The sequence below is a fragment of the Aquila chrysaetos genome, chromosome 7, assembly GCF_900496995.4.
Source record: "Aquila chrysaetos chrysaetos chromosome 7, bAquChr1.4, whole genome shotgun sequence".
NCBI classification, from domain to species: Eukaryota; Metazoa; Chordata; class Aves; order Accipitriformes; family Accipitridae; genus Aquila; species Aquila chrysaetos.
Window position 1 is genome coordinate 30,511,058 of NC_044010.1, and position 256,246 is coordinate 30,767,303.

The 256,246-nt window shown below is 41.4% G+C and overlaps 5 protein-coding genes and 1 non-coding gene across 25 annotated transcripts; 1 reads left to right on the forward strand and 5 right to left on the reverse strand.

Annotated features, from left to right (window-relative positions):
- Positions 1 to 8,548: 8,548 nt before the first annotated feature.
- On the forward strand, positions 8,549 to 48,891 carry EVA1C (eva-1 homolog C). Its single transcript, XM_030020625.2, has 8 exons — positions 8,549 to 9,069; positions 24,237 to 24,433; positions 27,841 to 27,964; positions 31,004 to 31,156; positions 41,653 to 41,796; positions 46,107 to 46,178; positions 46,955 to 47,044; positions 48,366 to 48,891. Exons 1-8 carry the CDS (start codon positions 8,943 to 8,945, stop codon positions 48,752 to 48,754), a joined length of 1,296 nt encoding a protein of 431 aa, XP_029876485.1. The 5' UTR covers positions 8,549 to 8,942; the 3' UTR covers positions 48,755 to 48,891.
- Positions 48,892 to 60,475: 11,584 nt separating this feature from the next.
- On the reverse strand, positions 60,476 to 70,617 carry CFAP298 (cilia and flagella associated protein 298). Its single transcript, XM_030019415.2, has 7 exons — positions 70,196 to 70,617; positions 67,621 to 67,788; positions 65,707 to 65,774; positions 63,407 to 63,565; positions 62,801 to 62,932; positions 60,999 to 61,094; positions 60,476 to 60,898 (listed from the first exon to the last, which is right to left on the reverse strand). The coding sequence occupies exons 1-7, from the start codon at positions 70,332 to 70,334 to the stop codon at positions 60,788 to 60,790; spliced, it is 873 nt and encodes a 290-aa protein (XP_029875275.1). The 5' UTR covers positions 70,335 to 70,617; the 3' UTR covers positions 60,476 to 60,787.
- Positions 70,618 to 70,784: 167 nt separating this feature from the next.
- Positions 70,785 to 139,655, reverse strand: SYNJ1 (synaptojanin 1). Of its 16 annotated transcripts, none has more exons than XM_030019412.1 (33): positions 139,529 to 139,655; positions 138,066 to 138,211; positions 125,729 to 125,815; positions 125,058 to 125,325; positions 122,585 to 122,810; positions 121,260 to 121,343; positions 120,392 to 120,453; positions 119,762 to 119,858; positions 118,284 to 118,453; positions 116,128 to 116,209; positions 113,180 to 113,332; positions 109,907 to 110,063; positions 108,154 to 108,177; positions 103,651 to 103,842; positions 103,425 to 103,509; positions 101,992 to 102,132; positions 101,414 to 101,606; positions 99,963 to 100,121; positions 97,576 to 97,732; positions 97,110 to 97,227; positions 96,782 to 96,997; positions 95,893 to 95,971; positions 94,666 to 94,828; positions 92,417 to 92,623; positions 91,294 to 91,422; positions 90,636 to 90,674; positions 85,478 to 85,525; positions 83,770 to 83,808; positions 83,605 to 83,675; positions 79,329 to 79,437; positions 78,426 to 78,646; positions 76,067 to 76,090; positions 73,855 to 73,966 (listed from the first exon to the last, which is right to left on the reverse strand). In XM_030019412.1, exons 1-32 carry the CDS (start codon positions 139,630 to 139,632, stop codon positions 76,070 to 76,072), a joined length of 4,047 nt encoding a protein of 1,348 aa, XP_029875272.1. In that variant the 5' UTR covers positions 139,633 to 139,655; the 3' UTR covers positions 73,855 to 73,966; positions 76,067 to 76,069. The 16 variants fall into 16 exon arrangements, with proteins under 16 accessions (XP_029875270.1, XP_029875258.1, XP_029875269.1 ...); XM_030019405.1 differs by having other exon boundaries at positions 76,067 to 76,087; positions 109,907 to 110,072; XM_030019404.1 differs by having other exon boundaries at positions 109,907 to 110,072.
- Positions 139,656 to 148,271: 8,616 nt separating this feature from the next.
- Positions 148,272 to 177,688, reverse strand: PAXBP1 (PAX3 and PAX7 binding protein 1). Its single transcript, XM_030020017.2, is given in 19 exon segments — positions 148,272 to 149,810; positions 151,965 to 152,119; positions 152,566 to 152,712; positions 154,295 to 154,361; positions 154,622 to 154,698; positions 155,478 to 155,599; positions 156,354 to 156,498; positions 158,537 to 158,736; positions 161,073 to 161,188; positions 161,658 to 161,757; positions 164,051 to 164,174; positions 169,018 to 169,207; positions 170,161 to 170,381; positions 171,229 to 171,332; positions 171,880 to 172,101; positions 173,448 to 173,624; positions 175,298 to 175,426; positions 177,158 to 177,302; positions 177,304 to 177,688. Coding segments are annotated over 19 exon segments (2,880 nt in total). The 5' UTR covers positions 177,625 to 177,688; the 3' UTR covers positions 148,272 to 149,692.
- A 2,348-nt stretch (positions 177,689 to 180,036) lies between these two features.
- Positions 180,037 to 195,134, reverse strand: C7H21orf62 (chromosome 7 C21orf62 homolog). Of its 5 annotated transcripts, XM_041125008.1 has the most exons (3): positions 194,759 to 194,905; positions 189,523 to 189,637; positions 180,037 to 182,677 (listed from the first exon to the last, which is right to left on the reverse strand). In XM_041125008.1, exon 3 carries the CDS (start codon positions 182,605 to 182,607, stop codon positions 181,933 to 181,935), a length of 675 nt encoding a protein of 224 aa, XP_040980942.1. In that variant the 5' UTR covers positions 182,608 to 182,677; positions 189,523 to 189,637; positions 194,759 to 194,905; the 3' UTR covers positions 180,037 to 181,932. The 5 variants fall into 5 exon arrangements, 4 of the variants coding, with proteins under 4 accessions (XP_040980942.1, XP_029876794.1, XP_029876797.1 ...); XM_030020934.2 differs by lacking the exons at positions 189,523 to 189,637; positions 194,759 to 194,905 and adding an exon at positions 195,012 to 195,134; XM_030020937.2 differs by lacking the exon at positions 189,523 to 189,637 and having other exon boundaries at positions 180,037 to 182,674.
- LOC115344189 lies at positions 180,691 to 180,852 on the reverse strand. Its single transcript, XR_003924478.1, has one exon. It is a non-coding gene; the product is annotated as a U1 spliceosomal RNA (small nuclear RNA).
- Positions 195,135 to 256,246: the final 61,112 nt, after the last annotated feature.

The window sequence follows — 256,246 nt, forward strand, 5'->3', positions numbered from 1 at the left end:
GGAATGGAAAAAGTCTAATTCTGATAAACTGTTACATATGAAATGCCAACAGTTGAAACAGTAGTGGAAGATACAGAAGATTGTTATATTATGTCAGTAAGAGAAAATTAAAATCAAGTTAGAGAACTATGCAAAATGGATTATTTCTCCTATTTACAAGTAATAAATAAAAGCAATATTAATATTTTCCTGTTTTTCCTGACATGAGTTTTTGTTAAAACTGTTTTTTTAACAAAATACTGTTAAAAAAAAAGTGATCCAGAAGAGGGCAACATTAGCAGCCATTCTAAGATTTAGGATGGACAAATTTTTTTAAAGTTCATGGGATATGCTGCAGTATTTTAAGAACAGATGGTGGAGTAAAATAAAAGAAGGTGAAGTTAGAAGGCACAAAAGGGTAAAATAAAAGGAGTACATGAGACTGGGGAGGGGGGAAGAAATGTGAAAATACGAATTGCTAGATACTAGGTACAAGGCCTTTTTAAAAGTAACTAAGAAGGAGGCTAAAAAGCATCTTAATGCTGCTAGTTACATCACACTCCAAACTCTGCTAATTATTCATATTTCCAGAAATACTGAAATTTTAACTCGGTAGATTTCAACTATTTTTCTGCTTGATAGCAGCTTCATTTGGAATTCACCATAGTATAGCAAATTCTATGCAAAGGCACACACTGTTCAATTCTTCCATAAAACAGTATTGATTGGTTGTTCTGGATGATGGGAATCCTTTGTTTCAACCTTACAGTTTTCTTGACAATTAATTGAAGCTATGCATATATACAAATACATTTGCAGTTCCAGAATTTGGGGGGCACATAATATGGAAAGTAAATAACATTCTCAAGAGGGAGTTGTTTTGTTTCTGAGGGCATGAAAAGGAAGGCTAGAGCTAGCAGAACTGAAAAAAAGAAAAAAAATTAACACAGCTTTTAAAAGGCTCAAAGCACCCATACTGGTATCTTCCAGGTAAAAGTCATAGTTGTCAGACTTACAAGCCTGATCACTATCATCACACCATATTTCATAGAATATCTAGTATAAAAATATTACTGCAAAATGCTAGTGAAAATTATTTTAATTTCAACTTGAAATTCAATTACTCTCTCCCCTTGCTGCCCGAGTAGCTGTCATAGCCTTTAATGAGGATGGTGAGGATGGTGAGGAAGACTGTTAGTTTCACTTCAAGCCAGATTACTTCCACGTTCTTGCCATAGTGTACTTTGAAGCCTATGTCCTTTTCTTTCTCTATTATACCTATGACAGTTTTCCTCCCCCAAGTCTGGTTTTTGGCAAGCTCCATTCATGGAGGCCCAATCAAAGAATGAGACACCAAGCTCAGACAAAGTTCATCTGCTCTGTTGTGCCTACATGTTTAACAGATGTAAGCAGTGAATGAGTCAAGTATTAATTTCTGAGCTGCCCAGTTTTCGGTAAACTGAAATATACTTCTGTGATTCTTGCCAGAAGAACATACAATCATATCCAAGATACACATTGCCCCTTTGGCATTTGCAAGTCTGAAGAATAATTCCCAGTCCCTCACATGAACCTTAGCTCTTTGCCCTTGTTCAACAAACAGTTCCAGATACAAAACTAATTGAGCCAAGTGACCCTTTCCTGCATCAGCCATAATCTGACCTCTGAAGCCTTTACTGGCTTGAACAGTATCTAAAGTAACAAGCCCCTGCCCTGCAGTCCTGCCTAATTTGCTTTTGCCTCCCAAACTCGAATGTTATTCCTCACTCTAGGATCCTCACTCATGCAATCCTGAAGACAAAATCTGTTTTGGCAGATTAGGCCACTTCTTACCCAACAGCTTCATCAAGGTCTATCTTCTGATTTCAGCCATAAACACTCCTGTCCTGCTTACCCAGCCCATATCTCTAGCCTTTAGATATAGCTCAGCAATACTTGCTATGCCAGCCCTCAAGCTTAAGTCTGTTGATAGGAATTTACATCATTCCCTAACCATGCCCTGGTTATCCTTACCAAACTCAGCCTGGTCTCCTGGCCTGCAACCTCACACTACAGATGAGCAACTATGCCTATGAGTAGGGCTGCTGATAGACCCATACCTAAACAGATCTATACAGCCCATGCTAATCCCAGACCACACTTGACCTTTAAAACCACTGATGTTTGGTTTAGTGGAGCCCCTGCCAGTTACAGTACCACTGCACCACTACTGCTCTCAGTGCTGGTATCGCTTAATGGCTGTACGTGATCTGTGATCCCCTACTCCACACTAACTGTGGTCCAGAGCATGTAGGGAATGCAGTACTTTCTTATCATAAATTTTTCCTTTGATGTATAAATTAATTATAGAAAGCATTCAGAAGGACTGAATTTCATGAAAAATCACATCTTTAAACCACTGTTCTCAATGTTCTTTCATGGTTTACAGAATTATTTCACAGAAAAGCGTCCTTCAGTTTTTCCCAAAAGTTGAAGTTTCTGTGTGAGATACAGCTGTTTATCAGATCTTTCCACCTTCCAGCCTTTGACACCTGAGGCATGGGATCACGGAGGGAGAGACGATAGATGCTGCCAAGAGATGGGCTAAGTGTCAGGACTGCTTCCTCAACACAGCCTCGCAAGAAGGTAGTATTCCCAACACAGCCCAACACTATCATTTATTCGGCATCACATGTCCAAATGCCCTCTACCCCATATTCCCGCCATCCTTGCTCCGATCCGCCCAGAGCCAGCTCACGCACTTGGAGATACAGACATGCAGAGCTTGAATTCCAGAAGTTTAGAAACAAGGGGTCTGGGTGATGCACAAGAATGGTGTATGGACTCAGGAACTGAGTGGGTAGGCTGGGTTGAGGCAATAACCCTAGTGAAACTGCCCTGCAATGCCAATGCCGCTCTGGCATAAGCAGTTACAGCAATTTAGTAAAACCACAACTTTTTTTGCTCTTGATGCTGAAAAACAAAATCACCCCGCCTCCTCCTCCAGTCTCTTAGTTATTTCAGCTGGAGCAGCACTTCTCTGAATAGCTAAAGGAGTGCATTTTAAAACCTGGCTAATGACAGTTTATCTTCCCCACCATTACACCAGAGCCCTATCGATATCAAAGGACCTAACTTGCCTGCGGCGTCAGCAGTACAAACGTGCATTAGCACCAGGGTTTTGAGCCAGAGCACAGTATGAGTCGGGAATCAGGCTGCTTGCCCAGATGCTGAAGATGGATGGAAAGATAGAAAAGAAGGGAAGAGGACAGAAGAGCAGGAAGGTCAGTGAGCAGACTGGCAAGAGCTAGAGGAGGTACAAGCTGAAAGCAGCTATGGTACCTACTTGCGATAAACTGAATAAACCCTTTAGCTCAATGGACAGAACAGGACCTTTGGCACTATGGGATAGTTACATCCAGAGGGGGAAAACGGGTATATTCCATGTATACTGAAATCCTTCCCACCTTCTATTCATGGAATAATCTTCAACCACCATCAAGCCTCAGTTAGTTTAACATAGTCACTGAGCATCTCTTCAGAATTTGTCATGGAACCCTTATGGTCCTGAAAGGAAAAGCAAGCACTTAGAAACAATACAATATTATTTTCAAATTTTGTTACTTGCTTCTAATTTTGGGGAGCTCGGGTTGAATTAATGTGAGGTCTGGATCTCAAAACTATTAACTCTCACTGATTAGATATTGATACAGGCTACTCTTTTCTGAAACACTACGAGTTTTGCATGCCTTTGCATACCTAACTTGAGAGATCTTGAGGCCTGATTTTCCGAGGCTTTTGGAAAAGCCACTGCTTTTTCAGTGCTTTGACATTGATTCTGTGGCTTTAAAAAGCTACTGTCTTGAATTTCAAGTGCACAAAATCATTAGTCATTTTGGAAAATCTTAGCCTAAATACATATTAAAGGAGAAACAGTGACAACAACCAGCCACAAGGCAGGCTCATAGACCCATAATAATGCACTTTCACAAGTAAACAGGCTGATTTCCAAGACTGTGGTCCACCCAGCAGCTCTGTCCTAATGTCCTTCCTAAACTAAGAGGCAAGACACATAATCTTTTCCAGTCCGTCTTTGAAGATTCATGTCAGGAAGTGACCAGGGATGGCTTAAGTGCTTTAAGAAGGCAAGAACAAGAAAGCCAGGACCCTTCTCTTGGTGCGTTTGTTCTTCCGCCACCTTAGGTCTTTTTTCTCTTGTTTCCAGGAGTAAGCTCTGTGAGACGGGGCATGCCTCTTACTGCATGTCTATACAAGTGCCCAGGTGTACTGCTAGAAAAAATAATCTGTATACAGGAGAGGTGCCAGTAAGACTGGCAGCATTCAGGAGAATGAGGAGCGGTGACCTTTCTGCTGCATGTGGTGAGGAAGCTGGAATAACATTTCATTCAGATGGAATGAAACGGGAGGAGATTGGTTTTACAAACTTCATGTGTTACACCTTACTTCTTTTTTGTGAAGTGGTCAGGGTCTTTATGATGTTATGATTAGTTTGGCCAAGAGCTGACTGTGCAGGAAGCAGTTTATGACCACAAAACTTGTTACCTAACTTTGCTCTCTCTGAAGTGAGTAAAAAAATGGCAGAAAATGGCAAATATTGCTCCTCCTTCTAAACCTACTGGGTGAAGTACTGTACTCTGTATTCATTTAAACTTCTGCTTACATGCACGGGAATATTTCCTAACTAGGGCTTGCAGAATTGGTCCTCTCAAGTTCAAATTACTGCACACTTGAAGATCTTGTTAGAACTGAAAAACTGTAGCACTCCGTGAGAACTTATACCATCCAAAACACATTTAGAATTGAAAAAATACGAGAGAGGCTTCTCTACCGCTATTTTCATTTGTGTATCCATAGAAATAGAGGTTGAATTGGTAAAAATGTGCTATGTTATTTTAAATAATTGCCATATAGTGATTACTGTAAAGCATGTGCTTTGTTTTAACTGGTCTGACACTCATTTCCATAGAAACAGAGAGAGGATAGCAGCCCACTTGTTTGAACTGTCTTGTAGATTTCATCTGTGTCAGAATGCTGGAATATAAAGCATTTAAAAATGTGGGAAAAGCCTGGTGTTTTGTACTTAGTTGTTTTTTTTTTTTTAACCCCCAAAAGCCAAAGAGAGTATTAGTGAACTTCTTGTAAACTTTATTCTGGGAGAAGAAAATGATAATGACATACATCAGCTGCCAATAAATTTATTGGGGAGAAAAGAGGAAGAAAAAGCAGTCGGAGGGATAGTGGGGAGATATGTATATATATATATATGTGAAAAAGTATTTCTGAGATTATATATTTATGATAATTTTTGTTACTGTACTATAGATCTTGTGATTTTTTTACTAATAGAAAATTTTAGGCCATCTAACTCAACTGTCTTCTATTATTTCACATTGTTTGTTTATTTCCTGAGAGCACTAATTTTATTTGAATTTCCATACACTAAGCCATTATATGAGTTTCAAATTGGCAGTTTGGCTGAAGTTCAGAGAAAAATGAATAATATGGAGAAAAAAGAAATTAAGAGCTCAGATTTTGGCTTTGCTCTTGCAAAGCTTCCATGCAACAACACAGTTTCTGCATTTTTGACACTGTGAAATGATTTCTTTTCTCCCCAAGCTCAAAAGAAAGAAACTGTTTGAAGCAGACATGATACCTAGCCTGGATTCTAACTTACAGGCTTTAATTTTCTTTGGGGAAAAAATGAATCTCACTCCTGTTGCTCATAAGGAAAGGCCAAGGCTGAGGGATTCTGTAATTCTACATGCTGAACATGTCTGGATTAGTTATATTGTTTTCCAACTACTGAACATTGCCAGCTTGTAGAAGCTGCTTTCAAGGCTATGGCAAAGAAACACATTCTGCACGTCAGGATAAATAATACTTTCTCCCTTCCTACCTTTGTGTTTTACACTGCTGTCTCTAAGTTTACTATTTAAGCACTACCCATAGCAGGGATTACCAAAAACATTACAGATTTTAGGTTAATGTTGAATAGCAAAATAGCCCTAATTCGGGGGGGAGAAAAAAAATGTCAATGCCATTTTACTGAAAGCATGTCTTCAATTCCTGTTGGCTGCAATGTCCATAAGTTGCTCTCCTCCATAGGAAGGCTTCCCTAAAAGTCAGATATCTACACATAGGAGCACCCAGCTGCCTCTTGTGTTATTATTCAACCATTGCTGCTTCACCTCCCTGGAGGTTACCCACAACATTTTGAACCTCTCCCAGTTCAGTCATTCTACTTGAAAACTGCCTTTGCCTTTGGGTTATACCTGCACAGTGCCAAAAGCATACCAGGCTCCTTCCTGCACCACTGGATGGTCTTTTTCTTACAGCACCACAGGGCTAGAAAAAGCAATGTTATCTTGTTGGAAAGAGAAGATTCACAAGTTCTCATGAGGTGAACAGCTGTGCAGGATCTTCTGATTCAAAGTCTTTCAAGCATGAGTACAGGATATTTCTCAGTGGTTTTTGACATTTTATATATACTTCTGTGTTGATTGTGTACTTGTCACAGATCCATTGTCTATTCAGTCACACACAGCAGACTGAGTTGCCATCACTGACATCTATGTTCCAGGAATTAATGAGCAATTCAGGGAGGAGGAGGTGAAACACTTCCTGTTAGAGCTATAGCAGGTGGCCTGAATATGAGATATCTCTTAATTGACTGTATAGGGAGTGAGGGTCTGGCATCCTGAAGCCACGGATTGGCCACGACTGCACTCATTTGAAGTTACAGTAGCTATGTAGTTATGGTAGACACACAAGTTCACCATAGTCATCTAAGCACCTTTCCAGAAGTCCGAGTATGGCCCCCAAAATGCTTTCTTTTATGGAGAGGTGAAACTCTGTGCTACTTATAACATTCTCCTGGCATTCATTTCTGCCTTCAGTGGAACTGACCTGTGACGGCAAGTGCAGGAACTGTCAGATTAAATGACCAGGTAATGGCAAGATGAAGGGAAAAAATAAGGAGTAAGCAGGAGACTCCTACAAGTCTCCTTCCAGTACCACAGTCGGAAGGCACAGGGTAGCTGGTTCAGTTCAGTTCAGTGGCAAACAGTGTCCTTATCTGAAGCAGCCAGAAGGAAGAGCTTCACACACCTGGCAGAGCTACTGTTCTTTCTTCCCACCCGTGTTTGCAGCTGCAGATGCTTCAGAGCTACTCCATTTTATCCTGTTATTTCGGCATCTTTGATCCCATTTATCTGAGTTCAGTAAAACTTGATTGAATGTCCCTGACCTTAGGCAGGGTCGTTTGAAACCTGGTTTGTTCTTATCTGCCCAAGACTAAAGAAGCATGACTATAATGTATGTGTTACCCAGTTGTTGTTCTAGGTGTAAAGAGGGAGAGGGTGAGGAAAGAAAGTGGATTCAGATTCAAACATTTAAGTTCAAGCTGGTCAAAGTTCAGTGTAACCTCCAGAAAGAGCTGCCAAAGTTTGGAAGTTCAAATCTGGATGTGATCCAACTTCAGTTGGAGCAGGAGGAGAGGAACGGATTTAACAGAATGAGTTTGGCTCTATCTTCTCTCACCTACTCACTCATGTTTTTTTCAGGAGAAAGGACATCAGTGTGAACATGCATGCCAGGATGTAAACAGCTAGATGTTCTTGCCTACCCACTCTATACCCAAGCACAACCCCAGGGCAGAAGATGCTTTCGTGCCCCATTTCCAGTGTTGCTTCTGGGCTCTCTTTCCCAAGGGCAGCTCTTACAGGAACTAGAAAATGAGTGTCCTGATTTCTTCTCTTTAGTCCCTCATACCTTAAAAGGAGCTCCAAATTATATCTGAAGGTGGCATAGCAGGTTGTAACGATAATTTGTTTGAACTTCCCACTGGTTTACTTTTCAGTCTTACAAAAGATTTCAGGGAACAACCTGAACTCAAAGTAACTTCAAGATGTTTTCTCACTTTGCAGTGAAGGCTTTAAGCAAGCCTACACACTTCAAACTCAGCTATGCTGAACTACCTGAGTCTTAAAGCTAAGGGCTGCGATAAGGTGTTGTCAGGCAACAACGTGAGGAGAGGAAACACAGAAAGGGAAAGTTTCTTTTGCGACATGGAAGAGTCAGGGCCATTTCTTAACACAGCTCTTTGCCCGCTGAAATCCCTCATCCAGAGATCCTGCTAGGCACAGCTGTCTGCTGGGTTTCCCCCCGAGACCTGTGAGCCAATGTATAAGGACAGGAGCCGGGCTGGAGGGGCAGACTTGTCAGGGTCTGGCATGCGTGGCAAGGAGGTCTGAAGGAGGGAAAGCAGGCAAGTTGCGCTGCGGGGGACAGGGAGTGATGGGGAGCGCCTTGCATCTGTCTCGGGAAAAACACAAGCAGGGAAACGTTGTCACATGAGTCAGGGCGTGCGTGGAAGCCCGTGACGGTCCTCCGACCATTGCCAAGCAGGAATGAGGGGGAAAATAAGTTAAAAATAAAGCCTTTCGCACGGGGTGCGAAGGCGAAATCATGCCTCTTGGCTAAGAGGGAGGTGCCGGGACCTCGAACTGCCCGGAGAGGGGTGGAGAGAGCCGGGGAGGGCGGGCGAGGTGCAGCCGGGTCTGAGTCAGCCCGGCCCGCACGATGTGCGTTGAGGGCAGTGCCAGGCACGGCGCCGCCGAGAAGCCTCTTCCCTTCCCACCGCCCTCGCGGGTTCCCCCGCGGCGGCGGCGGCAGCAGCGACGCGCCTCCCGGGGCCCCGCGCCGGCCGGGACCCCCCCCCTCCCGCCGCGGCGGGGGGGCGGCTGCGCTGCGGCCTCGGCCTCGGGCAGGGCTGCGCCGCCCTTGCCCTCCTCCTCCGCCTCCTCCCGCGCCCCGCCGCCCGCGCGGTCCCGGGGCAGCCGCCGCTGCCCCGCGGCGGAGGGCGCCCGGCGGGCTGGGGGTGGCCGTGCCGCCAGCCGGGGCCCGCTCCATCATGTGAGGCGGCGGGTCTGCCCCCCCCGCCCCGAGCTGCCCTCTCCCGCACCATGAGGGAAGGGGATGCGGGGCAGCACCCACGCCGGAGACAGGTAGAGCCCGGGCGGCTCCTCCGCCTCGTCTCCTGCGTGATCCTCGTGTGCAGCGCGGAGGTCGCGGCGCTCGCCGACTTCTCAGGTACGGGGCGGGCCCGCCGGCGGCGGCGGGAGGGCCGGGGCCGACTAACGGTCACCCGGGACGCGGTGCCCGGCGCGGGGGGCTGAAGGGCGCGGCGGCTGGCGGGGAGGCTCTGCGGCGCTCGGCGCCGGCCGCCGGGGCAGGAGGAGGGCACCTGCGGCCCGCCCGCCCGGGCAGGGGTCTGGCGGCGCTGCCGGCTGCCAGCCAGGAGCCGCCGTACCCCGGCACCCCCGGGCGGGCGCCGGCGTGAGGTGCCGGCGCTCTCCGCCGCGGGAGGGCTGGGGCTGCCTGCCTCCTGCGCTCCCCGGCCCGGTGGCGGACCCCGCCCGAAACCGCTCAGAAGGCTGCGTACTGACCGGCGAGCTGCAGGCACGTCGTGTCCCGGGGCCAGGACGCGGGCCTGTACCCAGGGGAGCACGGGCGCACGATTCAGATGTGCCGTAGCTGCGGCACCGTGTGAAGGAGGGGAGGAAGGAAGAGAGGGTTAAGGGCTTCCAGAGGGGTCAGGTGGGAAGGGACGTGAGGGCTTGAACTGTCGGTTTCTTGTCAGCTGCGCGGTGGGAAAGCTATGCGTGAATCGGCCAGGGCCTGACCAAAAGTGCGTGGAAGTCCTTGGAAAGATTCCCACTTTCTCCTGGAGACTTGGAGTCGGGCCCTGGGTGAGCCGTCCTTAACTCCGGTAGCGAGCAAATGCTGCACTTCTCTCTGCTGGGAGAGCGTTTCATCTCGTAGCGCTGGGATGGTGAGAGTCGCTTCAAAATGAGCAGAGGCACTAGTTGTCATTCAGAAATCACATACGTGATCACTGTGAGGGTGCTGTGTCAGTGCAAAATGAAATGACTGCAGAAACTGGAAAGATGTCCTTGTTTCCAGCACAACGAAGAAGCAATCTTTCTTTTCTGTTTGAGAAAACTGCACTCTTGTAATGTTTCTTGTGCTCCAGGACATCTCACTGCTGTTAGAAAGTTTATTTGGAAGAGCGGTTTCTCTCCTTTCTGTATTTCACAGTAAGCACTGCATATTCCTGGCAGTTGCAAGCTTAAGGAACTGCCTCTAGGGCAGAAAGCAAACCTTACCCTTAATGAACAGAGCAGAACTTTCCAAAAGCTAGTCGAGTGCACTGGAACAAAGTTAGTATATAATTAATAGTCCAAATGTGGTGTTATGCATATTAATATAGTTTGCGTTAATACAGTTCAAAATGCTGGTGATGGTTCTGTAGAAATTGTTTTCTCAGCAATAGGAAAATACGGTTTGTGATTTTATTATTGTGTCCAACTCCGTAAGCCTGAACATTTCTAAGCAAGCAGCCACCAAATATAAAGACCAGAATTATATACTTGGATAAACTACGTTTCTCCTATTAGATTCCTTTTACATGTGAAAGGCTTTTAAATGCTTGCTGTCTCATTCTTTGGTGTTTTTTTGGCTTAACCACTGGCTTGTAGATGTTAGTTTGGGGATCGCATGGTAGTTCTCCACAAGAAAATAAAATAAATGTTCAAATTTTCCCTTTCAAATAGCTGCTGAGTTAAAAAACATGCCTCTAGTTTATCTAGGAAAGTTTCTCTCACAAAAGTCCATTCACTTTTCAAATGATGTTATTTAGATAAGGTTATCCGAGATACATTTCAGAAGTACAGCTGTATTCAGTATTCATTGTGCACTGAACCTTTTGAATAGGTAGAATGACCAATGAAGAATCTCTGTGTCACTCCAGAGATCAGTATTAAAAATGTTCAGTAAATAAGATGTAGGATTCCAAAATTCTTGCCAGACTGGGAAGTTTCCAGGCCTGAACAAATCCTGCTCACATTTTCTTTTTACTTTTAACATGGAGATCTAATCCAGAATGACAGAAAAGACCAAAATGTTACTGAGCCTTTAAAAAAAAGGTATCCACAGCACATGGAGAAGTTTTCAGATACTCCAAAAGTAGGTGCGGTGGGCAAGGAAATGTCAGACATGAGATGACGCCCTGCAGTGCCATCCCCAGTCTGTTAAAGAATTACAAGCTCTGTAACAGCAGCTTCAAGCTGAGCTTCTAGAGTTGCTGAATTGCCTTATTTGCTCCCTCTCTCAGCAGGAATAGCGACTTGATTTTCATAAGCTCTGTTGAATTTACATGAAAACATATCTTCCCTGTTTAAAGGGGCAGCACCCTGCAGCTGCGAAGGTGCAGGCAGCTCCTGGGGGATTATCCTGAGGGATGAGGAGTGGGGAGCTGGCTCCCCCTGCTTTACCCACCACCTGCACTTTCAGTCTTCTGGAAAGGGTCAGGTCTAACCTTGCCCTTCTGAGGGTAAAACTTCGAGGCAGCAGGTTACAGGTTTCCATGTGCAGCCCATGTCATAGCAAAAGGAACTGAGATCTGCACCTTGAATGTGTTCTGCATGATTTGATCTGGTACTGGCAATTTAGGAGTGCAAAGAGAATTGGAAGGCCAGTTGCTTAAACTTTTCCTCCTTTTCGCAGATTTCAGGCTTTTATACTCAGATTATCAGGTGCATACTTTTCCGCTCTGTGGGTTTCCGGCATCGGATCTCTGCCTCAGCACTCTGTTCATCAGAGATAAACTCTGCTCGTCTCTCCTCACCCTTATTCTGACAACATTCTGTAATCACTTCCCAGACTGCTGTGAGATTGCAACAACTGCACATCTAATCTTCGTTGTTCTCTTTATGTATGTATTAAATTGTCTAGCAATTCTAACCTGCCCAGAGACCATTTGTTAATCACAAGACCTAGCTGCTTGCTTGTAACAATGCAAAGATGACCCCTCTTGGGATCCATTTGATGTTTTGGAAGGGGGCACAGGGAACAGTGTATGTGGATAGTGAAGGGTGGGGTTTTTGTGGGGTTTGGGGGGGTGGGGTGTTTATGTTTGGCTTGTATTTATTGCCCCATTTAGAAAACTGTGGTCATTTTTTATGGATCACTTCACAGAACAGAAGCAGTGAAACTAGTACAGTATTTATCCCTCCCCTTTCATAAGAGAGAGGTTGGCAGCTCTGGCTGTGAGTAGAATCTCTTCATTTGGTTATTGCAAGTCAGTTACTATTGTGGTCTTGTTATTACTCTTGCCTTTACACGATGTAGAGCTGCAGGTTCTTGTTCTCCTATGTTTCTCAGTCCAGCTTTTAGCTATGAAAAAAAATTTTTGTTGGTGTTTTTTGGTTCTTTTTTGGAGGCATTTTTCTCACTGTGCAATAACATTTTATGAATTGGTATGTGAATTGGTATTTTCTAGGGACAAAAATGTTCTGAAACAAGACTCCAGCAGCAGTTCTAAATCAAACTCTGTGAGGAGGACTCAGTGTCAGTAAGCGAAATTAGTTTCTCCTTTTAATAACAGGAGATATTGGAAGTAAAGTAATGTTCTTACACACAGTACTTAAAGATCTGCATAATCTATTCTTTTGTAGCAGCTTGGTGGCAACAAAGAACGTATTTATTAACTGCATTGGTTGAAAGTGGAGGTTTGCTCTGAGGTCTGCAGTACTCTGTGATTAATTTTTAAAAGTGGGATCTTGCATTTATGCCCAAGTTTGAAACCGAAAGCTGAAGGTTTGGAAGAAGAGAGAGATTTAATCCACATTTCTTTCCTTAGATCTTCATGCATACTGGTTTAATCCTACAGCTAGACAATTTTCTTCCCCTCACGCTTACTCTTCAAAACACGTCTGAAATACCTTTTCGTCAAAATATTTATTCATGTCCACAGTTTCATTCCTACTTGACAAAGCTCTGTCCTCACATCGTTTTTCTCAGTGATCACTTGCAGCTTTCACATTTCAGATCAGGTCCCAATCCAGGAGACTGAAGACTGCTGTGAATTTTGCTAATTGTCCAGTCTCTGGGAGCCAAAATCCTAAATACTCTGGGGTCCCAGGAGACTTGTCAGAAGTGGAGGGACCCATTTTTCAAGAAATCAAGGCCACATGACAGCCGTTTCCTCACAGCTCCTCTATGTTCAAGGTCTGGTTCCCAAAGCAGGCAAAATAAGGAGCTGGCAAAACCAGCAAACTTATATACTATACTTAACTTACATACCTATGCTGGTGCTGTACAAAGCCCAACTGTCTTCTACCACTGTGGCATTTGCTCAGGAGCATGTACCTTCCCAACAGCAGGAGTCACTGCTCCCTCGTCTCAACCCCCTGCCCTCCTTGCTGGCCATGGGAAAAGCGCTCAGCTCTCCTCTTGGCTCTGTCCTAGCCAGCTGCTTCTCCCACCTTTTCCCTGTCTGCTGCAGAAGTGAACTGACCTCTTATCCATCTGGGAACGAATTCCTTCTCTCTGGCAACACTGAGGAGCACCCATTCACCTTTTTTATACCCCTTTCTTTCTCTTCTTTTCTCCATGCTACTTTGAGCTTAGACTTTCTGCTTGAACTGGCCTCCTTTGCTCACTTCATCAGTCAGTCTCCCTTTCTTTACCTTAGTCCCAGCCAGGTTTTCTGGGCAGCTTTCAAGAAATGTGGCTGTAACCGAAGATCAAAAATGAAGTAACTGTGTGATTGCATAACTGGGCTGAAGAATGACTTTCTGGATGTGAACAGAAAAAGCATCCACTGCTTAGGTAGAACCTTTTAATCTTTGTCCGCTGGTGTCAACTTTTCTTTCTTTTTCCAGAACAGTTCAGACAGAACTAGGCATTGCTTTAACTCCATACACTTGATCTTCTGACCCAACAGTAGAAAACAAATGGATCTAATGAAAAAGCAAACCAGTTCACCCAAGAAATATAATCTGATCCTGTGGCCTTTCTGCATTAAAAGTTTCCATTAAGTTCTGTGGCATTCACCCATCCCAGATTCCCCCAGGCAAAAGGAAAGCAAACAAACGCTTTGAGCAAATGCTTTGTTTGTAATAACGTGGCAGGATCAATCATGACCAACCACAATGATGCAGAGGTTTTTTTTTTTTGGTTTCGTGTTGGTCAGATAAAATCCTGTATAAATTTTCTTAAGTCGGTTCTGTTGACTCACCCTGACAAGTGGAGCTTGTCCTTCGACCAGGATAGAGAGGTGCTAAAAGGAGTGATGTCAATGATGCGTCTTCTTGATGCTGCCTTGTAAAAGTCAAATGAAGGTTTTGGTTGCTTTGTTTAAAGAGAAGTATTTCATTTTAGAAACATGTTCCAGTAATATGGGAGTTAAACCTCAAAGTCTGGTTTAAAGTTTCTCAAAGTGGAGTGGGTTTGGATCTGGGATTTGTTCTGTGCAACAGAGTTGTGTGTCAGAAGTGAGATTTTAGTTTAGATCATGGTGCTGAGATCCAAGGTTTTGTTTCAGGCCTGTCTTTGCAGTTCTCGCTGCTTTCCTGAGGAAGTGTAGCTTATGAAATCCCATTTTAGATGTGGATTTTGCCTAATATTTTTTGTTAAATACACTGATCAGATTGAATCATCCTTGTTAGAGAAGTAAAAGCTTTGGTCCTTTTAGGTTCCTACACATTTTGTGAGCAAAAGCAGCTAGGCCCTACTAGCATCCCCAAGAAAGGATGCTGCTCCAAAAGCTCTCCTGAAGTGAGTTAAAGTGTAGTGTGATGCTCCTACCCCTACAACAGATGTTGGGAAATTCAGGCACGAGACACAAACCTATAGGAAGCCTGACTTCCTGAGCTCCACTGCTCGGAGACCAACATGTTTGAGGCTGTCTTTCAGATTCTTACATCTTTGGGGAAGGAACTCTCTTTGTTCTCACTGTGCAGATTGTTGACACCTGACACATCATATGTTATTTTTATTCAAAATAAATAGCAGGGATTAGCTCCCCCCTACCTTCCTGTTCCATCTGCTGATGATACCTTTCTTAGTAAGACAGAGCTTCCAGACAGTCTTACCTTTATTAGAGAAAGGGGTTATAGACCTGTTCCAAATAAGTACTCAGATTTTGATGGAAGTGTCCCCAGACAGAGAAAGCACTGTCTGACCAGTCACCAGTTATGAGAATTCTGTCATCTGCCAACCATAATCTACAATTAAAATGGAAATACTTTGATATATTAGCAAACACAGAGAAAATACTGTCTTAAAGGGAGCTGAAGAGCAGAAGGAGGCGTGGTTGTGCCTTATTTGTTCAGCATTGGTGAGTCATTTCATCTGAATTTCTATGCATTTTAAGAGTTTTGTTTCAAAGGTCTATTGTGTGGCTTCTGGCAGCAAATTAAATACCAGTGATGTTTGGCTCTTAATTTAGAATTAATTTTAAAACATCACTCATAATATAGGACCTGATTGAAAGCCTGTGGTCACTGGAAGGATTCCCAAAGATTTCACTGGGCTTTGTATGAGGGTCTCAACCCACAAATACCTGTTTATTTTTCTTCATTGTATTTATTCTTGGATGGGAACTCAAGCATTGATTTTTCAGAATAATTTTGCAATTTTGGACTTTTCATTTCCTCAGGCTAAAACTGAGTTGGGGATGATGAAATGTTGTTGTAAAGAAAATCATCAGGCTATGAGGGTAAGGGTTTTCTGGTTTTTGTTTTTTGTTTTTGTTTTTTTTTCTGTTCTCACTTGGACTTGCGGTACTATAAGCCATCACACCACTGCAGATCTGGGAGCTGCCAGAGGATGGACTTAGTGATTCAATAGGCAAATTTCCTCATGTCTAATTTATCTGATTTTTCGAGTGTCAAATATAAATGGGAATACAAAAAATGCAGAGTTTGAATCAGAGTTCTGTTTGCAAAATGAAACCTGTATGTTGTTTTCTGAGGAGCTGGTAATGAACAGCCCCCCCTGCCTCAAGTTTGCATGGAAGTTCAAGTTCATAAATCCAAGTGTTCAAACATAGTTTCCTTTAGTCCCTGAGGTTCTCCTACTTGCAGTCTTTGGGAAGATTATAACTTTGCTGTCTCTTGAGCATAACGATTCACTGATTCTGTCTCCAGAAGCAGTTGCTGCCCGCTGAGCCTCTCTCTTGTTACTTCTTGTTAATGGCACTAGAAGAGGCTGCTCTGTCTCCAGTCAAAAGGAGGATTTTTTGGCAAGGGCAGAAAAGAGCCTCACAGTTTCCCTTAACAGTGTCGTACCTCTTGTCAGCATCTTAGGATAGGACAGAGAAAAATCTTCCTTTTCTGTGGTAATAGTTCCATATTAAGTCCCAGGACAAGTGTTTGCCCCTATGGCTTCATGGAATAGCTGAGAGAAGTATAACTGACCATAGCACGGAGTTTACTACAGACCAGAATCTTTGGGGATCAGTAATAATTTGCCTCTTCCTAACACAAGAAGGGAAGAAGGAAATAAAAAGAGAAAATTAATGAGAAAAAGGAAGTGCATAGGGATATCTCTGATTTCCTCAGAAAGCCATTGGGACACAATGAAATAAGCACCACTCCAAGGAAACAGCACAAGGGAATATGAAACTGTAGGTCTGAAGGAAACAGAGAACAGCTGTGGGAGGATATGAGAGAGAGAATAGGCATCTGGTCTGAGAGTGCAGGATTCATGGATTTTCCCACTCTGCAAAAATTTAATTCACATAACTGCAAGTCTGAGCTGAGTGGCATGGATATGAAAAGGTTATGTGGTTCCTGGAGAAATAATGCCCATTTGGCATAACGAAAAAGTTACAGGAGGTCTATACTTTCTTCATGATGTCTTGGTTTTGTTTTTCCAAAAAGATCTCATGGCTTGGCTTCTTGCATGTGCTGCTACTCACTGAATAAACTCTGCTCACATACCAGAGTTTTGAATGTGTTTTTATGCTGAATTATCTGCTGGTTACCTGGGTCCTTTCTCTGGCTTAAGTGGAATGAAGCTCTTGCTTAATTTGACCCTCAGATTTAGCAGACAGTGATCGGTAGGTTCAATAAGATGGTTATGATCCATGAGGTATGACTATGAGGGAAATAATTAAACAAGAGAATTTCCTTAGGAAAGCACCCATGTTGATAAAGCAGTTTGTGGAAAACCTGACTGATGTCTTCATCACTGATGCCTGCCTTGATTGCCATGCTATGCCGAAAGCATTTTCACTTTTAACTTAAGCATTTTCTTATTGAAGGCTTAATCCTTCATCTGTCATTAAGGCCAGTGAAAACAAATTAGCAGCAGGCTGATTAGCTCTCCAGTGTAAATATGTAGTCTCTTCAGCAACCAGTTGACTTTTAGTCAATTAGATTGAGTTGGAAGTAACAGTTCTTACTTTGACCTGTCAGCTCAGGCTTCAATTTTCATGAAACTTGTAGGAACTTTATTTCTTTGAGCCATGTACCCCTCAGGTTTGAAACTGGCCATTGAGCTTAAATGTTGTTGAGTAAGCGAATGGCAGATGGACAGAGATCATGATCTCATAAACTTCATCTCCTTTAGAAATGGTCAACTGAAAACTCTTCATGGACTGGTTCTGAGAAAAGCAACAGCTTTGGATGCTCTGAAACCAAACTAGACATTTGGAAATGGAAAGGTTTTTTATGGTCACTAGCTTATCAGTGAAACTAGGTTACCACTAGTTTTGCCAAGTGAACATCTATCCCCACATCAAAAAAGTTTAGATAATATAAAAAATACAGTGACTATACAAAAATTATTTTCCTTGCATGGCAAACCAGCTTTTCCTGCCATCTCCCACAGTACAAGCAAAAGGATGAAGTTAGTAGGACAGCAGTCACTATGAGTGTTGAGAGGAATAGTGGAAAAAGGCATGCTGAAAAAATAAGCAATGGAGGGAAATTAACTGAAATTAGTGACTATGCAAGAAAGCATATATTAAGCAAGTATGGATTTTTATGTGTATCTGCTGAGTGAAGCTGTTATGTTAATTTCTGAACAGTGAGTAGAATAAGCAATGCTTCTTCGTAAGGGTATTTCTTACAATACAAGATACAAGACTGTAAGACCAAGTCTGGCTAGAATGACAGCATGCTTACAAGGCACTTGGATGAAAAAGAATAAAATGATGGGGCAAGAAACAGTGTGTTGTGAATTTTAGAAACAGTGTCTTTCCTGGATAACATTTTGCCCTCTGTCACGATTACCAATTCTAAAAAAGAGCTACCACAGAAAGAACTTGCAGACAACTGAGGTAAGAGACTAAAGAGAATTACAAGAGGCAGATCATTGCTTCTGTGAATGGAGCCAAATAGGCACTGTCATACCCACACACACAGCCCGCTCTGAAAGCAGTGATTATGCAGTAACCCTGAACAGCATGGTCTGTGGCATAGCTGCCTCTGAAGACCAGTGGAGGGTATGGCAGAGGGGATGGGGCAGGAAACTTAGGGGTTAATTTCTCTTCAGTGCTTCCTTCACAAACCAATGGAGAAAACATTGCTGGAGAAATACTGCAGCTGGATCCCAAATACCAATAAATACCAGATTGATGCTTTTAATGGTGTTTGTAGTAGAGTTTATCAACAATTCTGCTATCACCGCATAAGATCTCTTCCTTTAAACTTGCCAATCTTGCTAGTGTATTTTTAATGACTGTTGGCACAATTCTTCATACAACTGCGGGAGCTGATGTAGGTTTACGGAATGGATTAGCCTTCTGGGACTCCTACAACAATATGTGTGCTATTTCAATCTATTTTGATCTAAAATGGATTTGTATGTCTTTAAAACAAGCTAGCAAATTGCTGTGCTAATTAAGCTAGATTGAACGATGCACAGGAACTAATACTACTAAATCTGTATATGAAGGCCCAATTCTGAGAATCCTCATAGGCTGTGTGTTACTCAGCTTCAGGGTCTAAAAATATTAAATTGCAAAGCTGCTCTCTTGCCAAAAAGACATTACATCAGTCAACGCTGAGATTGCATCTAATATGTGCTAGGCATTAGACTCACAGCTTGAAATGCTGTTCTCCTTGATGCTTCTATATGGTGAGGTTCATGCCAGTGCAGTGAGGCTGGACAGAATATACACACTTCTTCTTTTTTACTCTAATGCTGAAACTGAAAAAGGGCCTTAAGGCCTTGTGTTAGAGTCCTCCACCATGAGGAATGAATCCAGCAAATCTGAGTACCCTCTACTGTCCTGTGCCATACGCGGGAGACGTAACCCATCTCTTAGCTGACCGCTTCCAGGCTTTTTGGTACTCATATTTTTTTAAACTGAAACTTTCTAAGTTCCCAGTTTTTCAGTGTTCTTAAGAGGAAAAAAAAATTCTTTCTGGATTTTCATACTTCCAGGTTCATTACTACCATTATTGTTGCTATTCAAAGCAATAATGCCAGGAGCAAATGTTGAGTATAAAAACTATAACTTTTTAAGAGCTCTGTTTCACAGAAAGAGGTATCTGTTTACAGTGTTTACTCTCTTAGGCCAGTTATTTTTGTCTGTCATTGTTACTGCAGTTTATCAGTCCTCCTTTGCAACAAGAAGTGATCAGTAAGGCTTAAAGCTTTGTTCAGCTGCTCAGCCTCAGTGTTTTGTGTGTTTTTCTGGTGCTATGTTTTTTTAGTTTAAGTTCTTTGTCAACACAGTGGATGCTGTGACTAATTTGGCTAATTCTGGAAGAAAGGATTACGCTTGGATTCTGCATTGGTGTTTTGAGTCACAGTAAAAAGTTACAATGAGTGAGTAGTCTGGGTTATGCAGACAGTTGGGTGGGATGATACCTTCTGGCCTTCATATCAATGGGATCTGTTTATTGCCATATGATTCAGGCTTAACTTCTGAGCCAGTCTGTAATGCCTTGTACATGATTTTGTATGCAGAGCACCCCATACATTGTTTATGAATGTGTGTCTTGGGTAAATGGGAAAGCTCCTACTGGGGCTTTCACACAGAGGCACAGAGATGTTATTGGGACACTGCAGTATTGCCAAGTTTTTCTAATTTAGACAATTCTCACAGTAGTTGACTTTTTTAAAAATAAAGTTTCATATTATTTTAAAGAAGAGTGACATTAATTAATTTTGAAAAAAGAAAGAGGAAATCTATAGTCCTCCTCATTGCAGAATAATGCTTGAAAAAGTGACTGCTGTAGCTGAACACCACCTCCCCCTCTGACACCCAACAACCCAGAAAACAAAGAGAAAAAAACCAACATTAGGTTTAAAACATTAAGTCATGTAAGGTTTTTTGTAGAATCTGCTTAAGATTCTGTTTGCTCAGGGTGAGAAACCCAGTAACTCACAGGTTTTGTAGTTTCCCAGCCCAGGCGCACACACAGCCATGACCTCACTCCATCCATGTGGGGATGAGCCGTGGTTGTGCTCCAGCCCTTCCTGTGCCCTGCTTCCCAGTGGAAGGGAATCTCCTCGTGTGCTGGCCGGAGAGGAGCTAGCGAGTACTTCCCTAACATGCAGGGGACCAGGACTTCGAGGTGTGTTGTAGTCCAAGTACAGCCTCTAGCTCCCATATTAGATATTTAAAAAAAATAAGTTTTCTCAGAATTCACAACTAACAGATATTGATTAATTAAACAAATACAAAATGAGAGATTCTGAACAACAAATAGTGCCCTGAAGTGCCTGTAACCCAGGCGATGTGCTGGGCCGGTGCCTGAAAGTGACACAATCCTGCTGTCTGATTTGGACGGTGACACAACCCTGCTGTCTATTTTGGATGACCTGATTTAATTGTGCCGGTTGAGAGAAATGCAGAAAAGGAAGCATGCCTCAGAAAGAGTGACAGACCCATTCAACTGTTACAATGCCCTCTCTCCTGATAATCACGGCTGTTATTAATTGTAGAGATAAGAACATATTTTTCCCCTAACTTTACATTGTCATTTGGCTAAATTTGCTGCCTCGGGGGAAATGTGTTTCTGTACAGAATTTGATAAACAATATAGGGATACTCATGGTCTCAAGAAGATGAAGCTTTCTACCAGGGTGACTACAAGGCCACGCTGCCCAGGAAAGGAGGGAAAGCAACTGGAAACTGCTCCCTCCTGCACAAGCACCACTTCAGGACTGGGGTGAGAGGCGGCAGCTGCTGAGAAAATTTTATTCCCTTGCCGAGTACGGGGCAGGTGTTATGTGAAGAGGGCCAGCATAAGGAGTGCAAAGAAGCTGGAGTTTTTTGGGGTAGAGCAAGAGGAAATTGTGACTTTTCGAGTGGGAATTCTTTCTCAACGTGGGCTGTGAGCTGCCCAGTCGGCACCGCTCTTCGCAAAGGGCTGACCACTCTACCTGTGTCTACATGGTCTGTGTGTATAGTAATAAAAAATGCAGGTTTACGTGGTCTGCCATGTGAGACGAACAATTAGATACTAGTACGTCATGACTTCTCTTATCAGAGAACATTAGGTTTCAGCCAATTTCCATTACTATTTTTATCCTTTATTGTGTGCAAATACACAAGGATTTTAATAACAGCAGAGTCACTTTAAATGCCAGTTGGAAGGCCAGAGAGCATGATGTCTTATTTTCACCAGCCCATCTAATGCTATTTTTACAAGTGAACCATATTGCTTATACAGAATCAGAGCAAGTTTTTTAAAAAAACATTTTTTTAAAGGATTGAATAGTTGCAATTGTTGGAGAAAGGTGCTTAGATACTGGATTAGGAATTTGCAGGATCAAAGTAGCAGTTAAGATGCCAGGGAACTCATCCAAATCACAACATAGCTGATATTCTTTAGGGAATACTGGGCTGTTTTGTATACAGCACTCTTGGCTCCAAGTAACTTAAAACCTGAAGAATTGAAATGATTACAAATGTCAGGCTAAATCTGTCAAGGTGTTGAGTGCCCACAACTCACGTTGGGCTCAATACTCTTTTACACTGTGGCTCTTTATGCTATGATGGCAATGTCAAAGGCATTCAGCAGCAGTAAATGCCACTGGAGGCCCCTTTACAGTACCGGACCGTAGCAAAATCGCTTGGGTGCAATTGGGCATTCGGCCCATTTTCCTGGCAATACTCAGCACCTTTCAGGAGCAGCTTGACAGAGGAGTGGCTCTGGCAGGAAAGCTCAATTATTTGTGATCTCAATTACACAGAAAATGTAGGGGATGGATTTGTTGTTGGTTTTTTGGTTTGTTGGTTTGTTTTTTTTTTTTTTTAGCCTGTGAGAAGCCATGGGGATTTCTGCTGGGCTGGTCTCCCTGAGATCTAAACTGCAAATACAGGGCATGAAATTCTCTTCATCCTGATTTTAGTGCCAGTGCTCAGACTGAGTTCAATGAGGCAAGGAACTCACCTACATCTTTGCTGCAGTGGAAGGTGCCTCTCGCTGACTCCTGTCCTCTCTTGGGCTCTAGATGAGGAACACCAAAGACATCAGCAGAGCAGGCTTCTCCTTTCTCCAGACTTAGTAACTGATAGAGGAGCTGAATTTTCCTATCCAGTTGCACAGCTGGAGCTGGAAAAGATGCCAGAGAACTGAAATATTTTATTTGCATATCATTTACTTGAAATACTTAAATTTCTGTTTAAAAACCCTTTTTTAAAGTGCTCATCCTTGGTGAAAGGTTTAAAAAGGGCAAAAAGTGTGAAAATTAAATGGCATGAGCAAACTTTTTCAATATTTTCTTTGAGAAAACTAATTTTTCTTTTAATGATACAAAAATCTTGCCATTATAGTTCTAATTCAGCCACCAAAACAAGAAAATACGGTTTGTTTTTTTTTCTCTGTTATACTTAACAGTAATAACATTGCTGTCACCACAATGGGGTAAGCAAGGCTTCTGGGGAGAAGATACTAGCTTTTGTCTTTAATTAGACCAGTTACATGTTTGGAAAAGAGGCAAAGATAGGAAAATTATAATGTTTGGAATTAGAAAGATACATATGTAATCATCATCTCAGTTTTAAAACTTATACAAATCTTTTCTCAAATAAATTGGTGGAAGCTCTTAGTGCTCTCTCATTACTTAATATGTTGGATTTGGAGAATTTTGTCTGGCTTTTTGATGTGAATGTGGATGAACTTGGTGTTCTAGAAGTTGGGAATTGATTTTAGAGAGAATTATGCAGAATTTAATGCATCCATAAGAATAAGGAAACTATTCAAATATAGTTATTGTATGCACATTAATAAAAAGTTTGGCTAATAGTGGAAGAATTAGAAAACAGATTTGCTTTGATTGTAGTATATTAGGTTGTCACAGAACTCACGGGGAAAAAAGTGGTTTGGGGTCTAACTTCCATGTGTTTTTGGATGAGGGATGAGGAAGGATATTGCTTCATTTGTAGACTGGTATTTTGTATCCTTTCTCTCTCCTGTCTGTCACACCTTTTCTTCCCCTTCACCCACAAACCTTTTCCGCTTAAAGATAGATTTCAATCAAGTGTGACAGAGCGTTAGAGATATCAAAGCTTCATAAATATAGGTGATGAAAGTCTTTGAATTAAATTACCCCTAATAGTTTCCCATCACAATGGCTAATTTGTAATGGTTAAAGGTAGCCTGTGTGTTTCCAGTAAAGTATTCTGCAGAGCAGAGAGAAGGGCAGTAGGAGGTTAAATCTATAAATATTTGTGGTGATAACAGAAATCTTGGCCAAAGAGACAATACATGGTGAAATACAAATCAGAAAAACAGCTGTCATTAGCTCTGCTGCTCATGAACTTACTTATTAGAAGATGAAAACGAATGGTACAGGTGGACAGCTGCATACAGATCCTACCTCTCCCTCCCCTGGTAACTCTGACAAACTCTCTAGCAAATACAAAATTCTATGTATCTTACTTCTGGGTTTCTGTCCAGCACCTAGGGTGTCCAGGACTTATGCACCACCTTTCCTCTGTTACCCTGGCATCTGACTCAGTGATACAGAGGGAATCACTTTTATTATCACTTGTGTGAAACACAACCGCCTAGGAGCCCAAAAGTGCAAAGCATCATTTAAGATGAGGTGTAAGGAATACCTTAGCCAGCTGGAATGCAAGAGTCTAGCCTGCAAAACCAAGTAATAGCCCTTCCGACTTCTGTGAACACAGCCTGGCATTGTTAGCAGCCATGACTGGCAAGGGCCTGAGCCCATTTATTGTCTGAAATGGCATCTCCGACATAGTGCCGCTGCTGGAGTGCTGGGAGGGCTCTGACTCCCTGCCACGCGACCTCTTGTTTTCCAGACTTGAGCGTTACTAGCATGTAAAGGTTGACCCATTCACAGAACTATGTGGTGTGGCAGCGGGCCATACGTATAACCTTGACTACAATGCCCTTTCCAGAGACTGATTGTGGTTTTCTTATTATCTAATGAGCTTGTCATTTCCTGTACTAGTTGTAACAGAGCTGAATATTTTCTAGGTTACCTAACCAAACTTCTGCAAAATCATACTGCCTATGCCTGCGATGGGGAACATTTGAGTCTACGCTGTCCTCGGCATTCAACAATAAGTGTTCAGTCAGCATTTTACGGGCAAGACTACCACATGTGTAGTACTCAGGAGCCTGAAACCAGGATGACAGAACCCATGAACTGTGTGGCACCCACCTCCTTGCAGGTATCGCATGTTGTAAAGGTTCTTGATGCACAGAATGTTTTTGATGGTTTCCATGAGGTGAGCTATGCTGTGTGAAAACAGCAATGTTGAATGAAATGACATCATGTCTATGTCAGTTTACCATCAAAAGTATTACAACTGAAAGGATTTGTCTGGCCAGCAGGATATTACCGTAGGATTGTGAAAGCTTTGTAGATTGCTTTCTGTTTTGATAAGCCTTGCTTTGGAAACCCCATTCTCAAAGTTCCCTAAAATAATCAATTTCCTTCTAATCAAGGGCTGGTCATGACTGAGCAGACCAGTCTTAATCCATCACACAGGTCTTCCTTGTCCCCAGGAGAGGATACAAACATTGGACAGAGCTGGGTTACAAATCCGCTGAATAAGATGGCATTCTGGTTGGCATTTGGCTTGTTCCATGCCTATCTTCACTCACTGAAAAGGCATCGTGACAGCTAAAGAGCAGTTCCTAAGCACTTCTGCAGATATCTTCATTTCTATGAATAAATTATTTGTATCAGTAATATCCTATGGTTTGTTTGCTGGGCCCGCTTAAGTATAGCTTAAAATGATTTATACTTCATAAATTACTACTTTCTGCTGTGGAGGCTTTTGTAACAAGGCATAGAAGGCTGACTTACACTGCTGTCAAAGGCTTGTTTCATCATGGTGAAAAAGCCCAGTAAATCATTGCAAAAATGAGTAGTCAGTGGAATCTGAACATGTTCTGTTGGTGAAGCTCTTGTAAATGCTCTACAGAAGCTTTGATGAAGTTTGCAACATTTGTGCTTGCAGCTGACACATTGCTTCTTGACGACAGGGAATGTCTGTTCCCACCAGTAGTGAGTTGAAGAGTTTTACGGAGTGGTTTCGCAGTAATACCCTCTCTCCAGAAACAGTATTAGGGCAGTTTTATAAGTGTGGCTTGCCTGTGCTGTACTGCAACTTCTAAAGACATTCCAGTCATGACCTATGGGCCACGTGAAAGTACGTCTCTCCACCAAAAACAGTAGGCCAGATGCATCCTTGATGTCATTTTACTGACTACAGCGAAGTGACACCAATGATTATTTTGGGCTTGTGAGTGCCTTTGTGAGGTCTCCATGGGCGTTTTTTCCCTTGAATGTAGTAAACACAGCATGGAGTAACTGTTGTATAAACTACCATCATCATTCAGGCACTGTCACTGATCAAAGGCATGAAAGCATTTTGACGAGGCCACAAATGTGAGAGATAGGAACGCTCTGCATCTCAGGGAGTTCCGGTTCTGTCAAGGAGAAGAGACACATCCTGTAAACTGATTTCTTAGAAAAGAGCACCAGTGATCTCATCCCTCCTCCCCTTCACTTTGGAACCGCATCTGCAGTCTGCATAATCGGGCATGATGCTACCCTGCAGCTGGGAGGAAGCATAACAGGCATTTTTTACAGGTACCTCCTATTAAAAGGATCGCTGCAAAGTTAGCTCTGTCTCGAGATATTAACAGCCCAGTGCTATCTCATTTTGCGTATCATTGTTTGCTTTTGTGGTTGCGTGTTTTTGCACAGCAGCATGACAGAAAATTCGACTACTGTTTGCATTAAGTAGGAGAAAATGCAAACATGCACAGGAGGTGATTCAGCTTAGGTGCAAACAGGTGACTCAGTAGGGGACAGCTATCTGCACTTACTAAAGACGTAACTCTGTTTCACTGGCCTGTTCCAGAACCATCCCAATTAAGGAGGAATTATTTGTTTGACTTGCAACTCTGTAAAAGAAGAATTGACTGATAAAATTAAGTCTGCTGCACTTTTCCTCCTCTTTTAAACTCTTTAGAGTGCACTTAATGCTCAAAAAGTGTTGGATGGAAGTCCTCTTCTACCAACGGGAACAAAAAGGCAAGAGGGTTATAGGATCACTGCAATGTGCTGCCAATGTGTATCATTTCTGCTTGGGAGGGATGGCTTCCAGGGATGACAGGAGAGATTCAGCCGCTGCCAACTCTCTCAGCCTGGAAACAAGAGTGCAGCTTGTGCTATCATAGTGGTAAATTTGTGATTTGGCCTCTTGGTATGACTGAGACCCCTTCTGTTGAGAAACAAGGCAAAAATTCCCATAGATTTTACAGGAGTACCTAAAACTATCAGAGAATGGTATCTTACAGTTACTTGTGTTAAGAGTGGGTGACCTGGAGACAACGCCTTCCTTATTGCAGCCTGCTGTGCTTTTAAACATCAAGAATCATGGGCACAACACAGACTATCCAAAATAATGTATAAAAAGCCCGCTCTAAACTGGGCTTTGAAGGTGAATAAGAATTTCATAAGTACACTGCTGCGTTTAAACTGGGGATTTTTAGGTGCTTTGGCTTGTGACTGTGTTAAAAACTGGACTCAGACTCATTTTGCGCAATGTCTTCATATTTTCTATAGCTCAGCTCCGAAACCACTGGTGAAGTGGGAACACTAATGTGAGCACTAGGAGTACCTAGTCCTTTTGCTGGACTTGGAGAGGGCCCACATGACCCTTTGCATATGACACTGCTGACCTTTTTATTGTCCTCCTCAGTTGCTACTCCCAGTGAAGCAGCACAGTATGAACCATGGTATATTGCTGGGCCAAAAAATCTGGGGTACATATGGCCTTAGAGCAGCATTTAAAAAAAAAATAAGACAAGCAGGCTTAGGATAGACAGGCACATCTGTGCTATCCAATCCAACCAATTCTGAAATTTGTTCAAGTGGCAAGTCAAGTAAATATCTGATAATGTGTGTAACTGCAAGCAAGAAGTAAGTGCCCCTTAAGCAGGAGGTCCTACATATGGCTTAAAGCTAGGTTGGTGCTTAAGTGTCACTGAGCACACCAAGTCATTATTTAGAACTCTTTCAAGTGAAGATATTACAGAGCATGATCAGGTAAACTTAAATAGATCGAGATGAAGTGGTTAAAAAGACATCTTTTTGAGTTACCATGCTTCACCTGGACATTGCACTCCCATAAATGCTGTCAGGAGTGTGTGAGTACCTCAGGCACATCAGTGAAGAGGCTGGGGGCTGAGCGTGTTCCCACTTGCTCTGGGCTCTGCATGGTGTCCCGAGCACCACTGAGGCTGTGGTGGCACACGGCAAGATCTGCCCGACCGGCTTGGGGCAGAGGGAAAGGTGACAAACAACAGCAAACTGGTAGCATCCTAAGTTGCCATGGGCATTGCTGTGATGAATGTGTTCCCATAAGCTTGACCATGACTCAAAGTCCAGTAGAGATGTGGCCTAAATCCAATGATACAGATGTTTCTTACATGTTTATAGCCAAAAAGTTGTGAAGGAATGATTTCTGTCCTGTATAGAAGAAAGTACAACTAAGTGTTCTCATTGCTGTATAGCTTCATACCTTGTTTTCAAGCCTATCCTTTTTGCCCGTTGTTCTAGAAAGTACTGGATGAATGCCAAAACCTGAGATCCTGCCAACTCCTTGTCAATAGTCGGGTTTTTGGACCTGATCTGTGTCCAGGGACCACTAAATTCCTCCTTGTCTCCTTTAAATGCAAACCTAGTAAGTAATCCACATCAGGCAAATGTGTTTTTGTGTGTGTTTTGTTGTTTGTTTTGGTTAAAATGCCGCTGCACAAGGCTTTGCATAAATCCATGTGAAGTTTTGAGACTCTTAGATTAATAGCAAATTGTTTTTTTCTAATTTACCTTGGCTCTCCATTGTGTTTGCAACTTCAGTGTGCTTGCTGCCAACTGAGTGACCAGTGTGGTTTGATAGTCAGATGCCAGACATCAGACTAGAAAGGAAAAATGTTTTGGAAATTATTTTTAAAGAGATGGCAATGATAATGTCATATTAGAAAGATAGAGCTGAACAGCAAAACCAGATGCTTGGGCTAAGGATCCAAATGATGAAGAAGATATCATAATAAGGAATATGCAAAAATGCTTAAGGAGGTAGGACCAAAGCTTTCAAAGATTCTCTGTTACTATGTCCCATTTATAGAACAATAGCTGGAGGATGCACATGCATGGCTAGCTTTATTACAGAATTTCATTGTATAATCACCTGTATTCTATGCAGGTAATTGATGTTGATAGGTGAAGGGGCAAATCCTGCCTCAAAGAGAATGCATTCTGTAAACATGAAAAAAGTGTAAGAAAGATTAAGACAATCATCATGAGGTTTCATCTATTGGTGGTTTTTAATTGTTTTTCTTGTTGCTATTGTATATGAGAACAAGCCCCAGTAGCCTGGGGGCTCAGCTTTTTTTGGCAGCTAATCCCCAGTGTGGCTGAAATGGGTCCCAAAGACAATAGTTGAATGATGATTTATGGGTAGGTTCACCAGCCAACTCAGAAATACCATCCCACAACTAAAGGAGAAAGCACAAAAGGGATCTTCTTTAATCAGAGCATTAAGATAGACATCATTGGTGGAATAGGAACAGGGATGGCAAGCAAACTGAAGGGCCATTTTATGCAGAGCATTGAAGTCAGAGCAGAGATACGGCAATGGAGTAGGAAGATGTTACCTTTGGCAAAGCACTGACACAAGAATTCCCAGGAAGATTTACTGGGCCAGTCATCAGGGGAAAAATATGTCTGAAATTAAAATTTTAATATCTGTTTTATTATCTTAATAGTTTAACTTTTATTTTTTTACATATTACAATTACTACATTATTAATAGTAGATGGATTTGAATATCATAGCTGTGTCTGTGTCATTAGAGATCTCTTTTTACTATCAAAAGTGGATTAGGATCCTGTTTGTTACTTTTATAAGCTGCTTAATATTTTTCCCACTGGAAATGAGCTACCTTGAATATATAATATTCTCTGTGATCTGAATTTTACAAAAGCTGGTTTAAAGTGGATTTAACAGCAAGTGCTGCCTTCAGAATTGAGGAATAGTCCAGTTCAGTGCAAATTACATGATTTCATGTGACAGGGAATTTATATTTGTAGGTAAGATACCAATATTGTTAGGCTTGGCTGTGGAAAACATCCTTACTCAGGAAATCACTTGAGTATAACTTTAAGTATATTTTATAGTCTACTTGCCTTCAAGTGGGCACTTAAGCAATTGCCTGAATCCCTTAGTTTTTCATCTATTTAGAAATATTGTTGCTGTATCTCTGCAGAGGTCTCTGTTGTATTGTTATCCTTGTCTTGCACCACTTGCAGGTTTGTTTCTGTTGTCTGTATTTCCATAGCCTCTCCAGCAATCATAGAGCACAGCTGTACAGATACAAAGCCCAGCTTTAGGCTATCAGCCCTTGGGTCAGAGCCTCCGTTTTCTTGGCATGATCCTCATGGGTGTACAGTATGGCAGGTGCTTCTGCAGAAGTAACAATCTGCAGCAGGTCAAGTATTTTTAAAATTCTTTTTTAGACTTAAACTTGTGACTGCTGATGAGCTCGAATGGAAGAAAACTGGACTATTACCAAGAACATTAACCCATTTTTTTAATCTGTTCTATTCTAGATGAAACAATAATGTTTTCTTTATTGAATAGACAGGAGGGTTTTCTCTCTCCAGGTCCCCTAGCACCACCACCCACACTCCACTCGCAGGGATACCACTCAGTAACAATAAGGTTTCCCTTTTCTCCTGCTCAGCTCAGGAACCTCCTTTTCCTGTTTTCACATTTTTGAAGGACAAAAAAATGGAGCAGAATAAACTTCTCCCTGGCCTTATCTGCAGTAAAAAGGTTTGCTACCATACCTAGACTGGGAAGACTTGAGCAGTAGAATGCTGCAAGCAGAGCAGCTGCTTAGGCCAGCAAGAGACCTCCTTGGCCAGATGGCAGATTTTAACCAGTTCCCTAGGAGGGATAAACCATGCTGTCTGGAAGATGATCTCACTGGCTTCCCCACCTCTGTGCTGAGAGTGCTGCCAGTGTGCCTGTGCCAGCTGAGAAGGGGAGGGGGTGTATTTTTCTCAGGCTCCTGATTCACATTGCTTTGTCAGCAAAACTTTCAAATGAGCCCATGCTGGATAGTTGCACCCAGGGAAACCCACTGACCTTGGGGGAGCCATGCAAATATAGCTGAGAGCACTGTCTGGCTCAGGATACATAGCGCGTCCCTATGCCTTTGTGCCTCCATTCTTCAGCGCTCACTCAGTGCTGTATGCAGTGGCACTGGGTGATGCCAGCCATCCCCATGATTGATGAACGGTTGGAGGCTCTCAGCACTCAGGCGGGCATCTGAAGTAGGCGTAGAATGCAACATTGTCCCAGAGAGAGACAAAAGGAAGGGACGAGGCTTTTCCTACTGAGCATTGGTGGAAAGCAAGCCAGGAAATCAGGCAGGAAGAGGGGAGGCTGTTCCACTGGGAGAGGAGATTAGCACAAGTTAACTTTTTAATTCCTTTCAAAAAGGGGCCGGAGGCTTTACATAGTCATATGGGAGCAATTCAGTTGGAGGAAACACTCCACTTTGCTATTGGCTTTGTCTCTGATTGTAGTAGTGCCACATATCACTCGCAACAGAACTTGCAGAAAAGCTGTTTTCTGTCATGGTGCTATTTGCTATTAACAGTCCAGCCGAGTAAATTGCCTCATGCTACCATATTGTTATTTGCTTCTATTTTAGCTGAATACAAAACCAAATCAGCATGTGAAAACCAGGAACTGAAACTCCACTGTCAGGAATCCAAGTTCCTTATCATCTACTCTGCCACCTATGGCAGATGGGCACATGAGGAGAATGTCTGCTCGACAGAAATGGAGCACGTCCCCCCCTTTGGTATGTTTTTACAGTTGATAGACCTTCTGCAAGCAGGTGCACAGAGAAGCGGGGGAACAGACGGAGAGAAAACTCCAGGTGCAAGAGCAATGGCATTTTGAAAGCACCAGTGATTGAAATATGAGAGAGATTATTTCTGAAACTCAAGCGAATTGCCCAGTATAAGGGAAAAACAAAGAGTAAGAAATGCAGCAAAGTAATAAACTTTCATATAGTTAATCAGTCCTTAGTATGGTTAACATAAAAAACTCTAGTTCTGTTGGCTGACTTGAACTTAGGTGATGTATACTAAATATCAGCTGTTTGCCTCTCTTCTTCTTCCAACTTCTGACAATGATTAGGCAACCTGAGTGTCACGACACCTTGTCTTACTGTTATCTTCTTCTCTGATCTGTTTCTTCCTTGCTTTAAATGCAGACTGTAAGGATAGGGCCCATAGGTCAGGGTCCATTGCTTTAGATGCTGTTGTATAACCAGACTCCAAGACTGTGGTAGTATACTAGAAAATTAAATGTGCCTGGGACTTCTCTCTGGCACCAAGTCCAGCAGGCAGGAATGTCCTATGTATGTAGAACTAAACTCTCACCCCCCAAAGCAGGATGACTGCATGCAGACAGCTTCTTGGGGCTGCTCCCTGGCCTGTGCTAGCTCCTCAGCTGTGATGGGGAGTTGTTGAGAGGATGCTGTTGGTCTGGGCCAGATGGGTGCAGGGACCATACTTACCAGAGTAGAGCACTGCATTGCAGTGCCAAGAACATGCCCTCTCACTGCTGATTTACTAGTACAGGTGCATCCCAGTAGGTATATTAATGTATAATGTTAATGTCACTATATTAGTAGTTAATATATAAATAATATATTAATGTTGCTATAATATTAGTATTACTTTGGTCGGACTGTGAACACTTTCAGGCACAGACCATTCCCTTTTGAATAGGTAAAAGAACCCAAACCATCATAGGTAGTTGTATGGTCTACATTGAAAACCAATCATTGACTTCACTGTATGGTCTTGGCTCCTGTATGATTAATGACTTATGACTCGTTTTTTATCACTAAATATCTAAATTTATAGTAGCATGTAGTTGTGAGGGTGCTTGATGCTTGTATGAATAATATGTTCAGTGGTTACCACTGAAGGTATGAAGGTAAATTTTCATGCCATGGAGAAGGCCAGTGCAAGATATGTGAGCTCTTCAAATCCCTTAATATCACACTGGGAAGGACTTACATATGAGTGATGCCAGCCGTGTGCAAAAGCTGAACTTTACTCCTAAGAAACATGCTACAAGTGAAATCTATAAGAAGCATCTCTGAACATCAAGAAGAGATCAATAATTAGTCTTAAAAGCCATTTGTCTGCAAGCCAATATTTCTATTTAGTTACATAGATATTATTAAAAATGTATTGGCTGAAAATTGTAATCTGTTCTTAGACAAGAATCTATTTAAATTGCCAGGTCCATGTTTCACACTGGCCATCTTGTGTGGTCCTTCACGCAGACTTTAGGTCTGCCTATCTTTTCTGTGGAGGAAACATTTTAGCAGGTTTGTAACAGACCCATACATCCTTCATGATGGTGGCATTAGTGTATGACTCAAGGCAGAGCAGAGGTAGCTCAGTTGATAGAGAAAGGCTGCCATCATACTTACTTCTTGCACTTCATTCATCTCTGGAAATCACTCACTTGCCTCTAATGTCAGCACTTACAGTTCACAGATCAGAATACTGCAAACCCTTCTTACTGGATAAAGTTTCCCAGTATAAATGAGAAATAATTTGCAATAGTAACAAACTCTCTGCTGTGGCCCCCTGCATACAAGCAGCTCTTGAGTAACACCCTGGCTGTTGCTGGTTTTGTGTTCTATAAAGCGACTTAAAACTGTGGTAATAGGAGAGACTGTAAAACCCGAGACAAACACAAGGTAGATCTATAGGTGGAAGATCCTTGTATAGCTTTCCCATTACTTAATGAAAGTGCTTGGCCTCTTCCTGCATGGTGCCAGTAACCCTCTGCAGTGAGTATAATTTCCAAAAGCACCTATGTGGCTTGGGAGTACACACATTCAGTTATCACAGAAGATGTAGCACTTAAGAGCCAAATCCAATTGACTCCAGATCTATCCATCTTGGGCTTAAATCTTATTTATGTGGTTATTTAAACACATGCAGATGTGAGTGGGTGCATGAATAGACTTTTTAAATGTCTGTGTACCTTTCTGTCAGGGAAAGCAGTGGTAATTTGAACGTCAATGTGATTTTAACAATTTGAGACAATTTAGAAAACTTACTTAAGCTGCTCTTCATTCCTAAATCAGAGCCCACATACTTGTATATGTTTGTGCCAAAAGCTAAATCTGCTCCAACACACATCCAGTTGTTGTTTCTACCCACAGGTTGTTTATGCATCTCAGCCTAAAGGCAGTGCTTGAGCCTTTCTGTTTCTTTCACTGCATCACAGGAAAACCATGAGGCATTTTTTTAGTACTATGCAGAAGAGAAGTCGTCGGTAGGTCCTAGTGACAAGTATAGGAGGTCTCTGTTGAGCTCAAGAGTTTTGCATCTATCCATACTTGATATGGTCCTCCTAGGAGTACTGGGTATTGAATTAATTAGATACTTCTCTAGATTTTGGTGACCTCATGTTACATGTAATATAGCTGATAAGCAATTAATGACAAACAGCAGCTTTCGACTGAGACAGATATATTCTGAACTACCACTTTTCTATGAACAGTCTATCAAATCAGCTGACAGATTTTTGGAGCTTTGCTTCAAAGGGAACACAGGAAAACATAAAATTTCTTTAGCATAAAGGCTCTTCTCCATATAGGAAATAGAGTATATAAATCCATCTCTGGTATTGGTGATATCTGTGTGGCCTCGGAGCACTTGGAGGATCTTGAGCCTCAGCTCAACATTTATCATGAGTGCCTCCTCTTGGAACTAGTTTTCTGAGCCAGTTTAATAATGTAAATTAGGTGCCATTTTCAATACAGAGGAGGAAGAAGAGCAGTGGCATCATGGTGTTATCCCTGCTGGACAAAGCCTTACAGTAGAGTTGTCCTCTGGTCTGGTTAAGTCTTGCTTACCCCAGGCAATGGAACAGCTTTAGCATGAGATAAAGCCAACTGAAAAGGCCACACAGGATGAGTTATTGGAAACATACAATCAAGTCCCTGTTCTGATTCAGATAAAGAGAAGATTTTAATCTGGGTAAAGATTTGAACTACTGAGTACAAGAAACTCTCCAACCTGTACCATAGCTGATAAGACAGCACTACTTCAGTCCCAAGACTTGATACTTAATTATATGTGTAACTTGCACCTTTCATTTCAAAACGTCACTTGCTTTTGTTAAAAATTAGCAGAAACAAAAAGCTGCGCTTAGAACAACTCATCTTGCTCGATGCAGTTTGGGGGAGAGGGAGGATTTGTCAAAGAATGTGAAATTTCCATATAAGATCACTATAAAACATTTTTCCTGTTTTTTATCACTTTCACCGCCAAACTGAAATATGGTATTTTTACATGTCTCTGGTCTTGCTCTCTGACTTGTCATCAGGGCCATGCATTCCTATGAGTAGTCACCGTTGCCCACTTCAAAGAACAGTGCGTAAAATCTTGTCTCCAGGCATTTTAGGATATTTTAGCTTCAGGAAAAGTTTCTTCTGCAAAGTATGCTCCTACCATAAGTAATAGAGTTCATTGAAGCACAGGGAAATATTTCCATTATAAGATCTCTGGATCACTGCAGGAAAAGTATAAAACTCCAAGCAGTGTCCTGGTTCTGCAGCTGTTCAAATGACTGGCACTGTTAAGACTGTACAGAATTTACAGAAAGTAACTTCCCTGTTTTACTAAGATTATCAAAAACTTCACATGAAAACTGAAACTCTTTTGGGTGTAGTTTTGTAGCAGATGGTTCTGCTTAGAGGAATCTGTTGTGCCCAGCACCAAAGCAGGAACCCATAGCAGTTTGTTCCTGTGTAAGTTGTTGCCTTTTCTGACACGTTATCTCTTTTATGTTTGTACTAACATGTGCGTGAGGAAAGAGAAAATTTATTGGCCAAAAGAAGTTAAAGAGTTGTGCCAGAACAAGTTAGCATAGAGAGTATGAGGAAGATTCAGGTCAACAAACACTTCTCAAATCATAAACTACTCTTGTTAATACATGAAAATACTTGAAAGAAGGCTTGGTAGTGGGTCGCCTCTAGCTGCAGCTTGCAAGCTAGAACACTAAAATGTCCTTCCCAGAAATTTCACCTGGATGTGCATTGGCTGATCAGATGTGCATTCCCTCAAGCTCTAATGACCAGCAGAGCCCTGGATTACCTATCTTCATTGCTGGAAGGTAGGGTCCTTTCCAGCACAGCACTCTCTTTTACCTGTTCCCAGTTTTGGGAGGTTGAGAGGGGAGGTGGAGAATTCAGGCAGTCTCCATCATGGCTTGCACCATGGCAAGCACCTAGGGCTGGGTTTTGTCCTCATCCCCTCTTCCCAGTGAAATGGCACTCAGCTAAGAAGGGGTGTTAGCAGAGCAAGAGAGAGAGATTTCCAAAATCCTGTAGGTTCCTTCCAGCCCAACAAAGCATCATGATTTTGTTACATAACCGTATTTTGTGATACTGTGATTCCTTTTTTTCTCTTTTTTATTTTTAATCAGTATTGCGGACAATTCAAAGGGCCTACATCTCTTATTCACTAACAGTGATTGAAAAGCTTTTGGTTTCTTTCTCTTACTAAGAGATGTATACTCCTCCTAGTGTGAGCCAGTCCCTTGTATAAGTCTCTTGAGAGCAGATGTAAATGAAGTAACGGTACAGATGGCTATAGGCAGACCTGGAAGTGCTTACACACTGAAGTTACTAGGTTCATGCTAGCTATAGACTTCTAGGTGCCATAAAACACAAACCATGTAAGTTGGCCAAAATTTGGGTAATGCTGGGTATTGAAGAACAGACACTTCAAGGAGCACTTAGTCAATTAACAGAAACACTGAGCCCAGTCCTCTGCTGGAGGAAGAAGCAAGAGCTTGTAGCTGAGAGCTGCTACAGAGAAGGAGACTAAGTCCTTTCTAGACTACAAGTATCACCGGTTCAAGGCCTGGGTATGCCCTTCCATTCCTGAGCATCATCTGCTTAGCATATATTTACTAGCTAACTATGGGGCTGATTTCAAACACAAGCCCTGTGGGCAGTCATGCAAGTTGCAGTCTCCTGAGTGGAAGAAACCTGAGGCTGTAGAGCAGTTATTTTAGTAACACAGCATAGGACCTCTTACAGGGACACTGTGAAAGAGCAAATATGCTCCAGCTGTGAAGACAGAGGGGTGGTGTGAGTGGGGTAGATGCAGAGGCACTGTTCTGTAGCAGGACTAGGGCTCAGGGATGTGCGGTAGGTTCACATGTCCCTTTGCAGCTTCTGCCACTAGTGCCTTGCCACTTTGGGTGTGGGACACAACAGTCAACTGAATTTTACGGGTGCAAAAATACAGATGAAATTGTTCAATTTTACTTCCACCACAAAAATCCTTAACTCCCTCTGTGTGCAGATATCAGAGATGCAAAGTTCCTTGTCCATGTCAGCCTGAGCAAACTGGGAAGCTCAGTAGGTGTTTTGGGCCCCAAAAGGTGCCAGTAGGAGCCATTGCACCCCTTGGCCCCAAGAAATCTTGTCAAGACAAAGCTCCCCAAAAAGAAAAGATGTTCAAAGCAGTGGCAGGATGAGAAGTGATTTTTTGAAGGAAAAAAGAGAGCAGCCACCATTTTTAGAGTCCAGTTAACTTTCTGCTGAGATGAACAGGGAAGGTCACATTGGGCTGAGCAGCTGATTGAAGTTGCTTGAAACATGCTCAGACGCACATCACTTCGTCTGTTAATGTTTTCTTTACTAGCAGTTCAGGGGTTTTCTTGTGTATAGATTTTTCTAGCTTAGATTTTTTGAACTGATTGGAAAAGTACACTTGGCACCTGAGTCTAAAATAAGCCAAGGAACTCCTGCCTGTGTGCATACAGACCCAAATGGTGCAAAACAAAGCAACGAGCATTTGGGCAGAGGAAGTCTGGTTCCTGCTGCCACCAGTGAGTGTGGAGCTCCACTTGCCTCTTGCCCTTGGTGTTTGTGCTGGCAGATGGATCCCCCACTCTGTGCGTACGCAGGTGCAAGAAGGAGAGAAAGACCAGGGGAAGGTTTTGTGGAAAATACTTAGAGACTGAATTCTGAACTCAGAGCAGCTTGTAAGTAAAACCAAGCAATGGGCTAATCTCATGCAGGCTTACAAGGGCCTTACAACAGGCACCACAGTGAGAGGGAGAGAGAGGGTGCAGCTTTTCAGAAAGCCTTGGTGCTTTATTCACTTCTAAGGAATGGTCCGTGCTGGCACTGAGTAGTATTTTTAGCGTATCATTCTGCCTCGTTTACTGACAATACTTGGACCTGGAATATAAAGGTATCAGCAACACTTTTCATAAGTGCTGCTGATCATATTGTGTGTTTTCGCTAGAATCAGCTGATCAAATGGCCTTTTTCTGATGCATAGGCAGGACCTGGTATGCCATGCTCTTGCATAAATTACCATATTATTATGGTAACTTTCTTTAGGAGTCTGCAGTCTTAGCTTGCTCCGAACTCCATAGTTTCCCCTTGTCAATTCTTATCCCCAGAGCTGATATTCGGGCTCCACAAAGCACAAGCCATCCTGATTTGGTAGTGTGAAATCTTTGCTTTCAGTTGATTTTAAAAGCAAGCTCCTTATTCTTTTGTGGGTAGGCACAGCCCAGGAAGCATAAAGCAGCACAAGGCAGCAGTTTGGGATGAAAGCAAGAAGCAGCTGGGCTCCAGTATTGGAGCGACAAATAGTGGAGAGGGTTCTTTTTTGGGTGCCCTGGTCCTTCACCAGCATGTTACTTTTTATGTCATGTGGGTCTACATTTGAGACACATCCTCTACCCACCATGTCTTGAGGCTCACCCTGTGCATAGTGATGTGGGAGAAGACGGCAATTAGTAACATTTGTAGAGGGTGTGATAGGATGCTGTTGCCAGAGCTTGGCACAAGATGCTCAGGCCAGCTCTGGCTGCTCCATCACCTGCAGGTCTTGTGTGGCAGGGTGGAAAGAAAGGGAGGGAAGGCTCCTTCTGTCTGAATTGAGAGCAGCTTTAAGAAACCAGAAGACAAATTGCTCCTCATTAAAGCCTGCATGATTTATGGCATGTCATTTGCATGCCAAAACTTCCCTAAACAAAGCTAATTAGGGAGCTGAAAGAGCCTTTCCTCCAGGAACAAGGCTTTTTGCTCTAACTGTTAAATAGCTGCAGTCAGATTTGATAGTTTATTACTGCATTAAGAACCTCTTCTTGACACCCGTATCTCCATGCCATCCATATAATTGTCTCTTTCAAAAGATCCACCAACAGTCTTGCTGTGTAGCAGGCAACTTTGGGAGAAAGGCGTGAAGAATGGTGTGTTTTCCCAGCCATGCATCACTGCCTTTTCCGCCACTGTTGGTGGATGCCACCAGTTTTCTAGCATGCCAGGAACGTAGCTTTCAAGAGGCAGTTTATTTTAAACATATGGTACCAATTTAGCAAGCCCCATAAACATATGTGTAGCTCAAACGTTACTTAGATATTCAGAAAGAAGACACACTGCATATTTTTGTTCATCTCCTGATTGGTGATTTCTTCAGGACCATTCAGTAGGACCATTCACTGATTACTCAAAATGCAGCACTGACTGAATCCTCTCCTCATTCAGACACTGCAATAAGGTGTTTGACCAGAAGAAGTATAAGTTATTCTTGGCATGAGCTCTGCTTTGCTGCAGCTGGATTGCTGTTAGACCCTGAGCAAGTTTGGTTGAAACTAGTTTGAACATCCCTTCAGCACATACTGATTTCTCTGGCTTCGGTGCAGATACACTCCTGTAATGTCCGCTTGTGGGAGATTGTACAGATGAAGCTGCAGACGTTGAAAAAGTGGCCTTTGGTACCGAGTACACAGAATTCCTCTGAGCTGAAATCATTGCTCAGCTGGCATCATAGCTGCTGGGAGAGCTAGTGGGGAGATATAGCAAGGATGCACATAAACCAGAGAGAAAAAAATTGAACATTTTTTTACTTAATCACTAAAAGCCAAAATCTTGTCAGACCACAGCAAGCTGTTAAATAGAGGGTTTTTGTTATAGGTCTTTCCAGTTAACATCTGTGGTGTCCTGCAAAAGCAAGCCAGCCTTGGTTTGCATTTGCTCACTTGTGACACCAGGCAAGCCTTGGGAAGTTCTCCAAAAACTGGCCTGCCAAGAGCCTGCAGGCATATGATGCCTGGCTCCTCAGGTAGAGGAGCCAAATCCAACATGAATAGAGACGATAAGGAGCTATCAACTCCCACAGAAACATGAGCAAACATCTACCAAAGGCAAAATGAAACACGTACTCACTATGTCACTGAATTTGTAGAAAACCATCAGCACAGCAGCCTCCTGTTTTTTAAGACACTGTGAGTAGCTCCCAGGGCAGGAAGTTTTGTAGAAAACATAATTCAGTTTGCCAGGTTGCTGTTGTGCTCCAAATCCATTCATTTATGAATCATCTGATAATTCCTCCTGATATTCTTCAGTTGTTTTTGTACTTGCCAAAATAAGCTACTTGGCTGCCTACAATGTCCACCCAAATATACCCTTACTCATCTAAAATCACCAGGGAGGGAAACTAAAACAGCTGAGTTAATCAGAACTACCCAATGTTTTAGGTCAGCCTTCCCTGCCTGCCCAGCAGCCTCCCAGAACACATGGGCATTAGGATTTTACGTCTCTGAGAAGACAAAGGAAGAGTTGCTCTCCCAAAAATCCATGTCCAAAGGTAACCCGCGAGCCCTTTGCCAAACAAACAGATCAGCCCAGTATCTCCCAATTGCTCCGTTCCAAGTATATGACTTATTTACTGCTGATGTCAGGGGATTAACTCTAAAAATCACAATAATCCGCCCCATTTTCACGTATTATATGTCAGTCGTCTTTGCCAAGAACTCCAGTCTCAAACCTCCTCCTCCTGTTCAAAACAAGATTGATTTGGGGAACCTTTGGAGTGTCTCTGCAAGCACTGTTTCTCCTTCCTCTAAAGAGGCACAAATGAGCTTCAGCAGTTGGAAGGTGACAAGATGCTGTCCTTGTCTGAGTTTTATTACAGGAAGAAGGACTGTTTTAATGCCCAGAGAAATATGCTTTCAGACCTCTAGAGTGTCCCTGCCTCAGAAGACTAGAGTGAGAAATATCTATCAGTCATCTACAGAAGGAAGATGCGTGAGGTAACGCTGACTGGAAGCAGACAGCTTCAGAAAAGTATTACTTACTCCAGACTTCTCATTTCTGCATACTTTCTGTTTAGAAACCAAAACTAGGGGTGTTTTTGCTTTGTGGCTTGGAGTTTAGCACATGTGGATACTGGGAATTTAATCACACCAGACATTCTTTTTTTTAAAGCAGATTGTTTAAAGTTTGTCTGACACACACACTTTCCTACTCAAATAATTTCCACTTCAGTGCAAAATCCTGCTAGTCAAGTTTTATTCTTTTATAAATTGTGGTAGAAGGCATAAGTCTTGAATAAAGAAATCCCAACTCCAAGTGTGGATGTTAGCAAGGCAGGTTTTCACACACGGCACATGCTTCTTGCTCAGTCCACAGGGAGAGGTTCAGCAATCTGGACTCTTTGTCTGCACAAAGTCAGGGGTAGTTTAGGCTGTTTTGAAAATGATGTGGGTTACCTCATGTAATTAGGGCATGAAGGCAGTGCAGTGCAGATGCCGTTGAAGTTGCTTTAGGCATGCAAACTTGGCTTGTGGTGGCAGCCTTACTAGAACAGTCTGGAATTTGGTATAGGAGGAAGATGCCAAATGTTTCCCTGGTTAAATATTGAGCCCATTTTGACCTCTCTGCCACGGCAGAATGGCTCCTACCAGCGGCAGGTATAATAAATCAAAAGCTACCTTTAATACACCAAACTTCACTGTAGCCCTAGCTGTTGCAACACACAAAAATTGACCTCACCTGACTTGAACTGAAATTAGGCATCCAGTCAAATCATCTCAATAACCCAGGGACCAAGAGAAGGACCTGCAAACAGCATTGCCTCTCCCTCTACTTGCAGATGGAATAGATGGAGAGCTATTTGGATGTGCTTATTTTTTCCAAGTCATCATGAAGTGAACATAGAGGTCTTATACTGGGCACCTTGTTTGGAGCTTGACATGAATCTTACTGCAACCTTAGTATGCACCTGGAAGTCAGCATGAGGTAGTTAGCTTGCTCCAAGTTCATATTTTCTTTGCAGCTGACTTCCTTACATTGACAGATCTTAATATTTAGTTCTGAAATCCTGCTGAGGCAAACATATGCCTGAAATCAATACCAGATTTGTATCTCCAGTCATGCATGTAGCAGCTGTCATTTCTGATAACACCAGTGTTGTATATTTATTGTATGTATTTTTCTTTCAGACTGTTTGTCTTACACGGCACTAGAAGTTTTATCAAAAAGGTGTTACGGGAAACAGAGATGCAAAATCATTGTCACTAGCCAGGATTTTGGAAGTCCGTGCCTACCTGGAGTGACAAAATACCTTAACGTCAGCTATGCATGTGGTAAGAGCAAATGCACGATCATTTTAAAGCCCTCATTCTGCTTGCAAAGGAAAACAATGCCAAATGGTGCATACATATGGAGACACACACACATGCACACAGAGGCTTCCTGAATGTCCTCTTCCTTCTAACATAGGAAGTTTGTGACATAGCCATACAAGAACAACCAAAATACATGAACAGTCCCATGGGCAGAGCTGTACCTATTGTAAATTCAGGCATTAAGGGTTTTTTTACTATAAAAATGCAGTTGACAGTAAAATATAAAGTATGTGTTCTAATATTTTGAGAAATACTATCAAAATAAGAGTCTGTTTTACAGAATTCACCTGCAACAGAGCTAGGAAAAATAACCTGGCATTGCCTGCCATCAGTGCAGGTAAAGCAGTCCAGCATAAATGAAGCACTGTGTACATGCCCAGTCCTGAAATCTGATTCACATGAGCACACCTACAGCCTTCAGCCTTGCAGAGGGATTTTCTTTCTCATGGGCAAAGTCTCACTAAAAGTAAAGGTTTGAGATTATACATCCCTTGCAGGACTGAAGCCTGAAGAGGGAACAGTTATCCGTATTCTTTACCATAGACTAATATATTTACATTGGTGGAAAGCAGAATTCCCTACAATTCTTTTCCTCAAAAGCAAAGGCCATGGGACAGCGAAGTGTAATATCAATAAAAGCGAGAGAAAAGTGGTAGCAGAACTTCAATGAACTGCCTTATTTTGGTATTGCACATTTTTAGGAATGGCTGCGCGTTTCTTAAGCCTCAGATTTGCTCAGGCTCTGCTTTCTGCTACTGGCTAGCTGTGGGGTGGAAGTGTGAGGGTCAGGGGTGATTGTCTCTCGCACGCCTCTGCTTCAACCAGAGAAAACGTAAAAGCTTTTTCACCAAGTTACCGCTCTGCTCACTGTGCACTGCTTGGAAAGCTGCCAGCCCTGCTCCTTTCTGGCTCTTCGCTGCATCTCTAGTGAGTAGTGGTCAAGGGGCACAGGTTATCTGAGACGTGCTTTTGGGAACAGCAATGTAGGATTGATTACCAGATCACCGTGTACCTGAAGATCAGAGGAGAATGAGCCCCGGCTGCTTCCTTGCTGGCATGAGAGATTTTCAGTCTCCCCGTGAGTTAGTTGTCAGGTGAGAGGCATTGCAATAATTCAGCTTTATATTGTTGAAGAGAGCTGGAAATCTGCCTTTGCACTAATATGTTATATTACTGTGCAGTTGCCTTCATGTGGTAGTAACATTATGAATGAGTTAATGGAATTCTCTTCAATTAGAGTAAGGATAATAATAACAGATCATTCTTTCTTGCACATCTGTGTACTAGAAAACCAGCATAAGTTTGTTTGCAGTGAGGTTATGCATTCTGTTATTTAGTGAAGTGGTTTTGCAAAAACACATGGGTAATAAGTAGTGTTCTTGTGTGTTGCTGGCACTTTTTGAAGACCTTTTCTTCTGCCAAATCCTGCCGAGCTGTGCAGTCTAAAGCATTAGCCAATGATTTGCAGGTCTAATTATTTTACAGATCATCTAGTGAACATGGGAAGAGTTTGGGCGTATTCCAGAATGACATTTTACATTCTTGCCCCTCACTAGAAGATCCCTGCTAACCTGGTGCTTCCCAAGATTAGGTAAATAGGCCTCCCTCTGAAGTGACAGAAGCACAACAGAGCAGACCACGTTCTCTGAGGGCTATGCCACACTTGAAAGTATTTCCATCATGGTCAGGAATATGAAAAAAATCATACTCCCCACCTCAGTGGTCAGCAACCATTTACAGCTGGTGTGTCTGGCTGCATTTTTATTTTTGCAGTTAATTCCTGCTAGTAAAAACTTAGCAGGAGCCAGGAGGTGCTGGTTTCTCGCAGTCTCAGTGCCCCCGCTGACCTGCTCAGCATCATCTTGTGTCTGCACGAGGTGACATCTCCTGGCTCTTGCTGAGGCTGGACTTAGGAGCCTCTCTCAGGAAACGCAGCTCCTGACGCCCTGCATTGTATCTGCCCTCCCTGGATGCCATTCAAAGTCCATCTGTGGGCTGCCTTTGGCAGCTTGCGGTAAGTGAATGACTCCTACCCTACTTGACAAAGTAGTGCTGGCACAAGTTGTAGTATAAATGTGATTATCTTGATAAAAATTCCTCATGCTAGTACCAGTTATTCTGTTCAGCGACCTGGTGCAGCCTATCCTAGCTAAAGTCCTCGTGTCTGAAATAAAGCCATAACAAAAATTAACAATGCAAGCAGTCAGGAGCTTTTTTTGTGCATGCCATTTTGAATTAAGCATCCCCCTACAACAGATATTTGAATGGCATATTAAATAGCTGTTCAAACCCGATGGGAAGACATGGGGAAAGGATTTAGTCCTGCAGCAAGCAAAGCCCTGGGAAGTTCCCCCTGGGAGGGGAGCAGGACGAACATTAGCACAGGTGAAGGAGCCCCCACCTGGGCAGCAGGCCATGCGACAGGAGCTTCAGATCACACAAAGGCCCCGGGGATGGTGCGTCCTCCCAGGATGTTGTTCATAACACATGCACATTGTTCATAACAGCCAGGCCTGCAAATTCAGAGTGCAGTCTGAAAACAAACCAACCTGCTCACTGTCTGCCTCATGCACCAACAAAACCACTTTGCCACTGGAAAAGAGTTCAGAATTATGATGAGGTACAAGCCAAAATAGAAATGAGCTTATTCTCCCCTATCTCTGTTGGGCTTTTATTGCAAATGGGAGCTAAGAGTCCCCCCCAAAATTCTTTCATCAGAAAAGGAAACAGCTATGACTTTGAGCCTACACACAAAGAAAAGTTCTCCTCAGAAAGAAGTGCTATTTTAAATTGTTTTTCAAACGAAAACTATGCTAAGCCCCAAACCTCTGTTCCATTTAACTTTCCTTAACACTATTTGTTGGCAAGTGTTTCTGTGTGGGATAGAGGTGAGCTTCATACCTGAAATTTCTTTCTTTTTTTCCCCCCCTTCACATCAGTCTGAAAATCAATCAATCTGCCTTCACATAGTACAGGGAACAGGTGCCAAGATCTGGGTATCTGAAGGGCCCATTCATCTAACACAGAATATATGCACTCTCAATGTCTGCATGATGCACCTGCTTTTAGCTGTTTTAATTATTTTAAGAAGAGTGTGAAAACTTATCAAGGGAAAAAATTAATGAAATGAGAAGGCTGCAGGTCACTCCCACCCAGCACGTCCTGCACACCTTCCTCCTCTGTGACCATTCGCCTCAGAGGCTTTGCAGAGGATGTCACACGAGACTTCAGACATTTCTCTGAGAATTACAGTGAATTATCCTGATCCAAAACCAGTATCTAGATGCACTTTAGCATCTGACTGTAGCCCAGTTTATCCTGAATTTATAGGCCAGTTTTGTCTCCTGTCCACTGGTTGGCACACCCCTTGTGGGGTGGAAAACCAGGGGGCAGAAAACAAGGGGTCAGGTCCTCGTGCTGTATGCAGCTGCACTGACGTTCCGGAGCTCCACGCGGGCTGGTGTGTGAACCTGGTCGCTGGTCCAGAGCTGCCCTTACTAGTCTCTAGTAAGAAATTGCAGCACTGTCTGTCTTCTTTGGTGTTTCACCAATCTTCACGTGAAAATTACTGGCTCCCTACCTATGTGTCCCATCCCTCAGGCTCATTCTGCCTGCCACATTTGCCCTTGTTTCCCCTCCCTGCCCACCCCACCTTCCTTTCAGTCTTCTTCCCAGTTGCTTTATTCCCTTCCCTGCCTCCTTTTCCTCCCCGCCAGTGCTAATCCTGTAAGCAGCGTGCTCTTTGCTGCCGTTCCATGCCACAGCATCCCGGTGCCGTGCCTCCTGGTGCGCCAGGTCTGTGGGTGGTGGTGGAGGTAGGAGGACGTGTCACTGGGCACAGCCTCTCTCCTGGGGCATTTGCCAGCCATCAGGGTTGGAGTGTAACTAGATGAGTACAAGTCAAGGCAATGCAACAGGCAGTGGCAGCAGCCCTGGCTGGGGCTGGTAGGATGGGGATAAGCAGCACAGCTCTGCCTGGGACTGCACCACACGCCACCTCTGCAAATGCTCCCAGCATTCAGGCATGAGGGAGCATGTCTGGGCCACCAAGAAAGCTCAGCCTGGCTGCAGCACCGGGGCCAGGCTTGCACACTGGCAGGGCTGGCACGTGCCCACACTGGCTCTGGATGCAGCCACCTGCTCCGATCACTTCGATGCTGCCATCGGAAACCCAGTTAATAAACCCAGGGTTAGCAGTGGGATTGGTAATTAACTGGGGATCTGGTTCCTAAAACTAACAGTACACAATTTGTCTTTCGTCTTTTCAGTTCCTAAATTTATCCTCACAGCTGTCAACCCCCTGGTCACCGATAGCAAGTCTTCCGTCAAACAGAATGATGGTACGTACTATCAAAAAAATATGGTTTGCTGCTCTCCTTTGTCTTTGAAATAGGATGTTTTCCCACTGCACAGCTTGGTCTGAGGGAGGTGGGACGAGGTAATGGAAACCCTGCTGAAACAGCTACTCTTCCCCTCGGAGGGCAGCGTGACAGGCTGGGAGCAGGATGGGACCCACATGAGCATGGTCCTGCTGTCACAGCAACGCTGTGAAATGAGTGACCCATCCAGACCTACCCATAGCCAGTGCGATGTCTTCTAACTTTGATTGAACCATGGAAAAAGTAAAAGTGAAACTGCAGTTGTTTCAGGGTGAAGAGTCTTTTAAGAGTTATGGCATCACCTGCTCTTCTTAAAGGCAACAAAATTAACGATGTGGCTAATGCCTATTCACTGTCATCAGTAACAGGAGTGTACTGCAGTGATGGGGCTGGGAAGTCCATTTGAGTGCTGTGAAGTTTAATGAAGTAAAGTTATTTCAGAAACCTTAATGGGAATAGGCAAGGGATTTCATGTGGTAATAGATTCTTTTAAATAAATTTGCCATTTTCTAGATACTCAATATTTTAAATACTTTGTTATTTATACTTTATTTCAATATTTATTTTATTTATCAACCATTGTTTGGTCTAATGTTCTGCAAGGTTCCTATGGCACAGCGCTGGCCTGCCTGTGTTTTAGGTGGACTTGTTAGTTTAGAAGTTATTGGGTGAATATCGGTTTAGTAGCTTCATCATCTATGGTATGATTGAATTTGCTTTACCTCTTTGTGTCACAGGTGTCGACCTTGATCCAAAGGAATCGAGACTTCCAAAGAAAGATGGAATTAGTGTTAGCAACATCTTGGCTACATTTGCATACATTAGAGGTAGGAAAATGAGGCTGAGATTGTTTAGTTCATTAGATCATGGCATTTTGGGAAAAGGGAGGATCACCTCAGAAGGTCACGACTGGTAATCCCATGTTTATAGTAACGATATTATTCCAATATAATCACAGTCTTATGGATGGGACAATCACAGCATAATTGATATTTATAGAACATTTTCCATCTCGAAGAATCCAAACTTTTCTAGAGACCACAGCCAAGATGTTTTTTAATGAATATTTTCAATGGGGACTGTTGGTTGTTCAGTATTTTTGAAAACCTGGTCCTGATCTGGGAGCAGTGCTGGAGACATCCATTTTTGGAAATGCTTGTTTGCATACATATAAGGATCATCGAGGAGCAGTTAAAAAAAAACAACAACCCAAACCCAGCCATCTCTGGTATGGGACATGGCAGGTTTTGTAACTTAGCAACACTAAGGCAAATTTTGTTTAGACAAATAAATTTGTGATCACCAGATCTCTTAACACCACAGGAGAAGTCATGAATTTTGGAAGTGAGCAAAGGCTAATGTTGAGAAGCGATTCTGGTGCTTAAGATTGCTGCTCTTCTAGAAAATGCCAAGAGCCATGCAGCTGTCGAGCATCATCCCACAGCCTTTGCAAGGGCTTCCCCTGCCAGCACAAAGGGTGGCTGCAGCCTGCTGGCATGGCGAGGCAGACTGTCCCTGCTGGTGGCACCTGGCTGCCCCCAGCAGCTCTCCCCAAACCCCACCGCCCTTGAGACTGCCTAGGACACCCGAAGCAGCCAGGGTTGGATTTTAAAACCCATCCGGAAAGGCCGTTTCCACATCTGTCTCACTTGTTGCTCTACTGGGAAGTGATCTTGGACTATGGCAAGGAAGGAACATGCTCACTGCCCAGCCTGGCCTGGAGGTGCTGCCGGGGTTCCGCAGAGCCCAGAGTTGCTCTTCCCATGCCCCCTCTTCATGAGGGTAAGGCCCATTTTGGCAAGGTGGCTGGAAAAAAAAAAAAGGTATGCTTCTGGTAGCTGGTTGAGAATGGTAGTAAGCTGCTAATAAAAGGATGGGATAATGTTGTTGTTTTATACTGTTATTAAGAGGCTGGGATTTTTGCACAGTAATTTGAAGAGGCAGAAATGGCAGCGTTCAGACTGCAAGTGCAGGATGGTTTCTTTCTGTGCATGACAGAAGAAGCCTCGCTCCACCCACTGTCCCCCCAAGCACCCCCCACTGTTATAGCTATGTAATGCAGGGACGCTTCACAAATGGCAGCTGACTTTTGTAGCTAGACTTTGGCAGAGTTTGTAAAGCGTTTAAGCACTGGTTTTCTGATTTCAGATCACCCTGAAAGAGCTGCTCTCCTGTTTGTGTCCAGCATTTGCGTGGGATTAATCTTCACACTGTGTGCTTTGGTGATCCGTGGGTCGTGCTCGAATGACTTCCAGAAATTGCACAGAAAGAAGGATCACTTGGTGCCAGAAAGTGATGGAGCATACGAGAACAGTGAAAATGAGGAGGAAGAGGAGGATTCCTCCGATTCGGATATACAGGATGAGATAGCAGGACTGTACAGACCTTCTTACTCAGGTTATAATTCAACAGAGGCAGCAGAACTGGCTGAAAGGATAGAGCGCAGGGAGCAGATCATACAAGAAATTTGGATGAACAGTGGTTTGGATATGACACCTCCTAGAAATATGAATACGTTTTATATTAACGAACAATAAATGGCTTATTTTGGATGATGCCCTAGCCCTTTTTTTTAAAAAAAGAAATGTACCTTCTGTGAAGGAACATTTGTATCAGTGCATATAATTATTTGTAAAGTAAGAAGAAATATATACAATAAAAGGAGAGTTTCAAACCCTTGACTGTCTAAATCATTCTGTGAAAAACACTTTTACAAGCTTTCCTGCTTTTAAGTTACATTATGTTATGGATTCCTTTTCACTGTAATTTGGGATCAACTGCCATATGCAGGTCAAGAAATATTAAAGGAGAAAAATATTTAAGCAGCTTAACATGGAGAAACACCTGTATTAGGATATGGCACTTGCAAACAGTGTGTTGCAGCTCATAAATTACATGAGAACATGTTCTATTGATGAGAAGTATGAGTATTATTAATAGCATGAGCAGGACAAAGCAAAATTAAACACAGGTTCTTGAAGCTTTTCTGCTGTTTCCTTAATCCAACCTTTCCCTAATAAATCCTGTTCCTCTGGTAACAGTGATCCTGATTACAAGGGGGTTAAGTTCTGCTTGTTGGAGTCCAGTTGATGGAGTTACTTTGAAGAGAGACGTGAAAGAAGGGTCTCTCTCTGGGCTGGGAGGTCTGGAAACTAATCTGCAATGTGCCCGGTATTTCAGTGAAAATTTCCGTGGTTTGAGAATTAGTTTCCTTAGTAGCAGTCCCCTTGGTTGTAGTGCAACAGCACCTGAAGTCAGGCATGCTTTGGTGTGGAGAGATTTCACAGTACCTCTCCAAGTCTGCCCCTTCTTTTTTAAAGCACATAGCTGCCAGATAAGGCTAGTCCTCAGAAGAAAAGCACTGCTGAAGCATGGACATAAGGGCAAAAATCAATTTGCATTCAAGACTTTCAGTGCCCTGTTGTTAAGGAAAAGGTCACCAGTCAACCCTCAGAAGATACCTGCCCGAGATGTAATTCTGCTGCTACCCATGCTGGGAAATTTGTGAAGCACAAGCTCAAAAATGGCTGCTTTCATAAAAGACTCTTAAAGTTGACATATCCTAAGAACACTTATTCCTAAGTGAAATGCTGTGTTAATTTTTCTGATACTAAAGCATGGTTTAGAGCCAGCCCTTGATTGAAGGTTATATTCTCAGGATTTTTTTATAAGTTCGCAATCTTTGCTTGAAAATTGTTCAGACTAGTCAGATTTCTTTTCAGTCAGACAGAAAATTAAATCAGAAATGTAGCTAAGTTGAAAACACAACCTTCCTGTCTTTAACTAAAATGTCTCCAATATTTTAACTGCAGTCCACAGGGAATTTACTGAACAAAAGGAGGAAAAATGTCACTTCCTATTGGTAATACTTCGTGAGTTCATTGTGCTTTCCCGCTCAGACTCTGTGTGTCTAGGTAGAGTGAAGTAGTATGAAACACTTGGAAAGAAAAAAAAGTGACATGACTTGTCATTTCCTACTGCTACAAAGTCGAATTAAGCATGGGAAAACTTTAAAGGGAGGAAGGGGTCTTGCTCAGATGACTGAGGCACAATCCCGTGCTTAACTGGAAAAAGCTCAGCAGCAATTAGCATCCTATCAGCGGAAGGAAGAGAGGCTGAGGAGATGGACGGAGAGCTGAGGTCACCGTGCCATTGGGAAACTGCATGAAACGCTCGGCGCAGCCCAGGAGCCTGGCTGAACGCCCGCTGGGACTGGACTCTCTCCCTTTCCAATAGAAAGTAAGTCATCATAGCTTGTGCCACTGCACAGTATTGATGAATAGGGTTTGGTCCGGAAAACCCCATGCCTTTGTCCTGAGGGTGGAAGAAGGCAGGTTTTCCTTTGGCCGGCCCTGTGGGTAGGTGTGGGACAGCTCTGGTCAGGAGCTGGCTCCTTCCTCCTGACTCATGGGGGCAGGTGCCACCCATTTCCCGGACAGAAAGAAAGGGGACTGAGCTACATCCCAGCAATTCCCCCTGCTGACAGACCATACCAGTAAAAAAAAGGGATCCTCTTCCTCTTGCTGACCCTCAGAAGAGGCCATCGTTCGATCTCGGAGAGCGGGCTGAGCTCCAACATGCGGCGAGCAGGGCTGAGGGCAAGGGCTCCTCAGGGCTGCCCCTTTCCCAGCGCAGGGCCCTGCTCCAGCTGTCTCCTAAATGCTGGGTCCCAGTGAAACTCCCTCCTGAAAAGCCTGGGGCCCACAGGCCAACTGATCTCCAGCTGATCTATTTTTGGAAGTTATTTGTCCAGCAGTTGATGCTTTTGCTCACTAAAATTTGAGTATTTTCTTTCCTCGTTCTTTATCTGTAAGCCTCTGTGGGGTTTTAGTCCTGAAGTTGATATCATAACAAAACCTGGGAGTTAGTTTTTCCACCAGACTTTCACTTTGCTCAAGCCTAGGTAAAATTAGCATGTCCTGGGGCAGCCACAGTACCACAGCATGGCTGAGGTTGGAAGGCACCTCTGGAGGGCATCTGGTCCAACCCCCTTGCTCAAGCAGGGCCACACAGAGCCAGTTGCCCAGCACTGCGTCCAGACAGTTTTTGAATTATCTCCAAGGATGGAGACTCCGACAACGTCCCTGGGCAGCCTGTGCCAGTGCTCGCTCACCGTCACAGTGAAAAAGTGTTTCCTGATGTTCAGAGAGAACCTCCTGTGTTTCAGTGCGTGCCCATTGCCTCTGGTCCTGTCACTGGGCACCACAGGTCCTTTCCCTGTTGTTTTGTTGACTTCATCCATGCACAACTTCCATCTGATAGCCCTGCTTTGGGGTTCCCAGCTGAAAACAGGGGGGTTCATTCCTGGTGATGAAGCAACCAAAGTGGCAGCAGATCAACAGAAGCCAGTCTGTAACTTAGAGGTTAGTCCCTTCCTTGGAGCAACACTGCAAAACACTTCGCTTTTCCCAACTCCCAGTTCTCTCATCTACTTTTACAGCCCTGGAGGAAAGAAATTCTTGGTATTAAAGTGAAGATTAGCAATTTATTTTTCTGTTACCTTTGCATAGTTACCTGTAAATAACTTACCAGACCTGACTCCCTCCTGATTTTCCTCCCTGCCTGCTGCCTGTGGCAGCAGGCAGGCAGTAAAAGATTTCCGCAGGTGCCGGAGAAGAGCCTGCTTCCCAGTATGGAACATTTCACAGCCTCTGGGAATGTGTTTTGAGAAAAAAATGTGCTTAATAATGCATGCCTGTTTAAATGTATCCTCAAACACGGTGATAAAGCCCTATCATGAACCCCAGCACCAGGAGTAACCTGGCAGGGCAGGGAAAGCAGCTTTTGCTCCAGATTGGGAGGTTGAGATTCACTCAGGAGCTGTTCCCTTGACTGAATTAATAATAGTCTGAGTTTGGGTTGCTATTTTATTCTTTTTGCATAAATTTTCCAAGTCTAATTGGGGAAAGCTACAATCCGTGGTTCACCTTGTTCCTAAATATTCACTGTTCACAGCAGTCTGAAAGTTAAGAGTGACAGCAAACAAGGAAAAACCCAAGAAACAGACATCGAATTATTTCAATCCTTCTGAAACAACACCCTCTGCAGAAAAAGCATCCAGTATAGAAACTAGAAAATTAATGGAGAACATACTTACCTGACCCAAGCCCACACAATTCATGATTTTATGGGAAAACACAGCGTATGCCCATTAAGAAGAAACAGTGTGTACAGTGAGCCGGGCTCAGTTCAATGGCAGGTCTGCTTTACTGGAACAGGAACAATGGTGAGAAGCAGTTGGATTTGGCTGGTTATTAGTGAGATGTGTAAACTGGAAAAAAACCAAGAAGCAGAAATGCTGTAGCCGGTATCTACTTCATTTCCAGGCTAAGGGCAGAAATATCATTGAGGAGGGTGCCATAGGGCAGCAGCAACACTACGGGGAGGGCATTTGGGCTAGCAGCAGGATGAAGTTTCAGCAGTAAAATCCCTGCAACTACCCAGAAGAGCAGTGTAAGAAGACAATATGACAAAGGAGAGCTTGCAAGTTGTTTGGCCGTAACTATTAGGTTCATGCTACATGCGTGGCTGGGGGAATGACGTGCATTTGAAAATTAGATGACCCAGCATTAATACCTAAACTTGCTGGGAGGTAATGGGCAGTGCTGGTGTGGCTGTTTTAACTCCCCACTCCTGCCTTTAAAATAACCCAGAGTTTACCACCAGGAATCCCTAGGTGAGGTTGCAGGAAGCAGTAAATAAATCCTTCCGAAACTCACACCTTTTATCGGCAGCCACTCAGGTGTGGCCCCCAACGCTTGTGTGACACTGCAACCAAAAAAATCCCTGGTGTCACACCGGTGATTTTGCAGGAGGTGCCTGTGATCGGCGGGGCAGCGCGCTGGTGCCTGGGGCGGCAGGGAAGGAAGGTGCGGGCAGGGAAGGAAAGATGTGGGCAGGGCTGGGGGTGAGCTGGGGTGAGGGCAGAGCCTGGAGCAACCTGGGAAAGCAAAACCTGGGAAAGCAAAACCGTACGTGTGCCAGCAAGGAGCAAAACCAGGTGTGGAAACCATCCAGTTGCCTTCAACTGCACGCTGGGAAGCAGAGGGATAAATACCCACAAATGGCCTTTTTTGCAAGGTGTGTGGCTGAGCGATGGAGCATTCAAACACGGGCCAAGGCAGGGGGTTTCGTGTCGCCGGTGACGTCATCTGCGCTGGGTTTTCCTGGGCTCCCGCAGCCCACCCAGACCCTGTGAAGCAAATGGCGGTCACTCTCCAGGGAGCTTTGGAGCGAGCCCTGCAAAGCACCACCGAGGCGGCAGCGCTCTTGTCCTCAGAGGAGACGCGGGCTTGGGTGCCAGAGAGCCGAATTCCAGCTCGGGAGCATGAAAGCAACACAGCGACCTCACCGAGGAGCACGGCTCGGCCCCGCTGTGCTTGCAGCATGCAGAGCCCTACGCCAGCACGGCGTGCTGCCCAGGCCTGGGCCCAAAATACCCCGTCTGCTGGTGCGCCTCACCCCGCGGTTTCAGCGGTGCTGAGGGGGCACCCCGTTCTGCTGCCAACTGTCACTTTCAGAGGTGAAGAGAAAGTGGGGCTCCTGCCAGCCCCCGAGCACAGCTGCCCCAACAGACCCCCACGGCTGGCTGCCCCGCAGTGGTCACCCTTGGTCCAGGTGCTCTGAGATGCCCCTGGCAAACCAAGTCCACCAGGGATCTCCTTCAGCATTAGTGGACTGATTTGTTTTCTCATGTTCTTATTTCTGGAAGAAAAAAAAACAACCAGCCCCAACATGTAGTTGGCCCAGTAACTGTAGTAAAAAACCTCCTTTTCCAGCACTGTAGAAAATGGCAGGACTTGTGGCTTCTCATGGAGAAAGATACAAATCCCAGCTTGATGTTACAAAGAGCTCTGGTGACATCCTGCTTACATTTTGGGCAGGCATCGGACACCAGGAACATGTCTTCAGACGCACAGGGCACCTGAGAAAGATGCAGCGGCGGGGGTGAGTGCGCAATAGGGACTATCCATTAACAATCCCTGTTGCAGAGTAATTACAGCTGTAGAGGATCGCCAGCATGCCGGCCGTGGGGTGAGTGCTGCCCCAGCCCTATAAAAGTACCCAGACTATTTTTTAAGGCCGTTGCATTTTTAAGACCATGTATTTTGGGGACTCAAAGACATGACGGTAATGCTCAGTCGCTCTTCTCCTGGGGTAGCGAGAGCTTGAAAGCATCAGCCAGAGCTCGCATCTTCTTCACGCAGTAGAGTCAACCAGCTGGGACATAAAAACCTGTAGGAAACCTTGGTAGGTCCAGTCACAACAGAGCTGCCTGTTACTTGTTTTTCTTTTGAAAAATCAAGACCCTGAGCAATATGATCTAGTTTTGAAGATGGATCTAGTTCAGAACCAGACTGTGCTCCAAGTGTGTGGTAGGACCGGCAGCCCTCAAGAAGTCCTCCCAACCTAAATTGTTTTACAGGCCTGTGACCAGCTCTAACCACACCTGGAAGCCAGCCTTCAGAGCTGCAACGATGCCATTCTCCAGCCTTTTGGTCGCATTGCAACTCCACCACCCTGCCGATGTATCCGCAGCAAAAATTTAAAATGGGGTTTCCAAAAAAGTCCCTCATCAGGAAAGAGGTGAAATGTCCTTTTCCGAATGAGGCCGCGGGGCATTGCTGAGGGAGGAAGAGGCAGGAAGAAACAGGGCTGCAAACTCGCAGCTGACCACTGCGCTGGGGACAATCAGGGGTTGAATCCTTAAACTGCAGGAGCTGTCGCTTGGGTGAGAGGCAAAGCAGAGGGGTACGAAATACCACACCGCTTACACAGCGGTGCCCCCAGACCCTTAGAGGGTAACATGCGTGGCAGCTGTGTGCAGATTATCAGGGCAAAAAAATCCCCACACAGCAATTTTTAACTGCAACATCATAAGTACTTGGCGGTATTACTCAGCCTTTGCTGAGAGCTGCTCTCACAAACACAACCCTTGGAATGAAACAGTAATTACCTTTTCTTTTTCCTTGAGGAAGTGCCAGAGTTCCTATTTTTGCTATAAACTTCCTCGTTCTCAACACAACCCCACTGTCGCTGCTGTACGGCCCGTACTCACGGCAGCACGGGACGGGGACACGCACAGCCCTCGACACAGGCGGGCGGGTGGGTTTGGGTGAGGCACGGCCGTGCCCCCAGCACACACCCGCAGCTGGGGCTGGGTGGCAAGGAGGGGGCAGCCCACGGGTGCCCTGGGCCACTGCCGCCCCACCACCCAGTGCCCTGAGATGGTGGCCGCGGACGGGAACAGCTGGAGGAAAGGCCCGAGCTCGTGCTCTTGGTGACTCCTGACTCGCACACCGACAACAGCCAGGCAGGGGGATGCAATTTGTTGCATCTTCCTCCAACGCTGGCGTGCCAGAGCGCAGGGGCTCAGGAGGTCACGGGCAGCTGGGAAATCCTCCCGTCTGCTGGCAGGGAGACCTTGCCAAAGGTGGTGGCGGGTGTCCTCCGCTTTCTGGCCCCATCGCGCCAGACCTTTGCAGGCTCCCGTGGTTGTCAGTGCTGAGCAGGAACAAGAGCTGCACCCCGGCGGGACGTTGGTGCCGCCAAAAGCAGCGGCTCCAGCTCCCTGCCCCCACTGGGCCCCCACCTCGGGCATGGAGTTGGGGACCGGGTGTTCACCATCCCACCGGCGTCACCTCTGTAGCAATGGCAGCCCACCACAGACGCCCCATCCCGCAGCCGTGCAGGCAGCAGTCCCTTCCTGTCATCCGGAAAACCCGCAACAGAGCACAAGGGTTTGTGGGCAGAGGAGAGGGGGACAGAGAGGGAAAATAATCGGGAAATGTCACCGGAGTTTTTTAAAACACGTTGTGTATATTAGGCTCACCCTGCTGTAAGACCTTCCAGTACAACGGCCAGATTCCAGTTCCCCAGTGGCTTTTGCCCATGACCCTCACATGGTAAAACGATACAGGACAACACATCTGGCGAGTCAGAAGAACCCACCGGCGGGCATGAGGCAGCGTCCCAGGGCAGAGCAGCACCCTCCCCGCACCCCGGGGAGCACAGCCGACCTCCTGGGCTGGGGGGAGAGCGGCGCAGGAGCCACATCCACACAAAGTGCTCGTGCCTTGCTTCCTCTCACGCTCCTGTCCAAGGAAACCTCAATAGCACGTTAAGGGCTGTAATGGCATTAGCAGCTCTCACAACACATAATATACATTTCCATTAATCGGGATGGTGATATGGCCACAAAACAAACATTCTAGCAATGTTCTGCTGTGCATGTCCTTTGACAGAGAACGGATTTTCCCTCTGGAAGGGCACAGCTGCTATCAAACTTCCAGAAATAAACAGTTTAGAAGAAAGATAAAACACTTTTGCAAATGTGCAAACCTGTGTGCGGTGTTCCTATCTCATAACTCTCAAATTCTTTAGATATTTAAATATCTAGAGGCTTTACTTTGTTCCTGTATTCTTTCATCTTTTTCCAGTAAGTTCATTCAATTTCAGCCATGATAAATGAATCCAGCAGATCCACAGATGCTGTTATGAGAACTCAAAAAGCATTTATCCTATGGACAGTTTTGTCAGCTGAAAAAGAAAACAGGGCCAATTACAGCAGAGAACAGGAGTCAAAGAATGCAGAATAAAATGGAGTTTCTTCTGTGTTAATTATTTCCTACGCCTGCTTTTCCCTCACTTTTAGAGAGGAAATGACAATATTATAAGCATCATAATCAAAGGTCCTGTTCAAAAAATCCCCTCAGAATCCTCTGTATAACAGTCATTTAAAAGCCTCTTTTTCACTGAAACAATGACTCTCAACAAGTCTTGGAAAGATAATAAAACTCCTTGTCCTCCTTTGACATGTACACCGGTTGCAGAGAACTCTGCTGGGAGGAAGGCGCTAGCAACATATTAGGGTTTTGTCATGGAAAACCAGTTAATTGTGGTCATGGATGTGCAGCGGGGTTTGATGAGCAAGATCTGGGGAGTATAGATACTTCATCGCTTATGTTATTTTCATTTTGCCTTCTCTGCTATTGAATACTTTCCTCGTATCAAGGACATTAAATCAAATGGCCAAAAGCCAATGATGACTTCAGTTATTTACAGGACTGGGAGCCCACAGAACAAACTCCTCACAATAATACTAATCTAAGATGAAAGTTCTATTTGTAAGAACGATTCAGTTGCATATTTTCAAGCATTCATTATAACTGATCCAAAACATCTGGGGAGCTTCCTGCCAAGGCCACTAAGCTCAATGCAGTTATGACAAAGTAACTAAAAAAAGCTACTTTCAAGTGAGGAGGAGCAGGCAAATAAGTAGTCCTGCTAAGAAATTGTTCTGGGATGCATAAATGCCAATAAACAAGTGCCACTGGGTGAGGTCACGTTGCAACCCCTGACCCCAGAGTGGATCTCCACCTCGGGTAGCTTATGGGAAGTCCGTCTTTCAGGAGTCTCCCTCCCAGGTCGGCAGGACAAAAACCAGATGGCAGGGCTGGCTGTCCTCAGCTGGCTTGTTAAACAGAAAAGAAGAGATTTTGGGGAGGGGAAGCGTTGTCACAAGCAGCAGAGGAAACAAAGCGATCCCTGGGGGAATTAAGTTTGGAACCGCCAGGTTGTAACTCCCTCTGGATACAAAATGTGACAGGCTGCCACAGAACTTGCATCAAAAGCTTATAAACAGGGCTATGTTTTTTCTGGCTGCCAAAAGGACGTAAATAATTTAGAACATTGCTGGAAAAGAGGAAAATAAATGTGCAACAACCCTAAGTCATTAATCTATAAATAGTAATTTGATTTTTTTGGAAGCATATATATGTAATTGCCCAAATAAAATAATTACTTTCAAGGCAGAACCTGTTTTGAAATTTGGGCCCTCACACAGCATTCGTATACATCCCTGTGAAAGCACTAAGGAGAGCATTGCAGGGGAGAGGGGAGAGGTTCTGTATCTGTAGAAGCCGCCTTAAAAGCATCAGCAATATCTCCAGCAACCCGGGCCTCTTACAACTGTTAGGGCTGATCAGGAGCTGGAGCTAGGTGACTAACAACCTTTATAATAAATCAATGACTTTTATGATTGTAGAATGATTTCACTGAGTGCTCCCAATCCCAGTTATGGATCAAGAACATTAACCATACCACTGTGGGTTCCAATGCCAGTGATACTAAGAAATTAAGTAGTTCCATATTTTCTTCGCTCCACCTTTTGATGACGGCAAAGGAGCACATTAGGAAAAAAGCCTTCAGCTATGGGAAGGGTTAAAAATCTCCAGAGTCGTACAGGACACTGACTTTCATCTGACGAAGTGGTAGACCAAAGTGTTCTGTTAAAACACGCTCGATTTTCTTGCCACATAGAAATAATTCCAAGTAGTTTTAAAACGTAAAATACTTGAAGTTTTGCAACTTGGAAAAATCCCATGTACTGATTTTTTTTTTTAAAATGTTACTGTAAAGTTGTCAAGAAACACTACCAGACACCAAACTTTCCTAAAAGTAAAAGAAACAGTGATTGAAGTAAAAACACCATTAATAGTTCACTGAATGGCATTAATTCTCTTTTCTGTATTCTACCTTCCAGCTGTGCATTCAGCAAACACTTCAGTTTGACTTGATCAGTGTCTCTTCAACCATACTAACACAGAAAATGATTATTTTTTTCATCATCAAAAAATGACTAGCAAAACATTTTCTCTTTGTTACTTTAAAATGACTCAAACAAGCAGAGAGATTTAAGCCAGAAGTATTGACCTTTATGAATCTGGAAAGCCACAGCCAGGTATTTTTAGGGGAAAGTCAACGACCACAAAATTTACATCTATCTTGCTGCACTGGCAGGTTTGTCAAGGCAGGAAGCTTCTGGTTGATAATATCTCAGATGTCTGTGTTTTCAATTCTCTCTGCCACTAAGCCCTCCTGACATAAGGGTTAGGGCATGAATAAGACAAAAAACTATCAGTGAAAAATGATAAATGCAGGTGTAAGTTCAGACAGCAAACATAACCCATATGACTTCCAGAGTTGCTGAGCAGCCCTAGCACCACCATACCATAAAGTGGCACCTGCAAAAAATATTTCACATTAAAATTTGTCTTAAATTACGTGCTGATGAGCAATGGCCTGTTCTCAAGACTGATGTAGTTTGTCAACATGATCTAGTTAGGCTCAGGTTGAAAGGAAGCAGTTGCGTGCAGGGGCAACTTGGTATCCTTAAGTCTATTGCATACTACAAAACTGACATCCTTAGCTGACTTGCCTTTCCGTGCTGTAGAACTGAAAAGGTGGGCGTTCTCAGCTCCCTGCTGCCCTAGGGACAACTGCTTTGCGGTGTGAACGAAGACACCATTTTACTTGTTGGCTGCAAGCACTCACATTGGTTCACCTCTTTTTAAAACACTCAGTTGATCCTCACACAGAATTTTCAGGGCACCCTGGCTTTCCACTGGTCAGTGACCTGACAAGGATGCACATCTGCCTCCATAGAAAAGCATCTCCTTTAAGGACACAGAAGTCTAACATGTAAAACTTGAGCAACTTGTTTATAAACCTTAAATTAGCTACATAGATAATTCTAGATATTTAATTATGCATTAGTCATACATTATCCCAAATCAGAATCCTCCCTTCAAAAATAGACACCGCATTTGCTTCAAGTCTGCTTGCATTTCCTTTGTTAGTCTTGAATCCAGAACTCACTGATCATGTATTTTAGAAACAGTAACAGGATCCTAAACATCAACATATAGTGGAAACACTGTCTGATAAATGTCATGATTTCTGATTTTAAAATGCTGATTTGTTAGAAACTAAAGACTTCTAATCCAGTAGAAATACTTCCATGTTAGAGATCTTGCCCTATTAAACTTGGTTTTATTGTATGCAATCTATTTGCAAATGATACTTACTTTTGTAAACAGATTTCTGCCAATTTTATATAAAAGCGTCATGGCTAACAGCTTGTTAAACTGAATGAGATCAACAGGTTGGCTTCCAATGCCAATGAAAACTAAACCAAAATAATGAAAATGAAGCATTCCACAAGGATTTTTATGTTATTTGTGTTTATATAAAAATAATTCCTTTAAACAATTGTTAAGAGGTCAACTCATTTAAAGTGATAGTTTGGAATTAGCTGTGTTGAAATGCAAACAAGCACAAAAAAAATCACTAACGTTCACTGAAATAGTGTGGGAAAACTGATTTCTTATAAAACAAATTACCTTCTAAAGATCATACCATCTAAAAGAAATGCAAGAATCAGGAAGAAAGTATAAAGACCACTCAAAACAATACCAAACATTCTAGTGCATATTTACTAGATATATTATCTATTAAATAGTTTAATATTTCAATATTCAAATTACAAGTTTCTAATAAAATAACAAACTTCAACAGGATTGATTCCATTCTTTGCAGAGACAAGTGCTGCTACAGTTACACAGAAATGTGAACATTAATTGAAAACCTAAGGCTGAAACAGGCATCTGCTACAGAAGTGACAATTTCAGCTTTTGTCAGAAGAATCTACTGCACACAACACAACTCCTTGTTGCAAACAAGTGTATCAACCAAACAGCTTAAAGAGGCAAAAAGGTGTTTGCAGAGCTTCATCTTGGCCTCCATTTGATATCTTTTACACCATGAAATTGCCTTTTCAAAGCATGGTTGTCTGCCCACTCAGCATTTAGAAATGAGTCATCATCATCCTCTTCTAGTTTCTGTAAATAGAACAGACAGGTTAAGAAGGCAGTAACGAATGTAACCTGCGGTTAGTGTCTACAACAGCACAGCTCACATACAGTAAAAAGACACTGTTACCTTAAGTTCCTCCTGCTTTCTGTAGTAATACAGCATCATCTGTTTTTGCTCTTCATGACTAATCAGAGGTTCACGCCCTGGAGCTCCTTGTCCTTTCTGAAAGGGAAATCATAAATTTTATTTATGATGGCACTTGCGATACAAAAGAGAAGCTGCTATGCAAAGATAGCAAAATCTTTCTTCAGACAATAGGATTTCTCAAATTTAATAAGGTCCCTTAGGATAGGAGAATAAATGTTGAGAAACTTCTGCTGCATTCAAGTGAGAGTTATTTTTTCATCTCGGCATCTGAATCGTGCTGTCAATTTTGTGCACGTCAATGGAAGCTGCAAAGAGGACTGAGTTTATTTTGCTTAAACTTCCACTCTAAAAGACATAATAAATCTCTCTCTCTTAAGGTCGTTCTAGGTGTCTCAGGATGGGCCCATCCATCTTTAGCTCCTCTGCTAATACAGACTCAAGATGGCATATGACTTAGTAAAGCAGGGAAGGAAGGCAGTTACAAAACACTACATATAAAAGAAATTTGATTTGTTACTACAAATAGAAGAAAAATTTTTTTTCCGGGCAACTGTCCTCATGGAAGAAATGATGCACACAGCAGAAAATAGCTGATGACAGCTATTGTCAACAATAGCAAACAGAACAGTTTAAAGGGAGATGGTGAATCCTCTCTGGAACAAAAAGGGTCTGAGGAGGTTTAATTTAGCTCTCCAACCCAAGAATGCAGGCATGTCTTGTCAGAAAGCCACCGTACTACTTTGCATTCTCTGAAGAGGTCCATCAACTAATTACACAGTAAGAAAACTTTCCTGGGAGCCTACACTTCCATGGCTGTTGAGATGTCACACAATTTTTCAGTCACCCTTATAGGAAAGGGAAAGCAATTCTGGTCTTCTGAATGACAAACACATAAATCACTTGACTTATCTTTGAGGAATTCTATTACAGACACCTGCAGATAGTAAGATCTGTCATAAACATTAATGCTTTCTGTGGCAGAGAAGCTCTCTCTGACATGGAAGTGAAATGCAGCTCCAGAATAATTCTGAGCTACGGGTAAGTATTCTGAGACATCTGACATTCACAAACGCACCCTTTGAATGTGATTTTATATAGAGAGATACATACACACACAAATAGGGTGAGCACCTTCTGACAAAGCTCTGAAAATGAATTGAAACACCAAACATTCTTCTCTTGAGTATGGCATTCTCACCAGAGATGAGCACAACTGCACAGTTAGTACAAAATCATTTTGTCCAAAAAATAATGAACAGTCCCAGTAGCTTGGTACTAATTTTGATATTGCAAGAACACGACCATTGCGTCAGGCACCAGTATACACTTAACGACTGGCTTTTGCGGAAGCATCAGGTCTACAAACTGAGGAGCAGCAGGAGATCTTTGCCTCAGTTTAGCTCACTACTCCAACTGGGCAGACTGAATGACTGGCTCTGTTCAGTGCTCTGCACTGAGATGGAACTGAGAGCCAGTTCAGGTTTTTTAAACCTCCCAGTTTATATTTCATCTATTTTTAAATACCTCTTTGCTGTGCTTCAGAAAAGCACTGTTGAGCCAGTAATAGCACCTACAGTGTTTAACTGACAGGCAAAGGAATTACTAAAGAAAAACTTAGAATAATATTACAAATCAAAACCTTAAAATAGATGTACAGTTTTAAGACACTCAAGCTGGAACTAATCTAATCCATTTTATACACCTACCAACAATTCTCTTCCACAGAGAATTAGACAGCCAAAGGTGAATAACTTGTAAAGAAATCTCCCAGTGATACTTACTTTCTGTATCTTGACAATGATGGTTGTTTTCTCATTTTTGCCTATATAGTCAGAGAGCAACTTTGTTTCTTTCAACTCCTTTCCTGCCCACCATAATTGTGCTTCTGATTCTCCTATAACTTCAAGTCCAGCCTGTGACAAACAAACAAGGTGAAGTGTTGGGGGGTGTTGGTTTTTGCTTTTTTTCAAAACCAGAAGAATTTTCTGGGAAAACCTACCAGAAAGGCCAGTGTAATTTTACACTATACTTCTGCTACATCTTCCTCCTCGTACTAATCTACAGCATTTTCATTCATATTCCATTCAATCTTGATCTAACATAAACACTTTGGGCAATAAATTCTCAATACTGGCATTAGAAAGAAATGACAAGCTATTTAAAATGAGTCCCGGACTTACCTGAACTTTGTATGTAACATTTGAAATAAACTTCATTCATCTTATTTCTAGTTAAGCTATTGGTGTGCTTTTACATAAACTATCAGACAAAAATATTAAACAAAATCTGTCATGCAAATGAAAACAACCTTCATTGATAAAATGAAGAACAGCATTGCACATATTTAACCCAGGCACTACATATAATCCAAATACATTACTGCATACATGAGTTCCTGACAAGTCTTCTTTATCTTCAAACTCCATCCTAACTGGATCATGTGGAGGCAATCCCATTGGATACACAATCATCACAGCCCCTCGGAGCTGGTCCAATGCATCTTTCACCATCTCCATATTAACACACACACCGGCCTGAACTTGTTTCTGAAATACAGGCAGGGATCATTGATAATTTAAAAAAATATGCAGAAAGACTTTGCTTTGTAGTCAGTTCAAAGGTTCAACAGTGGGATATATGAGCAAAGCTAACTGGCTGCACGAAGATATTAGGACCACAAATTTTCTTATTTGAATATTGACTTCTGAATACATTGCTACACTTTTGACCCCTCCGTTTAGCTTGCTTACACTGGGGGTGGGGGGTGGGGAAGGTAAAAAAAAAGAAAAAAGAAGTAGTAAAAAAAAAAGAGATCTTCACTAAATTGTGCAGCAGGCATTTAGTAACAAATGTCTGTGTGATACAGGCATTCAAACAAGTACATATATGACCACAGAAACTGGATGGACAGTCTTTTGTTCCAAGTACTTGCGATTCAGGAACAAGACTCAAAAAGGTAGAATTCAAGTGAGGGCTAGAGAAGGGGCCTAAACCTTGAGGAAAAAAAATAGAGCACATGTGAGCAGAAGGGTAAAGCTTGGCATATTGCATGGCTTATGCAGAGATCTGTAAGATCAAATACTTGAGATCATTCCAAACCCTACTGCAACGGACAGAGGAAAAACAAGACACATCTCGAAGAGAAGAAATAAAGTTTTTGCTTATGGATTTAACAGTTCCAATATTTTAAGTAACAAAGTTTATAAAAAAGCGAGTAAGAGAATATTGCCTCCTTGTGGACATTCTTAAAATAGTTAACCGGCAAGTACAATTGGTTTCTCAACCTCAGATGATCAACTTTTTTTTTTTTTCAAATACACAGGCATATTTCTTCATTTTCATCATTATAAAGTGATGAACCTAACAAACCACTTCCCAAACTATCCTTAACTTCATTCACCAATGAATGGCAGTGATTCTGGAAGTAAGTCAGCATGCGGTGCGGCAATTTTGCAACTTTTTATTGTAACTGACATGGTATATAGTTTGACGTTTTACCCAGGGAGACTGCAAAGTGGAGACCAGATCTGCAGATATTTTTGACTCAAGAAGTAAAACTACATGTTATTAATTTCTTCCCTGTTCAGAAATAGAGCTGATGAGATGCAATCCAACAGAAAAAGAAGTCCATCTGGAGAAAATCTTTATAGCCCAGAAGCTTCAATCTGAAACATCTCTCATTTTGCATAGATGTTGCTATGACTCATAACAGTTTGGCTTAAATCTTGCCTCAGTTCAGGAAAGGTTTGCTGCAACTCAGCGCACTGGAAGTGCTGCCAGGCAACAGGGCAGCTCCTCTGCTTGCCTCCATGTGGCCTTTGGAAACACTAAGCTGCTCACTCTAAATGACTGATACGACACTGTTATCAGCAACAAAACAGCCAAGAAGACCAATTTAAGTGCACAGGCAACACTAAAAATTCAGTAACATTACCTATTTGCATAACTGGTTTAAAGCTGTTTTAAAGTTCCACACATACCAATTCCCAGAACTGTAAGGGTGGGGAGAAGAAAATTACTTGCAGATGTTTACAAAAAAGAAATCGGATAATAAATATTACTTAATTTGTGTTTCAAAGTCATACAAAAGCTGAGACACAATACAGAGCATCTACAGATTTGGTGAAGTGAAGCTGAATAATTGAGACCATCAGGGCATACCCTCATGCTTATTTTTAAACACACAAACTTCTTGGGACTAAGCATGAGTTCAAGTGCTTCTAAAACCAAGGTCTAATCTAAGAGATTAGAACACATTTTTCTATTAATTATACATAAAACTCAAAAGACTATGTTAACGAGCAAAAGGTATTTTACTCCAGGAACATCACAGAATGCAGTTAATTTTTCACCAGAAAACACGACAAGCATTTGCCTAAAGAATGCATCAACAGCAAATTAAGACCGTGTGGATAAAATTAAATGCGATTTAATCATTCAATGTGGTCTCGGCTGCCAGCATTCACTTGGAGTTTAATATCTGATTCCTTAACTTGTTGAACCAGCTTGCCAAAAACCATTAAGAAAATCATTAACAGAAATGTCAGTTTTTATTAGACTATTCACATCACTTCATGATATTACTCAAAAATTGTACTGAAAAAAGTCTCTTTTTTCTTAAACTGCTCAACTACATAGCACCTATTAAGAAAGTCCCACATAACACATGCCACTTCAGGAAACTTACCCTAGAGATTAACGCCTTGGCCTCCTCTATTGTCTTCTTTATAACTTGCTGCATTTTTTCATTTGGAGCTAAAAATGAGAGATACATGTTTAATAGTCTACACATACTATAAAGAAACCAAGCAAATGACCTGCCCAGGTTATTCTCTACTGTAAGCAAATGAAACATTGTTAAATCACAAAGCAAGAGCAACACTACTAAGTTGCAGTCCATTTACCAGTTTGATAGTTCATTGCTGTATTTCTTACTAACTTAAGAAACAAAACAATATTTCTCATGGGAGAGCCAAACTTACTTTTCCACAAAGACATGTGACTGGTATTTGGAACTTCACGTGGGACGAAAGTACGGAGTAGAAAGCAACAGCCATAATCTCATACTCCCCACAACCGAAAACAAGACTCTCTTTCCCATGCCATACATAAGACTATTGTGGGCTGTACTGGCAGATGTGCTTTAATCAGGGACAACAGCTTGGGGTTTTCTGACTTTTTTCTAATTAAAATCTCAACATAACACCAAATGCAGTTTTGCAAAGACAATGTGCATTTCATATCATAGTTACCTATTTTAATTGTTATAAAAAGCCTCTCCTCAAATACAAAAATCCAATTAAATCATACTCATTCACAGCTGAACACTTAAACACATCATTTGATGGTATTTAGTTTGGCCTATGTTTACACACTGTTCAATATTATAACTTTGTTAATATTACAAAGCTGTCCTCCCACTAACAAATAAATGCCAGAGTACAACTACAAGTAAAAGTGGTACTGTCCTTACGTTAAAGTTGCTTGCAAACTTTTACTGTAAGGCCCAACACTGCTAACAACCATGCCAAACAAGACAGCCTTTGTCTGCATGCCTACATACGAGACACTCAGCTATTTCTGAGGACACAGTTAGGAGGGAAAACGTTTAGCTGTAATATAAGCCCTTAAACAAGTTCAACAAAGGCTTAAATTTGATTTGGTAATATGTTGTGTTAGAAGAATTATTTTCCCCGAAATAAGACACTTAAGCTGGAGTAAGCTGTTTGCGTATGACAAATTAAGGCTAAGTTATTCAAAGATTCCTCCTTAACTGAGCTGCCCTGCAATCAACATCTAAAGGGCTGCTGACCCGACAAGGGCTGTTGTGGTGTCGGGAGTACAGGGACAGACAGCAAGATGACAATCACGGTCTCTTCTGTGCAATCAGTCCTCATGCTCTCGACTGTGAAGTGATGCTCGATACACATACCAAGTGCTAAGGCAAAACCACTTGGCAGGAGTTGCAGAAAGAAAAAGTGACAGGAGTGCGTTCAGTAAGTCTCAGTTACAGTGAATGAGAAAAAAGGTGGAATATTAGAAAAACAACCTGTTAATGTATCTTGGAGCCTCCGGAAAAAAATAGTACTCAACTATACATTTACAAATGGGGAGAATAAATTAAAGTAAAACAGTCAAACTTGTTTCTGATAATTGTTTACTTATCTTTGGAGTTTACTTCCAAGTGCTACAGTTGCAAAGTTAAACAGCATATGTGCTGAAGAGATATACTACTATTTAGGCTTTTAAATCAACGTTACACCCGGTCCTAATTCAAGACAGAAGACTTATGTATGTAACTCATAGTTTAGCTAATCTACTGTGAAAACAGGCTCCTGAAATAGCTACTACTTAACAAATCTACAACTGCCTTTAATATAATTTATTTATAGGATGATTTTTATAATTAGCAAATAAATATGAGCCGGCTAACATGCTGGCCTGAGATCAAATATATACTTAGTATCTACTCATTTTTTTTCTTCTTCCAGGACAGCGAGGTAAAAGCGAAAGGTCCAGAATGATGGGTTTTATGTTCCTCATTGTATTATAGATTATCTGTGTCTGCAGGGAAAGAAACAAACATTTACATCTGATTTACCGTGCCCATTTCTTCGCCCAATTTCATCCTTTTTGAAGACACTTCCACCACTTGGTACACACTTTTCTGCCCACTCATCCTTCAACTTCAGTTCTTCGATTTGCTCATCTGTCAGTCCTTGCATATTATAAGGCAAGAAAACACCATGCTCTGCCAGCTCCTGCATCTCTTTAAAGTGTTTAGAGAACAAGATTAAAAATCTGTGTTATTGAGAACATACCATTTACAAAAGTCTTTCACGTTATGTACAAGCAGGCAAACCTTACTCCTAGCCTTCAGTTTTTAAAGAGCTAAGTATATGAAATAAATAATAAGGTCTATGTCCTGGTTTCGGCTGGGATAGAGTTAATTTTCTTTCTAGTAGCTGGTACAGTGTTATGTTTTGGGTTCAGTAGAGAAGAATGCTGATGACACACTGATGTTTTCAGTTGTTGCTGAGCAGTGTTTAGACTTTAAGTCAAGGATTTTTCAGCTTCTCATGCCCAGCCAGCAAGAAGGCTGGAGGGGCACAAGAAGATGGGAGAGGACACAGCCGGGACAGCTAACCCAAACTGGCCAAAGGAATATTCCATACCATGTGACATCATGCCCAGTATATAAACTGGGGGGAGTGGGGCTGGGAGGGATTGCTGCTTGGGAACTAACTGGGCATCGGTCGGTGAGTGGTGAGCAACTGCATTGTGCATCACTTGTTTGGTATATTCCAATCCTTTTTATTATTACTGTAATTTTTATTATTTTTATTATTATCATTATTATTTTCCTCCTTTCTGTTCTGTTAAACTGTTATCTCAACCCATGAGTTTTACTCTGTTTCCGATTCTCTCCCCCATCCCACTGGGTGGGCGGGGAGTGAGTGAGCGAGCAGCTGTGTGGTGCTTGGTTACCAGCTGGGGTTAAACCATGACAGTATATAAATACATATATATAGATATATATGCTGTAATTACATTACAATTCATACATTTCACATATATATGAAACAATGTAACCAATGACACAGTACAGGTGTGCAAACCTAGGTGATACTTACTGGCCCTAAACTTTTTCTTTTTCGCATTTCCTTAGTCAGCTTTAGCTGACTGCATATTCCTTTTGGGAAAGCAACTTTTTTTCAAAATGGGAAAACATTTTATTGTTATACAGTAATTAATTTCTTTGCAGTTGAGAAAATGTTTAACTGGACTACCTATCACTTTGTCCATACTACATCTGACCCAAAGAGTCAGATTCACACCCAGCATGAAATAAAAAATAAACAAAAGTCTTTATAGTAATTTGTCTAATCAAGAAGCAACGTTCCAGGATAATTCTAGCTGAGACAACAAATGCTGGTTACAAACGCACAGTCTCATGCCGTGAGAACAGACAGTGTTTGGATGCAGTTTCCTAACACTGTTATCTAGCCTACAGCATCTGACCCACAGCCTGCAAGCTACACTCACTACTTTCCCCCAGAACAACTTATCCAGCTGTCAGCCCACTTCACAGCATCCTTTCCTTGAAGGTCCTCCAGCTTCTTTACCACCATCATATTAATTAAAGCACATCCATCTCACAACAGACACATCAGAAGTACCCCAAGTCCCAAGACATGGCAATTCTGTTCCCGTGGCTGGGAATATAGGCACCCACCTGAAAACATAAAGGCTAAGACTAAATTAGCAAGTACTGTGGAGCAACAGCAGCAGATCTGTTGAAAGAGCGCTGAAAGCATGGTAACAACAGTGTCTGCATTTTGGAATTTTTCAATTTTAGATGAGCCTCAGTATGGCCTTCTACACTACGTACGTATTTGCGGCTGGAGCACATCAGGTGTAGAGGGGCTGCACCCTTCAGGTCAGTCTCATCTGAAGGGAATCTCAGCTCACGCGTTCCCAGGCAGATCCGCAATGCAAACCAAAGCGGGTCAGCAGGGACAAACAGCAAAAGTTTTTCAAAAGCCGCCTCCTGATTTGAACTAAAGCACTAATTTAGATACATCCAGTGACTCTCCATCGCACGGCAAGCGGACGCCTTGTACCAAGCATGCGCTAGGCAACAGGAGAGAACGTCGTTCGCCTGTAGGGTACGCGGCTGGTCACAAAGGATTTATGCAGCCACCGCGGGACAGGACACGCTGAATTTTGAGCCATGTACAGCGGAAAGCTGAGAGCCGCGTGGTCCCCCCAGAATAAGGACTACTAAAATACCCGAAGGTGGGAATTTACACGTGGATTGGCGGTTTCGGTGGGTATTCACAGTTCTCTTAAATTTAGGGGAGGACGGCTCGTCTGCGGCTGCTGAGCTGGGGTTTGAGAGGTATTTCTTAACTCCTGCCAGCACAGAACTCCTGCGAGGCCCCAGCCAAGCCGCCTCCCGGTGCCGCCCCGCAGCTCCCGGCCTGCGCGCCGGCGGGGCGCGAACACGCCGGAGACCGAGCACCGCTCCGGCCCGGGGCAGCCGGGCTCCCGCCGCTCTGACGGCGGCCCGTCCCCCCGCCTCAGAGCCCCGCACCCGCCGGAGCGGCGGCCAGCCCCGGGCAGGCGGCCAGCCCGCTCCGGCTGCCGGGGGGAGGAGGGCGGCGGGCCGGTACCTGAGCAGAGGCGCTGCACCTTCAGCCTCCCGTTGTAGATGCGGGCGACGAGGGGCGCCAGGTCGGCGAGGCGGGCGCTGCCGGCCGCCTCCAGCAGGAACTGGCTCTCGTCGCCCCGCTTCACGTGCAGCCGCACCATGGCGGAGCCGGGGCCGGGGCCGCTCTACGCCTGCTCGGGGCGAGGAGGCGGCCGTTAGCACCGCTGCCCGACTCCCCTCCCCCCACAGCAACCGACCCGCGTCCCTGGATACCGGCGGCGGGAAGGGAGCGCGGGGGGGAAGGCCGCGCCTGGCGCTTTCTGGCCGCCCTGAGGGCGCGGCGCGGCGCCGCTCGCTCGCCCGCCGCCGCCTCCTCCTCCTCCTCCCGCCCCCGCCCGGGCGCCCGCCGGAGCCCCGAGCAACCGCAACTCCCACCCGGCGCCGGCCCTGCCCCCCCGGCCCGCGGCCGCTTCCGCTTCCGGCCCTCCCGCTGTCGTCATCAGGGGCGCTTAAAGGGCCCGCGCCATGCCTCCTGGGAGCACGGAGGTACTGTGGTAAAGAGGGTGCTGGGGAAGTGCCTGAGATACAAAGAGAGAAAAAGCTAACATTGCTCAAGGGCAGGTATGTTTATTTCATGAATACACCACCGCCTTCCACAGGGTAGAGAGGGAATGTTGTACGCCACTGAGTTTCAATACTGCAGCTCCGGAAAGGGTACAGCCATAAATAGTTGTGTGCCACAAGCAAGAAAATCGTTACATTTAACAGAGCAATTTACCACAGGGAACACAGAATTCATGAAAATGTGTTGAGCGTTTCTAATTTTAATTCTTAGTATTTTCAGAACTCCCACTAGTAATTATTCTCGTTAATACATGTTACAGCAGTTAGCTATATATATACACACACTCTTATTTTTGGAGCATTTCTTGTGATCCTTGCAGTGCTTTGCTGTCAGTCTCCGTAATCCTGTAAAGTGTAGAGGTGCTGTATACCAGGTACAGTTTAGACAGTTTTTAATCACTGTAATTAAATATTCAACAAAGAACATATTTATCACGTAACTCCCACTAGCAAAAAGTTTCCCCCAAAAATTGTTTTGCTAATGTAAGAATATACCAAAACACCAATCACACAGATGTTTATAGCAACAGTTTAAAACAAGGTAATCCACATACCGAAGCACAAAGAGTATAGTACCACTGCTGTTTAAAATGTACAAGGTCTGTTTAATGACCTGAACTGAAAAAAGCACAAGATAAAACTCACTATCGTCACTCCTCTATCCAACTGCAGCTCATGGCTAACCATATACTCTTTAAAGGAAGAGTGGATTATTTTATAAATAATGTTTGGATAGCATTTGAGAATTTTAAAAAAGTACTGTCACTGTGTATTTTGCTACTATAAATATAATGCTAGTATGTTGTGTTTCAGTCCCTGGTTTTGCAGAACCAGTACAGTTTGTTCGCAAGTAAGCCAATGCGTGTAGGCGTGTATTTGCAGTCCCCCAAGAGATGACAACATTGTGACACATTCAGCTTTGGATGAAAGCACGCAGCTGCGTATACAAGTTACGTCCTAAGACGCTGCGGATTGTAAGGAGAACTGCAGGGTTTTACAGCATACCTAAATGGAGTTAAGGAAATCAGTTATTTTAAATTGCCTCAAGATAACAACATATCATATTTTATATATTCTCATGTAAGCTTTAGAAAATCATAAAAGCACAAAGGGTTGCATTTTTATAGCATAATATGTAGAAATGTGACTTAGCCTTCACTACCCTCAAAGCAGCAGCCCCGCACAGAGGCTGGTCCCTGCCTCTGGGCAAGGAAGAGTCACTTATTTAGTTTGAACTGCAAAAGTGACAGAATGATATTGTTCAGCTCAAAGAATTACTGTTCTCCTGTTGTCTTTGAAAGTAAGATTTAAAAAATACAGCAGTAAGTCTAGGAGACGGGGAGGATGCTGAGCCCAATCACATAAGATGACTTTCTCCTTCTCTGACGTTGTAACATGGCTGCTGACTCCCTCACTCTGGTCTTTCTATAGGACAAGAAAGCCCTTCTAACGTGCAAAAGAGGAAAGTGGGACAAGCCAACTCCAATGTGTTGTCTGCTACTGGTAAAGACTGCTTTGTATCTCAAAGCCCAAGGGCAATTTTTTTCCAGAGGTTGAAGGAAAACTTCTTGTATCAGTGGTTTCCAATTTGTGGAAAAAACTATCTTTTAAATAGTAATGAATAAATGGATGATACCGAACAATTATTCTGAAGTAATGCTAGTGAGTATATGTCACAATAAGATTTAATAGCTGAAATGTACTGACACAGAAAATTAAAGTCAAATATTGAATATATTAATACGCAAAGTTTTGTTTGTATTTTGAAATTAAACTATTTTTGTTGTGCCTTGAATTCAAATAAAAGCCTTACAAATATCCATAGCCTCTGTTATAAATTAAACAACTTCTAAACAATACCTGTCAACATTCAAATCTCAATAAACTTTGGCAGATCTTTGGTAAATACTTATAAATATCAATTAACAAAACAGTACAAAGGGAGTGGGGAGGCTACCAGCAGGGACCCTCTTTTTTTGAAATTCCACAAAGGGGAACAGGAATGAGAGAGCTCCCTAAGCAAAACCTATTTCCAAGATTGGTACATTTTAATGAGATTAAGTAGCTCATCCTTCTTTTCTCTGTCTATTCAAATACTATTACATTGGGATTTTAATAAATTTCAGACAATTTTTTGTGCTCTACCATATATACATATTCAAAATTTATACACAAACAATAGTGGCTGTTTATGAGTAGAGTTAAGTTTCAGTGCATTTAATAATTAATTATTGCACACAGAATAATCTCAAATGCCCAATTATTCCACGGGATAAATGTAGCAACAAATATAACCTCTTATATTTTTGAACATCTATCTTTCTGTAAAATCTTGTGTTGGTGACACCTTAGGTGCCAAAGAAGTGAAAGGATCTGCGGGGGATCTGTTGCTGGTTATTCTTGATGGTATAGGAGGTGCAGGTGGTCTTCTTGCTGGCATTGTGTAGAAGCAATCAGTAGAACTTTTATTCCAGTCATTATCAAAGTTAAAGTCTGAACCAAGAAAAGTATTTTGTCCAGTGCCTAGCAAATCTGGAGATCCAGCTGACTTCCTGGAACTGATTCGCTTAAAATCTGGAACACTTTTAGATGGCTTTAGCTTTACGTTGAAATTATCATCATCATCATCAAACGTTACCCATCCTTTTGGCTGTACATTTTTTACCATGAGTGATTTACTTCGCAAGCAAAAAGTGTTTTCAGATGCATCAACAGAAAATACAGGCTTGCTTGTATTAGAACTGGGGGGATTCAGAGAAGGAAAAGGATTGCAAGCGGCATGTCCTTCTAGTAAATGTGAAGTTATTTCAGACTCTTGCATTTCTGTTCTAAATGGGTTTCCAGCATTAGGAGTTCTTTCAGTGAATGGATTTGTGCAGTTCAGTCCAGTGATAAACGGATTTGGAGAGCTGCGCTTATGTTCCTGTGATGTGTTAAAGGTTGGAATAGGAGGCATTGCTGGCATGCAATTTACAGTGTTCAAAATATCAGCATTTCTTTGTGTTGCTGAAGGCAACTGTATCAACTCCTTTTGGTTTAAAGTCGGAACAGGTGATGTTCGAACAGACGTCTCCATCTTTGACAGAAGCAGCTTAAATGACAAATCTTCAAAAGGGTCACTGTTTAACTGTGTTTCAAGTTTAGTGCCGTATGTTCCATTTGTTTTAATCTGGAAAGAAAACAAGGTGCTTAGTAATCACATGGCTGGCTGTTTTAAGATTATTATTAACTGCCCATTTCTCACTCTGCTATGACAAGAAAAGAAGCTCTTGGGCTTAAACTGAAACTTCAACACAATTTGGTTGTAACTTGCACAACGCACTTGTTGTAGAATGATTGCTTCTTTTCTGGAAAACAATAACCCTTAACCCCTTCTCTGAAGAAAAGCCTACTAGTCGTTAAACACAATTTTCCCCCTTGTTGGTTGATGCAGCTTGAATCTACATGCAGGTCAGACTCCTAGCCAAAAGCACTAGTGGACATTGCGTAAGAAAATCTTTAAGAAACTTGGCAAATGATGCTGTATTCTAAACAAGTGATAACCCAGCACAAATATGAAATAAAAAGCTCTAGGTTTCATTGTTTTAGAGTTTATAACACTGATGTTACAGGCAATATTTAAGCATCACAATGAAAGGAAAAATTAGTGTTATTAGTATATGCACTTCAGACACTTCTATGTAGACATATGCATCTGTAGGCATCTCCAGTGCTTCTTGACATGTGAAGGTACAATCATCAGTTTGTAGTATTTTAAAATGGCAAGTTATCATTGTTTAGAATAATACCAAATGGAGAAGACAGAGTTTTCTCCGCAGAACTACTCATCTTCTAAGAACAAAATATTCCTGTTTTTATAAATTTCTTCAAACAACAACGCAACTTTTATACCTTGTAACAACTGTCCAAAAAGGTAGAATATCTACCTTTGTTCAAGTCATCACACTGACAGAACAGAGTTTGGAGCTTCCCCTTAGTAAACGAACGCAAAGAATTAAGCTTCAGTTAAAACAGCTTCTGAAAATTCAAATTTCACAAACAAATTTGTCATTTTTACACATCACTTTAATATACCCAAATACTTTGGATATTTAGCATGAAAATTCTGTTAACTAATGTTTTGTTGAACTAGGATGCTAGCTAAAACTATCAACTAAAATACAGTATTATTGTAGCCTAACCTCCATCTTTAAACATCTTGTTTCTACCGCATTTATTGTGAATAGTTTGAAGCATGTCTCCACATATCCACTGCCTAAGCAGCTACGCAAAATTAGTCTACAGGCTCTAGAGACTCTCAGGAGTAATAAGAATAATGTAAGTTTTTTCCAATGTATCCAGCATAACAATTTCTTTTAAAAAAGCTGCAGTTGTAGCTTGAATTGGTTGGCAGGAGAAACGAATTATGCTGGCAACAATGCATTTGCTGTGGTGTTTCTTTTGAAACAACTATGTCAGTTACATGCATCCCTGGTACTACTACATCAGAGAGTTTCTAAAATAGGTGAGGCCTAATGTTACCAAATCATAAATACAGTAGTTCAATATTGGTATTTTTATATGTATGTAGTAAGTGTTTTGGAAAATAATATTAAAACAAAGGCATCAAGTAACTGAGGGGGAAAATGTGAAAAATGGAACTGTAAGAAAGAATATAAATCAAATGCAGCTTGGCACCAGCTGGTTAAGTCCTGTGTTCATTAACCAAGTAATCAAAAAGTACAAGAGCTCAAAGAAACTATGAATCCTAATTGCTCTTTATTGTAAGTAAAAATTTCCTCTGAATAATTCTGGAACCAAATACTTTTAAAATTGTAACAAACAGTATATTTTACTTTGGATAATAGTTAAGTTCTCTGTTCTTTGAGAAATGTGAAATATGGGTTTTATTTCGAAAAAACTTTGGCAGTGCAATTGCATCAGAATTTATTTGTATTAAAGAGAACTCCAACACCTACTCATTTTTTTCCAAACAGACTGAGAACAGGAGATTCAGCAGTGACTAAGCAACATATGTGAGGTTTCAATTCTTTTCATAAAAGATGATGAAGCAAAATATTTGCTATGGCGCTAATAAATACAGTTAACAGTATCAATTTTAATTGCATTATGAAAGGAATAAGCAAACTATGGTATGACGTCAAGTCATTAATGCGGACAGGTGATTTTTAATGTGGATGAGACTGCAGATGTATGAAAACAAGATTCATACATCTTTCTGCTTAAATAGATGGGAGACCACATACAAGATTGGTAAATAGTCAGATACCTGTTACCCTGATGGTTGCTCCTGCTTGTGAAAGAGAAACAGACATCAAAGGAAAGAAAATTAGGAAGAAAATCCAAGTAACAAAGCAACCTCATGTTAAAAATACTTTCTTCATAAAGCCATTTTTGGAGATACAAATACAATCCAAAAATATTATGCAGTATACTAGATTTTAAATTTCTGTTGTATTCTATTGTAAGACTTACAAACTCTACCACTGAGTCAAAAAACCCAGCTTAAGCCAATTCTAATATTATTTCCATACAGACATTCATTGTGCAGCTGATTGCACTATTTTTTGAAGACTGATTATAAGAATTTGACTATTGATGGTCTAATTCTAACCATCTATTAACATGAAAAGCACTGTAGCCCTCATTCTGGGAACTCTGTTGGTATACTCACTTACCTATAGTAATTGTTTTTCAAGATGAAAAAACCCATAAGACTTCTCATTCAATCAAAAACCAAAATCTCCTTAATTTACAATAAATAAAATCTATTTACAATAACTACTTCTCTTTTTTAATGTATTTCTTGGTAATCTGTAGAGTCTAGAATATTCACACTATATACAAATAATTATTTTTGTAAGGAGAGATTTGGGTTCTTAAATACCACAATCAAGCTTTGAATCAAAGGATGGGCTTGGAATCCACTACCTCTCAAAAGACTTTGTATTTATGTAAAGACCTTTTCTCAGAAAACTTCATATTTACAAATGATAATCAAGAAATGAAATAAAAAAAACCCCAGAAATAAAAAAACTAAGCTGAAGACAATAAACAAAGCTCAAAGTGGGCCTTCCTCGTGATTGCACCACCTGCGTTAATCTAAGGAATCTGACTGCAGAGAAAATGATAGCTCCCTGAACTAGTCTTAAACTATCTAGTTTGGATATTGTTAACAATACAGCCACAGCATTACACAGCTCAAAAACCTGTTTACAGCGTTCTTAAACATATTTTTGATTGCTGTGTATACACACAGATAAATATAATTTTCATAATAATTTTGAAAGAACTGCTTGCACCTCTTTCACAAAATGATCAGTGGTAAAACTACATTTAGAAGGTGTGAGGCTTTCAAAAGTGACACAATGCAATCTGTTTCTATTCACAAAATTTGTACATTCTCAAGTACCTTATGCCGCCATGTATATTCTCTGCTGGCATACTTTCTAACAAACTACAAAAAGTCCTGATATTCTACCTGTATATTCAAAAATATCCTTTGTTTTTTGGCCTAAGTTCCAAAAATTAAAAAAAAGTTAACAGACAGAGAGAGACGTTCAGCAAAAAGAAAGGAAGAACATTTAAAGATTTTTCAATTAGAATTCAAAATCAGCTCACTGAGGACTGAATTTGGCTGCCTCATTGTGGTACAAAATAGGTATTATCTAACTGCTTTAGTGAAAATGGCCTTCAGATGTAGAGATAAGGTAAAATCTAAATACTGATGAAAACTTACAGAGTCATAAATGTCCACAGCTGCGTTTATGTTTTTAAAAAAATGAACACCAGAAAACAAACCCACAAATTTACTCTTGGTAAGAAGTGGGCAGAAATCCATCATCTTCAATAAATTTGTGCTTTTATTCAAGTAGTGTATTATCTGGCCTAGCACCTGATACTGTAAAAACTAACAGCACTGGCCTTTAGTGAAGAAATTTAGCCTTATATATATATAAACAACACTGAAAACCTATTTCTGCATTTTCTAAACAGTAGTAGGAAACTATGGCTTTTCCTAGGAAAAGGTTGGGGTTTTTTAAATAACTCTAAATGGTCCCACAGAACAGAATACTAATGTTACTGTATTAAATTTTCAGATTATTTTGGTATGTTGCTATATTTTAATTGACACTGGGGAATAGGCAGAAATGTATTTCTATTAAGTATCTATCAGTATCGTCTTCCTGTAATGAATTATCATCAACATAAAGCACCACATCATACAATCTACAAACCTTACTTTATAATAAACGCTTGTGTTAGCTAGCTACTATACAGTTTGTCATGCATGTGTCATTATAAAATTATATTTGTTAGACTAAATATTTTTTCCATACAAAGTTGTCAAATGAAAACATAATTTTACGAACAACCTGTAAGTTATAAGTCTGTCATAAGAAGTCTTAAGTTAAATGTTTAGTATTTAAGATATTAATTATTCATGGACAATACATAAGCAATTAAGTATTATCCTACTAGAGCCTGATGATCTTTGAATCCAATCTTTTGACCTTTATGTTTGTTTGTTTGCTTGCTGTAGGAGTTTCTCACAAATCTACAGCATTCAGTACAAGCTGTGTTAATTTACATAATGAAAAAAACATATACAAGTTTTTTTAACTTACTTGTTGCTGTGAAGGAGCAGATTCAGAAGGCAAACTGTGAGATGATCGGCTACGAGGAGGTGGTTGTGGGGGTTCCAGACTTTGTGGGGCACTTGTCTGAGATGGATGTGATGCCACAGGTATCAGAGGCTCCTGCATCCTCAGCACAGGTGGTGGCTGAGTGGTGGACTGAGAAGGTCCAGCAGCCTGAGGCTTTAGTGGTTCAGGAAGCAACGGTGAGCCTGCAAGTATATTTGCAGTGTTTTTAATTGTAAAGAATTGTAATAGAAATCTTAAGAATGGCATGAATGAGAACATGTGGCTGTGGAAGCACCAGACAGAACTGCAGAAGAAGGGGCTGTAGTAACAGCAGGTGTTGATGGCAACTAGATTAGAAGTCATCAAAAGCTCAGCATTACTATATATACAAAATAGAGAACCAGAAACCATGTCATTCTTAAACGTACTTCAGTTGTATTTAAAATTATTTTGAAAGTCACTATTATAAAATGCATATTTTTATATTAATACAATTTAAAAAATGCTTTAAGTTTAGGAAGTGGCTTTGGGAGTCAAACATAAACACTATTCCAAATATTATGATTACACAGCAACCAGTGCAGAGAATGGTCCAGTGATCAATACACGATAGGACACACCAATGTGTGCAGACCAAAACACAGCAATCTGATCAAAGTTTCTCTTGACAGCATGAAATCTACGGGTCATCTGACTGTTGCCTATTATCTGATGAAGGTTTACAATACGTGTGGATGATTAACAGAAACTGCCAAATGTTACTATGTTTGAGAATCTTAATTTCTAGTGAAAAATGAAGACATCTGCTGAAAACAAAGCATTCAAACCAGAGACAGTACCTCTTGACTGAATAGTGGCAGCTGCATTTAACTTCTAAAGACTTACCTCTTGGTGGTTCAGCTGGTTTGGTCTGAGTTTCAGGTGCTGGTCTTCCCCCAGAGGGACGGACATGGCTTTGTGGTGCACTAATAACTCCAGCTCGAGGTGGAACAGTCTGACATAATAAGAAGAAAGTAAGTTGGTAAGAAGAAAGTATTTTAGTTCTACTTTGGATCTGTAGTCATCTACTGCTAAATGATTCAGGATAATTAGGACTCTGTAAAGAATAAATTATTTGGTAACAGTTGCTGAACTAATTTTTTATGCACATATAAAAGCAAAGAATATACTCTCAAAACATTATGAGGGTTCAATTCATAGCAAAGGATTTTTACAACAGTCTTCAACTTTATATAAATATTTACCTGTGCAACAACGTTAGAAACACTTACTGTTTTGTTAGTATTAATAAGTTAATTCTACCAAAGTCCGTGAAATGTTGTAAGCAACAAAAACAACAACAGCAACTACTTTATTTGGAGCTCTCATAAGGATTCATTGATAACCCACCATCAGCGCAGACTGTAGACACCATCTACCTTTTAGGCTATAAAAACAGCCTGCCATTTGCAAACAGCAGTATCCTGGTTTTGGCTGGGATAGAGTTAATTTTCTTTCTAGTAGCTGGTATAGTGTTATGTTTTGGATTCAGTATGAGAAGAATGTTGATAACACACTGATGTTTTCAGTTGTTGCTAAGTAATACTTATAACAAGTCAAATATTTTTCAGCTTCTCATGCCCAGCCAGCAAGAAGGCTGGGGGGGGCACAAGAAGCTGGGAGGGGACACAGCCAGGACAGCTGACCCAAACTGGCCAAAGGGGTATTCCATACCATGTGACATCATGCCTAGTATATAAACTGGGGGGAGTTGGCCTGGGGGGGATCACTGCTCAGGAACTAACTGGGCATCGGTCAGCAAATGGTGAGCAATTGCATTGTGCATCACTTGTTTTGCATATTCCAATCCTTTTATAGTTATTGTAATTTAATTATTGTTATTATTATCATTATTAGTTTCTTCCTTTCTGTTCTATTAAACTGTTCTTATCTCAACCCACGAGTTTTACCTTTTTCCTTCCGATTCTCTCCCCCATCCCACTGGGTGGGAGGGAATTGAGTGAGCAGCTGCGTGGTGCTTAGTTACCAGCTGGGGTTAAACCACGACAAGCAGCTACAATCAATTTTATATAGTGAAAGTCCAAGGTATGCATAAAAGACCATGGTTAGTTCTTTTCTCTGAAACTTATGTTTGCTAACTGTAAGGCAGTTACTCCTGTTCCTCAGCAAACAGTATTAATGAAACATATATTCTGCCTCATCTGAAGGCCAGAGTCTTCCCAAACTTGTTGGAATAGAAGTTAATAGGCTGGAAACAGAATTGCTCTCATAAAACAAAATTTAAAAGTCTACATCAATATTTAAAAAGAAATGGGAAACTGTTCCAGATTACAACTGAAGCAGAGTGAATTACAAACACCACACTTGAAAGCTGAATGTAAAGCATTATAATAAAAATGCCAGATTTCAGGGGGAAAAAAAAAAGATCACAAGGCAAGATAGTTTGTAAGATTTGTTTCTTCTAAAATTTTGTGTACTTGGTATATTCTGACAAAATCTTAGTAACAGTGGATGTTCTAGAAATGGTTTTCAGAGCAAACCCTATTACACAACTCTCTACATAAACAAGCAAAGTAACTTCACCACTACAAAACAAGTATCATCCTTGATCTTACTTTTACTAGGTGTATGTACTCTACTTCGAAGACTTCATATAACTTCTGATTCATTATGCTTGGCTGAGTCCATTTAACATCTTTCTAAATGCTTTAAACCACCTAACCTCTGAAATATCTGTCTTCCCTTTAATTGCCAAGATGCATTTTGTCATTTCTTTGAATATTCTGAAAGTAGCCAGAAGGATGATTGGATTGAATGCCAAAATGTATTACGGGGGCGGGGGGCGGGGGGGAAGGAAGAGAAAAGATGCAGAAAGGACCACTCAGTGAGAAGCAGTGCCCACTGTGGCTACTGTCCCTGGTCCTGAAATCCATGAAATGAAATGCTGCCCAAAAAACAACCTGAGAAAAAGGAAAGGAACAATGTCAGTTAGGAAATCCAAATAAGGGTTGAGCTAAGGCTTGAAAATCCAAGCACATCTTAGGAGATGTTTTTCCAAACCTTCTATTACATTTTTTGTTTGTTTTGTTGGCGGGGGGGTGGGGGGTGGGGGTAGGGGGTGTTTGTTTTGGTTTGCTTGGGGTTTTTTTAAAGAAAATCTCAATGTCTACAAAGGAAGAGATGCAGTCAGCTTTGTCTTATCAAATTATGCTGGCAATTGCAGCACTGTGGCTCTTTCTGGACACTGGCAAGCAGCTCTAACTAGTCCAGCCTGGGTTTTGAAAAGCATGGCACAAGAGAACAGTACTACATTTTTTTCTGTCGTAATAATATGAACAAAAATTCTTGCACTTATGGCTATTCCAAGATACTGGTGGAGTCTCTTCTGTACACCAGATTTTTTAATTGAACTATTTTGATTTAGAAATGACAAATCCTGTGCTAGCTCCAGATTACAAAAAACAAAAACCAAAACCAGTGAGGCACATGGTGATAAATGAATACATTCTTTCCAGTGTACACCAGGTTTTCTTTATCCAAATTTCAGAAGAGGGCATTTTATATTTCTAGGAAAATAATAAAAAAGTGCAAAGATCAAGAACTGTTCACTGTGAGAATCAATCTCTTTGAGAAAAATGAATCTGTAAAAAGTGATTTCAATGGTGGCCTTCAGTAGTAGTTTTCAGTGGTTTCAATACTGTACAAGAGTACAACAGAAATGGCAATACCAGTAAGGTACAACTCCTTTAAGCTCTACAAGAACTCTTATATCTCTGCACAGCTGGCAGCGTTCTTTTGTTTCTTTCTCATTTAAAAGCTGGAAAAGGACTCTATAACCTTTTATAAAACAAATTTATATTAAGTGAACTTAAACTCTTGTAGTTAGCTGCATCTTTATTTTAATGGCTTCTTCACACTCACTCTCTCCCTCATTCGCAACAACTGGTCTATCACTTCACCTGAAAGAAAGATAAGGAATTAAAGAAGAGGTGCTGTATTTGTAGATAGGTCAAAAACCTCATCAGTATCTATCCCACTGACATTTATGCAAGCAGAATGCTTTTTAGCCTTACTAAAGACTCATATGTATAATCTCCATCCTGTCAGTGTTGTTGTGAACATTATCCCAATGATAAGAGCAAAATGCCTTAGAGAAGGAAAACAAAGTTCTCTAATGACCAAGAAACTGGTAAGAAAGAGCCAGCTTTTGCTGCTTTTTAGTCTATAAAACATCCAGGTATACAGAGGTGTGATCTAAGTCAAAGAGCCTGGAACAGCCACAACAGAGGGAACAAAGTAAGCACAAATACTGTGGTTGATGTAGACATAGAAAGAAAAGCCCTTCATGCTGCTGCAAAAATTCTCTCTGAAATATGCTGCAAAGTCTAAAGAATTATCAACAAACAATACCATTTCTTAGTAATTCTTTAAGAAGACCTATAGCTATTAAAACACCTTCTCCTTCCCTAATGCAAGGCTCCTACTTGGTGCTGTTAAGAGAAATAAGGCAGATGTCTTCCATCTCTTGATTTCTTGCTTGTAGTGAAGCATTCAAATGCCCATAAATCCTTCATTAACTTCCTTCAGTTCAGTTCCACAAATAAAAGAATGAAATGCAGAACTAACGTTTGTTGAATGTTTTGTTGATATAGTTGAATGTTTCATTTTTACATGAAGATTTTTATCAAAATTAAATTTTAAAACAAGGTACAAAATTCCATTACACATCAAGTAATCAGCAATATAATACATCAACTGCCTATATAATACATTAACTCCCTGCAAGCAATTAACTGCCACCAGGATACACATTTCAGCACAGAAGAAAATACATTCTATCATACCAAATCTGCAACGTAGTCAACAGGAACATACAATACAAAGAATAACTTTGTACTTCGCAGTTATTTGAAAGTGGATGTAAAATGTGGTATTATTTGGGAGCCTATGAAGTGACTGCATAGAGTGCAAAACAATATGTATTCTGCAGTATTTTTAGTCAACAGAAAAGAATTGCTGAGGGAATTAACTCATATAAGCTGTAAAATGACTAGTCAATTTTGCAGTTTTCTTACATCTGTTATGATTTACAAAACCCCACCACCAGCATAATAAACTGTAGAAACTTAGGAGGAAAATTATTTTAAGACAGAATACCTACTGGTCTGGTTGTACCATATCCAGCAGTTCCTGTGCTTGGAATTCCAGTTGAAGGTGGAGGCTGATTACGAACTGGAACAGATATTAGAGATCGCTGACTTAGAACATATTTCAAACCCAACTTCTTTCTGTATTATAATTAGTACAAAGCATGTATCTGTATTACCTAAGTTATCTTTTCTTTGTGTTCCAGGACTTTTTTGTGCTTTGAAGCATGGAAAAAAAAAATCAGATTATCTTTGTTAGATAAGCTACAAACGAGTATCATATGGCAACAGTACATTACCACTAATGGAAATGGGAGCAAAAAAACATTAGTGATTTTTTTTTAAAAGTTGTTACATATTAAAATCAGCTAAGCTGTTACTCTAGCACACTTTTATCCCATGTCACATGTGAAGTAATTTGACCCTTCTAACTACAAATTAAGTCAAATCACCTCCTATTTTTTGCAAGCTAAAGACGCCCACTTGTACAGGTACCCTGTATTCTCAATCGTGCTAGAAGAAGTTGTTTTCTTTAGTTGTTTTCTTTCTTAGCATATTCTGCAAATGTTCTAACAGCAGTCTAAAACAAAAAGAACTTACGTAATATGCTGATTCAAAAAATCATGCGATCAGAAGAGTACATCTGTAATTATATAGGATTCAGCAATCTACAGGGTCTACACCAAAGTTCCTGAACCTACTCTCTTTGTTTATGGGATAAATATATTAGAGCACCAACCTCAACATTTACATGCTGATGCTAATGACAACCTTGTATGCAACATTCAAGTTGTGAAGTGCAAGATACGAAAAAATTACCTTTACCTCAGACAAGTGCACAATTTCTAACAGGCAAAGAGGTTTAGGATTCTGGCTTGTGTTTCTGTTGCCTATTTCCCAGGAAGGTAAAATCACCATGTCAGTTACAGTAACTGGAAGGAATACTCTGTGGTACACAAGACAGTTTATCAAATCGGCTTCCAGTTGTCAGACAATCCTGCTTTCTTAGAACTGGTTAGAATGGGTTTCTGCGTACAGTTCTCAGTAATGCAACTCATACCCTGAGCAACCTGGCACCAGTTTGCCCTACTTTGAGCAGGAGGTTGGACTAGATAACCACCAGAGGTGCCTTCTAACCTGAACTATTCTATGCATATAGTGATTTTGCCAATTTAGAAAAATGAACCAGCAATATAGACAAAATTAATTGTAGGATACAGGAGGACATCTTGACTGTGACTATATTAGGACTTTTATTGCCATACCTATATTTGCTACAAAGGGACATGTTCCTGAGGGGATAGGAGGAAACCCAAAAACATGTCTCTGCTCTCATGGCTAAACCAGGACCCATTCAGCACTATACACACATACTCCAACTAGAATAATGCAAAAGAAATGCTTCTCGTAAATGTGTATCACATACATTTAGGTATCAGAATCAAAATACCTACACTGTGCTCTTTAGAAAGAGAAAAAATATTAAATCATAGGCTAAATTATTTAAATGGAACTTTCTCTCCCTGAGATATATGAACATATGCAGTTCTTTAAGAAAAATTAGGCTTCCTAGATTCCTGATTTAGTTACACGTTCAGTCAGCTACAGTTTCCTCTGAGAGTCAGGCTTGAAAGCATTCTTCTTGATTAGTGCACTCTAAATTTTCACTTTATTTTTCATAAATGAAGATTGCCTTCTATAACAATTCATACCATCACTGAAAAACAGGAAGCAACTTGGCTGTCTGGAAATGATGTTAAATAAAAGAAGAAAGATCCTACACAATAAACACCTTCATGAAACCACCTTTAGTGTCACAAGGGCAATAATATTACTCTGGTATTAAATTAGAAATCCATTTCTAGAATACAAAAATTGTTATGTTACCTTCTACTTCTCTCCTAGCTACCCCAGGACTGGGAGGAGCTCCAAGACCTTTTCAGAGAAAGAAGAGAAGCTGTACATTGCATAAGAAAAGCAGTAGATTGAGAAAGTAAAACCAGAAAGAACACTGCCACAAGACAGCTTTACATAATTTAAAAATGGCCTAGCTAGATTATAGTTACTTGTAGGAGATAACTGTTTGTAGCAGCACGGGGAAACCAGACTGATATGAATTAGAGATCAGCAAGTACGATCATGTTTAGAAACATGTATTATTTCAATTTTACATTACAGCTGAAAGCGAATTTCATTTCTTCAGTATTCATTCTCCACAAACTTTTGTAAATTCAGAATGATATTAAATGTCAGTCTTGAAACTATTCTAAAGCAGAGCACATACCTATACTCAGAAACTTGAAAATAAACAGGTACATCAGTTATACCCTGGAACATTAAGTCTGCTTCCTGTAATATAGGAGAATACTATGTAGTATGTTTCTGCCAAGACTACAATTGAATAAGCAATTTTATGGAAGAAGTAAGTTTCCCACTTTATATAATGTACTGTATCCTACAGAATTGTATTATTAAGTTATCTCCGAGCAGCACTCTGTACTTGCGAAAGCTGTATCAACTGGTGCACAGTAGATGTTTACAGTTCAGATTGAGAGAAAGAAGATTTTCAATCATGCATAACCATGCTGAATTATTTCTGCAATATGATCAAGCATATACTGGGTCCATAAAATTGTATGCTAAAAACATGGCAGGACATAAATAACACTAGATGGTATGCAAGGAGAAATCCTTAAGGCATGCGCATAGGAAAAAGTAACAGCAATATCTGGCAACTCTGGAGTGGCTCAAGTATAGAGGAAGGAAAGGGAGCCAGTGTTCAAGAAGCCTACCTTAAAAGCAACTTTTGCCTTAGCGATGACACAGCCTCATGCTTTCTCATCATGTGCCAATGTGTGGTATCTGCTCAGGAGCTCTCTATGATCTGGAAAGAGTGCTGTGAATTTTGTCAGATATGGGTGGAGGTGTCACTCAGAGTAGGAAGAGTGAAAGTTGCAGATGAGGCTGGTACGTGATTATCTCTAGAGATGTCAGATCTCTGGTTTTGCTGAACATCTGGTTCAAAGATGTTAAATACTAGCATATGTTATATATTCTGGGTGAGTTCCAGGCTCTGCCAATTAACATTAGATTTCCATTGCAAAAGTTTCTGACAGTGAACTTCTCTGTGAGAGAAGCAGTACTGAGGAGGGGTGAACAGAGCGCGTTTGTAAGGAGGGTGCACACGAGGAGTGCACTGCCTGAGAACATTTCATTGCTTTCAGGTACTAGCTCTGCCCTTCTCCTGTGCAACCCAGAGGAACCCTGGGGGAGGAAAGAAAGTGGTAACCCATAGGCTATGAGAAGCCTACCTGCTAACTGGAGGAAAATAAATGGAGGTGGAGAGCAACCCAACAGAGTACAGGACACTCCTCTGAACTCTCTGTGGTTACAGAGACATAAAGCTAACTGTTCATCTCAGAGTATTAATGGAAATGGACACAACAAAACCTCTCCAAGAGCAGGGAACTAGCCTGTTCATTTCACAGATCTTCTGGACCTTCCCCTCCCAAAGCTCAACTCAGCCCATACTTTGAATAGGTATTTTCAGGATGCTCTTGTTAAGCAAATCTTATTTTATGCAATATGATTAATAAAGTCAACTCCTTTCAGGAGAAGGAAGGTAGAGAGCCTCTTTGACCACAGCACATAGACATGTTCCTATGTTGGTGCACCATACAGAGGAAGACTTCTGTGCACGAGGATTTTAAAAAGTTTTGCAAATTTAAAAATATTCATTATATGGGAGAGAAAGGGCATAAAGGTCAAATACCCTGAATTTCACTTAATAATCTTCAACAGTGATAAAGCAAAATTATGGTGCTGTGATAATGCTATCACAATTGGCATTATAGGAAGATTTTAATCTTAAGGACATGAAAAATGTACATCTGAACCTGAAACATATTTTTGGGTATAATTTTAAACTTTTACTGTAGTCTGTATATAGCTTGAAATCTCTATTGCAGTTTGAAACAGTATTTTGCAAGTAAAGATATCACATACTTGTTTTAAATAGTATTTTAAGGAAAGGGGTTGGATTTACACAGAAACAACCTGTAACTTATGCCCTGACATCTTTTAGACAGAACTGCATGTTTTGCAAATATTACATTTGCACATTACGTTAATGGAAAATAAAGCAACCTCAACTTCTCCTAACGTAAAATGTGCGTATATGCGCACATGTGCGCGCGTGTGTGTATATATATACACGAAATCTAGGCCGTCTGCCTACATTTGAACAATGCATTTACTGTTTTAGCATTCAGGCTTCTTGTTTCCTCCACTACTGAACATTCCTTCTTCAGCAAGAAAAGAAGAAAGGTGCTCTTCCCCATATTTAAAAAAAACCCAAACAACCAGAACAAAAAAAAAGCTTTTTCAAAATGACAGCCATATCCTAATGCACCCAAACAACCTGAACTCTGCTCTGAAAAAAAAAAAAAAAAAAAAAAAAGGCCAAAAAAAAAAGCTACAGGGGAAAAATAAAGATGTTGAATGGTTCTCGTAAGGCTAAGTTTAATGTGTGACTATAAGTATCAGTGTACACTAATAAGCACTTGCTGCTTGGGTGCATGTATTTTCATAGCTTAACATACTTGCATTTCTTTTAATGTCAACTTTACTCCTGTATTTTCTAGGTTTATTTTATGTATCTGGAGGATAATCACAGTGAAAGTGTAATGCATTTTACCCAAGTTATTGCATATACTGAAAATACTGTGCATTCTCTCAATCTTAACCCCATTTTAACAGTTTAAAACAATGGTAAAAGATAACTATAAGCCTTTCCTGCATTAGTCAGGAAAAGTCTGACTAATATTATTAAAGGGAAAAAAAACCCAAACCAAATGTTATTTTTTAACTTCAAGTAATTGACAATTAGGAGCCTTTATAATTTTTAATCTTCTATAAGAATTTACTCTGTAATGTATTAAAAAAAAATCTTGGGTAAACAAGTGCAACATTTTAATTTTTAGCTATAAACAACTGAGAGCTTATAAAATCCTCAGTGGAAATCTTTCATATTAGCAAGTGAAAAGTCTACGCTTTGTAAACCCCTGCAATGAGTACATAGGCTTGTATCCTTGAATTCTGAGTTACTTCTGATGTAAAATATGACCAAACTCTAAAAAAGCTTAGATGCCCAAATCCTGCTCCCATCCTCAAAGCATACTGAGCCATTAGAAGAAATGTTATGGGCACTGAAGGGAGTGAAGCACTCAGAAAAAAAGGTTAAAAAACATGAGAAAAAAAAAAGTAACATTTAAAATGCACAACAATTTAAAGACATGATCAATGTCACTTTGCATGTGCTACAGAAGTCTAAAAACAAGGTTTGATACACTTATACAGTACATAGGGATATTTTCACAGTGCTTTAGGAGCCATCATTCTAGGTAAGAGAAACAGATGCCATTTCCCCAAGCACAGTAACACACTATGACATTTATACTGCTTCCAGTCCTGTGCTAGCTTGCTCAGAGGTGAGCTTAGGTACCACTGAAAAGCAAAGCATTATGCCTTATAAATGTGTGCCACGAGCAGAAAATGAAGACGATAGAAAAAGTGGGATGAACTTTAAGTCAGAATAATATATGAAAAAAATATTCTACAATCTCTTTTAAAAGATTGCATAAAAAGCAAGTTTTATCTAAGTTACAATTCTTTATGGAAAACTGTGTTGGGAAAGAGGGTCAAAAAAGAAGGCTAGTCTTTGCACAATTGAGACAAACTAGGCAAACGGGATTGTGTCAGTGCACATAAAGCTATATAGGACTGAAGTAGTACAATGAATTCAATCTCATGTATGTTGCATGTTACGTATAAACTGGCTATTTTCTAAAACTTCAGCATTTTAACTAATTTGAAATACTATCCCTTTGGCATAATAACCCCCTCCCCTCAACTGTATCTAAGAGCCATGCACATCTCCGCCTGACATCAGAATAAGTTAGCCGATATTTATATACTATATAAAACAGTTTACTTATTTTCTCAGATTGCTCAAAACTTTTGAGTTATTTTCTCAAAAAAACCTCTTTCTTACCAACTGAGTGGCAGTGTCTGAAAAGCCATTATGAAAGTATTTCAGAGCCACTAACTATTCTCACTCTATCCCACGTATTAATGAGCTGATTTAAGTCCAAGCAGGACAGCTCAACTATGAAGCCTGTGACAAAAGGACAAAGATTAGTTTCTAGAAGAAGCACTTCTGAGAACGTGTGAGTCATTATTACACGCAAAACCAGATCAAGCTGGAAAAAAACAAAACTAGCCTGAAGGGTTGATAAAGCCTTCAGCATTATAAAAAGGGAAGGAATTAGGGTAGAATTATTTCAGGATTTTGTTACTTTGTAAAGACCTGTAGCTCTCAAGTGCCTTCAAAGTAACTGAATAAACTCCTTTGCTAAGTTTGTGTTTCTGAAGTACACGCTAGTTCCAAGAACTATGGAGGATGTTTCATGTCTCTAGGAAAGGCTTAGGAGCACGTCAGACTTGGAAACAGAAAATAAACTACCCATATGTCAGTGTTCAGCTTAGAAACAAATATGGCTCAGTGATTTGGAGCACTCTGTTAACTGGTGATCATCCGAGGGAAACTGGGCCAGATCAGCAGTAGTTTCAACTTGAACAATTAATTAATGGATAATCACTGCAAGCAGCTACAATCACAATCCATTTTAGAATGCTCCTTGTCACGGACTGTGAGGAAAAAAGCTAGCCTTTTCACAACTAAAGACAAGTTTCTGCTTTCACAGAAAAGTTAGCTGGGTATATTTTGACCAAGACAAAGTAATAAAAACCCAGAACAACTTCAATCTCTCTGACTAGAATGTATCAACTTCTGAAGAAATATTTTTTCACTAAAAAGTCAAATGTAATTCAGAGGGGGATACAAACCCTGAGAAAGAAATTACATTGACATTCAGGAATTACCCATTTTTCTACCTTTGGACATCATCATACTAAGTATTGTCACAACAGACCACCATAGTAGTTTTGCTACGTAGTCATATTTGAAAACAATTAAAATCATTACCTCCAAATTCTTTTCTAGCAGGTGCAGGACTCCTACCGCCTTACAGTATTTAAGAAATGAATGCAGCAATAATGAAAAATATCAGTACAGTAAGAGGGAAGAAAAAGAATGAGAAAGTTAAAAATGACAAGGGTCAGTTTGTTATTAACTATGTTGCCCATATGCTTCTGAACATCCAGTTTCTCTTAGTGCTCAACTGTTTACATTTTCAGATGATCCAGATGAACTCAACATTAAAAACTTGGACATGATAAAATGCATATATACCGATGCCAAAATTAAAGGAATATAAATCAATGAATGCATAAGATTATTTATCTTTTATTTTAAAAATGAAGATACTATAAAAATGGAATGTTGAGCAAACACTGCTGTAGGAGGCCCACATTTTTAAACTGTGAAAATAAAGTTATAAAAATTTTAAAACTTATTCACTAAGCAAAGACAATAATATTTAAATGGTACTGAAAAATGCTGTTATTTCCCATGCTGTTATTGCTATTAAATGTACCAACTAAAAATTTTAGTGAAAAAATGGTATGTTCCATTGAGCCCCAAACGAACAATATAACACATAGTTTGGCTGTGGACTTCAAAGTTCATCTCACAGACTTGAAACAGAATATTCCTGACTACCTGATATACAACACTGCATTACCTGATGGTGGAGGTGGCCTCTGTGGTGGAGCGGGGCGTGCAGGAGGAGCAACGGGGCGAGGTGGTGGAGGACGCTTAGGCTCCAAGCTCTGAGAAGACTCTTTCTGCTGGGTACCAAGCTGAAATTCAGCTGAAGAACATGACAGAAAACAATGCAAAAATTAATCACTTGTACATTTTAATCACAGTAAAGCTTTTCTAATAGCAAGTTATTTTCATAGAGAGGACAGTCAGTTCCCATCCCTGGAAACAATGATACAGAAGTTTTTGATAGAGGGAAAACAAGAGGAATAAACCAATGGTGAAAAGAAGCAGATTTGCTAAGCGCAGATTTTTGTCTTATATGCTTTAATCAGTATATGCTTTTCATGGAATCCTGAACACTCTTACACATTGCAGAGTTCCAAATTTTGATTTTGGCCCTTATCTGTGAACTAAGCGCTCTGGAAAAAAAAAGTTACAGGGGGAATTCTGAAGGCATTCTAGCAGTCTTTGTAAAGTTACTCCAAATTACATTGAAATAAACTGTTCTAGAAGCCATTCCAAACACTGTATTTCTAAATGTCCACTCTGTCACTAAAATAAAGTTGTGTTTAAACAGAAGCTTTCATATTATACACCCAATTTACAAATCTGCTGATTACAATTTACATACTACAGCTGACAGGAGCATTAATTGAAATGGGCTGTATTTGAAGAGTATGAGTAAAGTGAACTAGGATTATACTGACACATTGCAACAGAATTTTTGAACAGAGGTTACAAACTAATCAACTTAGCCTATTAATCACGCAACTTTTTGAGATGTCTCTTTCATCATGAAATGCTAAAGAACTAGAGCAAGTTAGGTAGTTTGCAGTAGCGTAGATCAGTGGACAGTGTTCCAAATAAGACTTGGGAAACAAAGCTCTTCCGCTGCCCATTAGGAAAACTGAGACGCAAAGAATGAGGTGATTTGCCCAAGGCCACTTATGTGTAAAAAGCTAGATAATGACAAGAATAGGCTTTTATACTAATCTAAAGCTCTATTAAACATAATCTATAAGCTAGTACTCTACCACTGGGCCATAGAGCTGCCAGATTGTATAGTAGTAACAGAGGCAGTTGAGCAATGTAATACACACTGTGTGTGGAAACAGGTGGTCCAGGAGTTTTTGTTGGTGCTCGGCTTGGTCTCACTGGGAGCGTAGGTCCATCTGACAGCGTAGGTGATTGACAGGGACTGGAACGCGGTGAAGAGCTTGGGGAGGTTCCAAGACCAGAGCTTGAAGTTGGCTGTAGATGCTGAGGAAGGATTTCTTCTACTTCAGCACTATAGTCATCAATGTCTCCTAAATAACAAACCCCACCCCAAAAAAGAAAAAGCATGTAAAATAAAGGGAACAATAGTTACTTATTTTAAAAAGTGGGGGAATTATAAACTGATTCTGGGCATGGAATTTTCTGCAAAAAGCCCTCAAGTTCCAAGGAATTAGCTCAACAACCAAAATATGATTCTTGCATCATGAAATTACACATGAAGAACGCATATGTATTCAACCCAGTTGAAAATACTCCAAATGCACAATATGTATTATAGATATATACTATAGGTAATTATAGTGTGGCAACTGCAATGTTGCTTAGTCTAAGAAGCAATTAGCTTTACAAAGAAGACGTCTGCAAAAATTATTTCCTTGGTTTGCAATAGATGGCAAGCTTCACTTATTCTTTGTAAGGCTGGGCACGGGATTTCAAGATATCTGCTATTTTTAATACCTTCTGTTTGAAAAGGTGGAATGATGTTTAAAAAAAAGGTTCAATGTGGACGTGCCTTTGAAAAATAAACTGTCAATTTTGAATATTTTTATGTTGATATTCAAAATGCCTAAAATAGACAATTATCACATCACACTCCAATAAGACCATAGTAATCCTTTCTTCCATAACCTCTACGCTTCCCTCTCTTCAGGTACATGAACGACACACAATCTACAGAAGTTCCAGCTTCAGCTCTGCACTGCTCAGCAGTAACAGAGTAAACAGGCTGCTAATTAGATTTTAGCTCTTGATTTAAGAGTCTTGTGGGATTTGAGATGTCACATTTTAAGGGGATCATACCATTTCATGTAAGACTATTAATAATATCAACCAATCATACAGGCGTCTAAACCGTTGAAGTCCTGTTTCCTACCTGCATTGGAAAACAGACGAAGTATCTTATGACACTAAGACTAATGCAAATTTCAACTTTTCATACAGGTTTCCTGTATCTGTACCCTTACCAATACACATCTTCCTTTATGAAATACCTGTACAAAAAAACCTTAGTCTACTCTTTCCAGAATATATAGCTGCCATCTCTTTTCTTGAAACTTTTGCAATATAATGTTTGCCACTAAGGAGCTTGGATAGAAATTCAAAGCAAATGAGCTACTCAGAATAAATCAACATAGACACAATGACTACACCTAGAAAGTACATCTGTTCAAGAACTGACAAAAAACCAACCATGTAAAATACATGTGGAAATGCAATACACACAGAAAATGTCAGCAGGTAAGGTGTGTGTGGGTTTTTTGCTGCTGTTTGAAAAACAGCTGTTTTACTTGCCAATGATATAAGAAGAATATATTTTAATGTAGAGAAGAGATTGAAGCAGACCTTTCATAAAATTTAATTAACAGATTAAAAAATAACCTGTGACAAAGGACATAGATTAGAAACATGCAAGTAAAGAAAAACAAAAAAGCAGAGGCACAATTGCTGCAACAGTGATATTCAGCAACTTAAGGATTCTGCTATAAAAGTATGACATGAAAAGATGCAAAAACCCTTCAGGGAAAAACCAAAACTGATAAAAACCAGGGAACCTGAAAACAGCAACTCATCAATGCTGAAGATCAGCCTGCTCCAAGAAGCAACAGAGGTTGAACACATATTTGCCTGCCTGTCAAAGGCTCACCAGGTGTCGTCTTGGGGGTGGTAAGCATATCAGTGGTCAGCATAGAAGCTCATTAGTCCTATTAATCTATTATGTGTATTGGCAGAAAAATAATTGCTTTGCACTCTGAAGTTGTGTATATCCTGCTTATAGGGTGTCTCCATGAACATTAAAAGTTGCCTGAATTAAGTGACCTTCAGAGGGTAGGTCACAGGATAAAGTGAGAAGAATAAAGAGAATGTCAGCAAATTAGTGAAACCTAGAGATACAATGGAAACTGACACTGCTCAACAAGTTGTCAAGACACTGTTGGAAATAATGGGATTTCTAATTTATCTGTTCTAGATGGGCATAACTTGTTAAATTAAAGTACCGATATGTGCATTAAATTAACCACATTATTTAGGACTGTAAGCATTTCAAAATGAGGAATACTTTATTTCAACAAACCTTCCATATCATAGTCTGCAGTAACCTCAGCATCTTCACAAAGCAAAGTGGAGCTTGTCGATGAAGGCAGCCCAATATTAATCTTCTCTAGATTCATTTCATCTTCCAAACTTCTGATCCAATCTGGATTTTTCAAGCTTATATTTATAATCCTTCCTAGTAGCTGAATTGCCAAAAAGGTATGCACAAAACAGAAATTGTTAAGCGTAGGTACATTAAAATTCAGCATTCTAGATTTAAAAAGAAAAAAAGAAAAAAAAATACTGAAAATATCACAAATAAAGTTATCAGAATTTCTGGGACTAAACAATGACAGTGACACATGACAAAAATAATTATGCTTTTCACTTCATTTTGGTAATTAAGCATATTTATGTAGTTTAAGCTGTTAATTACAATTACTTAATATTTTTCTAAAGAAAAACTAACAACTTGTCTCATTGGATTTTCCTTTTCAGTTAATAGGAAAGCTTCTGGTTTCTTTATTCTGACAGAAACACTACTCTGAAAAAACCAGACTTGCTTATAAACTGCATGAATAAAGTAATTTTTAGAGACTGATAAAACAGCAGGCCTTCATTCTGCAGACTGACACATGACACTGAGCCCCTATCCTGCACAGACTGCTAGTGAAGCTCTCAGCAGATGAAAGGATCCACCTGCAAACATCACATTACAGGATCTAAGTCTTAACAGGAACATAGATCAGTAAAAATTTGAACACAAAAATTAAAATTTTTACAAAGATTAAATAGTGACCCTACAGAAATCAATGAGAGCTGGAATTCTGACATTTTAAAGTGATTGCAGTACAGGAGTGCTGAATTTTGAATAACTGCAGGCTGTAAATATGATATCTTGAGTTTGTATTATGAACTAATTTAAAAACTCTGCTTTTAAATCATTAAAAAAAAATATTAAAAATCGCTCATTTGATGAAGATGCCCCTCAATATGGGATCTTCATTTCTGTAACAGTCCTCCTCCTAAAAATAAATTAAGTTTGGTAGTTCTCTCTGCTGGCTTTTGAAACTCAACATAATGCTACATGGCTATCAAAAGTAAAAAAAAAAAAAAAAAAGATTAGATGTAACAGTCTAGTATGGAATATGAAAAACTTTTAAGAATTAAAAACATACAAACAAACAAAACACCCAACCCACCCTAGTATTCTTTAAAAATCTGGATTTTATCTTGCTATACAAAAGTTCAGTAATTTTTACATTACCTCAGTACCATTCAAATTCATAACATTCAAAGCAGAGCTTCCTTCCAAAAATGTTACCCACATCTTGTCTTCCACAAACCTGCAAAGTCCATTGGAAACAATAATTAAAATACTTTATCCTACCTACTAACTTTTGAAGGCTCTTATCTTAAAGGTTTTTCAATGTTTTACTTGGTGGAGAAGAATTGGTTTTTTAGGTTCCTTAAAATATATATAATTGGCTAATAAGTTTTAACTGAATGTATACTTGCAACAGAAAAACGAAGCAAAAGAGAACTAGGTAAGTATCATGCAGTGGAAGCACTGTCCTCTTAAAAATTATGTGACTACAGTTACATGTTCAATAGTAATTGTGTGGCTACAGGTTAGATATTTGTATTAGGTGTTCCACATTACATCACACTATGAACTTGGGACTATGCTCTTAGTCTTCTGAAAAGAAAACCAAAAAAAACAAAACAACACCCCAAAACCCCGAAGCAAAATACCACAACACTTATATAGTTCAATAAATAGCTTAGTGAGAATGCAACATCCACAGGGATCCTCTCATCTTCAGTTCATTTAAAACTACTAACCTAATTTTAGAATATAAAATTTGTATAAAATTACATAAATGACAAATTTTAACTCTGATGGATTTCTGACAAAGTCAGTATGATACTCTATCTCAAAAATAAAGAGTATCTGGGAAAATGAAGTCTGAAAACTGAGACACATACAGGTATGTAAAACTGATTTTCAACTGTAAAGACATTAAAAGTGAAATCTAAACGTTAAAAATGAAGCAGATCGTAACTGAAATGCCCACTAAGAAAGTAACTTTATTCAGGAAATAGGTGGGAACAATGAAGAGGAATAGAGATTAAAAGTAAAAAGTCTTTTTAACCTTATAAGTATAACTTCACCATAGGTTGCAAATTTTTGAAGAAGATCATCAATCAAGTTATCATCAAAATAGTTTTCTTCTGCTGAAGAACTTCTGATGGAGACCATTACAGTACCATCAGGTGGTCCTTGCATTGCGATCACCTCCTTATAAACTTTTTGTCTCTCTTCTGCTTCAATTTCAAATATGTCGATGTCAATCAATGCAACCACAGGTCTTAGAAAAAAATACAAAAGAAAAACCTGTAAGCAGAGTATCTGAGCAACAAAATATGTAACAATAACAAACTTCAATGATTAGGAAGTAATGTATAAAATAAAACTGAAACCTATGATCAGATGTTTTCAGCTCTGCTCTTCCGTAGTGCAATAAAGTACCAGGATTCCATGTATAAGGGACATTACTGTCATCGTGAAAACTAGCATTCAGAAGATCCAGGTCTTCAGCTACATTCAGTATTAGTAAAAACAAAAGAGGAAAAACACCATGATTGCAAGAATATGCTTTAAAAAATAAGCTATTTGTAAAAAGAGAAAAAAGAAAGTAAACCAAACCCAAGTGTTTTACAGAAAAAAACAGAAGTTACTTTTGTACTACCGAAATATCAGTAACTGATATCTGATTCTTGACCCTGTTCAGTGTCACTGTATTTACTGCAGACACTATTATAAGCTTTGTGTCTCATACAAAGTCAGGGACAGATGCTCAAAATCACTGCCACTGTGAATGTCACTAAATGGATTCTATAAGCCAGTTAAAACAATATTTTAAACAACTTAAGGAAGCACCCAAACCTGATCGGTCAAAAGGCCATTTTCTTCTTCTCCAAAGAATACGATCTGTCCATGCTGGTGTGCGACATTTTTCACTGGTGTCATAGTCATCAGAAAACAGATCATATTTGTATGTAGGAGCAAAATTTATTTTCCCTTCCAAAAATCCCCTAAAAATCTGTAAGAAACAAAGCAGTTATGTGTCATGCTAGAAGACACAAACAGATGGGAAACAGCTTGAAACTAATCAGAATTCTCTTTTCTAACAGTGAAAACCTGTATACACATCTCAAAAAAAAAAGGAAAAAAAAGCAAAAAAAAGTAATTTGATAATATGAATCCTTCTCCAAATTTTATCTGCTGAAAACATTCTACATTTGCCACTAAGACTAAATAGTGACCCAGACAGATCATCATTAAACAGAACTATGCCAACATTTGCATCTTTAAACCCAGGCTCATAAGCAACCTACTGTTCCTCCAATGTCGTTCAGAACTTGAGGTCATCGAGAACACAGATGCTGTCCACAGTACTGCAATTAGTTGATTAGATGCTCATGTGTCAGCAGAAGTTTGGAATTAAGGTTTATATTTTACGTACCAACCTGAACGTGCAAAGCATTCCCCCAAATTGACACAAGATGCCCCACCAATAAATAGGAGTTAAGGGGGGGTGAAGGAAAAAAAAAAAAAAAAAGAAAAAGAAAAAAAAAGAGTCCTCAATACATTCAATATGAACTGAAAGATTAGAGAGATAATATCGCCATTTCTTCTCAAGCAAATAGAAAACGGAATAAAAAGAGATAGATATTATGTGAAATTATCTGCCAAGAGTATGTACGGTATGTAGAGATACAGAGCCAATTAAAAGGAATCAAAAAATCCCTTAGGTACTTTGCAACATAAACACATACAGCCAGAAGACCCTAGAAGGCCAGGAGATTTGCTAACTCCTTAAGTGTTTAAACTAGTCACAAGCTAAAACCCTTTAGTTAACTTAACCAGCTCCAGTCCTGAGTTTAATCTTATATGGGCAGTTTTACCTTCACATCAGAAATCTGTAAAATATAACTCTAACTTAGGTCTAATAGTCAAGTCTGCATCAAATGACAGGCTAGCCTGCTTTTCTTGGACATATAAATTGAAATCCAGTCAATTTAAAAATCAGTGTCAGATGACCAATGTCAGAATGTCAGAAGATCCGCAACTTCTGAGACAATTTATTAATTTCTTTGTCTTTGGTAATTATTTATTAACCTGCTTTTACAAAGAAAGTTGCTATGTAAACACCTTTACTGAACAGCAGTAAACCTGTTAACAGCTACATGCAACAATCGTGGAACTACCCTCGCTAGCCAGCTGATAGTCCCTGCTGCCCAGCCAGCCACTTCCAAATAATGCAGTATTACCCCAACAGTGCAATACTACACCTTCTTCTCCCCAGTCAGGAGACTATTTTGAGTCTTCTTCATATTCCAGTAGTTTCCATAGATCTTTCCAGCTTTATAACTGCTCTAAGTGTCCCCAAGACCTCTACACCTCTCTTGTTTTGGTCGAATTAACAGACAATCATGCTGTCTGCCCATTTGAACGTACATCTCTCTCTAGGAACTGGGCTATGTAAAAAAACAGATTAAAAATTATCAAGTGTTTTTCCTCCTGTTCTGGTGCACAAGACACCAGTAAAAATGGAAGAGAACTCTAATTCAGAAAAAACACTGCTTATGATCAAAGTGCTGGCAAGCAGACAAACTAACAACAGAGGATTGTCTCTCATTTTACCATCTACAGCATTGCCACATAAAGCTGGAAAGGAAGAATACACACTTTCACACAAAATTTGATTAATTACCAATATTCCTTTAATTGCTACATGCTGCCTCCCAAGAAACCCTAAAAATCTAAAATCTGAAGCTTTGTCAGACTTTGTTATTCCATGCTCTTTTTCTTTTTAAGTAAAAAGGCTACTGTTTGGACTATTCCATTTTCCAACAGAATGACAGTAACAGCGTTAGACCTGCAGCAATTTAAAGTAAACAGTAACGTTACCAAAAGAACTTCTATAAATATTTTTTAAATAGTTGCACTGATAAAAAGAAAAATATTATAATTGGTAAACTCCAACATAAAGTTCTAAAAAGATGATAGAGTTACCTTTTTTTTTCAGAAGAGAAAGAAAAACCTCACTCCTGCAGCTAGTCACTGTATTTGTATCACTGCCTCTTCAGGTCAGTTACTACGAATAAGTTACTAAAGGTTGCTATGTCCCACCCTTCTATACCACTACCTAGACAAAAGTGGCAAGTAAAACATGCTGAGGATATAGATTTACAAAAGCACCACAGAAAATTGCTAAAGCCAAAAAGAAAAATAAAGTATTCTTAAGTGTGGTAATATTTTTAAGATACCTGTCCAGAATTTTTCTGATTGATAAGTTGGTCTCCTGCTATAAGGGGATCCCAGTTCTGTTGTCGTATTAGGTCCTTAACCTCCTCATTTGGAATATCTATTCGATAATTAAAGTCACCACACCAAAAGATATAGTCATGGGAAAAGAGCATCCTTCCCTGTAAAACAGAAGCACACAATGAAGTTACAAACAACCAAGTGACAAATTTACTACTTCCAGATGTAGAAGTTCAGTTTTTATCTCTAAAATATTTCTAGCTGATGACCACAACTGAAATACATGCTAGTAGTTAGTGTTCATATGGTCAGAACAACATAGCCAACTGTATGGTTTTCACACATATAGAATATGAAAGAAGTAACTTTTCTTATGTAGTTTGCATTTCTAAAGAAACATGAATCATCTGAATTGGATTCTAAAATTCTTCATCTTTCTACTCCCGTTTTAGAAGTCTGCTCTAAGATGATGACTGCTACCTGTGTCACAAAGAGGTTACAAAGGAGAAGAAAACACTACCCTGGGATCTTGTGGCACAATATCCTGACAAACTGCAAATAGAGGGCTTTCTTATTCAGATTTAATTGAAGACTTTTCAGCTACAAACAATTTTCATGGCTAGGGAGAGCCAACTAACTCTGTTAGTTTAAACAAAACCTAGGGTTTAAAGCGAGAACTTTTACTTCCCTCTTTGTTTTGATTTTTCCATTGCCCTTAAGTAAATCAAAGCAGATACACTGGCAGATTAAAACAGCAGCATTTAGGAGACTGTTTCTGGGGACCACAAGAACACAGTACTTTCAAGATAAACTGAAACATGACCATGGGGACAAATTTAGAAATAAAAAAACCCTGTAAAATAAGATGTCAGACTCCTGCACAATGCCATAGAAACTAACAAAGGACATTTTGAGTACAAAATTTAAAACAGCTCTAAGTCTCAAGGAAGCATTTTGTTGCACTGATAAAATTATTAAGTATTTACTTGGTGTTTGATAATCCTTTATGAGAATATGGTACAGAACTGTAAAATCCAACTAGACAAAAATGAGTAAACAAGAAGTTAAAATGAGTTAGCAAAAATCATTCTTGTGTACTGAAAATTGTGTTGTTTCCCATGAATTTTTTTCTCATAATTGATTAACTCCGGTGCCTATAAAAGTTCTACTACATGTCAGGAATCTATAAAGTCTCTTTCCTAGGCTAAATCCTTGATGCCTAATGCAAGTGAATTCATGCTTCATCATCTCTATCAGTCATTGCACTGAAAAGGTCTTTCTGCAGTCAATTCTAATAAAAATTGTGGGAACTGAGACCTCTAACCCAAGGAAATTTGATTTCCACAGGAATCTGGGGAAGGGAAAAAAAATAAATAGAGCTTTTGGATGACACTGCTGGAGCTCAAAGGGTTTAACTTCTCATTCGTTATGGAATTTGAACACTGTTGCTTACCATTGGAAAACTGAGCTTGCGAGCTATTTCTACGAAGTCTTCATTTCTCTCTTTAACTTGTGATTGCCCTGCAGCAAAATGACTGCAGACAAAGCAAAGACTGGATGTATGAAACAACATCCGAATTGCTACTGCACCTTTATTTCCAGTGGCTCCTCCCATGCCAGTCTTTACAGTATCAACAGCAACATCCCTAAAAGAGTTAAACATCTATTAAACCTTCAAATACAATGGCACAGAAGTTAATAGCTTTAAGTATGTCTGACTATGACATTATGTTGATAAGAGAACATTTTCACATTGTTCTTTCAGCAGTAAGGCCACGGGGCTATTTTTTAAAAGTGCCAACAGCTATTGAGCAGGTAACAATATAACCCTTCAGCTTTTCAAGCTTTCATGGCAACAGATGAGGCATTTAAAAACGAAGATAAAAGAATTTAAGCAACTAGTACCCCAGAAGATGGAACAGCTCTTTTAGAGCCCCGTATGCTTCTTAGTACACTTGTATGTTAGCTTGCAATACAAAGCAAAGTGAAGGTGACCCAACCCAACTTGGGCACAGCTGTGTGTTCACTGACCTGATAAAAGGAGCATGCTGGGGCCTGATGAACACAAAAAGGCAGACACCCACCAACTGCTCAGAAGCCAGCAGCACATACTTGTAATCTCTTGATATAGTCTTCTGCAGTTCAGCAGCCCAGAGCTTCTGATTGGTTGTGCTAGCAGTGAGATTAAAAATGCCAGTTTTAAAATAAATCAAATTAAGCAGGTCTCTAAACTGTTGATCTAGGTAGGTGAATAAACTTCATACAATAATGTTAACTAAACCTTGGGGTAGTAAGCCAAAGCCAAGTTATGAATGGTGCTCAAATGTCTCCTAGCAGAGACACAGGCTATACACTGTCATGACATCATCATTTCAAATTCAGCCTCATAAAATGCTGCCTCACTTTTCTCAACACCACAGACAGTGTTACGAGCCAGGGCTATCTTTCCTGTATTTCCGAGGCTAGACTAGAGGAGGAAAACCTAAGAATTTTTCTAGGGAGTTACTCCTTCGCCTAGAGCTCAGTCAATATTGGAAAACAAAGATGTCCATGGTCTTAGATCAAGAAGAAACTTCCTTGGAGACCTAATAGACTATGGTTTTCAGAGCTAGCATTGGATATAAATGAAAAATATCAGACCTGGAAACGGCATTAACTAGACATAGTATGAAATTAGGGGATGACAAACTGCCACTTTGTCCTCAGGACAAAAGCCTGTGCAAAGGCTAAACAGCGTTATACGCTTTAGACACTTCTTCCAATGAGTTAAAGCTTGCTAAACACCAGAAAACATGCAAAACAGGCAGACAAAACAATGGACAAAGTGAATATGATCCTAGGACTACAGATAAAGACTTCATCACTGTATCACCCTCCACTGGTAAAAATATATCTTCATAACCTACTCCACTAGGGGTGAAAAATCTGAACTCCATGGTAATATATACATGTAATACATGGAATGACAGCGAAAACTAACAGTATGGAAGGAAGCGTTTCTTTATACAGATCAAAACCTGATGCAAGACACTATATAAAGGCATACCAACAATACATGCTTTTGGAAGGAATTTCACAGGACTCGCTGTTCCCAGCAGTAGGAGGGCACAGAGACTGCAAAACACTATGAGCATTGGAGGTAAATTCCTTCAAAGTGTTAAATGAAGGGAAAAGTTGAGGGGCTGCTGAAGGTGCGATCCAAAATATGGTCAAGTACTGACTGTTTGGATCCTTGAGATTACATTATACATGATCTAAATGATCACAGCTTTGCTAGGGAAAGCTGAGATTAAGTCTGCAACCCTGGCACAGAAACTGGCAGAGAACTGGGATACAGTCAAAAATTAATCCAGGCTAATCCCAACCACTACAAAACAGGAAAAAAAAAAATTTTTTTCAATAACATTTTACTCAAAAAATGTGATTATCAACTAAACCAGTGCTGTATAGATTGTACCACCTACCTGGCATTCACAATGTTTCCTGCATTTAACTCCACCATTTCTTCAAATCCAATGGCAAATATGTCAACAGGCTTGCTTTTGCGATCTGCATTTAAATATTAAAAAAGCTGTTTGTTGTTTATAATTAATTTAAGAACCAAGACCTCATATATATATTTTAATGATTATGATCTGATTATGAAACTCAAGAGTTTTCAAGAAAAAATTGACAGAATACAAATCCTACCTTGGAATTCATGAATACCAGCTAACTTTGGTGCATCTAGAAGCCAGTCAGTGAGGGTCTGATTTCTAAAGGCAATACTTCGAAACTGCTTCCCCCCGTTGACGTTCCACGTCCCAACACAGACTCTAATTTTTTTCGGTTTTGCATACTTATAAAAGTTTTCACACATACTCTTTAGCACTTTTACAGATGCTGCAAAAACATTTGAAAAGACATTATTTTTATACAGAATGTTTCTTCAGAAAACTTGGCAATGAGATCTTTCCCTTAAAAAAATGGCAACAAATCCATGCACAGACATATAGAAAGTTAAACTGTGAAAGCAAGATGAATGCAGCTTTTCACAAGGGAAAGTACATTTGCAGACATATTACTTATCTGGGTAGGATACTGACTGAATGAAAGACAGTAGTAATTTGTTCAAAGTAATATATATATATAAATAATATATAAAAGAAACATAATTTCAATGTTTTATAAATATCTCTCATTCTTTCACCCTATCTGTGATTCTCTATGGAAACCATTATTTTTCATACATGCCAAGAGATATCTACCTCATTTTCACGGATTACATTTATGAAATTCAGACTCCATTACAAAAACAACTTAGATATGTTAATTTCTAGAAGTGTAAAAATGACTGATATACTACCTTTACTAAAATAGATAAGGTACATTATTTTATCATATTAGAGTATGTCTATTTAAGCCACAAATCTGAATTATTTTTTAGGTCAATTGAATTCCTAGAATTCTGCTTTAGTGAGGAAAGTAGGCTAGGATTCGAAACAATTAAACTAATTTCTCTGTCACACCAGCCTTTCTCTGTGCCTTGGTTCTATCTGCCAGATGGGACAGAGAGTAATGACCCATCTGTAAAGGGCATTGTGAGAAACAAAAAACAAAAAAAGATTATTCAATGGTCAGACACTAGAGTTTCAGAGATTTTAAAAGTCCCTTTACAAATCGGCTGCATAATATACTCATACAGATATATTTCCTAACACAAAAAAACAGATCTGAATATTTTTTAAAATTACGCTCCTTTTTTTCTTTAATCTCAGTGGAATGAAAATTGCATCAGGTGTAAACAGTATTGTTTGCATTGTACTTTACCTAAATGATATTAATTTACCTATTTTGAATACTCTCATGTTTATAAGACTCGGTGAGAATCATATAAACATTACTAGATGGAATTCTTCCCTTCACTGTGTGCTGTCTTGCAAAATGGTCATCTACTGGGCACAATATTTTCATTCAAATCCCCACAATAGGATGAATAGTGAGCTGTTGTTGTCTTTTTAGTTATTCTTTTTAAGTTTACCACCTTTACATTTGCTACAGAATCTTGGCTACCCAATTAAAACAAAAATCAGGGATTCTCTAGCCCTCATGGTTTTGAAACAAACTGGAAACAATAGAAGAAAATAATATATTGCATTTGTTGTTTGTGAACTCTTTCACTGCTGAACCAATCATATATCCATATATGAACCAATCACATATAAAAGACAATGAACTGACCGGTGTCTCCTTGGGGTACTACAAGCAGATTATGCTTGGGATCATGCTTTCCTTATCATAATCCAGGTGAATGAAGTCAAGAAAACAGCAAGGAGCCAACAGAATACTTTATGCCTTCAGGTGAGGGCGAAATACCGAGTCTACTTCTGAATGTATCTACACACTAAGTAACAGTCAAGTCAAGAAGTCCACCAAATGCCCGAAAAGCCCTTGAGGGTCAAGGACAAAAGCTACCCAAGCACCTGATCACTGAACAGAAACCAATCCAAGAAATGTTGTAGCCACGATACATACAAGTACCCAAATCATCCAAAGGATTAGCTGAACCCAAAATAGCATCACAGGCAGCTTTGAAGATCTGCACAGATTAGCCTTCGTAGTACCCTGAGCAAGTCTAAGAGCAGGGTTTGGACTTTTATTCTCTCCACTTCAGTTCCTTCTTTTCCTTTTGCAAATCTAGCATTTTTCAGCTTAATTTTAAATAGTTACTCCAAATAGTTCATATTTGCTACCAAGCAGCTTTTAAGAAAAGTTGCAAAATTGAATTATTGCCTATTTAACTCCTGACGTTGTCATGAATGCCTAATGTGAAAAATCTTACCAGGATAGAATCTAACTTTAGAAGTAAACTGACAACATGCTTATTACAAACATGAAATTCATACCTTTAAAACTAACAAGCTTTCTAAATTGTAGAATGACTCTTTTTCTAAATTAGAATAAAGAAAAAAAAAAGAAATTTTCATGTTTTCCAAAATACTGAGTGAGCCAATTGTTTTTCAGAGCTCCTGAGCCTCCCGCATACATTATTTTCCTACACATTTCTAGCTATTTATCTTTTCAACAAAATCGTGTCTCACTCTACAATGTTAAAGATCCCATCAATTACATTTTCTGTTATTTTGCAGCAAAAATACTTTAACTGCTGTTCATACTAGGCAGGCACACATTTGGAAATCAGTTCTACAAAGGGAGTATCAATTTAAAATTCTTGGTAGGATATTCTGTGCAACTGAACTTGATTGAACTATTTTACTACAACATCCAAATTACTGTAGATACGTTTCAATATATGCAATTTGTATTTAGATGAAACCCACAGTGAAATGTTACATCAGGAAGTTAAAAAATAGTTGACATGTATGACTCTTCATGAGTTATAAGCTAGGCTGATATAGTCTAGATGGTAACGCCATAAATGACAATGTGACTGTTTATTCCAGTAAACAGTTTTTAACACTGACAAAATGCCAGTGAATCAGTTAATTTCAGGTGTATATTACCTGTGACTCAGATTTCATTATTTAAGTACTCAGTAAGAGTTAAGTAGATACAGTAAAACACTAATAGAAAAAGCAAAGCTGAGACGAATGTAAAGGGAAAAACCATTTAAAGCTCAAAAATACAGATTACGGTTGAAGTGGTTTTCCAAGGACGGGGCGGAGGGGGGGAGGCTTTAAACACTTCAGATGTATTTGAACAACAATCTAGCCAACAACAAATCCTCATGCTTTCTTCTGAGGATCCTTCCCTGTCAATCTTCAATACCTGGGTCTAGCAGCTACTACCCAAGTGCACAGGTTCAGGGGATACTGTGCACAGCTTCGCTATTCTTTTAAAACAGGAGGCTTGTCTGAACAATTATTAAGAGCTTCCTTGTTTCTTTCCCTCCTCCTCTCCCTTCGACTTCCCAGGTATTAAGAACATACTTTTTTCCTCTCACCCAGAAACTAAGCACCTGATCTGGTTTCACTGAACCTACTTCCAAGAGGTAGCACAATGAACCCTATTAAGTCAACAGCTCAGAAATGGCCATTTAAATTTTCTCAACACATGGTAAAATCTGAACATAACAGCATTAGAAATATTTTATTTTAAATACTAGTTTCCAGGAACAAGGAGATGATGAAGTGTTGCACGGCTGACAAGTACTCGCAGCTCTCCCTTAAAAATATGGAATATGTGTATATCACATCTCCCCAAATGGAGCAGCTTCATGTAAACAGCTTAAGTTACCACAAAAAGGAGGATTTCCACTAAGAATCAGAAAATTTTGAAAACAAACTTCAAAGGCATTATGTTGCTTATGTTGCTAACTCACAACAATAATAAGAGTTTTCAGAAGCTTCTTAAATTGAAGAGATCTTTCAGGTCATTTTCCTCTATCTGGCTCATCCTTACACATTATTCTTATTATGTATCACTTCTTCATGTTCACAGTATTGCTGAATCCTCCAAAGCCAACCTCTCATATTTTAAGCCCAACATCACAGACATTGGTCAAGATATTACTGCAATGTCTCAAAGTAGAAGATTAGGAGCTAACGTTCCTTCTTCAGGCCTCTTCACCAAGAGTTTTACCTAAATAGATGCTCTAATACTTTCATTTTGTGTCACATGCAGAGGTAACCATACCTCAGTGGTTTTGACTGTACTTTTGCTCCACAAAACACAAGCGTCAGCATGTTATTTCAGATCATTCCAGTACAACATTAACATTTGCTCAGAGATATTACAAAATCAGTCTGTCTCATGCAAGAACACAGGCAGGTAAAGCCTTCTAACAGCAGATAAGATGAAGTTACAAATTGTACTGAAGAATTTTACCTCTTATCCTAAACAAAACATTTAGACAAAACAAAAATACAAAAACTCCCAAACCAGATAAAAAAGCAAAATCCTCTACAGCTAGAATACAGCATTTGCAAAACTAAAACCCCAAGAATTGGTTGCCTTTTTTCATAACTCACACCCAAGCAAAACTGCAACATTTTCACCCCTTATATTTTCACTTTTCTTGTATTAAAGAGCTTTTCTTGGATTAAGGGATTTTGGGGCACAGGAATGCCAGATCCAAACACTACTAGGAAAATGTGAACCCGCAACCAAATATTATGCAAACAGGCACAAGAAAAAAGCCAGAGAAGAACAATAGCTGCTCAGATATTTACAGCTTAATTTACTATACTATACCTGATTGTAATGATTGCTCTGAAACTACGGATGCAGTAAGAAGGAAACAAGAAAAAAAATTAGTCAAATAAGTAATTTTTTTTTTTAATTTTCCAGCAATATGTGAGAGAACATGCTGTAATACACAATTTTTTACATGTAACCATTTGCATCAGTTAAAGCACATCTTTTATGCTGCAAAATCTAAAAAGTTCCACAACAGTATTAACAAATTCTCTTTTCTTGCTTTATTAATAATGGATTTATGTATGATGAAGTACCTCTCTAGTTAATTCACCACCTAGCAGACAATGCAAAGACATTATGTTCAGTGAAGAGGGATTAATGTTCCTCAGCTGACAGGGGCTGCAAATATTGAAAGGACAGCTTGCATTCACAGAGAAAGTGAGAAGAAAAGAAAACAACTTTCAAATAATTTTGAGGTGAGGCTGGTTTAGCAGGTTTCAGATACAGGAAAAGTTACAGTAACATGAAACCTTGTGGTAAAGAAATTAGAGGAAAACAGTCTTTCAGGCTCCACATAGAAAATATATAAATACCCACAAGATGAAGACTACAATTGGGCAAGAATTTTTTCTTGTGCCACAGAGTTGCACTGAAGCTTTGACACATTTTTCTCATTCTAGGTTGAGAAGTGTACAGGAGAAAGGGAACAAAAATAAAAGGAAAAATTAAGAATGTTATTAATCCCTAAAAATGGCAACAACCCACCATTTAGGACACTCTTACTTGGGATCTTGGAAAGAAGACTCAAATTTAAGTTCCTTCTTGGCCCAAGAATTAGGTCCTCTATTTTTTATATCCCAGCCAAGTACTCTAAACACAGCCCTACACCTGGCCCACTTACTATTTCCCTGCCCATCAGACCTGCAGAAGGATGGGACATGACTGTAGTCCTGGTGACCATGTAGGCTACACCTCTGGGGATGCAGGATGCTGTGGTTCAGCTCTGTATTTTGATTAGGTGAACCACCTTCCTGTAACCAGACCACCCAAGTCCCACATGGCTACTCTGCCTAAGCAGAGTTTTTTATTGAAATCTCTCCTATTTTGATGTAGAATTTCACCCACAGCCTGACAAGCTTTTGTGGTGCACACGTTCCTGGGAAAGACTTCTTCTCACAAGAAAACATTTTAAGATGGAAAATCATTCATCAGGAATTTTCTGATAGCTCTTGTTATCTTAAATTTTATTCCACTACCAAACCCCACTTTGTTCCTCAGTACCTTAGAAACCAAAATGAAGATAAATACCAGCATTCTTAAGCTTGAGAAAAGAATAAATGCTTTCTATCTAGTTTAACACCATGGTGAGAATTTCTTCACTGACATGACAGATCAAATTAAGGAAGACATTTAGCAAACAATAAAAAACCCTAATATTTTAATAAATCAGGATTTTTTTTCCCAAATTCAGCATGTAATGGTCATGATTAACACTTGCTATAAATGGATTTGAAGAACTGAACAGAATATAACTAACACGCATCTACAGTAAAGTTCTGACAAATTTGCTGCACAGATATTTACCTATTACACCACCAGACATCAACAAAATATAAACAGTAAAGAAATTACTGCAGCATGTTAGTTTGGTAATATTAGTAAAGCAGAAGAAACTTTCATCTTTTAATAAGCCAACAGAACATAAAATAGCATTTATACTTTCCAATACTGCTTTGAAAACAGACTCCATACAGCTTTCTTACACCAAATAGTTATCAGAGATATTAAAATCCTGAAAGACACATACCGCGTAAACTGCTGGTGGTTAAGAGAGCCCGTGCTTTATCTGCTAAATCACTATTTAGGGTATTTCCCAATAACAAAACATCAATGGCCTCCTGCTTGGAGCTATCAAAAAAGTTATTTTGAATCGTTCTGGTCACAGAACGAGCACCATCCTTCAGCTTTCCAGCCTGTTAGGGAGGAACACGTATAAAATATTTTATGTAGGACACTGCTCACAATAACATTGGCAATATTCAGTAACATATTTGTAAACTGCATTAATGATTTTAAAACCTAAGGCAATTTCCTTCTTTAAGTGTTAAATAAAGTCTTCTGATTCTACTGTACTATGTGTGCTTCCCCCCTCCCAAATGCTAAACAACACAGTAATACCATCAAGGCATATCTAAAAACCAGATTATTCCAGTTTAAATTATGTAAATTAAACAAAATATTGCAGGGAAGGGAATAGGTTGGTTTTTTCCCTAAACCCTTTATCTTCAAAAATTAAATTGATATAGTGCCTTGTTTAGACCATGATATGGGATTTTTGGCTTTTCCCCAAATAGTGAGAGATGAGCAAGCACTTGAGTCCAAATGTCATGATACATGAATATGTATGTATATGCACATATGAGCATATCAGTTCAGAATTCACATTCTGAAATATCCATGTTAAAAAAAGAGATAGCTTCAACTTACTAAGACCCCTTAACTTTTTAAAACAACATCCAAATCTCATGCAGTATCCCAGAAGGAACATATACACTAATACATACATATGAAGACACTGTCATTGCACACACTGCACACAAGTGGCACGACTGAACAGTGCTCCAAAAGAACAGTGCCCGACTACCTGAACTAAACAAGAATCTCCAAGAGATGTACTGATACTACAGATATTCCCTGTGGGTCAGACACCTAGAGGATAATGTAATCAACATATCATGCAGTCTCATACTTCATTCAAAAACCAGCAGTATTAATTTGTGTACACAGCACTGACAACGACAGGCAGGAAGACATTTTGTTGATTACATGGCTTATTGTGTCTTATGCACGTAAGTGTATTTTGCCTGTGAGGTGTATGTAAACACATGCTATTGCATGTATATGAAATATAGACCATAATCCATCAGGGATGCTGCATGGTAATGTATTATTATAAAAAATATTCCAAGTTTACAGCTTGCATTGTTCATGAAGGTCTCTTAAATGCATAAGAAAAGAAGACAAAAGCTTAAGAAAACTACAAAACATCATTTAGTTCTATGAATTGTACTAGTCAACAAGAAAGAAACTATTCTTTTGTCAAGGATAAGTAGCAATAAATTGGCACCATGATTTTTGGAAGACAATGTGGATGAGGTGTTGGGGAGCATACTATTGCAATAGGATTTTAATAGGATACGTGCTCCCTTTCTGTCAGACAATGTATAACTTATGACATGATCCAAAAAACACACTCACCATTCACATATCAGGCAATTAATTGAAACGAACCCAGAGAAAGCAAAAGAAAGAGTAGGTAAGGAGTTAGATTTTAAAGTATTATAATACTCATTACAAGGACTGTTTTTCAGTATAGAAATGTACATTAATGCATTTAAGGTTAAAATATTTTTTCTCCTATCCTAGATTTCCATATTTTTACTGCTAAGTACTCTTGGACTTTGAAGAATCAAACTGACAAGCAAGAAATGGAAGAATTTCAACCATCAAACTTTTCATTTGAGAAATGAGAATACAACTAACAACTTAAAAACTACATTTTAAAGTATATTATCAGAGTACTCAGGAAGATACTGAGTCGTGACCTGGTCAGGTTTCACTGAAACAATGGCAAGTATTGTATGGCTTTGCAAGTATTAAAGATCTGCTTCGAATAGATGGACTTCTGTCAGGGACGCTGTGTTTGATTTATGAGATGTGGTACTCATTAACAGCTGTACCAGGGCAGGGATCCTGTGTTATTACAAAGACAGCAGAGTAAATGTACTCTGTGTTTTAAACATTAAAAATGAAAGTGTAAATACAGTAAACGCAGTTTACAAAGTAAAAAATTTAAGCAGCCAAATGAATGGCAGAAAACTATTAATTTAGGAAAAGAAACAAGTAAGGTTGAATGAGAAAGTCAGGAGAAGGGGAGACACCCCATAAAATACTTACTGTAGTTTTCCTGACGGTCTGGGTGACATTTTTGTAAGAAAATAAAACTAAACATCTTTAACCAAATTCCACTCTATACTAAAATACAAGCAATTCCCAAAAGATAAAGTCTTGTATGCACCAATTAAGGGTAGAATAAGCAACAAGTCTATTTTTCTTTTTATGTAGCTTACTGCGATGCCTTGTACATGTGCAGAGAAGGACCCTGATATGGTTTGAATGAACAAGTGATGGAAAAACAAAACAGTCAACTATGAGTACATAGTATATAATACGGAATGAGAAGCAGCACATTCTTGAATAAAAAGAATGGTATGAAAAGAAATTCTTGAAGGAATTAAGGGCAAAAATTGCTATGATTCAACATTTGTTTGTCTTGACAGGTATCACCTGATAAGAGAGAGAATTATGGAAACAAAAAAAAGCAACACTGTTAGAAGAAAAATAAAAGACAGCATTAGAATATCTGAATAACTCAGCCATCAACAAAGACAAAACAAGTTGACGAGAAACAGAGCATTACACTGTCATGTAGTATGTAATTGTTATCACAACATTAGAAAGCAAGGTAGAAACAATATTTGGGGTTTTTTCAGTAATCGCAAAACTAAAAACAAATAGCTGGAGGAACATGCAAATAAAAACACCCAGCTGCAACCTGTTTCATTTTAACACTGTTAATAAACACTAAAAGCATGAACAACAATGGCCAGTGAAACACATTTTAAAAGAAAGGAGATATAGTGAATAAAATTGAAACAATAGGAGGCAGAGGTACAAAGAGAAAAATGAAAATATTCAAAGAAACTAAAGCTGATTTGAATATACATTTTTCTGAACTATGATCTAAAGAAATAAAAGGTTTGAGCCTCATCCTTTCCTACAGAATGATGTTATCTGGGAAGCATGGGCATGGCTGAGAAAGGATGTACTGAAACAAGATCTGGTTATCAACATAACCAACCTTTTTATGTTCAGTTTTTTACTTTGGTTGGTTGGTTTTTTTAGGATTACAGCAAAAGCACATTTTAAAAAAGAAAATCTCATAGTTGTTATATTAATGGCAGAATTTTTTAACACCCATACTGAATACTGCTAAAGTTTTTATTAAAATGTACTTTACCTTAGCTTTTCCTTCAAGGGCTCCAGTTCCAGCATAAATTTTACTGACAGAATCACCATTCACAGACCACATGGATCGGAAAACTTCCTGAAAGCGAGTAACCAGCTGAGGCTTCTCAGCTAATCCTAATACCTCCAGTTGTTTTGTTAGCATCTGCAACAGTTGAAGACAACATTTGCAAAAGAAAAATCTTTAAATGTATTTACTAACAGGTATATCATATTTTTTCAACATATACGCACAAAAAAGAATATCTTTGGTTTATATGTATTATTCTGAACAAACTGACACCATGCCACGTTTGATAGACTGCATCATACCTGTAACTTTAGCACCAGCATTTAATTTTCTTTTAAAGATAGGCAGTAATATAGGAAAATAATTATGTAGTTGATTTGTAAATATTTTCAACTAACAATTCACTAGTTACAAGGTAAGCTATTTTTGGTTCTCAAGTCGTTCTACTTACATAATTTAGAATTAGAGTAATTAATGTTCTTCCCCAAAAAGTACAATACCAAAGACACTGACCTCTATTATCAAATGCAGCAGCAACAGAGCTCTGTGACCAGTGAAATACCAATGCCTTCTGTCATTCACTCTGTTTTCATGTGTAACACACTGCAATCTTTACCCTTACAATCAATATACCTGAATTAATTTTCCATGATGCACAGTCTACATTAAATGCGTTTAAATTGTGTACATATAATACATATAAATGTATTATTTTACAATTAAATACATTACTTAAATGTAGCATTATGCTTATGGATGTAGAATGGGACATGGTACCTTGGTTTGAAATCCTGGTTTGTGGAATCATGATTATTTAAAAAAAGTCAAGTAAGTTTCTAGTGTTTGTGGCTATCAACATAATACGGAAAATAAATGTAAAAAATTAAAACTAAATAAAAAACCTATTTTCAAGAACTTTTAAAAATATTTAAAACCTTGAGGTGTCCAACAGCAAAAAGGAGGAGTCTAAAATGATGAACATAAAATGATACAAAGGCAAAATTCTGAAGGTTGGGCAGGAATTAACAAAAGTTATAAAAGGAAACTTGCAGACAAAATTAAGTAGAAACAAACAAGAAAAGAAGCTTCAGAAATGGGGTGCTTCATCTTGTAATTTTAGGTGGTCATCCAGAGCTCAGTAGTTGTTATATGAAGTATCTATCATGTTAAAAAAAGTAAGAATTCAAGTATCTCATTTAAATAGAATTCTAAAATTAAGTAAGCAGCTCATGAGGGTTTACCATTTCCCTTCTTATTTATTAGTTTTATACCTTTAGCTCTCATATTTTAGCTGAAATCATAATTTAGCTCTCACCGAGGAAAAATTTGGCAGACCTGGTCTACAAAAAAAATTACAATATTTAATCCAGTTCTTAAAAGGTTAAGAAAAGAAAAAATAGAGCTGCAAAGCTAAGTTTGCCATATACGTACTATACACATTAAGAATGTCAAAAGATTTGTTCTTCTGCCATAGAAAACCACATTTTACTACCAGCAAAATACAAGAGGCAGCGTTTCTCATGGCTCATTTAAGATAACCTAATTGCTTCCTTCAAGCTTGCATTTCTATCTACAGTGAACCGTTAAACTCCAGGAAACAGATTTAGGATGAGGAAAAACTTTGAGATAATCATTCGTCTCTCCCATGGCAAAGTCAAAACAGGATGGACAGATATACAAACTACATAATGCAATACAATGCTGTGAGATTTTCAAAGCATGCCAACTACTCTTTTCAACACAGTGAAGTAAAGGAAAGAATAAGAATTATTTTTCTTAATTTTAGTAATTAAAAGGTGTGACCCCCTATGGTACATGCAGAGCTGAAACAATGGAGAAAAAAGGCATTAGATCTCTCAAACTGTGTTGTATCTGCTACAGTATGTACTGACATTGACTGTTAAGAGAAAAATTTTCAGAGTATTTGCATGAGGGTAAACAGTTCAGTATTCTGTTTGACTAAAACACCAATGAACTGGCAACAGTGTTCACTTGGTAAACACAGCAGCAAAGCACTACATATTCCACAATCAGAAATGTTTGTTCTACAGCCAATAGATTTTGCAGTTCTCACAGAAATTGCTCCTATAGACACTAAACCAAGAGCATTTCAATTAAATAAAATTCAGAAAACAAAAGAATAATCCTTTTATTTAGTTTGATGTTACACAGCACCCTTAATTTTTCATTTTTAAACATGCTAAGTATTTTATCTTTAGGAGTCAAACTTAGTTTACTAAGATGAGTGGAGCTGTCAAAAGTTTTTCAGAGCTACTCTTTTAGCCCAATCAGCACTATTTTACTCCATCAATTCCTGTCAGGTTCATGTGTTCAAGCTCTACTGTATAACCCTGGGCTAGAACCTTTGTTTCAATAGCAAGCCAATATGCTGAAGCACTACCCTGCAGGAGGACTGAATCCCATGGTTAATATCCAACTACTCAATTTGAGTGCGGTCAAAGCCTCAACCATGGTATTGTCCCATGAAGAATTCACAGCGCAGTGATGTGAAAATATGAACACACAGCACTGGCAGATGCTAAGAACAGTAATCCTATATGCTGAAGAAGTTCATCTAATAGAGTAACTGTGAATGCAAGTGGTTTTGTAAAGGACTACAACACTACTACTTCTCCTAGAATTGCAAGCCTGAACTTTAACAGACATAAGAAACTGACACCTAAAAAAGAATGAACGTTTTTCATAATGCTGCATGACTACTGTTCACTTACACTTACTACACAACTACTGCTTCTGTAACTACTAAGATCTGGTTGCCCCAGAACAAGAAAAGTATCATGCTATAAATCAAACTACCATCTACAAAACGTTTTCATTCATCTTTCATAGGGAAGGTAATGGTACTTTTGCAGCCTAATTGCTACAGAAGCATCAGGAGCAGTTGTGTATCTGGACACAGTTTTTCCTACCTCTAAGCCAAAGAAAGCCTGCACGCTGTTTGTTCTATCCAGACAGTCCAAGCAGTTTGTTCTGACAGTACCGCTTTGAGATCTGTGCCAAGAACAACGAGAGACAGAGAGAGAAAACAACTGAAATAACTCATTTAACACACATATCATCAACAAAGACAGGGACATCAAGATCTGAACCAGAATAGTAAATCAGGGTATTGTCAGTGCAATGCTACTGTCATTGCAAGTACATTTATAAATGCGTTGGCAATAGAGGGTTAGCTCCAGTAACAGCAGTGAATTCTGCAGCAGTGTTCACTATACAAAACTAATTAATTTTCTGCAAAAAACATGAGTCTTTCTTCTTCAGTTTTTCTCAATTCTCCTTGCTTGCTTGGTTAAAGTGTTAGGCAGGATTAAGTTTTCTTTTCAAACAATCCAACTAACACATTTCCCAAGAATCTCAGAAGGAAATAATAACTCTTAGTTAAAACAAAAATGAAAAAAAAATTACTAGAAAATACTAGTTCTTGGATTTGCTTAACTAAACTAAAAGTAACAAGAATTTGTGATAAAAGTAAAGGCAATTTCAACCCCTCATTACCTTTTCTTTCCTCCCCAAATAAAAATGAAGAATAAGCATCTCCCCCTTAGCTCAACAGATGCTTGAGGCCCTCAGGCACTCTGAATTGCTCCCCTTCCTTTGAGAGAAGACCATTAACTCATGCTATAAAGCTCTCAGAAGGATCATATTAGGCAACATCCATGTTGTTCTTGCCTGGCTATGAGTACAAAATTCTGATGGCTCTCCCAAAGATACACACTTATTCCTTACTTTCATCATTCCCACTACACACTTTGTCCAATTAAGTCAGTAAGGCTTCATCACATTTACTTGGAGATCTAACAATAAATTGTAGAAAGTTTTGAAGAACTTTCTCCAAGGTTATTTTTTTCATTACTATCTCTGTATTTGATTTGAAATACAAAGCAACTTGCTATCTGTGTTAGAAAAAAAGCTGACATTCTCCAAAGGAGATGGTCCATGAACTTATAAAAATCATCACTGTATCTTTTATTAATGCAATTCTTCAAGTTATCACAAGCCACAGCCCATTTTGCTTTTGTTCTGTTGTCAGTCTTTTTGATGGGTGATAATATTGTTTGAATCTCCACCAAGACCAAACGGTGTTCTCCCAACACAAAGTGTCACACCACTTTTAAAGCTGTTTGGAGAACGGTCAGTGACATTTTGAGGTGAAGATGGGACCTAAGCATCCTCCCACTAAATCTAATTTTATTAAGGCCTACTAAAACCTGCCCCTGGGGGATTTAATCCCACAGCCAGGTTAGAGCACAGAATGGCACTGGAACCCTCTTCTCCTCTCCTACTGCACTAGAAGATGAAACCCCACTGCATGTGGCACAATCCCCTCACTCAACAATTCTCTTTCTCATGGAGAACCTCACTCAGCAGTTTGCTCTGGTATTAATTAAAAGGAGGAATGGTGGGGAAGGCAGAAGAGCAGGAATGTTGCCTATTTCTAGCCCTGATTCTCTTGTCCTGCTGAGATAAGCACAGCCTTTGCTCTAGGAAGAGGGGTGGGAAAATAGGGGCAGAAGTACAAATACAGCAGGACTGGGAAATACAGAGCAGGGCAGAAAATATGCACTCCATTCATACTTTGTGGAGAACTGAATCTCTCAAATGGGGGATCCAGGTGCAAACAGATTTAGAAAAAGACTGCACTGAACATCAGCATTTACAACAAACAGAAAATGGTATGCTCCATTGCTGAGGAAAATATGAATAACATCATACAGGAAGATGGAAAAACAGTCATTCTTTAATCCCATGTGGGTACACCCAAGAAAAAGGACAATTGCCCATTTTCACAAAAATCATGAGCTCAAAGGCCTGAAATTAAGTCATGCCTCATCGAAGTCTCAAAGATATTTTCCATTAAGATTTTTAGAGCATATTCAGAACAAGACAAAATTTTAATAGAGTAAAATAAGTGATTCATATTTCAGTTGTTGAGCATCATCTTGGATACAATAAAAACACAATAACAGAACTAACACTTTTTCTCTTATCTTCTCACTAAGGGGTGGAAAGCATCCCAGAACCATAATTTAATTTGAAGAAATTTACAGGAGTTATACACACAAACCTTTTAACTTCCTTTCCATCAAAATAAAAAAATCCACACTCTAAGAATTTCTGGACTTGAGGTTTAAGCACACTGTGTAGTTTTTCTGCCTTTCCACCTTTAACCATTTGATGATAGTCGAAGTTCACCATTTTGATATCAGCTGAATGTTCAGATGCTTTCAAATGGCTCTGACATTGTAAAAAGAGAAGAAAAAAGTATGTCTGAACATATAGTAGTATAAGCTAAACGAGAAGCTACAAATATTTTTAAAGCTGTTTTATTAGCTATCTTGTTTATTACATGCTTTCTCTTAAGTAAAATGAAACCATTTTTATCACTATTGTTCAACAAATCACTCAGAACTGATTAATATTTTACCTGTGTTTTTTCTTTTTCTTGTCACAATCAAAGTCAGTTTTTTCCTTACTATACTAGGGGTCACCAAGACAGTCCACAGCCTCTTCTACTGTTAAAATGCTTCGATTTGCAAAGAGCTGTTTCAGTGGAAACCCCTTTTACCAACAGTCACCATTTTAGACATACCTGCCAGCAATGGAGACTAAGTAAACACTCCATAAGCTACTACTGAAAAAACCAGACAAATTATTTAGGTTGCTGTGGAGGGTAGCTTGAGCAAAACTTTCTCTATTATTCCCTGAAAAATCTTGAAGTGCTCAATCTTTGTTGGCAAAGCTATGATCTGCAGTGGGCATTGATACGCATCTGGGAGCACTAATGTCTTCTACCAGGATAGCTGGATACAGAAAAGATATTAGTAAATGGCCTAAGATACTCAATCATTATAATACAAAGGGAAAGGAAAAAGGGAAAGGGAAATAACAGATGGCTATTGACATGTTCTCTGGCTTCAGACAGAACTTCTCAAATTGTCTGTATTTATGGACTACAATATGACACTTATTTTTAACCTAACTAGTGGGAATTCATGAAAATGGCCACTTATAGTTACCATTTTCTGAACAAACATTTCTGTTTAATCATGAAGCTGCTTTTATGTTTAAATTGATAAATTAATTTGTGATTTTTTTTTTTTTTTAAATATTAAGGAATAGATCCAGGAATTCCAAGGGAAAGATTTTTAAAAGAAACACCACAGTATTAAATACCACAAAGTATAATTTATTTATTCACCAATTTTATAGTGCAAAAAAGATTTATTTTTTAAATAAGCCACTACTAAGCACGAAATATGAAAATAACTGAAAATCCCTAAACATTGTCTATGTTGCTGGTATAATTTTTCAGTAAAGTAACCAATCTGAACATAATCAAACACTAATTGTATATAAAGCTTTTAAAAATTCACTTCACATTATGTATCTTAAGCAGTGGTTTTATGGTAAATACAATTTTAACCACAAATGGTAGTTGCTCTAGAGCAGAGCATACCTGTTTCATTTTTCAAAAGCTATATAAAAGCTTCATCCCAAACAGGCAAATTCCAAGACGCACAGTGAGAGAATTGTCATACTCACCTGAAAAGCTTTGCTGAGCATGTGTTCCCCTTCTTTTGCCCCAAGTAAATTTACAATAATTTGCTTGCCATATAAATTTTTAAGAGTTTGGAAATGCCTGTTAACAGAAGAAAAATTCCACGCTCATCTTCTGGCATGCAGAAAATTAACACGAACACCTGCAACATTGACTGAGTTGCTGCAGAAATGTACTGGATACTCAAATAACTGCCACAAGCCTTTTCTTATGTCGTGTCCAAACAAATCAATATAATGACATACATTTAGTTAAAACAATAAGGCTGTGAAGCTCAAGTGTCATGGCAGGAATAAAATCAAAATATAAATTTTACATTCATACAGCAGCTGACAAATATAGATTATTCAATGTAAACACGCTATAATTTTTTGTTTCAATTTAATAAAGTATTTCACTATTTTAAATTTTCTTCAAACCTTTCAACAAAGCACTCAAAGGCACAAGCAATGCTGTAGAAGTTTGAAAAAGCTGCCCAGGCAGTTCGCTGCATTGCTGAATCACACATTTGTATAGACAAAGCCTCCCGTTTGGAATAACATATCCCACCCCTCTGATGCATGACTTATCAGAGGTTTGTAGTTCATTACCAAAAATTTAAGACATTCTTTCACCTGTCAAAAGCTGGTGCATTCGCCTCAAAACCTCTTGACATTCTGACACGATGGGATCCCACCTATGACATGAAGATTACATTAAATTATTTGTCTTTACACATTTGATTAATTGTTCTTCAAAGACCTCTTTTGATCCTAAATATGGCCTAAAAATTCATTTCTATTTCTAAATGAGATCTCCCAAATTTATTCTGCTTGCTATGGTGTGCATTCTTTTTATAGGCTTTTCCTAAATTCCTCTTTTTTTCTAAAAACCACTTTTTTTATTTAATATACTTAGTCATATAATCTAATTACTTCTTGTTTTCAGTAAAAGGGATGTAAATGTTTCAGCAGTTCTATTGCAAAATGCTTATATGTCTAGTTTAAAGAGCCTAGAGTCACCGTGAGGCATGAACTTTTTTTTAACCTTCCCTGTAAAAATTGTAACACAGTAGTAGTTGTTGATACAATCCCTCTTTCAAGAAAACTGGGATGAAATTATATTACAGTAACTCTTGATCCATATTGACTTCTTGAAAAAACTCATCCTCAAGAACAATTCAGAAGAAAACAGTCTCTTTGGGTGCCCTTAGATAACCTGCTTTAAAATAGCAATTTACATTAAAACAGAAAAACTCAGAACTTCAAAGAGAAAGCATCTAAAAAGCAATGGACATTCAAATCCTGTGCAATACAGCATTCAGAAACTCAAGAGTGGCAGGCTTGGTGAATTAAACAATAGCACCAACTTGCTCCCAAAGAATAACCTCATCCTGACAGGATTCATCCTGTAACTGTGCAGAAGAGCCTAAGCACTACTGTAAGATGTTTTAAAAAACATGAATAAAAATTATCTGTATAATTAAATCTATCTCCTGCTTACCTGCAGGCCTGGCTGTTCCCAAAATAATGGAACAGATCCTCGAATCTGTATGAAAGATGACACAGAGTCATCTAAAAATATCACCTGTTAAGAAAAAAAAAATGCATAGTATTAATAGGTGTTACAGAGCGTAAGGTTTTAGGTTTTGCTAAACATAGAGGAAATAAAATATATTTACATATTACATATTCCACACTACAAGCTAAAATATTAATTGTGTTCCCTAGACTTTTCTCTCTATCCTCTCTGAACAATTCATAAAAGAAGTTTTGGCATGCTCATGCTTCCTTGCAGAATCATGATTCACAACGTTTAAGAATATACAGCAAGCTTTTATTATTTGGGCCTGAATTACTTCTGTGCTAACAGTAACTTGTAAGACTTTCCTGTAGGAACAGTTAAAATGTACACGAATGCACAGAAAATAACAATGCAGCCTACTCAGAACACCTGCACAGATTTTGTGTATCAGAAACCAAAATACAATGGTCTATTAAGTATACAGGGAAGGAAACTTTAAGTGGAATGATATGCCACAGTCATCTAGTGCCATTAGCCTGCCAGGAAACTTGGACAGAGAAACTGTAACGACAGGGTTCTGACTAAACTCCTGAAACTGGATCTATACAAGCAGAGCCCTTCCTGGCTAAAATCCTACTGAAGTCACCTAGGATTTGCAAAGTGTCAGTGAGTCAACCAAAGATACCTACTCCCATGAATACAGTTGCAGGAACAACATCTTGATAACTAGGTTATCAGAAGAAGTGAGCAAAGAAGGGCCAGCAAAGAATGATTTAATAGCTTCTTGCATTTCTGTATAATATGGGCAAAGATATGCAATCAAATGCACTGGAATTACAGTGCCTTTAAAAACTACCTTTCAGACGAGCTGTGTTAAGTAACCATAGGAATGCTTTAATCTTTCCTGAACCACAAGGTACCACGTATTTGCCAAAAATCTCTTTTGCTTGTTTCTAAGGTCTTTTACTTTACTATTAGCTCAGGCCAAAAGAAGTACACGCTCACCTACAGCTCAGGAGGCTAAAAGGAAGTACAGCCACCTACAACAGTTCAGCTGATGGATAACAACTTCTTAAGCTATTGAAACTCAGACCCATGCAAGTCCTTACCCTAAGCTACACTAAAAACCAAGATCATCAAATTATGTAACCTACTTAGATTCCTTATTTAGCAGCAAAGGAACTATTCCAATATGTGTTGGTTACAGACTTGACTTGTGATCTGTTGATTTAGGGCAAAAAACTATCCACACATGTTCATCTTGAGTTCATTAGCTAAGCAATGTGCACTGTAGCGTAACATACCTGCTCTGTTTCAACAAAATTAGCAACATGACCATCATCATTTGTTCCCCTGACGTTAAATCTGGTGCCAGCCCGTTCACAGCTTAGTCGTGAAATGAGACAAGCCTTTGCTTGCTTGTGAGCCGCATAAATTGTCCTTATCTCCACTCCTCCACACATGAGACGTAACAACCAGTCATCACAGTTCACACCATAGTGCTTCAGATGTAAATGCAGTGACTGGTTCCTATCGAGAAAAAAAAAAAAAAATAACTGGAAGGAAATAAAATACAGCTCAAATTGTTAAGCCAGCTACTGTCTTCTTATATTTTATGCCCACTACTACAAATAAGAAAAGGAAAATATGCATGTTATAGTTTTATGATATAACTCTTATTTAAACAGTTGAAATAGCAAAGTTTACAAGAGAACAGCTTAAACGTTTGCACAGTAAGAATATGGGGTGAAGCCATGAATTTTAATGACCTTAAAAAAATAACCCTTATAGCCTCTGCTTTTCACCCAGCAAAAACCAACATGCCAAGCTTGTTTATATTTCTCCACTCAGACTTGCTTTGAAAAGCCAAAGATTACAGACTCTGGGAAAAGCAAGCCAGAATTCCAATTAAGGGGTTACTTTTTGTGATGGGTAAAGCACCATTCAATTTCAGCTAGAAAAAAATTCTTGTCAACATACATTGATTATTTCTATTATAGGTCACCATAACACATCACTTGCCCAGACAAGCTTCCAGGAATACATTCATAGCCAACTGATTTTCAAATTTTTGTAAATGTCAATTTCAGGGTTAAGTGTTGGTACATTATATACTGCAAATACAGTTCTCTAATACCAATTACTGCTCAAAGGAAAGATCCACAGTTTGGATTTACCCGTGCATTAAGTAGTACCAATCAACACTGTAGTAAGTAAATAAGACTAAAGTTTGGGTTTTGTGAGTTTTTTTGTTTTACCTCACTCTAGTGGGGCTTGGCTTTTGATCTTCTTTGGAAACATTCACTTGTATAAAAAGGAAGTAAAGTTTTCTGCATAGCAAAGAAAAGTAAACTCCAGTAAGATGGCTGGTTTTGTCACCGCCCAGAAAATTCTACCATAATTGCATATAACATATTTGGTATAAAGGTTGAAGCTATTCACTTTAATTTTAGCCTTTTCATTCTAAACTTCCAATTTAAAAAAAAAAAAAAAATCTGCAACTTATCAAACACCTCAGTTCAATCATTAATGAAGATTCAAATCCCATGAATCAAGTATGCATTCACTTTACAGAAAAGTATACAGATGCATTACTATAGAAGACTGAGAAAGCAAATAATATTCTTTCCCTGGGCAATCCGAGACTGGTACTTTTGAATAGAAAAAGTCCAAGAAAGCTTACTGAAGTGCATAAGCAGAATACTTTCTGTTATTGACTTTTAGTGTTTATATTTCTACATCTTGGAATCTGGGACATTCCATCTACTTCCTGCAAGGACTGATTCTTACTGAAAAAGAGCCAGGTAACTTAAGAAGTTTTATGAAAGGGGTCAAAATCAGCCAAGTTGATTTGGACAGGGTCAACAGGCATCATCATTTCTCAAGCCTTGAAATACTGACTTATCAACAGAGAGCCCAGTCTTTTTCCAGCTGCAGAGAGAGACAAACAGCCAGGTTCCTACAACTCCTGTAAACCTACATCAAGGTAGATGTGTTTCTGAAGACTAGAGATTATTTTCTGTCTTAATACACATATTTTGTCTTAAATAGCAATCTGATCATATTCCTCTATCTGACAAAAACAGTGGCAGAGTAGAGTAGCACTGGCACATACGCCAGAGCTGGTTTGTTGTCTTGTATGTTAGATAGAATTGGGGGGAAGATGTAGATTTTCACCTGTTCTAACAGAGTACTGCCAAGTCTTCGGGACCCTTCCAAGGTTCAGGGACACATACACCATTTTTTAACAAAGGCTGAAAATATGGGAGCAGAATTTCTTACACGACAGTATGCATCACTGGCATTAAGCTGCTTATTGGCAGAAACACCAATATTCCTTTTACCACGAATTCTCTGCATGAAAACCTATACTTTATTCAAAAATATTCTGTAAAAAGATAGTGAGTTCAGCAGTCAAGCAATGTGGACTGTAGACACTCATTTTAAAAAACTGACACACTTGATAAAGAAATAAGAGACACCAAAGCTGAAACACAACATCACAACAACTGTTCAGATCAAAGTATAACATCATAAGCAGTGAAAATCTGTGTCTTCCAATTAAGAAACTCCAAGTGGCCATGGAAACGTTGTATCATTAATAACATACTTATGTCCTTAGAGTTAAAATAATGCTATTCTATCTCATCAACATTTGTGGGACAAAGGTGTACTTTAAAGAGCTGATAAAGACAAGGATAAAGACTTGCCACAGATTAGTTTGTACAGGCATGCATTATTCTATATAACGTCTGACAAAACACATTATGAACTCACCAGAAAAACCTATTGTCAGTAGTGTGCTCCTGCATGCTGCGGTGAGCATTAAGGCTAAGATCTAAACTGACACCAGTTGCAGACCATGCAAAATAAAAATTTCCCGAGTTCAAAACTTTGCGCACTTCTGCAATACGGTCCTCATCTGTTGAATCAATTCGTAATGATACAAATTCAGTGGAAGTAACTCGAAAAACTTCAGAGTCTTGAATCTTTCCCACAGACATGCATCCTGTTACTAGAACCAGATAATGTAACAATGTGTCTCCTGTAAAACAAGAAAAGGCACAGGTAACAATGAATCTTAGTGGAGTGTGAGGTTGATGTATTTATATGCTTAAATGCACACAATCTGAAAGTTTGCCTGAAAAAAGTACAGAAAGAACCACCATCAAGAACTCATTCTCAAGTTCTACAGAAGAAAAGGAAATGCAAACAGGAGAAACTATGCTGCAAATAACAGGGATTGTGAAAAAGGAAGTTATTTTTGTCCACTCCCTCATTTCTGGGAGTGCTCCAAACTTTCAAGTTACTCTACAAATGTAGACAAAAAATAAAAAGAAAAAAAGAGCCCAGTTCCTGTTGAGAAGATCCTGTGCTGCACAGCTTTACAGAAGCAGCACGATTTTCTTTCCCAAATGAAAAATTAAGGTTTTACATATTTTACTCACCAAGGTTTAATCTTAATACACCCAAGAGCCCATATGCATCCATTACTTTGGAGTAGGTATTCTTGATTGTGTCTTTCTCTGCAGAAGCTATGGAGAGAAAACATATGATTTTATGATGAAAAAGACCATGCACTATGGCAGGCAGAATGAGTCCACTCTAAACTGAAAAGCCAAGAGATTACAAAAGTAGCGCTTCCATGAAACTTCTGTAAAGAAATCAGTATGTATGAGCATATGGCATTTTATAATGGAAAATGAGTATTTGATTTTATGACAAAGTATGATCATGCTACGTTTTTAGGCAACAAAAAAAAGACTTGCAAAAACTCCAAGTGATATTAAAGGAGAACGTTGGCATTTTTAACATCATCTCCTAATATGAAAAGCATCTAAAACCCAGGCAAATGAGTTCCATGAGAATGCTCTCCTGTGATTAGTTAAAATTAGAGTAGTGCTAAATGCTGCTTTTTTTCATGCAAAAAAAAATCTTTTTTCTCCAAGAATAAAACCATGATGTGGCAATATTATTTCCAGATAAGTAAACAAAATTATCACAAGTGCATTTTAACTAGTTTTAGATATATTCCAAGCAAAACTCTGGTAGGTCCACAAGATAATGGTATTTAAACGCAATGTCTTAGATTCAGAAAACACAATTTTCATAGACATTTTGGAAAAAAAAATTGTAATATTTTAGAAGAAATTAAAGTATATCTACCAATATTCACCTGGCAGTTAATGTTAGTGTACATTTTAGAACTTCAATCAGCACTCGAAAAACCAGGCCCACAAGCCTGCAACTGTAGAGCCAGGTGACAGAGATGCTGCGGAGCAGAAACTGGATCCCACCTATCCTGAGCTTTTGCTCATGACTGAGACTGCACCTGAAGCACAAAGACCGACAATTCCAGCTGTGCCACTGGATCCACAGGGATCAAGATTTCTGGGTCACCAAGGATCAGCACCTTCTCCCTCCTCAGAAATGATCTGCTAATTCATTTTCACTTTGACACTAAAAAAATCAGAATTTGACATAAAGCAAAGCATAAATCGAAATGCTTATTGCCTGGGCATTCTGCTATGCTCCCTCTCACACTAGCTATATTTTCTTTAGAATTGCTGTTGTGAATCTTTTTAATGAGTATTCCCTAAGCTTAGCATAGCCCTTCTGTTCAAATGTCCGCCTGCTCTATTATTAAAGTGCATCAGAAACTCCAGTACAGATGAAACAATTATTTAACCTCAGCCTGAAATCTAAGCTCATTCAATGTTTTAAGTGCATTTCAAAAAAGCTTCTTTAACTGTTTGCACTGATACACTGTATTCCTGTAATCCAGATTCTAAAGAGAGTTATAGCAGCATGATTATTTCCAAAATCCTCACCCATAATAAGTGTTAAGACTCACAGCCAATCTAAACACATTGTTTAGGGACAGTGATTTTGTCAGCATCACTAAACCATGTTTTTCTAAACCAGATCACCATCAGGCTGGAAAGAACAACTTCTAAACTTCAACACCTAGTTCTTTCAATCTATTTTTCCAGCAAGTATTTAATGATGTCAGCTTACTCTTCTAAACTCAACTTTTGGTAACCAGAGAACTGCCACATTCTTCTATCATATTTCAAATTACTAATGATATATGAGGTTTAGTTTCACACTTTTTGCAGGATTTTTCTTAAAGATGCCTGCCAGCATTTAATGACATTTCAGAACAATGGCTTTTCTGTCTTCTATGGATTTATTCTCTTTTTCCATTGCATAGAACGCCCATTATCCTTGCTAAGCCTTAATAAGTAAATGCCCAAAGTAAATTAAGTAACATGGGCTTTGCAAATTCAGATCAACAAAAAATAAAGCTAATAGAGCAGCAGAGTTGCAAAAACAAACAAAAAAATGGAAATAGAAAAACCTCCTGTGGCTAGTCAATTATTATTTTCCTAACAAAGCACCCAAGCACCAACCAAAAGCATTTCATGCCATGTTTTTCAGTTACATTAGATCTAATACAGCATGAACTCTGAGTAAAGCTTTTCCACAGTGAGCTTATAAGTATTTCTCTTGCACTGCCTGCACTTTTCCCAGCTTTTTTATTTTTAAGGCCAAAATTCACATGGGAAAACGGCAAACATCACACACCTCAGAAGGTTCACTTCATCCATCCTGCCCTGGCCCATCCTCACCTATCCCCAGGTTTCAGCTACTGCGTCCACAGAACCCGACAGCGCAAGGTACATTTAACAGGCCCCGCAGCAGGCAGCTGGGATGCGGAAGAGGTTACCTGCAACATGCTCCTACCACCCTCCCATAAGGCACATCATGCCTACTATGAGTTACAACTTTATAACATAAATTCTTAAGGCAGATTCCCCTTAATTGAGGGCACCCGTTTGAACCTCTAGCCATCAGTGTTCATGAAACCTGAAAGAATTATGAGATTTGGTGATGACTGATATTAGCCAATACAGAGGGATAAAAAATGGTTTTCACATTATCCTCCTTTTCCTTAAGAAACCAAGCTAAAAAGAAAGCAGTCACAAAAGTAGCACTGACAGCAGAAAAGGGAGCAACTCCATAGCACCACACTGCTGCCTCTTCCCTACTGCAGCACCACCAATGCAAGCAGCGCAGGGATCACAGAATGGTTTAGGTTGGAAGGGATGTTGAAGATCATCTAGTTCCAGCCCCCCTGCCATAGGCAGGAACACCTTCCACTAGACCAGGTGGTTCAAAGCCCCATCCAACCTGGCCATCAACACTTCCAGGAACAGACCCTGTTCCAGTGCCTCACCACCCTCACAGTGAAGACTTCTTCCTTACCTCTAATCTAAATCTATCCTCTTTCAGTTTAAAGCCATTACCCCCTGTCCTATCGCTACATGCCCTTGTAAATAATCCCTCTCCAGCTTTCTTGTAGGCCCCCTTTAGGTACTGGAAGGCTGCTGTAAGGAGTCCCTGGAGCCTTCTCTTCTCCAGGCTGCACAACTCCAACTCTCTCAGCCTGTCTTCACAGGAGAGGTGCTCCAGCCCTCTGACCTTCTTTGTGGCCCTCCTCTGGACTCGCTCCAACATGTCCATGTCCTTCTTATGTTGGGGGCCCCAGAGCTGAATGCAGTACTCCAGGTGGGGTCTCACAAGAGCAGAGTGGAGGGGGAGAATCACCTCCCTTGACCTGCTGGTCATGCTTCTTTTGACGCAGCCCAGGATATGCTTGGCTTTCTGGGCTGCAAACGCACATTGCTGGGTCATGTTGAGCTTCTCATCAACCAACACCCCCAAGTCCTTCTCTGCAGGGCTGCTCTCAATCCACTCATCACCCAGCCTGTATTTGTGCTTGGGATTGCCCCGGCCCATGTGCAGGACCTTGCCTTGGCCTTTTAGAACTTCATGAGGTTCGCATGGGCCCACCCTCTCAAGCCTGTCAAGGTCTCTCTGGACAGCATCCCTTCCCTCCAGCATTTTGGATGGTTGACTACAGCAGTGCTCAGGCTGCTTTTAGGGTAACGCACAATAAGGGACTTCCCATGATCAGGAGCGCTACAATATTAAGGAAAGGCACTTGAGTTTTCGGAAAACCAAGATGAAATCAGGAACAAGACACAGCTACACCACACTGCTTTCCATTTTCTTCCATTTGAACTGTTGGGACACCATGGGGACCAGCATCATCCTGGGGGCCAGGGCACTGGTAGCCATGGGGGCTCCCCCATGGAGGCAGGACAGGCTCAGGGCAGACCCAGCCCAAGACATCAGGCACCTCCGTGAGATGGGCTGAGGGCAGTCCAGGATGTCAGTCTGTGAGCAAGGACCAGGCCTGGTGAGGGTAACTGGGACCAGATACAGTCCCAGGATGGCCAGGCAGGCCATGGGGACAGGGACAGACCAAGGCTGGACTGGGACATCAGCCCAGCTCGGCAGGCCCCACGTCCAGGTTGGGCAGGGCTGTGGAGAGCTAGAGACAAGCACTTCGCTGCAGCATTGCTGGGGCAGGGACTGACAGCTCTGAGAGGACTGAAGTGGGGTCCTGGGCTATGGGCAGCGTGGGGGAAGCCCCAGGGGGGCTGGGGAGGGACAGTCAGGGCTGGTGGTGTCCTCAGGGCCCCAATAGGAGCAAGCAGTAATGCTAAGCAATCATGTAAATGGTTTTACAGCTGGTTTAGACCGAAAGTCCTTTTAGCCTCCAAACATGTACAAGAATTTCCTGAACCAGCGCCTCCACCAGTGCTAGCCACTAGGATGCCTTTCATTTATGGATGCTAAAAGGAAAAAAAAACAAATGCCCAGGCCAGAATGTAATCTATTACTGACTGCCACTGCACATGGCATTTCCCATTTCTGAAGACACCAAAATTAAATTTGCAGGTTTTCATATCACTCCATACCAAAGAGTGTGAATAGCAATGTAAGTGCTCTGAAACCATTCAGATTCTCCCCATAAGTATCATATTTAACTCCTCCTTCTTTACCAAAGCAGTAAGCTTCATGAAGATTTATGCTCTCTCACTTCATTCAGCATGCAAAGTCATTAGATACATCTGGATATGCAAGAGTCACTTAAGTTACAAAAATGGCTAAAACCCCATCACTATAATATGCAGTGTATGCAAAGCCAACTTTCAGTTTCCTCTATGAATAGCTGAAATTACTAACTGGGTGAACTGCAGCTTAGAAGTTAAACCACAGGAAGGCTAAAGTAATCCTGACAGAAGGAGAGAGCATTTCCAAGAGCATTTCCTCATTTCCTCTGTAACATTCTTAATGAATGAGAACATCTCTTCCCAGAATGGTAGGTTGGCCTGCAGCCACAAGAACCCTTTTGACTTTGATTTATGAGCTCCCTATCTTGAAAAAAAAAAATGCAGCTAATATAAATATGCACTTGGAAAAACATAAAGTACTACAAATTAATGAACCTACTTCTCCCTGAGAAATTGACTTTTCTATTTATTCATCTTTAAATACCTGGAAGTAAGCAAAAACACAATTAAGGCTGTCTGAAAAAAATATAAAACACTATCACTCATAAAGAAGAATTAATTATGACATGCAACTTGTAAAGCCAGAAATTACCAGCTGGAATGACAACTTTCATTGATAACACTGGACTTAACAGATTTTAAATTATACTGTAAAGGAGCACTAAACAGCAGACAATGCAAGCATACATGTCCGTATATGAAGATGGACACGAACATTACGAGGCAGTATTTATTCTATTACTTTGTGTCAGTTCAGATTTAAGCAGAAAGGAAATTAAAAGCAGCTTCTGCTTAACCCACTGCATTAATTAGATTCAAGTTGATTAATTTCTAAAACAGAAATAATGACTCGCTATTTAGCAGTACAAAAAAAAAAAAACAAAAACAAAAACAAAACAAAAAAAAGGAAAACCCCCAAAAACCAAACCACAACACTTTTAATGTGGTTTTCAGGTCAAGTTGTAAGGGATTGTTGTAGAAAGCCAGCAAGCCTCATTTGCAGTGTCAAGAGAAAAAGAATAAAATAATTTTAAGTCAAACTTTATTAAAAATTAATAGGTTATAGTATTTTTAAATGTTAACACCTCATTTGTTCCAAGTTAAATCACAAGCGTGCACCTGTAATAATCACACCTTATCAATCACTGACTCATTTAAGAACGGTGACTGATTAAATTATTTTAAAGGGATTATGTCAGCCCTCTTACTGTTATGCAAATGGAACCCCATCAGAAATCCTGTCTTCAGGACAATTTGGTTCAACACATATTCTGCTTAATTCCAGACTAGAAATTAGTTTTGCAATTTTAACAATTAAAAAGTTAAGATCACATTAAAAGTTATTATTTAGGCTTTCTACAGTTATGTTCTCTTCTTGGTGGGTTCACAAGGTGCCACGATGACACATAAGTCAACATAAGTTAGTGGCTACAATTCCCAGCTAGAACATGGGACACTGAGCTGGGAACAAAGACACACTCCTGAAATTATGTGCAATTCCTTCAGAAACAAGACGTCTCATTTAAGTTAGACAAGAAAAAGCTCATGTTACTGTCACTAAAAAGTTTAAAATCTGAAAAATTTATGAACTATTCTTACACAGTTGGTTTTTGAGCTTTTAAGATTGAGGTTTTCAAGCTTTTTGTCAAACTAGGACAGTTAAACTTCTGGTATTTAAATTAAAGCTAACACTTTAATATTACCACATAGGTGACATTAAAATCAGAGTGGAGTCACCACTTCCATTTATAAATCAACCAACAGAAGAATCATTTTATTACTTTTGATACTTTGCTGACATGAATAGATGCATAGAAAACTGGATGGCAGTTGATATTTAAATCTGCCATAATTCATATGATATTTGCTTTGAATTAATAGGATGATTTTTTTTTTCCACTCTGTTTGCTAGTTCAAATTATAAGGTACCATTATTCACTTCACAAAGACATTTACGTTACCATAATCAACATGTTGCTTAAGACTATGGGGAGGAACCTCCAAATAACAAATCACCGCTACCCAGCAATGAAAAAAACCCCAGACATCTCTAGATGTTAGCAATTATATTTAAATACTACACACCAGAAAAAAACCCACTGTTCAGAACAACAATAACAAAAATAATTATAACAGATGAGCAAACAGAAGGCTTGGTTGCTTTAACATTATTTTTCAATACTATGTAAATTTACTTCACAAAATGTATAGTTTCAGCTAATACCAGTGACAAGGGGCAAAAAACCAAACTGAGAAATAAAAGTGTGAAAACAAAGCTGACCTATGTAACAGCCTACAAGCACCTCCTTTCTATCAGCTTTGGGCTTTCTGACCCAGCTACACATTCTCCACTGAATGCAAAACTTCATAGCACCAATAATCTACAAAGATTTTCTTCTGATACAGAATACTTTGCCTAAAATCTAGTTATTTTACATGAAAGCCAACTGTCGCAATTTTTGCCTGTACAAGTCAATTCACAAAATTACAAAGTTTTCAATTTGAATACGTGCTACCATGCAAAAAAGCTACCAAATTATCTGAAATGTAGAAATGCTAATTAGTTTTTCTAAATTATGTCTGAGTAACTCCAGAAGTATGCAAACTAGGCTTCTTAACATGACATTTAATTAGCAAGAGCTATTATTCACTGGATGTCCAGTAGGGCAAACCCAAGACATTTACTATCACATGTGCTACTATAGAAATGAAAATTTACTGAATTGAAAAGAGAACATTCATAAAGAGAATTATTTGTTGCCAGTGAAATCCCTTGTTAAAATAATGCAAAGGCCTGTGGTACACATACAGAATAGTCTTTACTATTGGTGTAAATTTAGTCTACCTTAAGAAGCAAATAGCCTTCAGATTCTGCTGTAAGTAACTTCTTTTTAATATTTCCAGAACTGTGGACCAAATTCTTACAGATCCGCCATTCAAAGAGGTCATAGTCCTCCCAGGCAAGAGTTACTGCCTCCATCAACCTCCTGGGAAGATTCTTACTGTACTTCTTGTACTTTTCAAAGTGTGCTAGACTAGCATATGTGGTCTTTGTTAAACCATACGATTTTCTTGGAAATGCCTGGAAAGCAATGAGCAGAACATCTTCCCAGTAGATTCAAAAGGATAGTGAATTCTGGCAGAATCCTAGGAAAGGCACCTGATGACAGGAGGACAGGTTACAGCCTCCTCCACCAGCACGGCTGCCCCTGGCATCTACTGTAGCTGTTGCTTCCCTGCAGCTTCTTAAGTGTTTTGAGATACTGTTTAATGGGAAGGCACAGTCCGGAAGATGACACTCAGTCAAAATAGTAACAAAGACAGGAAGGTGAAATTGCTGTTTGCCTTTGCATCCAAGTCCCTTCAAATTGGCTTCAGATTAATATATGACATCAAAATACATTCAAAAATTGTTTCTACCACAGCCTGTATTTGTCCTTTTCTCTCTAACATAAAGACACTCTTTCCAGAGGATAAATTACTGCTTGAAGAATTTTAATTCTTCTTATTATTGTTCCTTTACATATGTACATAAAACATGAAAATATATTAAGCTTATTTTATAGGATCCCATCATGAAAAACAGAATGTAGTAATTTATTTTGAAATAGTCTCCTTTCCTAGTTAAGGGGATGTGGTTCCACTCAAAACTCTATATAAATATTATTGGCGGGGTGGGGAGAATCACACAGTAGCAGTTTATTACTGGTGGCAGCAAACACTGAAGAAAAAAAAAAAAACTCTGGTTGTGAGCATACAGAATGTTAAGCTCCTTAATAATGATGTACATATAGCAGGTGCTCATCAACTCTATCTGTCAGTATGTTTCTTTTTTGTGTGTCTAAGTTTCCTCAAGCACCACGTCAACTTCAAATCTCTTTCAAAATTATATCCCATCTGCTACTGTGGATAGATAATAGCATATCTGCTTCCCCCCTCCCCGCCCCGCCTGAAGAATGCAGTGTGGAAGAATTTTCTTTTTAAAAAGAAGTGGAATGTGAATGGGTGATAGAGTAGCTTTGCTAAACATGACTATGAGTACCAGGATGCCTGCTGCACACATGTTATTACAGCTCTTTCTTTATCTAGCTCTACAAAAAACTCAGTGTGGGCAAAGTGCCTCTTCCTGTTCACACCTGCTATCTCCTCAGCTTTACCATAAAACTGAAGTCAAAGGATGTGCACGAAGCTCCTGCTCTCTCCACTCAGGGCTCAGTATTTTCCCAGACAACAGAACATTCTCCTTTACTCATCACAGGCGACAGGAGTAGACAGCTTCCCACTCGTTTTGTTATGACTCACCAGAGAGGAACAGGGAGAGAGAACACCCTCCTGCTCAGTCAACAAAATCTTTACAGGTAAGATATCTCATTAAAGAGTCCTATTTCAAAAAATAAACATACTGTCTATTTTATATGTCAAATAAGAAAAAATAAATCTATGTCATCTTCCCACTAAATTCTAAACAAATCAGCAGTGAAGCTGCTGACATTTAAAACTAAGTGCTCTTACAATGCCTTGAGAAGCAAGTTAGCAGGATCCCCTCAGACTTCAATATCTTGGGCTAACCCAATACTAGGAGTGAGACAATAAAAGAGGTATTAAATATATAAAGGCAAGCAAAGTATCTCTCAGATGTTTTGGTCACAGTAACATTAGCTAATCCGTGTTACAAGCAGTACATAGAACGCTTCCAGCAGAAGCATGGCTTGGGCTGCTTCCATGTTAAGACTGAATGATTATGCAACAGCCACTTCTGTGAACCATCGCTTTGACCCTCTTCCTTTCTTCCATCTTATTTTGTTGACTTGAATAACAGATTCAGTGCACATATAACACACATTGAAAATCACACAATATATGAGTTGTATAGCATTTCATACAGAGGCCTAACTAAACCCTCTGAATCATCTTGGAATGCTTTATTGAGTATAAAGCGGATGAAGGTTAATACTGTTATCCTTCCCTCAGCAAAATGACAGATGTACTTCCTTTAAGATGACATTTAAAGGATCAGTAAGCTTTCAGTCCTTTCTCTTAGCCCATTTCAAATCCAAATTTCTATACATGGATACCGCAGAAGATGCAGTTCATTAAGGCTCTCAGAACCAAACCACGTGAATCACTTTTAATGGTAAAGTGTGTTTCACCAGGTTGTGTCTTTATTATACATTCTACATACAGGTAAGAACTGTGATTGGGTATAAGGCTCAACACCTTTTTTTATCTTCAGTATTTATTAAAATCTTTTGAAAAATGTCTAACAGTTTGAGATCAGTATTGTCAATTTTTGTTGAGTCTAAAAAGTGTTACCACCATCAGCAAAAAAATATTGAGTTTTTAACAGTTTAAAGTGATGCTGTTCTGGATTGAAATTGATATATACTTGATTTGACCATTTTTCTATCTATTCACTCAGATTTTACAAACATCTGGGGAATCTCCCGCAATGGCCAGTCTTTCATTAACTTTGGCTTTTAGATTTGTACCAATATCCAGAAGTTTGTAGCTACAGACTAGAATCTTCTGACTGGTTTCTGTGGCACAACTAGAGAGATGGAGAAGTAGTACTTTACAAATCTCCCCCAAGCACTAATAATTGTACTCCTTTAAATATGTATTAAAAAGAATAGATACCAGAAGAGAACAGCAAGCAGAAAAGGAGAAAACAAAATCCTGAGCTAGGGAACTCAGTGCTTTTTCTGCTGTCCATTCAAGGGTATGATTGTGATCTTTCAACCATTAACAAAAGAATCATGTTTCAGTACCTGAAGAGTTTATTTAGGTGCAAAAAGGGAATTAAAGCAAAATGCCACAGCTAAATATGCATCAGGAAAACATGCCCATTTACCAGATAGAAAAAGAGTAAGCAGTTTACTGGTTAAGGTTACTGAAAACAATATTCAGAGTAACTACTTCTAGCTAAGTATTAATGTTTACTATGTTGTAACCTACCAATTAGAATACCAAAGACAAACCTTTATAGATTAATAACATGCTATTACTAAGTACAGAACCCAAGAGGAGAGAGGCTTTTGAACTTCCTTCAGGTTCCAATTCCTCTGGTAACAACGTGAGGCATAGAAGAGGGCAGAAACTTTGATATGGTTTTTAATTTTTAGAGAAGAACACTTATCCAGGTGCCTGCAGTGTTTCACAGCACAAAAACCAACTAACCTACTGTCCTTTTTGAGCATAGCTTTCAGGAATAAATTATTTTTAATACATTGCTCCTTAAGTAGCTTAAGCATGTTCACTAATTACTAAATACATGCTAAAATAAAGTTTTCCACAAATCTTCAAAGCATTTTTCCCCATTTTATGGATTTCACTAAACCTGTTCACTAGCTTTATGACTGGACATTTATTCCCAACTCAATCCACACTACACAATCCCTTTCAAATATTGCTGGCAAAGTCAACGAAATTACTTAAATATATAGTAAGAAGAAACTGTATCAGAAAAAAAAACAATTCTCAAAAATAGAAAAGCACTCATTGTTTCTCACCTGGATCATCATATAATTGCAGCTATAATGTCAATCATGCTGGCATGTCCCATTGCTAAGCCTCTAACAGTTAATGGCAGCTTGTTCTAATCACACATTAAAGATGCGGATTAAGCTGTATGCTAGACAGTACTTATTCATAGAGCCTGTCCAGTACTGATGACTCTATGGCCCAACTTCTAAGTACCTTACACAGGGGCAGCCAGGTGCCTCAGAAAGACACCATGCCACTGCCAAGGAGCACGCTCAAGTATAGAAGAGCCAATTGCAAATACGGAAGAAAGGAAACGTATCTCAAGTCCCACTCTTCTTTGGAAATCGCATTTCTAACTCTTGAGTCTTGTTAGAGAACACATTCCCCATTCAGCCTACTCCACAGTCTCAAAGCCAGAGCATCCTCCTGAAAGGTAGGGTTTTGAGTCCACTCAGACTTTCAGGCAGTGAATCAAATCTCCCATTTTTTGATTGGGTGCTCAGAATAGCTAGGCTAGAAAACCACAAACAGGCATCAGAATGAATTCATTAAAACATTATTGACTTAAAAAAAAAAACAAACTTCCATGGTATGAAAGTTTTCTACAAGAGACAAAAACAAGCTTAGAAACTCTGTGCAACAAGGTGCTCAGACTTTCTGAAGACTACAAACCGAACTACATTTTAAAACCCTATCTATAGGCTTCACAGATCTCTTTTGCACTTCTCATTTTAGTGTCCTCCTTCAACTATGACTTAAAAAAAGGGGGGGGCAAAAAGAATTTAAGGGAAACATTTAATACATTTATCACTGAAAACATGTAAAAATAACTTTGCAATGCAAGACACCTTGCTCCAAATATTACTCATTTTATTACAAGACAAATCAATACAGAGTCTCAAGATAGGTCAAAAATACAGGGACAAAATAAAGCTAAAAATCAAAAAGCCATCAAAAATCATGATACAAAATGAGATAAAAACAAATTAAGATGATATACCATTTAAGAATATAGAATATTTTATTATGAAATACAACACAGAGAATTAGCTTTTCAATAAGTTGTCATGTATTCAAAAGGAGAAGGTTGTTCAGAACCAAAAAAATAAGCAGATGTTGTTAGAAGCTACTAGAAGAAAATTTAGTGTACCTGAAAATATACATGCATGATGAAATGTAATTAAATGTGTAAAATTCTCTCTCAACAGATGAAGATATGAAAATGTCTTTTTTTTTCCTCATTTAAATAAGAAGCCTCTCCATTAGCAAATAAGAAAACAGAATAGTGCTTCTTTATATTCCATAAATAAATTGTTTACACAATGTCAAGTCTGCCAACTTTTTACATTGTAGTTATCAAAACATATCGACTTACAGAGGACAGCCACAGCTCCGGATTCAAACATGAGACATTCTTCTCTGTTTCTGGTTTCCACTATCACACTGAATGGAAGTGGATCCAGCTTGTGATAGACACGGTATCCTTTACTGAAAGCCATTTTGCCTTTATCAGAGGCAGTCCTGTCCAACACAAGATGATGTTAGTGAAACCTTCTCGTGCTTCCAGATACCTTCTGCAAAGCAGGTCTGACTTGCATCCTTTCCTAGGGATTTTACATGTTTAACAAACAACAAAAAAAGACCTGCTCACTCTTTCTATCTCACAAGACTTATTTCATGTTCCAAAACAAATATAAGGACTATCTAAAGACAACATAACAATGTTTCAAAAACACAATTACCCAGAGAAACACCTTTCAAAATAAAGGATTTATTTAAAAGTTTCTCAGAGATGAGAATTTCTTTCACCATACTTAATAGGATTTCTTCTTAGAAAAAAAAAAAAGAATTAAAATAAGGTTCTCTAGGCACCACAAATATATAAGAGTGGTGACTATCTTAATCGTAAATTAATGTCAAATGCAGAGGACCAGAAGCCTGGGTAGGCTTCAATTTTCACATCTATTTTACCGATTCTGACCTTGTACAAAAGGACAGCATATTTTAAACACTAAAGCTGTTAAGGCGTTTTAAAAGATCATACAAAAACATTAACCTATTTTGGTTTTCTTTTTTATATGAAAGCAGGTTTTTGTTTGGATTTAAACCCTCCCCTGCAGTGGCTGACGACTGAAACATTGCAGTATTGCACTAGTGAAACAGCCTGTAAACCACAGAGGTAAGATCTTCCTTTAAAACAACAAAAAAGCCCAAACGATAAGAAACTATAAGCAAACGCGAAAGTAGCCAGATTTTGAGGGCTTAAGCTCAGGAAACATACAGCGAGGGAAGGCTCTTCTTGAAAGCCAGGAGCGGGGCGCTCTGCCCTCTCCCCCCTCCCTTCGGCTCAGTGTCCGTAGCCTCCAGGGCGGACGCGGACTCGACGCCGCCGGTACGGAACCTGCCGGCCCCCACCCTCCAGCGCAGCCCCTGCGGGCGCAGCACCGCCCGGGGAGCAGCGGCGCCGGTCCGGCCCTTCGCCCGAAGCCCCTCTCCCTTGCGGGGCAGGAGGAACGGGGCCACCGGACAGCCGCGAGTTTCCCACCGCCCGGCCGAGGGGCAGCCCCGGAGCCGGCACCGGGCCAGCAGCTCCCCGCCCCGCTACCGCCTGCCGCCCAGGGCAGGCGCGCACCGCCGCCCGCCACAGCCCGGTGCCGCCGGTACCCACGACGCTGACAGAGCCTCCATCTTGTCTGGCGCCAGCGGCGCCCCCGCGGCCCGAGCCCCGCGAAGGCGACAGCCGGGCCGGCTCCGCCGCGCACTGACAGGCGCCGAGCGCCCCCCCGGCGCTGCCGCCCCCCAGCCCCCCAGCCGCAGCGGTACCAGCGCCTCCCTCACCGGCCGCGCCACCTGCCACCAGCGGCCGCCCGCTCCGCTCCGCTCCCTGCCGCGGGAGCCGGCGGGACCTCACTTCCGCTCCGGCCCCGCCGTCCCTTCCGCATTGCGCCTCCCGCCACCGGAAGTCGGTAGAGGGCGGGGGGGAGAGGCGGCAGCGGCGGGGAGAGAAGCGGGGCGGCGGGGCCGGCGTGAGGCGGGGCGCGAGGGCGGCCGTTCAGCGGTTGCCGGCCGGCCGGCCGCCCCCCGGGGGAGAGGGGAGAAGGGAGAAGGGTGGATCGGCGGGACGCGCTGCGGCGGGGCGTGCGGGCAGGGAGGCGTTGGCCCGCGGGAGCGGCGACACCGGGCTGGGTGGAGGCTTTGCCGGACCCGGGTTCCTGTCAGCGGCATCCCTCGTGTAGGCCCTGTCAGGGGCACCTTGAACCAGAGCGCTGGGCAAGCCCTGCTGTCGGGGTGGAGTCCAGCCTGAGGAGACCTGGCCCCCTAGGGAAAAGTAGGAAGAGAGCCCTGAGAACAAGTCCTCCTTTCGCCTTGTCTTGCGGCAGTGCTGGGTTGTAGGCTTCGAAGGTGAAAAACGTGCTGTGGGCGCATGGTGAGGCTACGTTAAAACACAGCCAGCCCCAGTCCCGGCTGTGTATTTATTACAGGCACAGCAGGGAGAAAGATCTTAGGGATAGGCTCACGAATAGCACCGCAAACTGAAAAACCTCGCTGCGCAAAATGTGCGATGGGCGTAGAAGCTGTCGGTGCAGACGCTCACTGAGAGCCTCGGGCCGGGTGGGAGCACTGAATCACGGCTGAAGCCTGGGTCTTCCTGACAGGCTTCAGAAGTTTTAGGGACAGACCGTCCTTAAGCATCTCTTTGGAAATTTCCATTCAGCCTGTGCAGGCTGTAAGTGGAGGAGGAGTACCACTTCACTGGAGCTTTATTGTATTGTGTTGGTGATACATTGCAAGCTGCTGAGGAGACTCCAGAAGGCAGGTTTGAGAGCTACATGCTAAAATCAAGAGAGAAGTGGGCTTTGCTGCACTTTGGATAATGCCGGGGCCAGGGTGGCAGTTTGAGTGGAGAGTAGAAAAAAGCTGAAAAACTGTGGAGAAACTCTTTTCACAGAGACTGTAATTTGAACTATGCATTTGAATATGCATAAGGGCAACTGTGAGAAGTATAGCTACCTCCTGAGACAAGAGCTGGGCCATCTTTAATTTTAGATTGTAGAATCTCTTCCCACTACCTTCTCGTCCAAGGTCAATTCCCATTGTGAAGGGTAAAAATTAAAAACAGAAAGACCTTTTTTGTTTCATATAAACTTCATACTGAAACACAAAAAGTTATGTTTTATATATATTCCCTGCAGAGCTCTGGTCTAGTTTAAGAAATAATAGATTGTATACATAATCTTTTGATATTTAAATATGGTCTTATCCCACATACCTACCCTAGGCTAAGTACCAGTTGAGTGGGGTACACTGGTGGGAGAGAACACAGAGCAAATATTTGTGATGTAAAATACAGTGTAAGTAATCTCTGTGCATTTTTAGCTGGCCAACATCCTACACACACTATGACGATCCCAATGAAAATGTTCTATAGATAAATAAAAGTGTGATATTTTAAAAGACTATTTAAAGATGTTTCATGGGTTTTGAAATTACTAGACTACATAATTGCTAACAGCTTATTACAGCTTATGCCATTTCTCATTTGTTCATGGTAGACGCCTACATGTAATTGAACTATCACTACCATAGCATCAAAAAAGAAACTCATGAATCTTTTTTTACTATTGAGAATGTAAAAATAAAAGAATGACAATGTAGCTGCTGTGGAAGCAAAGCAAGTGTGTCCAGGTTTTATCCATGCATAAAGATCACTAACAGGGACAGCAATTTAAAGATTGTTTTACAGGATACAGCTAAGGCTAAAATCATACATACGTGCAGCGTAAAACAATTGATGTATCAAGTTTATTCACACTTTTTTTTTCAGCAGATAAAATAGATTCAGATGGCATGTGTGGTTGTTTTCTTATGAACACATATATTTTGCCTCAGGGTAATATGATTTTTTTCTGATAGCTAATCATTATTGTGCAGTTGACTTTTTCAAAACCTCAGAGAACTGCATCACTTGAAAATATAATCATAGAATCATCGAATCGTAGAATGGTTTGGGTTGGAAGGCACTTTCAGAGATCATCTAGTCCAACCCCCCTGCTGTGGGCAGGGACACCTTCCACTCGACCAGGTTGCTCAAAGCCCCATCCAGCCTGGCCCTGAACACTTCCAGGGATGGAGCATCCACAGCTTCTCTGAGCAGCCTGTTCCAGTGCCTCACCACCCTCACAGTGAAGAACTTCTTCCTTACATCTAACCTAAATCTACCCTCTTTCAATTTAAAACTGTTGCCTCTTGTCGTGTCACTACAGGCCTTGGTAAAAAGTCTTTCTCCATCTTATAAGCCCCTTTTATATGTTGAAAGGCCACAATAAGGTCTCCTGTCCTGGTTTCAGCTGGGATAGCTTTAATTTTCTTCTTAGTAGCTGGTACATTGTGTTTCGGATTTAGTGTGAGAATAATCTTGGTAACACACTGATGTTTTAGTTGTTGCTAAGTAGTGCTTATCCTAAGTTAAGGATTTTTCAGTTTCCATGCTCTGCCAGCAAGCAGGTGTACAAGAAGCTGGGAGGGAGCATGGGCAGGACAGCTGACCCAAACTAGCCAAAGGGATATTCCATACTATAGGACATCATGTGCAGTATATAAACTGGGGGGAGTTGGCTGGGAGGGGCCTATCACTGCTCAGGCATCGGTCAGCGGGTGGTGAGCAATTGCATTGTGTATCACTTGTCTTTTCTTGGGTTGTATTTCTTTTTTTTTTATATATTCCTTTTAATTACTACTATTATTATTACATTTATTATTATTGTTAGTATTATATTTTATTTTATTTTAGTTATTAAATCGTTCTTATCTCAACCCATGAGTTACTTTTTTTTCGATTCTCCCCATCCCACTGGAACAGGGGGGAGTGAGTGATCGACTGCGTGGTGCCTAGTTGCTGACTGGGGTTAAACCACGACATCTCCCCAGAGCCTTCTCTTCTCCAGGCTGAACAACCCCAACTCTCCCAGCCTGTCTTTGTAGGAGAAGTGCTCCAGCCTTCCCAAATTGGAGGCACCCATTTTTGTGGCCCTTCTCTGGACCCACTCTAACAGGTCCGTGTCTTTCTTGTGCTGGGGACCCTAGAGCTGGACACGGTACTCCAGGTGGGGTCTCACAGAGTGGAGCAGAGGGGGAGAATCGCCTCCCTCAACCTGCTGGCCACACTTCTTGTTATGCGACTCTGGATACAAGTGGCTTTCTGGGCTGCAAGCGCACATTGCCGGCTTATGTCCAATTTTTCAAACACCAGTATCAGTTTACATCAGCTGAGAATGTAAAAAATGTATTGCTATCCAATAGTGGGAGCTTTCATAAAGCTACTGTTAACTTCAGAAAATACTGCTGTTTATAAGTTAATGGAAAATGAGAATGAGTATTTCATTCTAACTAATTGCCAATGTAATATACTGCATAATATAGCAAAGCATATTACAAACAAAGTTTAATTTGTTCTTCAGTTTTGTGTAATAAAAGGTTTTGGTAATTTTTCCCCACCTGCCAATTGAATTTTGGAATCTCACCAACCTTAAATATATGGAAATGTTGAGACATACCTCTGTCGCTGGAGCTCAGGGAGCAGGGAGGAGGTAGAGGAGTCAGGAATGAAGAAGTGAAGTTGAGCCTGGGATAAAGGGGCGGGAGGGGGAAGGTATGTTAATTGTCTTTGTCTCTCGGTATCCAAAGGTATTTTAGTTGGTGATAAATTAATTCCCCAAGTCAAGTGTGTTTCCCCTGATGGTAATTGTTAAGTGATCCATGAGCTTTTTCGTCCTGTTTTCTCACCCTGTCCTGTTGAGGAGGGGAGTGAGAGAGCATCTGGGTGGGTGTCTGGCTGCAGTCCAAAGTTAACCCACCATGGCTTCACTGGGTTTCAGAGCAGAGCCTATTTAAAACTTCTTTGCTGTTTGAGTGCAGGGGTGCCTCAAGGCTTCTCAGCAACGTAGGCAAAATTTACCTTTGGTATCAAAAAGGTGAGGAAGCTCAGGGCGATGCTGCGCCTGTCTCAGGAAAGACAGATGTAAAGGCAGAATTAGGATGCCTGAAAGGGGAAGAGGAAGGTTTCTGGGCCTGCACATCCTGCTGCAAAATTGGGAGGAAGAGTGCAAAAAAAGGCAATGGCAAAAAACGGGGAAAGAACGAGCCTCAGCCTCAGCAGTATCAGCGGCTTGACACCCCCCACCTCTCCCCTTGGCAGCAGCAGCAGCCCAGGGCTGCCAGGCTCTGGCACATGCACTGCTGGCAGCGAGGCCACCCGTTCCACATTTTACCCATTCCACTAAGTGTTCAAAGCACCATTTTCTCAGGGACATCTGTGGTGCTGTACATCACTAAATTGGCACATCAACAGCAAATAAAGTTTTGACATCATATTTAGGTTGCATATCCTTTGTAGCACTTACCATAGGTCTTACTCCTCCAAACTCCTACTGCTCATTAAATATTTAAAGCTGAGTTTGTTCTATCCACCACTTGTTTGCAGATGCAGGTTCTCTGAACTGCTAGCTCCTTGAGGTAGTAACCATGTGTGTACTTCATAATTTTAGTATCTTTAGTTCAATGAATGTCTTATCCTGATTGGAGCTTTTGGGTAAAATGGCAACATGTAATTTAAGTGCAATACAATGATTTTAAGCCACATGTCCCCAGGGTGTGTGAGGCCCCTAGTCACGCAACCTACATCCCACTTAATGTCTTCTGTTAGCTAGGTATCACAAAAGTCTTAGGACAGTAAATAGACAATACTCAAGAACTTGTATGAAACCTAGGCTATGAAAATTTGGGCTTAAGCATGTAAGAAAAATACTACACCAAATCTTGGAGATACATCTGTGCTTCACTGCAGGTCCCTGCTCTATGAAAACATTTAACTATGCACATGAAGTACAAAAGTAATGTAAGTGGAGACAATGGGACAGTTCACATATTTGAACAAAACCATATGCTTAAGTCACTGTTTGGAGCAGAGCCTTAAATTGCAGGCACCTTGTGTTACTAAGTTTGTCTCCATGCAATTATTTTATCCCCATTCATTTATTTCTGCATATTTAGGGCAAGAGTTTTAGTTACATACAGAAATTAAGTACTCTCGGACAAAAAATCCTACATTCTTTCATGGTGCACACAGACTAATTCAACTAACAATTGTAAGGCTACCGAAGTTTTATGTTTGGAGTACCACATGCAGGGCAAAACCACTCAACTCTGATCAATCCTGTTGGTTGCGTGCAAGTTTCTCAAAAAACCACAACCTTGCAACAACCATTTTTGAAGCCTCCTCACAGTTCTCTCTTCTGTACACACCACTACTAACTCTTGCAGGAATGGTTTGCTTGTGACTTCACAGGTAAAGCCTAATGGTCAGATCACAAGTACTGTTATTTCCTTTTAGACTACTGATGACAAGACATTTCATTTTCACTGGGCAACTAATAAACCTAAGATGACAGGGATACTGCTTTTAAGCACCACCACAAATAAGAGGACAGTTCAGCCTGTTAAAACAGACGTCACCAAGTCATCCTACCAAAGCTGCACACTACATCAAAATTGGAGGCACATATCCCCTCCCCCAGTATATATATTTAGAGTTCTTTCTAAAAAAATACCTTTTTTGTAAAGTAACTTAGGGAGAACTGAAAGAAGAACCACTGATTAGCAAACTTTTGCGGAAAATGAGATGTTATCTGAAAGGAGGAGAAAGAAGAATCACGTGGCTCCCTGCATCTGCACAATTTTTCCTCAAACTTCTCTATTTCACATTTCAAATTTCATTATGTTTTCCTTTATAGTAAAGGACAAGGTTTTCCTTTTGCTATTGGTGACCTTTAGGGTAAAGGTAACTTTGTAGTAACTGTAATAATACATAACTGTATAATAAAATAATAATAATAATAATAACAACTAATAATTCTGTAATATATTATCCTGTTCATAAAAATGCCAGTGACTGACAATTTTACATGCAATTTTTTCTTACGTATTCTACATCTTTCCTAAACAATGCTAACCACTAAAGAGGTTATTAGACTTTCTCAAAAGTCCCTGTAGAGTTCTGTGCAGAAATAAGATTGCTGTGTCACTTAAAGTGTTAGTACCTTCTCACATGGGATTTCATCATCATCTAGGACATCAGTCTCTTAACATGTTATAATTATTTGTTAATTTTGATAGCAAACAGTGAGATACACATGATAAACTGTGGGAGAATAGTGTTAAAGCCATTGTCCTTGGATTATAGTTCAACGAAGCAGCTGTTGTGTAACATTGTTTAAAGATCATTACATAAAGTATAACCACTTTGCTACTAGCATTTAATTTGCATCAATAGATGAGATACAGGTGAAGTGGTAGAAGTGAAAGTGGTTATTTTATTTACAAATAAAATTCGGTAACATTACTTACATAAAGTCTTTAAGTGCCTATACAATTTCAACCATTTATACATAGGAACGGCACCCAAAATGAGAAGTTAGATTACTTATCATGCATAAGTATACTTTGCTGCAAGTTTCTTCATGTTGTTATTGTTCTCCAAACGTGACATTCTTTGGGGATAGGAAGGAGAAAATCCTCAAGTGTGCAAGTGCCTAGACACCATAGCCACATGGTGTCATTGTAGTAGAGGGAGGCCGGGCTAAGTGTAATATGAATAGCTGGTCTTCTGCAGCAGTTAATTAGGAAAATGACTAAAGGCTATCTTGAAAAAAGGTTCTCTGTAGCTATAATTTATAATGAGGTTACAAGGAAGATATTCTCTTAAATCCCTCCCTTACAGTCCTAGTCACAATCTGAATTGGAGAAAAATGCCTGTATTTTTAATAATAAATGCCTTGAGCTTTGCTGCTCCACTAGTCTGGAGCTCTGTTAGTAGCATGCACACCTACTGAAACTGCAGTTACAAACCTGCATTTAAGTTTTGTAGTGTTATATATATGTAAACTATTAGAAGAAAAGCAAAGTTTGAGATGATAGCTGATGGCTTGAACCTATAGCTTTTCTCCTCCCTGAACGACAGTGAGGGAATGACTGACTCATTACAAATATTCTTCCCCGAGAGGCAGTAGAAAGTGTGAATAAACATGATTTCCAAAACAAACCCAGTTACTGTTGTTTTTTTAGCCCAGCCCAGCACACCACCACCACAGGAGGCTGGGTAGACAGCAGAGCAAGGCTGAAGAGGGCTTTCAGAGCAGATGGATTACTGGTGACCACCTTTTGCGAACGGGCCACCTTTTTCAACAGACACCAGGCACCAGAAGAGAATAGTTGACTCCAACCCTTTTCCTGCACTCTGTATAGCTTTATTACCCCCAGTGTTTGAAAAATATCATAACTGAAAAACCAAAGTCTGACACCTCCTGGTCAAGTACTTTCCTTATTTTCTAGTGTTGAAATCTTTGCATCTGCTATCTTGAGGCTTCAGGATTAGATGGCAGTCAAAATTCTAGATGTAGAAAAACCAGTGAAAAGCTTTGGCATCTGAGGTTGTTCCTCAGTGATTCTGAATGAATTTGACAGTACACAACACACACTTATGTTAATATATTCAGAGAGGCCAGGATTCTAAATTTTTGCAACTGTTTCAGTGACTTCAGTTAAAGGAATTCCATTGTCTAAAATATCCAAATGGAAATAAAGTACCCTTTCACCCCTGCAGTAGTATTAGCTGTTTACATTCATTTGCAAACAGTAACACCAACTATCCAGTTAGACAACCAGTCTAACTTAGGAGCACAGGTCTTAGAACTGCTTAAGCACATTGTGGGTTTTTTTCTATTATTCTGTCCACAGAATATACCCACCCACCCACCGCATCACCCATGTAATCACAGGTGTAAGGGTAGCAGCTATTCTGAATAGCAGCAGTAGTTTTGTTGTACCATAAAAGCCTGTGTTAAAGACTATCCTAAAGCCAGGAAGCTAACTTTCACTTAACTTTATACTGCAGTGGCTAGACTAGAAAGAGTAGCCAAACCAGACTGTGCAAAAGGTGTCTGAAATATGCATCCTCACCACTGGAGAGCGAGTGACTAGAAGGCAGGCATGTGTTAAGATGCAGAAAAGTCTCCGTATGGTATTGTTCCTCCTCATAAAAAAAAGTAAAAAAAAAAAAAAAAAAAATCTCATTTTGCGTATTTTTGATTACATCCCTTCTCCATCCCTCAACCAAACATTCTACAACTTTGAATCTCTCTGGTGATTGAATCACTCGAGTATAAATAAATGCTCTTTCAGAAACATTGGTAGCATGGATTATTTGTATCCTCTTCAGTCTAAGAAAACACTAAAATCAGTAAAATTTTAAGCACAGAAAAGGTCAAATGTGTCACTATTAAATCATGTAACTACCAGCATGATGATCTTTCAAAATATCTTAACTACTCTTTATGCAGGTATATGAATTCCAGTGTTTATCCTATTGCTTTTTCAAAGTAAAGACAGTTTTGTTCACTCCAACAATCCACCTTCTAAGGACAATTTTTTCTGTCTGACATACTGAAATAGAGTCAGCCAGCACGCATATCATTTCCTTTACCACCTTCCTAAAGGAATAAACCTTACCAAGTTGCACTGCAACAGCTCCTTGATAGATGAGTTTATTGAAACAGTTTTTAAAAGCAGGTATTTCTGAATGTACTCCATCAATCCCAACAGTTCAGAAAAACAGTTGTTCAGTGTCCAAATGAAGTGTGCATGTTACAAATTGTACATTTTTAATATACTCATTTATACCACATGACATGAGCATAAGATACAATGATTTCTTATGTTATTCAGTATGCCAATTTATTGCTACAGTTCCCCCCAAAAAAAGTAGGGCACACCTGGAAATAGCTCTTAATCCAAGGCTATTACAGCTGTTCCCATGCCTTGGACCCCAAGGTCAAGTCACTAGCGTTCCTATGTAAATCACCAGATTTTTGAAGTGTTTTCTTTTTAATTTACACTTAAATTAAATGCTTTTTTTGCAAGACTATTCTTAGATGCTATTTAGCAGGAAGTGTAACATTTGAATATTTACTACAATGTAAGTATTTCAAATCATAGGACATAAAATTTTCTTCACCTTCATTTTGCTTGACATCTTTAGCCATACCAATCAGAAGAAACAGGTTCCACGTATGAAGTTACAACCACCCCCACCCCACCCCAAAAAAACACCCCAAACAACCCACAGTGAATTTAACCAACTTGCACAAGGAATGAGGGTCCAGAGTTCATGGGTAAACTATTACTCCTACAAAATGAAAGGTGCTTGGGCCTTACGAAGTGCTGTCATGTAGACTTGTGCAATAATCACAAGTTCTCATTGTATGCCTGGATTAAGAAAAAAATAATTAAGCATTGATTTGGGTTTTCCTTTCTGTTTTGTTTCTAAGAACAGTCTTAAGAGTTCCATATTCTGAATGCAGATAATTTTTTAGCTATTCCAATTTGAGTGCAGCACAGCTGCTTTTTAAAGGTCAGGCTCCATTTGAAAGTGTCTCTACTCTTTAGCTCAAATGATTTTCAGATATCTGAATGTTTTGCCAGCCCTTTTGACCAATAATATGATCATTTTATTGTCAAAATAAGAAGTTTTTAGCAAATGAAAAGCTTATTCCAACAGTACAAGATCTCTATATCCAGTGTGAAAGCAACACGGTGGTATAAATATACGCATACATTGTATTACACATAATATATTATACACATTCCAGTTAACCATGGAACAATTAACAGGAGTAGATGACTACTAATCATGGGTACAAAGTACTTTTGTAAACAAGATTTTGAGAAACCTTAAGGAAAATCTGATTTCTGGAAAGATGACAATCTTGGGATTCCATTTTTGTTTTCAAAGAAGTCAATTTTTTTTTTTTTTTTTAAGGATGCTGTATATAAGAATGCACTTTGTATTAAAACAAAGATCAATACTTTACAGTTTAAGAAACTTTACATATGTACATAAATTACACATCAGGAATGGTTTTAAAGCTCAAAATGAGTTGCCAGAAAAGTCTATTTTCCTTCTATTAAAATCTTTAACTCTTTGACGTTGTGATCATTTGCAACTGTCACAGCATGATCCAGTGCTCGGATACTTGCCAGAAGCTTTATGATCTGCTTTATGTGCTCCCTAAAAAAGATGAAGAAATCAATACAGGAATGGAACAATCATGTAAAAGTATTACTATTTCAACAGAATACTACATTATGAATCCATATAGCAAATCAGTTTTAGGTAACTTCACATCATCTTCTCCACTTGCTTAGTCTGATAAAATAAGTTGGTTGTCAGCTTTGTACTGAAATTGAAAAAATTATTTTGGGAGTAGGAATTAATCATACAATATGGTTTAATACTAGATGCAGCATAATCTCAAGAAAAAGTCTTGGATTACTTACAGTACTGTGCAATCAGTCACAGCTCTCTTGGTAACTAATGTTTAAGCCAAAAAAAAAAAAAAAGCAAGTATGCTTTAATGCATGCCTTAAAAAAGGTATGAAGCTTGCCACCAATGAACTGCATTACAATTCAGGTCAATCTAGGAAGCTTAGAGTGAACAAACTGCTAGGAGGACTGTACTTCTTTGGCTGTCAAGAACAATTTCGGTATCTTGGTAGGAGGCTGGACATGGAATGTAGACCAGTCTCACAAAAAATACTAGAAGTTCAAAATTAATCTTAAAAAGTAAATAGCTGATCTGTGAAAAAGCATCCAACATTTGGAAAACTAGCACCAACAGAAATAGGTAAAGATACACTTCCCTCTCAGCAGAAATTAATGCATTTTTGTTTCAAACAACTGTACTAGGTTTTATATGAAAAGACATGACATTCTTCAGTTAAAAAAAGTAGCATTTCTGCTGCAGACTTATTTTATCTGCTTCATGGGGGCAATGGCAACAGATTTGTTAAATGCTGGGAAAAAAAAGGACAGAAGATAGAAATTACATTAGAACTCTCTATTAAAAAATGATTAATTGGATGTTTCTCTTCCAGTACAAAGTTTTACCAAGTTATCATTTCAGCTGATAAAGAAAGTTCTTTCAAATTTAGAAACAGGCTACCAAAAGAGAGAAAGTTTAATCTCTACTGGACCCTCTCTCAACTCCATTTCAATTCTAGTATCATGCTAGGCTAGGCATTTTGGGTTTAGAAAGGAAGGAGTAACAAGTCTATTTTGAATTTGAATCATGGGGAAATTTAAATTGGTACGTGACTCTACTATTATACTTTGGACACAAAGCTCTGAGGCATAACCTGAGAGCAGATAAAAAGTTGTTAGAGCACAACCCAGTGCGGCACAAAGCTCAGTGTCCTCTGAAAATGAGATGATTCATATGCCACAGCCAAAAGTGATTCTAAAGACAGAACAGTATCTAATAACCAACATGATAACTGGAAAAAAAATTGATACCAAGAAAAAACTCAACCTCTTAACCAAGATTTTTCTGCTATGGTTTAAGGGAAATTTCTGTCTCTATGTTTCAGTGCTATGCATAAGATCAAAAAGGGACAAGGATCTAATCCCCCGGAGAGCCTCAATAATTGAAAAGTAACTCAACAATGGCTCAAGCAAGTTCAACTATCAAGAATGACTAATGCAGGTAGCAAGGGGGTTCATCTTTCCAAGTTTCAGGTTTGCTGGAACAACAGAACTATTGATCTTGAAACCTCTCCCTCTCATACAACAGCACAAGAATAAACAATCTTCCAGTCTTGTTATATTCTGTGTATCAGTGCAACAATTTGGTTTTTAAGTTTATCATTGTTTAAAATGATACACCCACAGCATTTCAGGTTACTTGGCCAGCAGTAACATTTACGCATCTATCTGAACTTTTAATTATGTTGGTTATCAGATACAAGTAAAATGACTCCTTGATCTAAGGGAAAACAGGTTCATCTAGTTGGTTCTGTAAATAAAGTCAGAACTTTTCTACTGTATACAAAAGCACAGTTTATAGTTTAGAAGCCATTATTCAGGAATAGGCAACAGGCTCACAAGGTGGAACAGTCCAAACCCAGTAGCTACAAAATTTCCAGAATCAGTGACACGAAGCAGTAGTGCAAAATATATTATGAATGTTTAAAGATTTCCAACAGGTGCTGTTTTCAGACACCTTAAAAATCTCCATTTACCATACTGTTAACATTTTTAAAGTTTGAATTCAAAGAAGTTTCAAAAGACGTGCAGCAGTATGGAGATATTTACCCATGTTTGCATGCTTCAGCAAAATAACACAAAGCACAAGAATTGCAACTGTGTTAACTCAAGATAAGTTACCTCGCATTTCTTTTCTCTACATCAGAGCAACCAATGCTGTTTCTATAAATTGTATCAGCCAGATGAACAAGGTATCTGCAGAAGTTTTCTAGCTGAGAAATAGTCTTGTCTCCTTTTAGATTAGCAAACCACTGTTTAGGAAAGCAAGCAATTACCTAGACATAACAGGAAAAAGAAAGTTAAACACAACATAACAAGATTTTAAAAGCTATCTAACATGACTTGTGAAGTGTGCCAGGTACAATTGCAGTGACAAGGCCCAACTGAATGAAACAGTGAGGAACCTACCAAAAAGAAAAAAATTTAAAAAATCCAAAATTCAAGCAGTAAACCACTGAAACTTACACTATACTTAAGCTGTCTACAGGTATGAGCCAGAGAAGGTTCTTTCTTTAGTTAGGGGTATGAGCCAGGGAATGTTGTCTCTTTAGTTTGTGTATTAAAAAAAAAAAAAAAAAAAGAGTCTGTTTTTCACTGACATCACAACTTTGAGATATCAAAGCCAAGATTTCATAGGTAATGTCAGTTTTTAACTATGTTTTTCCTTCGGCTGAAGTTTGTGATTTACAAGTGATTTTAAACATTGTTTGATTTTACTTACACTTTGAGCTTTCTTAATGCTGTCCTCTCCATACTCAGAGTTTTGAAAAGCCATAAGAATGTATCTATTTAGCAGACCATCTATTGACAGTTCCTGAAGAGTTTTGTTTGAAAGGATTCCATACCACTGGAGAAAGTTTCCTAATAACTGAAAATACAACACAGGGAAAATAGGTATTTAAAAATGTACTGAAACCAGGAGGCTGATCAAACACTCTAAAGCCTCTTCAAATGCAACAGCATGGCCAAGGTAAGCGGTGGAAATATGCCTTCTGTTAGCTTCGAAACTATTCAGAATCCATAAAGTACCAGCCTGGAGTGTTACGAATTCTCATACAACCACCACCACTACCTCCTCAACTTTGCTCATGTTTTGCACAAGAAATCAGGAAAAAAAGAATTAAAGTTTTAAGCCATCTTGCTCTCAAAATTTGATGTCAATGTCACGCCAAGTGAGGCCTACCACATGCCATACGGGCGCAAATTCACAGCCCCCTTATCAATGAAATCCCCAGCTATGCTGTCAGCATACCCTTATTTCCAAGGCACAGTGACACAAGAGACACAAAGTGTCACGGAGGAGTGCCGGCTAAGCCAACTCTGCAGCTGTTATTCCCCACTGGCACATGGCCTGCAGAGAAATTGCTGCCAGTCTTGTACAAATGAATACAGCCAGCAGTTTAGTGTTGGGGCAGATCATCAGGAAACTGTAAACGAGCGCATGCTTCCCAGCTTCTACTTCTGCTTGTCTGTGATCCTATAACTGACTCGCTAGCGCAAGAGATTGTATTTTTAATGCTTCCCTAAAATAAAACTGTGGTAACAGCATGCATACTTCTAAAATGCCCAGGCTCTGACAGGGCCCTCAAAAGAGACACAAGCCCTAAATAAGCGATCTGTTTCACTTTTAACAACAGCATTTTAATAAATGAGCTTTGTGCATTTTTTGCTCTAGACAGCATTTAGGAAGTTGACTTTTATTTCAAAGTGAAAGGATTCAGTGCCAAATATTTTAAGTAAATGAAGTGATTGCAAACCTATTCAGAATACAGTCTCTGCCACTGCTGCAATTTAAATAGAAAATTCCGGATAAGAGTTCTGTTTGCCTGATCATGGAGATCAGCAGTTCAAACAACATGGATCTCACACTTTCCTGTTTTGTTGGGAGTTAATTTTCTTCACAGCCTTTTATTGGAAATAAACTACAACAGTCATAGATTCTTACAGGCCTTTGCAAACTATATTGCACATTCCACACACAGAGACTTTTTCTTTCACACTCTTTATAGTTTCAATTAAACTAAGATTACAAATGCTCTCATACTTCACAAATAGCAGTGAGCTTTCCAAAAGGGACCATGTTATTTTCATGAAGATTCTCACTATACTATATATATATATATATATAAAAAAATACAAACCAAGCTCTCTCATTCCCACATAAGTGAAATAAAAGCAGCATGTTTTATTCTGACAAGCACAATTACATTAAAAAGACTGGGTTGAGTATGGTAAGTAAACCCACAACATACAAGTTAAAATGATGGTGCTTTCACTTGGCAGTCTTTTGAAGAGGGCACAGTGCATTACCAGAGACTAAGAATCATAATTTAGAGTTCTTTCAAATAAAGTTAAAGCAATTTCCATCTACAATTTTCCACAAATTTGAAGAGGATTTTATTGCTACACTGTCTAAACCAAAGATTTACAGGATGTATTTACTGACTTACCTTAACAGAGGACCAAAACTGACGTTGGAAAAACAAATACGGACCAGAGTTCTTGTTTTCTAAGATGCTGGAAAGTAAGAAATTTCTTTAATGAGCAACCAAGACCACCTCTGTCTGGAATTTGCCGGCTTCCTCCTTCCCACACACAGTTCAGTTCTATAAATATTCCCTTCCATCCTGCTTGTCTTTGCTAAATCCTCACAGCATGATAACGAAAGATCTCTATCCAGCCAGTGAACCATACTGAGAAAAAAACCCTGTTAACTACAGACAGAAGACACCAACTTGCCAACAACGGTCTAACACCACAGTTGAAAGAAAACTTACTTTTTTGGATATAAGGGCATGAATACATCATCATCTAGTGTTCTCCTCATTCTTAGCAACAATGCCTTTAAAAGCATCTGAAACAGATAAATTTATTTTTAAGTGTCCAAAGCACGGCTTAGTAGTTAACCACTCAGAAATTGATTTTCAAAGCAACAAAGACCATTTGTGACCCTAACAGTAAAAGGTATACACACATATAAATAAGCACACATATAAACAAAGTCCTAGAGAAGCCTATAATTAACAGAGCTGAAATCTGACACTTTCAAAAAAACCTGAAGGCAACAGAATTACTTTGTGGTTAAGCTTGGCTACACAATTAGCTTCTGTGAAGTCAGGGCTTTTGCCATTTTTAATCTTCTGCTAACTTCCGCATACACATGCATTTTGGCCTATCTCCCGTTATTCTAAAGGCAATGCATACATTCCATTAGCTATGGCACCTGAACTCATGACATCAGTTCTTGTATTCATAGAAGATAAGTAAAACAATCAAACTTCCAGGCAATACATTTGAAAGGGTTACAAAGATCTAAAAAAGAAAAGCCTGACTATTTGTAGCTAACCCTTGAAGCAAAACTGCAGACCATCAAGTCTTAGTACATTTGGTATCTCTTTTTATCTCTGGTATCTCTTTTTATCTCTAGCATCTATTTTGGGGAGACTTCACTGAGCTCCTCCTCCTAATTTATCACCATACTTGACTCTCCATAACAAGGCTGCAGAGCATCAAATAATTGCAAAATTCTCTTTCTTGCTCCTCACTAAGCATGCTGTGTTCTCCAATATAGCATATTAAAAAAATACTCAAATTCCTTAACTTATGAAAGATACTTAAGAAAAAACAACTTACTTGTGTATTTTTGTTTTCTGCATTCACCACTGAAGGATATCCATCTACTAGTTTCTGTACAATTGCTACCATTCTAGATGTTTGTGTTGTAGAAAAAGGATCCCATATATTTTCAGAAATCACTGTAAGAGATTAAAGAATTACTCCACTTTGCAAATACTCAAATACAGGTACTAAGACAGTGTCATGGTTTAACCCCAGTCAGCAACTAAGCACCACGCAGCCGCTCACTCAGTCCCCTCACACCCAGTGGGATGGGGGAGAAAATCGGGAAAAGAAGTAAAACTCGTGGGTTGAGATAAGAACGGTTTAATAGAACAGAAAAGAAGAAACTAATAACGATAATGATAACACTAATAAAATGACAACAGTAATAATAAAAGGATTGGAATGTACAAATGATGCGCAGTGCAATTGCTCACCACCCGCCAATCGACACCCAGCTAGTCCCCGAGCGGTGATCCCCCGCCCCCACTCCCCCCAGTTCCTATACTGGGCATGACGTCATATGGTATGGAATACCGCCTTGGCCAGTTTGGGTCAGGTGCCCTGGCTGTGTCCTGTGCCAACTTCTTGTGCCCCTCCAGCTTTCTTGCTGGCTGGGCATGAGAAGCTGAAAAATCCTTGAGTTTAGACTAAACACTACTTAGCAACAACTGAAAACATCAGTGTTATCAACATTCTTCTCATACTGAACTCAAAACATAGCACCATACCAGCTACTAGGAAGACAGTTAACTCTATCCCAGCTGAAATCAGGACAGATAGTCAGGCAATAATTTACAAAACAGTAAAAGCTGAATGCACAAACAAGCATCAACTTTCACACCTCCCTCTCTACCCCCATTTTCATTCTAAGTCTTTCTAAGACTGTACCTGTTAATTTAGGAAGAACAACTCTTTCTACAATGGTAGGCAACAGTGAAATATCAGCATCATCTTTCACTTGCTCCTGTTCTTCACAGCCATAAAACAGCAATGATTCAAACCACAACATAGTCTCAAAATCTCGACACTTGCCCTAATAAAAACAGAATTGAGGTTAGATTCTTAAACAGAGATTTAAAGTCAATACAAAAAAAAAAAGAAATAAAACATTATATGTGCAAGTATGATACCTTCACAAAACAGAACAAAACTACTTTAAAACAGTCCACCAAGGGTGCTAAGCAGGCAGAGTACGCAGCAATTGAGCACAGTAACAACTCAAAAATCTAGTCCTCTGTCTATGTGTCTGGTACTCATCTGCACTGGAAATAATAATAATAAAAAAAAAAAAGATATAATGCCTCAAGACCAAACAGTCTCTTAATCTGGCACAAGGATGGGCAAATTACTTCACCTGCTTTGGCTCCCCTACTTCTGAAGCAGTGATACTACTTCCTTCAGAAACGTAGGCAAGCCTGATTCCTGGAAGTGAAGAAAATGTTCTACCTCTTTGCCTGAACACTACTAAACATGCCATCACAGGTCATTGTAGTACATATGGACAACCCAACCCAACCAAAAGCTGAGACAGGATGGGGAGCAAGGTCAATTTCCCACAAATCAGCCAAATGAACCAATTCACTCTACAACCACGCAATCACTAGCTCTAACGAAAGTGAAAATGGTAGAAGTAAGACTGCTTTTTTTTGGCAGCTGTTGCCCTACAGATTTTAAGTTCTAATTACACCTGAGCCAAATAAAAGCCCACAGATTAGGGTAAAAGTGGGAAGTATAGTTCATTTGTGCTGCATTATAAAATTATGCTTTCTGGATTAAAAATGGATGCCTTATAATTTTTCTAGCTTAACAAAATGCTTAACAGGACCAGTAACACAAAGTAGTGAAACCAGTTAGATTTGAGAATTCTGTACCATGTCTCCAACTAACTTGAGCTTTGTTTTGCCAGCCTGAGAACTCACATAGAAATAGAATGGGGGAAGGGAGAATGTAAAAAACAGTTTTAAATTTAATGAGGACACCTTTCATAGATTTTTCCCTTGTTTATTCAAATTAAATACTGTGAATGCTTTCTGAAGAAGACTTGTGCCTCCCTTCCTCTGCAATCAGAGCAGAGGCAACAGAAGATCCCCTTCTACAAATATTCTCTTAGTAGTTAAGAAAAAAACCACCTCTCAAAAAAGTAGAGATTCAGTAATTTGTGAGGTAGGCTGACACATCTGCAGACAGTGCTGTAGATGAGCTAAGTTTTGAAAGGGAAGAAGACAAATCTGCCTTATTAGCCTAGTCTCCTAAAAAACCCCACAAACCCAAAACCAAACCAAGCTTATGCAATCGCACTCACTCCATGCCTTGACCCACTCCCATTCCCCAGTAAAAGCCAATATGGCAGAAAAAAGTAAGTTCCTACCAGTAGGGTGAAAATAAGCACCTGACTGCTGCAGAAATACCTTATAAGAGCTTTCACTGGTAGGAAGAACAGAGTGGGAGTCAAAAGCTACCTGAACTGTTTGTCCTGATGGCTATTCATGTCAGCACACACATGCAGGCTGGACAATGAAAATGTGCCAGGGATACTGGGCTGCAACAGTGCTGTCCTGCTTTTTCCATGTTCCCTACCTAATAACTGGGCAATAAGTACTACGAGGAAGACTTAGAAATTGCCAGCCAGAGTTCTACAGGGTATGAAGGTATAAGCGAGAGAAAGAAAGATATATAGTGTAGAGACATAGGTTGTAAGTCAACATAAAAACAGGCTTCTTAGTTCCACTTCTGAAGAAAAAACATCTCTAGAATCACAATTTTCTCTTAAGTATTTTAAAACTTAAATGTATTATTTAAGAAGCTGTTTGGCTTTTTGGTCTACACCACTCACTGAGAAGGTACTGGCATGTGCTGAATTGAACTCTGGCATTCTGGGAACACAGAGGACAACAGTCCAGAAACTCCCCAGAAAAGCTTCACCCCAAGAGAGGTGCCCATTTTAAACTTCATGCTTAGAACGTGCATTTAGGAGAAGGACACATCAAAGGTGCAATTTACTTTGCTCTGCAGAGGTGTGAAAGAGCTGCTATATAGAAGCTTACATAAAAGTTGCTTGCAGAGGACCTTACCTCCAAAGGAGTCCAGATAAGCAGCTGAAGTCTGATTAAAGGGTTAAACAGCTTTGGTAAACAGAGGCCAATATAAGCATCCTTATAAGAAGCAAAGTACTTTGAGCGCCAAGCTTCAAACTGTGACTTAATACAATCAATTGAGTAAAAGCTTTCCAAAACATCTTCGAAAACTTTGCTGGATTCTTTCAATATACGATCTGGTGGGGGAGAAAGAAAGTAATAAGTTAATCACCTATTCCCTGTAGTACCTCTTTCAAGATGGACTTTGATGCTCACTGGCATAAGCTAACTCCTATAAACAAAACCAAAAAGACATCACCTTTAAAAGTTCTGTTACTTCTGCCTCAAATATACAAAGCAATAAAAAAATTGAGTACTCTCTGATATACTGTTTTATCACAGGTCTTGCTTTAAACATTTAATACAATGATTTTCAGTTACCAGACACTGGACTGGTGATATATTGGGCTGTATTCAGTGTGGATCTAACTTCAAAGCTGGCCTTCCTCTACATGGGAGTTTGGAACAGCTGATCTCCAGGTCCCTTCCAACCCAAATTATTCTACAACTTTGCTCATCTAAGTGCAAGTACAGGAGGGCATCTCAGATAAGCCAACTGAATCAGCACGTCAGACAGAGCAGGTCCTAGCAGACACCATGCTGAACTGCTGAACATAACATGGCTGTTAGCACTGGGTAACCATTACAGTACCTTAGCACCTTCCTTACATTTTTTTTTTTTTTATATTTACAGTATCAGTAAATCTCTACGCAGTCCAAAACTTTTTCTCTACATATTATTTTCCCTTCATCTTTTCTAATTCCCAGGGTTAGTTTCATTTTAATCACTCATTTTTGCTGCAGCCACAGTTTTAAATATTCAGTCACAGTAGTAACCTGTACACAACTAACATAACTAGTACACACAGCAGGTAGAGACAGGGCTGAGGGACATGAAATTATGTCACGTAAACACACTTTTCACAATAGGATCAAGAAGAGATGCTACAAATAAAGTCATCAGGTCCAAAGTGCATTCCTCTGTTCCATATAGCTCACTGCTGATTCTGAACTAACATGAGAGCTATGAATGATAAAAAAAAAAAAGCTTTAGAAATGCTAAGCTTACTCAGAAACTGATGAAACTCCTACAGAAGGCTTTTGTACACATAAAAGTGCCAAATTACAAAGAGCAATTGAGCCACACTGAATTTTTAATCTAGATCATTTAACTTAGCAAAGTTAATTATAGTACCTAAAAAGCCTGAACAGTTGCTTTGTTTATCAGAGCGCTCTCTGCATCCACAATTTTGGTAAATCAGCCAGTGACTAAAGGTGTGGAAACTGCACTTCTGAAGGATCCAACTGCTAGACAGTTCATCTAATTGCCTTTTTAATCTGTTCATACTTTGGGTCTCCACAACCACCTACAGCAATGACTTTGGCATTTTTATTACACTCTCTGTGGGAAGTGACTTGTTTACTTTAAACCTATCGTATCACTTCATTTCATGCCCACTAGCTCTGATACTGTGAAAAGTCAACATTGTTCTCCTAGCTGAAGAGTCCAAAACTGTTTAATCCCTCCTCACATACAACATAAGCAATTCTATACATGAGATCCTTGCTGCTCCCCTTCTCCACATTTCTTCTAATACGATTAAATTCTCCTTCATCAGAGAGAATAATTGTACTCAGTTTCAAAATGAAAAGGTAACAGGATTACTACAGTGATGTTCTACTTTCTTCGCTACTGGTTTCACAGTAATCACTGGAATTGTTTGCCTTTTAACTGCTACTATAAAAGATGATCATTCCATCAAACTAACCATACTTCCCCAAATGTCAGGTTTCTTGCAGTTCTCCCAGTTAGAGGCATTAGCTTAACTTACAACCTCATTTATTGCATAATTAGGGTTATGCATAGTAATGGTTACTTTGACCAAACCATCATAAAACTGCAGATGAATTTCAAATCAGGTCAGTACCACAAGATCTTTCTGCAATGTTTGCACTCAACATTGCTTTCTGTCATCTGCAAGGTTTACCAGGCTGTAACAAGAGTCTACAAAACCTCTGTCATTGCATTTCTAGATGCTTACGCAAAACTCCAGAAAATACTTCCTATCAAGCAAAAAAAAAAAAAAAAAAAAAAATTTCTAAAGCACTGAGGTTTCCAGAATTTCACATGTAAAACAAACAGATATTTGAAGAATGATAAACCACGTTACAAATAAGGAGGAAGACTTAGTATCCACTGAAGGTACAAAAGCTTATTGCTAGCCAGCAAAAGAATGTTTGAATTAAATAAAAAGAATCTCACTGAGGATTGGGTATTTAGTTAGCTGCAAGCTGCACAACAGGTTGGTGAAAGAGACAGTTTCGGTCACACTGATGATCCAGCAAGGAACAGTTCCTAAACTTTCTCCAAAATACGGTGAAACATATAGACAGGGCTGCATTTGGATAATTTTCTTTTTTTCTGCCAAATTTTCTGTATTTTATTACATAAAGCTTCAGTAGCTTTTCTGACCTCGCTCCATGTTGAAGTTTGTAATATCCGTTGAAGTTTCCTCATCATCACTGGAAAGGCCTTCAAGGTGATCTGCCATCTTCCCAGTTTGCTCTCTTGCTTGTCTACGACGAGCTCTGAAAAGGATCAGCAGTATAAACCAGCTATTACTTTCTTTTGCGTGTGCGTGCGTCATCCCCTGCCCCCCCCTCCAATGAACAGACCTGCCTAAGCTTGTCATAACTTTTAATGCAAGGAAATCCAGGTTGGAAAAAACTTTCACTATGTCACCACCTCAAACGTTCCACTATGTTGGTGCCTCAAACAACGGAAGGAAGAGAAACCAGCAGAGACTATACAGATACAGAATGACTCTACTATGCTCTCTTTTAGAGATTTTATATCAGTATCATGTAACGGTCCCTTGTTTTGTACACTTGTATGATAAGTTGGGATATATAAGGCTACCCCTGCCCAGCATACCAGCTTAAGTGTTTTCTTCCCTTTGCAGGAAAGGAGCAAACATTGCTACTTATGTTAGTGTGTAACACAGGACACTAACATACAAGCAGGCAAAGACTCCTAATGGACAAGAAATCTCAGTACCTTCTAGCCTCTCTTTCTGCAGTCCGACGCTTTACTTGTTCTTGATAGATCACTCTGTCTCGTCCAAAAGATTCAAGATTTGGTGCCATCAGGGCTTTATCTGTAAAATTACATTGACGAAAATTAAAATGCTTATCTATGATTATATAAATGTGTTGTAGGCAGTTTCATAAGAGCCTTTTACCTACTTTAAACTAAGTGTAATTTGAAGTAGAAAGTTGAAGTTTTCAAAAAGATGCACCCAGAAGCCTGAATTCACAAGTGTAGAGGTTAAAAGAGGAAGTAGTGGAGTTTGGAAAAATCTCCACTTAAATGTCAAATAGTTTTCACTGTACTTCACTCTTGTCCCTCTCACAACAGTGCCCAACTATATAGAAGTCAACAGTTTTAACAGAAATTGCTTAAATTGAATGTTCCAAGACAAAAAGTGCTCCTTAAATAAACATGTTCCCTGGGTATCTTTTGAAAAGAAAATGAACAAAAAGAGAGACAGAGAAAAGTGACTGGAGCAGGAATATATGATATTTCAGAGTTCTAGTCATAGTGTTTTCTAAGTTCATATACTTCAGATTGCCTAAAGTTTAAAACACATCAAAACCTACATGAAGATCAACCACAGTCCCTCCTCTTTTTAAGCTGTGATTCATTATAGATGCTTCTGGTTATAGAAAACAACACAGCTAAACAGTGAAGCTGATCAGCAACCAGCAGGCAGACCCAAGAGTGCTTCCAGTTCATCCTTTTCAGGTAAATTTTTAAAATTGGACTGAATGTTAGCCGGTGCTCAAGTCCACCCACTAAAATATAAACATCAAAATTTAAACAAAAGCCTACCCAAATTTCAAAAGTTTACTTGTTCTAATTAAATCTATTTACAAATCCATCATTAAGAATATTAACGATGATCTATGTCAGTATCCAAAATCTACACCAGAAGAGCCTTAACATACAGATGAAGCCATCATTTGTCCAATTTTTTAAAATGTTATTGAAGCTGAGCTACTTGTCTTTACACAGAAGTAAAGCAAAAGTTGGCAGAGAAACTTAAATTCACTTCTAGGCCTTTTGTGTTCTGACACTGTATGAAGAAAAACAGATCACCTATGACCGCAACACACATCAAATCAAAGGCTGGCATCAATTCCTAGTTTCTGTGATAATTTGAGAGACAGAACCGGACTATTTCTAGACACAGTGAAATTCATTCTCAAGACTTCCAGATACTAAACAAGATCTCTCTTTAAAACCCAGCCCTGACAATGACAGCTATTCCCATCTGTCCTGGTTTTGGCTAGGATAGTTAATTTTCTTCCTAGTAGCTGGTATAGTGTTATATTTTGGATTTAGTATGGGAATAATGTTGACAACACACTGATGTTTTCGGTTGTTGCTAAGTAGGGCTCCAAATAAAAGTCGTAAAGGGAATATGTATGCTAACCACTCCATAAAAGGGTGACCAACTCCGATGCCCTAACACTTTATCACCCTCAGTAAGTTCCATCTAATGGTATTAACAAAATTTCATCTCTGGACACACTGTGACAGAATAGGAAATGGCTTTTATTATAGGATTTTAGGACAGCAATAGGACGGACAAGAAAGCCATTTTTAAAAATGGGAAGCTCTCCAAAGCAGAAAGACGATTACTATTAATATGATATTTTACCTGTCGTTTAACATGCTGAATAAAATCTCTTCCAAGGAACATGTATTTCCACCCAAGTTAACATCTATACTTTTATAGAGTTTTACATATTGAAGAGTAACCACCACAAGAAAACTCCTTAGTAAGAATCCCCTATCCACACAGTAAGCAGGTATTTTAACTGGCTAATTTTAAGCTGCATTTCATATAGGGTCACTTTGTATTAGCCTGATTTTTAACAACAGCACCAATCTCTTCCAGTTCTTTAGCTTTACCAGTTAAGTGTCTGAAATGAAGTATTTATGCTGCCTACAAAATAGAGCATTAGACAGAAGTCAACTCTAGCCCAGTGCTTCATGGCTTTGTACAGAGTTAACTGTAAGCGTTACAGGGAATTTATAGATTCAAGGAGGTTAAAAAAAAAAAAAAAAAAAGTCCTGACATAAGAGGAAAATCAGGAGTCACATGCTACCACTACTACCACTGCCACCACGCATACATTTTCAGTGCTAGGAAAGAGAAAATATAGTTAAGAGCAATAGAAAGGAGAGATGAAGTCAGAGTTAGAGTGGCTTTGAGTTTAAAACAAAACAGATTAGAGAACTTTTATCTAAACTTGCTTCTATCTATCTCAAGAGTAAGGATAAACTTTAAGACAGTCATACTTTAAACATTTACATTTAAATTAAGCCATACTAAGTAAACAAGGTTGTTTAATGAATAATAAAAACCTTCAAGATGGACTGACTTGAATGGCTTGAAAACTCCGAAGATTCATCTTTAATATCATCTTGTCGTCTTTGGACAAGGCGGGAAGCTCGCTGTTTGTACAGCTGGTGCATTGCGGATTCAAGTTCATTAATCAGAGGCACCTGTAAAAATACAACACACTACGTAATATCAAATTCTTCAGGTGCTTGGTTTCTGGGGTACCATACTATTCCGAAGCATAATGCTGTCACTGTATTTATAGCAGCACAAACTGTTTCCTTTTACTCATCTGTATCATTTGGACCAGTAAATATTTCAACGTGAAGAAAATGCATGCATTTAACAACGTTGACAGCTTTCAACCGCAGCAATAGCATTCTGAAAGTAACTTCTGTTGATTGAATGAGCCTACACAGTAAGACAACCATATTAGAGTGTGAAATGTTATTTCAAGTACTCGTTTTCTCTACCAAGTGCATTACATATTGTGTTACAGTGCTTACAATTCTCAGACCTCATTGTTTCCACTCTCTCTTTAAAGAAGAATGTAGTTGTATTCTACACTTTAATGAGAAAATAACCTGACTTTATACAGTGAAAAAACAAAGCATGACTTTAACTTCCTGAAGCCAGCAGGTATCATTTTGCTGTAACTCTTATTAGCATATGCTCAAATATTATTACTGAAATGCAATAAAACACTGCATATGCATATTATGCCAACAGATACTTCAAATCAGTAAAATGTCACCCTAGCCAATCACTAAGATTGTACAATTTGTGAGTTATGCATTAAGTATAACCTTTGAATGATACAGACTTAAGTCGGCTCAGACCTGCCACTTTTTTTTTTTTTTTTTTTTTTTGTTTAAGTGGACTAAATTTCAGCAGCAACTGTAACAAAAATAGATGATGTTATAACAACTAGGAATTTCCTGACATTAAATAGCAGATTCACTGCTCACTTTTGCAAAAATTCATTTCCTGGAACAAGTTAAAATTAGATTATTATAAATATTCAAATGCAAACCAGAAGTTTTCTCAATCTCTTAATTTGGAAAGGCAAGTCCTTTTGGTATGAACACTTAAGCTATGTCCTCCTTACCTCTGAGACTTATGCTTAGTCGACAGTCTTCCAGCCTTTTAGCTCAAATATTTCACTGCTGCCTACCATCCAGGATTAAGTTTTTTTCAAAACAAAAGATAAAATCAGAAATTGTTTCCTGATGTAATTTAGAACGTGACTCAGCAGCTATTAAAGAACCTCCTCCAGTAAAATATAGGATTATGAGATTATAGCTACAGGGCCATTTCAGCTATCTGAAAATGACACACATCAGAGGAAATATTAAGAGGAAAGAAGTATTAGCTCTTTGTGGTATAAACTGGGCTACAGGGATTAAAATGAAAGCAACTCTGCACCAACTCAAGATACGTACAACTTTCTTTTGGAGAAAGCAGAATAGAGAGAAATAGGAGGAGGGAATATCCCAGCGTTGGAAGTGCGTATCTGGAATTTAAGACAACTTTGAGAAGAGAAATAATAATTTTAAAAATACTAGTTTTCCTGCAGTTTACCATAGAAAATATAGCTTCTTCTCTTAAGTGTGTAAAGGGAATTCTAAAATGAAAAGTTAAATGAAAATTTTTCAAAGCATCCCTAGAGGTTCTTTCTGTAATTGACTCAGGATTAAAAAAACCCAGCTATGTATTCAGATACATGAATCCACTCAAAATATTTCCCATTTAAATCCAAGAGACTTAGAAGCCGTTATTCTTCTATAATCAATAGCATGGTTGATGAGCAACTGACAATTTCACTAACTACTAGAAAGTTACAGCCCTCATTCATTGTGTTTTGTTTAGTCAATACCTTAAACTCAGTGTTTTGGGGGTTTTTTTCTTCACTTTCACTGTAAACAGTGTAAGGGGAAAAGTGGAAAGCTTTCTGAACATTTACATGACAAGGATCATTTTAACCTACAGTCCCTCTCTCTGACACACTGTGTTTTGGTAATTTGCTTTTGCAGGTAAAATAACAGTTCATCTAACTGTGCTGTCAGAGATATGCTTGGAACAATTTAATCTTTCTGTATCCCTTGCATATTCCTACATTTAAAATGTAAAGACACCGTTACCATTTTCTAGCCTTCTCAGAAAGCATAATTTTAACAGTAATTACTTGTAAAGGAAGTCATGCAAGCATCTTCCGCTCCACTGGTTTTATCATTTATGGGGAAAAAAAAAAAAATCCTAGAGGATTTGACATTTCTATTGCTTGTTTCTAAAATTTGCATAATAGCTGCCTCATTATACTCTCCACTGCACCTTATCAATGAGCAAAGTGTTTCTAACATTCAGAATCTCTTCAAAACAGAATACAAACAAAATGGTTTTGCTTGGTTGGGGGTCACAAAGGGTTGAGCATGGTGAATGGGTGCAGAAATAAGATGGTAGGGGGAAAAAAGTTAACTTATGATGATGTTTTTTGTTCTCCAAAACTAAATCAATAGACACATGAGAAAACTCTACGGGAATGGACTCTTTTGCAGTGGACAAGTATATTGTGAACCCATTAGTGCTTCTTCAGCAAACCACTTTCTCATTCAGATCAGTACCAATGTGAATTTGGCTAATAACCATGACTAGTCCTAATAAAATTAAGAATCAAAGCATCATATTTGGAAGGATAGGGAGGGACCTAGCTTTATACATATTTAGGATATGTGTTCATATATGTATGTGTATATATATACACACATACATACACACACAATATTGCTATTACACATATAGATACACATTTTATATGCTTAAGTATATTATAATCATAACAACTACGTACATTATATATTATGAACACACACACACTTCAAACATAAAGTAGTCGGGGCCACAGGTTCTACAAAAAAGCTGAAGGTAATTTATCTTGACACTCAAAAGGTAAGAAGAATTTACTGTCCTGCTGCATTTCATTATTTCATTTAAATAAAAACTGATACTGATTTTATTACTTTATTTTGTCCCCTCCCCCCACCTCCTTTTTAGAAAACCTTGTGGAGTCCTGTGGGCTACTGTTTTTGAATTTGATAGTACTTTTGTCATGCTGAAAGCACTGAATTCCAAAACAGATTATCTGGCCAAAGAACTGAGGAATATATAGGACATAATAAATTAAATGCTCCTCTTAAACTGACCACATCGCTTCCTAATGTTGCAAGTCATTGTACATACAGGTACTGCAGCAGCCTCCAACTGAAAACAGCGAAACTCTGTGAATGTCCCTAAGAAGCATGAGATGATAAAAAACACATCTTAAAAGTTCAATGGGCTGGCATGGCAGATGGGGTATGGGGAGGGTGGGAAGGGGGAGGAAGGTATCCAGGTGTAGAACTCTCAAAAGACCAACTACCAGGAAAGCAAAGGTATATTGTAAGAATGCAACTTTAACAAGCCTGTCTGTTAAATTATCAGCAGCTAATTTGCTGTATAATGGCTGGAATTGATTATTTACTAGTATAGTTAGATAGGTCAATAACCTTCCTATAAACTGAACTGGAATGGTTACTCACTTAACAGTAAGTTTTCCTGGTTTATAGAAAATCTGGGAGACTAAAAGGCTTGGTTTGTACTCAGAATTATGCATTCTAAAACAATTTGTTTAAAGAAAATATTTGAACAAGACAGCATGGACTATCAAAGAGAACCTCCAGATATGGCTTACAGTAATCACAAAATAAATTTAACAGGAGGTCTTCAGAAAGCAAATGCTGAAAAGAGAAACAGGTATTTAACTTGTCTTCTAACATACAAATTTATTTCAGAGAAAGAATATAAAAAGTTATCCTTAAGTAGGAGTTTAGGCATCTGGGCAACCAGCACCGACAGCTGCAAAGGAAAGTACCTTTACTACACCTCAACAGCTAATGCCAATACAGACTCAGGAATACTGTTTCTTCAGTGAACAGTATCTATTGTAACTGATCAATTAGCCGGGTGAATTAACTGGTCCACATTTCCTGAGTTTGTTCATGACAAAGATATTATTCAACTTACTGGGTTGAAGATGGGACTCTCCCAATACCACTAGTGCTGGACAATGTCTAACCGATTAGCAGCCAGAATGCTTTTGTATTCCTCTCCCACACCTAACAAGCTAGGTAAGCAGTAGCTTCAACTACTCAAGTAATTCTGATAGCTAACTTAAGAAGATACTCTACTATTGTATTCAAGTCAGAAGACAATGAAGAAATAGCCTATATCCTGCTAACTGAATTTTACAGCTCCTCTGTTTATTTTAAATATATATATATAAAAATATATATATATTCCAGAGCTCCTGTTATATTTACAACAAAGTAAGTAATTAAAGCATAATGAATAACATAGGAAAGAAAGGCTAAGTTTTCAAGTTAGACATATACAAAAGTATCACACTACATGAAAAAAGTATATTTGTAACTTTGGTTGTCTTCAGACAGCTACACTAGTTTTAAAACTTTTCTCCTTCAGACACTAGAGCAATACCAAGTATGTGAAACTGCCTGGCAGGAGGAAGTTCAATAACACACAAAATACAAGTCTTTGTTACGGTGTTCATAAAGCATTCCAGAAACCAGCAATGTTGTAATTCAGCCCTTATTTTTGTTAACCTGATAGCCAACACAAGTAAAAAGCAGCATCTGAGAAAAGTTGAAATGCCGGAATATCTACCAAAATCCTAAAGACATATAATCTAGAAGTGTTTTTAGGCAATCTAAAGTCAGTGATCTCTTACACTGTGAAAGAGAGGTTTCTGATAACCAACTTAGTATGATGAAAAGTTATCTTTTCAACCCTCGAATAACCAAACCTTTAGAAGAATATGTTCTCAGGGGACTTTTTTCGAAAACAGAGGGAGATGTGGAGCTGTGGTGTTTGGCATGTACTAAAAGTCCTTTTTTTTTTTTTTTTTTTTTTTTTTTTTTTTTTTTTTTAAAAAGATGAATGTTTTTGCATCCTTACCTTTTCACTGAAACACTCAAGCAAGTCTTGGACATACCCTCGCATTTCTTGCAAAAACTTATACTGTTCACCAATACCCCCAGAAGACCCTTCTAATCTTTCAATTGCCTTGGTAGAATCCTCTCGGCTTTGCTGATGTTTCTCATATTGCTGCCGATTAGCTTTGTGCAATTCTTTCATAGAGTCCAACCTGAAGGGCAACGGATAAATAGCAAATTTACATCCAAAAGTCTGTATATTTCAGACCATTGAGATATTAAACAGACAGTGCAAGTACCAAGTCTATATATGGGAAATACTGCAAAGACATATTCTCTAACTTTCATTTGTCACTTTCTTCCCCTCTCTACATAAACAGCAAGGCTAAAGGTTTAAATTAATTGCTAGACTATGCTGAGTGCACTGCACTGCCCACTCCCACAATTTTTACAGGAGTTGATAGCACTTAGAATAGTGCAAGGCTGGCCCTGAAGGAAAACTGGAAGGAAAGGTTTTGGCGGGGGGATGGTGATGGTGAGAACTATAGCTTATACAAAGCAGTCTTACTCCTCTACTAACCTGATTCACTGTCAAAGGCTGTAACACTACAAGGAGCATACAAACCAATTTTGAGGACATGTAAAGTGCAAGTTATTCATTACAAATGATTTCTCACTGCAATTGGGTTGTTCATTCAGTAAGACCTTTTGTGTACCTGACAAGCAGATTATAGTGTTTAAACCAAAAAACCCCTGTATACACTAAAATTTAAATTCTTTATCTACTGAAGGGGAACAATCTGATTCACAGTTTAAAAGAATGCAACTTGACAAGCTAAACACCTCGCTGGCCTTTCAATTCTTGACTATAAGACTGTGCAGTGTCCAGAAGATGCAACTCAGACCTGTCTTCAACAAGATCAATGGCCTCATATTTAAAGCTTCACTTCCAGAGAAGCAATCCAAGGAGATTTTCGAACAAAGTGTCAAGTCATCTTCACTTTGAGTTTTTTTGTTTGCCTTTTTATTTTTTTTTTAAATGGATGTGCCAGTCAGTACTTTTCCAGCGATGAAACTCTGTGTTTGCTCACCGAGACTAAAAGACGCCTGAGGAACAGAAAGCTAGGGGACAGGTCTTTAAGTCTAAAAAGATGGTCTGTCCTACCTGTCTTTAAGCTGTTTCTTTACCAAATCAATAGTAACAGGAGTCATCTCATTACTGGGAGTTTTGAAAGGAACTGTATTATCTGTTTTTTGAGACTTGGTTTCCGATGATCCATATGCAGCGTAAGTGTATGGAATGCCATATGATGAACCATAAGACAGTGTCTGGTAAGTGTTCTGGTAGTACAGATTATTCACTTCAGCAGGCTGACTTGGTTGAACCTAATGGAAGAGGAAATGCAATTGTACTATATTAGACTTTCAAGAAAGGAAAAATTTCTTTTCTTTCACATCTCAAATGTTATAAAGTGAAAAATGTAAGCAGGTACATTTACAAAATGTACTTATCAAGTGGGTTTAAGTGTAGAACTTCCAACACCTAAGGTGGAAGAAACAAATTCCCTCAGAAGCACCTTCTTAAATGGACAAACTCTTAGTATCATTATAATTCTAAATATTTATACTTATAGCCAGTTATTACGTGACAATTTTAACCAGCCTGTAACTCCTACAATAACCAAGTGTTTGGGACTATATTAAATTTTGCTAAGACTATTTAACAGAATGACATAGGTTCTTAGAGTCAGTGTGTTTGGTTGTGATTTTGCTGAAATGTTTTTAAAAAAACAACTACTCTCTTCAGCCCAGCAGCAACTTCATTATGAATGCACAGGTAACATATCGTACAACCTGCTACAAATTCCAACTCTACACTGCAACAGAAGATACAGAAACAACAAAGAAACACACACTGCACATAGACTATACAAACCTAATGATAAAGAAGAACAGAGGTCTCTTCAAAGTGTCATTATCCTAGCTCTGTTTAAAGTTGCAAATAAATGCTGTTTAACAGCACCATAATCAGTATTTACCCAGAACAGAGACTAATGAAACTGATACCACTGTATACTTAAAATCTGACCTCTCATTTCTCTTTAAAGAATATCAGAAGTTGCACACTAAATTTCTCAGATGAAACAGCCTTCTGTAAACTACTCAAGTTTGTAATGGATTTAGCCAATATATGCAGAAACAAACCAAAAAGAGTTCACAACTAAATACGTGCCTGAGGTATGTTGATTCCTTTCCGTATCTGTTCTTGCTCCCATCTACTGAGTTCTTCATCTTGCTCCCCTGCCACCAGTGCTTCATCATCACTTCCCTCAATACCTTAATACAAGTAAAACAGATAGGTAACAGAAAGGAGAAGATAATGTATTCAAAGTAAGGGCCATGAGTTCAAAAACCTGAGACACCATGGTTCAGTGGGAACATCTCAGTGCATCCTCCTTTCCTCTTCATAAGGAATTAAGGACACTAGCCTGTGAATTATTATCACAGAGGTTCCACTTAAAAAACCTTCCAAGAGGTTATTTTACCTGCTTATCAGCAAGAAGAATGCTAAATCAAAGAACTGATGTTTTTCCTTTTCACAACTCTATACTTCCTAAAAAACAAAGTACAAGAACAACACTAATTGAACCTTAGTGTAAGTCTCTACCAGATTCAGTAGAGTTGTGTGCTTCTAAGCACAGGAACATAGTTTGTGGTCAAAATTTTACACAGATTCCATTATGCAGTACGTTTCCTTCGAAACGGAATACAACTCCAGATCCACGCCTGTTTGAAAAACATGTTATTTAAAAATGTTGAATGGGAGCACTTGCAGTGAAAACAGTGCGAACGTTTATCAGCTGTCCTTCTAAAAAGGTTTTACCTATTTCCTCAGCAATCTTTTGCCTTTGGGATTTTTCCTTCACTGTAAAAACTATTCTCCTCTTCTCGTCATCATCTTCATCATCACTGGCATCATTTTCATCTTCTCGAACAAGGCGGCCTTTACCTGGTTCACTGTCAACGGGGGTAAAGTCTCCAAGTTCACGAGCCATTTGACGCTTTTTCCTAGCGGCATGAATAAAAGCAGCATCTGGAATTTCTCCTAGAGATAGACGTTTGCACCGTTAAACAACCACTGCAACAAAACAGGTATTACGACTTCTTATTACTCATCTCTGCCACCCTACCAAATCATCTTTCTGAACAGAAAAAAAAAGGTGAGAGGAAAAAAATCCAGAAACAGAAACATTTGCAAGCAACTTATAAGCTGCACATGCAAACTTTCTGACCAGGAACCCTCAAAGCTGGGATCTTTCCCAAAAAGTCTGGCTCTGCTTCCAGCAGCTCACGTACTGTAAGAGAAGGAGCCTGATGTTCCTATGGGAAATATTGCTAAAGAAACAGCAGCCCTTTACAGGAGCTGACTATTGCAAAAGGAGGAAGAAAGCGAGGTTCTTGACTGTATCACTTCCTGTCCTGATATTGCTCGCAACTCTTCTTATTTTGGGGGAACAAAAAACATTGGCCATTTCAAAAGATGACGACAGCTTAGAGGTTAAGAGGTCACCAAACTGGACAAAGCTAATATGAGAAGACTGTACAATCCAGGGGAAACACGAAAAGCAGACCTAATTAAAAAATCTAAAATCCCTAACACAAAACTAACGCAACTTACAAAACTCATATAAAGAATGGTCCCCCAAAATAAATTTTTTGAAACATGAACAATTTTTACCACTACTTTGATTAGGCATGCACAAAAGGTTAAATTTCAGATTCTCTTTATACTTGACATGAGATACTCTATTCAAGCCAGCAATATCTTTACAGATGCAATAACATACATATTGCAATACTTTGCAAATATCCCTAAAAGGAAAAATGATTTGGGAGTCAACTAGGAAATTCTTTTTCCCTTGAAATATGGCCAAGTCTGTGGACCCAGGACATCCGTCTTCTATTTGGGGAGCAGGCAATCAAGTGTTAGCTAACAATTAGTAAATTAGTTTCAAAAATACTTTCTCAGACTGATTTCTTCAGCCTCAGGGCCTGACTAGAACCTCATTAGACAAAATGAGATAGGAAAACATTTGAGACACCTTGCACACCTGTAACTGAGACATTCAAACCAAAGACAGAATTTTAAGTGAAAGCAGTTAAAGTTCATGTTAAGTCACCTATTCCAAATCTAGATTTTCTTACAGTTTGTCATCACTTTGAGAGACAAATTCCTGCTTTCGACTAATATCAAGATGGAAGCATTCTGTAGTAAAACATTTTTTCTCATAAGGCTTGTAAAATTGAACAGCTTTGGAAAATAGCAGTTTCCTGAATTCTCAGATGCTGGATACATTGCTGGAAAATATTTCCTAATCTCTCAAATGCATTACTCTGCTGTAAATGCTGGCTAAACCATTTGTTAACATATCAGACATTACAATAACGAACCTGGGCGGAGAACATTCAGTGATGACAGAGCACTTGAAAAAGCCCCACCAGCTTTTGGTTTTTCTTCTTCCTTCTCACTTTCAACTTCCATTTCTTCTTCACCATGCTCACTGTTTGCAGTCCCATCTTCTTGACCTATATCCTTAATCTGTACTGTCTTTTCTAGTGGTGGTTCGACTGGTAAGACAACAAAGCCCATGTTTTACTCTTTTTATAAAGATCACTTGGAAGTATTTTTTTAAGGTCTAAAAACCAAAAGTAAAAATCAAATGAAAATGTTAAATGATAATTTTATTGTTTGACATCTAGTAAAATACACCTTCTTAATTGTGATTAAGTCACTGACATCCTCTCAAAATAAAATTTGACAAAGCAGACAGCCCAACAACCACTAAAAATTCTACACATTGCCAAGTATTAAAAAAGTAAGGGAACTCAGTAATTAAGATCATGTGCGCAACCTTCACATAGCCTCTTACGTATGTAATTAGAAAGCATTGCCTGTGTTACACCAAATCTTTCCACAAGAACAGACTTATTTCAAAAGAACCCCTTCACTTTCCTCTTCGGCCGGGTGCAACATTACCCTACATTAGGTGGGTAACATACAGATACAGGCAGCGGGTACAAGTATTATGTAAGAAAATGCATGTTAAATCCAGTTACCCGATCCAAGCTGCACATATCTCAGTTTTTAGACTTTAACATTTGTTTAAAGAATCCAGACTTCTGACTCAGTAGCAGCCATGAGGTCTTTGCACTATAACCAAACCAACTACAGAGACTGAAAAACAGACAAACAGAAAATGAGCACACACTAGCCATATGCAAAATGCAATTTTTTAAGGATCTTTGTGACAGAAGCAAGAATTAAGATCCAGTTTTCCACAGATTCCCTGAACATTAGCCACAAAAATGGTAACTTCTGGCTTTGCTCATGTCCCATACCACTGCATAGGCAACTTAAAAGATTCTAATAAGAAAGAATTTGTGGATTTTTTAAATGCAGACAAAGCCTTTTTAAAATCTTTAAGATTTTTAAAAGACTAATTTAATTAACTTAAAAAAGGGCAATCTTCTGCATGGGACCATGTTCAACACTCATATGCTCCAGCTATACCATTGCAATCTTTAGATCATAAGCCTCTTGGCTTGTATTCATAGCATTGTAGCTTATTACTCTACATAAAAACTTAAGTGGAAAAGGAATCATTATGCTTTACCAGTGAGCTTCCCAAAAACCAAGAGCAGAACCACAATGAAATTGAAATCCCAGGCTCTATTCTAAGCTCTGGAGGACCATACATTGCTAAAAGATCCTTCTGCTCCAACACTTTCATCCTGTCATCTTAATCATCAAGGCTACTCTAAGATCCAAGTCCTGAAACAGGCAGCTGTTGAATAATTTACTTAATAACAAAGAACACCACTCTGCTCACCCCACAACCTTCCTTTTCGAAAAGATGTGTTACAAGGACACATCTTGTCATATAGGCACCAGACACCCTTCTAAACTAATTTAATTCCTTCCTAATTCAATAGGAAGAAACTCATCTGACATAAAGAGGGCTGAAATACAGAACTACTGAGGTCTACTGACAACTGTATACATAGCTGAGAAGTTTCATCCTTCTACATTCATTTCCACATGAGAGAGAATCAAAGAACTCTCTACCAGCTTCAGAACAGCATTTGTAAGGTTCAAATGAACACATTTAATGTGTGCTTTAGTTCAGTTCTAAATGCTAAATCCTCTAAAAAGACTAGCAATTCATCTTGAAAACAAGTAATTTGTATTTACAATACTTAATCTTTTCCATTACAAAAGTTACTGTTAGTTTTGCAGTTACCGTCTGTTGGAGAATTGACCTCTGTTCTAACTTTTGATTTTTCAAGATCTTCTTTGTATTCTTTCTTCAGTTGTTTTACAATCTTTTTGCTGTAACTTGATTTCTTCACTTTAAAAACTTCTTCAGTTTCTTTAAAAGAAAAGTTGGAAAACATTACATTAGACCTGCCAAGAAGTATACTTACCTATTAAACCTCTTAATTTTGTACCTAGAACTTAATAAATGCCACTAACAATGTAATTTAATGTGACTTTACATTTGCACTATTGCAACAAAACCAGTCCCATATCCTTTCATGTGGAGTCATGTCTACCTCCTCTTTTTGCGGTCATTTTCAAGTGTATTCATCCCGTTCACAGCACAGTCACAGAAAAGCAAGGCAGAAGTTACACAGAAGTGTACGCACATGGCCTGCTTTTATCTGACTGTAGTAATCTTTTTCTAAAAAAACAATCAAACAAAAAAGCCCAGCTGATCCTTCACTGTGACCATGAATTTGGAAGAAAACAACACGAAGACCCAACATTTTGGGTCAACAGTCTTTTCACAGCCACGTATATACACAACTCATGAGTAAGGGAACGGCTGGTTTCGGTTGTACTACTAGTTCAAATGCCTGCAGCACTACAACCTACCAAAAGGAATGCAATAAGTTAAAGAACTACATTGCACAGAAAAAATGGAAGCTTGATGTAGGAAATCTACAAGTGTTTGGTCAGGTTTTTTTAAGTCTATACTGTAATTCCAGTATTTCTGTCAAGACTTCAAATCACTAGTCTTAGAATCCAAGTTCCAGTGATTACAAGAGAATTCCTCCTAAGAAAATTCAAAATGCATACTAAGTCTCCTGCTGACAAAAGGTATCATAAAAATAAGCTCCTCATTTTATTCACCCTGAACTTGTGGGATGCAACAAACTCTGGAGTTTGAGGGGTGTTTTTTGATAGTTTTTTGAAAATTTTTAATACGTAATAACTATTATCCATAATCAGATTATCTGAGTGTTAATGGACCGATTCATGAGTGCAATACCTGCTGGAATCCAGCAGAATTATTAGCTGAAGCACTGCACAGACACAATTATGCTATTTCTCCAAAAGCTGAAAAGCGTCCAGAAACCCCTCAACTACTTTTTCCACTATTTGCGAAGGTTAATCTAATAAACCTTGTGGATGGCTAGATGAACTAACTCTGCAACAGAACACCAGTGGCTTCACACGGGAGTTTGCTAGGACAGCAGGCAGTCCGACGTGACCCATGAACACCAGCCACATCAGATGAAAACAAACTCAACACAAAGCCACGGGAAAGATGCCCCTCAACCTGCTGGGCCTAGTACCTGCTACTGCACAAACCCAGGTCAGGCTAAAGCCCGCACCCTGACCAGCAAGCCACCCACCTGCAACGAGCGCAACGCGGGTGCAACAGTCAGGCACCAGCAATACAGAAGCAGAGGCAATCTACCTCGCCAAACCGGAATTAAACCCGCGGGACATCACCCCGGTGCTGGGAGCGCGCTGGCCCCGCAGGAGCCGGGTCGGGCCCGGGAAGGGAGCGGGGCCGAAGCGGCTGCCGATGGGACGCTCCCCGCCCGTGCACCCCGGCCCCCCGCACCGCGCCCCCAGGGCTCTCCCCGTCTTGTACGACCCCTCGTCAGCCCCATGCCACACGGGGCAACCCGACTGCCTTAACGAATACATAGAACAAGGGTCCCGACTCTCCTGGGGGACGAGGGGTGCGCAGACGACGGGCGGAGGCCCGCTGCGGGCTGACCCGCTCCGGCTCCCTTCCACCCCCGCAGGCAGCGAGCCGAAGGCCGCGCGGCCCCGCTGCCCGCCGGCGGGCAGCCCCCCGCCTCACCCTCCTCCTCATCCTGGAAGCTGAGCAGGCTGGCCCGCGGCACTTCTTTGTTCTCCCGCGGCCGCTTCTTCTCTTTGGGGCGCCCGGCGCCCGGCAGCCCGTTGCCCTGCTGCTGCTGCTGCTGCGGCGGCGGCGGCGGGGGGGGGCAGGAGAGCGGGCGCCGGCAGAGCCCCCAGGCCTGCCCTGTCGCCTCCCACCAAGCCCAGCCCCAAGCCGAGAGCCGCGCCGTAGCCCGCGGCGCAGGCGAAGGCCGCGGGGCTGCCGGGCAGGGCGAGGGGCACGCAGCCGGCGGGCAGCGGCAGGAGCCCGGGGCCCGCCGCCAGCGCCATGGAGGCCTCGCCGGGCCCTTCCCCCCCCGCCCCGGCCGCCGGCGCCGGCTCCTGAGGCGGCTCCTCGTCGCGCTCCTCGTCCTCCTCCTCCGAGTCGTTCCGCTTCCGCACGTTCACCCTCCGCGCCTTGCGGAACATCCCGCCGGGCACCGACCCCCCGCGCCGCGCCGCTCCGGCACCGCCCGCTCCCGCCACCCCGCGCCGCGGCCCAGGCCCGGCTCCCCGAGCATGATAGCCGCCGCGCCGGCGGTCACAGCGCCCCCTGCCGCCCACCGCCCCCTGCCGCCCGCCTGCCAACGGCGAGCGGCCCGCCCGACCATAGAGAGGCGGAGGGGACGGAGGATAGAGCGTGCGCAGCGGGGAGCGTAGAGAGCGGAGGCTAGAGCGGCCCGCCTCGCCGCCCGCCACTCCCCCCCCTTCCTTTCCCAGCGGCCGCCGCTGCCGCCATCTTGTGTCGAGAAAGCAGCGCGAGCCAGTGCCGCGCGTCACGTGGCGGCGCAGCGCGCGAGCGGGGAGCGGGGAGCGGGGCGGGTGAGGGGCCGCGGCGGCCCCTGTGGAAGCGCGCCATTGCGGGGGGGAGGGGGCTGGTGTCCCCCCGGGGAAAGGGGGGGGCGCCCGGCCTCGGCCCCCCCCCCATCCCCGCCCGGTGGGCTTGTTCTCCACAGCCAGCTTGGGGACGGCGGCAGCGGGCGTCCGGAGAGGGTGCAAACACGTGCCCGGCGCCCGTCATCCCCTCGGCGGCCAGCGTGCTCGTCTGGCTGCCCGCCTCTGCGCGGCCTCTGCCGGAAAGCCCCTGCGCTCCCTGAGGAAATTTGGGCCTCTGGCTTGGAGGGCGCAGATAATGCGGTGGCCCTGTTCGCTAGTGCTCCATGGTAGCGTCTTTCATGTGCAGGGCCCTTTGGGGTTCGGTTTCATCTAGGCTGGGGGCATCCCCAGGAGTCAGTTGGGCCGGCCTCGGTGGCTGCTGCGCTGACTAGAAGAAAAACCACTAGTCTGGTGGCAGATGCCAAAAGATCGCTGGCCTTTTTAAAGACAGTCTCTCCAAGCATGAGTGTTGGGCACTGGAGGCACCTCTTTTCAGCCTTCCCGCCATACCAGGAAGGCCAGACTCCCCTGCAGCCTGTCTTTGCCAGCCACCTTGGGAGTCTGCCCAGGAGGAGATGCAGGGGCCTGGCTGGCCTCCTGCAGCTTCTTGCTGCAGCTGCACAGCAAGTTCTCCCATAGAAGGCACTGCGTTACTTTTCGTGCTGTTCTCAATCTGTACTGACTTCCCAAAGTCGCACCAGAATTACTAATAGGAAGGAAAACTGTAAATTTACAGCTCCTATCTCCATTTTTTTCTGATAGAAAAAAAATAGCCTCAGTTCCCATTGATTGGCATATCCAATAATCACGCATCAGGGTTAAAGACTGGCAAATACAGGTTGAACCTGATACATGGAGAATTAAACCATTGTGTATACAAATATTAATTGCTATAAATATATGATCACACAACATAGGGTGTTGAGTGTGGCTAAGTGTGAGTCTTGCGCTAGGTTTTAAAACATTCACAAAATCACGTAATTATTTCTGCAGAGTGATGCTTAATGTACTGCTGTGTGTAGTTTACATGCAGATAAAAGAAACCTCCACCAACAGGATTAATAAAACTCACAACATATGTGGTATATGTTTTTTATGCATTGCTCTAAAAAAATTCTGCAAGCTTCTAATGCGGTACTTTCATATGGCAAAGATATAAAATTGAAATTGGGAAGATCAGGTTCTTGGTATCTGCTGGAGAAGAGCGGGGGAGTTGAAAAGATCACTGCAATATTGGTGCTGTGGATTTCTGCTGCGCATGTAATTGAGGTTTTTTTCCTGATTCCAGGAAAATCTCTGCAGTGCTTACTTGGGCACAGAAATAAAAGGTCTTTTACGTCAGCCTTATTAAGAACACTACAGTGGCAAAAGTAATTGGAACTGTAACTTGCAGTGTTAGAAAGCCCATGGATTTATTAATCTCATGGCTCTTCCCAACGAGGCCAGAATACATACATTCTCAGTTACTGCTGCAGGTGTGAATTTTGAACAGTAACAGCAGCCAACCACTGGTGTCATGGCAATGTGGAAGTACTCTGTTATTCAGCACATTTTTTACTAGAGGGCAGCAGAGCCTCAGTGAATTCGCTGAAGATCATTTGGGTTTGTTTTTCCCAGATTTTAAAGAGGGTTGGTAACATTTAGAAATCAATATATTTGTGTGTGCCAGCTCTTTTTTTTTTTTTTTTCTACAACACTATCCTGTGCAGGATTAGTGAGTAGCCAGTTTGTGAAGGCAAAGTTAGTACTCTTGCACAGACACTTGGAGCATGGGATTCCTGGGCAGACGATATGAATTATTTGCCTGTGTCTGTAATACATTCCAGGCATGTGATGTGCTCAGAACATCCCCCCACACCCCCACCCCGCTGCGAATCTCTGTCAGCCCAGCTCCAGCTCCTAACCATTTTGTAACCTGTGACACAATCGTGAGAGGTATCACTAGAAATATTTGTGACTTGGGGAGAAGGTTTATGTTTTATTGCCAAAGTGCTGACAAAGGAAATGATGTCTTTACAACAGCTGATTTAATAGTTCTCTGGTTGAGTTAAATCCAGTTCAATCCCCAGCCTTCAAACACCTGTGGGCTTAAATCTATTAATTTGCAATTGCAAATAGACTCCATTAATTCAATAGTTACTGCATTGTTGATTTCAGTGGGAAGCTCACAGTAATGGAAGGTGTGCATGGATTTAAGTATTCTGAAAAATTAAGTTTTGCTTCGTAGCAAAACTGCTCCATCATTGATTACAGTTACAGAAAAAGTCTTTCTTTAAAGTTGTTGAAGTAAATTCGTTGGTTCCTTAGAATCTTGATAGCCATTCCCCTCAGCACACATATTTTATCCCAGTTTCATGTAATCCTCCGCTGACAATGCAAGACTGTTAGGAGCTGCTATTCCAAAGCCTTTATTGTACTATGTGGACGGATCCTGGGTTGAATCGTATCTCATAGAATGCAAATCCTGCAGACATGGGCAAGGAGCAGACTCTGGGCTATATAAATAGTCCTGACATATGTTTTTCAGGGGATAACAATCTTTCTCCCGCAACGCTAGGCAGAAGCCTAGCCTCCCTTATGAGACAAGAGTCATTGGATGGGGTCTTTCTTCTTTCTCATAGGGGAGAACACGAGTAGAGCTTGCCATTATTACAAAAGATGAAGTCAAGTTCCTGGCATTTGGGGAAATTGCAGGCATCGGCACACCTAACGTGCAAGAGACAGGCCTTTCCCTGGGAAAAACACCTTTGTGAGCGTGGTGTCTCACTTGTCAGGTGGCCTCTTGGCTGGTACTTTCCCATGATGTGTGCTGTGGCTTGGCAGAGAACACACCTTCCTGGTCATCCCCCAAACACACCTTCAGTTGCACGCTGAGGTTGGAGGCTGCCTGCATAGCCTGTGCCTGCTTTCGTAAGAGGCTGTGTCACCCAGCCCAAGCAGAGGGTTCCCAGCTCTGACCAAGTGCCAAGGGCAAGGACAACTCAGCACTCCCAGTTTGAGTAACCTGTAACCACCTTGCACCTCTTGAACCTGACAGCAATGGGCTGTACTGACAGGGGCAACAGACAGTAGATGGAGGGAAGGGATTATTCCCCTTGTCCTGGCACTTACTAGACTGCATACAGAGTACTGCATGCAGTTTTGGCCCCCCGCAGTGCAAGAAGGATATGGATCAGCTGAAGTGGTCCAGTGGAGAACCACAAAGATGGTCAGGGGCTGGGGCATGTGAGGGTGAGAAAAGTGTGACAGAACTGGGCTTGCTGAGCCTGGAGAAGGTAAGACTGGGGTTAATACATGGAAAAAAGTTTCCCCATGAGGACAAGCAGGCAGTGGAGCAGGTTGCCCAATGAGGTTGTGCAGGCTCTGTGCTTGAGGGTTTTCGCGACCCGACCGCAGAAAACCCTGAGCAGCCTGGTCTGATCCCAGAGGTGGCCCTGCTTGGGCAGGGGGTTGGACTGGAGACTTCCCGAGCTGCCATCTAACCTGAGTGATTCTCTGGGAGGCTCAGGTTCTTCTACAGCTGGACATACATGGTTATGTCTTCTTCTGTCTGAGGCACAACCTTAAAACAAAATTTATGTGCAGATCTCAATTCTCTAGCTTACAATATATAAAAAGAATCTGTACCCATGCTTTCTAAAACAGTCATTTCACATTTTCTTTGTTCTTTAAGAAAGCATTTACTGAATTAGCCTGATGAGTCTGTCTTACTTTAAACACCTCCTTGTAGAGTGCTATCACAGTCAGAACTGTCCATCCCATAACAGCTCCTCCTGGCCAAACCAAACAAACTTGAAGAAGTCCCATCTCTCTCTTAGCAGTTTGCTGTGCCTCTGACTACTTTACTGACTATTAAATAACTCAGTAAATGAATGTTACAACATAGCTCTTGTTATCTGATGTTGAGAAAACATCGGAGTACAGCAGGCTGGGGAAATGCTCCGTGATACTAGAGACGTTTTCCACACTGTATGACTTCAGCAAAGAATATCCATTGAAAAGCGAGGTATCCAGAAAAGAAATATATACAAGCATTTGCCTGTCTTTGTTGTGCACCGCAAGCGAGTTTTCTTTTTCATTGCTGCTGCTGCTGTAGATGGTGACACTCTGCTCTGGAAATCGTCCCTTGACTTTTTTTACCCGGAGCTTTCGAAGTCCCCAAATGGCCAAGTATTCTGTTGGGAGAGGAGCAGTGCCACAGAAGGACAGCTTCAGATCCCACACCCTTGTGAAGTTGAGAAGCATCTCCAGCACGGAGGTGTCTGTGAACCAAATGGTCAGGTGGCTATTGTAGGTAGTTTTTTCCATGGTAGAAGGCAGCACGGTTTTGCAATTGCACATCAAGTTTGCCAGGCAGTAATCACAATCACGGATATCTGCCGAGCAGCTGCAGTTGCGAATTGTGTTTTCCTTGGTGAAAATTAGCGTATGGTTCTTCTGACTTCTCACAAAACTGCCAGTGATGTGTATGCCAAGGAAGCCAGCCAAAATGAGAGCCGGCCAAAAGGAGAGAGCAGGGAAGGCTATTGGCTTCATTAGTACTGGTGCCAAGCTGCCAAGAGTCTCCTCCTTTTACTCAGCGAATTATATCACTCGGCTTTACCTACTGAGGAAAAACAATTTATTATACTAAAGACCACTCAACGGTTAATATTTCTTTGGTTCTCCCACTCATTATCTGTCTCATCTCTTCAGAACCATATTGCAGTTTTGCAGGTTGCCCTGCATTAGAGGGGAAGCACAGCTACACTGATTCAGAAAAATGAACTGTGACACATGTTTCTTCTTTCATGATTCTTCTTTCACTCCTCTTTTGCTCTAAATGGTTTCATCTGCTTATGGGACATCTTGGATACCCCCTTCTCTATCCAGGCAGCTCCTCTGCCTGCCCTGTGTGAAGGTAAGGGCAGGACTCCTCCTACTCCTTTCTCATTTCTGCTTTCTCTTTGTCTGCTTCCCAACAGATAGAGGTGACAAATGACCCTGCTCTCCACTTCTCTGAGTGAGGCAGTCTGAGAAGGGCTAAAGACGAGCATTTTGTTTTACACCTGAATTGCTAAGTAAGGGTTGTGATAACCTTCCCTTTAAACTGAGTGTGGGATATACTGGGCAAAGGGAAAGAATGAAAGGGTGGTTAAAGGCAGAAGCACTGCTGGCTGCAGCACATACCCTTCTGAGCTATGTGGCATGCTGATAAAACCTGCTTTTGATGCATATGAAGCTACGTCTGCTCCAGCCTTAACCTGTAAGTTTTGGGGACCAAGGCCCATCTCAGACCATGCTCTGCACAGCAACTAGCATAGGATAGATCCTGGCTTTGTTGGTTGCTCTGTCCCACTTCATTTACTCCAGCAAAGCAAAGTAGCAACTCCACACATGCTCATGACAATGGAGCAAGTTTCCATCCCAGCCATGCTCCACTTCAAATGGTCGGGAGCATGTTTGGTGGGGACTCTTGGATTATCAGCTATCAGCCCTTTAGTTTTCAGCACAGCATTGGTTCTTACCAGGAGCATCTCGGTTCTCCTGGCATATTATTAGATGATGGTACAAGCAATGATGCAGAATGTAATTTCTCAAAACAAATTACTTGTAATTTAATGTTGGAAAGTTTGTCTGATTTGACTGTAATTGTTTTGAAGCAGCAAGAGACATTAGAGCCAAATTTTGACCAAAGGTGAAGGCAGCAGTAGGGCATGCACTGGCCAGAATTTGGTCCTTGGCATGTGAAAAGATTGATCCATGTCCAGAATGCATGTCTCCAGCACCTCAGAAAACATGGCAATACACCTACAGTTTTGGAGAAACATACCAAATAAACAGGAAAATAATGGTATTTATAATAAAAACACAAATTGTTTTTGTCTGTTATTCATCTTCCATCATTAGACAGTGGAATCTTCTGCTATAAACTTCATGGTCATTTAACAGACAGTTAAAGGAAAGTGTTTTTAGGAGCACACTAAAGTTCTCTTAGTCACTAGCACTATCATATGCATGGTAGTTTACCAGGTATGTGATTTAGATCTAAATGTTTTAAGCTCAATTCCTGCTGAAAATTCAATTGAGAGTGTTCTTTGACTAATACTAAATTCTAAAAAACCCACAAAACTGCATCTTGACAGAATAGTTTGTGTCCTACTTTCCATATTTCTCACTTACAGAGGATATAGTCCTCTAGTCCACCTTTTTTCCTTAAAGTTTGGTCTCCTGTCAGTGAATCTGTAGAAACTGTGATGGTTCATAAATGACCAGGACTTTGCCATCCATGGGAAAAGGAAGAAAAGCAAAAGTCACGTGCACATGGGAGAAAAATCTCCACATAAGAAATGGTGGACTCTGGGCCAGACATTACCACCAGATCCTTTCAAGGAATGAGATCTTTAGCTTGTTATAGACAGTTGCATGAAAACATCAGTGCATTGCTTAACAGCAGTTGAAAAGTAATTAAATCCTTAAGGTGTAATAGGAAAATGATGTAAAAAAAGAGACAGTGCTGTTGAGCTACTGCATACATCACTTGCTTGCTGGCACTTGCCTGTTGTGTGCAGATCAGATCCCACCATTTCGGAAAGGATACCACAGGACTGGACTTCAGAGAAGAGCAACAAGAGTGACAAGATGTGGAAGGGCTTCCCTTTAAGTAAGTTGGGACTAGGTAAGGTAGGAGTCTAAGTGGGAAAAGAGATGGTTGAGCAGGATATGGTGGTGACCTATAACAGCACAAATGACATGGAGATGGTGGGTAGAGATCAGTTTTTCACTGCTTCTTCCAAGAACAAGAGCAAGACATCTCAAATAAAACCACTAGGGTCACAGCTGACTTGTTGATCCTTAGCAAAGGATGTTGGGGGTGCAAAATTTTTCACAAACTTCAAGGCAGGACTGGATAAGTTCAGTGAGGAGAAGTCCACTGTGGTTATCCTGTACAGGTGGGAGTTAGAAATGCAGAAGTGCCGAGTGTTCAATTAAAATCTCTTTTACTTAGTTCAAACTCATATTGTTAACATTGTCTAGGAATTCTTCTTACCTCCAAAACAGATAAACTCAAATAATTTAATTGAGTTGTGAAACAGTGGTGATATTACAGATTTCTTATTTATCACAACTGTTAGCCATGGTTAAGGGCTGAGAAAATAAGCACAGTATGGAGGTCTAGTAATAGGATTTTCATTGTGATGCATGATTAGATGCTTAGATACTAGAGACCAAATTAATCTAGCAGTAATGATACCAGAACAGCTACAGCTTGGATGAGTCTAACCTTTGAAGTTAAACATTAGCTAACAGCTGGACTGGTATTTCTGGTATGTTCCGCAACATGGATTAAATATTTGATTTAAGCATTAAAATGACTGTATCCTTCATTTAAGAAAACATCATACTAAATTCAGGGAGTACATACAGAATTAAATCATGTTTGAGTCAGTTTGCGTACATTTACACTATATAGGTCTTGTATAAGAATGGCCATAATCTTGTCAGACCAGAGATCCATCTAGGCAAGTAGCCATGTCCATGTGCAGCTGTAAGAGGGTGTGTACGAGAGATTTTGAATAGGACAAGAACATGTGATATTTACTGCTGTAACTTTCTTTGCCTCCAACTATTTTCAGCACAGGGCCTTCTGTAGCCAGGTGTGGTGCATCAAAAGGGGTGATACTGCTTTTACCACATAACATGTGAGGACTTAATAGTCATAAAACATTAGAATAAAATACTTCGATGCAGCCTCATTAGTTTTACCTCTTGATTCCTTTTCATATTTTTTTTCAGTACCTGAAGAGTGGAGAACCTTTAGTTCTCTACTGTCTTGCAGCCAACCAAAGAAAATTCTTGGTTTAGCTTAGCTGATAGCATTTGGACTCGGTCCATCAAAATCCAAAAACAATTCTAAATCTTGGCATTCCAGGAAATGTTATCTCCCTAAACACTTGCTATCCTCCTCTGCTCCCTGCAACACAGAAACATTCCTATGAAATCAGTTCTCGGCATTTAGTTTTTGTGTGGCTTTGGTGAGTGATATGCAAGCAGTGAAATATATGTTGCAGGTTGTCTGTCTGTGAAGTGTCAAGTCACCTGCAATGCACCTTTACCTAAGCTACCAATTATCTACAGGAAAATGTGCATTATATGGCTCTTAATCAAATTAATTTGCTGTCTGCACTGGTTAAGGATTGGAAAAAGGTTGGCTTTAATTTTTAGGGGTGGGGGGAACTGCCTTGCAAGGAAGAAGCAAGCTAAAGCATAGATAAAACTTAACGGCACTAGCTTGATGACTCTGAGTTGTATCTTTTTGAATTATTACTGCTGTCAAGGCACTGTTAGAAGGTAGGGGGTCACAACTTAGCAAGGGGTTCTTTTCACTAAAAGTCTGGGGAGGGGTCTTTAGCTTGTCTTCCCCAGGAGTGGCTCAAAAGAGTCTGAGTTTCAGTAAGGAAGATGAAGAAGAATGTGAAGCAAAATTCACAGACATGGCAGTTGAGGGACAAGACTTTGCCAGGGTAGAAGATGTGGGGAAAAGAAAGAGGCTCAAAGAAGAGCATGTGTCTGAAAAACATGGCCAGGGCCTGAATGTATGCACCTGCAGGATGACGCCTTGTTATTATGAAGCAAAATAGTTGAGATGATCTAAGTTTAATCACTGAAAGGACTGAAACACAGAATTGTTAATGTTTGGGGTTTTGTTTGTTTTTTTTGTTTGTTTTTTTTCTTTTTGTAATTTGGTTTGTTGATGTCATGGTGAGCTACACAAAGAATAAACCCTCTGCCTCTCAGGAAGTACTTTTGAAGTTGCAAAAGCTAACAGAGTTATTTTCAAAAATCTTCCTCTTTGCAGAAATTCCTTATATTTTGGATTGCTTGTAATGCAAAGATGCCTTCAGTAGGGCTCTTGGAGACACACAAAAGCTCTTTGTTGTAATATTACCATTAAGCTGAAAGAAAATATGGGGTGATTATCTTGCCTATTGTGGGTCTGTGTTCTCCATCATCTCCAAATTTACAAAGAAGGATGGAGTATCTTCAGAAAACTAGAAAATTTGGGCTGTAGGATGCATCTTTACACCATGCTCTCTCTCTAACCATTACCCGCTCCCAGATATAGAGATAATTTATCCTTTGAGCTCACTGAATTATTTTTAGATATAACCTATAGAAACCCAAAGAATGCATCAGATCGTGCTAAATGTCAAGAATTTCCATACAATTTTCTAGGGAAACTTGGTGAGTATGCCTTCTTCTCTTCCATAATTTTCAAATCAAGCTTAGCTAGACTTCCAGTATAATCAGTACATATTCAGAGACTAAGCAACAGTCTCATCGTATGCATTTAATATGCATGTGTTCAGCTAGTTCTGCAGCCTTCTTCCTTGATTGTGGGTAGGAGACAGAATTTCAGTGATAAAACAACCCAACAGACTCGGTCTATGTCTTACTCTTCTAGTATGCTGCCAACTTTGGCAAAAGGAGGCTTATCATACAGTTATGGAAAAAACATCTATGAGTGTTGTTTCTACTTAAAACTTTAAAAATCTATAGCTATTTAAAGACTCATCCACCTGACACAATGGATTATACAACTTGTTTCCATAAGCCATTTGACATTTCCTTGCATAATATAGCATAGCAGATATAACAGTCCTGTAAAAATCATATAAGCATTTTTCAGCTTTCCAGTTTATACTAGCAGATTGCTGAAATCAAGAAATGAGAATGGTATTTCAAATCTGCACTTGGCAAATTATCTGAATGCTCTTCCCACACAGATGGGTAACCAAAACCTACCTGCTTTTATGTATTTGTTCTGGTGCAAAGAATAACTCCCTTGTCTACAGAAGCTCAAGCTAAGAAGGAGCTTCTGCATTTTATTTCCTTATAATTGTTCAATTCAGCTGTTTTAGACAGTCATTCTTGTCCAACCTTATACCCAATGTTCATCAGTCCTTGAAAGGGGCTGGAGTAATAAAAAAGGTAACACATTTTCATACCAGAAGTGATTGAACTTTTTCATTAACCAGTTGCAGTGAGCTGATTGATAAATATATTTTTATTAAAATACAGAATGGTTCTGTAGCCTAAATGTGGTATGCACTGGAGGAGTCTTGTGCTATTGCTGAAGGTTTGGTTTAAACTTTTGAGTAAAAGAATCTAGAGCTCTACAAGGCTGCAAAATGACCTCCAGCAGAATTAATACCACCTTGAGTTCATCTCTTTGTCCAATGCAGCAAAGAAATAATTTGTCCAAACAGATGGTGGTTTATTCTAACAACATGGTTTCTTCATGGTGTTATTATTTCTAACAACGTTCCAAACAACCATGTTTCAAATGAGTGGCATAGGTGGGATGTAATAACATGCCCTTCACCCAACTGCACTGATACTTTTTCTAAGTTGTTCTTATACAGTCAGCTAACAATTACACAGTGTTTTGAAATTACATGCTGTGATTGCAATGCTTCCTTTTATCAGTTACTGGTCAGTTTTTGTTACAGCTGCAACCTTCAACAAATCCACACCCTGCATAGGTAAATTGGAGGTAAAGCCTACTTTCCTTCCCTTTCCATCTCTACATAGTCTGGTTTTGGAAATACAATTAGGAGATGAAAAAACAGGAGGCGAGTAAAACTAGTAGATAAATAGCTGCTGAGTCATACCCCCCACACCGCCTTGCTGTCCAGAGTCACAATGTGGGAAACATTTAGTGTTTGAGAATGAAGTGAAAAATTAAATCAGTGTATGGGAATGACACAGTGTCTTGAATAATAATTTGAATGTATCGCCCCAGAGGTCTTTTCTTATGCCTGCTTTTTCTTATGCCTCGGTAAGCAGTCACCCAACTTCACTGAGCAGATGTAGAGTACCAGTACCCCATGGGAATTACTGATGGTTGATCCAGATCTTCTCCAAACAGCTGAGAGTGTTTCCCCAGTGGTTATCTGCCAGTTACAGCATTAAAACACTTCAGAAAGGTTTTGAAGTGTGGATTTTGGTTTCTATGAATTGAAGAGGTACCTCAGTTCAGGTATCAGAAGGCAAAGATTCAGCAATTACAAAAAGAGTACTGATAGAAACTCTGGCACTGCAAGGGCTTTCTGGGAAATGAGGAGGTGGAAGTGGGTATGTTCAAGATCAAGAGATTCTTAGTTGGCCTGAAGATGTTAATCATCAAGAAGGCTTTGGTGATTGGTATCATCTTCTTGATTTTCATTTGGCATTTAAGCTTCCTGAAGTCCAAAGTCAGCATCCAGTTTTCCTCGTAGGCTCCATTAGAAAAGTATTCCTCGACATTGAGGGGAAGCTCTTGCATCACACCAAGTTGGAGGACTTTTTGTTATAGCCAGATCTGTTTAGCTGAATACTTGGAGAACAGGGAAGAAGGGTCAGCTCTAAGCACCAAGAGCAACTCCATAACAACTAAATAAGTCTATAGTAAAGCATGTCTAGGAGTACCTGGACACAGTACTTAAACCCCAGAGCACAGACTCAGCAGATGCAGGTGGACGAGGAGGAATCCACAGCAGCCTGTATGGTGGAACAAGGAGGTAGCTGTAGGTGAAAGAGGCAGCTGTAGAGAGAAGAAGGGGGAAAGGTGGTGGTAAGGGGCTGGGTGGAGGAGAGGCAAGCGCAGCCCAGAGATGGGATGGAGAAGTGAAGGAGAAGGAGGGAGTAGGAAGCCTTCCTCAACAAATCAGGAAGCTCTTTAACAGGGCAGAACATACAGAAAGAGTACAAAACTGATGTCCCGGGGCAGGTTTTTTTGCTAACTTTACAAGCATGTCTTGACAGAAAGTAAAAGAAAACAAACAACATTGCTCTGGAAGAGCCACCCATTCTGTTTCTGCTTTGGCTCCTGATTTGTGTGGTTTCTATCCAATCCAATATTTGTTGTTCAGTATTGAGTTGTTCCTCCCATGCAAAAACTGGGGAAAAACTAGATCCCAGCAGCTGCCTCGGAGTCCCTCCAGCCTGCAGTGCTGGCCTGGGGAGGGGTAAGGCAGCCACCGGTTTGGAGCTGGGATCTCTGTGACAGAGAGGGGAGAGAAGGTGCATTCTTTGCTTAGCAGCAAACAAAAATCCTAATGATTTTAGGGGAATTTTACTTGCTTCCAGTAGCAATAACCTGCTTCTGAAAAAACAATTTTGAGTGATCTAAATCTAGGAAATCACTTGTTCATTTTTGTCCTGAGTGGGGGGCCTTTCAAGTGAAAATCGGACTAGACATAGATACCACAAGAAAATGATTCCGGTTTGATTGCTTCAATCATGCATGTTTTTAGATGTGTATCCTCTTTGCAGCATTGAAATCCCTGTTTTATTACATGTTATCCCAAAAGTTTTCTAGCACAAAATTCCATCCCTGCTCCTTTTTCTTTGCAGATTTTGATAGCTAAAGGAGATTTTCAATGCTTATTTAGTAATAGTGTCATTTCAGGTTTCTGAATTTGCTTTGATCATTCCACTTTTTTTTTTTTTTTTTTTTTTGCTAATTGCAGATCTGTGTATTAAGTAAACTGCAAAAAAGCAATAGAAAGCCTTTGGCTGTTGTGTGAGAATGCTACTGTCTCAAGCAAAGTTAATCCTATTCAATGGAAGTCCCAAGCCTATACAATTAATTTTTTCACAGGGTGCTTTCTTCCATTCTCTATTCAGAAAAAAACCTAATTAAAACCCCTCATTGATCACTTGTGTTAACATGTGCCTATGTGAAAATGCTGTATTAAGCAAAGAGGAGCTTAAATCCATATAATCTTGTGCAGCTTGAGTAATGTACACAGGATGAATACCAAAACCCCCCAATTTAGATCAAAATAGCATGAAAGGCTGGGCAACACCAAAAGCATTTAGAAGAACTATGAAGACTGCCTCTTTCTTTTCCTGTTTGCATGCAGGTATGGGAGGCATGTTTAAAAAGATACACTGCATTTCAGAGCAAAGGTGGCAGCAAGGAGGTAGGTACAGCAGCTTAACTGGGCTGATCTCACTAGGGCAGAGGCATTACTCACCTGCCGTGCAGAAACCTCAAAAGGGAGGCAGGGGGAACAGGAGCGCAGACAAGCTCCCGTTATTCTAAGGAGCAAAGCATGCCCCAGGCTTGCCTTCATCTGTGTGCTCTTTCGGTGATATTTAATACTGGTCTAACCTGTAAAATGTTTGTTGAAAAAGCGTTTTTTAAAGACTGCACAGGGCTACCATTGGGTGGCTGTGCTGTGTTCACATCATGACTAATTGGAGGTTTTTGAAATGCAATTTTTTTGGCATTTGAAAGAGTAAACTGAACTCTTCTTTTTTTTTTTCTGAAAGATAATGCTAATAAATTTGCTTGAAAGCCTCTCGGATCTTCTGGAAAAAAACTTTTATTGTTAAATCATAACTGAAAAGAATAACATCTCTGGTTTGCAGAAAGGTATGCACATGAGAAAGGGTAAGGTTAGCTTTTAACATCTACTGAACTACGCAGGTGTTAAAATGCAAGATGACAAGAAAATGTAAAGGGTTATGTAAAATGCAAAGAGTCAGTCCCTTAATAAGTCTAGTCTGAGTCTTCACTGCAGAGTAGCTACATTATCTGACCAGAAAGCCCTAGGGAGGCTCAGGCCTTGAGAGAAACGAAGTGCTGGATTTGACCTTTTCACTCCGTGGGAGTTTTAGGAGTTCCCGAAGTGGGCTGATGGCAGAGAGAGAGGTATTTTGTTTTCTGTCTCTTTGTTTAAACAATTACCATATTTATTTAGCTATTCCACAGATAAGTGTAGAAAAATAACTTTGTGATAAAAGCTGACGTTCTACAGACTTCCAGAATCTAGTGTGATCTGTGCTTGTTGTCAATAACTTGAAAATTGTATTTGCATTTGCTTGTGCAGCAAAAGCCTGGGCTGCTGTCATTAGGCTGAGGAGCCAGTGCTGTAGCAGTGGTGCTGTCAAGTGCAGTGGAACAGATTCCTTCCCAGCAATGATAAAAATGCAAGATAAAATAAGCAATTCTGTTGCATTGAACTTGAACAACACACAGACCCTTGAAAATATTTGCGTATGGGTATTTTGGTATTCAGTGTACACAGACTCTGGGACAGACAATTCATCTAAAAACAACTCTGCAAAATCGTCAAGCCTGTCCATCCCATGCAAAGCTTCTGTCCATACTGGAGGCAGAAGTTACAGCAGGGGAGGTTGTGACATGTAACTGCAGGGAGGCAGATTAATAGGAGAAGACTCAAGGGAAAGGAGGAAGCCTTGTCCTCCCAAAGAATTGGGAGTGGTGATACCTCTCTTTTTCCCTAGATGAAGGTCACCCTCAGCAGATCACAGCTTGATTATTCTCAGCCCTGAGAGAGTAGTAAGGATGCATGTGTAAGGCCTTCATTTTCCTGCCCCACTTCACACGTGCAGTCTGCACTTTTCCTAATAAAGAGCTTTGGACCAAGATGAGTGGCAGGATTTGCTTTGCCAGAACAGGCCTGGAGCTATTCCAGCCTGGAGGTGTGCACACAGTACATGCTGTCCAGGAAGGCTGACACACACCGATCTGGGTATTCACCTTTGAATTGCACCAGAACAAGCATTTACATAAATGAAAAGTGAGAAGAAAGTGGTATAAAGTTTTACCAGCTCGGTAGGAGAGCACTGTTCTGTACAGCTTTACAAAGCAGCGGCCCATCAAACATACCTTACACACTCAAGCACCATAGGCAGGATTTGTCATTGCACCTGTGTAACTGGATTGAAATCAGTGGTATAAATCTGATCTAATGAAATGGAAAATCGGAATTTTATTTCTAGCAGTGCCATTATGGCAGTGTGTCTTCATCCTTCCTGTTAGTACAACCTATGACTACAAGTCCCAGTTTTCTGTTCAGTGGTTATGAAGTGCTTTAAGAGTCTCAAAGGGAAGGCATTATAGAAAAATAAGTTTCCTCCTGTTACTATCTAACCAGGCAGTTATTCCAGCCTGTTGACTGTTTGATATTTCTCTGCAGTGCCTTCTGTAGCTTTCAAATAACAGAAGCACTAGTAGCTTGAACTCTTGTCCTGATGCTTATGAGAGAGCCCTGTACCAAAAAGGTGTCAGGAATACAAAATTGTGCCCTGGCTTTGTATTAAAGAGAAACCTGAGAGTACACAGTTATATGTTACACTGTGAAAAGATCTTACTTCTACTCTAAATTATAGATTAGTACTTTTCAATAACTTCCTTGTTCACTTCTTGAACGATCTAGCCTCTTGCCTTCCAATAGGCTAATTTTATTTATTTTTGCAGAAGAGAAGCCTTAGCAAATACAATTTCCTTCAGTACCAGTGCTGACTCTGAATGCACTGAATGTATGTAAGCTACAATGTTTGGGGGGGTTGTGCTTGTTGTGATTTAAAGTCTGAGTATTCAAAAAAAAAAAAAAAGAAAGTGTATAAGGGTATGCACATGCATAAAGCATGAATTTGTATGCTCACGAATGCACAAGTGCATCCCATTTTCATACAACAAGTACTTTTGTAATTGTAAGGTATGCACAATCAAAACCCTGTTTATTCATTTGTCCTCAGAAAGGGACACCTTCTGCGAAATCATGTGTCCAAAGGATGGGTGGTCAGCACTGCCTGAAAACCAAAGTTATTCTTGGTGGCTCAAGCTGAGTTCTTGAACACTGGAGTACTAAAATTAAATTCAAAACCACTTTTTAAAATTCTCATTTTTTTATGTCAAACCAACTACTCCCTGGAGCAAGGGTACTTACACTGAGTGAACTTTAGGAAAGAAAGCTTGACTGCATTTTTTTGTTATTATTTCCCAGTGCCCTTTCTAACCTGACCTGCACAAAAGTTCAAGTTAAGCGTTACACTAAATTAGAGATTTGCCAAGCCCAAAACATAATGCTTACTTCATGAATGAAAATGTATAAAAAGTGTACTTTAACACTTCGTTTTCTATTGTTCAAATCATAAATTAAGAAAAAAAGATGTGAGAGGAGAAAGCTGCATGATAGAAAGCTGTTAAGAAATGTTAATGGTCACTAAGCGGGTGGAGACTGAAACTCTGGAGCAGGGCCTCCTGGTGTCGGGTATCTCCCGTTCCCTCACTCGGATAGTGGATATTGTCATTGCTATTGAGACTCCAGAGCTATACAGAGATGGTGTATTTACATTGTTTTGTCCTTACTATATCAGTGGCTTGATTTATAAATTAAATGGCAGAATAAAACACAGGTAAATTAAATGGCAGAATAAAACCCAGGTCCTAGCTGCTCTTTCCCTGATCCTCCTCTTCCAGTGTTCTTCTCAAGGCAGTTTTAACTGAATAAAATAACTCAATTCCTGTCAGCTGGAATAATTCCCACCGACACTTCCACCACCTTTAAAGACTTGCCTAAAGAAGTATTTGCAAAATGGAGCAAAATCATTCCACCGTTCTTTGTGGTTATTATTCATAGAGCTATTAATTATTACCTAAGGCATACAGATACAGCGTATAAACAATTGCAACACATGAAAGACAAACTTTGCAGAATCTGTTATTTCACCGTGATTACAAAACAACAAATCTGAAAAAAAAAAATACCTGCCAGGAACAGAGTTACCGGCAAGGAAATAATTGTGCTGGAAGAGAAACAGCCTCATTCATAAAAATATAAGCTATTAAAAGTTCCTCTGCTATTTATCCCCGCCTTTTAGAGCCAAAACAAAGACATCGACTTACTCTTTCTCCAAATGCCAGCGGACGGGTTCGTCACTGCCTGGCTTCCCGCTTGGCCGAGCTTGCCGAGGCAGGGATGCTCGGCTGCGGCTGGGAGCGGGGTCAGCCTGCGGGGCAGGCGGCAGTGCCTCCTCTCCCACTCGCTGCTGCTCTTTTATGTTTTCGTGGGCCGGCAACCCGTACCGTTCCCCTGACAACCGGGAGAGCGGTCCAAGGTCTACCCCTATCATTAACGCCACTGCGGCAGGATCCCTACCTGTCTCTGTTACCTCAGCTCACACGTCATCGGCTGTGCCGTTGTACTCGAAGGGCTCGCCTGGAAATGCTTAGAGGTGATCGATGGCCTCCCCGCTTGCTCTAGGAGGGGAGCCGGGGTGTAGCCAAGCGGTGGGAGCCGGTGACCCGTGTTCGCGGGGGACGGCCAGCCTGGTGCACAGGGAGGGAGAGGGGACCTCCGGCGTGCTGTGCTCCCCTCCCAGCACTGCGCTGGCCCTCCGCCTGGGGAGCACCCATGACCATCCCCAGGGGACAGATTCTGCTCTGCCTGCTTTCCGGGGACTTTGTGTGTCGGTTAAAACAGAAAAAAAACGGGTCTGGCTTGAAAGCCTGCTCGCCCAGCTGGAAGGACTAACTGGAAATTTTCAGTCACAACTTAGCAGAGCCACAATGTGGCTGTCAACCGTGGCTCAAGTGCTGTGGATGCTTCTCCATGATCCAGCATGGAAAACAACATCTTTGTGGCATGTTTTACAATGCTGTTACCGCAGGAGAGTACCTACCAAAAGCTAGAATCTCTACAGCTATCCTCATTCTAACTAGCCTGAATAACCAGTGGGATTATTTGTAAGGACAGGCCAGTCATAAGCACCTTCACAAGGAAATGCAGTAGGAACATCCTAAAAAAGCCATGAGGCACTATGCTGCGGGGCAAAGGTACTCTAGCAGGGCACCTGCGGGGCATGAAGAGTAAGAATTGCTGTCATTCAAATGAAAAGATATTTGCTGCTTTTTCAGAAACAACATCTGGCCTTTACATGCCCAGCAGCCCTCTGGGAACTGCAGATGCTGTTACCTCAGCAAGGGCATTTGGCCAAAGCCAGGAGTTAGAGTGTCATTTAGGTGCAATTCAGAGAAGTATTTGGGCATTTTATCGTCACTGAAACCGATGGAAGTCAGACACTAAAATGCTGCTGTGATTCAAGCCCTACCTACTCATTTATGAGACGTATTGCATATGCAAATGTAAAGGAAAAAATCCAACCAATTATACTATAAATATTTCAGGCAAGCTGTCTGATTTTTGAATTTGGGATTTGTGACTGTACTTTTTTTCCTGGAAGAGCTGGTGCATGAGAGAATTCAGTCCCCTCTCGCCCTTATTCAGACTTGAAGGAGCAGTATTTTGCTCTCTGCCCATCAGAAGTCTATGAGATGCCTGAATTCCCAAGATACCCATTCAGCTCCTGAAGGAGAGGTGCTCTGGGGAACCCTGTTTTGTAATAAATGCATGGACTGTGCATCAGGCAAGTATGAGGACCACATAGGATCTGTTTGCTAGAGTTGTTAATGTTACACAATAAGAGACACTTTCCCTTACTTCTATCACATAGTGGCAAATTTGACTCTGTATACACTTATCAGAAATTCTACTGTATTTCAGGATAAACTCCACTTTTTTACATTTTGCCCTTCTTGGATGCATCTAATAGGAGAAGACCTTCATTCCCTCTTTGCTCCAAACCATCCTTAGCTTTATGTTTTCCTTTAGGGCTAACACCAAGTGCCTTTATTTCTGGTAATTTCAGTCTTCCTTTGGGTCTATTGGGTGTTGTCAAGTAATTTAAGAAAGGGTCAGGCTGGCAGCCAGCTCAATAGCCAAGCTGTGGAAACTGAGTGAACCTGGGTTTGACATCTGTATGCACCTCCACTCTAAGGGTCTGTTACCAACAGGTTTGGAGCAACTCTGAATGAACATCCTTAAAAGAGAGCATTATTTGCCCTTCTCATTCAACAGCACAAAACATGAAAGAAGGGTAAACCAATAGAGAGTCTTCTCTTAACCAGACTGTAATCTTTTCTTGCAAAATATCATCTGGCACAAGCAATATAGAAGAAAATGATAGGTTGTTAAGGCTGGCTCATCCTTTTTTTGTGCAGGGCTGAGCTGTCCCTGGGGCAAATGGAGAGTTTGAAGTTGAGTTACTGCCAGCTTCTTGCTCTTCCACCTTGACACACCACATTGCTTGCTTATGTTGCTACTGCCATGTTGTGGCACAAGGACAGAATGGTCCTTCTGTTGATGTGCCTCACTGTGAAAATATAAGATGCTGTCAATTGTAAAAACATGGTTTATTAAAGGTTATTAGATTTTTTCTTATGCTTATGGTTTGTTGCTTTGTTATACACTACAAAATGTGCATGCCATTCATGCTAACTGTGAAATATGGGGGGGGGGGGGGGTCCTGCTCTAGTGATTTCTAAAAAAGTTTTGTATTGCAATGCCCAAGAGTTTGATGTTCAAGAAAACCAGGATGAGACCCACAGTCTTACAAGTGATTTCCTCTTGCTGCTGAGAACTTGCGGCCAATGTGTTTATTAGACATCACTTGCATAGAGGTTGATGTTGCAACTTCACATTATAGGTGGGAGCAATGGGAAGCTCTGGTCAGGACTCATTTGTCTCTCGCACATTTATGTCTGCACACATGATTTTTGACATTTTGAAAAAGCTTGCTCATCGTCTTCACACACAGCTATGCAGGTGATGAGGTACAGAGCCAGCTTTTGCATCCCCAGCTCTTCAGCCATTACCACTCAGGAGGGTACTGTCAGGTAGGCAGTTTCACAGAATCCCAGAGTCACTCAGCTGGAAGGGCCGTCAGGAGCTCTCTGGTCCAACCTCTTGCCCAGAGCAGGGCCTACTCTGGCATCAGACCAAGCTCCTCAGGGGTTTCTCCAGTTAGGTCTTGAAAACCTCCAAGGATGGAGCCTGCACAACCCCTCTGGGGAGCCTGTTGCAGTGTTTGACAATTTTTTCCCTTATATCAAGTTGGGTCCTCCTGTATTTCCCACTGTCTCTTATTCTCCCATTGTGCACTTCACTAACAAGCCTAGCTCTATCTTGTTGATGACTTCCCGATAGATATGGGGAGGTGGCTATTAGGTGTCCCCCAGCCTTCTTTTCTCAAAGCTGAACAAGTCCCTTTCCCTCTGCCTCTCCTCACAGGACAAGTGCTGCAGCCTTGACCATCCTACTGGCCCTCTCCTGACCTTGCTCCAGTTTATTGATGCCTTTCTTGTACAGCAAATCCCCAAACTACAAGCATTACTCCAAATGCAGTCTAACAAGTGCCGAGTAAATGGGGAAAATCCCTTCCTTTGACCTGCTGGCTGTGCTCCTGTTCAAACAGCCCAGGAAGCTGATGGCCCTCTCTGCTGCTGGGGCAGGCTGCTGGCCCATGCTCAGCTTGCTATCAGCCCAGACCTCCAGGGCCTTTTCTGCAGAGCTGTCCCCAACCAGTCAGTCCCCAGCCCTTACCATTGCAAGGGGCTGTTCCTTCCCAGGTGCGGGATTTACTAATTGTCCTTGTTGAATTTCTTGAGGTCCCTGTCTGTCCTTCCTGCAGCCTGCCGAGGTCCCTCTGAGTGACAGCCCTGCCCTTGAGCATATCGACTCATCCCCCCAGTTTGGTTTGTTTGGTATTGAACTATTCACCCCAGTCTTTGAGCTCAGCACAGTGTTTGTTTGCCTCAGGTTGCTCTATAGGTTCAGCTCTGGAAATGTTAATTGTCAAACCCAAGCGTTTGGACAACACGGTGAAACAAACTGCTGGTAGCTTCTGGTCTATGTTAAAAACGCTGAGAATTTCTGTGAAGTGAGACTTCAGTACCTGGCTATAGCTACACAGGGGAGGCAGGTTTCAAAGTCTGTGGTTTCCCTCAAGATACCCTTTTTACGAGCTGCTTATCTAGCAGGGGGAGAGGGAGGTGGAGAGATGGTGTCTGCAAGATGGCTCGGTGCGAGGTGCACGGCTGCCATCCTGTGGCACGCAGCCTGCCCGTGGGCTGCCGCAGGGCACAGGCTGGGTGTCCAACATCTATTAGTACCAGTTGTTAATGGCTGAATTGGAGTAACATCTTCTGAGCCCAACTAACATCATACTGCTATTTATACAAGCTGCTGTACAAACCGAGGGGAGGCCCCTGCCCTGAAGGGTCCAGAAAGAAACAGGGACCCAGGAGCAGAGCTCCTGAAGTCACGCAGTGGAGTAGAGGGGAAACTTGGGGGCTCTGCCGTTTAAATGACAGCACCTTTTCCTTTGTGTCTGCCTGGAGCATAATCCTTGTTGTCAAGCCTTTCCTGCCCACACTGTCTCACTATTCCAGCTAAGTCTCTGAACTATTTGAAAACTAAAAAAAAAACCCTGGTCAAGAGTTCATTCTTTTAGTTGTACCTTCCTGCTCCACAGAGACTGCCCACATTGCTGTCCTCTAGCTGTGGATGGGTTAGCTGACTCTCCTGGACACAGTAAAATTAATCACAGAAACACAAAAAGGCAGAGCTTGAAGAGTTCTGAAAACGTTGTATACTCTGTTCCCTAGGCTGTAAAGCTAGATCATCTTTTTAAAATCTCCACTTAAAGAGATTCCAATGCCTTCTTGTTTAACTTGTTTCAGTATTTAATAAAACTTAGCATTAGAAAGTTTTCCTGACTATATAATCTTCAAATAAATTGTTTTTTTTCCCCTCACTCTCGGTGGACCACATATTTTAAAAATAAATTTTAAAATGGTCATTGAGTCTTGCCTTTTCTAAAACAAACAGCTCTGTTGCCTTGTGCTCCTAAGCCAAGTTTCTAGACTTGACTCTGCCAAGGTGGTGGCTGAAATCCAGCCTAACCTTTAGCTTTCCTTAAGCCTTTTCCCTCTGACTCCCAGCATCTAGTAGGGTAACCACAGCAGGAGCGTGCCCTCTTTTCTACTTGTGGGTAGCTCTCTGCTTAGCCAAGGGGCTACCACAAGCAACCACCAATCTCAGTATTACCATAGTCCATTAGACAGCAGTTTCTTCTTCTCTTAATTGGTAAGTTACTTCCCTGAGGACCAGGTTCTGCAGTATGCCAGGCACTCCCATTTCTCTCTTTTCAGCTCTCACAACACTGCAGGATCAGACTCTAACCTCTAATGGGTTCAGAGCAAGGCTGAAGGATGGATATCAGCCTTGCCTGGGTTCAGTTCTGTTTTGGGGACTCATAAGTGAGCCAAGTGGCTTTTGTCCAGCAGTGCTCCAGCTTATGTCCAGCTTCTCTCACTATGTCATCACGGGGAATGGTAACATGTTCCCATCTGTGTGCAAACTGGACTGCTACCAAAGCGCTTGAATAAGATGACTGATACCTTTTGCCATTTGTCTTTGCAGGAAAAGAAATAAACCTGTTAGCTGTTCTGTGTTTGTGCGTGTGTGTATATATATATCTATATATAATATAGATATATATCTTCTTGAATTGGGAAACTATTCTGAGTTTCAGCGTTCCTCCAGAGGGAATGTGAAAGCTTGAGATTGGGGTTCTTTTTCCCCTTGTCCTGTGCATTCTTCTCCTGTGAATGTGATGAGAAATCCTATAATGCATCAGAAATGCTACAGCCTTAGATCAATAAAAATAAGCAGCAATTCTGCAAGAGGCTAAGTAGCAGAGAGGTTTTATGGAACAAAGCATACATCCCACAGTATGGAATAGTATAATATCCTATATGCTGACATAGAGTAATAATAAACACAAATGTTACATATATACATATTACAGCAGTGTTAAAACCATGTGAATTGAATGATGATTGGATGTGATAAATCAATGCTTGCTTCTGAGTTGATTAGGGTTAACCATTAGGGTTAGTAGTTGCTGTTCAGTATCATCCATAAAGTGAACTGGATGTTTTGTCCTGTTGTCAAGGGATAAACATTTCTAAACAAACACCAAATCCTCACTTTGGATAAACATTTCGTAGCAAACACCAGACCCCACTTTCACACTTGGCAGCAGTCAGTGTCCATCTGAAGCCACAGGCCAAGGACAGTGTACACATAAGGGAGATCAACTCTCCAGCTAAGGCTTGAGAAACCTGATGAAAAACAAGGAAAGAAGCTAGCTGCACTGATAGCCAAATTATTTCAGAGGACTTTGGTTTCTTATCAGAAGGAAGCCAAAATAGTGTGCCTAGCCCAAAATGTGGAGCCTACCTGACATAATGTTCTTTCTCAAGCATAGCCATGCTTGCTCCTACTGCTCTACGTACAGTACAAGCACTTTTACAGCACAAAAAAGTCTCAAATAAAATAAATCTACTCCTGTTAAAAACACTTGCTTTGAAGACCTTATACTGGCTTCATCCAATCCAACAGGTGATTTTGAGGAGTATAATTCTGCAGGGCACTTAACTGTATTTTCTCATTGCACACCATAGAAAAAAAAATATTATTTTAATGCTGTTTGAATAAGCTGAGCAGCATGGGCCTCACCCATGATGAACAGTCATTATTCTGCTGGCACTAACATGGGGTATCTAGGTATGGGCTTACGTTACACAGGGTGACTGCAATATTGTTTGTTTTAGGAGCTATATGTCATGACTTTCTTGTTGGCTTGGAGTTGGTCACGTTCAACAGTCCCCAGAGGAACTGGGGCATCAGTTATGGCTGTAGTTTTTGTTGTAGGGACAGTCATCCGCTAACAGCTGGACTAAAACCTCCAGCTGATTTCATGTATGGCACCATTCAGGTGTTTGGTGGTTATGCCTAGATTTTGGCTGACGTGTGGCTCTACTGATCTTGGCTTTGTGAACATCATTGCAGCTGAGGAGCTGCGTACAGATTCCCAATAAAGCTCAGCTCTCCCCGTCTCCCTCTCAATGCAGCCTCTTAGAGATTGTTAAGAAAATCAGACTGCTGGCGTTCAGTGATGTGCCAGGCCAACTGTGCCATTTCTCCCTGTCCTCAGACAGCAAGGAGCTGTCATCTGCCAGCCGGAGCCACTGAGCTCTGAGGGCAGGGACTGGGCCCCTCTGTTCCTCAGAGAGGTGCAACCTGTAGCAGGTCCATGAAACTGAGCCAGTGTGCAGTTGAGGTACAGGCTGAATTTCCCATCCCATCAACCTTTCCTTTTTATTCCTCTTCTTGTATCACATGAACTACCCCCTCCAGCAGCCTCTAAGTCAATTCTACAACAATAAATATAGCTAATAACAAACCACGTCTAGTAACCAACAACCTGTTTGATCTTTAGGGAAGTAGATCGCCAGCTTAGCTTGACAGTCCAAAAGCACCAGAGGGGCGGGAGAAGCTCAGGTGTTGCAGGCGTGTCTCTGTGGTCCTCCTCAGGCAACGGAGGTTGCCCTGCCGCCGTGCCAAGCTGTGCTAGCGACCGTGAGGTGGAAAGGGGAAGGACAGAAAGCGTACTGCCAAATTTCAGTTTGCAGCTGGCTTTTGTTTAGCTGCCTGAGGGTGAGGGCAGAGGGAGCTTGTACCTGCCTGCAAAATGCTGCGTGGACATACCCGTGGTTTGAAAAACCTGCTAAATTGACGTGGCACACATTGCAAAGATCTAAGCAGCAAATTAAGGAATTAGCGTCAATAGAGGGATTTCCAGTACTGTAGGAGGGATTTATCTTTTACATAAACAAAACACAGATGTGAGAGCAAAGCTGAGGGGGGAAGCAATCAAAAGTTATGGCTTGCCAAAAGCCCCTAGCCAGGCTGCTGTTTTCAGAGTTCATTTATACTGCTGTCTGCCTGCCTGCCTGCATTCAGGGGTGACAAGCAGCAGCAGAAAATACTCCGTCCTGAATTCATCTGCCCACGGCAGGCAGCAAAACAAACCCCCGCGTGCTTTCTGTTTGTACGGGGGGTGGGGTGGGGGGGGCTGTTTGTGGAGTGTGGGGGGTGTTTGTGGGGTGGGGGTGGGGGGGGTGGGGGTGGGGGGGTGCGTGACACGGGCGGTGAAGTGGCGACCGGGCGCCACCAGGGGGCGGTGTTGCCTCTCCTGCCGGCCCCGCAGCGCCCGCCCGCCCGTGCCGACAGGCGGCGCCCGCAGCTGCGCAGCCGCGGCAGAAGCAGGCGGGCAGAAGAGCGCTCCTGCCCGCCCGCTGCCCGCCCCGCCCCGCGGAGGGCGAGCGCCGCCTGGCGGCGTGGCGGGGCCGGAAGCGGGAGCGGGATCCTCCGCGCCCCTGCCCCGGGAGCTGCAGCCGGAGCGGGAGCGGGGTGGCGTTGCGATAACGGCCTGCACACGCGCACACACACACGCGCCCGCACGGCGTTTTCTGTTGTAAAACCAACCTTCCTGGCCAAAAGGAAAGGTCAGCTCCCTGGCTCGTATTGATCAGGTTCTGTCACAGATTTCATCTCTCCAGCTTAACGAGCAATTTGAGACGGTGAACCTTGGGCGGCAGCGTTGCTGGATCATTCGCAAAGCAGGAACTTCTGCTCACACCGCAGGCTGCGGAGGACGTGAATTCGTGGCACGCCTGCCCCGTGCCATGCACCACGCCGGCTGAAGCAGCTCCCACGCAGGAGGCAGACCCCCCGCAGCACAGAACGCGCACCGCAGCCCTCCTCCAGCTCGGCCCCCTTGGCCAGGAGGGGACACAGATGGCTGGGGAGAAACCGGAGATGGCTTGAGTTTTCCTCGTTCTGGCTGTGCTCGGGATTTCCCGTGGCCCTCCCTGCTGTCCCCAGGCGGCTCCGGTTCCCTGCCGCAGGCAGGTCTGGGGCACAGCTCTTTGTCACCACAAACTGGGAGGCACTTGGAAGGGCCTGGGGAGCCCAGGGGGACCGCTGGCCTCCCTCAGGGCAGATGCTCACTGGAGCCTCCCTGGGCATGGAGGGAGCGGGATGTGGGCATGGGGGGAACAGGACAGGGGCACCGGTGGTAACCGCTGCTGATGCATTCCTTGGAGCTCTGGGCCCAGGCTACTGAGCCACTGGTGTCTGTGGCTGTCCCAGCTCTGGCAGGGATGCCTTGCCTGGGATTAGATGTGCCTATTTTGAGCTAAATGCTGTGAGGGGTTCCAGAGCAATACTCCTCTCCGGGTGCCCAGCTGCCATTCCCACAGCCGAAGGCAGAGCAGCTGGCAGGACCTTGGTACTCTGAGCGACTCCCTGTTTCAAACCGCCCGGCGTGTCCATCATGTTGGCCATTAGCCTGCACTGCTGACCACGTATCTTTTCCTTCCCTCCTCTCTCCTTTTTTTTTTCCCAAGGAACAGGGAGATTTGTGAAGCTGGGGAGAGCTTACATATTAGGTCTGGGCAAGGGTAATTTTTAGGGGGGGGATGGAGGGAGGGAATCCAGTTACCTGTCTCCCTGCCTGAGCCTTTGGAATTACTCTCCTAAGAGCCTGGTTCAGGGAAGATGCTGGCTTGGTTTGTATGCTTGAAAGTAACAGGGAATGAAAATAAAAGCAGGATTTATACTAAAGATGCAATGAAAGGGTGTGATGTCTTGGTAAGGAAAACAAAGCAGAAGGTGCTTAAGACTCAGTGGTTTCAGTGGGAGTTAAAAAGTTGGCTTAAGTAAGAGCAAGATATTCCTGGCTGCATTTTGACCATACACTCATGGGAAAATTCATGGCCGCTCAGAGACAGTGGTGCTAGTAGAAAGCAAATGGTTTTCATTGCCATTAAAATCCCTTACAAAAAAATCTGATCAAAAACAGGCTTATAGACCAAAATTGTGTCACTCTTACATACACTTATCTGCCAGTGTTTTGAGGCCATCTCTGGTCATCCTTTCTCAGTTTTCCTAAAGTGCCCCATGTTCACCTCTAGAGTAATAAATCTCATTACTGATGCTCTGAGTTTCCTTTTAGTACATTTCTGTGTTTGAAGTGGAACACTGGGAACAATCGTATTTTTACTGATGATCAGCATCTAATCATTTTTAAATGTTGATGCAGTACACTTGCACCAAATATCATGCAGGATTTCTACAATGTGTCCTTCCCTTTGTGTCACACCTTTGTCTCATAACCCAAGGTAGAAATGGCATTTAAATAGAGCACATTTATTTATTGCTGAGGAGAAGTGCCTCTTGTTTCCTATGTAAAATGTCCCTATTTAGGATCCTCCAGATTAATTGCTTTTCCCATATTCACTGATCATCACAAAACAAGGCACCATCCAGTGAAAAGGATAGCTCCTTACACAAAATGAAGGAAAGAAGCCTTACAGTAGAGCTTTCAATATCCCAGTCCTACCGAACCATTTGTTCAGACATCATTCAGGGCTCTGTATCAGATGAGGCAAGTGTGGCTGAATGAACGTAGTACCAGCAAACTTCCACTTAATCCTTATCCTTTTACAGAAGGCAAAAGGGCTTTCGTTACCTTTGTGTAATCAGGCTTTGAAAGAGCAGGCAGAGGAAAGAGGTGCGAAACATTCAGTGAAGCAGAGCCTCTGGCAAGCTTCATTTCCTCTGATCTCTGTCTGCTCCTACAACATATCCAGCAGCAAACACTGGAGGCAAAGGCTGGAAGCTTGTTCTTAGTTTTAGTGTCGTTTTTTTCTGGGTGTGACCATTTTTACACACTTACAGTAACTGACTCAGGTCTATTACTGTTTATTGGATCCCAAATGTGCTTCCAGCATTGATACCCAACTAAATAACAAATCCAGCCAGCAGGCTAGCTTTCCCCTCAGCATTCCTAATAACCCTCCTGCCTACCAGGCTTCTGGTACAAATCCACCCGGGACAAGAAATGAGGTGCTCAAATACAGACTGAGGATATGAAAACTAACATGTTTCATAAAGCAGGTGGATCTTCAGAGAGGAGGAAGCTTCCTAGCTAAAAGGGCCTCACCCCTGTGCTTTACTCCTGGAAGTCAGAGGGCAACAGCTGACTGATTCTGGAGAACAGTTCATTTTACAGAATTATGAAACCACAGTAAATGAATATAAACATTTTACAAACATGGGATTTTATTCACACAGTCTGTCAAGAGTAAAATCACTAAAAAGCCCTGAAAAAAATCTCAAGACTAAACATGATACTGACTTTATTACAATTACTGGAGTCAAGTGTGGAGACACACATGAGTCCTAATGCTGTTGCTACTCTAAACCATATCAATCCTTTGAACTTCATACAGCCTTCATCAGCTCAGTTATTAATATGAAAACAACTTTTCCATTTCATTCCTTCAGCTTAATTTCATGGTTTTTTGAGGACTTTCTTCCTTTCTAGGATGAAATCTCATCTTTTCCCCATTTACTTGGCAGGGATAGATCCCAACACAATAATAGAGATTGTCTCAAAAACAGTGAGTTGTGAGGATTTGGGAAGAAATGTGAGAAATTTTAGTTAGGATGCTGTTCAAATTTGTTAATTCTTTCAAATTATTTCCTAGGAAGTATATATGTAAGTGTATTCATATAAATCTCTTTAGGTTGGTTTGTATTATCTTAGATTGTTCTCTCTCTCGAGGCAACAGCCCCTTACATTTTTACTGGGCAAGTTGTCTGTTTAAAGATGACTCCTTTAGCTAAAGTTTACTGTCCTGATAGTTATTTTGCTATGAGATGGTATACTGGCACTAAGCACACCTGAAATTACTTCTCTGAAATCATGAGAAATCTATTTAACTTCATATTGTGATGCCTGCAGACTTTTGGGATCCGTATGGTTTGAGATCATCACTGACCACATATTTCATTGTCTTATCCCTTTCTGGTTGAATCTTCCTGAGTGTCTGCCATGCCTAAGCTTCCCTGGGGACTCTGCACTTTGATTTCCCCTCACCAGCACTTCTGGCCCCTCCAGCAAAACAATGCCTGGGCAATGGGACACCAATGGGGAGATTTCACAGGGGTATCAGGGACATTACAGAGAGTGAGGGAAGAGCTTGGGGAATGGGGCCATCATCACAAAGAAAAGAGCTACTTTCCTCTTAAGATGAAGTATATCTTATGGTCTAGTTTTAAGGCTAGTGAGGCACTGTGGTGGGTTGACCCTGGCTGGACACCAGGTGCACACCAAAGCTGTTCTATCACTCCCCCCTCCCTCCTCAGCTGGACAGGGGAGAGAAAATATAACAAAGGGCTCATGGGTCGAGATAAGCACAGGGAGAGATCACTCACCAATTACCGTCATGGGCAAAACAGACTCAGCTTGTGGAAAATTAACTCAATTTATTACCAATCAACCAGAGCAGGGTAATGAGAAATAAAACCAAATCTCAAAACACCTTCCCTCCACCCCTCCCTTCTTCCCAGGCACAGCTTCACTCCTGGATTCTCTACCTACCCCCGCTAGCGGTGCAGGGGGATGGGGAATGGGGGTTACAGTCAGTTCACCACATGTTATCTCTGCTGCTTCATCCTCCTCAGGGGCAGGACTCATCACACTCTTCCCCTGCTCCAGCATGGGGTCCCTCCCACGGGAGACAGTCCTCCATGAACTTCTCCAACGTGGGTCCTTCCCAGGGGCTGCAGTTCTTCACAAACTGCTCCAGCGTGGGTCCCTCCCATGGGCTGCAGTCCTTCAGGCACAGACTGCTCCAGCGTGGGTCCCCTGCGGGGTCACAAGTCCTGCCAGAAAACCTGCTCCAGCGTGGGCTCCTCTCTCCACAGAGCTACATGTCCTGCCAGGAGCCTGCTCCAGCGCGGGCTTCCCACAGGGTCACAGCCTCTTTTGGGCATCCACCTGCTCTGGCGTGGGGTCCTCCCCAGGCTGCAGGTGGATATCTGCTCCAGCGTGGACCTCCGTGGGCTGCAGGGGGACAGCCTGCCTCACCATGGTCTTCCCCATGGGCTGCAGGGGAATCTCTGCTCCGGCGCCTGGAGCATCTCCTCCCCCTCCTTCACTGACCTGGGGGTCTGCAGGGTTGTTTCTTTTACATGTTCTTACTCCTCTCTCTGGCTGCCGTTTCCGTGTGTCCTGCAACTTTTTTCCTTCTTAAATCTGTTCTCCCAGAGGCGCTACCACTATCGCTGATGGGCTCAGCCTTGGCCAGTGGCAGGTCCGTCTTGGAGCCGGCTGGTATTGGCTCTTTCGACACAGGGGAAGCTTCCAGTAGCTTCTCACAGAAGCCACCCCTGTAACCCCCCCCACCACCAAAACCTTGCAACGCAAACCCAGTACAGGCATCCTAGGCATTGCAGGAGCTCAAGGACAGCAAAAGAAAAAGAAAAAGGGGAGACAAGTAAGTATTTGAGGGGCCTATGGATAATATTTGACCCTCTGCAGATAGCAGGTACAAATGACCATGAAGTGAGCCCCTTCTTTGGCAAGAAGGGCACTGTCTGCCTGACAGCGGCCGTGTCCTTGGCCAGTCAGGTCAGGAGGGAGCTGAAGGAGTCAATGTGGTCGAGTTGCCTTATATTGACAACACTGAAGGAAGGAGAACAGGAATAGTGTGGTCTGGAGTTTATGTGATACAGTTAAGTTGGCCAACATGTAAATGCCAGGCCAGCCTATTTGGGCATGGTGCAAATGCATATGGGATTGCTCAAGTCAAGTGCATGAGGCTTGTGTTTCAGGCATACCTTTTCAGCACGTTACTGGCTGACTTGGGCAGGCTGGCTGTGGTGAATTTCATCCCATCCCCAACCCAAACCTCTTTCAGCAGTTGGAAGCTTGGGTGCCTAGCTGAGCAGTGGGGATTTTATGTCAGGACCCAGGTGCCGAAGGGTAAGGTGTTGAGTTAATGGATGTCATAGCCCTGAAGGATTTGGCCTCTGGCACCTAGATGGGTGACACTTCAGCATTCACTTGTGCTGGAAATAGTTACTAGAATAAACAGTGCTTAGCTTGAGAACTGAGATCACAAGCCATACTCGTGTGGCTGGAAGTACGTACCGTACGATATTTCCATGCGCCATTAGAATAAGGCTTAATAACTCTCAATGATGTATGCCAGTTGATGTGGCTTTTAATAATACCATTTTCAAGAGAACTTGTTTTACCACTGGATATTGTTACAAGTGATAAAGTCACAAGATGAAACCCTGCTTTAGTTGAGTTGGTGAGGACTAAAACCACAGAGATTTAAAGCCAGTCCAATAATAGACCATTAGGTACATCAGGACACAGAAAAGTGTGCTAGTGCTTCCAGCGAGTAACATCATGGATAGTTACCATGAAGCTCAACAATTACCTAAAATGCTACCCTGAAAAATGAACATTTGGAAAGGTGCCAGATTGCGAACTCCAATGTTTATGATCAGACAACACAGGCGATGCTTTCTTTTAGAAAGTGGGTACAAAGAGAAACAAATGACAAAAGCATTTGATTTTATGTGTGTGGTCTTCATCAAATTAGCAAAAAATCCTTGGAGGCCAGGATGAGAGTTTGCAGGCATCATTAAAGAAATTTATTTTTAAAGGGACCTTGAAAGAGGGCTGTATGAATAGCTGGGGAAAAAAGTCTGATTGGATGGTATATAGACAAATTAAGAGGAGTTATTACTAAGTTTTGGTTTCATCTTTGGTAACCAGTCCTAAGACATTGTGATTTCCTGGAAACACTCGTTACTGTGAAAACAAGATCTGTTTAAGAAAGTCCTAAGCGCACCATCCAAAGGTGGAGTCCCCACACATTGCTGTTTACATGTGGAAATTTGGGCCAGCAATAGGCCACTGCCTTTATAGTGTTTTGTTTTGTTTTTTCTTTTTTTTTTTCTTTTATGTGAAAAGTAGATTGGATTAGTATATGCTATAATTCAAACTTTTCTTTTCCTGAGGTAGGAATAATCTGACACTGAGTCTGGTCACTGCTTTTTTTTTTGTGTTACTCTTTAAAAGTTTTTTGCATAAGTGATGAAGATAAATACTGATGGACAAGTAAAAAAAAGATGCTAACAGGTGTTCTCTGTACAATGTGCTGCTCAGTGTTTTATACTTAGCCAACTATACACGTGCTAGGACTTTTCTTTTTCAAAACTAAACCTAATTAGTCCACTTGTTCTACATGCAGCAGGCATTTGAAGAAATATCTAATGAACATGTGATCAGCTCCGGTGCTGTAAATACAAATGAAAGGTCACAGGCAGAACAGCTTCTGCTTGTGAAGTCTTCTGAGTTAAAATGTGGCTCCCAGACTGGTGATCACACTGATCTTTTACTCATCCTTTTGGATTGCAAATGCCTGCCCAAAACAGCAGCAACCAGTCAGATCTAGCCACTGTTCAGGTGAAGTGCAAATCTCACCACTCAAATAAAATAAAACCGAAATTTTAAAAATGTCTTTCTTCCACAGTCTCCAGCCAAAAGCTCTTTTTGAAGAAAAACAGCTCTCCAGAAAAAAAAGATGACAGAGGAGAGGATGATTTTTCCAGTTTCAAAGTATATGGAAAATTGCAATGTTATACCCTTTTGTCATCTAATTATGAGAAATAAAGGTTTCCCCCTTTTCCAGTTTTACATTTGCATATATAACAGCATGTTGCCATGGTGAAATCTTATAATCCTTGACTTCTTTGATGGAAACACATTCCTATAAGGAATATATGGGGGAAAAAAAAAAAAAAGACCAACCCAAACCAGTGGCATCCAGGTTTTTTTGCTCTGCTGGCTAGAGCCCTGCCTGCCGGTAAGCAGCTTTGTGGGCAGCGATGGAGCTGGCAGCACGGGTCCGGAGGCAGAGGCTGCCCAGGGCCATTTCATCTCGGTGACACTCAGGGAGGGTGTCCCGTGCAGAGCACGCGGAGGTGGCGTGTCCTCGCCAGGGGGACAAAAGAGGGCTGGATATGTCAAACGGAATCAAGCTGCAAAAAGCTGGAGAAGCTGCCTATTGTCCCCAGCTCGTGCTATTAAATGTGGGATTAAGGAGGAAACAGCCCCCTGGCTCATTGGGCCCATTCAAGAGGAGCTTGTTCCAAAATTTTTTGACAGGGCTGGCTTCTATTCAGAGCCCCAGCTGATATCACCAGCCACACAATGGGGCTTTAGGGGGTTAATTAAAACCAGGTAATGGAAAGAATTGAGTACTGACACTTCACAAATGCCACCGTGGATCCAAAGCAAGAGAAAAGACATATGGTAGGAAGAGCAACCTCCCTGCTGCCACCAGCTCTCTTATATTCAGTCAGTGATTGACACTTGATTATTTTTTGGGCGAAACTGAACATTAGCAGTTAGTTCCCGTTCTTTTGATATGAAACGTGAACAGGATTGGTTCACAGCCAGCATCGCAGGGATCAGCAGCCCTTACCAGCCTCTGAGAATCCCAGATGGTTCCCCCAAATACTCCTGTACAAATCTCGCTGCACCTCCCTCGCACTCATCTTCAGGTTATGAAATGCTACTGTCAGTGTTTCTCCCCTTGTCACTCCGGTGTGAAAGTATGCAAGATGCCATAAAACTAATGACGTGCTGGTTTCTGAACACTGCACTTGAAGTATATGCGGGACCCTGAGGTGTTTGCTGCAGACCTGTGTGGCAGCCAGGGTGCTGGGGCAAAGCAGTGATTCCGCATGGTGCTTGCAGGAACTGCTGTTGGATTATATAAATGCAACAAATAATAATCTAGTTCTAGAACTTTCCAAAACGGTGTGAATGAAAAGAAAAAAGTGCACACAGGACATCCACTAAATGTCATAAGCTTATGCCAGGCTTACCCAGTTGTGAACTCTCTAGGAAAAACAACCAGAAGAGTTTATCGTTTATAATGGGAGATTGTGGATGTGTATTACTTAAGCATTTCTTTTATTAAATTTACTTCTGTTTTAGTTTCTAAACCCAAAGTGCCTAAAACCAGAACAAAACACTTCTATCTAGACCAAAGCAAAAGGTTTGACTTTGAGGTTTGGTTTCTTTTTTCCTACCTTTTTAAAAATTATTTTTGTGGAAATCCCCTTTTTGGTCCTCTGCAGGGAACTGAGCTCTAGCTAGCACTAAATCAGCAGCCCCAAACTTTTCTGATAATGCCACTATTTATGGAGCGAGCACTTTTTGTGATTTAACTGCTGAATGACATTGTATTTCAAGTGTGGTTTCAGCTCCTAAATTCAGAAGTGCTGCGCTAACTAGACATGAATATTACAGACTGGAGAGAGTGGTCTATTCTAGAGATACTGACAGATGGACAATTTGCTGTAAATCAACCTGGGCCACTAACGTGCAGTACAACAGCTCCTTCATGGCAATTTGTTTGCAAGTGGGCTATTACTCAGCAGTAAATGCGAAACAAATCTCCCTTCTCTGAGGGAGCAGAAAGCTTCCTTCCTTCTCCCATGGGTTACCAGGGTAAGAGCATAGCTGCAGGCAGTTAATGCAAAAATGCAGAGATATAAACTGTCTTACCTCTGTGGACCCTAGTCCACAGGGGGTGCAGTGGTATCACCAGTGGGATGAAGTTGACTTTGGTGGATTGGGGTGCACAAAGCATACCGCACACATTGAGGATGCTGTGTGGTAAATCTAACCCTTGCACATCTTGCTGTCTTCCCTGCCCTTCAGAATGGGTTTCATTTCAGCATTTCCCTGTTTCACAGGTATGTTATAAGGATAAATCAGTTCATGCCTGGAAACCGTTCAAATATTAGAAATGTGGGGGATGCTGGAGAAGAGGAGAGAGATGGGGCATATCATTCCCTAAGACAGATAACCTTCTTTCCACAAAAACATTTTATGTGCTTTATTTCTTAAATTTTGGGAAATTTTAACTGAAACTGAAATGTAAGTTGTAACAAATATTGACCTGTCCTTTGCGAAATGGTAGGGAGCAAATGTTGCATAATCCTGAAGCCAGAAACCTGTCATGAAAGTCTGCCTGCTACTGATCTCACACACCAAGCAGAAACTGAATCACCTTGGCAGTCTGGGCAGCAAACCGCTCTTAGCTTGAGGTGGAGGCTTCCTTCCTTCCCTGGAGGAAACGCCCCTGTCCATCCCTGGGGCTTTTCCCTACCTTAGATCCCTCCTGCTGGTCCCCCCCATTCCTCTTTTAGAAGAGACTGTACAACAGAGACCCAAACACTTCAAGTGTCCCGTTTGTCTCCTCTCCCACCCTTGCTTTCTCCTGTCTTTTTAGAAAAGCAGAAGGAAAAGAAATGCTTCAAGCCCGAACAAGGGTGAAGAGGAGTCAAGTGGAGATCTCGGTCAGGTTTCATGTTGTCCCGAAAACTGCTCACCCCTAGGAGCAAGTCAATTTGTGATGAATCTTTGCATAAAAAGACAAAATATTCTGATTATTAACATCTGTTATTGTTTAGTGCATGCCTTCACAACACTGAGTGTTTGGAGTAGAGACTGGTTTTCACCCGACGTCAGACTGCCAGGAAACGGCTCATGTCGGATTACTCGCCTTGCACAGGGTTTTTTATTCCCAGGTGTGTAAATGTGGCACATCCAGCAAGGCATGTTTGTCAGAGGTACTGCAAAACAAGGCACATGCTGTGAGTATACTGGCTCTGGAGCCATCACCTTGAGCTTTTTATGGTTAAGCAGTAACCAATTCCTGACCTCTTATTAATACTCTGGCCTCCACATAATATTAATAATAACACAATGGAAGCTAACTGGGGAACTCAAAAAATAGTTATATACATAGAGCTTTTATGTTGTTTTAGAGCTACTGTCAGATCCTGCCTCATGTGCATTACTGCTGTTTACTTAAACAGACTGGATAAGGGAGAACAGAAAGGACAGCGAAGAGATATCCAGCCCTATAAATAAAGCTGTGTAGTAGTAGCAATGATATAAAAATCTTAAAGAAAAAAAGATATTTTCTCTGCTGTAGGCTTTCTTATTTTTCTTATTGGTTGAACAAGTATGTACCAAGGTGTTACCAGGCACTGTCTGGGACTGGAGTTTCACTGGTGGAAGATATATTTTCCTGGGGAAGTAGACTATGTGCTGCTTTAGTTCTGTGTATTTTTCTGGTGTAAGGAGAGGCTGTATCACAGTGAGGTTTGTAGCGAACACTATTGCCAGGCTGAGAGAACTAGAGGTTGAACATCACACTGAAAAGCAGAGATCCAGAACTAATGTTTCTTTGGCCCAGCAGGTATAACTGTTGTGGGTGTCCTATGAGAGCTGAGCATGATTGCATGTGAGGAACTCTAATCCTCGACTTTTTATAAAATTAACCTCTAAATGGATGCCTCTCTATTGCAGAATTCAGTCCCAGCACAGTGACATTTTTCAATACATAAATGCATATTTCTCAATACATAAATGCATATAAATTGGCATGCAGCACTTCTGCGGGATGCACACATTGCTGTACATCCTCTCCCAGAATTGGCGCTGCAGGGGCTTCTGACATGGGAGAGAAGGGTTTGCAGGGTTTGACCTGCTGCTTTTGCCCTCCCACCTCGCCGCCACCCTCCCCCTGCTCCCTCCCAGATGAAATGGCAGGAGGTCAGCTTCGGTAACTTGGACCTGGTCAGCCTGGGCATTTGCCTGCTGGGGAGCAGCATCCTGTGGCGGGGGGGGAAACCTGAGGGCTGACCTGAAGCACCGGATCAGATGCTCGCCAATAACACCTTTTCTTGCAACTTTTGCCAGCAGGTAACCGAAGGCAAAGAGGCAGCTGCTGTATGCTTGCAAGGGGTATCTAATCAAAGACTTTGAAGTTGTTCAGCTAAAGAGGATTAGTCGCGGTCCAGCAGAGACAGGGTAAAGACTAACTAAATGAAACACAGTTCACATGGTTGCATGGGTCTGTTAACAGAAACATTGCCCTCTGGTAAAATGGGCATTCTGTGCATTGTTTCTCTCTGCATCAGTCCCTTCCAGCCCTTGGACTTTTGTCTGCAAGAAAGATGGTGCCTTATTACCCTGGTAGCAGCTCCAAGGTAGGGAGACCTGCTGCCCCAATGGGCAAAAGGACACGTCACTTCCAAAAAACCCCTGTTACAGATGGAGCTTGGGTGGATGGGCAGGGGCACAGGGGTGGTGTGAGAGGCTGATGCTCAATCTGCTTGGGCAGAGAAGCTGCCCTTGGGAGGGAGAGAGGGAGGTGACAGGACAAAGTGGGTTGGTGAGCCTTGAAGAGTGGCATTTGCTCAGCAGAAAAGCTGGGGAATATGATGAGAAGCTTAAGGACTGGTGCCCACTCAGGGAAGAAAAATGGGACTGTATAACTGACTCTATAAATAATACCCAAAGGAAATGGTCCATTTCCATACTGTGTTTTTTCGTGTTGATGCTACTCGGATTAGTTTTGCATTATTTTCATGGCTTGGCAACAATAATGTTTAGTGTGATTTGTGTCCATTCATAATACAGTGAGGCCTGAGATCATTTCATGGAATGATACAACTGGTAAAATACTTTGCTTTTAAATTAAAATATTCAAGTACAGTTTCTACTAACATTCATGATTGCAGCAAGTTGAGGAGATGTGCTTTGAACATAAAATGAAAGATGAAATGCTCTAAGGAACATGGTACAAGTGGTTCAGATCGGTACCCAGATTAGCAAAATAGCTCTACACAGAGCAAGTTCTGGCCCAAAAGGACTAATTAGCTGAGACCCCTTGGCAGCCCTGATGCCACCAGAGCTGACCGTGTGGCACTAATTCAGGTGCGTCCCCCTGGTGCTCCTCTCTTTGCCTGGCTGCAGGAATACAATGCCGATATCCAAGTTGTCTGGAAAGCAGTAATCCCTGTTGGACCCTCATTAAAGCAGCATTAGCACTAGCTCAGGTCTCTGCATCAGTGGTACGGTTTATCCCCAAACTAGGAGTAAATCCATTATTATACCAGAGGCATTTTTCATTATCACTCAAAATATTAAAAAAGTATATTTCATCACCTGGCATAATTTTCCAGACTGCTGCCATTTGATTTCAAAAGTAGTCAAGCAAACAATATATTTATTGCAAGTAACATCAGCAGGCTCAGTGTTTTATCAAAAGCATTGATTTTATGTGTAAGCTCTGGAGTGATGTTAGTCATAGGCTAATAGCCTTCATTTTTGATGTTGCAACCCTTTCATTCAAGTGTAGCCAGAGTTACCTTCAAAGTTTGTCATGAATTCAGTTAACATAGTAGTTGTTCAATACACTAATTCTACAAAAAAAAAATAGTTATCTCATTTGAAAACAAATTTCAGTAGCTGACATACATATCCTAAATTGTGACATGTTTCTGTTAGTTTCACAAATACTAAGTATCAGCATATTTTGTGCTGAACCTTTTGACAAACATACAAGGTCTTGTATGTCCCAAGCAGCAGACAGTCACAGAGGACTCAGGAGCCAGAGGAATGAGTTGGGAGAACGCCTCAAAAGCCCAGCCTGATCTAGCAGCGGTTGTCCCCATGCTTTCAGCAGCGGGTCTATGTTAACCAGATGACTGCACACATTTCCCACCACACTGTTTCCAACAGCCCTGGTAACCCTGGCTTTTGAAGCAATGTCTCCTTTTGCATCAACGTACTTCTAATACATAGCGTATTTTTGTAATATCAGCTGAGGCAGTTGATCAGTCTCATTCACACTCCTAAAGGGAAGGCTGGATATGCATATCCCACAAAGACCACAGATGCTTCTGACCTGGCCTAACATGTTGCTTCCTCCCAGCATTGACACACTCTTCCCATCTCCCACAGATCTATAGACTGACTCATGGCCTGAGGACTTTTCTCCCTGGACAGCATGCTTCCCCCACCACAGTGGCTCCTAACACCCTTGCTTACCCACGTGGAGGTCCCATGCCACCTCAGCGGCTGCTTCAGCTGCAGGTATTTCATAGGAGTAAACTACATTTCCATCAGTAGTTAAAAGCAGATCCTGCAAAAAACCCTGCTCTCAGCAATTTTCATACGAAGTGTGACTTAAAACTGCAGCAAAACACAGTGTTAAAGAACATTAGAGTCTAAATAACAAGCTTTTTTAGTTCTTTACAGCTGTTGGAGGATGACCATCTATTCCAGATGCCATCAGACCACCTATTTCCCCCCCCCATCCCAAATGAATAAACAAAAAAGGGACAGTGAGCCAGATTGCTCCCTTTAGAGGAGGAGGAGAGAAGGGAGCAGATAAATTTACTCCTTTTTCGATTTTTTTCTGCATTTTTCTCTTGACATCTTTAACCACCCTCTATCCCAGCACCACCTTCCTGACCAGCACAGTGTGCTGCCCCCTCTCCAGTGGCCAGCCTGGAGAAGATTAAAGCTTCCTGCCCTATCTTGGCAGTTTTATTCAAGGAGCTTTGGAGTGTTTAAACGCTTGTAAAAAGAACTGAAAGCTAAAAGCCAAACGCTTTCTAATCATGAATTTTAAGAAGAAGGAAAATACAGAAGATGTCTTCTGTCTTTCTGTTTGTTATGGGCACCAGCACAGACTGGAGGTGGTGGAGCAATGCCTGCAAAAAAAAGTCAATCCTGTATTTTTATTAGGCACTTGCTGGTAGGAAACACAGTAATAACTAATGACGTAGTTTCCACTCTGATCCCCCTTTCCTGTTGAGTAGCTTTTCAGAGAAATTCCTTTGTGTTAAAGCTTCCTGTTTGATCTCAGCTGGAAGAGGCCATTTTGGGAAACCTTAAAGAAAGTCTGCTCAAGATTTTGAGTAACACAAACAAGGGGAGAGTTTTCCTTTATGTTCAGATGGCAATGCTGCACACAGAATGTTATGATCAGCCTTGCTTATTTTTATTTCCCTTACTTGTGAAGCAATACAAGATCGAGGAAAAATTATTTCATACTTACAAAGCTCCAGATCATTTAAACCAGAATGGAGAGATATGCACAGTTCGCAGTGGTATGTATGTGCTGATAGCTTAAAAATTCTCATAACAGTTTAACAATGTAAAGGCTGAAAGATATACCAAAGACAGACATGCTATGAAAGCTGTTTAATATCTTTTCCTCCCCAGCCTTTCTCCTATTTCTCTTCATCAATAAAATGAAAATGAGGGAATGAGGCAATATCACATTATTAGTGACAAGGTTGGAAAATCAAGCCATAAAAGTGGGGAAATTCAAATGATTAGGGATTCTCATATAGGAGCAAGTTGGCCGTGTTGCATTTAAAACTCATCGTATTGTTGCTGTCCTAAACTTGTACATTTTTTGATGCTGTCCTAAACTTACCATTTTCTTTCTTCATTTAATATCTTTGTCTTCCCAACTGGAGCACTGAATGAAAAAACAGCCCCTGATACTATTAATTCAATATATTACCCTCCCCACAGCTACCCTTAGCAATACAAAGTTGCAGAGGGACCCAACTGATTTTGGAAGAGCTTGGAGCACTGAAGCCGCTGGTGTCCAGAGCAATCATCTGGTGGGACCAGCTGAGCAAACTCCTTCCTCACTGAGCTGGTTCCCAGATGGAGCTTAAGGTGGGGGAGGAGGAGGAGGAGATCTGACTGCCTGATAGGAGGACATGGAGGATGGAGAAAGCTACAGTCCTTTTTCACATTGTTTTGTCTGGTAGGGGTGGCGAGTGAGCTCCAAAATTGGTAGTCTGGTGAAAATGAGGTTGGTGGCTGAACATTAACTCCCAGAGGTCAAGAAGTCATATTACAAAACCAGTCCCTAGTGGGACTGAGCATCATTGGTGATTCCAGGGGACTGACAAGGATGCCAAAACAGGGGGCTTTTTCCCTTTCGGAGGAATTCCCACTGAGCTCCCACACTGCCACCTATGCTGTACCCATTGCATGGGACAGTCAGAGGGACCAGGCTGGGAAGCTGTCAGCAAGACCCTCTCCTCAAACTCTGCTTTCATGTAAAATGACTGAAATAAGTTTTACACATGGCAATTTCCACAGCACTCCCTGTACCAACCAGAGTAGTCTCACTAATCTACAGTTTAGAAACTGCTCTCAATTAGCAGGTGCCCCTTTACCAGGCCAGCTGCATGAGAAATTAATTAAAATTAATGGATGCCATTTTTTATTTCAATCCACCTTTTATTTAAAGCTTCAGGAGGAAGCAATTAATTGCAGCGTATACCATGGATTCAAAAAGAAATGAAAAATCACATAGGAAAACGTGATCCACTCTGATTTGCAAAACCAAGACAGGTCTGAGTTTCACGTAGATAGGAGGAAAATACTTGCCTACTGTTTAAGGATTCTGGTTCCTATTCTGCTCATGGGGATTCCATAAAGAAACATTTCTAGCACAGATAAATTCCTGGCTGCTGGACATGCCTTGATTTTAAAGGAAAAAAGAAAAAAGAGAGAGAAAACAACCAGAGAATCTGCATTAGGGTCTGTTTTGTAATTAAACAACCAGGGCACAAAGCCACTGAATTGAAGTAGAGCTGGATGTATTGCAGTTCACCCAAACCTCAAGAATTGGCACCAATTTAAATAATTTTCCAGTTCTGAACAAGAACAAAAAGTTGAAATGCTGACAACTTCCATAAAGCAAAATCTAAAGAAATATCAGCTCAAACAAGTATCAAATATCACATCACTACGGTTTGTTTCAAAAATTACAAAAGTCTTTATTTTAAGGGTGAGGTTTTTTACCTTTTTAGTATATGTCTGACTATACATTAACTTGACATGGAGTGTTATTTTCTGTCTACACTGCATTTACAGGTTGCTGGGTTCCAGATGGGTGACTGCAGCCCCAGAGCAGCCTGGCAATGCACACTAAATCATCAGAACAGGAGAGGCAAATGCCAGCAAACAGAGTTCTTGCCGTTTTCTTCAGCTGGGTACAAACAAATAAGAAATGAAGTCTTTGTCCTAAAAACTGACAGTCAGAATGACTCTCCTCCTTTAGTTATATTGTTCCTTAGGAAGAATAACAGGTTATAATTTTACTGAAAATAGCAAACTATCACAAAAAGAAGGAAAGTGTTAGTATTTATCATTTGAAAACCACCTCTGACCCTAATAGTCTGAGATTAGAAAGCTGGGTAGGAGCCTCATCTCATATATTTTGGCACTGGCCCTTGGCTATATCGGTGGTTAAGGACCTGATCCAGCACCTGGTGAAGCCAGCAGGAATCTCCCCTTTCATGTGAACTGGCTGCGAGTGGTGTCCCCCAAATTACAAACATATTCATGTGGACCTGCAAGAGGGAAGCTGTGGGCTCTCCTGAGCCAGTACAATTACCTCTTTTGACATAATTGCCGGACGCGCTGACTGTCCCACCACAGCAATTGCACCAGCCACCCTCTCCACCAAGAAGCTGTTTGTGTGCTGCCATTTCCATCCCCTGCCTCCTCTTTTAGCCAAGAGGCCATTGCAGGTGGCAGCTCTGCACAACCCCTCCTGTCACCCGAAAGAGCATCTTGCTGCATCCCTCCACACCCCTCCAGACCCCTATAGCCACCCCCATCACAGTCAAAAACCCCATCTCTCTCCTTGACAAGTGTGTAAAACCTCACTCCTGCTTGTGCAATGGTTAAATTCAACCTTGTACCACGGAGTAAAGAAAAAGGAAAGCCGAGGTTTTGCCTTCAGTCCAGGGGGAAAATCATCTGCCCTGGCCTTTTTTTCCAGCGAGTGATGCAGGGAGGGAGGAGGAAAAGGGTCTTTTGGAGGCTCTGTCTTTCATCTGAGAGCGAGTCGGCAATTAAAGCTGACTCTGCTTATTCATTAGATCACATTAAAAAAAAACCCAGCAAAAGTGGAGGGGGAACTCTCTAAATAAATTTGGTGCACTCTTCCCTCGTTCATCAATAGTTATGACTAGTCAATGCGCTCAATTTGTAAGCTAACTGCTTCTGAAGTAGAACCATATGGTTGCTTTAAAACATCTTTTTCGTGCTTAATTTGAGGCAATGATGCACCCTAATCAGCCATGTGCGGATGAGACCCCTAATTGATGAATAATGAATCACGTGCTCTCCCTCTGATTGCAGCATCACCAAATTAATCCTTTTAATCACTTGAAGTTGAATTGTTTTGCAGGCCGAGGTTTGTTTTAATGGCCAAATCGTGGCGCTGCAGGTGGAGGGGATGCCTTGCGAGGCGCCGTCCTCCACTTGCTCTGGCACTAAGGCTGCTCCTCTCCCACTTCTCCAGGGCACAGAAGGCACAGGTCGTGGCAAGACCTGTGGCATCAGGCTTTAACCATGAGGAGAGAAAGGGCTTCGTTTTCCCCCCCGTGTCATCACGTCACTGTGGTCACTGTCCCCACTTGCTCTGTGACAGTTTGCACCTCCTTGGCTCTGGTGTTGGCAAGTGCCAGGGTGGCCGCGAGGCAACTGAGCACCCGCCTCTTCGGCGGGGGGGGGGGACGACAGCACAGGTGCGGACAGCAATGTTGCTTCGTGTCATTCATTAGCATCCTCCCAGGAGGCTTTCAGGACACGGTTTAGGCTATGAAAGGATCCCCCCGCTGCGACAATAGCTTAATGGGGTGAGTACAAGCAAGTCACAACATTGAATGGTAAATATCAAGCCCGGGCGAAGGCTGACAGTGCTTCCAGTCCGCATTTCTGCCTTTACATAAGGGGCTGTAAGGCCCTCTGCCTGGCATGCTGGCATCAAGCTCAGCCTGATTACACAGGAAAACCTAAGCAGGAAAGAGATGTCACTGTCCATGGCCATAACCTCATGGCTCCACGTTTCTTTCCCCCTGAATTTGTGATTGCCGATCTCTGCCCAGGGCCGCTCTGGAGCTCATTCTGCCTCCCATGCCGTGGACGTACGCACATGTGGGGCTAGATTTTAAAATTAATTTTTATGCACCCAAGTCTGGAAGCCTACAAAGGTGAGGAGAGCTCAGATGGTCTCCTTCCCCTCTGCAGCAAACCAGGATGGGACATCATTGCTGACAATTTTCATGGTGGTTACCTGTGCAGACACTGAAACTGCAATGAGAAGACTTTGTTACATTTCTAAATTAATGTCCTTGCTTAGATCAGGACAGACACTGAACTTAAAGCAAAATTCTAAAGTTACATTTAATCAAAGAAGATACTTGTGCGCTAGCACTTAAAATAGGTAAAAAAAAAAAAGTCAATAATGATTTGTCTGGTGTTCATTATAACACTGAAACATTTGTGCTATGTTATTTTTCCATTGCTACCTCTGAGCCTTTCATACAGAGGCTGAATTGATTATCCCTATCTGTCAGAAGCATCCAGCTCTGGCATTATTGACCTCATACAGTTAATTGCACAATTATCTTTCAACTCTGCAATGAAGTGCCGCTTATTCTTATGTTTTGAATTTTAAAAATCTTACTCTTGAACTCCTGTGCATGGACCTTTAGCTGCAGCTGACTAAAAATTCCTATTTTCCCTTCTTGCTCACACTAATAAACATAACATAGCCACACTGGGCTGTATTGTCTTTCGATTTTTAATGGCAACACAGTTCACAACTCTTTTAGTAGTACAGTGCATAAACAGTACATATGCTGGTGGTGATGCCTAGTGATCTCGGGGAGCCTACAAATAAGAAGGTAATTTACATCAAGAGGATGTGAATGCTTTAAATTAAAAGATGAAAGGCTCAGCAACACTGGCATGGAAAATTGTTCCAAAATGCTGCGGTGACTCCGTGTTACCAGGCTGCTTTGGTGCTCCGTTCCTTCTCATACACAAAATGAACTTGACCTTCTCTCATTGATGTGATACTAGGCAAAAAAAAAAAACCCTACACAATGCTATTTGCCCTTCAGTGTCTCTACAAAATCTGGGACATGCCTAACTTCTACCCTCCACAGTATGTTAAAGGATGACCAGGTGTCTGAAGGCTGAGCTGTGCTCTTTCAGCTGGCAAGCCCCTCAGTCCTGTGTTTTCTGAAGGGCCTACAAGCTGGGGAAGGGAGGGCTCATTGTCAGGGAGGACAATTTTAGACGCTGTGCTCTGATTCTCAGAAATTCTGCGTAACTGCAACTGCCACTAAAGATTTTAAAAAGTGGGGGGACAGAACTCATTTGCAATACTTTAACAAAGTGCATTCCTCTTTATTTTTCAATATATTGATAGTTGTCAATGACACTATTATTTTATTAAAATACTTTCATCCAAGACAGTACTACAACTTAACTAAATCTGTAGTTCCCCTATCAGACAGCCATGCAGACGCTGCCTCCTGTCCTTTCCAAAATGCAAAAGCTCCTTTCCTACCCCACTGCAAACTCCAGCAATCCCCCACACCTTCAGTTTTTCACCAAAGGGCATCAGTAAACTTTTCCCAGTCTTTTGTCTTTTTGCTGTATTCATTTCGGACTCTCCCATCTCCACCTCCTCTACCCTTCCATCTTGGTCCCTGTGTCTCACCATGGCTGGTCCACGCTGGGATGTCTCTACCCTGCAATCACAGCTGTGCAGTCTGGATACACCCATGTCAGCTTTGCAATAAGGGATGGCTGGCAGTGAGCTGGCTCCAGGCTCAGGGACGTGGCCGGGCAGGCAAGACCCAGGAGAGCAGGGCTGCAGATGCTACCACAGGTACAGCTCTGTGTCCTTCTTCCTCCTGGTGCAGTGCTGGCTGGGAGCTGGGGAACTACCAGGTGCTTTCCCCATTTCAGGGAATTCAGACACAGACCTCCTTGTCTCTGTCCTCTGCTGGAGCTGCAGCAGCAGCAGCTGTAACCCAGATCTTTGCAGTCACCTCAGGACGTGAGATTTATCTCACCTCTCGTCACCCAACTGAGCTAGGTGCCCAGCCTGAAGGTGTTCTCCAGGCTCCCTCTATAGTCAGGGAAGAGGGAGACCAACTTCTCCAGAGGGTGAAGATTTTGCCCTGTAACAGACTCCAGAGATGCCCAGTTAGGTGCCGTGTGGCTGAGCACAGCTTGTGAGCTCAGGCTTCAGCTGCAAGACTGTGGTAGCCTCAAGGCTTCAGGTTGGCCAGGAGCCTCAGCAGAGCAAGCTGGCATCTCCCCAATGGATGCGGTGGGAGATACACCACATGAATCCAGACCCGGGCTGAAGGATGCCTGCTGTTATCTGCACCACTAGATTAGCATCCTCAAACTGACTTAAAAAACAGACCAAAAATTCCTTGTCACCTGAAAAAGGGTTCTGGCTGACCCAGAGGCACATGGGCTTGCAGTATGTACTGAGTGTCCCCCTGCCTTATCACTCTCCCATAAAAGCAGAGGCCATTGTCTCAGCTGAAGAGATCCCTTTGCCATCTTCGATGCCCTGCAGAGTGAAGCAGTGGCTGCCCAGCAGGATGAATGACCCTGTGAGCAGGAGAGGGGAGAACCACATCCCTCCTGCCCCTGTTTCTAACGAGTGAAATCACATCCACTGCAAATAAAACCCATGTCAAAGGGGAAAATCTTGCCAATAGCCCTGAAATCCCCCACAAGTACGGGTCTTGTGAGAGCTGGGCTGAGCACTGCAGCCTCCAGCCTCAGCTGTTGGGGTGACGGGGATGTAGCAGAGGTTTTGTCCTGATGCCTCTATGGCTTTCACAGCAATTTCCCAGGGGTGCTGGAAAAAAGCTGTCCCTGTTGTCCCACATAGTCACAGTAACACCCCCACAACGTGATGTGAGGGGACCACACATCTGCAGGGTCATCCCCAGGGGACATCCGATGGGGAGCAGCCAAGGCACCTGCTTGCCCCCGTGCATTGCTGGGGACACGGCTTTCAGTTCCTCCAAATTTTGAGGGAGTAAGGAGCTGTGTGGGGAATCCAAGCATAACTCCCAGCCCTGTCACTGCACTTCTGGGGGGAAGAAGGTTTTTTAACTCACATCCTTGCAAGCGAAACCCATGACGGATGAGGCCACTGCTCACAAGTTATTTCAAACACGTCCTGAGATTATCCTTGTTTGTTACTTGAAAACCATATTCGGCTGGCTATTTTGGGGCTTTGCAGAATGATGGTCATTATGTGATATTGCAGACAGCTATTATTCCTGCTCGAGCTTTAATAAACGCCTGGCAGATTTAATAAAACTGATCCAGATTTAAAGTGTCCCTCTGGTGATAAATCACCTGGTAAAAATTTTCCACAGTCTACTCTTGCTCTGGGATTTCTGCTTAGTTCAATTCATTAGGCAAAATAAGTCACCCTACCTTATGAAAATCAAGCTGTTTGCATCTACTTCACACATAGCTGCTGAACAAAAGACTTCATAAATCTAAATAATTATAGTTAATGATTAATGCAATTAAAAATGTAAAAAATGCTGCAAACAGTTTTAATCAGCAGGTATTAAAAATCATTGAAATGAATGCTGCAAATCTCCAAGATTTGAGAATTAATTCGATCAGGCTTTCTTTCTGCTTTGGAAAGAAGAAGGGGAGAAGCAGCTCAGGGGCTTCTGGCAAAACCAGGCTGCCCGAGTAGATTGGCCTTTGCCAAATGTAGGAGTAGATGCTTCCCCGATCCACCTTTTCTTTTTCTTTTTTCTAATGGTGGAGAGGGGAGGAAACAACTCCTAAAACAAACTAATTTTTGGTCATTTTCTTCCCTTTGCAAACAGTTTGAAGACTGAGCGATTTGTACTTACAAATCTGTGCCATTAAGAGAGCAGGGACCCTAAATCCACATGCACACAAGCAGTAACTGTTTGTATGCCAAGCTGTTTGTAAGCCTGATTTGACAGCATTGGGCTATTCATTCCTTTGTCAACCGTCCGTCGCAAAACGTTAACCTGCATGGGTCTTGGGGTATGGGAGAGCTAAATCTTCCTTCGACAACTGTATAATGACCAGACTGTTTCATTAGGAGGACAATTCACTCGACAAATCCAGCCCAAACAACTTATTTCACAATTTGTGAGTAGAATTAAATTTGGGGGGAGCGGTGTGGGGGGAGGCGGGAGGCGGGAGAAGGTGAGTGGCACACAATGTGCCGCGGGATCAGCGCATTAGGACAAGTGCTCCAGCCCATTGCAGCAGCAGTCGTGGGCCTGAATCCTGCAAGGCTCGCCGCATGCAGATCAGCGGATTAGGGGGTCCCCGGCATCAGGTCAAGTGTCTAGAGGGTAGCTGATAAACACCCCAAACCTGACAACAGATTTTTCTTTCTTCCTGCTCCACTTGTTAAGTGCCGGAGCAAATCTTCTGAATGGCGGTGGAGTTTACTTAGGGGCCTTTTCTTCCAGAAGACACTCTATCCATTTTCTGAAGCCTATTTCAGGCGGTCTCTAGAATAAATTTGCTACGCATCCCGCACAAAAAAAAACCCCTCTTCCCTCCCCCTTTGCCGTCTTAACTATAGCCTTTGTCTCAAGGTGTGTGAACAAGGGGGGAAGAAATCTGCACTGAGAAAAGCAAAATCAAGTCCCCTGCAGATTAAGTCGAGCACTTTGAAGATTGTCTGAACGACTGACTTTTCATCTTTAAAAAAAGTGGGTTTTTTCCTTGGAGATGGCTCTACTTTTGAATAAACATAACAAATCTTTTTTTCCAGTGTTTTCACAAAAAGTGGCAATTGTTGGGCTGAGACTCTGGCAGAGGGATTCCCTGAAGGAGGGATTCTCTGACAGAAGGTAACTTTATTTGCCACTGTCACCTGGCAATTACAGCTCTCGCTAAGGAGAAATGAAAGGGGGCTCCACCAGGAGGGCATAAAATACATTTGAAATATTAAAAATCAAAGCCATCTTGTATTATAGAAGGGGAATGCCTCTTCAGCCTGACCCATGGATTCAGAGGTGGCGGTACAGGCAGCGGGCAGTCTGCACGTTTCGTGCTCTGTTAGCCATGTGAGGGTCTTAGCACTTCACTGGCACTTGCTCCAGCGGTACTATCATAGCCCTTCCAACTGTGCTTGCCTGCACCTCCTGCGAAACTGCTGTGCCTCAGGACCACATAGTTTGTCCATTGAATGTGTCACCCGATCTGACCCTGCGCATGCTATTCTCATGCTCAGCATCTTCCTTTTAAGATGCTTCCTTTTCTTTTAGATGAGATGCACTTCAGGTAGAGGAGAGGTAGGACACAGACTGTGCGTTTGGTGATTAAACATCCTGTGCTGTCTGCAACGTCCTGCCGTCCTTACGTATGTATTGCTAAAAAAAGTTCCAGCCATCCTCAAGACTGCAAGCATGCAGCTTCCCTTGATTTCCAAAGCACTTCTGTTTCAGGCAATGGTCTATGGGAATTTCACTCATTGCCTTCTCAGGGATAGAGGATTCAGGATGGCTTTGGGGCTGGAGGATCAGTAGTGGCAGATAGCACCCGTGATTCCAGTGCGCCAGGGCAAGACTAACACTACTGCTGTGATGATTCATTCAATGATCAAAATTAATGGCAAGGCTGGGACTTACTATTCTTTGTTTATCCAGGGACAAAGGGAAGCAGAAGCAGCCAGTGTGCAACCACTGCATAGGACCTGGTAAGTAACCTACAGCTTTATTGAACGTTAACAGGGTTTCTACAGTGAGATGCAATTCCTTCTCCTCATTAACTCAATACAACTTGTTTTCCCAAAGAGAGGATTACAAGCAGGTTGGTCTCACCCCGCTTCCCATTTTGGTCCGATATGAGCATGGGTGTGCTTGGACAGCTGGACCCACCAAAATCCCTCAGCCAGGAAATCGGGATGGCCTTGACTCCTGTGCTCCAGATGAAAAGGCAGTGGTTTAGCTGGAGGAGAGCTTGCCTGCTTTCCATGCGGTGGAAGGTGGGACCTCCTCTGAACTCGCTCCCAGAAAGGACTGGGGGAAGAGTTTCTGCATCAGAAGCAGATTTCGTGCAGCTGAGTGGCCTAACCCTGCTGACTGCATTGAAGAAAAACCATTAGAAGAAATCAGCTTTTGATGGGAAGTGTGAGATGCATACAGGTCAGAGCACATAATGAGATAAACTTTAACTTGAAACTAATTCTTGAGCTTATTATACTGTAATAGCTTTGGGAAAATCACTTCACATGGATATATTACATTCTCTGAGATAGAGCTTCTACTAGTGCTAAGCCAAAGAGATTATTTTCCTCTTTGCTTCTAAATGTACCAGCTTTAAAGGATGCTTTCATGGATTAGAAAAACGTGTTTTGGTTAAATCGTGCTACCCATGTAGAGGTTGCATGTAATTAAATTCTATCATTGAGATTACTAGTTATTAGATTATATATGTATTTTTTAAAAAAGCAAGCATGTTTTTGCTTATGTGACAAGGGGTGGCACAAAGAAAAACAGTACTATGTGCAAAGAATCACTAAATAACTAATAAATAGGCTTAAGTTATTTAAACTGGCATCACAAGTAGCTTAAGCAGTATGTTTTGTATCATCTAAATTTCTAAATACCTGTAGTATATTTGTAAACATGGCAATCTAACATTTTGCTGAGCAGCACATTCACATTCAAATTAACATAAATGAGGATTTAACAGCTGATTGCACAGTGTGAATGATAGTAACTAATTGTCAGAGAGGGAGAGTTGTAAGATGATGGTCCTAATGCGATCAACGAGGAATACGATGCCTTGCGGGATGAATGTGGGAGATTTTTAAGGCGGCTGCCTGCGCCTGGGGAGGCGAACGCGACTGAGGGGTGACGTGGGCAAAGCGGGCAGTCGGAGGAGGGAGGCTCAGAGACCTGGTGCGAGGGGCGGCGTGAAACCTCGTTTCTGCGGGCCCCCACCTCCTTTATGGCGGGGATCAATGGGCTCCCTGGCTATTGAATGCTGGTCCTCCTGGAGGAAGCAATTGTTCAGAGGTGTGGCTCATTTCAGGCATTTAATCTCCGCTGAATGGGGGCTGTGTTACCCGTTTTGCTTTCGGTCGGGGGATCGCAGGCAGCTGGTCAGTGGGAAGCAACAATGACCGCTGGTGCCGAATGGGGGCAAGTGCCGGGCTGCAGGCGCCTGCATCCCCACTGCTGACCCTGGTTGTCCCCCTTCCCGGGGGGCCGTGTTGCACCCAGCGGGAGCCGAGCTTTTCTCCACGCCGCCACTGTAGCCCAGGGAGATACTTACCTGCAGGTTTTGTCCTTGCCTAATAACATTTAGACCTGATAGACACGCGCAACAGGGCCTGGAGCTGGGAGCCACGGGGCTGCTGGAAGCAAAACAGGAAAACACTCCCCCTCATTTTCCTAACGGGGGCTGGGGCACCCTCTCAACATGCACAGGGCAGGGCTTTTGCTGCTGCTCAGGTCTGGGGGTTTCAGCATGTGTTTGCTCAAGCCCACCCTCCCGGCTGCCCCGCAGCAGCTGGTTGAGAGCGGTTGCAAAGGGACTTTCCTGGGGCAGCGAGCAGGTCAGCAGCCATGCAGTGGGCTGGCTGGTAGGGTCTCGTTTTGGATGGGCTGGACCCACTCACAGTGGTGGAAAGGGTGATCCTGCTAGGAAGACATCACTGGAGCTTGCAGTCGCCGGGCCAGGGCGGTGGCCGTGCCTGCAGCTGCGCCACCCGTACAGCATGAGCTTCTGCTGCTTCCCTCTCCTCGGCTGGTGCCTGCCATAACCCGGTTTTCCATCCTCAGGGGTTGAGGCCTTGTTACCTGAGGGAGCCTCATTGCATCCAGGCACTAATTTAAGTGGAAAGAAGCAAGGCGCTAAAGGCAGTGGCTGTGGGGCAGTACCACCACCTCCGTCTCCAGCATGGACACCCAGGAGGAAGCCTGGCAGAAAGTAGCTGGGTTACCTGCAACAAGTGCCCCTCAGTCAGAGGGATCGTTTTCCGCTGAGGAGCTCTGAATAACTCCCCGAAGGATCCCTCCTCTCTCCATGAGCTGTGCAGGGAGCCACGGTTAGATGTCCCATGTTCAACAGTGAGAATGCCTCACATCCCGTCGTGTTTTAATGTCACCTTTCAGTTTGATGTGTTGATGTGTTCACCTTGCCGTTTGAAGCATTTGAAGAGCTATCCCCATCACTAGTCAGCGATAGCCCCCTCCCCCTAGCCCCATCTCCATCTCTTTCTTACTCCCCACCCAGGGGCAAGGGGAAACCTGAAGAAACCCCTCTCCTGTCCTGATTTGCACCAAGTCACTGTCTCTGCCCCTCCGACCCCCAGGGAAAGGGAGGGGAAACAACATTTAGTCTTGTGGAGTTGACCATGCTCAGACCACCTGCTCCATGGGACAGGGACTCTGTCCTCCTCGGTACCTGCCACGATCAGGCACCATCCCTGGGGGTGAACGAGCAGCAATGAGGTAACACCAATGCTCCTGTTTGGGAGAAACTTTCTCAGTTAGACCTGGGTTAAATTTTGCCAAATAGTAACGACACCAGGAAGTACAAGTGGTTGTGGTAACCTAAGCTGCTTGTCTGGCCAGGCTTCACCTGTTTTTCCCAAGTTTAAAAACAAGTACAAAACCAGAAAGATCAGATTCATCGCAGGAGGAGGAGCTGCTTCCAGGTTTGCTCAGGAGCCACAGTGGCTGCAGCACTCACCCGGGTGAGACCACCCGCATACACACCAAGGAACTTTGAGATCATATTTTCCTGCCTGAGGAGAGGACTGTAGCCAGCAGGTTTCCCACACTTAGCTTGCTGGGTGCATTTTTTTGCTTGTTTATTTTTGGTTTTGTTTGAATAAGAGAAAAATTCACCACCACTTCTCTGTTACTTGGCTTACTACCTCAAAAACTCCTGCTGGACTCCAACTTTTGCCCACTCCTCCTGCATTTGCCTTCCAGTGGGTTTTTTTGCTACTGGAGGTAATATTAAAAGCCATTTATTTCTACAGGTTATCTCCCCTGTGATGTGCCTGGACAGTCCCATGAAAAGATCAGACAGCATCCATAAACACTTCCTATCGCTAAGCGCAGATACCTGCCTGCAGGAGGGTAGAGGAAAGGGAAGGAAGATCGCCTGAGAGAAATCCTTGTACAGAGGTGTTGACCAAAGGCTGGCCGTAGGGAGGGAAGAACAGGATTGCAAAACCAAACTGTGAGGATGGTAACTCGCTCAGATGTGGGCACCAAATGGCAGCCACAAAGAAACTCAGATTCACTTTGTCTCCCACCACCCTCAAGGAAAACAGGCTAACAATGCTCCCGAGCTGAGCTGGGCTGCGGCTGCAGGGCAGCGGGTGAGGTTTGAGCCGCTGGGAACACCTTCTGCACTCCCTCTCCCTTGAGCTGCTCCTAATAACTTGGCAGTTCTGCAAAGGATCTGTTGGAGGCAATCACTTGCCTTAACTGAGAAGCCTGGACAGCTGGAAATTGGAGAGTTGATTGTATCTGTGCTCCCCTTGGTGTCTCTGCCTTTGATGGTTTTATGCTCCGTTATAGCTCAGCATCCCAGCATAAGAGCCACTTGCCAGGCTGTCTCAGCAAGGGATGAAATTGCTGAACATATTGGAGGTTTCTTTTTTTCTTCTATCAAGAACTCCTTATAGCATAACCCTATGATTAGCAGTATTAACCAGCCTGGCCACCGTGAGGGTGACTTTTATTGGAAACAATTACATTGGGAGATCTACTAGACAAAAATAAAATAATTACCAGGGCCAAAAGCCTTAAGGAGATCTCCAGTTTCTAATAAAGACATTTTAACACATCAAAGATTTGAGCAAATGGCTGAAATACTTTCCACAAAATCAAATGTTTAATTCAAAGAAACATGAGAGTTAGTAAAAAAAATGACAAGAAAAAGGAACTTTAAAGCAGCCCTAGCTTCCAGTGTAACTAAACACCAGTAATGCCAACCTAGCCATCTGAAAACAAAGCACATGGGAATTTGACTTCTTTTGGATCTTGAATCATCACATTAAAAATATGTACTCGGAGTCTGGCCACAGGCATATTCAGGGTTAGTTGCAGCAGCAAAGTACCGATCTGGTACATCGAGACTATAAAAGCCAGAACTCAGCAATCAGATCTAGGTTTTTCTTGGCAATGTCCCAACACAGCATAACAGAAATTAATTGTTCTTGCATATAGCAGGGACTGAATCAGTGGTATCAAAACAAAATTTTCTTCCAAATGGTAGACCTTGAAGAGTAACTAGTGTGCACCACACACAAGCAGCTATGGATAAATAGTTCTGCTATGAAAACCATAGTATTGTATAATTGAATTGCACCTTTTTACTTGGCATTTTATCATCTCTGAAAGGACCTGTCAAAATAATTCACAAATCATACCTCTCAGACCCAACTGACATATGGGAGAGGAAACAGCAGTCAGCCAGGACCCAGGGGCATCACAAGCTGGAGCTGCACCAGAACACAGCCCTGCAGTCAACAGCCACAGCGCCTTCGATGCCAGTGCAGAACAGATAAGGTCTTCCTTTTAAGACCTCACTGGAGACACAAGAAAGCATCCTGGTCAAGCTCCATAACACGGTCTGCTTTTCAGCCCCTCTTGCTTGCTCTCCTTGATGCTCTCTCACCAAACACTGGCCTGTCATTATAGCCGCTCGAGACTCTCTGCTGGCTTTCTGCTGTGCTAGTCTTGCCAAAACCACCCAGCAAAGGCCAGGAGGAGGAGGCAGCATTGTCCTGCCAGCACAGCTGGGTGTCACTTCTGCTTCTGAGGGTCAGTACAGCATTTCTGCTGCTGCTTCACAGCATCTCACACACCGTCCAGCCAGTGCCGCTGGAACAAGGGTGAGCATCCCCAGCACAGCACTATGTTGTGCACACAGGTAAGCCTCATTTTTTTTCTCCTCCAAGTGCTTCTGACATGCTTTCTGGGTTTGCCTGGATGAGGATCCTGAGAAGCTTTCACAAAGCATAGGGTTGGGTCCCCAGCTAGTGCATAGCCTTGGGGACCCTTAGGAGGACATGGGGCTCTTGTTGCTAACAGACCAATGAGGGATTGAGCCTCCAGAGTGCTCTGGCCACTTGTGTAAACCCTGCGGACAGGTCTTCTAAAGAGCTGCTGTCCTCAATGAAGAGCAGGTGGGGATTAAATCAGCACCATTCTCAAGCTGCGCTGAAAAACTCCAATTCCTACTGCACAGGTAGCGGTGAGGTACCAGTTACAGCAGTCCTGTGAGCTGGTACCCTCAGCATCTACTGCAAGGCTTGTAAGGACAAGTTAGGGCATCTCCATGAGGGTGATTAGAGCAGGCATGGACTCACAGTGCAAGGTATGGTCTGGATAGGTCACCTTACTCATCCCATGTCCCTCCCTCCAACCGTCAGTCTCCAAAATCCATCATATGCAAACGTTTGTGTAACCTGACCTTGAAGCCTCCCAAAGGGGAAGCTCCACTGTTTCTCCAGGTGACCTGCTTAGGTACCTCATGGTAGGAAATAGGAGGCAGGACCAGACCCCAAACTAGGGGAAGGCAAGACCAAGGAGCAAGGACGGAGAAACACAGCTTCTCCAAGCAGAATGGTGAGCAGCCAGAAAAAGGCAGTAAGATTGTGTTGTCTACTTACGAGTGGAGGGAGAGCTTTAATTGGGTTAAGTGGCCACCCTGTAACTCTCCCAGCCCTTTGTTGTTCATGGGACAGGGCGCTGCTGGTTGCCATCTGCAGCCAGCGCAGGGTCCACGTGGAGGGCCAGAGCCACGGGGGTGAGGCTGACACCACTCTGGTAGCTTTCAATAGCAACAATGGCAGGCACTCAAAAGTGAGGAAGATGGCCTTGACATATTTAGCACCATAACCCCCCTTGAAAATAATGAGAGCTGGCTCCTTTGTGGGTCCGGGGCTGAATGGGTGTAGTAAATCTTGTCGCCTTTAACTTCTGTGTCCGGGGAGCTTGGTGCTCCTCATTCATTCGCTAGACCCTAAGCCATCTCATAGAGGGAAGGGCATGGTAGTACCTTATAACTTGTCCGTGATAAATCACTTTATGCAGACTGGTTTTTGGTATGCTTACAATCTCCTCCCTATAAGTTTATAATGCCTAGCCTTATTAAGGGCTTATGGCCTTATCTTAATTTTCTCACAAGCTAGATGCATTAATGATATTAATTTCTATTATTTTCCCAGCTGTACATTCTTTTGCTGGTTAATCTTCATTTCCATGTAGTTTAACAAGGGCTATGTGCATAGACTTCTCACTAACTCTTGAAAAAGAAAAAAAAAAGTCATGTTCCAAATTTCCAGACTTTTGTAAAATCACAGCAGCTAACTGGCATCTGTACTAGCTAGATACTACCACTGTGACAGAACCAGGTCAGCCATCAGGACAACTCCACCCCTAGCCAGGGCAGGCTATAGGGGCACACTGGTTGAGAGGATCAGGCTCCAGTTTACACATCACTTGTTACCTGGACAGCAAAGACATTTAGATGAGCAAAGCTTAACTCAGAGCTTCAGTGATAATGTAGCAAATAACAGCAGGTGAAATGGCTTTCTGGCAAACAAGAAGCAGAGTTCTCTGATCTTTGAAGTTTTCAACCTGAGGCTACGTGAGGTCTCAGTGGGGAGGTCCTCAGGAGAGGGACATGTCCTCTGCTCTCCTGGTGCTGCCCAGAGTCAGTTTCAGAAGGACTGAGGCTCGGTCTGGTGTTGAAGCCTGCTCTCATCTTCTTCAGGGATGCCACTGGCTGAAACCTAACAAGTCTGGTTAAGCATATGCAAGCTATTCTTTTCTGAAAGGCTGTGATTTGACCGATGGGGTGTATTTTCACATTAATGAAAAGGCTAACCAGCTGCTAGGTTTAAGATATACTGCCTCCAAAAAAGGGAATCTGACAGCTTTTTAGAGAAAAGCCTCACAGATTTTGGTTTTAGATGGGAGCAAAACATCATGCTTTTTTCTGTCCTCATTTTCAGGAACTGTTCTGATAGAAAAGAAATTGTGAAGGAAAAATAACACCCAAGGTTTTCATGGTCTTTTAAATTTGCAACTGAAAATAAAACTGAAGAAGGAAATACTTTGGGGAGCATTACTAATTGGAGGTGCTTCCTTTCTCTTCCCCTCTCCAGGTAGAATGAGGCAAGAATGCCAGTTTACTTTATCCCGTTGGATATAATAAATTTGGGAAAATTTTTGTCTTCTGTATGTTATGATGTTATCATGACCCATATTTCAGTTCCTGGGCTTCACACAATGCTGCCACTGCATCTCTTCTTCCAAATCAGATCCAGATATAGTGGAGTTTGTCCATTCCTTCTCCCTAGGTACAGGAATTGGAAGAATAATTATCAGCTTGATAATTTTATTTTGTGCAAAAAAGAGAAACTGAAAGCACATTTGAACAAGAGTCCTTATACTTCACGACATCCAACTGGTGAGCAGGACAAGGCTCAAGGCCATCTGCCCTAGCTGCTCCTGACATCTGCTATCTTAACTGGCCAGCCTGAGGATCAGAACGAGTTACTATTAATTATTGAAGGCAGCATTTTCAGTACTGGCTTCTTTACCAGGGGTCAGTGTAATGTCCATTCAGTTGCAGACACACTGAAAACTAAATGCGTGACCCCAGTCAAAGTTCATTGTAGAGACACAGATCTGGGCCATGACCTTAGAAATAGCTCAGCCTGTTTTGCAGGAACAAGAAGGCATAGAATTACCTATTAGAATAAAGTTACCATCTTCAAAATGGGTGTCCATATAGATCAGCAACTGCTACCATAAATAAGTGGAAAGAGTTCTGAGGATGAGCGACAGCAGCACCTAATCATATAGATTTTTTTTTTTTTTTTTAATGATCTTTTCACCTGCAGTAAGCATCAGGTCAGAGGCTGGAGGCAGTGTCATCTCATGTGGCATGCCAACTGCGAGACTGCAACATCCAACGTCCCCAGGAAGGCAGAAAGGAGGAGGGACTGGGGAAAGTGATGCTGAGAATGTAACTGCCCCTGAGGTGGGACAAAGACTTTTTACATTGTTTGTTAAAACATTTCTCAGTTCAGGTAAGTGAAGATGACTGGGGTGATGCAGCCCGTACCTGGACACGGAGGTGTAGGAGAGGCACACGGGGTGTGCAGTGAGGGAACAGGGATCGCCACATGCTCTCTGCCTGTCAGGTGCAATACACTGCTGCGAACAGAACAAATCACTGAAGCAAACATAGAAACTGGCTGATTTAAACTGGCATTTCCAGATGCTCATTGTGGCGTTGTTGTTAAAAGAACCCTAGGGAGCAGGAAACCTGGAAATGTCCGTTTGAGACTGCAGCACTTTGGGACAGATTTTGCCATCCCGCCCAGAGGTGTAAGAGAGTACGGTGGCATAAAAGCATCCCCTTTCCCTGGCTGTTGTCTTGACAGTGCAGAAAGGGCCCCAGGTCACAAAGCTGTTGCCCCCCAGCATTGCTCATCTCAACTCTGCCCAAAATGTGCCATGCAACAGGACAGAGCCACTTATGCCACTGACTGAATCCCTGGAGCTGCTGGCAAGCAGTGATGGTCTGCTCTGGTGTCACAGCAAAGTCCTTGGTGCCAATTCTCCTCTGGTTTTCCTCTACTTGGAGGTGAGAAAAGGCTCGGGAAGAATTTCCTCAGTCTTTCAGGTGCCCCTTGCAGGTGCTCCCAGCTGTTATCCATAGGCCACCATTAGTAACCAAGCTTGTGATGGCAGCTAGCATCCACCCATATATGCCCCCATCCAAGAAGCCCACATCTTCTCTCCAGTGGCAACATCTGGATGTCCAGGTCACATCTCCAGTCCCGAGCCAGTGCTGGACTGCACAATATGCATTATCTGTGCATGGTTTCTAGTCAAAACCATCTCTGAGGAAAACTGGTTTGCCAGAGCTGAGGAAAGAGGCATGGTATTTCAGTTGACTTGAGTGTGAGTCTGCAAATCCCCATACTGTATTATCTGGCTAGTGTGAGCAGAGCCATAGCTCACATAAACACAGCCAAGAGGGTACATTTGCAATTCTTGGACATGCAGCTACTGGGGTAATCCTTCTCTTCCAGAAATTAGATATAGAGCAGAGAAACTGGGGGTGAACAGTTCAGTTGGATGAAAGTATTTCTGGGTTTATCTAAACAGATCACAAACTGTGTTTCTAACAGTGCTTAAATCTCCTTTTTTTTGTGTGTGTTGGCAGATGTTACAGAAGAGATGTGCAGGCTCTCCAGAAGTGCCTGACACAGGTCCCTCATTATTGAGACCTTAAAGATCACCTGGAAAAAAACCTTTCCCTTGGACTCTGCAGAAATTCTTCACACTGAGCATAAATGAACACGAACTGCCTTACCTGGAGAAAAGAACAGTGATCCTTCAGGACACTGCAGGATTGATGGAAATGGCTCATAAACATGTTGAACCTTGTGGATAAACATGAAGGATAAATCAGAGGACACATGCTCCATTTACAAACCTTTGGTCATTCTTCCTGTTTCTGTAGGAGGGTGGATGTGGCTATTCAAAACCAGAACCACCATTTGAAAGAGAGATGTTGCTGAAGTCTATTTTTAGGAGAATTTCCAGATATTCTGGTCTAGGAGATTGCTGTCTAGCATATTGTTTCAACAAACAGGTGAAAACCATCAAGCATTTCACAGTGTAAGGAAGAGGTGAAAAATTACCCAAGAGCTATGGGAGGTCCTTGCAGAAGGACACAGTGAAGTGCCCTGTGGAAATGATCAGAGTGAGCATTAGATCAATGGTGAAAGAAACACTTAGTTAATGAAAAGACAAGACAAGAGACTGGCTGTATGTCAAACCCTTGAGGCAAAAAAGGACAACAGAGCACAGATAACAGCTCAACTTGCAGAGTCCTGACCACGTTGTCCCCCCAGAGGAGGCAACAGGGGCTGTGCAGTGGAAAGAGGGGGTAGAGGTGGTCCCAACCACAGGGTCACATCTGAGCTCCATGCAGACTTGAGAAGACAGCAACATCAATCCAGTGTTGTCAACAGAAAGGGAAACAAAGAAAGAAGAAATTATACTAAAATTATGCAGGGGAAAATCCTGCCTCTGGTGAAAACTTCCACTATCTTTTCCGGGAGGAGGATTTTACCTTCAGTTCTGGATCACGAAAATAATCACTCTGAAAAACACCGTTTCCTGACTGCCCATAAACACATGTCTCTGAAGAACATGCTTCTCCCTGTGGAGGAATGTATGGACTAAGTTTCAGTCAACATTTCTCAGGGATTTTCTTGCTCTTGTTGCTTCTTAGCCTGTGAATATAGTCCATTAACGAATGCCTGGGTGTTTTTTTAAAGTATTATTATTTTGAAAATAACAAAGTTTCTGGTTTAGCATAATCAGCACTTTCTAACTCCTGGTTTTTGTCCCAGAGAAAACCACATAGACACTTCTTTCATTGCTTTTATTTTTACCAACTATGCTCCAAACTGACAAGGATAACATCTCTGATTTTCATCAAGGTTCCTCCTTGGTAAACATGAAGAATAAAAATAATGTATCGCTTAGGAAAGAAACAGAAGCTAGTAGACACATTTACATTGTCAGCCTACCCCCGGCAATAATATACCCTGCTACAAAACACAGAAATGCAGCTATCCTGTAGACTCCAAGGTCACCCACAGGGTGACTGTGCAGCTCCTGCTACAAGGGTGGCTGGAGAGCCTGTGCAAGGATGAACCTGTCAACACCTCTCAAAATTGGATCTGCTTCAGACTAATGTAACAAGTGTTTGTCAGTGCACATTATGCATATACTAGTAAGCTATAGACCCTAATAAAACACATTATGTCCTTTGGTCTTGCATGAGATGATTGTGAATTTGTACTTTGCACCCTGAAGTTCTTACTAAGATGCTGAATCATGCATCTGATATGCTAAAATGGCTGAACGGACAAATACTGCTCTAGTGACAAAAATGAATCAGGATGATTTTGCTGCAGTTTTGCTTCAGGAGGAAAGATTCCAGTAGTGTTGGATGGACATTTTTGTCTTTTTGAAACTAAACATTCTCATTTCTTGTTGGGTTCTTAACTACTTAGCATGGCTCTGTGTGTCAAATTACTTTGATTTTTGTGTTATAGTAAACATTATAATACAAATGCAGGTAAATGTAGAGGAGACTGGAACAGCTTGATCTACCCAACAGATAATGTCAGAATTTTCATTATTTTATTTGTTTCTTTGTTTGTTTGTTTTTAAGTAGCCTCAACATCAAGGCTTTTTTGGATCCTTCCTTTTAAAACAATTGCCGTTGTCCACAAAATGACAATACTACAATCTCTAAATGGCCTATGGAGCTCCTCTGAGGCATCCTGGGTAGGTGAAGTATGATGCCAGGCACAAGCATGCCCAAAGCAAAGGCTGGGGCATAAACCCTTCTCCCCAGGTCTCCATGCTGTACGGTTTGTACCAGTATATGACAGCCTACGAGAACCCTCCCAAAGCCTACATCCCTGAGCAGTTGTTTGGACAGCCCATGTCATCATACTTTGAAGGAATACAGGCTGTCCATAAAAGCTGCACATGATGGTGACCTTTGGATGGTGATCCAAAAGCAGAAGTAAGTATGGTATACATCAACTCTGTATTCCAACACTTTATGATACACTGGGTGTGTTTGTTTGTTTATAAAATATAGAATGGACTTACCTTTATTGTCTCAGATTTCTGTGACTTCTTAAAAAAAATCTATTTTAAGTTTCTTTAGTTTTTAAACATTTGCAAATAGTTTCATCCAATGCAACTCTACTTCTCAGAACATAAAATACTTGACAAAAACTCTTCGCCCAGCTTTAATGCTAAGGAACTCTCTTTCTTCTGCCACCAGCACTACGATCTCTCTCTTTTATTAAATTTATCATCTGCTGTTCCTGCAATGGGCCTGTGACCCTGTCTCCTGCTTTCCTCCGCCATAGGTTGGAAAGAAGAGTTGCCACATCAAAGTTTCCTGTAAGTCCTGCAGGATTTGATTCTTAAAAGAAACAACAATTTTTATTTTGCTGACCATGAGCCAGATGAAGTTAATTCTAAGTACGTATGTGACCTGCCTTGCAAAAGGCTGCACAGGCACTTACTCTCTTTGCTAGACCAGGATCTGGAAGTGTGCAGCATCCTGCCCAGCATGTGGAATGCTTATGGCCACCAATGTCAGGGAGGAAAAGGCAGATCCTGGTGGGAAACAGAGTGTGTGGGATAAAGTGGGTTTTGAGCTCAGGTTTGCAAGTTGCTAAAACAGCTCTTCCATAGTTCCTGTGCCTGCTCCTGGCCAGGAATAGTATGGCTTTATTATAAGGTAGGTTGTGAGGAAGTCCTCCTCTCTCTGCCGTTTGTAGCTGACAACTCCATCTTTTGCCAAGCTGCAGGTATCTGGCAGTTTACAACTGTAGCTGCCTTTTTTCTGGTAAGCTAAACCTGGGACTGTTTTCTTCCCTAAGGCATACATCTATTTATTCCCCCCAATTCTCTTACCTTCTCTCTTATCACCTTTTCATTTATGCTCTTCCATGGGAGTGCGGGTCTGTGTTTTCAAGCACCCACCAGTGCATCCTGCCGAGGTGTTGCCCCTGGACTGTGCTTGGACTTTCAAACTAGTCTTGCAGTAAGTGGCTGTGCTTTTGGGGGCAAAGGCTTTGGCGTCCTTCTAATTCCAGTGAAAAATCAAGAGAATGGTAGTAAATTCATAAGCACACTTTTTTTCCTTTCATAAAAATATTTTTAAATGTGTATTTTCAATGGTAGCAGAGCTAAATAGTTTTTTTGTCCAATTAAGCACTGAACAAGGACAAATGTGCAATATTCTGTACCTTCTCCCTTGCTTCAGTACTTTGCCCTTTATTTTCAAGAGCAAAAAGACACATCTCTGCAGCCTTGCCCTATGCTTACCTGAGCCAATTTGCCATCATTACCCATAACCTGCACTGCCACAAAATTTGGGCTCCTTGCTTTCTCTATTTCTTTTAATGAGGAGTGTATGCTTTGGCAAACAAATAGCCTTCAATACAAATGTTGGCTGTTTTAAAATGACATGTTTAATTTTCTCATCAGCTGTGAGGTTGAGGAATGTATCTCTTCTGTTTTCAAATTTAAAAGTTTAGGGGAAAAAAAATTCAGATCCATTAGCAATATTTGCAAGGGAGGGGATGGGACCAGTCACAAAGGAAAAGCTCAATCATTTATACAACTGAACTTGCAACTGTAAGAGATTACTACAGACGTGGTGCAAAGGTCTCCAGCTCAACCACTTTGGCTTCTGGCCTCAGGCTGGGTCCTGCTGGCATCCTGACCACAAAAGTGTCCTGTTGCTTTCCCAAGAAGGGCATGAGCTTGGCCTTTAATCCCCTTAAAGAGGCTGAACAAGCCTTAACAGAATTGGTGAAACCCATGTTGAAGGAGTGAGTACTGGTATAACCCAGCCCTGCATTTGCAAAGGTAATTTTCTTCCAGAGTCAGGAAAATTACTCTTCCGCACACATACAAGAAGTTTAAAGGCAAATTTGTGTCCTATTAGTATTCATCAAAAAGAGAAGCACGTTTATTAACAATGGTCTCAAAACCCTTCACGCAAGACGTGGTCAAGGCAATGCATTTGCCTTCACAGCCCTGCGCTTGTGGTCTATGGCAGATCTTCTGCCAAAGGCATGAGACAGCTGAGCAATGCTGAAAACCCAGCAGTACTGATAAAGCAGGAAGATTACATCCTTTTTCTGTGTACATTTGAAGAAGCTGAACGAATGTACATGTCACTTTGGAGAGGGATGGGAAGCACTTTGGAGTGAGAGAGTGTCATTTGAAAGAATTAAGGTATGCAGGAGATTTGTCTTTAACTTCTTATTTCCAGGCTTTTATTGTTTTCACCTAACGAGGTACATCTGGATATGTCCTGAAGTGCCAGGAAATCAAGGCTTCTGCCTATTCCATTGTTTGTGTGAGAAGGTGTTCTGGGGTGTTTGCAGTCTTTGTAAGGCTAGAAGAGCTTTTTTGTGTGTTTCCTAGTTGGTTATCTCTAACATATGGAGTACAATGGCTCAGCTGAAGCAAAATCCTTGCCTACTCTTTCAGTGAAAAAGATAGTAGGACATTGTCTCTGTAGCTGCTGGACTAGGACCCACCATTTCCTAAAAGAAAGCACCCTGTGAAAAAGAGAAATATGCTCAGGTAGTGGTTTAACTTGAATGAGGAGAAGGTGACTCCCCATATTCCCTCAGTTTTGGATCCAAGGGAAACAGACATTTCTTTTCTACAAGAAATTCTGGGAGTTGTGAAATCATTCAATTGTTTTGTCCTGAAAATTTCCCATCAGCATTGGACCTGTGAACCCTGGGTGTCAGTTTCTTGAGGCCTGGTAGTGGTTGCCAGGGTTTGTAGGCTCCCTGCTCCACAGCACCAGGCAAGGAAGCCTTAAGGATCCCCAAGGCTTTGGGCATTTTGTTCACCTGTTGATCTGTCAGCAGCTCAGACACTCTGAGTTACAGACATTTGATGGAGAAGGAGACAGGTCATAAAACTTTGAGGGTTGCCAGATCCCTAATCCCATGTCCGGGAGCCTGGGAGGTGGTGGGTGCTTCATCTTGCAACGTAGCCCACTGGCCATGCCCAGAGCTGTGAGTGGTGGGAGTACTGGATGTCTTTGACTTCAAAGAAGTCTGCTGAAAATAGCTTAAATACCCTGGGCAGAAATGAAAGAATCTAAACTTTTATAAAGGCATGGGGCATGTTTCTGTCTAATAAAATAGCCACCTTGGATAAATCTCGACAAGTCTGTTCAATGCTCTTCCAAATCAAGCTGGCAGCACATTTCTGCCATGTCATTATAGCTAGGAGTAGTTAACTCCTCAGTACCTCATGTATGTCCTTCTGTATGTATTTACACTACAATATTTCTATCATATATTTATTTTATTAATAAATGATCCCCAGAAAGCAGTTCCCAAGTCGAGGTACTGAATCTGTTAGGATCCTGGACAAGCACTGCAAAGAGCTGGATTCATGTCCATCTTCTACCCCTTGGTGACCTTCTGCAGTCCAGCTGTGACCTGCAAACATGCTGGTTGAGGTCTCACAGCAGTTCTCAGTGAAGCAGAAAGAAAAGATATTTGATCAGGCTACTCACCTGAGTGGTGGTAAGCACTCTTTTCTGCAGCTCTAAATCCTTTAGCCTTAATCTTCTGACAGTGCAGAGTAGTTTTTGTTGTTCGTGCACCCCTGATGTAACAGCTAGAACCATTTTGGCAGTGCCCGCTACACACTAAGAGGGTACATGCAGCAACAAACTTCTGTTGTCATTGATGCTATAAATGTAGTCCTCAATACAGTATTGAAAGTATTATTTAAAACACCATCCTAAATATTCCCCCATGCCTATCAGCACACAGGGGATCTTGGAAGAGAGGAGAAGACAGAAGGAATGTGCAGTCTCATGGAAATTAAAGACAGACACTGCCTGCAAAAGCGCCTTGTTCAAACAATGAGCAGCTTTACAAAAACAGAACATTTGGAGCTTCAGATGTGAGGCCTGAAGTTCTTTACTAACTAATTGGGAACTAATAAGGAAATTCATTTGCCTTCCTCTTAAAACTCATGCATTGCCGATGCATGCTGATTTTTCCTGCTTCTTCAGCAGCTGCTGAAATAAGTCATGATGTGAGATTTTTCACTATCGGTCATACCAACCCGAGCGGAGTCACATCCGGCTGAATTTTGTTCTTTATCAGTGCAAAACCAAAGTCACGAAGACATAGTCCAACAGGTGTATTATTTTACCTCCCATCTCATGGCATCTCTGATGAGCTTATCTGATTCATACTAACTTCAGAAAGTGTGATTTAGATCTATGAAAGGAAGGATACAAAAATAAGCATATGCAGAGTGATGGTCATGAAGCATTAAATTGCATGTAGATCTACCTCAGCATAATCCAGACACCCACCAGGCACTACCAGTGGTAAATAAAATAAATCTACAGATTTAGGCTGCTGTGACAGAGTTGTACAGAATTTGATGCCGTCAGAAGAGCCTGAATTAAGTTGCATGTAGACAAGTCCATGGCTGGTGTTACAGCAATCAGATATGATGTAGGTGGGAGTCCTGCCCAAACTGCATGAAACAAGGTAACCAGCAAACACTGTTCAGACCCAGGCTACATGTGCTTAATTTGATTGAACTAATACAGTAAAAAATGCTAGCCATCTGGTCACAGAGGGGCATGCTCCTCTTCTTAAGAAGTGACTGTGCTTTTCAGCCTGTGTAACACACAACAGTCCTAAGTGCTCATAAATCCCATCTAAGTGAGGAGAATAGAGATATTTCAGATATTAGTGTTCCTTCTTGCTCATACATACAACAGACATGACAGAAATGAAAGCAAGACTTTCGTCTCTGTCATTTTTCAAAGAAACTATTCCCACAAGCCTCTGTGCCATGAAGATACCCACCCAAAATGATGAATGCTGTAGCAGCCTTTTAAGTTCGATGTGATCTGGCTTCTTCCCACAATGTGATGGAGCATCTATTCGGATCCAAGGGAATCCCCAGAGGACAGCCCCACCCCAGCAGCTCCCCCTCCTCTGCTCATCGTCTCTGCTGTGGCACCACGAGGGCTGCAGGTGGTTTCCCAGGAGGAAGACCACAGGCCGTTTCAAGCTCTGAGAATCAAAACTTACTCCCTGTATTATAACTGAAGGCCCCAAAGCTTGTCCGCTTGGGAGGCAAGTGAGCCTCTGTGTTTTATTCTACCTCTGTTTTCTGCACTGGTTTTGCAGAATCTAATCTAGACAAGGCAAAAAGCGCAGACCACATCAGCAACATCCACACTCAGGAGGAAAGTGAGCAGTTCTCTTTGCCAAAGACAGATGGAAAATAGCTGGTCTGGTCCCTGCTGTTGGTTGAAGTGACCTGGGACTCTGACCAAACTCCAGAAAGCAAACTTTGGCAGAAGTAACCAAAATTACCTTCTCCCCACCAGACGAGAAATATAACTACTGTCAGCTGCCCTCCTAGACCACTTTAGGGCAGTTTCATTGAAGCTCAGTGCTAACCAGTTCCCTCTTGTGGCTGGTCCCCATGTCTCACTCAGATGATGAGAAACTCTTAGAGAGACACGCCTTGGCTCAGCCTGAAGTTACTGGCTCACAGCAGAAATCAATCCATGAATGCAGTTCTACAAATGGTGCTTTACGGGGGACCACGCCATATAAACACAAGGATGCCTTGGTCTTAAAATCTGTGACCATCCATAGTTTGAGAAATTGGAAAACTAGCCACATGCTGGCCCATTAAGGCTGGAGAGATCTAGGTGGTTGTTATTCAATCAAACACACCAAAATAAGCCCATCACCCCTGGGTGATATTTTGTAAGATTCCTCCCACCGCCTAGCTCTGCTGTGTTGCTGGAAGTGTTGTTATTTTGTCCTATTACACTTAAACGCAACTGTCTGCTAGTCATCAAACTGCTCGGGGGGGGTTGAGGTAGTTCACTGTGAATGGGCAAGCCCTTCTGCATTGGCAGTGGGGACCCCTCTTGCCCCATGTGGCCTCTTTCTCCCTGCCCCACGTCCTGACTCATTTGCGGGCGCCCATGAGGATGGTGCTGGGCAGCTGTGGGACCAAAACCCCGTGTGTTTTCTCTGTGGCTGGTTGCCGATGGCTGCTCAGGCTCTTGGCTGAGTCCCGTGCAAGGTCATGTCACCCACCAGCAAACAGCTGGCAGCCGAAACCATGCTCCTCAGGGTTCACCTTCAGACTGCATTTGCTTGTAGTGGGATTTCTTTTTCTTCTGAATGCTGGCAAGTACTGGCTGGACCTGAGCAAAGGTCTGGTGAACCCCAGCCAGACCAAGCCTTTTCTACACAGAAGACAAAAAACCCACAACCCAAAAATATGGCCCCATGTCTGGGTGTGCAGTATGCATATGAGGTGGATTTACTGCAGTGCTGGACGTAAAGCCACCCCATCTGGATCTGTTATCTGCTTGGTAACCCGAGTTTTCTCGTGACAGAAGGTCTGCTTCTCCTCTGCTGGAGAAAAACACAACCAACAACAACAACAAAAAACAACCAAATCAAAACAAGTGTTTTTATTAAACTTGCATGCACTTAAGCCATTTCTTTGAACCTTTACAATTCAGCACAGTGTTCACTGGCGATGAATGTCTTCATCTGGCTTTAAAAGGTGGGAACAATGTCGTGCACTTAAATCCCTTAACTGGAAATTTCTTGCCTTTCATTTGTTTAGCCACAGTAGAGAAAAGACTAGTCACAAAACTTTCCTCTGTGCTTAAGAAGATTTCTCCTTTGAAGCAGCAACAACAATAATACTGTAATAGAAGTAAAGCCTGCTCTTCTTACACCAAGCATATTTTCTTCTGAAGAAACGTGCTGCAATTGCAATGACAAAGTCGAGCTTGCTAAGCAGGGCCGTTTCCCCCTGCTACTTTGTGTTGAACTTTTACAAGCAAGCCATAAATACATAGATACCAAAGAGTTAATTTGCGTTTTTAAACCTCCTTCCCAATATCCTCTCTCATTCCTGCATAAAATCCCCATGTCCAGACATCAAATCAGTAAACCCTGTTGCCTGTCAGAGAATACAATGTCAGGCCATTAGTATGTTAATAAGTCCGGAGGGTGACAGGTGGCCTAGTAGACAGCTCAATTAAGCTGCTCATTAAACACACGCTAACGAACAGCCAAGGCAGGGCCTGAACAGCACCATTCTGTAATGACATGATGTCAGAGCGAACAAATGAGGAAAAATAACAAAAACATTACAGCAGTGACAGACGCCACTAATAGGGACCCCTTGCACTACATCAGCCCTCAAATCAATGAGCAACAGGGATCAAAAAACTCGACCCAACATTCTCAGGGGACTGAATACAGCAAGATTTTTTTGCTCAGGTTTTTTCCTCTCTTTTTTTTTTTCCCCCTTAACTAAAATTATCTCAGAATATCACAAATTAATAACAGGGGGGGAAGAAGGGGGAAGGAAATAAAGGGGTAGAATTTGTTTCCTATAAGACATAACCATAAAATGTGAAAACTGTGAAAGATGAGGTGTGAATGAAAATCATTATTTAATGGGATCATCATTTAAATTTGATTGGCATTTTTTCCTTTATCTTGCCTTTTCCCCCCCTTTTTCTGAAGCCTGCAGGTTCGAATGATTTGCCGTACCTGCTCTGCCTACTCATTCGCCATAGGTCACCCTACCATTTAAGGAGAGCAGAGAGAACTTTTAAAGTGCAGATTTGTAGCTATTATTTTTAAAAAGGGGACTTCTAGCAGCTGGTAGAAAAAAATCCTATCATTTTCAAGTAAGGAGCTTTCTGGGTAATAAATTCAAGCATCCGACCAGTGCTGAAATGACATTTGAGTCCCGCATTGCTAAACTAATAGGCTGGTTGACCATTATAAGGTCACGACCTTAGCTCTCATCCTAGCTGCAGAGCTGTGTTAAGTTAACAACTGATACCTCGCTGTGTTTCCTTAAATGTCTAACTCAAGATTCACGCTAATAACTGGGATAATCAAGTTGCGCCGCGAAGTGAATTTGCAGCAGCAACTTTCAGGGGAAAAAAAAAGATCATTTGAAGGCTATTAATAGACAGGTGTGGAAGCAGCTGCAGCAGCGAGCAGGCTTGCAGATGCAAGTCTGCCATAATATTTGGGAAGCCAGCTAACCGATTCCTACAGTTTCATTGTAGGCCAAATTCAGCCTCATGCAAGCCAACGGGCAGCAGTGCGATTTCCTACTGCTTGCACCTCGTACAGCATCTTATACCTGCCCGTGCAAAGTGGGTGCAAAGGGCTGTCATATCAAATGATTGATTTTTTACAGCCCTTTTGGCCTCCCACAAATAAGGTGCCGAGCACTGGAAAATGAGTACTAAAGGGTGCAAGTCCAGTGGGTGTTTCTGGGCTGAATCCAGCTGTGCCAGAGACAATGATGCAAGGCAGACATCAGATGTCAGATTAGTGTTGAGTAACAAAACAGCACGGCTTGCCCCAATATGGTTACAAAAAATGAACACAGCTGAGGGCTAGCTCAAACGTTGCATTGGCACTGCTTGCACAAGATTTACACATCTCTTCCTATTGGTCTGGCTTCTGAGGACGGATCATTTTAACTACTCTAATTCTAACCTGATGGTGTTAAATTAGTATGAAAACTTGAGTACAAATCAGTTCTCACAGGCCAGCGGCTGGATTAAACGTGCATAGCTCCAGCTCCACAGCAGAGTGGTGTCAGAGAAATAGGCAATGGAAAATGCAAGATAAACAGCCCTCCTCTTCTACGCTTAACAAAACGTAAAGCTCCAATGAAGTCAAAGGAGCTGTATCAGTGAAGAAGGTAGCGCTTCAGTACTTGTTACCTTCTTCTAGGAAAAATTCGTCCATCTCCTGGTGTCTTTCACACTTATTTTGCATACACAAAGTATTGGCTAAATTCGTGCGAGTTATCTTACTTCGCCACTGAAGTGCAGAGGTACCTTTTGTTTGCCACCCACTCCTGTCACTGATTCTGTTGTGCTGGTTTGGGTCTCCCTCCTCTTTTCTGCAGCTATGTCTAGGTTTAGGACTGGTCAAAAAGCAGTTTTGCCCTGGAGAAGGCAACTGAAGTTTCTGTGGCCGCTTCAGCCTCAAATATCTTCCTGGTGTAACGCAGCAAGGAGCAACACTTAGCAATCTGGGACCGCAAAGCGAACATGGCAAAAAAATGTGTATTGAGTGCCAGTCAAAGCACAAGCATTTCTTGTGTCTACAAAGCTTTGAAAAGTTGTAAAGTGAGATATATTGAACCACATGAATTTGATCAAATGTGATGGAGCATCATATCTACAGACTGTGAGACATGATGAAATACAAACCTATTTGTACTTGCAGCAGCGATGTTCAACACCAGCAGCTGAATTACAACTGCTACTTTAGAAGCAAACATAACCCTGAACAAGAAACCACTTTAAAATGATGAGGAACAGCACTGAGCTGAATATGCCACCAAACTCTCCAGTGTCAGCCCTCCTCTTCCTCCCAGTGCCCTCCCGGAACCAGGGCAGACAGGAGCTTTCCTGGACTGGGGACAAACACCAGCAAGCATCACCACATCTGAGATTTAGTATGTTGGCCTTGGAGAAAACAGCAGAAACTTCAGGACACATCCTGTTTAGTAAAGACGTACTTATGTATTTTGGAAGATCTGGGCTCTGTGCCCTACTTGCATTGCTTCTGGCTTTCTGTGGGCTCCATCATTCTGGAGACTGCCACTGTACTGGTCCTACAGCGTCCATTTGAGATGGAGAACAACTGGATTGCAACTGAAAGAAGGAAATACCCTCTGCATTTGTACCATGCATCTTACCATATGCTGCGGGGTAGACAATATGCTAAATTATTATTTTTAGAGACATTTGTAGCAGGGCTTGTAACAGCCAAGGGCAGAATGGGGTCTGAAAGGTGCTCTCAGAGCCAGCCATGCACCAAAGGAGGGATGGGCAATGGGAAGTCCCCCCCAACAGTAGTGCAAAGGGCCAAGAAGGGTAAAAGAGCAGAGAGGTATCTGGGAATGTGCTCATGTTGTTCCCTGGCAGACTCACCTCATCTAATGGCTCTGTAGCCCCATTCCAACCAAAAATGAAAAAATGCCACATGCAGATTTTACAAACTGTTCATGCAAGGCAGGGTAGTGCCAACATGACCTGGAAATAAAGCTGAAGCTGAGAAATCAATGCTTACAAGTGAAAAGCTAGAAGATAATGCAAGGAGGGGCACTTTCAGAAAGAAAATTATACTAAGCACTCACTGAAGTTGCAGGCAAGTCCTCTCCACAGTGACTTCAGTTTCATTGAAGGACAATTTCCCATGTGTCTGGCAAGAGCTCACAAGAGCTGCCTGCTGGGATTAAAGTTTGCCCTGCCATAATTCCTCCTGAAAATTTTCTTTCACAGCCCCTGTCCCAGGGTTCGAAGCTGTTGGCTGTCATTGCTTCCCTGCCCTGACCTAAGCAGGCACTGGCAGGGACTTTCCTGCCTGTGGGGGAGGAGAACCATGCCTCAAGGCTGTCCCCAGGAACCCCACCACGGCCCCTCGGGGAGCCTCCTCGTCTGACAGACATGGCACGACACGAGGGATGGTGCTCAGGCACCCCCGTTTCCTTTGAGGTGTGTGAGTTCCACACATTCTCAGGGACCATCTCCTCACTCAACATTGATTACACTGATTTAGAGAGCAGCTTTCAGTATTTAGCCTCTCATCACTGTTTGGTGTATAGCCATACATCTTATTTACTAGACACTATTCCAGCTCTGCTCTGTGGAGAATTATCTGTGTCCTTGTGGGCTTTTCTGTGGGCACAGCAGTGTCAGAGTGCCCCGCAAATATTTATCTCCACCACTCCTGTGTAAATTGTGGCAGACAAAGAGAGAGAGAAGATACTGCCATAGTGAGGTGAGGCACAGGGTCACAGTCAAAAGTAGTAACTAACCAGGGGGCTTTTTTGTTTTATAGTATTCTGGCAGTACCTGAATTTCATTAGTCTAAAGCATCCCCCCCACCTATGCCAGCTGCAGCTGAGACGCTCTGCACCTCTGAGCACCATTACATTTCTTGTTGAGGCAAATTCTTCACCCTGTTCATCGGGACAGGCAGGACTCGTCCTGGTCTGTCCCTACCCCCCACCTCTTCCCCAAACCCAGCCTCTTCTGAACCTCTGGCTTCATGTCCCTGTTTTGGCCCCACCATTGTCTCCTACCCCCAACTATGTTCTGTGTCCCAGCCCTGATCGTTTCTGGTCTCACCACACAGGGCTCCCTGGCCCAGACCCCAGGTTTCTCAGCTTTGACTCCCAAACCCAGTTTCTCTTTCCTCTTTGCCTGTTTCCAAGTCTCCATCCCAGTTTCCTTGCATGGTTACACTCCTTCCTCACCTCCAAGTGGCCAAATTCTCATCCCCTTGACATTAAGCCAGGCAGACTCCCTCCCGTGGGTCACTGCTAGTGGAAGAGATGTTGTTCTCCTGCAGGCTGAATCCAAGTCAAAGAGTCCCCCATCAGCCAAAAGAAAATTGTAGCTGCAGAGATTTTTCTCTGCAAATGTATCAAAAGTCATAGTTGGCTCTGGAGTATACCCAAAGGCAACAGAGTTTCAGGGAATGAAATTGCTAAAATTGGCAAAGGCTTTATTGAGCATGTGCAAAACTCTTATTATTATAATTTTGTTATAATTTTTCCAGAGTTGGCTGCATTTTTGGAAAGGCAGTAAAACACAAATCCCCAACAAACAGCCATTTTGCCAGATTCAGATCACTGAGATTCTCCTTTGAAAAGCCCTATGCCTCTGTGCTTGGGAAATGTCAAAAGATAGTATTTGCACAGAAAAATTCTGTTTTGTTGTGCTTCTCCATGAGTTATATTTCTGTAAATGTCCTAACCACTTGGTTTGGTGTTTTCCAAGCACCCAGCTTGAGCAGACATCTATGCAAAAAGTACCTATTCAAACAGTAACATTTGTCAAAAGTAGGAACAAAAATAAATAGGGCCTTATAATGTCAGAAAGAGAAGGCAGCTGGTGAAATGGGTGCGAGTTGAGGGGTCTGGAAAGAGAACACAGCTGAAAGGACAGAGTATATCTCCTGAAGTCAAAGTGATACTTCAGAGGGTTTGATTTGTGTTAGGCTCCAAAGGCACAAAGACACCATATTTACTGGAAGGACAATTCTTGCATCTATGTGTGTGTCTGTGCGAGGGCAGAATTCAAAACAACCAACTACTGCATCTTTTCACAAGCCTTGTTTTTGGGGTAAGGGTGTATTTGTCTTGTCAACGTAAGAGTCCAGTTTTGTTAGCCCTGACCTACTGGAACTGAAGCCTTTCTGCAGGACTCAGAGGGTTTGCTCCCACAGAGAACCATCCCTTCAGGGTGCATGGTAAGACCTAGTCACAACACCTTGGCCATGACTGTCACTGAACTTTACCTCTTTCTTGGATTCATCCTCTGCATTAGCAATGTAGCTCCCAAAGGATGTATCAGCAGTGATGCAGAAGGCAGCCAGAGCCCAGGCAGCAGAGGCCTCAGCACATATCCCACTGGCTGATGTACGGGTGGTGTTTGCAAAGTGCACGCTGTACCTGTGTCGCTAGCAAAGGAGAGCTGGTATGGTGCTCTGGCATGGCTCCTGCTGCAGACCTGTGCTGGAGAAACAAGTGGTTGGTCTGAAAAGCCTCCTGTGGGAAAACACACAGCTGTAGGGGCCAACTTGCCTGGCCATACATAATTTGTGTGCTGTGCCACAGTCTGTGCAGTCCTCACCCTACTACTGATGTTGCCTTTGTTTTATGGACTACTACCGTAAGAGGTAGGTGGCCTCTTCGTACTGCTCCTGCTGGTGACTCTGAGCTGGGAGAAATGTGGAACTCCTCACTTCATCGTGCACCCCTTGGCCCCAGTACCTCCAGCTCGTGAAGGCCAGGAGGGAAGAGCCAGGGCTTTTGTGAGTGGAGGAGACGGGCTCTCTTCTTTCACAGACAGCAGCTTGACAAAACACAGACAGGCTCTAAAAAAAAAAAGTGTCGTAGGGTCTGAAATGGGACAGAAAGTCTCAAGTTTCTTCCTTTTAGGATACACTGTTGAGGGTAGCTCTTGGCATGAGAGTATTTAAGATAAGTGGGGATAGTTTGGTTGTGAAGGCATCAGTGCTCGCCTGACAAGGCACTAGGACAGGGAGAAGAAGTTACCTGAAGGAAAGGCACATGGGAACCATCAGCCACAGCTCTGCTGCCTCATCCCGTTTGATGGCACTTCATTAACACCTCCTGCACCAAAGCAGCTTCTCTGGTACACAAAGCCAGTCTGTACGGATCATGCTGACTCTCTTTCTGAGATTTAATATTGCAAAACAGACCAGGGGTAAGAGTATATCAATTCTGCCCAAACCTTTCCTTTCAGATGTGTGGGGTGCTTGGCCCATACCCTAGGGCTCAGCCCATGCCACTGGACTCAGAGCATGCTGGCACCAGCCCTGGGTTCTTCCTCTCCCGGCTGGAGGTGCTCAGAAATACTGTGGGGTCCCCCATGCTCTTCCCCAGTGTGTGCTCTGCCCATCTTCTCCCAGGCAGGAAATAAACAACCTCCTCTTACCCATCCCCTACATTCTGCAACTGTGTAGGCAGGATGAGGGCACCAGGCTTTCCCAGATGACCCTGCTTTCAGCCAGCTAGAAGCATTGCTCTCAACCTATCTGCTTTCCTATTTTTGTTTTGTGTTTTAGGTAAATGCTACTGGGTCATATAGACAATAAAAAAGGCTTTAAGTGTAGCACTGGGACATTCGGCTGCCTAGACTGGTTCTGTGAGCTGATCTTTGTTTGTCCCAGTGAGTGTTAGTCTGTGAGACGGAGGCATTAATGCGGAGGTGAAGAAACCTCATTTTGGAGTATTCTGTGTCAGCTCAAAAGATGACACATATCAAGTTTTCCAGATCTGCTGGGAATTGTCTGCCTGCTAAAATTAAATAAGCAAACCAAGGCTTTAAATCTTACTGCTACATAATGGCTAAAATATTCCTTGTGATTAAAGCCTGGAAAATCAATATAATCTTTGCAGCATTATTGAAAGGTGATCATCTAGTCAGTGCTGGGTGAGGCTCCTGGACACCAAGGACACAGGGCCATTTCTTCTACATGGGATGGTCCCTGGAAGAGCAGCCAGTGGGGCCTGCCACCCCCAGAGGGGTGCCCTGCCAGCAGCCCACGAGCTCGCCCCTGCCAGGGAGCTCCCCGTCTGCAGCATGGGTGCCCCCAAGGTGCTCTCCAAGCTTGTGGGGAGACTTCCCCCTTCCTTCTTCCCAGTGGTGACCTTACCTTCTCTCACCTCCACCTCTGCCCTCCTAGCGCTGCTCACGCCCTGCAGCCGGGGCAATTGCTGGGTACCCAACCCAACCACCCCGACGGGTCACGCGGTGACTGGTTTCCCTGATATGATGCTCCAAATGTTTCCCCTCCGTTTAGTTAAACCAGCAGCCATCACAACAGCTGGGACCCAGGGCATGCAGACATCTGAGCGGGAGCACCCAAACTCTATTTCTTATGCCAGCAAGATCCTAACTGATGCAGGAGACAGCTCGTCCACTTCTTGTATACACCAAACTGGTGAACCTACCCATGTGTTTTTTATCCCTATAGCAGGGAAAAAGAAGCTTCTGCAGTGTGTTTGCAGTTCCCAGGCAAAACCAAGTTGCCAAAAACATCTTCTCTGAAATATTTCACTTGAACTGCCAATGCGGCTTTCTCTCAGCTACCTGTGGGTTTGTCCTTTACTAGCCACATCTTTGAAACTGGGCTGTGTACTGAACACTTCTCTTCAGGATAGCCAAGCCCTGAGCTTTCAGGACAGGCTTTATACTTTTGGCAGGGAATGCTCTGAAAACCATTCATAGCCTTCATAAGATCTCCCTGTTTGACAACTTGGTCTCTATAAACAAAGGAGAACCAGAAATTCATTAACTTGGAGAACAATCGTGTTTCCTGGAAAAGGCAGATTAGAGTTTTGTCAGGTTTTCCTCCTACATGGGAAGCCTCTCAGCTGTCCCAGCCAGATGCTGGATTCAGGAATTGCTTCCTAAGGTTCAGGAATTGAGGTTTTTGGGGTTTTTAGACTGATTCAACTTTTACAGGATGGCTTTCAACATAGACTTGTGCAGCTTTAAGGATCCAGCAATTTGGTGAGATTTCAGGGTACCAGCAGGAGCGCAAGGGGAGAGGCTGAGTCTCCACAAATTCTCCTGCTTGGGGTAGTTAGCACCAGGTGCCAAAATGGCACCTTTCTCTCATCATCCTCTGAGTGAATCTACCTTGTCCATGTCCAGGAATGTGGACACCCCTCCTGCCTTTTAGGATCAAGAGATAAGGCAGTCCCCTTGGTGTCCATCACACTTATGTAGAGAAGGACACAAATTCAGGAAGATCTGAGCGGCCTTCCAAAAGCTTAATGTCAGGGACTCGTTTTCTGGAGGAAATAAGGCACTTCCCATTAAGGCTTTGTGACCATAATATTTCCTCTGGTACATGCTGTGTTTCTGGGGCCAGACTCCCCTGCTTTCTACCTGGCAGACATGACTTGTCAGTGTGCTTTGCCTTTTATAGATACTTGGGGTGCAGGAAATGGTGCAGTGGGTGGAAATGTTCCCATTCCCCATGGCAATGGCTGATGAAGAACGGGAGTTATTGAAAGGGTCTTTGGTGAGACTGAGGGCATCTAATGGCTTTTTGTCAGACGACAACTGTTGAACCAGGTCCCCAGCTCTCACTCTAGGAAATCTCTGTTTTACTTGAAGTGATGGTTTTCCTCTGTTTTGAAGACACCTACACAGCTATGATCTGGTCAAATACAACTTAAAGGTCTCCACCTCACCAAGAATAACAGCAAGTTTTGGGCCTTAGGAGGGTTGAGAATGCTCTGATAGAAGTGAAATAAATACACACTTTGCACTTGAAGCTGGGCTTCGCCATTGATGTCACTGCTCTAAAAAACACCACACAGGTTTTGGAGGAACCTCAAACTTGCAGAACCCCTGGACTTCACAGGTATTTGTGGATGGGCCCCATTTCTGAAAAAGTCAGCTGCCTCCCTTGGAATGCCTATATACAAAATTTCAGAGCCCATGTTGAGCTCTCTTTCTTCTCACAAACAGCATTTTAGCCTTTGTCGTGGTTTAACCCCAGCCAGCAACTAAGCTGATGTCCAAAGTCTTCCCAAGAGGTGGGAGGTATGGGTGTGAATATGAGCACAGAACACATCTCCCTGTGCTTGAAAACATATGCTAATATTATCAGGAAAATTGCATGGTCCAGTAGAGTGAGTGTCAGACCAGGTTTTGTTCAGTTTTCTGAGCCTGCTACACTGGGGCCAGCCATGGGGGGACCACTGTCTGCTGCAGTGAGATAATCCCGCTCTGCCTGCCCCTCTATCTGAACTGAGGAAGCTGAGAGTAAACAAAGACTGAAAGCCGGTGACTGGGTAGATGGTCAGGCAACTCCAGCCTCTTCTGTTGGACTGCAGGCCTTCCTGGACTGAAGCCAGAAAACATTTCGTGATATCAAGACCCATCATAAGGGTGGCAGATGGATATGACCGGCTCATTCCTGCCACTGCTACTGCCCTCCCCGCCCTCCTCATTTTTTGCCCTCTTCATTTTTGTTGCACACATTAGCAGTTTTTGCTTGGGACCTGGTTCAAATCAGCCTGTAGAGTCTTCTCAATAGCTTCAGTGGACTCAGGGTAAAGCCCAGGAGGAGCAAGCTGAGGGCAAGCCCCTGACTTTGTGGGTGGTACGTGCAGTGTGTAAGCTGTACCTTGACTTTAGTGAAGAATCATGTAATGAATGGTCACTCAAACCGCGTCAACAACTGCAACAGTGACAAAATGCCCTAAAAAATTCAAGATTAAAAAGTAGAAGAAACCCAAGTAAACCTGTAAAACTTTGAAAACTAACTCCAGGATCAAAGTAATGTAAATTAAATATTAGAAGCAGCCTGAACTGGATAGCCTGGAAATCGGCGGGAAGAACAGGGAGCTGCAGAAGCAACCCGGCTGCCCTTTTTACCCCTCGGGGTGTCCCCTCGGGGCTGCCGGGTGCTGCCGGCCGGAAGGCTCCTGCCCCGCAGGCGCTGCTGCTTCCCCGTTCCCTTGGAAGAGGAAGAGGAGCAGAAGTAAGTGTGGGATAATAGGCCACAGGCACGCAGCCCTCCCCTCTTAGGAAGAAGTTATTGCACCTCCGCATGTGAGTTTGTTTTTTGATTTTCCACGGTCCGGCCCTGTATTTAGCACAGAAAGACACCGCAGAAGCTCCGACACCAATAATAACCCTCAATGCCCACATACACAAAGCCCAGGGCATGGGTGGTTTGTCCCTGCACACAAATTATCATCGACGTATTGTGTGCACACCGGGATTTTGTTCGGTTTGTGGCAAAGCTGTAATTTCT

Bases quoted from the DNA above. Each gene is read 5' to 3' on its own strand.
- EVA1C (XM_030020625.2), top strand. From the start codon at position 8,943: ATGAGGGAAGGGGATGCGGGGCAGCACCCACGCCGGAGACAGGTAGAG. The intron at 31,157-41,652 runs GTATGTTTTTAC...TTTTTCTTTCAG, and splicing joins GGAGCACGTCCCCCCCTTTG to ACTGTTTGTCTTACACGGCA. The intron at 47,045-48,365 runs GTAGGAAAATGA...TTCTGATTTCAG, and splicing joins TACATTTGCATACATTAGAG to ATCACCCTGAAAGAGCTGCT.
- CFAP298 (XM_030019415.2), bottom strand. From the start codon at position 70,334: ATGGTGCGGCTGCACGTGAAGCGGGGCGACGAGAGCCAGTTCCTGCTG. The intron at 67,789-70,195 runs GTACCGGCCCGC...AACACTTTAAAG, and splicing joins GGTGCAGCGCCTCTGCTCAG to AGATGCAGGAGCTGGCAGAG. The intron at 60,899-60,998 runs GTAACAGTGTCT...TTCTATTTACAG, and splicing joins GAAAGCAGGAGGAACTTAAG to AAACTAGAAGAGGATGATGA.
- SYNJ1 (XM_030019398.1), bottom strand. From the start codon at position 139,632: ATGCGGAAGGGACGGCGGGGCCGGAGCGGAAGTGAGGTCCCGCCGGCT. The intron at 97,228-97,575 runs GTTTGGGTGCTT...TACTGAATGTAG, and splicing joins ATGGCCTTTTGACCGATCAG to CTGAAGACCTGGATCTTCTG. The intron at 95,972-96,781 runs GTTAAAAAGACT...TGGACTTTGCAG, and splicing joins GGTGAAGTTATACTTATAAG to GTTTGTGGAAGACAAGATGT.
- C7H21orf62 (XM_030020934.2), bottom strand. From the start codon at position 182,607: ATGAAGCCAATAGCCTTCCCTGCTCTCTCCTTTTGGCCGGCTCTCATT.